The sequence below is a fragment of the Lynx canadensis genome, chromosome B2, assembly GCF_007474595.2.
Source record: "Lynx canadensis isolate LIC74 chromosome B2, mLynCan4.pri.v2, whole genome shotgun sequence".
In the NCBI taxonomy this organism is placed as follows: Eukaryota; Metazoa; Chordata; class Mammalia; order Carnivora; family Felidae; genus Lynx; species Lynx canadensis.
In genome coordinates this window covers 76,085,457-76,373,814 of record NC_044307.1, presented here as the reverse complement: position 1 = coordinate 76,373,814, position 288,358 = coordinate 76,085,457, and the positions used below count along the sequence as shown (strand labels likewise).

The 288,358-nt window shown below is 38.6% G+C and overlaps 3 protein-coding genes across 4 annotated transcripts; 1 reads left to right on the top strand and 2 right to left on the bottom strand.

Annotated features, from left to right (window-relative positions):
* Positions 1-48,863: 48,863 nt before the first annotated feature.
* Positions 48,864-88,969, bottom strand: LOC115514956 (putative teratocarcinoma-derived growth factor 3). Its single transcript, XM_030317093.1, is given in 6 exon segments — positions 48,864-48,935; positions 53,609-53,853; positions 88,416-88,468; positions 88,470-88,615; positions 88,617-88,672; positions 88,675-88,969. Coding segments are annotated over 6 exon segments (867 nt in total).
* Positions 88,970-115,335: 26,366 nt separating this feature from the next.
* On the top strand, positions 115,336-234,737 carry CEP162 (centrosomal protein 162). Of its 2 annotated transcripts, XM_030315925.1 has the most exons (28): positions 115,336-115,560; positions 116,603-116,718; positions 128,389-128,503; positions 131,714-131,860; positions 132,191-132,374; positions 134,756-134,820; positions 141,754-141,869; positions 144,304-144,334; positions 155,363-155,476; positions 159,733-159,924; positions 160,518-160,599; positions 165,266-165,548; positions 166,430-166,691; positions 174,250-174,383; positions 174,641-174,868; positions 175,416-175,556; positions 177,317-177,429; positions 179,058-179,163; positions 186,394-186,520; positions 187,728-187,891; positions 188,870-188,974; positions 196,219-196,431; positions 199,970-200,420; positions 200,505-200,622; positions 204,273-204,414; positions 206,682-206,780; positions 215,805-215,939; positions 233,141-234,737. In XM_030315925.1, the coding sequence occupies exons 2-28, from the start codon at positions 116,662-116,664 to the stop codon at positions 233,348-233,350; spliced, it is 4,134 nt and encodes a 1,377-aa protein (XP_030171785.1). In that variant the 5' UTR covers positions 115,336-115,560; positions 116,603-116,661; the 3' UTR covers positions 233,351-234,737. The 2 variants fall into 2 exon arrangements, with proteins under 2 accessions (XP_030171785.1, XP_030171784.1); XM_030315924.1 differs by having other exon boundaries at positions 115,337-115,560; positions 199,970-200,622.
* An 18,595-nt stretch (positions 234,738-253,332) lies between these two features.
* MRAP2 (melanocortin 2 receptor accessory protein 2) lies at positions 253,333-284,476 on the bottom strand. Its single transcript, XM_032593314.1, has 3 exons — positions 284,348-284,476; positions 271,831-271,930; positions 253,333-254,879 (listed from the first exon to the last, which is right to left on the bottom strand). Exons 1-3 carry the CDS (start codon positions 284,472-284,474, stop codon positions 254,486-254,488), a joined length of 621 nt encoding a protein of 206 aa, XP_032449205.1. The 5' UTR covers positions 284,475-284,476; the 3' UTR covers positions 253,333-254,485.
* Between the last annotated feature and the right edge of the window lie 3,882 nt (positions 284,477-288,358).

The following is a 288,358-nucleotide window of genomic DNA, read 5'->3' as shown; positions in this document are numbered from 1 at the left end:
CGAGATCACCTTGATGCTGGTGCACCCATACCCTAGGCTGCTTTGAGTATTGACTGCAAAGGGTTCATAGCTGCCTCCTTCTTCAGAGAATTTCCCTTGGCCAGATAGGACTGGGAGATTACCATACAACTCATTAAAAACTGCCAGTGGCCAATGACTGACTGTTGCGGGAGCACAAAAGACCAGACTGGCCTTCGTGCCTCACGTTGAAAATAACTCTGTAGTGCACTCCTTTTCCCAGGGCTTCCTCATGGAACCAAGTGGAAGCTAGTTTTCAGGCTAAACAATTTCCTTGCTTACCTTTCTTTCCTGATGTACCCTGTTTCCCCAACTCCTCTTCTGAGAGTATTCCATCAATAAATCACTAGAAAAGAACTTTTATCTCAGGCTGTATGTGTAGGGAACCCAACCTAAGACACACCTATGAGTCTAGTCGATGTCAGATAGCCTTGGAACCATCTCTAAGTTGAGAGTGGAGGCCTCCTCAGAAATGTTACTGAACCAGTTATGTCAAAGAAAGGATGACTAAACCTCTGTCCCTCTGTGGGAAGGGATTTGTTTCTATTAATTTCTCAACCTTCTCATAATCATAGTAAAAAGATCCAGAAGGCTGAGATTAGGATATGAATCCAAAGAATGGAGCCAGAAAAACCCACTTGATCTATCTTTCAATCTTATAGGGAAAAGAGGGGCTTATAATTATGTGGTCCACCTTAGTTCAATATAATAGAGAGACTTGGAGTTTCAATTCTGGCTGATAGGAAGTAATGTGAATTGACCCAGAAGAGCTCTGAGTACTAACTCCCTGTAATAACTGAATGGAAAGAAGGGCTGGTCAAAGAGTCTGTTATTCAGAGTTCTAGCCAGATCTCCCTCTTGCCATCGAGAGATCATCTAATACCAAATACTGCCCAGCATCCGGCAGTATATGGTATAGCATGACTTTACACACAGGATGGGTGGACTAAGTCAGAATAGTTTCTTCTGTTTCACATCGAAGCTAGTGATAGGAAATTGAGAGAGGAAAATCTCATGATGAGGATCCATAAAGAAGCCTAGACCAGGAACAGAGAGAGTTAATCTGTATCCATCTGTTTTTATTTTTCTCCAACCCACTCTGTCAGCCACTACAAAATATTCCCATGTGTTCCTGGGTACTGTTGAACAAGACATCTGGAAACAAGCTTCCCTGTTTTTAAACCATGATAACAATAGAGGAATTAGAAAAATTATGTTAAATGCTTCATTATTCTGATGGGAAAAATCTCTAGCCAGGAAAACTCTGTTAAGACCCATATTGGAAAGTGTTGTTAGCCTACATGTCTTGTCCCAACTTACAGTCTGATTGGCAAGCTTATGAAAGAGGTGGGAGACCCAGTGCAAAGGGGCAGGACTGGTCAGGTGGCTGTTGGAATCAAAACAGCCAAGCAGTGTTCTGAGTTAGAAAAAAGAATCAAGTCAGGGGTTAAGGACCTCCAGGCTGCTTCCAATAAATAGAAAACACCAAAGGAATAAAAATACCAAAAAGAGAACATTTAAACAAATAAAAAGGCTCTATTAGAGCACACATGCATGTACTTAGTTCTGTTAGTTCAGAGATACAATTATTCCCTAATCTCAGTTTAAACATGGGAGTCAGAATCATGCGGTCACAGAATGGAAACCTGGGTAGGACTTTTGTGCTCATCAAGGATAACTTGTTCATTTTACACTGGACTCAGAACGGGTCAGGAAGAGCAGCTGGGATGAGACCCCATGGCTCTGCCACGCAAGTTAGTACACGTGCCCCGCACTGTGGTGTATGATCACTGCCCCCAAAATGTGACCATTCCCCAGAATTAGCTGCAGACACCAATGCTATCTTTAAAAATGTAATTAAGATACATTAACATAATTGTGTTTACAATATGCTTTCTCAGTAAAAAATAATGTATTTAGCCCAGAAAGTTTAGCTCTGCATATAACTATCGTTTCTTCCTTGCAAGTGGAACTATCATCTCTCTCCATTGCAACCAAAATTCACTGAAACAAAAAAAAAATGCAATGATATTTATTATCAAAAACTGTTTTTTATTACATCAGAACAAATACCACTATATTGTTAACACCTTGGCGTAAATTATCTTCAGATCAAAGCCAGGACATTATGAGACTGCTATGGCCTGTGTAGCCAGGGCACAATTAAAGGGAACCATAAACAAAGTTACCAGCCTGACAATTCTGCCTTCCTTCTGGCCAACCTCAGAAGGGTAACCTAACACTGAAATCCCTAATCTTCACAAGCTTCAAGCTGGGAAGCAGAAATCAGCTGGCCCACCTCACTAACATTTTGTAAGAATTCAGAGTTAGAATAACTGCTCCAAATAAAAGCCCACTGTGGAGCCAACACAGTGTAATTATGTGCCGGTGGCGGTTAGGGTGGGGGGTGATTGCCAAGTATAGAGATGAGGGTGAAATTAAAATTAAACCAAATCCCAAAACTCTGTTAGAGCATCATCAGCCTTAATTCTGTCCCAACCAAGTAGAAGAGTAGGGCCGCCCTGCTGACATCAAATAAAAATGGATTAATTTGCACTTACTCAGGGTTGCCAGGTAACCATCCCCTTTTTCCCCATTCATTAAAAGCCCTCCAGATGTGTAAATTCCACCTTACATCTATATTCTTTCTGCGGCACATTATAAGTCCCCTTTGTGGATTTTAATGGGGATGAAAGACGAGGCTGCACCTGGGCACAGCTAATGTTCAAAGTACAGGCTTTGGGATTTTCTAGACGGCCAGACACTCATAAGAAGAAAAACGGCAGATTCCATTTTCTTCTGCTTCAGAGTCTTGTTTTTGACAACTCCCAGTGAAAAGGGTGCATTTCCCTCCAGCTTAAATCTGCTTGCCAACCTTTGTGAGCAGCATTGCCAAGGTCAAACAAAGGCCAGGAAGAACCTTTGGGAAACCAACAGTGATATCCCTACTTCTGCACCCTCACTCTCCACCTCTCAGCAAGCCACCTTAAGAAGGTGTTACATTTAAAGCCTTGTTGGGACTATTCCTTACCCATGCCAGGCAGTGTGTGCACAGCAAGGAACTCCCACCCTGCTGGCCCTGGAATGCACCTTTCATTCATTCCATAAACATTTACAGGGTGCTTATGATATGCCAGGCTGTGCTAGGTGCCAGGGATTAAGAGAAGAATCAGAAAGTCCATGCCCACCCGGAGCTCAGCCTGCTGCACATATAATAGAGTTCATTTACCATTCTGGGTTTTATTTGTTCATTAATTTTAGTTTGGAGCCTTGGAATAAGAACTTGCCTTCTTTTTGTCAGTATATGCCTATATTTAGAAATTCGTGTCCCTTTTCTGAGGCTTCATTGGATCCAGATAACTCTCTTTATGACTAAAAATCTTGTTAATGCTGAGCACTATCTACATTAGTAGACAAAGCAGGAGTTTATCTCTGAATGGTGGTCAGGCTGGGGGCAGCGATGAACAGTGGTGAGGCAGCAGGGCAGCTGGGCCCCCTGTAATGCCCAGGTGCTAGTCCTTCCTCTCAGGAATCTACTGGATGTCGGAAGCCACTTCATTGGATTAATACATGGAAGATGGTAATAAAATGCAATCACAAAAGGTTACATTTGAAGAGGGCCTAGATTTGATCTAGCACACGTTTTGCTGCAGTCAGTGTGACCTCGTAAAACTCTCTTGGGTCTCCATGCATGTTCAGTTTTTTCATCTCTTTTTCTATAGAGATGAAAAAACTGAACATGCATGGAGACCCAAGAGAGTTTTACGAGGTCACACTGACTGCAGCAAAACCTTGGGATACTGGGTACTGTTTGTGATCTAATAACATGTTCGGGGCTCTAGCCCAAAGGAGAGATAACTGGAGGACTCCAGAAGCCTGTCAGGCTGGCAGAAGAGATTTGTTTGTTAAGGAGGGTATTTAGAAGTTTCTCAGATTGCACCAAGTAAATGTTACTCATTCCAGAAAACCCTGCCTCAGCGGGTGCCCTCGCTGGAACAACTTCTGTGGCTGTATTAGTCAGGATTCACCAGGGAAATAGAACCAAGAGGATTGACTGATTGATTATTATTAGCTCACACAATTATGGAGGCTAAGGCAGCCCATGATCTGCAAACTAGAGACCCAGGAATGCTGCTGGTGCCATTTGAAGCCTGAATATTGGAAAGCTAATGGTGTCCATTTCAGTCTGGTTCTGAAGGCCTGGGAACCGGAGCACCGAAGCACTGAGGGCAGAGGGAGATGGATGTCACAGCTTAAGCAGTCCTCCCAGAGCCAGTGATTCCTTCCTTCTTCTACCGTCTGTTCTAGTTAGGCCTCAATGGCCTGGATGAGGCTCACCCATACTGGGGAGGAAAATCTGCTTTACTCATTCTACCCATTCAAATGCTAATCCCTTCCAGAAATACCCTGACAGATATACCCAGAAATGATATTTAAGTACATATCTGGGCATCCGGTAATCCAGTCAAGTTGACATGTAAAATTAGCTATCACACAGGCATAACTCACACCCTCTTGCTACAGAAAAAAATGGAACAAATGGATGGATGGTGGTCTGTGCTCTGCTTTTGATGTGCTGTTTTCTTTTGAGTTTTCTGGAAGACTCTTAAAAAGAAGGCATTCCTTTATTCTAAGAGAGTTTAAAGAAATATACTTCTATAATGTATGGAAGTGCAGATTAGTGGAAATTTATTGGTGTCTTTAACTGCTGCCATGTTTAAATTGATTTCCCTTTCTTCCAAGCCATATTTTTTAAATGCTTCCAGGGGAAAGAAGTATAGGTGAGGATAGGATGAGGCCATGAAAAAGTGAAGACTATAGAATCCTGAAAGAAATCCAGCTTAGGTTTAAAAAAAAATCAGGCAGCTGTAATAACAGAAATATTGGAGTGCCTGGATGGCTCAGTCGGTTGAGTGGCCGACTCTTGGTTTTAGTTCAGGTCATAATCTCACAGCTTCATGGGTTCGAGCCCCACATCAGGCTCTGCACTGGCAGCAAGGAGTCTGCTTGTGATTCTCTCTCTCTTCTCTTTCTGACCCTCCCCCATTCATGCTGTTTCTGTCTCTTTCAAAATAAATAAACTCAAAAAAATATATAGGGGCACTGGGTGGCTCTGTCATTTAAGTGTCCAACTTTGGTTCAGGTCATGATCTCATAGTTTGTGAGTTCAAGACCCATGTTAGGCTCTGTGCTGACAGCTCAGAACCTGGAGCCTGCTTTGGATTCTGCGTCTCCCTCTCTCTCTGCCCCTCCCCCACTCTCTCTTTCTCTCTCTCTCAAAAATAAATCAATATTAAAAAAAATTTTTAAATGTATAAAGTCTTCTCTTTTATTACATTTTTAAATCAACCCACAAATCTAATTTGTTCAAGTCAGATGGGGGATAAAAGATGCAATCACCACCCCTATCTTCAAAGAAGGAAGGTGGCAGTGAGGAAGAATAACACAGCAAGTTTACACTTCAGAGCAATATTCCGTAAGTGCCAAATGAGTGCTAGTGATAATCAGTTACATCTCAAACATGCCCTGTCTTTATCTCCATTGCCACCTTCCTATCACCAGCTGCTGTCATCTCTTGCCTTGACTGGTATAGACGCTTCCTACCTGGACTTCCTTCATCTTCCCTTGCCTCCTGCGATCTATTGTCCTCACAGGAGTCAAAGAGATCTTTTACAAAATCCAAAAATGACTCTGTCACACACAGTTGCTTGAAGTGCATTGAAGGCCTCCCGTTGCTTTCAAGATAAAATTTGGCCCTGAATAATCTGGCCCTACTCTTTCTTTCAACCTTATCGCTCACATCTCTCTCCCTCTCTCACCCTGCTCCCAAGCTCCAATGCACTTTGCTCTATTCCTGGAATGTTCTAAATTCTTGCAAGTTTCAGGAGCTTGAATGGACCCCACTGCTCCTCCTACCCTCCCGTGCCATCCTATCTATCAACCTGGACATAAATTCAGTATAACTGCCTGGAGCAGGTCTTCCATGATCTTCCATTCTCAAGTGTCCCCCGTCATCCTTTCTTATCATACCTTCTACTTTTCTGTCATAATTTACGTTAGTTGACTACATGCTCCAAAAAAGCAAGAATGATCTGTTTTCGTTACTGCTTTATAACAAACAAACATATTAGTAACTATTTGCTCTAGAAATATTTTTGAAAGAATGATTGAACTGGGAGATTAGCGGAGACACCAGAGCACGAGCATTTGAGGTAGTGAGGGAAGACTTAAAGAAACTGAGCTTAGAGTCAAGCCTTAATGATTAAGTAGGGCAGTAATGGCTGAAGACAGAAGGGAGGAATTCTAAGATTCATGTTTATAGTGTGGCTTTGGTCATGGTTATAAGGCTTAACAAAATCCAGTGCCATTTTTCAGGCGGGTTCCATTTGGATCTGATGTTTGGCAGAAACGGTTGCTGAGTAGCAAATCAAGTTTTGAAAAAACTCAATCCAGTTGCTTTCCTAACAATAATTCAAATAGACTCCATGACATTACTGTCATCACTTTACATGTCTACATTAACATTTAAACAGAAAAGCGATATAGATTTAAAGTGGTTTTAGCACAGACTCCTAAATAGTTGATTTGGTGTTGAGATCACACTCACAGTGGCTGTGGTAAGTGGGAGGGAGAGAATACATAAAAGGGAAGTGAAGATGGTGTTGGCTTTTGTGGGCAGAGACTGTGCAGTGGGTGAGGTCAAAACCTGTGGAAAAACTTAAACATAATTTGAACTTATCTGCTAGGATTTGTCTGCTAATGCAACCGGAATTTTAAAAATACTTAGCTGATTTAGGTGAGTCGTTAAAAACTATTATATATGAGGCTACCTCATAAGTAGTTGAGAAAAAAGTGCCTCTATCACAAAGAAAGGGATAAAAGCTGAGTCTTCTCAAAAGGTAATTCTAGTTTCAAGGCCTAGGGGTGGGAACAGAAGAAACGAATTTGGGGACAAGGTAATTCTTATCAATCTTTCTATTTTCTGCAGTAGAGCAGGATCCCCTGCTCTTTTTCTTGAATCCTTGGAATGTGCCAAGTTCCCTTTGATTTCAGCCGACTCACAACTTCCTCCCTCTTTCTGAGAACTCTTTGCTGGCATCATCACCTGACTGATTGCTGTGCATTCCTCAGGTTTTCTCTTACACCAGTTTACAGAGTCCTCACCACTCCTTTTATACCTTCCACAACTGTCCTTCTTTGTAGCACTGTCAGGATCCAAAAAGCTTTTGAATGTGAACCCCAAGACCAAACTAAGGGCTAACCTCAATGATGTCTGAGGTTCTTTTATTTGCAATTCTGGGAAGATTTGATAGAAGCTTGGTGGTATTGTGCTTATCTGATTTGGCTTCTTAACTGAGGCAAAGAAACACAGAAACTAGTTTTTTAGCTCTATAAGAATAATGATTGGCTCCATTTAAACCAAAGGAAATGCAGGAATTCTGTTCTGTCCCACTGGGTTCTAAATGATACAGATACGTACTTGGCATTTTCTACTTTTCCAGTTTCCTCTTACAGGCTTTAAGTCCTTGCCTATAGATAGCATATTCCTGGGCCCCACTTGGAGAGAACGGATTGGAAATGACTAGAGAGATGGTATATAAATAATTTAGATATGGAAATCTAGCTAGCTAGCTATTTTACCATACACACATATTTTTATTATAGACGTGTAAGATAAATATCTATTTAAGCACAACTCCTGACCTAAATATGGCGTGTATAATTCTCAGGCCACAGACTCAGAAAAAATATTTTTCTTTGTTTTACCATAATTCAGTTTACTTTCTATTCTCAACTCACAGATGGAAGAAACTCAATTGCAGCTGATTCCATTTTACTTAAGTTCTGTGTTTCTCAGTTGATCAGAATCCCTAGGTCTTCATAGAAGTTCCAGGTGCCTAGAGAGAGCCAGGTGTCAGGAAAGTGGTGCAAAGAACCTCACATCTGATTGTCATCCCTTCAAGTGGGCACCTGCAGAGTCTTCTAGATGCTGATGAGTGTCCTCCGTCACCTTGCAGATCACTGTTGCATTTACCTCACACTGTTTGGGAGGCCCTGACCGGCCCAACACCTTCCTCTGCCTGTCTGCACCCCTCTCAAACACTCCACTCCTCTACTTCCTTCCTTACACCACCACCACCTGGCAGGGTGTTCTTTGAGGTTGTCTCTCAGGCTATTCTGCCTCCAGATGCAGCCTTTTCTCTCCATTTTCCCCATGCCAGCTGAGTTAGATGTAGGTTGGCTACTTCTATCACATGGCGTGGTCTAAGAGCTGAAGAACGGTGGGAATAGTCATGGAAATGTCCTCACATATTCTTAAAGGACAGGAAAGACATTTCCAGCATATGACATGGTTTGAGAGAAGGTTCTGAGGTTGACATGAGATAAACCAATAAAAGAGATACTGAACAAGGAAAGAGACTAAGGTGGGCCATTGAAGAAATGAAAGGAGATAGGTTCTGCTGAAGGATTTTCAAAGAGATGCTAATGATCTTGAACATGATCCCTGACTGAAGATGCTGCCAGTGATCTTAAATAGAAAATATAGTACATGTTATTGTATCTAGAAATGTTGAAACATACACGGACTTGAATATCACTCAATTACCCATTAGTCTCAAACACAAAAAAGTATCCTACAACTCTGGATGCTTGCCTCATTTGCTACACATAATGTGGACTTGTCCTCAGTCCCTTGGTTTAGAGATGTGACATCATTCTAGCTCCCCAGTTTTTAGGTCTGTATTTGTTGGGGAATAATAGAAGGTAAGCACCACTTCTTCAGTGAAATATTTTTGCTCATTTTCTAAAATGCTATTTTTTTTCTGGCTATTTAATAAAGAAACTTCATTACAGAATATTTGGAAAAATACAGAAAATAAAATACAGAAGAAAATAAAATACCTATAAATCCGTCACTCAGAGATAACCACCATTACCATTTTGATGTATGTACTTACAGTCTTTTTCTCTACATAAAGATGTAAATTTTTTATTACAAAAACTTAATGATACTTCACATACTATTTTCTACCCCATTCTTTCCCTTGAATTTATTGTGACCATTTTCCAAATCATTAACTGCATTCCTAAAATAATTCTTACTGGTTGCTCAGGCTTCAATTATGTGTATACACCATAATCCATTAATTCTATTCCCTGTGGTTCAACATTTAAGTTGTTTTCAATCTTTCAGTATTACCAAGAGCACAGCTTCACTTAAAAAATAGTAAAACAATTGCTATTGCCATTACCACTGCATTTTCTCTCTTCAGAACAGTACGCAAATTGAAATCACACATACAGTTCAGGGACTGAAAAGACCAGAAAGAGAAGATTACTTTGGTAGCAGTGTTTATAATTTTTAGAGGCTGTTTAAATTGAGGGTAGAAAGTTCCAGTGGGAGAGATAACTAGCATTTGGCAAAGACTTTACACGAAGGAAGTATCACAAACAGAAACGGTGTGAAGGACTGTAAGGAGGATTGAGGAACAACACCATGTAAGAAGCAAAGCAGAGAGGGTGCCTGGGTGGCCCAGTTGGTTAAGTTGGCTCTGGTCATGATCTTGTGGTTGGTGGGTTCAAGCCCCATGTCTGGCTCTGTGCTGACAGCTCGGAGCCTGGAACCTGCATCGGATTCTATGTCTCCCTCTCTCTCTCTGTTCCTCTCCCACTCGTACTCTATCTCTCTCAAAAATAAAGATTTTTTAAAAATTAATAAGCAAAACAAAGAGCTTACAACGATATTTTAAGAGGCAATTTTTTTGACTTTAATGACAAACATGTCAAGTGCTGACGTCCATTGGGAGGGTCACAAGACAGTGTGATGCAGACAGCTTCCAGACAAGCACTCTGGCCTCCATGCTCACGGCTGTGCACTGGGTCTTAGCATCAAGCCAGTTTAGTTAACGTGCTGACTTGTGGTATTTATGGACATGAAACTGTACCTACAGATAAGATAAGTAGGACAAAAAGAGTGTGAGTCTACAAAATTTTATCCACATCTGAAGTGTCTCTGAGAAGTCCAGTCCCTTGTGACTCACTCATTCGTCCTACTCCATAAGTAACATTTTTTTGGAATAATTTATAGCTCAGAGAAGATACTCTCTCCATCTGGAAACGGGAACATGCAAGGAGGCAAAGTAAAACAAAACAAACAAACAAACAAAACAATTGAGCCCAGGAAGTTCAAGACATGCAGAATTGCTTAGAGAGACTACGGATACCTTCAAAGAAAAGGAACTGGATTCAATTTCCTAGCACTCTTCCCCCTGTCTACATATAGCCTAAGTAACAGCCATTAAGAGAGTTCTGCCTCTGACTTTCAGTTTGTGTCATGATGTTGGGGAACGGCAGTGCCAAGAATTTTTCACTCTTTAGATCTTTGTGGAGAGATGCTTGCAGTTGGGCGAATGAAAATGTTTGTGACATTAAAAGGCAGCAACCTGTCCTGGCCTCAGTTTGTATCACAAGTGACGTGTGTGAATTGCCTTCTACTCAGGCAAGTAAAAGAGAAAGTTGAAAAAGAAGTTCAAGGATTAAGTTTCCATGTGGGTCTCCATTCACAACAGATGGCCTCCACACGGACAAGCTTTACGCATTCGGTGATCTCCAGATGGGCAAATAAAATGCCATTTTTGATCTTATTGTAAATTCGGGAGGGGGGTTGTTACAATCTTTCAATCAAACAAAAAGGAGAATGGATTTTCTCCAGGCAGGGACCCTAAGCTAAAAGAGTAAACATTAAGGCCATATAAGGATTCTGGACGTAAATTTATTTGTCTTCACAGAAGCTGAAGTTTTAATTTGTTGCAAGCCTTGGAGATAAAAATATATGAATAACTGTAGAATACTTTTGATAGGTTATACATATGGCACACTCAAAGAAAATTAGTGTACAACTTTTGGGCAATCTTATGCAATTCAATATGTATTGTGAAAAGAAACTGATTTTAATAGTTTCATTGAATATTTGATTTTATAACTATCTTCCCATTTAAAATAGGGAATTATCTTTCTTAAAATTATCTTTCTCTTCCTTATTCTACTAAGCAATCAACTTTCCCCATTATTCCTGAAAGGGCTCCTTTCCTCTTCATTTTCACAACGACAGCCTCAGCCATATCATCAGGCGCCTCTTTGATTTATACAATACAGCACACAATTGGCATCTTGCCTTTGATTTGGTGTTTCATTCTGCTTCCCCACCTGAGCCAGTCTCTTCAATATTCTCCTCAATTATGTGACTCCCCCATCACTGACACACGCACACACACACACACACACACACACCTAAAAGCATCTGATTTGAGTAGCCACCTCATGATTGAAGTCCAAGATCCTTATTACAGCAAAGAAGGTTAAGTATCAATTTAAGCTAAATAAAGTTCTGTTTAAACTTCAATTCTTACTAAAAACCCATTGCTCTGCTTTAAAAATAGGACAATGATAGGGGCACCTGGGTGGCTCAGTCGGTTAAGCGTCTGACTTTGGTTCAGGTCATGATCTCACGGTTCGTGGGTTTGAGCCCCACATCGGGCTCTGTGCTGACAGCTCAGAGCCTGGAGCCTGCTTCGGATTCTGTGTCTCCCTCTCTCTGCCCCTCCCCCACCCATGCACGCTCTCTCTCTCTCTCTCTCTCTCTCTGAAAAATAAACTTTAAAAAAAATTTTAAAAATAGGACAATGATAACGCACACATGTTCTTGATTCTATTAATATATTTAAATATCATAGACTTTGCATTTTACCCTAGGACACCAAACAGCCAAGACACTCATATACATGGAAACATTTGATTAGTGTCTACACCTTTAATTAAGCCAAACAACCTAGCTCAGTGCCAAACCTATGGTCAATTTTCAGTGAATAATTGATTTTAAAAATTTCAATTATCTATTCAAGTCTTAATTTTGAAAAAATGTAGTAGCTTCTGAGATTTATAGTATAGCATATTGAGGTGAGGCCCAAATACACCCACCCAGAGAAAAGCTAGGTGAGAAGCAGCACCACCTATTGGTGATAACCATAGTCTCTGGAGTCCAGTAGATCTGGGTTCCAATTCTGACTTAAATATTGGTTTGTACTCTAGGATGGTTTGTACTCTAGGATGTTACCTGCCTCTACAAGCCTGGGTTTTCACATATATGAAATAAAGAAAATAGTAGTACATACCACATATCAAGTTGTGTAAGGATAAATAAGATTGTACACGTAAAGCTCTTTGTGCATTTTAGCAATACCCTGCCCTGCCCTTACATACACACAAATTCACACACAGCTATGATTATGTTCAGTATCAATGAACCTTTCTTTATAAGCTACTAGAAGAGAGGGGCTTTGTTTCTGTCGTGTGGAACAATGTTGAGCAGTACATCTGTTGGATGCTTCATTATGCCTTTCGTTTATTGTGGTGATAAAAATTCTGTTGCTGTATTCCCTAATTAACCCTCTATTTCAGCTACATCAAAAGTCTTATCTTTCCAATAAATCCGATGTTCTTTTAAAACCCCCTGACTTCACCCCTGATCTCTCACCTATCCCCAAAGTTCTGGGAACTAGCAAGTGACACAATGGTTTTCTAGTTAGCACCCATGTGTGTAAAGGTCACCTGTATTTGACATCTGTTACCTTGTCCATAATCAGGACTGAGGTGACTGCTTTTGGTTGTCTGCACCTATGTCTCCTTACTTTATCACCTGGTGGTCTCCTTTCCAGAATTCACACCTTCAGCCAAAAAGACCAAGAGTTCCTGGGAGACAAGAAGCATCCTTCATTCGAGGGTGTGGGAAGGAGCACAGACATATGGTCTATGACCACAGGTAGGAAAATAACTTGGAATTTTCACAGGTGGGCACCTATCACTGCAGCCATGTTGCAGGTCGTGTCCTTGGAACATAATTGGATCTGTCAGCCCTGACAAACACAGGATTTCTGCTCAAATCCACTGAGAACCCACTGTTCTAACTGCTTGTGGGATTTGTATTACTATCTGCTTTGCTTCTCCCACATGATTCTTGTTCATTTGAGTCTTTTCACGTGCTCTTGCTCTATGATATGCTGGCCAGTCTATAGAGCATTCCACTTGATCATCTGCTGGAAAAGTGGCTTTCTGTTGACTTTTAAAACCTGTATTAGTTGAACAGTCAACTAATATAGTAAGTTTCAAGGTAAGATTCTTTTGAATATTTGAAAAGAAAAATCCCATGGGAACACATGACAGAATGGAATAGTGGAAAAAGCACAAACTTGGAGTCTCATAAGCCCTGTGAGATCTGCATCTGTTTCCTCACTGCATACTTACAGTGCAGAGCTGTGATGTGCATGGAGTGAGATAAACAAGTATATAAAGTACCTGGTGCAGTATGTGAGACATTAGTTAGAACCCAATTCATTTTCCGTACCCTCCTTCCTACGTGTTCTACATCTCTTCTCTGAGTTAGAGTCTAGCAAGTAAGAAGGCAGTTGCATGTGCCGGGCATCTCCCTGGAACCTACATTCTTGGCCCAGAGATGTTTACATGCAGTATGCAGGGGTGAGGAGGCTGTCAGCATTGAGAGTAAAATAATAATGAGTTTATTCTCCTGAAAATAAGGTCTAGCTAAGCTGATATTTTATGCCATGACTGTCTTATAGAGAAAGATGGTCTCTTCTTTGTACTTCTGAGCATTTTTGAAAGGTGCATTGAAAAAGACTGAGGAATTCCAAGAAATTTCAAGCACACCATTAGAGTATCAGAAGAGAATAACCGATGGGTACCCTTTATCCCAAGAGTCGTAGACATGGATTTTTCCGGAGGAGGCTGTGTCTCAGTGCAGGCTGCCATGACAAATACTATAGACAAAGTACTATTCACGTCAGAAATCTATTTCTCACAGTTCTGGAGGCTGGAAGTCCAAAATCAAGTGCCAGATTGCCAACTTCTTCTTGTACCTTCACATGGCAGAAAGGAAGCAAGCTAGTTCTCAGTCTTCTTATAAGGACACTAATCCCACTCATAAGGTGCCCACTCTCATGACCTAATCACCTTCCCAAGACCCCACCTCCCAATACCATCACATTGGGATTAGGGTTTCAACATATGAATTTGGGGGAGGTACAAACATTCAGTCTACTCAGGCTGGGTTTCCTTCTGTTTTCTCATTTGCTTTCATCTTTCTCCTTCCATGCTGCTTCCACATGGCCCTCGCTTCATGAAAGCACACGACTGGTTTGTCTTTTGATTTTATGTCATGGAGCCTCCCTCACACCTTAGTCTTCATCTAAAAGTGGCTTCTTATTATGTATTTAATATCCTTTCCCTCTGTTACTGTCTCAGTGCCCCCAGTTATGGATGTCCATGGTGACTAACAGTTCTTCAAATTCTTGCTTTGAGCAAAACTTCCTCCTGATTCTGTAGAAGTTTCAGATGGATAAGCAATGAACCTCTCATACATTATATGAACATTTTGCCCCGTGGCCTAGAATTTCTGTATTTAAATAGGAGTGGTTTTTTTTAATGAAAGAGGATTGGATTAAAAGCTCAAAATATTGTTCTCTAATTGTGTCCTGTACTACTTCCTGAGATCCACAGATAAGACTTAAGTAGGTTTCCCTGTGAGTTAAATTTCTTGTGTTTAATATACCAGAATATATGGGGTAGACCGTTAGCTTTTGGAAGAAAAAAATTGTGGTTCTTGGCATTGTGCTTTTTTTCTTTTTCTGCAAATACGACTGTGGAACCATCTCTGGATTCCCTAGTCTTAGAGACATACACCAGGTTATTTATAATTTTGTGATTTCTCCATATAGCACACACATTATTCTGGAATCTTAGCTCTGAATAAATGCCTCTGTGAATTCAAATACCAATCTGTTAATCAGTTTTCATGATCAAGAGAAAACAAATAGATTATTTTGACATTTTTAGCAATATATTTAAAGTGAAAGATGATCTTGTGGACTCTGTGGTCTGGTCTAGGCTGATGCAATTATGCCAGGAGTCCCCTGTAAAAGTAATTAGGGAAGTTGAAAAAGTGAGCAGTCCCCAGATGTGATCTTACCAGTGGCCTTAATATATGACATCAATGAGTTAAATGAGGAAACTACCAGAGGCCAAACATCTAGGTTTTAGGTTTCAGATGAAGTTTTTGCTTGTGCTCACCTCAGGAAATGAATATTGCATTCATAAATTGTTGTTCTTATCCAGGAGATGAACCATAGCAGTTTCATTTAGCCCTAGAGTATTAAATTTCTTTAACACTTTGCCACATTAGAATATGTTTTCCATCCGAATGTGATGATGCAATATTTGAAGGGAAAAATCGTTAGCCAAGTGACATTCCATAACAAGCCATAAAAGTTTATGATGCACGTAGTAGGATAATTGGCACAACAGGAATTGAATACTTCCTTATGGATAATATTTGATAAGCTATGGCATGTATAACAATCATAACATTCCAATTGACCAATGATGGCTACTTTAGAATGCATTTATTTTATTGTTTCCATAATGGATTTTACAGTGCCAGAATTGGTTCTACTCTACTGGAAAGATGGAAAAAGGACCATATTATTTTTCCTCCTGCATTTATTTTCCATTGTAATCTTTTGCTTGTGCATTTTATTTTCCTCCCACCAGACTTTTTCACCACAAGCTATTGACAAAGGCAAAACTAGTGGACAGCAATGTTTTAGTTTTCTCCTCAAGGTGGCATTCTTTTGCATAAAGTCCTTTTATAATATTAATTAACTCACTCCTGGACAGTGTCCTTTCTCCCAGGCTCTCGCTTTTCTAAACCTCACACCTGTTTTCCTTGGGTGTTGTGCTCTATAAGCTTATACATTTCCCAATATTTCCCAGTGTAGCTTCTTATGAAATAACACATTTCCCCCAAACCCCTGCAAAAGTTCTACCCAACTGTTTTCAATAGTGGCAGTCAAGCCTGAACTTGTCAGTCAAAGCACAGCTTATCAGTCTGAGCTTTTTCTTTTTAAGCTTTTACTCGGTGACTTTTGAGACCTGTCAACACCCAGTTGATTTTAGCCCTAACAATAAAGTCACACTCTATCTCCCACATAGAAGCTTTAAGATTAAATTCTGATGTCATATACGTCATATTTACATAGTTAAAACTCATAACAAGCAACCCACAGGCAATAGGATGTAATAACCATGCAACAGAGCCATTTCCTGTCCCCCTTTTTTCTCTCACACTGTGTTTCGTGCGGTTTATTGGATGTGAATGTTTATGAAAATGAAAATCGTCTGGGAGAAACCTGCTGGCCAGGTCTGAGGTTTAGAAGAATTCAACTGGAGGGGAATATAGAGCTGTAAATGCTTGGCCACCTCTTACATTATAAAGTAGAAGCACTTTCAACATTCCCTTCCTTTCCAGAAAAGAGAGAGATGGGAGGCCACCATTACATGCTCTAACAGCAGATTTTTAAGATCTTTAATTCTTCTGCTCTTAAAGGAAAACAACTAACTTAGGGTCAAAAAAACACAAAACACCAAAAGTTTTATAGTTTTCACTTTTAAACACAAAGCACCTACTTCAAATGCACTGCAAGGTGAAATTTAACCACGGATGCGATTTAAGAGTCAAATCTACCGTGGCACTTTAAACAGCCAATTTGAGAGGAGTTAAGCATTTTCTTGGCAACCACTTTAGAGCTAGAAATATGTGTGTCATGTTAAAGCAAGAAAATGAAAGCCACTGCCTCTGATTTAATATGAAACCTCTGTCGCATCAAAAGATTAGGGCTTAGGTAAAAATATTGACAAGAAAATAAGGCTTAATGGAAGCACATTAAATACCACAATGTGGACACTTTCTTGTAGTTTCATTATTTAAAGTGAGGCAGAATGAAATCATTCTCTTAAGAGTGTTACTTTGGAAAACCTTCCGTATACATAAAGCCTAAGATACCATTTTTAAATAAGGTCTCATTCCTTCTGGGATAATCACACATATTATTCATGTTAAAAGATACACACGGCAATTTAACAACTAGATGCTAACATGCTAGCAAACATTTGCATTTCCTTTCTATAGTATGTAAAAGGTGCAGTCCTATTCCTCATGTGAAATAATATTAAGAAAAACTCAATGGAATTAATAATTTCTCACGGTTATGATTTTGAGAAGTAAAACAAAAAGAAAAAAAAGACAGTAATAACATTCTTCACAAAGGCTCATCTTCCATTGTTTCCATACAAAAATCAGGCTATCTCAACATTTTTTTTTCTTATTCAACTATATAGGATGCTGATTTTTGTACTCAATTTTGTTTCAACAAATAGAGTTCCTAGAAGTACATAGACCCCAGAAATATAAATGCTTTTTTTTTGGCCAGCAAAAGATATATTTACACACCTCTCTCTCTCTCCCTATCTCTGTCTTTGTCTCATACGCATGCTCATGCCTACATATACTCCACGTGTTCATGGAATAACAGAGAATTCAGGAAAGCACTCCTCCAGCTAGACCTATATGCTTTCTCCTCACTGGCCTGAGGTTCTGCTAACTGAATCCATTCCTCCTTGTCAGGCACTCTGTCTTGAACAATTGTCAGTTCAAATGAAAATGCTCCTAAAATAAGAGTTTGTGGAGTCCATGAACTACCCCACGTCAAGCTAATGAGCTAATATTGTTTATTAGCATCATATTGACAAATAGTTTAAATTTACTTGGAGGAATAATTATTATCGTTTTGAGGGCACCCACAAGTTTTGAGGGCACTGTCTAGGCACTGTGAGGAGTATCAGGACCACTCAGTCTCCTACCCAGTGGGACGTGAGAGAGACAGGTCAAGGACAAGAAGACAGAGAAAATAAGGTTATAATAGAAGAGATAGAGGAAGAGATGACAACAGGTGGAAAAGGAAATTAAAACAGAAAACCAGAAAATGTCAAAGGCAAATTTCCTCTCTCACAGTTTTGCATGGCATAACCAAAGAGCCAAAATATAGCAACAATTTGTCAAATCTGCTTTCCTTCACCTGCCGTTTTGCAGACCAGAGAGCCTTGCAAGAATAAGAAAAATCAGTCATGCCCATGACTATGTTTTTAATTGCAGAAATATCTGACATATTTACCCAAACATTTGTCTCTATGAATAAAGGGATGCTATTAAGGATTGCATAGAATTGCAAGGCTTTTGCATAAGGTTTTATGAAATTTTAGTTATTAATATAATTGCTGTTGAAACATGAAACTGAGACACATCTCTGCACGACAAAAACATAACTACTTCATCTCTGCCTGATTCTTTCACTTGTGTGCTAAAATAAACTAGAGTTAGCTGAAGTTTAGAACAGTTTTTCAGAACTGTAAATCCTGTTGAGTGTAAGCCACTTAGAGAAGGGTGATTGGTCGAAGATTATTGGTCTCTTTCAGATGGTATCAAATTAAGGGCTGGATTCAGCTCCTGGAGTCTGTGATAGCAATTACAGATGGAGCGAACTTCAAACGCTTTGGAGCTTGTGTCTAATTCAGAGTAACACATGACATCTTGGACAGATCCCGACATGCTTATGAAAGTATAAATGGAGTTGGAAATCTCACGAAATAAGTTAAAGATATCATCCTTTATGAGGTATGACTATAAAGTAATAGAACTGCTTTTGAAACCAGCATTGCAGAACTTACACGTGCAAGTTGAATGTTGTCCCTTTAAAAACAGTCATGTGAGAGGTTCTACATTCACCCAAATGTTGCTGCCAGAAACGGCCATGGTCTTTCCTTGCCAATGGAAATGCCTCTGCTTTGGAGTGTAAATTGGAAATTTAAAATGGATGAAGATGTGCAGCCCAAGGTCTGATGAATAAAGTTAGTAGTTCAACTGAGGGATGGAATTCAATGGAGCAACAAGTAAATGAACCTTGTTAAGAAATTTTGCATTGTAACGTGTAATAAAAATAGCTAACACTTGCATTCTTACCACGTGCCAGATGCTGTCCCGGGCATTTGACACACGTGATTTCATGCAATGTCCACACTAACTCTGTGATGCAAGCTGTATCAACACCATTCTAAAAGGAGGGAAATTGAGGCACAGAGGAAAACAAAGCACCAGACCAGGCAGCTAGTGAGTGGCAGAACCAAAGATTCAAGCCTGGGGAGTCAGTCTCCAAAGCCCTTGCCTTTAAGTACTGTGCAATATTACCTCCAAGAGTCGCCCTAAAGGAAGACCTAATCAAGTTCCGATTTAGTGGAACAGGCTGTTGGATGTAACATTTGCTCATTATCAACTCTGAACATTCATAATGTATTAATGTGTGAGTATTCAAAGGCTTGGATTTGAAGTTTACGGGCTAGTTTGCAGGAGCCTATCCTGTAACGAGCGATTGAGCCTGTTTCAGTCAGCTTTGTGGCAACTGTGGAGGAAAGTTTATGCCACTACTATTCCCTCTGAATCTGGGGTTTTGAAAATTCTCTAAATATAGTGTTTGTGAGTGTCAGACTCTCTTATAGGTTCACAAACTTTCAGGGACAGCATTTATTCGGATGCTGTGCATTGAGAGTATTTGGAAATATTCAAAACAGCGAGGGATCCAGCCGAGGACAAGTGGGCTTGTGAGTGCCTCAGGACTCATGCCGGCCAAGGAGAGCCAACAGCAAGATATGCTGGCGAGAGTGCAGCCTTCATAATCAATCAGACCTGATAACGTTGAGTAACTTTGTTGACTTCTCTGAGCCTCAGTTTCCTCACCTGCAAAGCAGGGGTCCCAATGCTCACAGGCTGTGTAAGGATTAAGTAAAATATAATTTAATCTAATTTTGCATGGTACAATCTGTAACAACACACCTTTTATAAATAGGAGTTTTCTTCCTTTTTCAGAAATATCCTTGGATTCTCCAGCTGAAAATAAATTACCTTCCAAATCATTGACTCAGCTTTCTCAGTGTTAGGAGTGTAATTGTGATACGGTAATTTAGACGCACAGAGGAAGGTTATTTTTACTGGTCTTGTTCATGATTCACCCCTGCTATTTTATTTGCCTAAAGTTTAGTGCCTGCAGCAGGCACCAATTGGGTTCCAACTGATAGAGACAGCACATGGGAGGAGGTGTGGGGTCTGACAAAGGGCTTGCAGCTGTTGAGAGAGCAAATGGATTAGGCAGCCAAGACCAGAAGCATCTGGTAAAACCGACATTTTTTTTCCACAAAATTGACGTTTCTGTCATAAACAATAATTCCTAGCTTTCTTTTCACTACATTTGGAAACTTTTTTTTTTTTTTAGTGTGGGGATGAGAAGATAGGGGTAGTTCTCTGTCTGATTACCATTTTCTTCAGAGGAAAAGAGGAAGACAACTGAAATACAAAATAAAGGCCAAGGAAAGTATGTATATTTGTGCGAATGCTTGTGTGTGTTGGGGGGGGGGGGTGCGGTGCGTTTGTCTGCAGCACAGAATAGGCATAAGGGGAGGCGTGGGCCCAGAGAGGCTGGGAAAGTTCACTGAAGTAAATCTTGGGAAAAACAACGGAAATGTTAAGGTATGCATCAAGATTACCAATCAGACAGCATTGATCATCAAACTGATGTCCCAGGATATCTCTGAATTTGCACTGTCACATGTTGTCCAGTTCTCCTTTCCTCATACAGACCAAGTACCACCTGAGCCTTGAGGAGTGACTCCAGGTGGAGAGACAGGGAAGGAAGCAGTATCTAGAACAACGCTGAGTCATTCCCCCAAATATCCCTCAGGAGGCTGAGGTGCTCACAGCGACAATGTGGTAATTTTGTCCACTTTAAAGAATACTCAGGTCCAAAACCCAGTACAATCTGAAAGCAAAGCCAGACTCAGGCCGGCCCAGGACTTCCCTGGCCTTGTGATGCACCCCTCCCCAGGAACAGCCCAAGGTGGACCTACCATTCCTCACAATAACTCATTCAATAAACACTTCAGACTGAATACCTACCCTCTGGCAGGCCCTGTTAGTATGGAGATCAGGAAGTAATCACAAAACCAAGGCACGAAAGCCTCTGACCTCCCAGAACTTATATTCTTATGGTAAGAGAAAAACAATAAACAAGCTAAATAAATAATAGATATAGTGTAGTAGATGGTGATAAGTGCGGGAAAGGGGAATAGAGTGTGAAAGGAGCAGTGTCAGCCTCAAGTAAAAGTGAGGGAAGAAGCCTGATGTAGCTGCAGGTAGCAGTCGCCAGGTAGAGGCAGGCAGGGTGCAGAAGCTGGGGCCAGAGTATGCGAGAAGGGCTTGAGGGACAGCAGAGAAGCCAATGTCAAGTGAGCAAGGAGGAGAATATTAGATGAGGTCAGAATAATGGAAGCAGGACACGGGCTATTGTTAAAAACAAGACAACATGGGGGCACCTGGGTGGCTCAATCGGTTAAGTGTCTGACTTTGGCTCAGGTCATGATCTCACCGTTCGTGAGTTCAAGCCCCGCATCAGGCTCTGTGCTGACAGCTCAGAACCTGGAACCTGCTTCAGATTCTTGTCTCATTCTCTCTCTGCCCCTACCCCACTTGTGCTGTCTCTCAAAAATAGATAAATGTAAAAAAAAAAAAATTAACAAAAAAACCAAAAACAAAAACAAGACAACATGTCCCAAATGGAGTCACTTATGCTAAGCCTCACATCACCAAACCAAGACCTGACTTAATTACAGTTTTTGGCTCTTTCAGAATTGGAGTCTTAAACCAACCAATGAGAAATTCCCTAGTCAGCAGTTGATCTAATAGACTCCTGCCATTCCCTATAGGAAAGTAACTTTGTAATAACTAGTCTGTTTTGTTGCTGGTGGTGTTATTGTCATTGTTGCCTAGTGTGGCTTCCTTGTTCTTGATTCCTTGCACCTATAAAAGCCTTTCATTTTGCACAGCTTCTCAGAGCTCCTTTCTATCTACTAGATTGGAATGCTGCCTGATTTGTGAGTCACGGAATAAAGCCAAGAGGATCTTTAAAATTACTCAGTTGAATCTTTTTTAACACTGGGGAGGGCTTTTTGGCTTCTACTTTGAGTAAGATGGGACAGAGCACCTACTGTGTGCTAGGCATTAAATGGGGTTCTGTCTTATGAGTATTCTCTGGAGTGCTACCAAACAGATAAAACTAGCTCCTTTATCAGACAAGGCAAGTGGAGCTGAGAATTCACGATTAGCCCAAGATAACACTGCTGCAAGATGGAGGAACAAAGGGTGCACACCAGAGCCCATGCAGAACAGAGCCTGAATCCCCACAACCTGCAGGGCAGGTAAAAATCAGAAACCCTGGACAGGGTGTGACCTGCCAAACTGCAGGGTTGCCTAAAAGCAATCCTGTTGTGAAAAAGTTGTCATAAAGTGTTGCCATAAAGTATTTACATCTGTCTTAGTGCCATCCTCTCTGGAGGACTCTAAATGACTCATGGTTTCCAAGACTGGTTTGTACAGGAATCACTGAGGGGATTATTTGAAAACACTGGTTTCAGAACCCAACTGGAGACGACTGAACCAGGAGATTGTGGTCCGTAAAACTTTCTGATGATGGACCTATATTTTACTGAAGCACTTCATAGATAAAAGTATTAGGAAGAAGGCATTTTGGAAATGAAACCACAAGTACAAATCTCGTGGTATACAGTCTTCGATCCCAATTAATTAAAGGACAAAACTCAAAGCCTTTACTGCCTTGTTAGTTGTTCACTTAATTGATTTGTTGCTTTATCTACTGAGTTGTTTTTACATTTTGGAATCATAGCTATTAAGTGTTCAGTAAATGTGCTTAGCTGACAAGTTTTGCAATAACCTTTTTTTATGGTCTACTTACTACTTTAATTTTTTTTAAATGTTTATTTACTTTTGAAAGAGGGAGAGAGAGACAGAGAGAGAGAGAGACAGGGAGAGTGCGAGTAGGGAAGGGGCAGAGAGAGAGGGAGATACAGTATCTGAAACAGGCTCCAGGCTTTGAGGTGTCAGCACAGAGCCCAACGCGGGGCTTGAACCCAGGAACCATGAGATCATGACCTGAGCCAAAGTCAGATGATGCTTAACTGACTGATCCACCCAGGTGCCCCTACTTACTACATTTAATAAATGCACCATTTTAACCTGTTGAAAACAAAAACCCAAAAGCCACGCAAAACAAGTGGTTTAAACCACTAGTAAGTTTCACTACCTTCCTCTGTGCCTGTAATCTCACCACACCTATAACAAAGACGTAAATTCTGCTTTCTTAAGAACTAATAAAATAATCTCCTAAGGACCACCATAATCAAGTTATTTTAAAAATCCAAATTGACGTACGTCGTTCTGTTTCTTTACCAAAAAATGTTTCACTTTTTATAGTGACCATGAGATAGCTTTGCCTTTTACATTGCCGAAATGTGAATTGCTTCATGTGGTATTATTTGCTAATGCTGCCACACAAGCCATAGGTAATCTGCAATACTGTTCAGATAGGGGGGAGGTGGAGAGCTTTGATGGTTCACACCATGGAAGAACCAAAGGAAGGACGTGTGCCCTGGAGCTGTCCTAACTTTCGCGTCTCTCTCACCACCCATTCTGCCACCAGTGGCCCGATCTCTAAAATCAACTGAGTCCCACCAGTTTACTGTGGCAGGTTGAAAACCAGTTCTTTTGCTTTTCGTTTTGTTGTTTTACAGATTTGTTCCTGTATGATCCCATTCCAGTGCTTGAAAAAGCAGAGCAAACATTACATAATCCCTGCTGATTGAAGGATAATGAATATTCAGTTTTCAAAATCACTTCCAGATAACATCGGCCACTTAAAATTAGTTTACGTACTTTAATGTGTTTTAATCGGAAATGGATGAAATCAAAGTGGCACTTCTCTACTAAATGAAGGTGTTTGGTTTATAGGAATTATTTCAGTAAGATAGTCCTAAATGTTACCATCTGAGAATAAACAGCAGCCTATCAACACTTCTTACGTCTGTACACGACAGACCAGTCGCATTCAGAATGCAGGCCTCCTTCCAGTGCTGCCAGGCAGGCCCTGTACCCGCTTCTGGTTGATGGACTGGGAAGACTTGGCAGAATGTGATCATCCAGGAAAGGCCTCCTTTGTTCTCTTCCCCTGCTGAAGCAGTCATAGGACAGGTGAGATGACAGAGCCCTGACATCAAAACAAATGGGCTCCTGGGTGACCACGTGGAGGACAATTGCACAATTGGTCTGACAAGGCAATCAGACTTCCAGTAGACTTTGCACAAAAGAAAAATAACGCTTCTTTTGCATTAAGTTGCTGTGATTTAGGTGCTATTTGTCACTGCACCATAACCTATCCTAGTCTGATGAATACAGTATGGACTGAAGAAACATGTTTAACAATGCGAGAATGCTAACAACGTAGTAACCTCATTTAAAAAAATTTTTTTTAACATTTATCTTTGAGAGACAGTGAGAGACAGAGCGCAAGCAGGGAAGGGGAAGAGAGAGAGGGAGACACAGAATCTGAAGCAGGGTCCAGGCTCTGAGCTGTCAGTACAGAGTCCAACGTGGGGTTCAAACTCATGGACCGTGAGATCGTGACCTGAGCCAAAGTTGGACGCTTAACCAACTGAGCCACCCAGCACCCTTCACAGTAACCTCATTTTAGAGGATTCTCCAGCATTCTGTCCATTTGGACCTTACTTCCAGCATTCTGTCCATTCGGACCTTACTTACTCCTTTTTGGTTTGTTTGGGTTTTTTTCTTTTTTTGATAAGTTTTTCTTTTCTGTATCCATGTATTATAACTGAACATTTATAATATGCTTTTTTTCATTGTCATCTCCAAACAGAGTTCAATATACATGCAAGAGAATTACAAAAATGCAAAATCCTTCTGGTCCCTTACTCGGTCATCCCCTACGTCATTACTACCTCTTCTGTATGGTCATAGGTCAGTCTCTTTCCACAGCATACACAGTGGCTAAGAGTACAGGCTGTAGGGTCAAGCAGATCCAGATTAAAGCCACCTCATTAGGTGTTTCCATGCTTCGCTTTCCTCAGTGCTGAAGTCCGATGATTGGAGAAATGATCTCATGAGTTCTTGTTCTGGGTTTTGTTTTGCTTTAAGATACACAAGACAAATAGGTATAAAGCATTTAGCACAGTGCCAGAACAGATGTTTCATCACATGATTTAAAGAGGAGGGAAACAAATGTTTGCTGAACGGATCTTGCTGTTGTACGTGAATTATCTCACTTAAAACTCAAAACAGCCCTGCCATTAGGTATCATCCCCACTTTATAAGTAAGAAAACGATGGGGCGCCTGGGTGGCTCAGTCGATTAAGCATCCGACTTCAGCCCAGGTCATGATCTCACAGTTCGCGAGTTCAAGCCCTGCGTCCGGCTCTGTGCTGACAGCTCAGAGCCTGGAGCCTGCTTCAGATTCTGTGTCTCCCTCTCTCTCTGTCCCTCCCCAGCTCATGCTCACACTCTGTCAAAAATAAACTTAAAAAAGAAAACGAAGATTCCGAAGGGGTTAAAGAACTCGCCCAATCTCACAAAAGCTGTCAGTGCTAGAGCTGTGAGTGGAGCCACATCTGTCAGGAGCCCAGCCGACTGCTCCTTTCACTGCACCAGCCTTGTCCTTACTCACCATTAGGGATAAAGATTTTCTGGGCACATGTTTTTATTTATTTATTTATTTTTATTTTGAGAGAAAGAGAGGGAGAGGGAGCATGTGAACATGGGAGGGGCAAAGGGAGGGAGAGAGAGAGACAGAGAGACAGAGACAGAGAGAGGGAGAGAGAATCTTAAGCAGGCTGCAAGCTCAGCATGGAGCCTGACACAGGGCTTGATCCCACGACCCTGGGATCATGACCTGAGCCAAACTCAAGAGTCAGATGCTCAGCTGACTGAACCACCCAGGAACCCCAGGCACATGTTTCTAGAAAACATTAAAAGGCAACAGCTCAAAATTGTAAAAATCCAACCACAATGACTAGATAGTAGTTTAAAACATAATTTATATTATATATTAAAAATATTTTTAAATCATGTTAAAAATAAATCAAGCTTATATAATCAAGTTCACTGATGTTTCTTCTTCAACTCCTTAGCTCTTCAGTCTAGTCTCCTATCAACAAAGATTGTACCTTTTTGTTCATAAAAATGGTTGGTTAGGTTAGAGCCATTTGAAGAAATTATTTCAATCAGCGCAACTAACATTTTTGTCCTTAGGTATTTCCCTTATTAAATACAGTGTTTACAAAAATTTTCTAGTCAAAGTCTTTCACAGGAAACATGAGGCAGTTACAAAGTAGTAACCACTTTACTTGTATCCCTTCCTTCTGTAGGCGTTTTATTTTTCTATGTTTCTTTTGGGGCCTTTCCCATCATCTAAAGAACCCATTTAATCACGAATTAATAAGTTTCAAAGACTTCACCCACGTAGATACCAGAAACCAAAGTACAAGAAAAATCAACCAACTAAAGGAAGGATGTTACTTTGAATTTCGAATGTGTTTGGATTTAAAGTACATCGACCTCTGCCCGTGCCCTCATTTTTAGAATGCACCTCATCCTGGCGAATTATTCCTGAAATAGCAACACAAACGGCACCTCCATGTATGTATTAAAACCTCAAATAAAGAGCTGCTAATTGTGATTTGAGGTGATTTTTTTAATGGCCAGTCCTGGCAATTTTTTATGACTCCCAAATGAATTTTAGTCTGAAAGGGTTTGGAAATCAAGGTGATAAACAATATGTCTAATTGCTGGGGTAATGTTCTACACACCCTGAAAATTTGGGTTTCGTGTAATTAAAATTTTATTTTTAAATAAACAAATAATTGATGCCGGGGCAATTGCCAATGCCAGTGGCATCCCTGCTGGAAGAAAGGCACAGTCCCCCGCAGCTGGGGCGGTGCCTGCAGGCGTCTCCACTTCTTGAGGAGACCTGCTTCAGTCCTTGACCCAGAGAAACATACAAGTACCTTAGGCAACAAAGCTTTACTTTGTTTCTTTCCATAAGTGGTACATATATTTTAGCTTTCAAAATAATCTCCTTTCTGGAACCAAAACAATCTTCCTTTTAAATTTATGACCTGCTTTAAAGGGTTTGATTGTCAAACTAAAGGTTAGTTAATGTCTTGGCTTCAATAAAACTTGATTAAAGCTGAAAGATATAATAGTTACAAAATCACAAGAAATAGAAAAAAATGCCTTTGGATTTTTAACCTAAAACTCAGCAAAGTATCTGGAAGGTAGACTTTTCTAGAAAAAAACAAATGGTAGTTATTCTTTATGCAGTACATTTAAATTGGTTTGTAATGCCCTGCCCCAGCAGAAATTTTATTTTTAAGTTAAAAAGAAAAAGCAAAAGGATATAGTACGTGTGCATTGTTGATAACAGAAAACGCAAGAGATCATGTTTTGTAAAAAATATCTGTTATGTAAACCATTTTGATCTTACCTTTAAAAATGTATTATAAATGCCTATATTTTACAAGTAAGTGCTATATTATCTTGGAAGTTAAAACTCAAAATTTAATTGGGAGGTAAATGAAGAGCTGGAACTTTTTTTTTTTTTTTTTTTTTTTTTGGTTTAATGAACCTACTTAAAGTTTAGAAAAATGCATCAAATTAAAAACAATCCTCAATTTAGGCTGCAACACAAAACACCCACAGACCTCAGGAAATCACCAGGCTCATTCACCTTGACCTTTGGCCTCTCACACATTCTAACATTTAGTTTTCTTCCTTCTGTCCATCTGCTTGAACCATTAGTAAAGTTCTTTTGCAACAGCTCGCACAAGTAAGCCAGCTGTCATCGGAGCATATTTAAACTCTGCCTCTTAGTTTCCACTGAATCATGTGTTTGCCCACAGGTCTCATTAAATACAAGGAAGGGCAGTAGTGCAGTCTCAAAACGCTCTGGGGGAACAGACCGTGTACATAAAAGGGTGGTCCAAAGGCCCTTAAACTAATTTGCTTGCTTAGCTTTTTTTTTTTTTTTTTTTTCTTTTCAATCTTCAGAGGAGTTTTCTGTGGAGAAACAAGATAAATGAGAAATGTATGCAAGGTGATCTATAGAATAAAAAAAAGGATGATAGGTACATTACCAGAAAAAGAGAGAATGAGAGAGAGAGAGAGACAGAGAGAGCGAGCCTTTTTTAAAAATAAGCTTTAAAAAATACAACTCTTGCACAAACTCCCTTTGATTTGACTTAGGAAATAAATGAATCGTTCATGGTAAGTTCCTGATTTTACCAGAGAGTACAGTGGAGAAGGGGATTTAAGAAAATGGCCAGATGCCACATCAGAGTTGTCAAACTTACTGCTCAAAGGTTAATTGAACTGTCTTTAGTGAAACCCAAAAAAGAAAATGAAAACGTGTCCACTTCCGTACTGTGGAAAGGGTTAAAATGCTGGACTTCCAAGTGAACAGGATATGAAATTTCAAGGCCCATTCTAAGGAGGAAGGCCAGGAAGCAATTAACACCAGGTAAAGCAGGCAAATTAGAGTGGATATCAGGGCATTTGGGGTTCCATTTTTCATAGGGGCAGTATAGATATTTTGGCTGGTCTCCTAGATACTTTTCATTTTCACTGCCATCAGTCTGCTGAGGCTGAGGTCAGACTGTAAAATCAATCACAATGAATATTAACCAGGGCACACTCTGCTAAAGCCAGCCCATCAACAGAATGATCAGAAACACAAATCAAAAGTAGCAAGGCTGAGATTTCACTTGTGCGTCACAGGAATGGCCAACATATTTGCATCTCTACTAATAGAGTCTATTTCAGAAGTAAAATTAACAGTGGCATTTCCCAAGTCTCTCCAAACTATATGGAGCTCTGATGGATCAAGTCACATCTCTTGGACTCTGTTTTCGATCTCGCCCTCCCCGTCCTTGTCAGGCAGACTCATATGCATACCATACCTTACCACCCGGTCCCCAGGTACTACAAAATAATGTGTCATTAGTGATTTTACAAGGATTATTATTTCATACAGAAACCCTCTCTGTGCTAGACACATATTTGAACTCAAATTCAGTTTGTGATTCTGTTTCTGTACACTATTTTTCTTGATTACTTTGGGAACAAATCCTCAATGGGAATTTTCAAGACTGTTCAAGATTGGTGGGCACGTGGGACCTACTTATGCTCCTTTCCTCACGTTTAAGTTTCTGCCCTTAAAACTGCATCTTCTCTGGGAGTGTAAGATAACAATAGAGAAGGGGCATATCCTTCCCTCTTTCTGGCCTTCCCCTACTTCTGAGAGACTGAATACCAACAGTCCCCAGATCACATGTAACAATGGAAATATGATCCACAACCTGCAGCAACCTTTTCAGGAAAACAACCCCTTTATCTGTAATAAGCAGCCAGGAAGCCAACCTGCCAGAAGTCAGACTTGTAAGAAGTCCGAGTGTTACCTCTAGTAATAATCCAGGAAGCCAAACAATAACCCCTCTAACAATGGGTCCCAAATGACCAGTACTTGATTAATAACTGACAGCTCCCCTACTTTTTGTTTCCACTTCCGCCTCAGGACCAACCAGGGAAAGCCAAGTACACACTCTTAACCAATCAACTTAACACAACTCTTAACTAGAATGTCCCGCTTCTAGTTAGCACACCGACAGCTTCCCCACACCAACAGCCTCTAATCAGGGCACACGCGAAGCCTTCCCTTTTCTCTACCATAAAGCTTTCCCACGCCTCTGCCAGCCTTTGAGTCTCCGCCACATGAAAATGATAGTGCTGACTCTCTAGTTAAGCAAGCTCTGAATAAATAGCTTTTGCTTGTTCTCATTTGATTGGTCATTGTTTATTTCCACACTTCCAAGAAAGAGAAGCAATTCATGAGTATCCAATTCATGTCTTGGCTAAAGTACATTTTTCCAGTCTTTTTGGCAGTAACTGAATTCACACAAAAAATAATGAGATCTGTACTAATTTCTCTTTTTTTCCTGCATGTATCCTGCTTCTGCCAAAACTCCAGAAGAGAGGAGGTTATCGGCACTTGCGATCTCAGTTCATTGTCTTGCCACATGGAGTCCAGTGGTTATAAGTTCAGGCACTAGCATTTTGGGGACCAGAATATCCAATGAGGAGATCAAAGCTCTTTCCTCTGACATAGACAATTGCAGCACAATCGGCCTACCTGGCTTTAGAATGTGGCTGAGGCAGCTGGTGGCTCCTGTGGGCTAAGATGATTCATATTGTGGCCATAACTGTGTTGCAGGATGGCGCTAGATTACCCGAATTTGAATGCCAGAAGGGGCAGGAGGATACTTAAATTCTCAAGAATTTCAGGGCACCAGTGTTTGAGATTTGGAACATTTAAATGGCTACCATCGAGCATTTCATATGCTTAGGCATTTAGTGGCTCTTGGATTCATTATGTAGTCTACAGGTTCCTGGGTACTCAATACCCCAGCCCCACGGTGTGTTCTCAAACTACCATAAAATTATTCACTACATAAATGCTAACACAGATTGTGGGTTTAGCCGGGTAAGAAGATGGACTTCATCAATGAATCATTTAAGAGAATGGGATCATTATGGTAAAATATGTGCATTATATTTTAGGTATATTAAGGTAGAGAAAAAAAATCTCTGTAATTATTACAAACTTAAGGACTAAGAAGAAAAATTTAAATGTATATGCCATAAAACTCTATCTCTAGGAACCAGGGAATCAAGAAAAAAGAGGATCATTTTTTAAATCAGGATTTTTAGTCTTTCTTTCAGAAACTGGATGGCATGGATTAGAAAGAAAGAAAGAAAAGATAGAAAGACAAGGAAGGAAGGAAGGAAAGAAGGAAGGAAGGAGAGAAAGAAAGAAAGAAAGAAAGAAAGAAAGAAAGAAAGAAAGAAAGAAAGAGGAAGAAGGAAGGGATGGAGGAAGGAAGGGAGGGAGGGGGGAAGGAAGGGTAATAGAGAGGAAGGGAGATGGATAGAAGAGAAAGAGGGAAAGAGAGAAATAAAGACACACTGACTTACTCTGAGAAAGAATTTTACTCAAGAAAAAAAAATTTCAATGCCTAGAGGTCAAGTTAAATGGATATGAAAAATAGAAAGGAAATACACTCTCTATGTAAATGATTTTGGGGGACTAATCAGACAGTATTGGATTTAGATCAGGAAAGGTAATTGGAGACTTTCAGGCAAGAGTCTAACTGACAAAAATCTGGGGACCCTATGGAACATGCTTTAAAGAGTAGGATCTTGGATCAAAGGTATTCCAGAACACACAGCAGTGGAAGCAACCAACCGGGACACAGAAAGAAGAAGCCTTGGGACCCTGCAGAGAACGGAGAATGAAGAGAAAAGATCAGACCATGTATTTGGAGAAGCCAGCCCTTTGAATAATGCTCAGGGACGTGCTGATACACCATGGCCACAGAATTAGAGCCTGTGGTCACTAAACAGAAAGTCTACTCTTGTCAACACTGGATTTCCCGGGAACACAATAGGAGAAGGAAAATTAAGTAGTATAAAACACGTATGTAATTACTAAGGGAAGAAGAGAACTCCAGACTTAATATGGAGACTGCCACCATTTTGTAGGAAGACAAGGTTGCCTTCTTTTTGATGTAAAATGCAATTTAAACAGGGGGTTTGTGTTCCTGCGTATGGAATGCATAGAGCTGCATTTAACTTAATGATAGGGATTTCTCCCAAGTTCAAATGAATTTGCATTTTTAGGTCACAGGTTCAGGAAACTAGGACAAACTGATCGATTCCAGTAAGGCTGAAAAATACGTGTACACTTTTTTCTTTTACTTTGTTTGGAAAAGGCTTTTGCTACAAGAATTACCTTGGTCACGTTGGTTGTGGGTTTCCTCCTGTAATATGTTCTATTGGTCCTTTGTAACTTTGGAAAACCAAAACAGGAGAATGACAGAGTAGGGTTAATTCACCGATGGAGACACTGAAGGAGTGGCATCTATTACTCAGCTGCCATCATTCTAGTCCATGCTGTAGGTGCCACAGGTACCAGGAGTCTGAATGGGACAATCTCCATTCATGCACACATCCAGCAAATACTTACTGAACACATGCCTACAGTGTGCTGGCAACTGTTCTAAATTCTGGAGATATAATGGCGAGCAAAAACACAGACATTCACAAAAGAATCACTCAATGAATGTATTCTGTCCAGTGGAAATAAATGTTCTAGAGGGAGGAAGCATCTGTGGTGTGAGAGGTTTAAACAAAAGAATCTACGTCAGGGAAAGCTCTCCTACAGAAATGCCATGAACTGCGATCTGCAGAAGAGTAGAATTTAACTAGGGTGAATGACAGAAGAGCTTTCCAGACAGAGAGAAACTGCCGCAAAGAGGGCCTGATTCCAAGCATATGAAATAAGCCAGAGTAGGTGGAATACAAAGACTGAGAGGTGCAGTGAGAGAAAGAGACAAAGGCTCAGTGAGACCATGTAGTGTCTCACTGATAAATCCTCTTTATCTTAAGAGGATTATAAAACTATTGACAGGTTGTAAGCAATGAGGATCCAATTTGTTTCTGAAGTTTACTTCAAAACCCAACAGGCTGGGCAATACAAGAAGAGAGAATGTAGGAGGATTACGTTTAGTAAGAATTGAAATAGTACAGATAAGAAATGAAAGCAGCTTGGGCTAAGGTGTTAAATGCAAATCAGTTGATGAATTTTTAAAACTTTAAAGAAGTAATAGTTGACAAGCCTTGAGTGTAGACTAGAGGTGAGAGTGTGGAAGGTACCCAAGATTACTCCTTAGTTGCTCACTTATGTACGTGAAGGACCAGATACTGGTGCCGTCACTGAGACCAGAACACTGGGAGGAGAGGGAACTTGGAGGCAGTCATAATCTCAACCTTGAATTTGAGGAATCTTTGTGACATCTAAGCAGATATGCCAAGGAGTCATGATGTGTGAGTCAGGAGTTCAGATGAGAGGTCTCTGCTTGAGAAATAGATTTGTAACTTACAGTCGTATTATTTACGAGGCAAAAGTCAAGCCATGGGCATTGAAGGAGATTGTCTAAGGAGAAAGTAGATAGTGGGAAAAGAGACTGTAGAGCTGAGACTGATGAACTTCTGAAATTTAGTGTCCACATGAGGAGGGATGAGCCTCAAGGTGACTGAGGAGGCAGGTCCAGAGAGAGAAGAGGAAAACCAAAGGAATATTCCACCACCCTGATACTTGCTCCTCCCCAGAAGAGGTAGGGTGTCTAACTGTTATACCTCTTAAAGCTTCATCTTCATGGCGTGAGGGTGTTTCAAGTAAAGAAAACTCTTCAAGTGGAAAGTTGACTATTTTCAAATGTTTCTGCTAGATTGTATGAGATGAAGATTGAGAACTACCCTTTGGGTTTAGTGGTAAGGAGGCCAGTGGTGACCAGGGGGAGAGGTTTCAATGAAAGAATGAGGAGGAAGCCAGACAGGAGTCTTTTGAGAGGTGGGAGGTGACCAAATTAGATCTATAATTGTGCAGTCAATTGATTGGAGTTCCAGTGTTCTAAGGGGCCTGGCAGTGTTCAGCTGCTGAAAAAGATATCGGTTAATGGAGAATTTGATAACTTAGGAATGCACGCTAAAATGATAGGAATAACCAGTCTGAATGCCAATATCACGTTTAATCTCCCAACAAATAGAAGGCATGGAATAAGAGAAAATACTCCATCAGTCCAAAGGAAAGCAAAAAAAAGTTACAAAAGAAACACAGAAAAAGTGGAAGAAAAGAAAGTACAAAATAATAGTACTAATCCAAGTTTATCTGTAGCGGTAAGTGCAAAAATACTAATTGTTCCAAATGATGGATTTAAAAAAAAAAAAAAAGATTCAGAGGGCTCCTGGGTGGCTCAGTCGGTTAAGCATCCGACTTTGGCTCAGGTCATGATCTCATGGTTCACGAGTTTGAGCCCCATGTCAGGCTCTGTGGTGACAGCTCAGAGCCTGGAGCCTGCTCTGGATTCTGTCTCTCTCTCTCTCTCTCTCTGCTCCTCTCCTGCTCATGCTCCGTCTCTCAAAAATAAATAAATAAACATAAAAAAATGTTTTTTAAAGATTCAATATGTAACAGCAACAAAAATATAAATTTCCTAGGAATAAATTTGGCAAAACATGTATAAGAGCTTTATAGAGAGATTCATAAAATTTTATTGAAATACATTAAATAAGGCTTTATATATGGAGAGATATGTGCTGTTCATGCACACTTAATTTATGTATGTATCTATATAAATATTTTTATGTATATACATATATGATGGAAGAAATACGTATATTACACAACAGGTAAACGCAACAATTTTTAATTCCATACAACACTATAGGTAAATCTCAGGACAGAGATTGAATGAAAGATACGATTAATAGATACATGATATGTTGTTTATGCAAACAAAAATACATTGAAATATAGAAAGGTGATTACCCTCTGAGAGGGGATGAATAGAGATAGATGGGGAGTGCATGGAGACCCCAAAGGAAATAGGAATATTTTATGCTTTAATCTGGGTGGGAGGCACACAAGGTTTCAATGTATCACCCCCCTTCATACCCCACATATATTTTATTAATATTCTTTTAATATCCTCTTTGCTTTTCACTTGTTTTATTCAACAATAAAACAGTCTCTAAAACACACACACACACAAACACACACATTCCCATCCTGCTAAAAACCAGTCACCCCATTGCATATATACCTCATCTGACTCTTTTTTTTTTTTTAATTTTTTTTCAACGTTTTTTATTTATCTTTGGGACAGAGAGAGACAGAGCATGAACGGGGGAGGGGCAGAGAGAGAGGGAGACACAGAATCGGAAACAGGCTCCAGGCTCCGAGCCATCAGCCCAGAGCCTGACGCGGGGCTTGAACTCCCGGACCGCGAGATCGTGACCTGGCTGAAGTCTGACGCTTAACCGACTGCGCCACCCAGGCGCCCCATACCTCATCTGACTCTTAAGGTATAGTATGACCAGAGTTTATCACCAAAGTCTGGATTAGCGTGAGGATTTGGGAAAATTGATTAAAGGTACTACAGACCATCGGCTTTCGTAATCTACTGTTTCTATTACATTTGCTGTTTCTTACAATAATTTTTTGTCAAAATTATTTTTTCTAATTACTCTGGAAATGGTGTTGTTAATTAGCAGTCTCATACAGAGGCCTAGTTCAGTAATGTGCATTGTATTCTTTGTGCTCCCATTACCATAATTTAAAATACATTTTAATATCTGGTAGAGTGGGGGTATCCTTATCAGCCTTACATATGTGTATATATATAAATGTTTGTTTATTTTTGAGAGAGTGAGAGAGAGAGAGGGAGAGACAATGAGTGGGGAGGGGCAGAGAGAGGGAGACACAGAATTTGAAGCAGGCTCCAGGCTTTGAGCTGTCAGCACAGAGCCTGACACGGGGCTCGAACTCACTAGCTGTGAGATCTGACCTTAACTGACATCAGACACTTTACTGACTGAGGCACCTAGGTGCCCCAAAGGCATCTTTATCAGTCTTAACTTTTCTTGCCTATTAATACTTCCAGATGATCTTCAAAATCATAACAAGTGTAATCAATATTATTTTCATTAAGATTGCATTAAACTTATAAAATAATTTAGAATTTATAAATAACATATTTATAATGTTTCCAGCATAATCTAGAAATATCTCTCCATGTATTAAGATTTCCTGTTACTCTGTAAAGTTTGCTAACTTTAGATAGTTCTCATAATCCCTTTGGAAGTTACTTCAGTATATTTTCTCTTCTTTTTTTTTTTTTTTGCTATTTACAATGTCATATTTTTAATACCTACTAATTGTTTTTGCAATATAAAAATTCTATTTGCTTTTATTTTGTGTTTGATAATTTTATTTAATATTCTTATTATTTCTCAAGGTTTTTCATTCATTTTTTGGTTTGTTTGCCCGGTATATAATCATATGGTCTGAAATGATGATGTAATCACCTTTCCTGTTGTAATATTTTATTTATTTTTTTATATCTGATTTCATTGGTTAAACATTTAGGAAAAAATTAAATAATAATGATCATGAACATGCTGAGAGGAATGTCTGCTATTTCATGATTAAACATGGTGGTGTTACCTGATGGATTAAGGTAGATGTGCTATAACAAGGAAATAACCTAGTTTTCTAACTTTTAAAAAATATTTAAACAGGAATAACTATTAAGTGGTATCAAATGCTTTCTCAAAAAATCTATTGAAATTATTTCATGGATGTTCTTATCAGACCTATTGATGAATGTATTGATTTTTTTAATACAAACTGTCTGTTCATTCCTGGGGAAACACAATGGCTTGGGGTGACTGATTCTTTAATTTATAAATTCTAACATTTGTCACTCTTTTTAGGTAACTGAAAGATAAACTCATATAATTTACTTATTGAAGGTATATTTGCTAGATTTTGTTATCAAAATTTTGTTAGTATCATAAAATTAAAAAGATAACTATCTTTTAATTTCATTATAACAGTTAAACATTATGAATATTATTTTCTTCAATAGTTTAAAATAATAATGAACTATCAGGTAAAAAAACGTATTGTGCCTGCTACTTTTTTGAGGTAGCTCTCTATTAGAATTATTTTTCATAGCTGATGGTCTATTCAAATATTCTACTTCTATACTCATTGAGTGTTCTAAAACCAGAATACTTGTTTTTATCAAGCTTTTCAAATTCCTAAATATATCAAAGAAGTGGGTGTGGTCTTCTCTTATTTTGTAAATATCTGTTTGTTTCCTATTCCTTGATTATATTTGTCACATATATTTTTCCATGTTATTTCTGGCTTGTTTGGCTCTATTAAAAAAAATTAATCCTGAGCTTTTGTAACAGTTAGCCAATGTAGAAATCAGTTCCCCTAAGTTTTCCTACCCTGATATATTTTTTAGTGTCTGGATAGTTAACAGTTCAGAATGGTAAATTAGAAGGCATGCTTTAAGTGCTCAACTGGTATAACTTGTTATCCTCAGTTTACAAGCAGCTATTAACAGTTTGGACTAGCTATAATCTCTAGGACAATTAACCCACTGGTGTTTATAAACAACACATTCATTAACTTTATAAAAACCTAGACATCAGCTAAACTGTCAGAGCTCAGGTATCAACAATTTGAATTGATGAAGAGAAAAGCAATAGCTGGAAACACTGATAGTAAAACAGGCACTGAGAATTTAGGTATAATTAAAAAAGGTTTTTTAATGTTTATATATTTTTGAGAGAGAGAGAGACAGAGTGCGAGCAGGGGAGGGGCAGAGAGAGAGGGAGACACAGAATCTGAAGCAGGCTCCAGACTCTGAGCCATCAGCACAGAGCCTGAAGCTGGGCTCAAACTCATGAACCACATGATCATGACCTGAGCCAACTCGGATGCTTAACCCACTGAGCCGCCCAGGTGCCCCTAGGTATAATTTTAAAACAAGATTCTTCACCAAGTAAACCAAGTATACAACATGTCACGTTTAAAATTATTGTCCTGTCACAAATTTTTCTGAAAGAGGCCACAAGTGGCACAGAGCTAGCTAGCAGCCACAAACAGCTAACACTTTACAAGTTGTTACCATGTGCCAGGCATTTTGCTAAGCATTAATTAACAGCAACAGAATCACTATGAGAAAGATGCTATTATTATAGGTGGAGAAGCTGAGGCTTAGATTAATTAATTTACCCAAGGTCAGAAAACTCTAACTGACAGAATTAGGATTTGAACCCAAATTTCTTTTTCTTTTCTAATGTTTATTTTGAGAGAGAGAGTGCACAAGATCCAGAGAGGGGCAGAGGGACAGAATACCAAGCCGACTCCGCACTGCCATCACAGAGTCCTACACAGGACTCAATCTCACGAACCGTGAGACCATGACCTGAGCCGAAATCAAGAGTTGGACACTTAACCGACTGAACCGCCCAGGCACTCCCCAAATTTATCTTTCAGTATATTCATATAGTGCCTACTATGTGCCAAGACTTGTGTTAGGTGTGGAGGATAAGGAGGGCAACAGGACAGACAATGCTCCTTTTATTTTTTCATTAAAGTAACATAGTTAATTCAGATTTCACCAGGGTTTCCACTAATGTCCTTTTACTGATCCAGGATCCAATCCAGGATGCCACAGTACATGTAGTATCTCACCTCCTCCGATCTGTTAACAGGTTTTTTGGTCGTTTCTAGTGTTTCGTAATGTTCAGATGGTTGAAAAATAGTGCTCAGATATTGTGAAGGATGTCTCTGAATTTACATTTGTCTGATGTTTTCTCCTGATTGGACTGAAGTTATAAGTTTTGGGGAAGAATACCACTGAGAGGATGTGCCCTACCTATATATCAGGTGACACACGATGTCACCATGATTTGTCATATTCACCTTAATTGCTTGACTAAGGTAGTGTCTGACAGGTTTCTCCACTATATAGTTAGGATTGTGCCTTTCCAGTCTACACTTAAAAGTGGGTTGCTAAATCCTGTGCACACTCAGGGGCAGAGGAAATAAGTTTCATCTTGAATTTGTGGTCATATTTAAAAACCACTACCTTAGTAAATTTGGAGAGAGACCCTCGGAGGCTACACAAATATACTGTTTCTACTTAGAGTTTTGGCCACTAATTTTAGCTCTCACTGCGAGACAAAGCTCCTATTTTTATGAAGCTTTTGTTCTAGCAAAGAGAAACAGATATTAAGGAACAAGTAAATACTATGAATATTTATACACGCACATGTAATTATTTCAGAAAATGAGAGCACTATGAATCTCTCCCTCAGACATAGTCATTTCAAATGTAGGGAATGAAGGAGAATGCAAATTCACTGATAATGGTAACCCTTCTGAAGAGTTCAAATGAACAGATCTCCTGAGAACAGTTTTATTGCTTAAAAAAAGAAACTGAACATATATTAAGGTAACAATATTAGGTTAAATCATCTCCTAGAAAATGTTAACATCACTATAAAAGAAAAAAGAAAAAGATACTGGGATGGCTTCCTGAAATTCTTTAAACCCAAGGCCTGAAGTGGCTTAGCAAAACTTTAGAGTCTTTTCTGCACATTTGGGGCCACTTTCTTCTCCCCCTCCCCCTCCCCCTCCCCATCCCTATCTCTGTGCCTCCATTCATGACTTCATAGTAGTTCATACAAGAGGGGATGACCATGAAGATGGTTTTGGGCAGGCTTTCCTGGCAAGGTGAGGAGGGGCAAAATAATTTAGCCATTGATGTCAAAGGAAGACAGGAGTTAGGAATGACTCCGGTAAAAATTGAAGGAATTTAAGATTTTCATCTCAGTCTCGTAATTTGGGGGTAAACTTCCTCAATCCACAATGAAGTCCTATTTCTTGCCAGTTATTAAAGTTTTTTGCCCTGTCAATCAACGTCACTTTGGTTGAATGTAAGCCATGTGGATTTCATCAGGACCTCTGTTTTAAACAGGATCTCAAGGAAACTTCTGTTTGGGTTTTGAACATAGACCCTGTATGCTCTCACAAAGAGTAAGCCTAAGATAGAGGCTTGTTTTATAAGAAGGAAAATTTGTGTTATGATCTCTAGATCTTCCAAATTGTTAAAATAAAATGGTGTGACCGCAGTGATAAAGCTTATGCTTAATTAAAAGTGATTTCTGATTGCGATGTTCCTTTCACACCACAGAGACAGAGGCCACAATGGGCACAGTCCAGAAGAAGAAGAGTGTGTTATGTTTCCCCTTGAAGTAGATTTGTTTCTAGTGAGAAGTTAATGAATTTTACTCTATTTAGTTTTGAGATTCTTTCCTTGATGGATGAAGTGCCAGGATGCCTTCCCTCCACCCTTCAGCAGCGTGAAACCCCAGTGAACATCTCCTAAGAGAGGGCACTAATTCAGCCTTCAGCGAGTCTTCACATAATTCTGAGGTGAAAAACACTAATTTTTAAAAATTTTTTTAATGTTCATTCATTTTTTGAGATAGACAGAGATAGACACAGGTTAGGGGCAGACAGACAGGGAGACACAGAATCCAAAGCAGATTCCAGGCTCTGAGCTGTCAGCAGAGAGCCCCGCATGGGACTCATGAGATCATGACCTGAGCCGAACTCGGACACTTAATGGACTGAGCCCCACAGGTGCCCCAAACACTTCCTAATTGAAAGGAATTATTTGCATGTCTAGATAAATTGAGACTAACCAGCAGTTTGTTAGCATAAATATACACATTTATTTGTTTGTCCTCTATTTCCAGAACTGATTTAAGGCAGCTTAAAATAAAAAGAACAGAAAACATTGTGACATTGGCCTTGGTATTCCTCTGGTGCACTTTTTTTTCTTTAATTTTCTGAAACTTTTTTTGAAGTAAACTTCACACCCAGTGCAGGGCTTGAACGCACAACCCTGAGATCAAGAGTCTCATGGTGTACCATCTGAGCCAGTCAAATGCCCCTCAGGTGTACTTTTATTCCATCCATGGTACTTGACTTCATAGAATGAACAGTTTCCTTTTTTCTAGGTGATGTTATTTTTTTCTCTCAAATTCAATTTATGTACTTAATTTATTGAATGTGTATTACCCTAACATCTTCCAGAAATAAAATGAACAATAAGATGTCATGCAAGGAAAATCTATCTCCTACCCACCCCTGTCCTGTAATCACCTAGTTCCCTCCTGCCATTCTCAAGCCATCCTAACCAGAAACGCTCGTAAGAATTTTCTTAGGTATCCTTTGTGAGTTTTTTAATGCATATTCAATATGCATGTATATGTACACATGTGTATGTGTACACACATATACATACATACATAAAATATTTTTTACACTATGCACCTGGTTTCATGCCTTGCGTTTTTTTCACATAAGGATCTTGGAGGTCTTCCTTCAGAACGTAAGAGTGACGTCATTCTTTTTTAAGTTGGGTAGTGTCCCACTATATACATATACTCTAACATGCGTATACCCTGATATGGGTATAGTCTCTTTTAAATGAACATTGGGTCACCATGTCAATGTCCATAACTTTATATTTTTCATGTATTTTATATAATTGATGCATGTATAATTTTGGTAACTTTTGCTGAGTTGTTTTCCATAAATGGTTGTCGGTCTACACTCCAGCCAATAGGAGTGAGCCTGCCTGTTTCCTCACAGCCTCACCAAAAACTGTGTGTCAATCTTCTATTGGATTGTTAGTCTAGGGCTTTTTCTTGATAATTTCTAGGAACTCTTGGTATGATCTTCCATTGTTAAAATCCATTGTTAAAAAAGTGAAATGGTTGAACTGCAATGATGAACTTTATATAAGGAGATCAGCTTTTTATTCTGTGATTATAATTGTGTGGGTTTTCCTATTTTGTTATATTTTACTTTGCAGAAGGGATTATTTTTACTTGTTTTTTTTTCTTTCCACCATGCAGAAATCTTTTTTTTTTAATTTTTGAATATGGTCTGATTACTTATCAATCTTTCTTTTATGGCTTATAGATCCTAACATAGTTACAAAGATCACAAGATCACAAATGAATGTTGCTATTTTTTTCTATTACATTTATGGTTCCAGTTCTACCCTTAAATTTCCTATATCCATTTTGTAGTGTATACTGATGTACATGACATGAGGTACAGTTTCAACTTTATTTTTTTCCAGATGGTTACTCAGATTCTCCAACATCATTTAATGAAAAATTCATTGTTTATCATTAATTTGTGATGCAACTTCAGCTTTTTCCTCTATCCCATTGTTCTGTCTACCTGTTCCTGTGCCAGCACCAGAATTTAATTATTAACGTTTTCATGATACATTACCTGGGAGGTATAATCCCTCCTTATTGCTGTTTTAAAATTTTCCTGGCCCTTCTTTTTTTGTATTGCTTTCATTCAAACATTAGAAGTTTCAAGTTTAAAAAAAGATCTATTGGCATAGGGGTGCCTGGGTGACTCGTCAATAAAATATTCGACTTTGGCTCAGGTCATGATTTCATGGCTCGTGAGTTTGAGCCCCACGTCGGGTTCTGTGCTGACAGCTCAGAGCCTGGACCCCACTTCGGATTCTCTTCTCTCTGCCCCTCCTCTGCTCATTCTCTGTCTCTCTCTTCTTCAAAATAAACATTAAGAAAAATCCATTGGTACAGTTTGGAGAACATAATCATCATGTAAGTTAATTCAGTGTGTGTCAACCTCTTTGTGGTAACTGAGGTTTCCTATCTAAGAACATGGTATGACTTTGCATTTATTTATATCTTCTTTGTACCCTCCAGAAGTATTTTAAAGTTTTCTTTATGTGTTTTGCATATTTATTGTCATATTTATACCTCTGGATGTTTCTTTGCATTGTTTCTATAGAAAATGGGATCTTCTATAGTAGCTTCTAAATTTGCTGATGACTTATTGTTTGTCAGGTATAGTAATAAGCACTGGAGTATAGCACCAAACAAAACCAACAAGATCCCTGCCCTTGTGAAGCCTTACAGTAAATAAATAATCACACCAGTAGTCATATGATTATCATCGTAGTGATAAAGCCCACAAGAGGGAACTACTGTGGCTGAGTTTAAATAGGAGTATGATCTAGACTAGAAATTCAGATAAGATTTCCCCGAAGACACGTTACTTTAATGGTCAAAGAGAGGCGGTCCAACCTGTGTAATTAGGAAATCTTGAATAACTTCTTGTGATCCATTTGTGCTCCATTTGTGTATACCTTTTATATTTGAGACTTAGTCCTTGAAATACTGAGATATTCAGAAAAGAAAAATCCTTGTATTGTCAGCGTTCGTCAGTTTGCCAGGTTCCAGAAACGGTTGTGTCAAGGCAAAGCACCTCAACTCCTACTAGAGTTGCCAGATAAAATACATACTTACACAGAAATAAGTTGTACCTGGCAATCATTCTCATGTGCTATTACAGATATTTATAAAGAAGATTTCAGGGGCACCTGGGTGGCTCAGTCGGTTAAGTAGCCGACTTCAGCTTACGTCATGATCACCTGGTCGGTGGGTTTGAGTCCTGCATTGGGCTCTGTACTGACAGCTGGAAGCCAGGATACTGTGTCTCCCTCTCCCTATGCCCCTCCCCGGCTCACACTCTGTCTCTGTCTCTCTCTCTCTCTCAAAAATAAATAAACATTTAAAAAAAATTATGAGGATTTCACTAGGAGCATCTGGGTGGCTCAGTCAGTTGAGTGTTCGACTCCTGATTTTGGCTCAGGTCATGATCCCTGGATCCTGGGATAGAGATCCATGTTGCACTCGGTGCTAAGCCTGGAGCCTGCTTGAGGTTCTCTCTCTCCCTCTCTCTGCCCCTCTCCCCCACTCACTCTCTTTCTCTCTCTCTCTAAAAAAAATTAAAAAAGGAAAAAACAGAGTATTTACTTAAAAAAAGAAAATTCACTAGTAACTGACAACTTTAAAAGAAGATCCCTAAGTTTGTTTTTTGTTGTTGTTGTTGTTGTTGGTTGGTCAGTGAAATTACCAAGACTGGGGAGAAATATACCATAAGGAAAGTGAGAAGAAATTTCAGAATAAACAAATAAAAACATGCCTAAGTGATAAATCTGCTTGAAATGTTCTATATTGAAACCTCACTATTGAGTTCAGGCTCGTGAACAAGACTGGGCTGCCCTTGTGGGAGACAACACTGAGGGAAAGACATGAAAATGAGGTATTTCAGGCTGTATGAATTAAGGGCACAGTTTCTCCTTGATGCCACTACAGGTATCCTAGGAAACGAAGCCAAAGGTCAGGAGCTTGAAGGAAGTCAATGTTCTGTTTGCAAAAGAGAGGACATGGAAGAGGTGAGACAAAGATTCTGACAAGTGTAGAAGATGAAGAGGGGAGCAGAAGGGAACTAGGTACCAGCTGTATGAGGAAGGGGGTCAGTAATCAGGCCAGTCAACACGAGAGTCTATGGGGTAGGAGGTTACCTATTTTCTGCTAAGTCCAGAGTGAGCCCTTTAGATCTCTCCTAGGAAAAACAAATTCAGAACACTTGGGTGAAGACTAGCCCTGGTTATGGAAAAGTCTACATTAGAGAACATTTTATTTTTTTTGAAACGTTTGTTTATTTTGAGAGAGAGAAAGTGTGTATGAGCAGAGGAGGAGCAGGGAGAGGAGACACAGAATCTGAAGTAGGACCGGGCTCTGAGCTGTCAGCACAGAGCCCGAAGCCAGACTGAAACTCACAAACCTCGAGATCATGACCTGAGTCCAAGTCAGTCACTTAACTGACTGAGCCATCCAGTTGTCCCAGAGAACATTTTAAATAAAACACAGTTTTTATATTCTCAAGTTTATTCAACAGCATGTGTTTTTCTAAGTGTGTAAAACAATCTGTTCTCTTATACAACATAATCTTATTTACCCTCCTAATTTACCCTACATTCTTCATAGATAGGACAAAAATTAACTGTAGTCCCTGGCTTGTTTAAATGAGCAAAAGTATTTTATTGATGAAGTGCAGTTCATGAGGTTTTCCATGCTGTCTAGCTGCCTCAAACTCCCTCTTTTCATTCTTACAGACAGCTATAGTCTGTTTTGCTAATTCTAAGCCTACCATTGTCTTCCATAAACTCAGGTTTTGTAGTAGGGGCATCCTGGGTTATATCTGAGTCCTTTAAAGAATGGAGATAAATGATGCTCAGTTAAACAAGAAATCATAGCAGGCTGTAAGACCAGTATTTATGAGACTCTCTTGCTGGTTGTCTCCTCCCAGCTTCTTGGAATTGAAATTCCCTATGGCTGGAAATGACTTCCCAGATGTTATTCTTCCAGAATCCCTAAAGCCAGGTGCTTCTTTGATTCAGGGAGCTCTGGAAATAAATATTTTTGAAGCACCTTCCAGCAAGGGGATTCCTGTTTCTCTCCTTCCACCCAGGAGAGCTAGAGTAGGCAGCTGGGCTGAGGCTGACCAGAAACACTGGGGCCAAGGGCTGGCAAAGAAGAGTGCTTTTTTTTTTTAATGTTTATTTATTTATTTTTGAGAGAAAGAGAAAGCGCACAAGCAGGGAAGAGCTGAGAGAGAGGGAGAGAGCAAATCCGAAGTTGGCTCCAGGCTCTGAGCTGTCAGCATAGAGCCCAACATGGGGCCAGAACCCACAAACCGTGAGATCCTGACCTGAGCCAAAGTCAGACATTTAACCGACTGAGCCACCCAGAGGCCCCAAGAAGAGTCCTTTTGTATACCAGCTCTGATTGGTCATAGTGGTCTGGAGCACGCCACTGGAAGAAGATTGTGAAGCACACTCAAAATCTGTGGGGAGGTGTGCCACAGTGGATAAGTAACATCTGCCACGGACATTGAGGAGAAGTGGCAGAATATGGGCTAGTAACGTGCCATTACAAGTCAAAATTGCCCCACAGATTACCTTCTGAAAAATTCTTCATGAGCATCTGGGACTCTCCTGGATAGAATTCACACAGAAACAGGAAATAATGAGCTACATCCTATGGGGAAGATATCTTCCCACTTGAGAAGATTTTGACGGCCCTGATTTTGAGGGAAAACACTTTGTGAACTGTAACACACCTAGAGAGGAATGTTTGATTAAAGAGGGGAAAAAGGGGCACCTGGGTGGCTCAGTAGTTAAGTATCTGACTTCGGCTCAGGTCATGATCTCTCAGCTCTAAGTTCGAGCCTCGCATTGGGCTCTGTGCTGATGGCTCAGAGTCTGGAGCCTGCTTCAGATTCTGTGTCTCCCTCTCTCTCTCTGCCCCTCCCCCACTCATGCTTGCACAGGCTCTCTCTCTCTCTGTCTCAAAAGTAAATACATAAATAGTAAAAAAAATTTTTAATAAAATTTTTTAAAAATGAGAGAGGGAAAAAAGGGGCACTGGATGGCTCAGTGGGTGGAGTGTGTGACTCTTGACCTGTGGGTTGTAAATTCCAGCCCCAGGTTGGGTATAGAAATCAGTTAAAAATAAATCTTTAAAAAAAAAGGTAGAGAGGAAAATCTTGTTTATAACTTTTGGTGCAAAGAGGAAGAAAATAAAATAAAGGCAAGTGTGATGTTTCTTATTTGCTAAAATCAGGGAAGCTTGCAGCACACCAAAACATTTAATCCTACAGCAGTTTATGCTAATTTATGTGGAAAAGTCCCCAGAGAAAAAAACAAGGAATTGCTTCGTGTCATTCCGTGCCTCCCTCCCCCCTTTGCCGCCATTTGAGGAACGGCACAAACGTTTACTGATTGGTTTGTTCATTTCTGCAGTGTTTCCATTTTCTCCTGGTGCTGCTCCTGCTTAACACAATCCATATTACTTAATAAAAGAATGAATAAAAATACTGAGATTTTTTTGAAAACTGGAAAACCTCGACAAAGACTTGTACTTCATCAATGAGGGCTGCAAAGCTTTTAAATTAGGAAGTAGACTTCCAGGTTGTGAATGCGCAGTACTTAAGTACTGCCCCACTCCTCTGACACCAAGCTGCCGCACAGGCCCAGTTGGTGTGGATGGCGTGCCAGCAACAGCCCCGGACTACTGGCCACTTGGCCCAAATGTTCCTCCACATGGCATCAGTAGCAAGCAGCAGTTCTCTTGGCCGGTTGGGGTGTCTGACACATCACTGGATGTTTTTTCCACACACAGCGCCAAACAGTGTGCTCAGCTACTCAGAATACATGTGTGTTTCAACACACGGTATTACGAAAGAAAAACAAAGTATTATCAAGTGTCTTTTTTCATTTTAAGTTCTCATTTGTTCTTCTGCATTCTTTTAGCATTTCAACATGTTTTGGAGGGTGCAGCAGGACAGGGAAAGAAGTGAGAGGAAGGAGGTAGAGATTTCCCCTGCAGGCTGGAATCCATTTTTGCTGAGTCATCTGCCTGATGCCCAAAGTGGGTCAAACCCATCACAGTGTGGGACATGAGCGCCAGGGCTGAGCGTGAAGACCCAGAAGGTGGTAATACAAGACTCACTGCAAAGTGGAGGGCTCTCCTTTGACATTCAGAGAGCGTGTTTAGAGAGATGAGAGGAAACCTTACAAGGTAAAAAGGAAGGATAAATGGGAGGTATGGTCACAAATCCTGAAACGTGTGTTTTACTGGGATGTTCCAGGTGTGTTGAGTGATTCCAAGTGTTTGGGTTTTGCTAATTATATCTAACTTTTTGCCTGTATCTGGCAAGTTGAAAGCACAGCTTTCAAGTTTACAGGGGAAAAAAATGCTTCAATACTTGATATCCTTGTGAACTCTACATTTCTGTAGGCTCCTAAACTAAACGTCTAATAGTGTCAAATGCTGCTTCTCTATCAAAAAGCATGGGGGAGCTACGCTAACACCTATCACCCTCTTCACAGCCAAACCCCTATGTGTGTGCTGTCGTATTTGATTCACCAACTACTGCCCAGACCTTCAAGCCAGATACATAATCCTGAACTTGATTGACCTCACAGAACATGAAACTTGTTGGCAGGTTCCAAGATTTGCCAGATTTTACTCAACCCCTTGTTTCAGATTTCACTTGCAAATTTAGAGAGTATATTGCATATCCCCATTCCAGAGTAAGAAGGTACGTATCATAGCATCTGCCCATAAGGGTTGCTAAATACATCTGTTATAGTATTAATTACCATAAGGCCGATTATTTTGTGAAAATGCTGGTCTAGCTTGACAAGTAACCAATACGTCAGTTTCTTAATTTGAGACTGCAGGGTTTTTATTTCTTTATTTTTTTGGTTTTGTCTTTTATTTTAAGCAGTCTGTCACTCTCAAAAGACCTGGCCCAAAACCAAATATCAGCCTACATGGCAGGCTGACCCATTCAATGCTATTCAGCCTCAGCAATCTAAATACACACCACATCGTAGCCGTTGGCTGATCCCACTGAACCAGAGTCAGGGTTTGAAAATGGCAGTGATAAGGACCACACCAGCCCCACCCCCAGTGGCTCTCTTTCCTAACTAACTATAACAGAATGAGGTACCTCCTGGGATAAAACACAAAAGAAATAGAACAGTGTCAGTGACTGCATCCATGCAGACATGTCAGCTGAATTTGGAAGACCAAATGAGAGCCAAATAAAACCAGAGATGGGATAGTCGGGATACCTAAGAGTTGTCTCCTTACAGTGGAAGGAAACTGGCACACGAACTACCCTGCTGTGGAGCCCAGAGAAGACAGGCAGAGGGTTCCCAGGTGTAGAACCTGGCTTAGGTTCTCCAAAGACACGTGAATGTAGCCACTGAACGGGTGGTTTCCACTCTATTTAGTCACAGCTTGGGGCTCAAGGAGACTTGCTTTGAAACTTCTAAATGAAAACACAGATTGGAGTATGTTCTCTCTTCATGTTCAGCAACCTCACGGAGCAATCAGACCACTTCGCACAGACAATGGCTCCCCTGCCAACAGATTTCAGGCTTAACTCACAGTGAGACTAGCAGAGCCTCCCTGAGCCACTGCCAATATCGCAACAAAGAGGGACAACCCAGACCAGCTCTAGAGGCACTTAAGGATCCCTCCTGGGGCTCCTAAAAATACTCTGGGGAAAACTCTTTAAGAGGGCATTACATTATTCTCATTTAATAAGATCTTTGAGATTTCAAGTGATGGAAAAACAACTCAAATTGGTTTAAACAAAAGATTTATTAGCTTACATTACGAGTAATCAAAGGGGATGGTGCTGGCTTCAAATATTGCTGGATGCAGCCTCTCTGTCTCTGCCTCTTTATCTCTGTCTCTATCTCTCTGGCTCTGTCTCTGTATCTCTCTGGCTCTGTCTCCCTATCTCTGTCTCTTTACCTGTATCTCTCTGTCTCTCTCTTTCTCCCCTCTCAGTTTTGCTTTCCATCAATAAGTCCTTCCATATCAGCAAAACATCCACCAGGCTTACATCATCTTTGTAGCCAGTGTTCCTAAAAAGGAGTGCAACCTGCCAGTATTCACATCAGTTTTCAGAAGGGCTTGAAAATGCCTGGATTGTGTAACTTGCTCATCCCAGAATCAATTATTAAGGCCAAGGTTTTGAAGTCCTGCAATGCTCCAGCCTGATTCAGATGTCTACTCCAGGGTTAGAAGTAGTCAATGCCTGTTGATTGACAATGCCTGAAATGGGAAAGACATCCTAAAAAGGAAGAAGCAAAAAAAGGAGGCCCAAAAAGTTACAAAAAAACCTAATACTGTATAAGCAGACTGGGGCTTAGAGCGAAAATATTATGAGATTAACTACTAACATAGAATCAATAACACAAATACCGTTTCCCCCCTAAAGTGTGTGGGTTTACCAAAGCACACTTGGGGGTGAATGCACATATCTATTTTCTTTTTCTGATTATGAGAAATGAAACAGTAAGCGGACCTCTTTGCTGATCTTTAACATGAAAAGCAGCTTCTGCCTCAGGGCCTTTGCATCAGCTGCTCCCTCTTATGGGATCACTCTTCCCCCAAATATCCATATGGTTAACTCCCCCATCTCTTCAAGTCTTTGCTCATCCTGACCATTCTGTATAAAATTATAAGCTACTATCTTCACCCCCACCTACTCCCATGCTTTTGCTCTACTCTTCCTTTTTTTCTATGGCACTTATTATTTTGTAAATCATTATTTATTTATTTATTTTTAAATGTTTATTTATGTATTTTGAAAGAGAAAACAAGCAAGCAGGGGAGGTGCAGAGAGAGGAAGAGAGAGAGAACCTAGGCATCTTTGCACTGTCAGCATGGAGCCTGATGCGGGGCTTAAACCCAAGAACAGTGAGATCATGACCTGAACTGAAACCAAGAGTGGGACACTTAACCACTTAACCAGGTGCCCCTATAAAACATAATTTAAATAACATATTTATTATTTTTCTCTTATAGTCTTTGATCCTTATTCAAATGCATGCTCCAAAGAGCAGGGATCTCTGTTGTATCCCAAGCACTCGGAATGGTACCTGGCACAAAGTAGATGCCCAGTAAATATCCATTAAATGAATACACTTCCCCAAAGTATCAAAGGCATAAGAAGACTGTTAAGATTTGGGGAATTTTAGCACAATACAAATAACAATGTCTAATTAAATATTATATATATGTTCTAAGAACTCATTAAACAATTCTTGGCTGCAAGGAATTTCTCTCCTATACCCCAGTTTATTGCCCTCATCATAGACTTCTTTTTTCTAAGCCTTTTTTTCTCTCTCCTTCTTCTCCGCTTTAGGACAACCCCTGGAGAACTACACATTTTCCTCTTTATTAGGTAGAACAATTCAGTTATTTCTTTTCTCACTTATTCAAATATGATACACCCAAGAAACCTCATCAAGAAACATGATGGTGTTAATAAAAGTATTCCCTATCTCTGAAATGGCACTGCCCCTCCCCAAACTGTGGACTGAGTAGTAAGGTTTTTGCTCTAAAGCTCTTTTCTGCTACTTAAGTCAGTATGTCATAAAATGCCAATGTCAAGACACTAACCTCAATATAGAAGACTTAATGGTGATTTTTGCTTTCTTCTTTTTGCTTATTTTCTACTTTTTCTGAAATAAATATGTAGTACTTGTGTAGTAAGGAAACCATTAAAAATTATTCTGCTATTATGAGTATGTACATCTAGTAAGTAAGCAAGCAGCTTTCAAGACATCTGAGTTACAGATAAGGTAAGTAGAGCATATGTGTGCTGAGCATAGGTAGGAAAGGGTGAAAGGAGCAAATAGCCACCCAAGATTAATGAGGCAACTACCACTTCTGGTTAAAAGGAAGGAACAGAGACTTGTCTCTTTAAACAATTAAAAAACTGAACAAAACACATGAATTAATGGTTTTCAGACACTGGACAACAGGCAGCACAGGGCAGTGATCCCTGGGGAAAAGAAAACAAATGTGGTGAGCCTTACACGGATGGGAATAACAGGAGACTGGAAGGGAATCTATAGAGAGAGTTTTGAGGCCACAGAGTAGGGAGGGAAGATTCAGAGAGAGCCCATTGGCTTCCCTGAGTTGAAGATAAAGACTTAAGAATTCAGGGAGACCATGGCAGCTGGAATTTGGAGGGTAGAGAACTAGAGAGGAATTAGCTTCATGAGGAGGAGTGACTTCTGTGGAAAGGAGAGAACTTCACGGGAGACAGCCAGAGAATTTCACAAAGTCCCCCTGGGTATTCAGCTGAATTCTGGTCAGCACATGTGAGAAAACTGCCTCATTCTGGGGAATGAACTGTAGAGAAGAAGCAGGCAGAATACTAGAGCTCATATAAGATTGAGAAGAGTTTGTATTATCGTCAACCATTAAAAAAAAAATACTCCACAATAGACAAGAAATCAGATACAGTGCTCAGAAAGGTACCGATTGCCTCAGTGGGTCAAAATTAGCTCTAGACAAAAATGGTTTTCTTTTCCCACCTAATAAAGCATAAAAACATGCCTTGAAAGATCAAACTATGTCCAAGTACTTAACTGTATGCTGGAACAAAGCTCAACAATATTTAAATAAGTAGAAAAATATCTAGAACCCAACAAGTAACATTACAATATCTGACATGCAATTTAACAATTACCCAACAGGCAAAGAAAAAAAAGAAATATAATTCATAACCCAAAGAACAATTGGTCTATAGAAATAGACTTAGAAATTATATGGAAGACAGAATTAGTAGGCAAAGAAATTTAAATAGTTATTATAAACATATTCCATATGTTACAGAAGACAGAGAAAAACATGAGCATGATAGAGAGACATGGAAGACCAAAAAAAAAAAAAAAAAAAAAAAAAAACAAAATTGATCTTCCAGAGTTGAAAATGACTGGATAAAATTAACAGCAGATTAGATAGTGTAGAAGAAAAGGTTAGTAAATTTGAAGACAGAGCAATAGAATCTATTCAGAATGAAACACACCAAGAAGAGTGACAAAAATGAATAGAGGATCTGGAAATGGTGGGAGAGCAACTTCAAGCAGCTTAATATACCTGTAATTGCAGGCCCCAAAGAAAAGGAGAGACAGGAAGAGATGGAAATATTTGCAATAATAATGCCTGAAATATTTCCAAATTTGGCAAGATCTGCAAATCACAGATCCAAAAAGCTTAATGAACCCCAAGCATAAGAATAGTGAATAGGAGCACCTGGGTGCCTCAGTCGGTTAAGCATCCAACTGTGGCTCAAGTCATTATCTCATGGTTTGTGAGTTTGAGCCCCATGCCAGGCTCTGTGCAGACAACTTGGAGCCTGGAGCCTGCTTTGGATTCTGTGTCTTCCTCTCTCTGCCCCTCTCCTGCTCATGCTCTGTCTCTCTCTGTCTCAAAAATAAATAAACACTAAATTTTTTTTAAATAAGTGAATAAAACTATACTAAGGCAAATAATAATCTCATTGTTTAACTAGTAATAAAGAGAATATCTTAAAAGTATCAGAGGAAGAGATAGATATATTATTACAGAGGAAAAAGGATGATAGCCAAATTCTCGAAGCAATGCAAGCCATAAAACTGTGAGTCAATCTTTCAAGTACTGAAAATAAAAAGTCAACCTAGAATTCTAAGTATATCAAGTATCTTTAAAAAATAAAGGCAAAATAAAGATTTTTTTCAGATATGCAAGAGCTTATAGAATTCATCAGAAGAATTTAAACACACACACACACACACACACACACACACACAAATATGGAAGAGGAAACTGAAATCAAGTAGAAACCTGGGTCTACACAGAAGAAGGAAGAACATTGGTGGTAGTAAACATGGTAGGAAAAAAAACCTTATGAGATAGCAAATATTTATGACAGTTTAGACTCCTTTCATCAGCCATTGATGACCTCATTTGGCCATGGATTCAAAGGTAAAGGTTGTGTCTGGTCATCAGTTATCAATGAGCTTCTGAACTCAATGAACTCTGAACTTTCTGGCCGTGTGTGCTTTCTCCTGCATCTTTGCAATAGAGCAAGTGTACATTGGTTCTGGGCATCTTCTGTCTTTGGAGCCCCCTGTTCACTCTCAGCTCTGATCCTTGTAACCACTCAGTCAGCAGGGAAGGTTGATGTGGCAAAAAGGATTCAAATAATGATATCCTTCCACCCCCCTGGATTCTATCCTAAGTGTGTTAATCTACCCCATCTTTACCCCTTGATTCTGGCTAGAGGTTTTAAATTGACTCAATGTATCATGTGATTCATGCATCTTAACTTGGCTGGTGAGTCTTTGTGTGTCTGGTCAATGAGGCTACTGTAACACCACAGTATTTTCCACTGCAATATACTAAGAGGTTTATTTGAGGGGGAACATTTCCCCCTGTATTAATTCATATTGCCTGTGACCCACTGAGCATTATTTTTTTTGTCAAAGTAGTCAGCTTCTTTCCAAAGATATTCTATGTGCTTTGTCAGATGAACTCCTTACTAGGAAATTTTTTTTTCTGTAATGAACTGCATGTTCATGGGCTATACGTAGATCATTGGTCTTAAGAACAGAATTCTGGGTTCAAATCTTACCCTGTTCTCTTGCTTCAATTACAAGGGTTCTCCAAAACTCATTATCTGGAAATCTATTAGAAATCTAGATTTCTCAGATATGGAGATGTATGGAGTGGGAATCAAAATTCCCTTTCTTGTCAAGTTGTTGTAATGATTAAACGGCTTAACACTTTTCTAGTGCCTGGTATGAAGCTTAACACATAATAAGTAACCAACAAATACGTTCACTCTATTTTTCTTCTTTCCTTTCCCCCTGCCTTTGCAACATTTCTGCTGAGCAGCTATCCTCACCCTTTCATTTCAGCTCCAGAAATGGGGCATAGCAATCCCTGCCTGCATGCCATCTGTATCACCTTCTGTCTCCAGTTAGCTTCCTCCTCCACTCTGACACACTTCCATTTGGGGGCTCCACCCTCTACAGCCTCTTCCCAGGCTGGAAGCTGTTTTTGTGGTCCACACACTTGTTTATGAAGAGCGCTGAGAAAATGCCAGGGCCCACACTTTCTGTTCTTCAGGGCTTCAATATCATTGTCTTCTCCCTCTACTACTGAACCAGTTACATCTTTCCTAAGGCAGGAATCAAAGGTCTGCCACAGGCCTAGGCCAGAGGAACAACTGTAGAAAAATACATAATAGTTCAAGACCCTGCAGTCAGCTATTTTAGCATTCCTGGGAGATTATTTTCTCAGAGACTCTCTAAAACTTTGTGTGCCTTGGCCACTCCCACTCAATTTCCATGCTGAGAAAATTACTACCTTGTTTCTACTGAGAAGAAAACTTTATCAGAGATAGTGTTGTAATCCTATCCAAAGAGAAGAAATGGCTTTCAGAAGGTAAGGGCCGTCTTGTGATTCGGTGAACCCAAACTCAATTTCAAGAAGGCTCCCCCATTTCCTAGTTGGGTTTGTCACTGCTAGTATGTCCTTTCTCTCCCCTGGATCTAGACCCAGTCTTGCTCTACCAGACAGATAACTGCCTCCTGTTTTTGAACTTGTTACTCTAGTTCAATGAGGGAAAGAGCTCACTTGAATTGATATTTATGTTGAAGTCCTTTACCTCTATCATTGTACTCACATACTGTTTGTGTTTTATTCATCCTTTCTAAGGCAAGCAGACTTATAGTGTGTGACTGTAAAAATGAGAGATAAATACACTGGAGAAGAAGAAGAAAGGAGAAGAGGAGGAGAAGACAAAATAGAAAATACATATGGAGGGAAACAATTTCCTTGGCCAATAAGAAAAGCATATTATCAAATTCCTTGGGCATTTTTTTAAATTCCCGGGTTCCTTCTGGAAATTTAACCCCCCTAAGGCAGTAATTACACACACAACTAGAAAGCCATTTCCTTACTGTTCATTTTCATACATTCACTGGACTAGTCACCAGAGCTTCTCAACTCAAAGCGAAAGGTACCAGATCCTCCAGAGTTGGCCAATCCATGTTTGTGTATTAGAGCCCCTTGTCCAATTCAATTCAGTTAGAGCCCCTTGGACACAAACACACACATGCATGTGCACACACACACACACACACACATATATTTTTCTACATGGAAAATGACACGTTCTCCAAATTACCCGGTTTCAGATTAAAAATTTGAATACAACTTGAAGCATAAAAAATGACATAGCCTCAACTCTCTAAATGCGCTCCTGACTATATTAATTTATACTGAGGCCAGGAAAATCAAAGAATAAATTATAAAAGAAGTCTGTAAAACCTGAGCTTCATACTTGTAACTTGTTGGGAATAAAGTGGTCTTACTTTTTTTAACCTGAGTCTTCCTTCCAGGTTAACTGTGCAATACCTTTGACAATCAGTTCTCAGATTAGGGAACATATAAACTGAATGACTGAATTTTTCACTCTTTTAATCTTTTTCTTTCTTTTCAAAGTGTTTCTTTTCAAAAAACGCATTTGTAAGCCACATTTCTAGATGGACTAAGTTGCCTCTAGAGTAGGAGTTAGATGAGCAAGGAATCCATTCAGATGTAAAGAGGTCTTCAGGAGATCTTCAATTTAGTATACTGGTGATACAGTGAGGTGGACAATGGGCCTAAATAGAAAGGAAGTTACAGGAACTACATCCTCCCCACAGTTCTTATACACCTATCCTGCTCTCTCTGTCCTTCCTTTCCTGAGCAGAGAAGAGGCAGGATCATTGTATGGAAACAAAGATGAGGCAAGCAGGGGACCTCCCACAAGTGTCTCTACCTACTCTGATGGAGACATAGGATCTTGGGATTTGAAAGCCAGAATGCATAAACTGGTTGTAGAATCAGTTCATTGTTTTGGCAACTAAATCACTTGAACTCTCACCACCCATTTCAGGGAACCAACTCCAGACCATCCTGGCAATAGTGACATGGTTATCAACCTCATCCCATTAGAATTGGTATCTGTATTTATTTTTTCAGTAGGCAGTTTTAGTAGGAAGTTTTAAAACTGTTAAAAATTGGTACTCATGATTTTTTTAAGGTGAGGACACAACATCATTGGAAAGACGGGATTAAAGGGTGAAACTTGTTCTGTGAGAGCCTCGTTTGAGAGCCATGCTAGAAGCCAACTGCATCTAGCTGCCTTTCCTTTCTTTTTCCTGGGGAAAGTGCAGGGAAAGAATAAAGGTTGATAAAGGGAGGTCAATAAAGGGATGCCTGAGAATCACAAGAATTCATTGTTCTAGTTTGTATTATAAGAAGAAAAATGCTAAGAGAGAGAGAACATCTTATACTTGTAAAGCTAAAATAGGACGGAGATTCTTTCTTAATCTCTGAATAAACTCCATTTCCCCACTTTGTACACCTAGAGAAGCTTTCTCTCAGCTTTCAGCAAGTGGAGGACAAGTGGAGAGAGAGGACTATAGACTGGCAACTACGATGAAGGACAATGAAGGGTTTTAAGAGAAAACCGTTGTAAGACAAATGAAAAACTACAATAAAACTGCAAAAAGTACTTATTTGAATAAGATAATTCAAATATCAAAACATGCATGGCTCAGGGATTTCCTTTTTTTTTCTTTAAAGAAAGTTCATTTTAAAAAATGTCCTTGATATTTGAATAGAATCCTCAAAGCAAAAACAGGCTCCATGGCAGAATCTGGAGAATCGCGTGAAACAAGAGCCTTCTGGCTATTGGGAGGTATTTGATGGAAAGATTAAAAATGTAAGTCTTTATAAGGTACTGATTTTTTCAGAGTGGCTAAAATTAACAACTCGGGAAACAATAGGTCTTGGCAAGGATGCGGAGAAAAGGGAACCCTCTTGCACCATTGGTGGGAATGCAAACTGGTGCAGCCACTCTGGAAAACAGTGTGGAGGTTCCTCAAAAAATTAAAAATAGAGCTACCCTATGACCCAGCAATTTCAGTACTAGGTATTTATCCAAAGGATATAGGAGTGCTGATTCAAAGGAGCACATGGCCCCCAATGTGTATAGCAACACTGTCAACAATAGCCAAATTGTGGAAAGAGCCCAAATATACATCAACTGATGAATAGATAAAGAAGATGTGGTACATATACAATGGAATACTACTCGGTTATGAAAAATAATGAAATCTTATCATTTGCAACAACGTGGACAGAACTGGAGGATATTATGTTGAGTAAATCAGTCAGAAAAGGACATATATATGTTTTCACTCATACGTAGAATTTGATCATAGGCAAAGGGAAGGAAAAATAAGATAAAAACAGAGAGGGAAGCAACCCATAAAGGCTCTTAAATACAGAGAAACTGAGGTTTGATAGGGGTGGGGGTGGGGAGAATGGGCAACAGGCATTAAGGAGGGCGCTTGTTAGGATACGCACTGAGTATTATATGTAAGAGATGAGTCACTGGATTCTACTCCTGATGTCAAGAATACACTGTATGTTAGCTAACTTGTGAATTAATTTTTTGAAAAAGTACTGATTTTTTTATTTAGTGTGTTTCTATCTTACTTTTTGACACAAATTAAAGTATTATGCTTTTTCTTTTCTTTGAGATAACTGACAATTTTTAACACTTTTAGCTTGCATTTAAGCATATTTTATTTTAAAGTTTTCTTTATACGAGCATTAGAAGTTTTTAAGAGTTTAAACCTTTTAAAGGTGTTCGTTCTTACAAACAATATTGATGAGAAAAGTAATGCTCCTAAAATACAGTTAATCTCGGACTTCCTTTGAGGGCTTGGGAGAAAAACATAATTTTGTAAAACACTTAACAAATTTTATTATTTCTAGCCACATTTTGGGCCTTATACAGCTGGTAGTGTCTATTCCATTTCATTTCAAAAGAGTTTTGATTTGGAATCCAAGACCCATTTCCAGAGAAAAGGTATCATTTTGAGTGACTTTTCTGTACCACACCACACATCTCTTCCCATGACTTTCATCTTATACTTTCCTGGGTGACTTCTCTCTATGGAGAACCACGTCCTGGTAATTCTGATTACTCAGAGTCTCAAATGGCCTTCTTCTAAGAAAATATAACCTTCTTCAAATTGAAAAGAAAACCAAATTCAAGCTTCCAAATTCTATTATGATAATTTATTTTAAAAATAAAACATTTTATTCTTTTTCTTTTAATGAGAAAAAAAAATTTTTAAAGCGCTTAACTAGAAGCAAGACAATTAATTATAGCCATTTAAAAACAATAAACTGGTTATCTATAACCAACAGATATGTCAGCTACGCTTGTGTGGGGGGGGTAGATTTTCATTTTTTAACCTAATTCTGATTTCCAAATTGTTTTTAACATGTTTGTATTATTTTTATAATAAAAACACCCATAAATATTTCAAATAAACATTAACTGAATGAGTTAACTGTTAAGTTTCCTCAAGTGTTTGCTATAATTTTTTATTCATAATTTGGATGCAGTAAAGCATGCCAATTTGTATTCACAGGTGTGAAATTCCCTAAATGTCTTTCAGGTATCCTATTCTTCAACTTAGCTAAGACTTTTAAGAGTTAAAAATGGTATTTTACATAAACAGGAACATTAGCTTCTTAACATCGTTGATGAAAAGGAGATCTGTGCTCAGAAGAAAATACCCAGTGGCACCAGAAAAGCAAGCAGGTGTGGATACCAGAATTGACTGTAGTTTCCATAGGAAACTTGTCCTCCCAAGGACGCAGGCTGGATGGGTTGTTATAAGTCATCCTAGTTGCCACCTGACCTTCTATCATTGTTGAAAATATCCGAAGCAGGTCAAGCATTTTTTCCATTCCCCCCAGTGGTCTCCCCTATGGGGAGGAATACAACCCGTTATTCATGAAGTTACATGATCCATGGCTACTGTCTTCTCTAGAGACCGGGAGAGAGCCTGCCATTAGTAGATACTCTATAAATACATGTTGAATGAATATGATATTGACGAAATGTAGTATTTCATTTACCGGTTGTGTGTGTGTATGTGTGTGTGTGTGTGTGCATGTGTGTGTTCTGTCATGTTTATGTGTTTTGTTTTGTTATCTATTTGTGCTCATTACAAAAATTAACTTTCTTAGGGGCAAGAACATGATCTTTTTGGCATCTAGTACAGTATTGGTACCCAATTAATTTTAAGGAAGGTCCAAAGTTTTAAGTTCCAGGATAACACTGTGGAAATAAGCAGGTTAGTATAATGGTTAGATGTTTAGTATAATGGTTAGGGACCCAGACTGTCTGGTTTCAAATCCCAACTCCATCCTTAGGAGCTGTGTGACCTTTGGGCAGGTAACTTAAATTCTCTTTTAAAGTAGAGATGGTAACAGCACCTACCTCATGTGGTAGTTGCAAGAATTAAATGAGTGAAAACACCAAAAATGCTTAGAAGAAATCAAGCAATAGTAAGTATAACATTCAGCCTACATTTGAAGTCTTCTAATACTAACCTTTAGGTTTTTTTAGTTAGTTTACTCTTAGAAAAACACGACTTCCTGTTTCTAAGGAGGGAAAAAGCCTTTTAAAAGTTATAAAAAGACTCAAAGTCTCCTCGGACATCAAATAGCTCTTACAAAACAACATTTTGATGAGTTAAGTGTAAAGGAATCAAAAACATACGGATTAAATTTCCTTTATAATACACATGGGCTTAAAATGAAGAGAAAAGTGCTTAGCAAAACACACTTTGGGTTTGCCAAACCCAAAACATTGAAAAACACTTCAAGACATTCTGCAGGCCCACGACAGAACCAGGTCTTTCCCATCCACAATTAAAATCCTCACTCATCTGGATTCTGAGATTCAAACTGGGCTACAGCTTGTCATCTTTTGATCCCTCTCCTCAAAGGGTAACCTTCCCCGGATTTATGAGGAAGTATACTGCACCTTGGAGCAGTACATAAGCAGTTTATAAATTAGAAGGCAACAAATAGATTGTCATCTGCATATGATTTTCAGCTTAATATTTTATTGAAGATCTACACTATGCACGTGAATGCAGTAATATGTGTTGCAGATACTGAAACTAAGATGTAAACAAACATAATAGGTTGCCATTATATTGTTCTGTTTGCAACATAACCGTGAGAAAGAGGCAACTTGGACATTTGAAAGTATTATTCAAGATTGAATAATATTCTAAAAATTGTTTTCTGTATAAAAATATGCTTTTCTAAAATGATTTTGAATTTGAGAGTCTTGATACTATTCTGTCTACATGTTACAAGGATTGGAAAACATCTAATTGCCTGACCTGGACACTCTTTCTCCCATGTATTAAGCCTATGAAGTGTTCTATAGCTGTAATTTATAAAAACAAAGAAGCTTCAGGTTTTAGATTTCTTATGAAATAATTAATTTTCTACACTGAACTGTTTACAAGCTTTCATAGAGAAGCAAAGAAAAGCAACCTGCAAAACTAACAGATACTCCAGAAAAGCAGACAGGAATCAAAAACCAATGTTAACGTTAATGACCGGTTCACATCTAAAGAAGCAGTTTTTTGATAACACAGGCAGATAAAATGAACTATTATTTTTTTCCTGCTAAGCCCTGCTATGTTTGATTACTTCCTATAGCAACCTGGCTCCAATATCATAAAACTTAATGCATCAGTTAGTAAGTTTCTCTGTAAATGAAATACTAGGGTAAAACAGAAAAGAATATAATGTTTCTGAATATATCTTAAATTGAGACTGACAGTGGCAAAACTAACTTAAAACATTTTTCTCTATTTTGGAGTGTATTACTTTTAAATTGTTTCTATTTTTTTTTCTTAAAACGATATTAGCCTTCAATGTATTTTTCCCTGTTTAAGAGCAATGGGATGACCCCTTCCTTTCAGGAATGTCCGATTCCCTTTGAGTAGAAAGTTCGCCACTAAAGAACAACCTTAAGAACAAAATGTTGATCTGATATGCACTTGTGTCATCTCATTTTTAGAACAGATTAAAAATTTGATGAATATAGACAGTAGTTTACATTTCGTTAATTTTGTAGAAATGTCACAGAAGAACTCAGTGCAGGACCTTTTATAATCGCCACCAGTCCCCAACCACAGGTGGAGTTTGCCTAGGAACCTTCCTTTTGATGAATTCTTAGTCAGATTTTCTGCAGACAGGTTATCTTGGCTTACAAAGAGACTGATAGGTTCTTGATCAGTCATGGAAAGTGTTTCAGTTATAGAATAAAAATTACCACTTTGAAAGTAATTTTTTTTAACTTTTTTTCTTTTTCTTTTCTGCACTTTCTTTTCATTTTGACTTCTCATGATAAAAGGGATAACCTATCTCTGATTTTTGCCACAGTAAAGTTTGTCACAATTTTCAAACATTTCAGTGTTCAGATAAGAAGACCAGTCATTAGTGAAAACCCTGCATTATAGATTATTTTCAAGAAAATGCACTTGAATGAATTTAAATTTTTCAAGTGATTCAAAATAACCTTCTAAAGTTACCTATACTTTAGCAATTGGTTTGACTGTGTTTATGATTGTTCATACATAAGTGAGATTTTCTGGAATAATTAATAACAAATAATGTATAATAAATAATAATGCAACTGTTCTTTAATACTATAAACATTTCCCAGAAATCTTTTTTTAAGTTTGTTTATTTATTTTGAGAGAGACAGAGACAGTGCAAGTAGGGGGATGGCAGAGAGAGAGGGACAGAAAGAATCCCAAGCAGGCTCTGCGCTGCCAGCACAGAGCCTGAAGCGGGGCTCAAACTCATGAAACCGTGAGATCATGACCTGAGCCAAAACCAAGAGTCGGTCCCTCAACCATCTGAGCCACCAGGCTCCCCTCCCAGAAATCTTGATTAGGACACCTAAGAAAGAGTTAATTAAGGAAGAAATACAGCCCAGCCAGTACGTAAACCATCAAAAGCATCAAATAAATGAAAATCAAATGAATGAAGCTTTAATACAATTAACATACATTATATAAAGGAAATGACTACAAGTGCTCACTACTTGACCTGTTTCATATTTCATGAAGTGAGTTGACTTAAAATCAATAGCTGTAAGAATATCTGTAGTCTCTGATTACTTATTGTCACTTAGGTAGGCAAGTATAATGGCTATTTGATCATGTAGAGATATTTGAAAAGCATAATAGCACTCATCAAAATAAAATCTATAGGTTTACTATGTCTGTGGACAAAGACTCTAATTAACCTCCCTTTTCTTGTAGAAGCTGGTGAAAAGGACTCTAAGTTCATCAAGCATGTACTAAAGATCCCATTGCTGCTGGCCACTGAGGAATCTAAGACAAATAAGATGTCACAGTTTAATTATAGGTTATTTACTTATTTATTTTTAAATTAAGACTTAAAGCCTGAAAAATTAGAGTCAGAGACCTAAGAGATCAATCTAATCCAACACTCCAGTTTTAAGTTCCAAAACAGTCAAAAGATTTGCCCCAATTCAGGGTCATTTGGTATGTTTAAAAACTTAGAAAAGAATGATACATAATTTATGCTCTTTTGACATGTATGTAAAATCTAGTGAATTAGTATATGTAGCCAATATTTATTGTTTTATTGCCTCATAGTTGTCTGTGCCATTCTTTGGTTCAAAATAGGTTTGTTTGCGCTTTCCTCTGGGCAAAATCTCTAAACATCGCATTTGGAACAGTGTTAATTAAATCAAGGCTATGTGCTAAATCTTGTTTGAATCAGTTAATTCGGTTATGTGCCAAGGTCTTAAGTCTGACCAAGCATCTCATAAATATGCTTGAGGTAATTTGGGCAAGCTATTACAGCTAAATCAAACAAAATCCATTAGCTTTGCCAGAAAAACTACTGAGCCTAAATATCCTATTGAAAATGAATCTGTAGGCAGAACAGGCCTTGCTGATAGCTAGGTGAAATTACTCACTGACCTTTCAAGAATCATTCAATTTTCTCTCTCTTTCTCTAATTATCTCCATATCAGCTTGCCTTGCAGGAGCAGCTGAAGTGCCATCCATTCTCTGCTCATGTTCAGCTGAGTGTAACTATTTTGAAAAAGACATTGGTCATAGTGACTAGGAGACCCCATTGGTTGGCCTCTCCCTTCTGCGGAATCCCAGTTTTACTCAGATATTCATTATTCAGGGTACAGTGTAAGCAATCTTGGGTTTCTAGGGACTATCTGAGTTGGAGAGGCCCAGGAAAAGGACTGGATTTCTTGCTAGTCTGGGTAGATGGGGGCTAAACAGTTATTCTAATTTCATCTAAAAATAAATATGATCTTATTTTATAAACCACATTGGTGAAGCAAAACATGTCAAGTATATTACTGTAATCATTTTTTGAAATTTGGAATACTGGGCATTTTTTCCCGAGAACAAAAAGTTATTTGGGCACAAAATATCTTCTTTTTAAGTCAGGTGTAGTTGCATAGGTGGAATAAATCTGGATGCATTATATACCTATTATAAAAAGATTTGGTTAGTGATAAAGAACAAATTAAACTGGGCACTGCCGAATAAATAGCAACCATCTGTAAGAATATTAAAGACTTCTAGAATTTTAATGACTATCTTAAAAAACTAACCATACCTAGGTGCTCTCAGATAAAATCAAATTAAAGTAAGTCTAATTTACTCATGGTTATTGTTCTGTCAGTTCTATAGTTGTATGCACACAATATTCTTTATCACATACAGAAACATATAAATATTTGGTCAGCTTTCAAGAGATTTAAATTTTAAATCACTTCAATTAGCTTTTAGCAACCATATCCTACAACATGAAGATTAATAGTGACCTTAGATAAGAGTAGTTTCATGGAATGGGAGTATAAGCCTGGTTGGAATGTGTTCAAAATAAATGAAAGATGAAGAAGGCATGATCCTGAACTGATGAGTGTGAAAGCTTGGTAAAGTATCTTCAACCACAACCTTGGTACTCCTGCCCCTTTCTAATGTTTGGAGAAAAGAATATATTTGAATAGAATAGATGTATATGGATTGGATGTATGTATACATACATATACACACATGCACTTCCCCCCACACATCTTAAATGATCATGCATTGCTGTATCTCCTGTGATTCACCAAGGGAGATAGTAACTTAAGTTTCTAAGTGATTCCCTCATAGACAGGTTCTAAAGACTTCAGTTAATGAACATATTTAAATGCTTCAAAATACAATTATATTAGTAAGATTGACTACATAAAGAATTAGATAAAATGAGTTTTATTGACTGAAATCTACCCCTAAGTACTTTAATATTTCCTCTAAAATTTGCCATGCATTCATTAATTTAGAAGACTGTGTTTTCAGATATTTTACTAAACTTACGCCCAACCTTTGTAAACACCTTTTGAAACACTTTTTTTTTTAAGTTTACCTATTTTTGAGAGAGGGAGGGGGAGAGAGACAGAACATGAGTGGGGGAGGGACAGAGAGAGAGGGAGACACTTTCAATATCCTCATGATCCTATCTTTTAATCCAGCCACTGCTACACCCGCTGGTTCCACACAGGTTTTCACCAGATCCACAGTATGTTGGAATCAATGCATCGCATTGTCAACAGCAGATCTCTCTTCCTGTCCAAGGTTTCTCTGAACCTGGCTTATGGTGCCCAGGAGAATCCACTGTGTATTGACACATGCACAGCTCTGAAGTGGGGGGACCTGTCCTGAGAGACCACCCCTGCCCGGTAGGAAATGGGGAAGATATATAAACAATACTTTGTTCTTCTATCACCCAGGTAGACAGTTCTGAGATGCGTTTCATAAAGCTCTGTGAAAGGGCTCAGCCTCAGTTAGTTGCCTTCAATGTAGCTATCTCCATAACACACTCTTATGTTGGTTTTCCCTCTTCCACTTTCCTATCCTTATCTTGCACCCTTACTCCCTGGGATCACTTTCAAATAAACTACGTGCATAGCCAGACTCTGTCTGAGGTTCCTTCTTCAGATCACCATTTTTATTAATTGGACTATATTTAAATTTTTTTTTCAGTTTTTATTTAATCTCAATTGAAGCTGTAGTAATAATCAAATTGTAAGGGAATACATGAGGATGTAGGGAAACTGGTGTCAGTGTGGCCACAGAGGTTTTGGATCTTCTCAAATAACCAGATAAAACAGAGAATGCAAATAGATAGCAAAACCAAAAATCTCATGAACAACATTTCCCCAAAAACCCAGGCAAGGTATCTCCACACACCCCAAAAGACATGCAGGGGAAGACAAACCACGAGTAGGCACAGAATATGAGTGCTACCACCATCTTTGTGGGAGAAACCAAAGGGAGGAAACAAAGCATTTGAAAAACCAGAGAAAAGGAGCAGCAGGTATTCACTGGAAAATAAAAATGTTTTCCATATACCAAAAAATAAAGCAGGCCAAGATGAGAAGACCAAAGTGGAAGGGATTTTGCCTACCCTATTAGTATTGAATGCAATCTACTCCAATCTTATGAACTCTTAAGAGTGACCAGGCAGATCCTTCTCAGCACTGGGCTTCACAGTGAACAGAAAGTGCTAGGCATGGAACAAAATTGAGCAGAAGAGGAACAATAGACACAAAGGAAAGAAGATTTAGATACAGTGTGAAAGAGCAAAAGGGCCAAGAAACCTCAGAGAGCAAGCCACTGTATTTTTTAATACTACATGAAAACAATAAAAGAGGGTGCCCTTTATTGGGTTTTGTTTGTTTATTTATTTATTTTGAGAGAGAGAGAGAGAGATCATGGGAGTGTGAGTGGGGGAGGGGCAGAGAGAGACTCCCCAGCAGGCTCTGCCCAAGGCGATTTGGGGCTTGATCTCACAAACCATGAGATTATGACCTGAGCATCAAGACCCAGGCGTTTAACCGAGGCCTTCTGAGGGTGCCCTTTAAATCTAGAAAATTTTATCTGAGGGGTGCATAGGTGCTCAGTCGGTTAAGCATCTGACTTCGGCTCAGGTCATGATGTTTCAGCTCGTGAGTTCGAGCCCCGTGTAGGGCTCTCTGCTGACAGCTCAGAGTCTGGAGCCTGATTCAGATTCTGTGTCTCCTTTCCTTTCTGCCTTCCCCTGCTCACGCTCTGTCTGTCTGTCTGTCTCTCTCTCTCAAAAAATAAACACATTGAAAGAAAGAAAGAAAGAAAGAAAGAAAGAAAGAAAGAGAAAGAAAGAAGAAAATCTATCTGAACCAAGCCTCCTCCAGAGGTTTTGGAAAACTGAATTCACATTTAAAAAAAAAAAAAAAAGCAACAGGAAACTATGAAGGTCAAATCCCTTAGAAACCATGAAGGTTACTATAAGAAAAAAGAGAAAAAGAGGTAGAATCACAGTCCCATAAATAATAACAGTATTCTATAAACATGCTCGAAAACAGGTCACTATATAATGTAGCATTTCCAAATACGCAAAAAGGCATTAAGGAAATGATGACACAAGATGTGCAAAACCAACATAAATCAGATTAAGAAAAATTCAGAAATGAGGTGACAGATTTAAAGAAAAAAATTGAGGGGCGCCTGGGTGGCGCAGTCGGTTAAGCGTCCGACTTCAGCCAGGTCACGATCTCGCGGTCCGGGAGTTCGAGCCCCGCGTCAGGCTCTGGGCTGATGGCTCAGAGCCTGGAGCCTGTTTCCGATTCTGTGTCTCCCTCTCTCTCTGCCCCTCCCCCGTTCATGCTCTGTCTCTCTCTGTCCCAAAAATAAATAAACGTTAAAGAAAAAAATTGAAAATAAAAGAAACATATCATTTTAGAAATGAAGACAAGAGCCAAAGGATCACAAATATAAATAAACACAACAAAAAAGTGCCTAAAGAGATATAAGTGAAGAGGATGAAACTTTTGAAAATCAGAAGTAAATGGAAAGGGAAAGGGGAAGAATGGGTAGAGAGTTTCAGTTTGGGACCATGCAAGCATTCGAGAGATGGTGGTGATGGTTGCACAACACTGTGAATGTAGTTAATGCTACTGAATTGCACACCTTAGACTGGTTAGATAGTATATTGAATGCAATGTGTATTTTACCCCAATTTTAAAAAGCAGATTAAGAATGAGGTTAAAAAGGGAAAGGGAAAAAAGATATGAATAAATATTGTCAGTAGTCAAAAAGTTTCTGCTAAAGAGAAAAACAAAACAAGAAAATGAATAAACACGAACAGTATAATTCAGGAAAACTTAACTAAAATTAAAACAAAATGAAATTACATATTGGAACACAGGTACTTGAGAATATTGACTCAGAAAAACCAATATCTGCACATAATTTAGTGAAACTAATGGACTTTAGAAAACAGGAAAAAATACTTTTTTGCATCTATGTAAAAATAGCAGAGGATTTATAAGGAAAAAATAGATTATCGTTAGAATTTTTGACAGCAGCACATTATACCAGGAAAAAAAAAATGAAGTAACACATTGAAGACACTTGAGGGGAGAGAATGAGAGTGTATAAAGGCCATAGACAAACTGTTGTCAACATGTAGGAACTCAAGGAATATTATTCCCATGGATCTTTCTTTGGAATTTATGAGAGAATGAGCTTCAGACATCTAAAACGACGAGGACATTGACATATGTCAGAGGGGGGTATGAGCATTTAATACACCGTTACCTATAGAACTAAGATTTAATGAGAAAGGTATCCTAGAATATAAAGAACATATGACTTGATAATATAGATACAACATAATTACCTTTAAAAAAAAAAAGGTAGGGGAAGAATAGAGACTGCATATGGCAATAAATCTAAATGGCTTTACATTATCATAATAGGGACCTTAATATAAATTTTGTTATTCTGAAACTATCCCCTGTGTAACATGGGATAAAGGAACTGAGTACTATCGAATTCTATCATCTCCTCAATCTTTGATAACCAAGATTTTCAGTGTAGACAGAAGAAAATACAGATATAATACAGGAAAGGTAAAGTACAAACCCTGTAGCCCTATATTTGAATTGGAAATATTAGAATGAATTCTCTGAAAGAGCCTAGAAATGATGATAAGCCAGTGAGTGATCCTAGAGCTAAGATTGTGGTTTTTATGTATCATTTCCTATTAAAAGACGTTGGGGCTTCTTGGAGAAATGGCCAATTCCAGGTCAGAAGCATATATAAGATGACCTAAAATATCTTGACATACCAAAGAGCAAAAGAAGACCATTCTATAATATCAGAAGACTTTAGAGCCAACTTGAAAGAAGCTCCCACCGGCCAAATACAGGACAATGAATATCAAGAAGGGTAAAAATGATAATCAGTTAAAACCCATCAAACATATTTATATTTTGTAACAATATTTACAAAAACTAATTGGTCATCTCCTGAGAATAACAGATAACTTCTTCATTATCTAAAAATTGAGTAAATAAAAGAAAACAATCAAACATTTATACTGCCACTCCTTTATGAACTGTATGTACCATTGGGTAGCCAAATAGTAGATGAAGAAAGCATTTTCTTACAAAATTATGCCAACCAGTAAATGAAAAAGAAGTAATAGAATTAAATATTACCTTTTTGTTTTTTTATTTTTTTTTTTTATTTTTTTTTTATTTTGTTTTTCAACGTTTATTTATTTTGGGGACAGAAAGAGACAGAGCATGAATGGGGGAGGGGCAGAGAGAGAGGGAGACACAGAATCGGAAACAGGCTCCAGGCTCTGAGCCATCAGCCCAGAGCCTGACGCGGGGCTCGAACTCCCGGACCGCGAGATCGTGACCTGGCTGAAGTCGGCCGCTTAACCGACTGCGCCACCCAGGCGCCCCAAATATTACCTTTTTGTAACCCCAATAAAATAATATATCTACGCTTTGAACATCCACTGCTATAAAGATTAAAAAAGCGCAAATAGCAGACGTTATGTGTCTCCTGATGAAAACCATCATATTGCCAAAGGAATTGAACCTGAGTCTCAATAAGTATTTGGATCCAGCTGCCAGTCTGCAAGAGTACAAAAGGACAGAGAAACACGTTGAACAGCACCATGAATATGCATTCAGCAAAATTCAGATTGTTGACTCTGGAAAGGTGAGATGCTCTGGGTTCTTCACAGATATATTGTAAGAAATGGCTGAGAATCCTGTAGACTACTGTAGATTAAAAGAGGTGTAGAAGATGTATCAGTTATTTTAAATGGGAAAGACTGTGCCATAGTGTTCAAAGTTGCTCACTTGAGTGTTAAAACCAAAGGAAAACGCAAGGGGGTCTTTACCACACATATCAGGATCCTCATTACTTGTAGAGGGAGGGGGGTGTTATGATTGGGATAGCTCCATGAAAGTTGTTCTGGAGAGGCTGCTGTTATTAGTCAGGGTTCTCTAGAGAAACAGAACAGGTAGGACATATAGATTATGGATATAGGCATAGGTGGTATAGATACACATGTACATATACATATGCATATGCATACACAGGCTCATGTGATGATGGAGGCTGAGAAGCTTCGCCCATCTGCCTCCTGCAAGCTAGAGTACCCAGGAAAGCTGGTGGTATAATTCAGTCCAGTCAGAAGGATTGAAAACCAGAGGAGCAAATGGTGTAAATCCCAGTCTATGAGTTGGTGAAGATGAGATGTCTCAGCTCCTGTCTCAGCAGGAGAAAAGGGGGAATACTTCCTTCCTCCAGTTTTTGTTTTATTCAGGCCTTCAGTGGATTGGGTGATGCTCACCTACATAGAAGAGGGCGATCTACTTTACTGAGTCCATAGATTCAAATGTAACTATGTCTGGAAGCATCCTCACAGACACACCTCTTAGCAATGTTTAATCTGGGCATCCTGTGGCTGGTCAAGTTAACACGTAAAATTAATCATCACAGCTAGTAATATTCTATTTCTTAACATGAGTGGAGATTTCAAGCTGTTTGTCTTATAATAATTTTCCAAGCTATACATTTTGTGTGTGTTTTTCTGTACCTGTTTTATTTTACAATAAAAGGAATAAAATAAATAAAATACAAGCATATCAATTATAGTTTATATATCTGCATGAAAGGTACATTTTGTAGGTAGGAATATTTTTTATATTGATCATGTGTAATGTTTCAACCTACTACACAGAGCCCAGGTTCTTAATATAATAGAAAAAAATATAACTAATATTATAATCTCTTCAAAAATATAGGCAGTGTCTTAAACATCTTTTATGTTAGCCCATGGACCTAGCATAATGGAAAGACTAGCTACCATTATTTTTTATTTTTAGAATAGCTACCATTTACTGAGAGTTCACCATGTGGTAAGCACTATACTAATTGCTTTACATGAATTATTTCATTTAATCCTCCTGCCACCTTAAATGCAGTGATTGTAATATCTTAAAGAATATTCCAGATAAGGTGGTTGAGGCTTATAGAGGTTAAGTCCCATATGTGAGGTACCCCAACTCTACATGAAACAGTTAGAATGAACCCTAGCAGTCTGACTATAGAGCAAGTTGTACCTCCAGAGCAGATGCTCCAAAAATACTTGCAGCATTGAAATTTTTTTATTGAAGTATAATTAACATACAGTGTGATATTAGTTTCAGGTGCAAAATATAATTATTCAACAATTCTACACATTACTCGGTGCCCATCACAATAAGTATACTCTCGATCCCCTTTATCTATTTCACCCCTCTCACCACCCCCTCCTCGCTGGCAAATAACAGTTCTATTTTTTGAGTTCCACATATTAGTGAAATCATCGGATATTGGTCTTTCTCTGGTTAACTTATTCCACTTAGCATTGTACCCTTGAGATCTATCCATGTTATTGCTAATGACAAGATCCCATTTTTTATGGTTGAGTAATATTCCATTATATATATATATATATATAATTTTTTTATCTGAAACTAGATTACTTTTTAACACCATACACAAAAGTAAACTCAAAATGGATTAACGACTGAATGAAACGTGAGATCTGAAACCATAAAACTCCTAGAAGAAAACATAGGCAGTAATTTCTTTGACATGGGCTATAGAAACATTTTTCTAGATATGTCTCCTGAGGCAAGAGAACCAAAAGCAATATTAAACTATTGGGGCTACACCAAAATAAAAGCTTTTACACAGCAAAGGAAACCAATAAAACAAAAGAGCAATCTACTGAACAGGAGAAGATATTTGCAAGTGATAAATCCAGTAAAGGGTTAATATCCAAAATATATAAAGAAATTATGCAAGGCAACTTCCAAGGGAAAAAAAATCTGATTCAATGAAATTTTTCTAAAAAGTGAAATTCACTTTGCCTTCCTAATTTCCGTTCATTGCATCATTATAGATATCTAAAAAGTCAATTATAGTTGTGTTTGAGTTGAATATATTATACCAAATAACATAGATAATAAATGATAATGTAAATAGTACATTACATAAAATTAATGAGATACCATATATCAAGAACATATGACAATTTTCACAAAGTATATATAATCCCATGTAAAGTGAGCGTTTGGGCCGGTAGTTTAAAAACAAAAGGAAGAAAAGGGACCTATCTTCAGATTTATAATCCTTAGGAAAATCACTTAATCTCCCAGAGCTTGCTTCCTCATTAGCTTCCTTTAATTTCCCAGTGATTTTCTTAATCAACACTAAATGAACAAAGTGAGATGGACCCAAAGGGTACTTAGGAGAATCAATGATCACGTTGATCATAGTCTCCACTTTTTAAAGTACTTAACATGTTAAAAATAAAATACTGTGGGTTTTGGCTACATTGCATATGCTACATTAGCGTCAGTATGAACCTTTGGTCCAAGTGATTTTCATAGTTTTAACTGTCTATTCAAGCAAATATAGGCAATCAACATAATACAGAAAAAATGATGGATTGTTTTTATCAAATTATTAAACATAAAGCTTTTATGTGGGAGCACCTTAAAAAGTCATTCTACTCAAAACAGCATTTATAACACCCAGTTTAACTTTAGGTTTTCTAAGAACAATTCATATAGACTAGATAATTGGATAATGAACTTATCCAGAAGAATGATGACTCTAGAAATACCCTCATTTGCGGTTGTCTGAAGATAAGAAAAGTTAGTAGTATTATTGAAAAAGGTAACCCAAGGACCCATGAATGTAAATACCTGAACTAACCTCCTCAACTAATAGATAGCTGATGCATTATTGAGAGGAAGAGAGAGAAGGTAGTGGAAAAAAAATCCATTCAAGCAAGAGTCACAACCGGAATTATGAGTTAACATTGTGATATCTGAATTTCGGTAGGATATATGATTTTAATAAAATTGTACATGAAACTCTACATTTCCGAACCTTGCTATTATAAGAACACTTTTGGGGCGCCTGGGTGGCGCAGTCGGTTAAGCGTCTGACTTCAGCCAGGTCACGATCTCGCGGTCCGTGAGTTCGAGCCCCGCCTCAGGCTCTGGGCTGATGGCTCAGAGCCTGGAGCCTGTTTCCGATTCTGTGTCTCCCTCTCTCTCTGCCCCTCCCCCGTTCATGCTCTGTCTCTCTCTGTCCCAAAAATAAATAAAAAACGTTGAAAAAAATTTTTTAAAAATAAGAACACTTCTACATTATGCAATTAAACCATGGAATCTACACTATCAAAGGGTCTCTTCACTTTACAATGAGGTTTATGGTTATGTTACATGTTTGCTATTGCAAATATTATTACTAACCTCATTAAAAACAAATTGCTTTCTGGGGCACCTGGGTGGCTCAGTGCGTTGAGCGTCTGACTTCAGCTCTGGTCATCATCTCATGGTTCGTGAACCTGAGCCCCATGTCGGGCTCTCTGCTGTCAACATGGAGCCCACTTTGGACCTTCTGTCCCCCTCTCTCCCTGCCCTTGCCCCACTTGCATTCTCTCTGTCTCTCTCTCTCTCTGTCAAAATAAACAAACTTTAAAAATATATTTAAAAAAAGAACAAAATTGCTTTTTGTTGCCATCATTTGTATTGGATCATACCCAGCAATGTTCTGTGTGAATTTTTTTACTGTTGTTATTACCAGATTCTGTATCAGTTTAAAAATTCACTTACCGTCTAATTTTTTTTTAATATTCATTTATTTTTGGGAGAGTGCAAGTGGGGGAGGGGCAGAGAGACGGGGACAGAGGATCTGAAGCAGGATCTGTGCTGACAAGATGACAGCAGAGAGCCCACGTGGGGCTTGAACTCATGAACCGCGAGATCATGACCTGGACTGACATTGGACACTCAACCAACTGAGCCACCCAGGTGCCCCACCCTCTAATATTAATTTACTACTCCATGACACCTTTTTTTTTCTTTTTTTCTACTTGCCCTCCTTTCCTTCTATCATCCACTGAAGGAATAATTATTGACTGTCTACAGTATACCAAACACTATGCTAGACAACATAGTGTGATCCTGCCTTCATGTTGCTTGACAAGGGGACATAAACAAACACACAGGTAAATATCACCAAATGTGATACTTGCAAAACAGAAATAAACTCTGAATGGTTTGGGAACACAAGGAAGAAGCATTGGGCTCATTGGTAGGGGAAGTGGAGAGTGACACGCTTGTTTCAACATCACCACCATCAGCAGTGAGGGGAACTGTTCCAAAGCTGGTAGATAGAATCAAAATTTTCCCATAGGATTGTCTGCAACCAGACCCATTTCCTTCCATAGCTCCAGCTCATTGCTCTCCTGAGCTGGTCTCCCCTATTTAAAGCACCACTTAAAAAATGTTGCCCTTAAAGGACTAAGATCAGGAAACTGACAGCTCACAAAGCAGTCTGCTGGCACCAGGGCTCCAAAGAACAGCCTCTAAAAGCAGAGGCTCCACTCGTTAGCCCAAACACAAGTTGTTATAATCCCTTTCTGCCTTCTGTGCTTATATAATACAGGCCTTCTTCGATTACAAGACACTTTGAAGATCTCACCTTCTCCCATTACTTGTCTTCTACATAAAATGCCCACAGATGTGAGTCTGTTAGAATGTGTGAGAACTGCACTTGATAATTTATAAACCAATACTTCCTAAGGTTTGAAATTCGTTAGGATTCAGTGGCATTGAAACAGGGCATGTTGCTGCAGGAGCACCCCCTACTGACCACAAGGAGAGATGTTGTAAAACTGGAGGTAGAAGCTGACAGGTCTGGAAATAATACTTAACTCTTCCCATCTAGTCACAACTAGTTATTGAGTAGTATTCTGTGATACAAAAGGACTGAGATTATACACTCAAGTGGCCAAAGCAATCATCTTATTTTTTAAAAATTTTAAAAACTATTACATTTAATAAGTTGACCTCTCCTAGAAAAAGTCACAAAAGGGACATGTGGTTTGGCCAATTTCAAGCATTGTGGAGGTGTTTTATTTTCTTGTTTCTCCTCTAAATGTAGTCTACACCTAAGTAGACCATGTTCTTACACGGGAAGATTCAGTAACATGAAATTTCCAATTGGTCCAGATACATCTATAAATTCAACATAATCTTAACCAGAACCTAAATGGGATTCCTTAACAGATATGATAAGTTGATTTTAAAGCTCATCTCTAAAAGAATAGACAAGAGGTTTTTTATTTGATATACAAAATATGAAAACACAATAGAAAGCTACGATAATTAAAACATTATGGTATTGGCAAAGTCAATGCACCAGAAACAAATCCAGGTATTTAGGGGGGAATTAGAATGAGGTAAAAGTATCTTGTAAATTAACTACAAGAGGATTCAATGAATGATGTTGAGACAATTGGATATAATACCTATCTTAAGAGATGCCCAAGAATATGTTACAGCTGGGTTAACAAACAAAGCAAAAGAAATAAAAACAATAGAAGAAAATGTAGGACGACATTTTTATAAAACTAAGAGAACATAGGCTTTCCTAAACCAAACATAAAGTGATCCATAGTTTCTAGCTCTAAGAAATATGTATTATTTTGCACCTTACATAATATTTAACACGTACAGAGTATATTTCCTCTGTTCTGATCTCTTTAGCCTCACTCTTAACACCTGTTTTGTTATTGTTATTGGTCAGGAGCTTTTTTTTGAGATGAGAAGATGAGGCAAATGGAAACGAATTAGGCTGGCTAATAAATGTGGGGCCGTGGACATAGTTTCAGGAATTCAGAGACATTACTTATCCTTTCAAACCCTTGGATTTCCTCAAACTAGTTCAAAACTCACATGTGAGCTGGAGTATCTAGGTATCTGGCACATGCTTTGAATATTCTATTTTTCCCTGAATACTTATATCTCAGCCCAGAAAAACAACCACCAAAAAAGCAAGGAGCAGAGACAACATCCTCTCCATTTCTAGGGAAAGAACAGGTGAGAGGTAAAGAGCTTCAGCTGCCAGAAAACTCACTTTTAAAGCTAATGTGAAGAGGCACGTTAATGATCATACTAATCTGTGGAAGAAGGCCACTTAAAACGCCACTGTCTGAACCGGGTTAGGAATGTGTTGAAGAAGCCACTACCCGCAATTTAGCATTCCAGTAATTGCTCTGTAAAAAGACCCTTGAGCCACTGTGTGAAGGAAATGGTCTAGACAGCCCAGCACCAGGAATGTGCCATTGTGTGTGTAGCAGATTGAGTTTACACTCTATTCCTGATTCACAAAGGGGGCGAGTGTGCCAGTGGGCCGCGGGCCAGGATGTGGGTGGTTAAATAAGTGTTCTCGGAGGAAGCAATGTTCTTTTGGGATCTGCATCAGCACACCAGCTGATCAACAAATGCAACAGTTTTGAATGAAGTTAGACAAAAAGATAAATTGGACATGCTCTTTTCCAATGTGTAAAGAGTGGGTATCCACCAAGTTTCAAAATTTTTACAGACGGTTAAATTTCCAGGTGATTCTGAGTAAGTACCAATGTTTCTCTGCAAAATTCTATGCGGAAGTCTTGTCTCTGCCAATTATACATGGGAGTTCTGTGACTATACCTACACTACTATATTTTCGAAACTACCTACGTGATTTGATTGCACTTGCATAACTACATTCACTTTCTACTCACATTCAGACGAGCAGATAAAATGGGGACAGGAAAAAATCTAGCTGTTTCTAGTGGATTGCCAATACGTTAGAGAAAAAGAGCTTGCTGCCAGAAACAATTTTTTGTCTTCATTCATTGAGAAGAATCTTAAATCGTTTTTAATGTTTATTTATTTTTTAAAGACAGAGACAGAGCATGAGTGGGGGAGGGGCAGAGAGAGAGACACACACACACAGAATCCAAAGCAGGCTCGAGCTGCCAGCACAGAGCCCGATGCAGGGCTTGAACCCACGAACCATGAGATCATGAAATGAGCTGAAGTTGGACATTTAACAGACTGAGCTACCCAGGCACCCCTCATTACAAAAGAATCTCAAACCCTACCTCTTTCATGAAGAATGTCGTTGCTTAATGAAAAAGAGTAACTACTCCCAGACCTCAACTTGTTCGAAATGATTTCCCAGGATTATCTATTTACTATTTTGCCTATTATTATTATAATATAATAATATAATATATAATATAATATAATATACTAATTTGCCTATTATTAACATAAATGCTTTTATATTCCAGGTGTTTAATCTCATAATATTGCAATATTCTCATATTGCATCCTGGGTTTTAAAGAAAAAAATAATGGGAAAAAAAGATTTACTTAAAAGTTTCCCCACCATTTACTTTTTCCCAGCTTTGGCAGAAACAATACTACCATCATGAAATTCAATTATGCAAACTTCTTTTCCCTATCAGAACAAACACAGGATTTTTAAAAAGATCTTTATTCCAGTGAGATGCAGGGTCAGACATCTAACGTATAGAACTGCAAGAAATTATTTTATGTGACTATGCTTGTGGTAACATGTTACAGTCAACAGTAAACGGATCCAAGGTCCTACAGAAACCCCTCAGTCACAGAGCTAAACACACAGGCCAGGCTCAGGAGACAGAGAAGCTGATGGAAGACCTGGGGAGGCAGAGCAGTTACAGACCCAGCTACTGCTTCATGTCAAGGTGAGTCAGCAGATCAGCAATCACGTGTGTGTGCGCTACAAAATAGCTTCCTTTCCACTTCCAAATCTCTCAAGCATCTCCCCTGTGGCCTATGTCATACAAAGAAGAAGATCTCGGGAAATTTAGTTCAGCCTGGCCAAAATGACATTTTAATTAAAAGCCATTTTATAGGTTTTCCGTGCCATCGACTTCACCGCTGATTTTTTTCTCCTTCCTTCCCCTTGAGAAAACGAGTATCAAACTGACTGATTTTAAGATTTTAATCTGAAAATGTTTAAATGTACCAGGATGTTTTCTTTAGAAATAACAAAGGAGCAAAATAAAATATTCCCCATGACCCTAGGGTACCAGGCATAAATATTATGTTTCATATCCACATTTATTTGTTTCATGACTTGCAGGAGGCAAATTAGGTTCCTAATTGAGATCTGCACAGTTTCATTATGAACATTTTATGAAAAGGCACGCAAATTGTCACTATCATAAAAAAAATTTATTCAAAGATGCAATGCATCTGTATTTTGATGTGGGAAAATGAGTAAAGTTATAAAAGGCAGAAGGTGTATTTATGTTCTAGGCCCCCCTCCACTCTGGATTGGGTGGGCTTGTAAAAAATCATCTTATTTATTTGATATTTAATTACCTCATCTGTAAAACAGGAATGAGCTCTTTAGCAACCTTCAATTCCAGGAAACTTGTAACTTTGAATTATCTATGATTTTCTAAAGTCCAGAAATGTAATAGGAACAATGGTTCCTATGAGGTGGTTGTCCTGAACAGATTTCCTGTTTGATATAATCAGACTCTACTCAGGCAGAAAACACCAGAAGAGTAACTGGATAGTTAGCAGCCATCAAGACCTGTTTTTTGTTTTTTGTTTTTTGTTTTTTAAGAACTTAACTGAGAAGAACAGTAAAATGCCTGGACATGCTAGGATTATCATCTATTTGGGGAAATCCTAAGCCTTTGAAACACACGGCAAGGAAAAACTGACCTTACCTGAAAAATACCTTACCCTGAAAAATAATGTAGCTGTGTTAAAAGAACCACAGGCATGGAGTAAGTGAATGCTTTGAATCTCTATTGTTTTACAATGAGACTTAGTGACCTCAATCAGGCTTGTGCTTTTCTGATCCACAACTCTGAAAAAGCAAATTTTAACTGTAAAATGTATTAAGATTTTAACTTATTTGCCATATGTGTTATCTGAAAGAGGGGGAAAAAAAACCCTGCTGTGAAAACCTTTAAAAAAAGTTTGACCACATTAAAAGAGTAAGGCACAAAAGGACAAAAGGATAATGATTTTTTTCCCCCTAAACGCCTGGCCTGAACATAAGTCCTCCAAAAGTCCCCCTTACCAGATGGCTAACCCAGCAAGGGAAGACAGCCAACTTGATTTCAAATGTGAGAGTGATTTTTTATTTAAATGAAAGATAGAAACTGTCTCAATTTTATTATATCTAAGAGGGGAGCTCAAGTGTTCAGCATGTGGGTCTGGTTTGAGTAAAAGTTTGTCTTTTTTTGAATAGAAATCATATGTAATCCCAGGCAGTGGCCTGAACCATTTGCTAATACTAATTGTTGTTGGTTGAAAGTGGAGTAGGAGATTGTTAAAGTCTTCCCTGGCAGAAACCTGATCTGTGGAAATGTACTTCACAGGAACTGTGATGAGGTTTGCAGCTGGCAGGGGAGTATGACAGTGCGGCCACATGCGTCTCCATCTTTCCTTTGGCAACCAAATCGAGACTCACATGAAACAACTCTGGGAGTTAGCTGATGGCCCGAAATGCAGATCTGGCATTCTTTTCCTCCCTACCCCCTTCTCAGCCGGTGATTTGACAACAAAAACTGAAGCGGGTGTATGTCCCATTTCTAAGAACATATATTTTCAAAAAATTATTATTTAATGATGTGGCTATTTTGAACTATGATTAATATAAGTACATTTAAGATATAACATTGGCAAGTTAGAAAACCACCAAGTAAGGCCAGATGTGTAAACTGACTTGATGTTTAAATTTAAAACACCGGCATCAGACTGAAAGGTCTGTTATTCTATGAGTCAAATCACAGAGAATTCATACACAAATTATGCTTACCTGTTATTCCCGGAACCTAGAAAGAATTGCTTTTTAAAGTTATCATTAACTAATCTATACATCATCAAGATAAGTGGATTTTGTTAAAAATATTGAATTATAGAATGAACTTTAGATTTTATGGTAGTCTTGACAACACTTGAGAATCCAGTTATGTTCTAGAAACTGTACTACAAATTGTGTTATGCTTTAAATTATTGTGAGATATGTAAAATTGTTGCTAAATTACTGTTATATTCTTTCCTGATTTAGCTTTGTTCACTAATACCTAGATATCCCACCCCCATCAATACTGTAGGAACTCTGTAGAACTCTGCCATTTCAGTTTTATTGGACATTACCACGACTACTTCCAGATCATGGAGAAAGGAATGAGCAAAGTTCATTAAGGGGAACTAGCACATAATATCAAGTAGATATTCAAAATGCACTTCAGAGAAGAAACACGTTCCCACTACCCATACACCTACTAGCATTCACTTAATGAGTATAAAAACCTGTGTATGTTCCTTTCACATTTGTTAGAGTTAATAATACTCTATTAATAATAATTAATAATAATACTCTAGCTTTTCAACCATTTACTATCACCATTTCACAGACAAGAAAACACAGTCCCAGGGATCCTGAGCAGACCTGGGGCTCAATACCCACCCCTTTCCAGACACCTACTCATCTAATAACAAGAACAAGTGCAATTACAGATCCTACCTGGGGAAAGGTATAGAGTAGCCCACCCCATGAAATAAACACAAAATGAAAACATAAAAATAAAAAGAACCCATGGCTTATCATTTATCAGGTATCTTATTATCTTTGGAATATTATAGAATAAAACCCTATCAGAATGCTGCCATTGGCCTATACAATAAAATTTTGTCCTGCTGCCTGGCAAAAGCTCTTCAATTCTAACCATTTAAGAGAAAACTATGTCTTTTACAAGTTAGTGTTCTTTTTTACAGCGTATTTTAAACAAATTATATTATGTAAATTTTATCTAGAAGTGTATTATTCTTTTTAAGCAATTTTATAAAAAGGCTTCTTGAGTTGGTTTTGGGTTTTTGTTTTGTTTTGTTTTGTTTTGTTTATTTGTTTTTAAATCCTTAGGAGAGCCTGGAGTAGATAAGCAAAAGTAATGGTGTGCTATCCACAAGAATGGTGTCCTAGCTTCTAATCCCCTCCTAAGATAAAATTTTCCTCTGAGTCCTTCTAAATGTATGTTCCAGTTTCTTCAGCTACAAAGCATGACTATTATCAGATATTTGCTATGATCTTCTCTTCCTTTCACTGATGCACATTTGAACCAATTTTACCCCCAGTCTATGGCCCTTCACCACCGCCCCCTACCCCCCCATCCTCCAGCCCTGCTAAGCTTAGCCTCTCTCCCAGAGCAATGACACAGTTGAAGCCAGAACCCATGTCTTAGCCCCCAAGACCAAGCACGGTGTCTGGCATGTGATTTAAATGATTAAATCTGAGCTGATTAACTAGAACTTGCTGTTTTCATATAGCAGGTAATCCTATCTAATAGATCAGTGCTTCCCAAATTGTGCTGTGAATTGGAGTCACCTAGGGAGCTTTAAAACATGCTGGTGCCTGGGTCCTACTTCCTGAGATTAATTGGTCTAGGGTATGACCTGAGCATCAGAATGTTTTAAAGTTCCCCAGGTGATTGTACCAAGAAGCCAAGAGTGAGAGTCACTCCAATAGCCAAATGCTTCCCAAGTTGAGAAATGCCCCAAGTGATCCCATGTTTGCAGGGTAACTGCAATGTCTTAGGTTATAACATAGAGCTATTTTCCCTCCCTCAATGGCCTCATTCCCTGTTCTTTGGGAATAAGCAAAGTTACTGCTCTTTAGTCATTGGCTTTCAAACCAGTATTTAGATCAATGCAACAAAAGAAATGCTTCCGAACTTTTTTTTTTAATTTTTTTTTTCAACGTTTATTCATTTTTGGGACAGAGAGAGACAGAGCATGAACGGGGGAGGGGCAGAGAGAGAAGGAGACACAGAATCGGAAACAGGCTCCAGGCTCTGAGCCATCAGCCCAGAGCCTGACGCGGGGCTCGAACTCACAGACCGCGAGATCGTGACCCGGCCGAAGTCGGACGCTTAACCGACTGCGCCACCCAGGCGCCCCGCTTCCGAACTTTTAATGAGATGCATTTAGATGGAATTTTAAGTTGGTTTTTGAGCAACTTTTCTTCTAGAAAAGAATATCATTTTACAAACCCAGGCAAAAAGGGACAAAGGAACATACATAATTTGCAACTCTCACTGCCTGTGATACACTGAATTCCATGCCAAGAAAAGTGACTATTTGTGTCTTCACACAGAGCCAATACATTAAAACACCTGACTTTAAATTATATTACTGAGTGTGGCATTATTTTAAACAGTTTCTTGGTAGAGGCATTTTAAATGATCATTATCTTTATGTTTTAATTTACTTTGAAAACTGTTTAATATTGATCTGTTTAATCTCTTTTATTTCTGCCAAAGAAGGAAAACTAGAGCACATGTCAAGGTTTACCCCAAAGTGCTGAGGCCATTATCTTACTGGAAATCCTCTAGTGCTCATTCAGCTTGACTCATTTGTTTATCTTGAGTTGCAGTCCTGTGGTTCTTGTTTGTTTACTTATAATTAGTCACTTGCAAACAATTTGTACCAACAAGTAGCTACTTAGCACCCTTACGCCCATCTGCTGCAAAGACTGCTAGCTGACCACTAAAGCTACTTCCTCTTCTTCCCGGACAAGTAACAAGCTACACTTTCCACTCCTTGGCAGTCCCATATGGTCACATGACGTGAGCCAATGCTCTATGAGCAGAAGTGATGGGAGCCCCCTTCCAGGCCTGACCCAATCTCCAATGCACATCTTCCGGTAGCACTTTTGTTTCCCTCTTCAACCAGTGCTAAACTTCTACAGTGTTAAGTGACTGAAGATTCAGGGGTATATCAGTGACAGGGATACTACCCAGCTCAGAGCTGGGTCCCCTTCCTTTTTTTTTTTTTTTTTCCTTTTCAAGTCTATTTATTTTGAGAGAGAAAGAGAGTGCAAGTGGGGGAGGGACAAAGAGAGAAAGGGAGTGAGAATCCCAAGCAAGCTAACTCCACACTGTCAGCGCAGAGCCCAATGCAGGGCTCAAACCCACAAATCTTGAGATTATAACCTGAGCCTATGTCCGATGCTTAATCGACTGAGTCACCCAGGTGTCCCGAGCTGGTTCCCCTTCTAAAAGAGCTCCACACAATATTGATGCAGAAATGGCTGTCACAGCTGCCACTAGTGTCTGGGACAATTACCACCCTTGAGTCCTCACTGCCCCCCTTTCGGGAACTGGTTACTCATCAGGGCAACACCCCCACAAGAGCCTCTTAGCTCCTAACCCTTGCTCTATAGACCCAGAAGGAGCCCCTTTTTACCCATTTTGCTTCAGAGTTTGGTGGTGGTGGGCATGTGGGGAGGGGGATCCAGAGAACATTTTTGAGTGTCTGCTGTGTGCTCCTTCATTCATTATCACATTTTAGTCATCACAAAGCCCCATGAGGTAGGCATCACTATCCCCACTCTACATAAGGGGAAACTGAACACTCACACAAGGTTACCAGCTGGTGAGTGGAAGGTTCCAGCTACAGACTGGTTCTTCTGACTAGAAAGCCAGGGATGGCGATGCTCATCATGGGCCCTCTTGTGCTGACATATACCCTCTCTACCTTCCTGTCTCAGGGTCTCCCTTGGAGCGGGCGCCTCTGGGAAGGACAGTGTGGGAGCCTGTCTGTGGAAGCCAAGTCATTTCATGGAGACCAGAGTGGGTGGAGGATGTGTTCCTGGCCTCCTCATTTAAAACTTGGAACACATTTTTCCATGGAAAAAATATTAGGCAGAGAGAATCCATTTTTGTAACGTATGCAAAAGCACTTTGCAAACCATCAAGGAGTATGTAATATGCCTAAAAGGAGTTACTACTCTGCAGTGCATTTGCACTGTAATTCCGACACTTTGTGGATTAAATAGCCTGTTGTGAAGCAGAAGTTAACCGCTAACTGTTATGCTGACTGTCTCAAAGGAAAAATACATTCCAATGGCCAAACAACTGACTTACAACAGACATTTGGAACCCAACCCATTCATAAACTGAGAACTGCCTGGATTAACATGAAGAGGACACATCATCACCATCTTCATCAAGTATTATTTATTAAGGGCAGTGCATGGGGTGAAGGCTTCAGCGTAAAGGAAAAAAAGAAGGGAAGTGTTAATCTAATTTTTAATGGCTGCAATTCCACGTCCTGGTTGTGAATGAACTCAAGCTGTTCCAAAACATCCCACTCATCTTTCTTTTTACTTCCTTCCCCTCAATTTAGCACTTATCTTTTACTCTCCTTTCTTTTTATTTTCCCCTTGCCATTCCATTTTTTTTTTTTTGTCTCTCTTCCACATCTATTCAACATTTGTTCTTGCACTAAACAAACTCTTTGCAAGGGCTAACTATATTCTCAGACTCTGTCGTAGAGTCTAGAAATACCAAGATGAGCAAAATGCAGTTCTCAGCACACTCCCGACCTGACAGTCAGAGAGGGGAACCTGAAAACAAACCAGATTCTGTCCTGAAAAATACAGAGAGACACAGAGTGAGTAGAAAGGGTGTTTTCTAGGCAGAAGTTAAAGGAGCAATGCCATTTCCTTTTTCGCTCATCTCACACCTGCATGCCCTTTTCCTCCCTTTTTTGGTCCACACCCGTGTCCACCTTCATCACTTCTCTTCATTACTTCTCTTTGCTACTACTCTGCAATTGTCCTAACCAGTCTCCTTGCCTCTGTCCCTCCCCACTGTAATCCAACGAATATATTGCTGCCAGATGAATGTTCCTTTGGAATGGCTCCAATTATACAGTGCCCCCTAATTATCTCATTGATACTTCTTGCTCTCAGAATTTTATGATAATTCCTAGCATTGCATTTGGAGGCCTTCCTTGGCCTCATCCCTACACAGAGCTCCCTCATTAGTTAGTCAAGTGGAAATGCATACTATTCCCCAAATCACTTCCTTCCTTAACACTATTCCGTCTTCCTTCCTCTACAGTGCTTCTCATACCATGTAGACTGAAATTCTATGCATCCTATAATACTCCTCTCCAAGGCCATCGGCAGAGCTTTCCTTATACCCCCAGCTGTGGATCTTTTATTGCTTATTTGGAGGAAGGGACCAGTGTTTGCTGAGCATCTTTCATATATCAGGTCCAGTGCTGGGCACTTTTCATGTATTAACCTGTTTACTGTTCATAACATCTCTGTGAAGCCTGTTGGTTTCCCACTTTCAGATAAGGAAACCTAGGTTCTGAGACGTAAAGTGTGCTCTAGGTAAGGAAATGGCAGAGCCAGAATTTGAAGCCATACACCCGTGGACCGTGAAGGCCATGTTTATCTCTTTCCATCAAGCCTCATTGCTTCCTTCATTATTTCTCTTGCAGCAACAGACTTGAAAAGTGGTACGTGCATTCCTCAATACCTCCATAATATTGTGGATACTTTTCTCTCGAAAACATCTTGGCCTATTAGACTGCCTCCCACCATGACTGGAATTGTAGAAACTTTCAAGTAATGTGACATTCATGTGAAAGTGCCGCACTGGCATGACATTGCAGGATTCAGTCAACAAGACATATGCAACTTAACTCATCAGCAAGCAACCAGTAGAATCACATGTCCACAGATATATTAATACAAAGAATCAGATATGGAGTTCTCACTGGTGCAATTCTCTAAAGAGATTCTGAATAGAACAAAACCTAGAGATACTGGCCTTTGGTGTTTGCATCTGGCAAAGTTTGAGGATAGGATAATGAGTGTCAGCAAATACTGAAAATGCTTTGTTTATTTGCTTAGATATTCAAAGTGAGCCATTTGCCAAATTTGTGGACCCAAGGACAAGACTGAGACACAAACAAATGTTTCTTCTCAGCCAGTAATAGCTTCTAATACCATCTGGAAACCTACACCAGTTAAGAAAGAAACAAATATGCCTTTTTTTGCTTTCCTTCTAAGACCTCAAAGCTTGTAAATTTGGGGTCTGTTGGGGAGGGAAAAGACGAGAGTTCCAAAAATGGAGGCCCTCCAGAAACTCAAGCCCCCTGGCAACCAAGACTTCAGATGGCAGAAGCAATCAGAGAGCATGTTTACGCTGATCTCAGTGGCTCAGGAACAAAATAGAGGTTGCTGCTATCTCTGTTCACACTGAAGGAGCTTCCCTGTGACCCAGTTTAGAGTTTAGTCCAACTCCGTAAATTACTAAGATATTTTTATTGATACCATGAAAGTGCACCCTCATTTCTCTATTGTCACAAAAGCATGTTGTTGAAACACTTAAAATATCTTGGCACACTTTAAAAGTGCTTTTTACAAAAGAGACATGAAATTAATGGTGCATTTCAGTCAACACGTCCTTTGCAGTGCTTTCTTTCCCCTTCCTCAAAGCCACGGAATAAAACAAAGTGGGTCCAAACAAGACCTCTGAACATTTCTGTGATGGGAATAACATCTGGGTAGTCAGGAATGGGAATCGATGTTGCAATCTCCTCTCCTACCCTAATGTACACGTGAACAGCATTAAGCTGGTTTTATCATTAGATTTCACTTTTCAGTGAAGTTTTAATTACCAACCCTTATAATGTCATTTCTGGGAGGGGGTCTTGCAGTTTACCTCCTATTTTCTTGCTTCCCAAATCTTTCTCTTGCTGTGTTCCAGCCTACTCTGTTTCCTGCCCCCATTCAGAAAGCTTCAGATCCAATGTGATTGCTCACCATTCCATCACCATCATTTTTTTTTTTTGAACAGTGTATTATCCTAACCACACAACAGTTTCCAGCCATCAGACACATAATCTTAGCTGCACATTAGCCTGGAAATGGGCTTTTCCCCCCTTTGGTTATCTTATCCATAACATGTGCAACTATTACCTCATTCACCCTTGTGCTGGTTCCAGAGATTAACCCCAAAACTGTCATGATAAATGCACAATTTAAAAAATAGTCAGTTTCCTCAAACTTCTTGTCAGTCTTGTTTTATATTTCATCCCCTGTTATGACATGGCTACTAGAACTTGCCATCTTTTATACTGTCTGGTTTCCAAACATTAGAGCCAAGTATGATGTCATATGGTCTAGTAGCATAACACTTATCTAAAGGAAAAAGCACATCCAGAGTTTTTCCCAATGTTTTTATTTGTTATAATAACACACAGAGCCCAAGTTAGAAAACATATTTTTAAAGGAAACCAATGAGACAAGCTTTAACCTTTAACCATGAAAAAGATTCCTTAAAATTTCAAAGGAGAGACAAATTCTATCCCTTAGACACATTAGGCTTTGACTGGCAGAGGCTTTTTCATCCGCATTCAATATTAGCAAGATCACTCCGCTAGTTAGGCTGCAATTTTGTCATAAGCACTGTGCAGGCATTATGGAAAATGTTAAGAAGTGTTCATGTCCAAACCAATTTAATATTTATTCTTTTTTAAAAAGGAAAATAAAACAACAACCAAGGTTCTCCCATTTTCTAATTAGCACCAGTGGCGTCATATTTAAATGCCATAAAGGGAAGATGGTGTCAGGGAAACAGAAGGCGTGGACCTAGGAACATGAGATGGGGAAAGTCTCTTATGTTTCCTCACTTATTAGAGATAATCTGTTCTATCTCTAAGTGCTTGAGGAAGAGCAAACAAATAATGCATGCAAACACACTTTAAAACTATAAAGTACTATACAAACATATGGTGTCATCTCGGTCAATTTTCAGTCCCCACTCTTAATTTTTAAAACTATTGGAGTTGGCGCCCTGCATGCCATTTTCACTATGTACACCCTTCTCTCCGAGCATTGACCACACAGCAGTATGATCATATCTACGTGATTGTTCCCCCTACACGCTTGCAAGCTCCCTCAATTCATCTTTACAGCTCTGCTGCCAAGGGCAACCTTGGGTCATGTCTGTTGATTGATTTACTTGCTAAGTGAGTACCTATATAAGGCCCCCAATTTTTATTAATTCATTTCTCATTTTCTCTGTTTTCATTAAAGCCTGAAGCTCTTGTCTTTGCCTCATTTTTTTACTGTCTACACAGAATGTTCATTTTTGTTCCACCTCCCCAAACTGCCTCTAGTGTTACTTTTCTGTGGAGGAAGCATGGGGGGAGAAGTAAACCTAAGAACCTGGGGATGAAGAACAAACATCTTCTAGTAGCAAAATTCCAAAATAGGAATCCAAAGTTGCAGACTACAGATACCTAACTTAGAGAGAAGGGAGTGGCTCTGGGGTGCGGACTTCACCGTAGCTGATTACGGGTGTTGATATGGCTGAAGAAAGGATATGTCAGTCAGAAGAAGACAGTTATCACCAATGGATACATGGAAAAGAGAACCAGAAAGATGGATATTGACAGAATGACTACACCATTGTTGGAGAGAGAGGAAAGATACCCTCCAGTGGAGGGGGCCGCATCACACTTGGGTGAGGCGGTGAGAAGCACAAGAGTGTGAGATCCAAAATCACCTCAGGCTAAATCCCAACTCTATCATCTACCAGCTGTGTGATCTTTAAAAATTTTTTTTTCAAAATGTTTTCCAGTTTTACTGGGCATATTTACATGCACAATGTATTTAAACAATGGGTTTTACAATACATAGTTATATCACTTGGTTTACAACCAAATATACTGTGAGTGTTCTCTCTTTTACAACAGTTAAAATACTTGCAAGGTACGGAGAAAACCTAATTTATTAAGCTCCCTTGTTGGGGAAATTTAGATAGAATTTTTTTTTCCAAAGACACTTCAATCTCTTTGCCATGCATTGAGAAGAAAGGGGTGTCCTTGTCTTCTATAGCTTTCTATAGATAGAAACTTGCCTTCCAACTTAGCTTTTTAATTTGCTTCTCAGACCCATCTAATCATCAACCAGGTAATCCATTTTGGTTTGCCCAATTTCTTCCTCATTTGCTTCCTCTTTTCTAGTATCCCTGGTACACATGCGCACTTCCAATACTTCAGTGTCCTGTCCCTCACCTCTAATATCTGCCCCCTGCCCTCTCATCTGCTCACTTTACAGAGGCTTCCTTTCCTTTCCTTTTAAAGATGAGTTCTTGATTGATTTTGATCAACTCTCTACCCAAAGCTTTAGCCTCAATTCCATGTTAGGAGCAGCCTTTAATGATCTGAAGATAGAGTTCACTTGTTTAAAGGAAAATAAGAAGAAAAAACCCTTGGTAGAGATACATGTATTAAGAAACATAGAACTTGGTCACAATGTAGATATGGCTGGCTTTTTTTAAAAAAAGTTTTTTGGAGAGGGCAGGGCAGAGGAAAGTAGTTTGTACTTTAAGAAATATTGGGGAAATGTTAGGGACCATGATGAAAATCTGTCCACTATTTCGAGGCAACTAACAAATGATTATCTCCCAGTTAGGGAATTGGAGTGACAGCCTTTACAGGTTATGAAATTGTATGACAAATATTGCATATGCAAGTGTCCTTTAACAGTAACTTTGAATTAAAAAAATTTTTTTATGTTTATTTTTGAGAGAGAGACAGAGCACAGGCAGGGCTGGGCAGAGATAGAGGGAGACACAGAATCTGAAGCAGGCTCCAGGCTCTGAGCTGTCACCACAGAGCCTGACTCAGGGCTCAAACTTATAAAATGCAAGATCACAACCTGAGCTGAAGTCGGACGCTTAACCGACTGAGCCACCCAGGCGCCCCAACAGTAACTTTGTATAGCAAGGCAGATGCCAGCTAGCAAAAAAGTGGTGCCCAAAGATGCTTATTAATTCTGGAGTCCTGGAAACCAGAAAGTGCTCATCCACCACATGGGCCTCACACCCCGGTAGAAATGTCTGAGGAAAGCAGTGAAGTTGGCCGCACCAGCATTTACACATGGAATGTCTCTTGGAGAGCCAGGTGTCATGGGGGCACAGACTCACAGTTGTCTTTGTGTGAATCATGCTCACAGTTCCAGCCATAGAAGGAGGGGGGCAGGCAAAGAAAGACCCCAGCATGTAGGTTCCCCCATTCAGACAGCAGGTTCTATTTAGCTCTTTACTGTCCTGGATTCCTATGGACAGCACAAATTGGAAAGACCAATGATGAATTGAAGGCTCCTCCTGGGACCAATTGCAATCATCTCTTAAGGCTGGGATCTCCCTGGAGGGACATGCAAGTTCACGGTGGCTCAATGCAGCAACTAATTCCAGTTCAAATGCTTTGGAAATGGCCATGATGAAAATCACACTGCAAGAGAAATGCTCTATCTTTCTGTGGTCCATGGCTCGCTTTCCCCAGAAGGTCTTAGAGGAAGCAAGAGCCAGGATGTCCAGAGACAGGGGCTCATCACCAAGTTTTGTCCTAAGGAATGCTTTGAACTCAGCCAGGGACTCAGCCTTGCCTGGGACTCTCCTTCTCAACAACTACCACCTGTGTGATCTTATGTAAGTCACCTAACTGCTCTGATCTTTGTATTTTCATATGTAAAATATGAAAAACAGAGTGTTTATGTGGGCACAGAGTGTAAGTGTGTTGGTTGTTTGCCCTTGGTGGGAAATGCACCTCACTGCCCCTACTCAGCCTCACGAGAGGATCATACCACATATCGCCAGCTCAGGAAAAGATCCAAATTCAAAATTCGAAGTAGGTTTTCTACTATATATCATCAGTAGCTATTTATTTATTTATTTATTTATTTATTTATTTATTTATTTATTTAAAGTGTATTTATTTTTAGAGAGATAGAAAGAGCAGGAGCAGGGGAGGGGCAGAGAGAATCCCATGCAGGCTCCGTACTGTCAGTGCAGAGCCCCACGCAGGGCTCCAACTTATGAAACTCTGAGATCATGACCTAAGCCAAAATCAAGAGTTGGATGCTCAACTGACTGAGTCACCCAGGCACCCTTCAGTAGCTATTTATAAATGATGTCTGAATCATTCAACATATGTTGTATAGAAACATCAATGAATATGTTTCATTTCCAGCTAAGAAATAGCTGAAGGGTTCTATGCCAGTGATAGACTTACTTTATGTATTATTTGCAGAATTTTTATGTTATGTTTTTCACATGAAAAAGAAGTAGACATCCCCATATTGACACACAAAACCTTCTGCATACAAAAAGAATAATAGCATTATCTGTGAGGAAACATTTATTTATTTATTTATTTATTTATTTATATTTGAGAGACAGAGAGAGAGCAGGGGAAAGGGGCAGAGGGAGAAAGAAAGGGAATACCAAGCAGGCTTCACACTCAGCGTGGCACCCAATGCAGGGCTGGATCCCACAACCAGGTTCAGAATCTGACACAAAATCAAGAGTCGGACAGTCAACCTACTGTGCTACCTGGGCAAGCCAGAGGAAACATTTTTTAAAAAGAAATTATTTATATGTGTTTCTTATTGTTATGTTGTTGCTTTCGTCACCTTGGAATCTGACTGACAGAAAGAAAGGAATGTTAGCAGGATTTTCATGTATCTGTCTCCCACTTTGTGGGCTCTACGCCTTGTGCAGACTCTGGTGAATTCTACGGCCCTTTCTCCCACAATTAACAGACACAAAATTTTGCTTTCAGTTTCATCAGCTTATGGACCTACACACCCAGGGTCAAGAACTCTGGGTCAATCTATAAGATTTCTGGTCATGGTGGGCTCATGATCTCAACTGCAAGGGAGCCAGAGTCACATGACTTAGCTTATTTGCATTTGCCAGATTTAACTTGTAGATAACTACATTAATCTCCACCTTGTAAAAGAGGGAAAACTAGGCACTCAATTCATGAGCTGATTCCTCCTAAGAAGACAGTTGGGAGCACAAACCTTATGGTGCTCACAAAATTGGAAAATTATGTAAACTAGCAAGAGCCATATCAACAGTGTGCACATTTGTATTCACAAAAGAATATAAAGAATACCGCTAATGTATGTTTTATTATATTTGGTCATTTTAATCCTCCAAATTGAGAGAAAGCCCCGTAATATAAAAATAATACTCCTACACGGGCAATTATTGAAATTGTATGTCTATATGACTTGAACATGAAGAGCCTGGGATATGCAGGTTTTTCTCTCCAACCCACTGCCATAGGAACAGTGTGATGCTTTCCACGCTGGTCCCTGCTTGTAGTCTCTTATCTTACAAATAGCTGAGTCTAAAGAGATAGAGTCAGAACTAGAAAAAAGAATATTTCTGAGAGTATGGATTTTTTTACTTCCTGCCAAGCATTCTATTCTCATACACCCTTGTGACCCTATGGAAATGGGAACCATAAAAATATTTTCTGGCTTGGAGGTTAATCTATAGTTCACTTTCTCCAATGTACTCCACCAAAGACCAGATGGGATACTAAAATGAACTAGGTTCTGACTACAAAGCACCCTTGTAGCCTGAGGCAGGGGAAGGCATTACAAATATGTATGTTATGTGGAAGTCCCAGCGGGATTTCCACAAAGAGCCTGTCTGAAGGCGCATGTCCACTCTGGGAAGCAAACCACTCTGAAATTCCCAATTCATTCTGAGCACTGACCCTGCAGCATGGGTACGGAGGCCAATTGGAACCATGTGTATGGGCTACCGCTCTGGACAGACTGCAGTGCCCTTGCCACACTGACTTCAGATTGTGGCCCCAGAGCCTTCCCAGTCACACAATCATAGGCAAGCTCTCTAAAGGTGTTGATTTAGGCTTCCAGAAAAAGCGTAGCTCTTGTGACGGAGAAGCACAAGCTTTGGCATCATTCAGTCCTGGGCTGAATTCTGGCTCTACCAGCTATAGAGTGCTATATTCTGGGGGAAGCAACTCAGTTGCTGAACTTCCTCTGTCCTCATGTGTATGCAAAAAGAATAATTATGCCCATCTTGCAGGATATTATAGATATTGAGTAAGAGAATAGAGTAGTATAGGCAAGCAAGCTAGAAACTGCTTAAGAGCTCTAAATTCTGTCTGCTTCAGTTTCTTCCTCTGCAAAGTGAAATAACAAAATACTTACCTAATCAGATTCCTAGTAAGGATTCAGGGAGTTAATATACTTAAAGGGCTTTAGCTAGAGTTTGGGCATTTATTAAATGCCCAATAAATGCTCACATTATTGGATAATGTACATAGAATACTTAGAAGTATGCTATGGTTAGGTGGGAGATCAAAAATGGCAATATTATTATCTTTTTATTTTTCTCCCTAAACATAGTATGAAGGGAAACTAATGTTTATTTCTCTTGTCCTACAGACAAATTCAGTATGTTAAGTGTCCTCAAAACCACCTCTTTTAAAATGCCTAAAACTTTGTATACCATATCCAGATTGTCTCTACCAAACTCAGTCTGTGTCAACTCCCCAAATTTTCTGAGAACATTAAGCATAGGCTAAATTAAATGTATTTGGTGAAAGCTAAAGAAAAATGCACAAGGAGAGAAGGTTGGCCCTGGATTAAAGATGTGTGACAGAAGAATTTGGTAACCTCTACCAAAAATACTATGGTACTTCTTGTAAATCTCAGGAAAAAAAATGTTTTCCAAAAAAAAAAAAAAAATCCTTTTTCAAGTGGCCAAACGAAAGATTTGTATAGTACTTACTCAAAACAGCAATTTTCATTCTGCAGCCAGGATACTTTAAAGAGGAGAAAGACCAATTGTATGTACTGCCATGAAAATGATTCCAGGTGCAACGAGCCCTCAAGATTTATATAACTCAGCTCTTAATTTATTTCCTTTAATCCACACAATATTTCCCAGCTTCTCAATTGTCAGCCACATGTTTCTCAATAAAGACCATGGTGGCACCAAACTTCCAAGTTAGATGCTATGATTGTGTTTCCTGAGTGCCCAATATAAAATGTAGTTAGTGTTTTTAATAACCATTTCTCTTGCAGTATTTCCAGCAAAAGTCTGTGTGTAATGCCAAACCTTGGTCTTCTGTATGGAACCGGTCAGTCTGCGTGTAGTTTACTAGAAAGCCGGGTTTTCAAACTCTGGTGTTAATTTCAGTCACCATGTTTTAGACCGCAGTAAGGAGCAGGGCTAGAATTGATAAACAGCTATCTAATGGGTATGATGCATGAGGAGAAAGTAGCTAATTAGAATAGAAATCCACTGTAATCTCAAAATAGAGGCTTGCTTTGAAAAAAAAATGCAATATAGGCATATTATCCAATAAGCAATGAGCTCCTATTGTCTATCTAAGAAGGAAAAGCAATATAAATCTGTGTAGATAACACAAAAGGTCTATAATATAATAAGTCTCAGTGAACAGAAATTCAAACTCATTTATCAAAAATTAATTTTTGAGAGAAATAAACTTTTACCTATCAGAAGTTCTATTTTTACATTTGCCCTGTTTGTCCTTCTTTACATGCAAGAACAATTTCTTGCAGCCAATTAAGTAGAGATGATTATGCAAACAGATAGAAAAATTACTGTTACATTTGTTTTACATTAGATTCATACAAAATAAACTACGTGAAATTGAAAGTTCAGCCCTTTCCTCTAAGGGGTCTAAATAAGAATTCATTAGATTGGGAAGGTAATTTGTGAAAGTTTTATGTGAACAACAATGACATAAATTCTTTCTTTTAATATTCAACATGAATTTGTAACATCCTTCCCTCCACTAACAAAACCTATTGTACACCATCAGTTACCATTGAAAATTCCAGAAGAAGCCTTTGTTACCTTCTTTGTGTTATTTTAGAGCCTCTGGAAAGATAAGCAGTAGTCATTTCTCATCCTGTGACTTGTGATAATTGATGGAACGTTCAAATGAGCGACTTTTCATACGCAATGTATACAGTGTTCATGTCAACATCAGGCAGAACAAACATGGCTTATGAACAGAGGTTAAATGACAGATAAATCATTTAATGAGTAACACACATAAAACTCTTGACTCTTCATGTCTATTAGTGCTTTGGTGCTGTCTTTATCTTCACTACAGCCAGCATCCTTCTTTTTCTTTTTAATATGATTCCCAGCGTTTTGATGTCATATGTTTTGTCTTATTCAACCATTTGGAGTACAGGTGTGCCACTGTGTTTTTGATGGAGTGTTGCTATTCCAGAAAGCCCCATCCACAACACAACCCCACACATGTAATCCAAACCCGAAGATGAGTCAGCCATTGAGACTTTGCTCCAGTTATTAAGAGAACTCCTCACATAGTTGGACAGAATGTAGAATTAGTAACACACACAATAGTTAGGAAATAATCCTGAGCTTCAAAAGACCTCAATATTCCTCTATGAATTTTCAAGGAAAAAAAATTGTTTTTCAGTTCTGTGTCCATGCTACTAGAATTACAGTCAATGTTTTTAGACTGTAGAAGTCTTTCCTTAGCGAGAAAAACCCCATATGCATGCATTCCTTAAACCACCTCAAAAATTCCTTATACCACCACAATACTGATTAAATGATTTTCCGAATCAGAATGAGGAGCTTGAGCTCCACTTGCAGTACAAATATTTCCTAAAGTGCTGGCCATCAGTCTATTGATCCTGACCAAATTCTGATTTCTTTGAAAACGTTTCAGCTTCTTATCACATTAAGGAAATGAACATTTTCGAAAAGCTTGCAACAACAAAGAGAACAGCCTGGTCTTTAGGCTTAATCTGGGTATTATTTTCAAGACACATTTTGGAGAGAGTCTTTGAGTGTTCTGCCGGAGGCTGGTCTCTGCCAGTGTTTATTTCTTGTACTGATGCAGTTCAGAGGTGATTAGTGAAAAAGATGCTGAAAGAAAGGGAATAAACGAGAGGACAGGTGTCATATTCTTTGTGTTCTCTTTCAGAGCTTGCACAGACGATTCCATGGTGGCAAATTTGGCACTATGTGGGTGGCTGCGTGACTTCAAATGCTCAGCTGCTCTGGCTCCCAGGGCACTGACAGACTGTCTCCTCCACTTTGGAACCCCCAGATGATGAGTCTCTGACCCTTTAAACAAAAAGCCTGAGCACCATATGGTGATTTTTTTAAAATGCTATCTAAAGATACAAGGACTTTATGAACAGCGTTTGGACATCACTCCACTGCATGGTGTCGGTTCATTCTACTGTTTCTGTTGTTAGAAACCACCTTCCAGTCTTTATCCTATAATAGAAGTATCGCCAGAGACTAGCAGAAGTTTAAAGTTGGAACTTATAAACCATCTAGCCTAAACTGCTGGAGGATTAAAGAAAGAACATGTGGAAAACACTTTGCAAACTGAAAAATTCCCCCTAAATGTATTTTGTTTTGAAGATGGGAAAACAAAGGACTAGAAAGTTATGACTTACCTATTATTCCTAAGGCTGAGAGGTAACTGCATATTCAATTTTAACATTGTCATGCAAACTTTTAATACGAAGTTCATATAAAGTTTAAAATTAGGCCATGGGTCCCATGACTTCTTTTTTGAATGTATATTTTAAATGAGGAATTCAGGATTTTTTAGTGCAAATCTTATAAGCAATACACGAAACTTCAAACAAAGTAGTTGTCAACTGCAGCCAGAACTCTTCTGTACAGGTGAGCATACAATTTGGCCTAAGGAAAGTGCAAATCAGGAACCAATGTTATATGTTTCACAGGACAGACAGACACGCTTGGTCAAAGTGTTTTCTTTGGGTAAAAATAAGAGTATGATATAAAAAGTTGTATCATATTTTAATACCAGAAGTCTCCCAATGCCTTAGTGTAGCAGTACCTGCAATCCAAAAGGCAGAAAGGTATAGGCGGCCATCTAGAGGGGTCATCAGATCTCCGAGTCTGATGCCAAGGACGCCTAAACTAACAGAGCCACAGTGGGACTGAGAAGCAAGTTCGTACATGGCATCACATAGCGGGGGCACAAGAAAGAGACAGAACTGAGCTCAGACCAGTTGATCTCAGGCCTGGTTCTGGATGCCATGGTGACAGGAAAACCAGGAGGATCTTTACCTCTATGCTTAGGGGCCATCAGTGGGGCTCTCAGGTTTGAAAGAATGGAGTTGAAGTAACGGTTTGTTTACTTCAGGATCCCCCATAGCATCCATTCTGAGGTCATACACAAAAGACCTGCGTGTCCACAGAGAACAGCTTCACAGAGACCTGGCTAAGAGGCAGAATCTGGTGGAATGATGGTCCCTGCTGGGATCTTGGCTGAGCCTACTGTCCTGTTTCCTCATCCTCTCATATAACTCGAATGCCTCCCAGCTCTCTGCACAGACTGTAGGATTCCCTGGCCCAAACATGCTCCAGTTCCTCCACTAAAACCCCCTCCCACATTTGCCACGCTTCCTTGCAGCTGCCCACACGGTGGCAAAGAAGACTCAGGGTATTGCTGAAGAGAGAGGTTGAGAAATTCAAAGAGGAAAAGGAAGGAAATATAGCAGGGTTAACTTTACTCATGGCTAAGATTCAAATTAAATGCCTTGTTATAATCTGACCTTTCTTTAGCTTCTTCAGTTTTAACAGGGACGTCAGCAATAGGAGGAAATGGGCAAGAACTGGAGTGATTTTCAAGTTATCAAATGAATGTGACATGCAAGACAATCCCTCCATCTTAAACAGTGAGATTGAAGTACAGGGCACGTTCGTGATTTCCCAAGCCTGAAAGATGCCAGATGTCCACTATCTTGTATTTCAGTACTCAGCCCCTTTTATTTGTTTTCTTTCATGAAGTGGTGACGCTGGGGACGGGGACGCCTAACGTTGCTTATTCAGTAGCCCTGTCAAAGCTACTGATGACAACTGTCAGCACATCGATCCCCCATCCCACCCCTCTCTGGTCAGACTCTGCCTCCTGTTCTCCAGGCTAAAATCTGGCAGACCCAGGAATCCAGTGGTAGAACTGCGATAGACTTTATTTCTCAACTCCCCCCAAGGGAAGAACCTCTACCCACACTTACTCCCGGCATCCGCTTCCATTTTAGTAACTGAGCGAAAGGACCGTATTAAATTACTCCAATATCAAATTAGAAAACTTGAAACAAATATCCACTTTTATAACTAAAATATTGCCCAATTTACCTTCTAAGCTCATAAGAGGGATGAAAAATGGTTAACATAGAGCACAAACACTACCAGAGAGCGAATATCTCTCTCAGTGTGGTGCTTAGGATAAACATACATTCACATACTGTTTATTATACTTCAAAAATTAAAAAAAAAGTTTAGTGTGGGGAAAATTTTTCTAGCTGTATTTAGAGAGTGACCTGAGATGTGGGAAAGTTGTCTAGTGCTTATGTTATTTTTTTCACCCACTTTTGAATTCTTTGAGGCTACATTTCCCCTGAGTTGAGCAGAGATTGCCACCCACCTTGGCTCTTCCTGCCTCTGCCCTGACAGAACCTCTTTGTTGTTTTATCTAATCAGATTCAGAGGCCCTGCTATGGTTGGCTCGCTTGGATTTTTCAAGGAGGTTATATTTCTCATTTCCCAGGCTTCAGAAGAACTAAAAATAACTGGGTGAAAATCTGAAAGGCAAAACTGCTCTGTCTGCCAGCATTGTAAGGAGATAGGATCAGCCAGCCTTCACCAAAAGAGAGCATCTCTGTCCTGTGATGATTAAAGCAAACTTCTGTCTCATACCAGTTTGGTAGCTAGAGCCTCCGCTTGGTTTGATGTCTCTATTTAATAAATGTGTTTTTCCTTATTTGCCACCTAAAAATATCCATCTGAACACCTATGCTTCCGTGACCATCTTAAAAGTAAAATTGCTTGGCCTTCACGTTGGTGCATGTAATATTTAAAAACAGAACACAACAAAACAAAACAACTAGTTGAGTAGATTTAAAGTGGCACCAGTAGAAGATGTTTTATCCGAATGGCGCCTCCCACCATTGGTATACTTGCAGCTACTTTCTGAAATTTAGTCTCATGCTAGTTTTTTTTGCCATTCAATGTAGACTTTCCTCCAGCAGCCTGAATAGTATAGGGCCCTAAGATTCATTATGAAGGATTTACTAATCAAGACAACTAGTCCTCTCTTTTCAAGAGGCTTTGCTGGCAGCAATATCCATCTCCATGTTTTCAAAAGCCGGATTATGCCCATGAAACATGGGTGAGGGAACATCTGTCATACATGAAAGATAAAACATATCTGGCGTTGCCTTTTCATGTTTTATTTTTTAGAGCCATAAAAAATTAAGAGACTAAGTCAGGGAAAAAGTTCAAAAAAAAGAGTTTGTACCATTAACTCTGCTAGGGCGTCAGAGGAGATATAGGATTTCAGTTCTGAACTTACAAATATGTGAAACTAGAGATTATGAAAATAAATATTTAGCCATATTCCTAGTTGTCTTTTTGTAGAGGTTAACAGTTTCATACTGAATTAAAAGCAAACAAACAGTGGTGAATTAAGAACTTTGTTCAAACTCCTCTCTTTGTCATGTTCGCAGTGATAACTCCTCCTTATAAAGCTAAGCAATAAAAAAAGATAAAGACTTTCTAAGATAACACTAAAAAATGACATTATTATTGGAAAGCATTTCCATGCGACACTGAAATTTTAATAAGTAATTCATCTTAGATATAACACATGAATATATATCACACATAAATGTAAATAACTGAGTTCAATCATCAGGTTTACCAGACAAATTGTTTCATATATCTGAGCCAAGTCCCAGTTAAGAAGTTCGAATAATAAAATTGATTTAAGTGTCAGACCATCAGCCTATGGGAACAGGAAGGCTATCATTCCCAATGTCTTTTGTGTTTTTCCTACTGAATACAAAAATGGTGGGCAGAGATTCCGGGTTCTCTATGTGGTTTTTGCAAAAATTTTTTAAAACTCTGACCACTGTTAAGCCCTGCCAGGGGCAAGGATCATCTCTACCTTATTCACAGCTCTTCTGCAGAGCCTATCAGTCACCGGTGCTCACAAAATATTTGTTGAATGAATGAACAAAAGAATGAATGTATGATCTACCTGGATGGAAATGGTCTCATTTCCAGTGATAGATTTTACATGAGAAATATAGGAAACATGCAAAACTTTTTGGAAGCGTAGATGATAACATTTTACTGTCCCTCTCTAAAACATTTTTCCAATCTAAAGCTTTGCAAACAAGGAAATAGAAAATTTAAGCCATTATCTGAAAAACTGAAGCCTTCTGTTACTAAATAGTTATTCCATGCAAGGCTTTGTTTAAGAGAAAGAAAGGATGAATGGATTAGCAAGGAGCAGGAAATCTCTTTGAGGAACTTTCTGTGTCTGATATAAAATGAGACGAAGAGAAGAACATATGGTGCAAAAAGGTCACAAACAAACTGACAAAATACTATTTTACAAAATGAAAATGGTCAACATCTGCATGATTTTGCCTGTCCAATAGCCCTTGTGCTTATTTTCATTCCAAAATCTTGTTTTGCTGAAAATGCCTTTTTAAAGCATAAAAGTTCATTCCAAACCATGTTGTTCCAACAACCATGCCTGTTCCAAAAATTTGTTCAGAGTCAAAAGCCACAAATGCTTTGGTACAATATGTCTATAGGTCCACCCTTGCTCACAGATTGTTATTTGGGAATATCTTGAAAATATTTATGCAGTTCAAGTCAATTTGAAGTGGGATCTTGTACACACCAAGTTTAAAAAAAAAAACCACTTGGGGGCGCCTGGGTGGCGCAGTCGGTTAAGCGTCCGACTTCAGCCAGGTCACGATCTCGCGGTCCGTGAGTTCGAGCCCCGCGTCGGGCTCTGGGCTGATGGCTCAGAGCCTGGAGCCTGCTTCCGATTCTGTGTGTCCCTCTCTCTCTGCCCCTCCCCCATTCATGCTCTGTCTCTCTCTGTCCCAAAAATAAATAAACGTTGAAAAAAAAAATTTAAAAAAAAAACCACTTGATCTCCATAATAAAGAGAAGATATAGTTCCTCATCCATATTAAATGATTTCACATACTTGACATCTCTCTCACCTGTAAGTGCATAGCTCTCCTATAATACACATATGCACACACGCAGGAAAGGTCAGTTTTGAATGAAAAGGACAAAACAGAACACAGTGGAAGCCCACTTTGAAAGGCATATACTAAGTACACCCATTTTAATTTTCGAGGTAAATAGATCAGACCCATTTTCATAGTTATTTGCTAAGCACCTACCAGTGCCAAGTACATTACCAACACCATCTTGTGTCTTAACAACCCAGAGAGATAGGTATGGTGACAAAACCATCGTTCTTTCCCAAACTGTCCAATGATTTTTTAAGCTGTGTTCCATGTGTAGCAGATCATTTTTGACTGGATATCGATGCATGTAGATACCCTCCACCTTTTCCCCGAACACGTATGCATGCATATGCATATACACGCACAAGCACACCTTTACAAATATATCTGTTTGACTTCATTTATTCGCCTTTTTTTTTTAAATCAGGGTGAGGTTCGGTAAAAGAAGGTATAGATGGAAGGGATGGTATGGTGTCTGTTCCCCTCTGGACTAGTAGACAGGATTTATTCAAAAGGCAATGAGTATAGGCAGATGGAAATGTTCAAATGTGCTTTGGACCGTGGAAAAAGGCATATCAGAGTGTGGGAGAAAGGGCCCTTATATTCACCTGTGTGGGCACCCAACATTGTTCTGGCCTCCAGGTTAGGGGGCTTTGAGAGTACCTGAGACTACTTTGGTGTGGACATCAGGTCTTCATGGAGGCAGTGGCAGTGTGTAGCTCCTCCACACGGTATTGCAAGCAGCTACCAGGGCAGCAGAAGAGAAACAAGGCAAATCCACCTTAAGCACAGGTGAGGACTGGCGGACACTTTGGAGGGAGGCTGTGAGTCTTCTGTTATAGCTCCACACATGCGTACATACAGATGTATGTTACACCTGGAGCCTTTGGATTCTGAGGAGGTGTCCCAACGCTGTCTTGGGACTTCTGGCCTCTGTGTCTGTTTTGACCCGAGCCTCTTTATCTTCAAATGTTTTATAGATCGGGGTTCCATGGCGTATGTCCATTCTGCTGCTTTTAAAATGTAAACTACAAAATTAAACCATAATGTACCTCGTTTCTAACTAAAACTGAGGTTGAACATCTTTCATAAGTTATGCAACAAAAAAGCTTGTCATGGATGAAAGAAGTTGTAAAGTAGTTTTGAGAGTAGTTGCCTTTGATAGTCTGAAGATATTTTCATTAGCCAGATATTTAGCTATCTGTAACTCTCAAAGGTCCTTTAACTACTCTGAGCACCCAAAAAGGTCATTCATACCTTTCCATCCCTCACTTTTCTGCTCCAATTAAGTTCTGTATGTGCACCTGCCTACTGGGTAACTCCAATTATACCTTAAATTCAGTAATTCGACATAACCAAAACCTCTTCGGTTTACTTAGTCAATGGCCCCATCACCCTTCTATCCATCCATTCTCCCAAGCTAAAAGCCTTAAAGCCTCATCAACTTCTCCCTCTATCCCAAAGTATAAGTCACCCAAACACATACATTTAGCTTCTGGAAAATCTTGCAAATCCTCTTTCCCTCTCTTTTTATCATTGCACATTTCTTTTAAAGCCTTCATTATCTCTTGCCTGACCATCACAATAGTTTTCTATCGGAACTCCTATCTCTATTCTTTTCTTTACCAATCACAACATCAACAACAGAATTGTTTTTTAAATGCAAACATGATCATATCATTCCTTTATTTTAAGCCTTTAATATGAAAAATATATTTAGCACAGCAGGAGATCCTTCACACTCTACCCTAACTTTCTCAACTCAAACATGAACACCATTGACCTAAATAGGGTCATTAGTTGCAAGAATTATGGCTGATAAAAAAATTATGACAGGATATATTGAGTAGCTCATAGAAACCTTGGGAAGATTAAAGAACCAGACTAGAAAAGGCAGGAAGAAAGAGAGACAAAGCAGAAAAACCACAGCCAAAAGCAGACTACAAAACCGAGGCAGCGGAGACTGTTACTACAGCCACCACAGGACAATGGTCCTGTGCTTTGTACCACTCTCTCTGGACACTGTCTCTGGACAGTGTGTGCGGCACTAGCCCCACAACCACGGCCCCTGGAAATGTCAACCCCAATGATGCTATTAACACCAGAAGGATTGTCCACTCAATGTGTTTTTCTGCTTCCCTTCCTTGCTCCATCTGAGTGGCAGAGCCTAAGTTAGATAGCCATTCCTTGCCAAGAAAGGGGGAGGTGGTAAGGACTGCAAAAACAAGAGTCCGAGTTTTGAGCTTCATAGGGAGAGCCCGGCCATAAAAAGTGAAATTAGATGTTGGACAACAAAAATCAACAGAGGTACAATCTCTGCTTCAGCTACTCAGGATATGCAACATTTTCCAAAAGAGACAGTGCTGTTCTCAATATTTGAAAGATGGTTCCCTGTTTCTAATAAAGCAGCACGTATCTCCTTTATTAGAAAGGAGTTGGTGCTTCTGTAATTTGAGGTCACTATGCTTTATTGTAGCACTTCCTACAAGGTATTGTAATTATTTTACCACTTCACAAGTCAATGTCCCATGCCAACAGGGAGTTCCTCTTGGCAGGGACTATGTCTCCTATCTCTGTGCCTAGGCATTATGCTCAGGACAAATTATGTCCTCGGTAAAATTTGTTGAATAATTTTTGTGGCTTCCCTAGGAAGAATGTTTGGGGTCTACAGGTGACCCCTAAAAGACCCTGGCCTCCACTGTCAGTAGCAGAGGCACCATCTTCCTCTTGCCCAGTGACAGGAACTTAAAGTTTCTAGAACTTTCTTTACAAGACAATTGCAAGTTGGGAGGCACCCCTGACATGAACAATGGCCATCAGTCTCATAATCAACACCTCTCAACTCTGCTCTCGGTCCTAACGTTTATTATGGTGTAGACTTTGGTATACTGCTAAGGTGTTACATTTGTACTCAAGCTTATTGCAATTGTTTTATTGCCGTTTTAGTTATAAGCTGGATAATATAGCAATCGTGTGAAAAGTCTTCTATTATTTCATAGATGAAAGTTAAAGTAATTTCAAAAGTATTGAAATCCTGTTGGGTAGTACTCATTCACACTAAAATATATGTTGTCTTCTCTGTGCTATGAAGATAGTAAAAAGCCCATTGTCTCTACCTAGATTTCAGATTGCAAATGAGACAAAATTCTTCAAGCTCTTTAATGTCACGCAATATGTCAGCATAACAACATAAACTGATAATTTTCAGCATATCTTTATACGCTTATATTTATTTTTTAAATATATTTTTAAATGTATTTATTTTTTAATGTTTATTTATTTTGAGAGAGGGAGAGAGAGTGAGAAAGAGTGGGGGAGGGGCAGAGAGATACAGGGAATCCCAAGCAGGCTCAGAGCTGTCAGCCCATTGCAGGGCTCAAACCCACAAACCGTGAGATCATGACCTGAGCCAAAATCAAGAGTTGGACACTTAACTGACTGAGCCACCCAGGCACCCTTATAGTTATTAAATTTCTAAAGACAATAAATGTCATGCTAAGCATTCAATTTTTTGATCCATAACATAATGGAAGATAGCGTTCTTCATACTATTAGTATTAACTGCGAGGTAAAGTATTTGTGAACAATGTTCATTTGTTTGACAGATGAGATTTTTTACTTGGTATCCACTTAGAGGTTGGCATAAAAGCAACATGATTCTTCAATAAGCACCACTGTTAGTTATCAGCTGGATACCTGTTGGAGGTGCAGAGAACTATGGTCTCCCAGGTATTTAAGAGATAGTGGTCAAAAGACATGTTAATTATTCCTCCAACATGCACCACACTTGCTCAAAGGAAATCAAACTGAAATAGCTAATTGGAAAGAGAAATGATAGAATAGTTAAAATAAAAAAATTTGTGTGAGGAATAAATATACATAAATTCCGGGAGAAATGTAATTATTCTCTTGTAAGAGTCATGATATATTGTTTGTAATATATCTAAACATATTTTTTTTTATTGTACAACTTAAAGCTTTCATCAGTGTGCCTGGGAAGGTTGGGAAGTCAAGCCGTCCTTTATTTTAATAAAATCTTTCAACTTGGCTTTTTAAAAGAACCTTTCTATTCCATTCAGTCTTGCTTGTATTCTGTCGTATGTTCTGCCAGTTAAGGTGTGAGCAGTATTTTTATTAAGGTGTATCTTTGTCCTTTCCTTACTTCTGTCTCTAAATTGCCTTCTCATCTTCACCTTGGGCCCCTGCATTTTGTCCAGTACTCTAAGAAATCAAAGAATATGTGAGTTTCCAGCCTTATGAAGAAAATATCTAGATTCACTGTGACCTACATAAAGGCACAACGATAGAAAGAAGAAGTTTTGTTACAAGTCTCAATCAGCATATCTATCATTTCTGTTTTAATATTCATTTATTTTATTATTAAGGCATTATTACTTTGGACCCCTTCCACATGAAATCTTAATTATACATGTACAACTTCCTTTATCTTCATGTAAGCTATAAATGACCTTAAACGTTTGATTATTCAGCATTCCGTGGATTCTTTAAAATAGAAAACTCTCACATTACGAACTGCCCGTGGAATGGGGATAAACATGGGAAGTGGAGGCCTGTCAACAACCGTTTTTCAGAAAATTAAAGTATTTCCTTTTCTGATTATAAAGGTACTTTTAAATAAATATTAAACAGAGAACTTTAGTTTTATCTCTGATAATTTATTTCTATTCCAAAAAATCCCAATCAAAAAGTTTAAAAATATAAATAAAAGTAGTGAATACTTGCATGTTTCATTTATTACTTTGTATTTTCCCTTTTTCAAACTTCAAAAAAAATTGCACTCCCCATGCCTATAATTAGAAAAATATAATAAGATATAAAGAAAATTAGTCAAATATGTGCCTTAGCCCAGATAACCTTCATGTATAGCCTATGCATTTTTTCTACGAGATACACACACACACACACACACACACACACACACACATTTAACAAAATTCAAATTACAAATTCTAAGTTTAATATTTAAAATTCTATCATATACTAAGGTTTCCATCTTTAAAAACCAGAGAAGTTTTCAAAAATTAGAAAGAAATAGAAAAGAAAATAGCCTTTTATTCGTGAAGAGTTGTCAGAACTGCAAATGTAAAACAAACTCAGATTAGCAGTATATTCTGGATGTGTTGTCCAGACCTTAAAAGACTATTGATCTGAGCCAAAAGTACATGATTCTCTTCTAATGTTCAGATGTTACTTTCTCGGTAGCCTGTCCCTAACTAGTTTCCATTCCTGTTCCTGCCTACACTGCCAGCACCCCTTCTCCACCAGTGTGATTCACAGGGCTGTGGGTCTGCTGCAGAGGGCCGGGAGGTCTTAGGCTTTCCAACTTAATCTCCATGATGGTAGACATCTCTGGTCATTGGTCTGCCATGTTCCTAGATGTTTTGCTTCAGAGTATATTTGTGATGGCGACGCTTCTAAGCTCTATAAAGGGTCTGCCTCTCATAGCTGAGACTCTCATGAGAGGCCTTCCCCTGAATCAGCCTATGGCTTTTTCTTAGATTTACATATAAAACTTATGTTTAAAAACCCAGGGTTAATGTTAATAATGTTAATATGTTAATATGTGACTACATCTTTATTTCTTACAGTGTGTGTTACACATTTTAAAATAAAAAATTCAATTTCAATTAAAATTAAATCAAATTTATCTTCTTTCAAAGAGTATCAAGAACTCAGAAACAACCTTGACATATGGAGGTCATAATGTCATGGATTCTATTCTACTTTTTAAGAAAAACGAAACATTAACACCTTTCTTCCTGGGGAGGAGTGACAGAATGGGGAGTATAGATCCTGCATCTTTACCTAGGTATTACAAGTAGCTTTCAGAGTAGGTGAACAGCCTAAATGTGTTTATTGTTGTAAGAGGAAGGAAATGAAACTGCTGGAGAAAGTTACTTTAAGTTACATTAACTTATGAGGAAAATGTGGCACAAATAGTAGAGCTTCCTGTGGCTTCTCAAAGACATTAGGGCAGGTAACGTATCCAGAAGGTCAGCACCAGTGGTCATAGCTGTTCTAACTCTGAGGGACTCTATTCTTGAGCAGTAAGCAATTAATCAAGATTTTTTATTTGTTCTGAGCGCTTCATAATTAAGACACAAAATGAAAGAATTTCCCAATTGATGCATTATTAGTTCAGATTAAAAGAAGCAACTTATTCATCCATTCACTAGACCCTGGGAGGGTAGAGCACATACAGATTGGTGCTGAGCAGCTACTGAGCTGATAGAGGGGATTCTACAATTCCCACATCTCATTGTACTAACCCTAGACATGCGGTTACCATTGCTCTCATTGGGATTATAGAGAGTAATAACAGATCACCACATTTATATTGGCATTGTAATTACTCCTGCCTAGAAGTACTATATTTGCCTACGCACAGGCCAAGGACAATCTCTCTACCTAATACTCAAGGATGGGCTAGAAGGTGGGGGGAGGGGGGAGGGCACGGGTAGACCATTAGCCCCATCCATGTGACAGCCATAGAAAAGCTTTAAGCGATAATTTAAACCAGCAGATAATAAAATGGGACCAAGAAATAAAGCCAATAGTTTCGATGACTAGCTATGGAATCTATCTGTGCAAAATATTTGTATAATACAAAAATTAATAATGCAACACCCAACCTCAAGGAGTTTATGATATTCTAAGAGAAAGGAAAAAGAGGAAGAGTAGAAATTCAATAAATCAATTAAAATATAAAGACATAAGAAAAATATTTTCTATTTAAGATACAAGCAAAAAAAGAACTCGATTCCAACTTGAAGTATCAGAATGTCACTGAAAGCTTGGCTGTAGGCATGAAATAAATCTTAATTGGATGTCCTTTTGCTCCTTATGCAATTTTTCCAAAGTCAAGTAGATCATTTAATAAGGCATTAGTGTTATAGAGCTATTTCTACTCTCATTGTCCTTGATTATTAAATGTGGAATAATGCAGGTGGTGGATTATTCCGAATTTTTCTTCCTTTGGCTTTTACCATGAGAACCAGTTCATTGCTCATTAAAACCTGCTGCAGAGGCCAAACAAGGGAAGGGATGGAGATGAAATTCATTTTGGAACTTGTTAGAAGCATTGGTGAAAGATTTGGTGGAATTGTAGAAACAGTTTCTTCATATTTTCTTTCTCTTTCAAAGAAACCTTGTTTTCCATCCATGAGATTTATATGGTGACTAGAAAATGGCACGTGCATTTTGACTTTCTGAATAAGGGAGTTCTTCAAAAAAGAACTTCAAGAAAAAATCTCTCCCATTTCATATCAACTATTAATTTATATTTTTCCTTTTAACATTGATTACATAACCAAAAACAAACAAAAATAGAATACGATATTTCTCAACTAACAGAACACACCAGTATTTACACAAGTAGCAGAATGTATTTTCATGTTAAAATTGATGGACCTTAAATTTACTAATGAATCAAGCAAGTGTGAACAACAAAAAGTCTAAAAGTAATATTTGGAAAACCCAAAGAATGACTTTAGCATAGTTATTATTATCAAGAAAGGAGCATGGACTAAAATAATAAAATCTGTGAAGATTGCTGAAGCTCCAGCTTCTAATCAACCTCTCCCAACCACCACACATCATGGTCATTGTATGTAGAGAGTGATTTCACGTAGGAGTAGGCTGCACATGTAACAGTATGGAGGCTTCCAGAACTTGAAAGCCACTGGAAGATTAAAGAGTAAATCCAATAAGATACAACTGACTCTAAAAGGAGAACAGGGCACCTGGATGTCTCAGTCAGTTAAGCATCTGACTCTTGATTTTGGCTCAGGTCATGATCTCCGGGTTCGGGAGATCAAGCCCCACGTCAAGCCCTGTGTCAGTCTCCACGCTCAGCATGGGATTCTCTCTCTCCCTCCCTCCCTGCCCCTCCCGTGCCCTCTCTCTCCTTCTCTCTTTCTCTCTAAATAAATAAATAAATAAATAAATAAATAAATAAATAAACAAACATTAAAAAAAAAAAGAGGAGAGAAGTGAGGGGAGGGACAACTGTACGGACATTAGTAAAGACTAAGGAGGTTTAGCTATTGACAAAAATAGCCCATGAAAAAGGATTCCTGTATTAGTCACAGAAATGTGTTCTTACTATTTAGAAAGACTTTTTGATAGATGTCATGTGCCTGACATTCCAGGAGATGAACAAAAGATATCTTTTTATACGCTATATTGGAAAAAACAGAACAATAATAATGGCTATGATAATAGGTATCAAATCATTGTTTACCATATATACACTATGACACCTCACAAATAATACAATAGCTAACATGTATTGAGCGTTATGATACATTAGTCACCATTCAAATGTTTACATGTTGTAACTCATTTATTCCTCAAAACACTATGATGTAGATCATATTGTTGTACCTGGAATTTTGAAGGACGGTGTCACATTCAAATCTCAGTTTCTTGCACAAGTCAAATACAGTATCTCTCAACCAGGTCCCCACACTGAAGGGGTTCCTTTTGCTCACTGGCATCTCCTTTGGCTGCCCAGACTCAGCTGTTGAGAGGCAGCACAGGTGACTGCAGGTGCTGGTGACATTGGACTCCCAACTTCAGTGGAAAGAATTTTGATTGTCCAATGTCAACTCATGTGCCACAGTATTTTTTATCCCCATTTTTTAAAATTGCGGTAAAATATACATAACATAAAATTTAACACCTTAAATATTTTAAGTGTATAGTTTAGTAGTGTTAAGTTCATTCACGCTGTTCATTCACCTCCAGAACTCTTTAAATCTTGCAACACCGAAACTCTATCCCCATTAAATAACCCCAAGACCCATCATTTTACTTTCTTTCCCTATGAAAATGCCTACTCTAGATACTTCCTAAGGGGAAATCACACAATATTTGTCTTTTTATGACTCACTTATTTCATGTGCCACAGAATTTTTTGAAACATTTAACACTTTGCTAATGCAAAAATATTAATAATTATCGTAGAAGGAGGTTTTATTATTATTATTACCAAAAAAGGGCAATGGCAACAGATGACTTGTGTGTTTTCATGACCCAAAAGCAAATTTTGAATTTCTAATTACTTACCCAGAGCAAGAAAAGTTTAGAACCAACACATACTACTAATGATTAAAAAAAGACATATCAACAGTAGATATTTAAAATAAATTTATTGTCAGTAAGATATTTGAGATATTCTGCATTGCCAGTTTCTCAGATACAAAGTTTCTAACACTTCACTAAGCCATGTTATGAAGTATATCCCATGTTCACTAAAAAATATATTCCTAGACCTTTCTAAATTTTAATGTTATTTATTTTCTCTTTTTAATAAATTGAACACTTTTGTCAATTATAGCCCCCCCCAATCCAGTTGAAATTAAATATTACATATTTCCAAGACAAATAGTCATCAATACTTTCCACTTAAATTTTTATTCTTAAACTAAAAATTGAAAGGACTGACGTCAAATAATAGCCTGATGTTCTTGTAACCCATCAGATAATTTTATTCTTCAAAATTATTTTTCTTCCTTTATAAACTACATTGGAATTAAAACAAAAACTTAATAAAACTATAGTATGAGATCATAATTAAATTAAAAAAAAAACATGATCCAACTGCAATTTTTTCTTCTCTAAAACCCTTAAAGGAATGCTAATTCAAATTTCAAACTAGTTTATTTTCAACAGTTCTAATTTTCTGTTCAACGTTGTCCTTTCATGACCTCTGATGGTGAAAGCATAAACTGACATTACAAATACCAACAGAAATAATGTCACAAAATCCATTTACCTTATTATTGAAGATCCTTTTCCTTTTCATATTTATTTACCTTGAGAATTTAATGGTATCAATTATTCGACAATATAGAAAGTGTTGGGCAATTTCATGCTACTTCAAAGCATAAAAAAACCCTTCTTACAGTCTGTAAATGTCTGTGTGTGCACTTTATATAGCAGAACGAATATTTCAATGATACAGCAACTTATTACTGTGACTACTAGCTCTCAAATACAAATTGAATAAAGTTTGATAAGTTGAACCAATTAGGTTAATTTACAAAAACATCACTCTTCCTAAATCTCTGTACATATGAATAATGAAGCATAATTGTATATTATGACCTGAATTATTTGGATGAATTTATTTCAACTTATTTAATAAGATTAATGTCTTAGCCTGAGTTCCTCCTAAAAAGGCTTTCCCACAGGTAATGGAGAATTATCTGGGAATATGACTCCAGGGAGCAGGAATAATGAAACAGGGGAGTAAAAACAAGGAAGAAGGAAAAGCTGGATTAGGGATGCATTATCAAAATGACTATGGCTATGGCCAATCTGTGCTGGACTCCATAGACTTTCTTAGAAACTTTAATGAAATCTATGAAATAAAACAAGAAAGATTTTTCTATGGGTTTCCATCCCCCATGGGTGGAGGTGGCCCCTTGAACTTTGACTACCTACTGCATAACCACTTATAGGTTGCACATGTATGGCATTTCAATGGACATTCCACACTTCTATGTTAGTAAAGTTCCAGGGAAGGAAGTGAGAGGCTCATACCTTGGGCAGAGGTGAGGCTTTCTCAAGTTTCACCTGTAGGGAGCTGGTCAAAACCTATGAGAACTGGTTGTAGTAGCAATGACTTCAGTAAAATGTAGGGCTGAGAGGATTTTAAGTGATGCACAAAGTGGCAACTGATGCAGTAAAACCTTTGCACTACTCAGATTCACCCTTTCTCACCATTAACTCCAACCTGTTACCAAGTCTCTTTCAACGTGCTAGCCAGCTACAATTTCTGCAAGTGGCTCTAGGGAATTAGCTACAGTCCCTACTGCCACAGCTGGTTCCAAAGCCTTGTTGATAATCATCATCTCTCTCCTCCACTGCTGATTTTAAATTTCTCTCACCTTTGGCCAGAAGCTTACTGATCTAGAGTTGCTTGCCCAGTAGAGTGACCCAGACCTTCTTATTTTAGGTTTGGTTTACTTTGCCCTTATCAGTACATAGCTGCTGTAGCTGTCCATTCACCATTATCACCTATCACAAAAACATCAGGAGGTGCATCAGTCAAGTCCTTGGATATTTCTCCCTGCCTCCATTATATAACAGTGACACAGGCTATTTATGTTAATCAGGGCAAATTAATCCTGTAAATATATTGACATATTAATTCCTTTTTGCTTGATGACCCAGGAATGAGGAGCCCAACCATTGGAATGAGGAGCCCAAATGACCAGGTAATAGTTAAGTTCTGTGGAACTGTTTTACTTTGTCCTCTGGTGAAAGTGTTCTCCTTTCTGGAAGCCAGAATCTCTAATTCAGAAGGGCCTAAGGTTTCAGGTACAGAAGAAGTAAACTTGAAAGTGGGTCACTAGGAGTAATGGGGAAAGGGACCAATTTTATTTCCATCCCTTGCTTCCTGAAGGGACATAGCACCACATGTTAGCTGTTGATACAGCACATATATCTCATCCTTTCTCCAGCCTGGAACTTTAGCTGAGCCTTCAACAGGTCATTCCACCATTGCATTAGTTCATCTGCTTCTAAGTGATGAGATATATGGTAATCCCAGGGGCTCCTGTGGTCATGCACCCATTGTTTCACCACCTTTGTCAAAAATTAACCCCTTGAACAAAAGCAACGCTGCAGGGAATGCCATACCATTGAGTAAGGCATTCTGTAAGCCCTGAGTTGGGGCACTGATGAAGGCTTTTCTGGCAGAGAATGCAAATTCATGACCATAGTAGGTTTAAATTCCAGTAGGGATGAATTGTTGCCATCTCTAGGGTCGAAGGGATCTAATGAAGTTAATCTGATATTAAATGGCTGGCTGGTCATCCTTGAGGGATGAAATCATATCAAGGACTCAGTTTCAGTCTCTATTGCTGACAAGTTGGGCATTCAGAAAAACGGTAGTAGCTAGATCAGTATTAGTAGTGGGAGCCCATTCTGTCGTGCCCTTAAACAGCCTTCTTTCCAGACACGGTGTAATGTTTATTCATGGACCAGTTGTCCAAACAGTGAAGTCTCTAAAGATTAAGGGGGAGTGTAGCTCATATCCACAGGGCAAACTAACCTATTTGGTTTTTGCCTTCTATGCAGAGAATGCTCTCTGGTGGGCAGTAACATGAGACACAATGATCTGCATGTTATGTGCCCACTCCTCTCATAAATCTATCTGCAAGCTTCTTTATCCAGATTTCCTTGTCTCTGTTTTATTGATCTTGCTTTATCAAGGCCTCTGACCAAATGCCCAAGCCATTTGTCACTATCCAGTAGTCTATGTATACCCATACCTCAGGCCACTTCCACCTCCAAATAAAGTAACTGATGAAGTGTTCTGCTTGGGCTCTTCCTACTGGGAGGATTTCCTTTCACCATATTCTTTTAGGGATACCTATGAGTGTGGCAGTAGTGTGACAACAGTCTATTTATGGCTACCATCAATATGCCACCCTAACCTATATGTGAAGAAGGCCAGAGTATTTTTCTCTGTCATCCATGGACACAGGTATTTCTAGCCATGATCAGATCTGCTGGGCCCAAGCTTCCAACAAGCTTGTACAACTGCTTGCACATACAACAGAGCCTATTGCTCTGGGTAACATTCAAGTCCAATAAATGGATTGGTGCAATATTCTCCAGTACAATACATGCTGTCTCTAAAATCTAAATAAGCCTACCTAGCACTTCTGATATGTACCGATTTATTCTTTACCTTTATCTTTTTGGTACCAGCATGTCCCAAACAATAGATCAGCTAAAACTTCACCAAAAGGGCAGAACCATAAAGTTTTGTGAGGTTTATCTTCTACTCTCTGGTTTGAATGTGCCTAGGTAGGATAACAGAATAATTTCCACTTCCTGCTCACCAACTACAGTCAGTATTATGCCATCAATATAGTAAACCATAATGATATTCTGCAAAATGTCAAGACATATTTCCTACACATTACATTCTGATAGAGCACATAAGAGTTAGTTTAGCCAATGGGGAAAACAGTGAATTGAACTGTTGGTCTCCTCAGGTGCATGCCAACTGCTTTCATGCTTTTTCTGAAGGGAATTTAAAAGACCATTTTTTCCAGATAGGTAGTGGCATACCAAGTGCCATGAATTCTGTTGATCTCTTCCAATTAAGCAACTATATCTGACATGGCCACTGTAATTGGTGCTCATACTTGCTAAAGTTTACCGTAGTTCATTGTTATCCAAGATCCATCTGTTTTTCTGCAGGAGCTAAATAGATTGAAGAGCTTTATGCAGGGTTTACTACCCCTGTGTCCTTTAAATCTTTAAGTGGTGGTGCTAATCCCTGCCATTCTTCCTAGGAAGTAGTATTGTTTTGGATTTGTTCATGTGGATGGGGGTGGGGCATTTTCTGGGCTTCCATTTGGTTCTTCCTACCATAATGGCTTCACAGATCAGGGAACCAACACAAGGGTTCTTCCAGTTATAAAGTATACTTGGAGATTTTATATATCCCAATTACTCATTTGGAGCCTGGGGATACAATCACAGGGAAGGCCACAGACCCATTGTACCCCTGTGAAACATACTTGGTCTAGAACTATAATTTTTATCTGGCCTCCCTATGCCCCTACTCTAACAGGAAGACCATAATGGCATTTCAGGCTCCCTGGCACCAGTGTCAGCTCACACCCCTTACCCAACAGTCCTTGAAACCAATTTGACAATAAATTTCATATTAAAAAAAAAAGAACTAAAAAAAAAAAGAAACCAATTTGACAATAAATTATATATTTAAAAAAGGGAAAAAGAAAAGAAAAGCTTAAGAATCCTTCTTTCAAAATTTGTGTAAAAAGTGGATCATGCTGGGGCACCTGGGTGGCTCAGTCGGTTAAGCGTCTGACTTTGGCTCAGGTCATTACCTCACAGTCCATGAGTTAGAGCACCGCATCGGGCTCTGTGCTGACAACTCAGACCCTGGAGCCTGCTTTGGCTTCTGTGTCTCCCTCTCTCTCTGCCCCTCCCCTGCTCACACTCTGTCTGTCTCTCTCTCACAAATAAATAAACATTAACAAAAAAAATTTTTTTTTAAATGCATCATGCCCTCTATCCATTCCAACCCTCTCCAAATATAGAGACAACTATGAATTAGTTAAGAGATTTCAGTTTTAAACTATACTGGCTAGTTTTAATATCTAGAAATTACTATAAAGTTATGGAATCTAAAATTTGTCTAAGGCAGTAAGAAAAGGGATAGGGATAGAGGTATTCAACACAGCACTGTTTTAAAAAAGTGATCATTAAAAATAACTTCAGGTTTATACTCCAAAAAGTTGAGATGTCTCGGAGAACTGGATATAGTCAAACCTGCTGGGTGATTTTCTTGAGCTATATTGAATGGCTCCAGAGCAGGTGTTTCTTTGGATAGGCATGCTCTAAGTGCTCTGAGGCAAAGCAGTTGAAAGTATTTGCAAAAGGCGTTTGGAAGGATGATAGAATGGAAGCTGGATAAGAAAGGAAGTGAAAACAAGTCTTGAATTCTGGTTAGGCATTATTACTTTGAGCAGGTCTTTTAACCTGTCTGCTTCAATTTTCTCGTCTATAAAATGAGGATAATAACTTCATAGTGACCTTGTGCATGTTTTTAAATGGATTCCTTCAGACTGAATACTGCCTCTTTTCACCAACCCTTGTTACCTTCTACTTACCCCTCTGATGGTCTAGGTTTCATTTTAAATTTCATTTCCTCTAGAAAGCCTTGTCTAACCTCCCAGGGGGTGAGGAGACCTTTAACATCTTCTAACTGCACCCTATGTCTATCATTGCTGTTGTCATACAGAATTGCAATTGTCTGATCACTTGTCTATCAGCTCCATTAGACCAAAGACTCTACTAGGGCAGGGACTATGATCATTTGTTCATTAAGTACATATTAGAAATAAAAATATAAGCTAAACTGAATTGACTTGGAGAGTATAACGATTAAGTGAAATAATGCTCGTGCAGCTCCTATCAACCTACATGTTCAATAAATAGTAGCTTTAAAAAATCTCTATTATTATTCAAATCTTTATCTGAGGGCACAGCTCCTGGCATGTATACATTTGTATCACAATAAACACTTGCTGAATGAAAAGTTTAGACTGGTGATAATGACATCCTTAGCCTATGTCTGCCAGTGGCAATTCTTTCAACTGTTGTTGATCTTACTTTCACGATCCCAAACGGTCCTCTGAAACTCCAACTTGTGCGTGTACGTGTGTGTGTGTTTTAGAGCAAGAACGGGGCGGGGGGGGGGGGTAAAATCCAAGACAGTAATTGTAAGATGCCACTATAGAGGGGGAATAAGGGAGGGGCAGAGGGACACCACAGAGAGGCTCGGGGACCAGTAGCGGGTTGGGGCGTGTATGTGTATTTTCAATTTCTTGCCCACTAGATGGTGGAACAGAGCCCCTAACCTGATAACAGTATGCTTTCTCACAGATCTGAGTTTCTCTTACAATGCCCACTCAGCGGTTTGCACGTGGAAGAATCCAATAAATTGTTATTATGTTTTTCAAAACTTCCGCTTGGAAAACAGAGCCGAAACCACAAGGGCGGGAAGGTTAGGAAGAGTAGAGACTTGCGGAAATACACGACTAGGGGAGCTAAACTACATTTCCCAGGAAGCCACGGGCTGGGCCTACAACACCCAGCATGCCATTGTTCCGGCTCTCGGGACCTGCTCGTGGCGTCCACTTTCCCAAGGAGCGCAGCAAATCTGTGCATTCTCTGTTGGTGCGGCAACGACGGCTCTTACCTCCGGATTATCCTGAGCCGCAGCAATTCCTACTTTCGCTCGTAGAGCAAAAAAGACACTAACCACTATTCCGTGGAGCCCACAAGCCACGTGACCAGCTCGGGTCATGTGACTCCAGAGCCAGGCGACAGAATTGTGTTACCCTGGTAACTGTTGAGCCCCGCAGACCTTCCCGGAAAGCGCGGAATTCAGAGACCGAGGTAGGTGAGGCGTGGACACTTGTTTCCCACTCGGTTGACTCTGACCGAGACTGTCCTCAGACCCCCTCCCCAGGGCTTTAGTTTCCCAGGTCACTCCCCTCCTCCGCCCACACTCTACTTCAAGTGCGTCTTTGTCTTCTCGCCACTCTGGAACCCGCGCTTCCTGGAGCAGGGCCCCACCGAACGGAGCCCGTTTGAGAGGATCCGTCTCCGACCGAGATCTTGGGGCTAAGACCTTAACCGCACACACCCTCAACTGATCAGAAATGCTAATGAGTCAGGGAGGTGTTATTCTGAAAATTGGGCAAAATATTGTCCAGGGTGTTCACACACAGAGCCCCCCTCCACCGCTTCTGGAAAATGAAGCTGCGGTTTGAGCAGCCTCAAGGAGGCCCCGAAACTGGGACAGATTTGAAAGTTGGTTGGGTTCATTAGAGGGACAGGGAGAGCTTTGCTCCACGAGTCACTATTGTATAGTTTTGTTGGCCTTCCCACGCTCCAAAAGAAACGTAATATGTTCTAATTTGGATGCTTCATTAACTTTATCTTAGGTAGATTTGAACCGTAATGAATTGCATTTTGTCTGTATCTGGAAACAGTCTGTCTTGCAAAACTATTACTAGGGACTGATAACTAGCTGAATGACGAGGCAGCACGTACTGTCCTGTGCTTTGCAAAAAAGAAACCGTCTTTTGAATTTGCTCATTTATACTAAATTTTTGAAAGATTCCTTGAGAGGACCTGCTTTGTTTCAGGAATGTTATGTAACACACACACCATAGAGTTAGGAAATATTGTGGTCACCCTTTAACACTTGGATGTTAACAATGAAAATGTAATCTCGGACCCTGAATACAAAGCAAACTGTGAAAGCTGCTTTTCCAAAGCAGTTTTATTCATGAATTTGGAATCTTTTGTCCAGGTTATTGGTCAATAACTGTGCATATATGCTAAATCGTAAGAGAAATGTCTGAGGTTTAAGTTTGGTTGTTCTTATGATGTGTTGTGAATTTCCTCAAAGAATATTTATCTCGTTATTTAGTGTTTCCAGTGTTGTAAATACTTTGGAATGTTTACTTTGGGAAGTGAAAATTATTGATTATGGCTCACTATTCCAAAGAAGAGCTGGATGAAGAGTTTGAAAAGTTCATGAAAGAGGTAAATTTATCATTTTAAAAGCTGTATTGTAAATTTGTGTCACAAGAAATTCATCTTTCAATTCCTTCTCCTCTACTATGCAGTTTGACCGCCTTGAAAATAAAACAGCCAAGTTATTTTACCAGCAAAATGGGTTTATTTTTTAATGGCAGAGGAACTGCATTTCAGACCTTGCAGGCTATGGCAAAACTATAGGCAAGACCTGAGATCAAAGGAGAAGAACTATTACCTTTATAGAGAAAACAAGGAGAAAGGTGGGAGGGGATGCTTTGAATGAAAGTCCATTGGAGGAAAAAAGTAGTCACTGTATTTTCTTGTTGGCTGATCTAATTGCTAGGCCTGGAGAAATTCATTATTCCCCCTGTTGGAAAATGCAAGGTACATTTCTTCCTTTTGGGGTCTGAAATTGATGAGTTGATAGGGCATGAGAGCTCCCCCTTCTGGCCTCCTGACTTTTTAAAATGTAGTTTCCTTTATTTGGTTTCATATTTTTCCCTTTGGATCCAGATCTTTCCTCAAAAGCATCACTGACCAAGAAATACATCATCTGTGCCTCTCCGTGCCAGGAAGGACCTTTTCTGGGTGTCACGTCCCACCAGAGAGAAAGCGTATGGCAGTTAGAACCCATTTAAGACCATATCTGAATAACAAGCTTAGGAAGGAAAACTCTCAGGCATTTCCCATCCAAAGTCTATATCTATATCTGTATCTTGTTGAGGTCATACATGTTGGAGATCATCTTGAAGTGTTGAGCTAGCATCACCTTATTGGGTACATGGTTTCTACAAAAGTTTGACGACCAACACGTGCAAAACTTAAAAATTACTGTACAAAACGTAACTAAAAGAAACATGACAATTCCAAATTGTGTACTGGTTCTGAACCATGACCCTAGGCCTGAAGGTAGCCAGCTAAATAAAAGATCTTTGAGAATCATGTGAAATTTGTTGTAGTTAATGTGCTTATTCCCTAAAAAATGTAATTTTGTGCAGTTGGGTTTCTGCTTTTCCACAGTAGTTTATCCATGTGCAGTAGGTGGTGTCTGTCACACAGACGCATCCTTACTCAGCGGGTAGGTAATGCGAACTCTGTGATTGTCTAAAACTACTTTAGCCAGTGATTTGAATGATCGTTGTTGGGCTGCTTCTGCTTTGGCTATAGAACTGACCAGATCTCCTAATTTAAGGAGAGATTTCTAATTGTGTCTTTTAGTACTTGCTCTACTGAAGGGAGAAAGGCTCTCTCTATGGAGGCAAACCTGGAGTTGTGTATGCCTCTTGGAAGTTCTCATTCAAGGTTGCCACGAAGGTTTAGTGAGGTGGACCAGTGGGAAGCTGCTAGTTATGAAGCAAAAGCAGAACAGTGAATATAGCAAGAGCACATTGTCCTTTTATCCTTCAGCTGTCAAGGCGATGAATTGCTCAAGCATCGGGGCCATTACCAAAACCTCCATGTATAGAAGAATAGCCAGGAGCTGCACATGGGGCTCCCTCAGAAGAATTAGCATTTGTGGACCCATTTGTGGGTATAAAGGCATTAGCATTATTCAACCAAGATTCAATGTTATCACATACTAAAAGTCTTCCTAAATATATAGGTATGACAGCCAGCTTACAAATGGTCCTACTTTGGCTCTTTTACAATGTGTTTTATATATGTATTCAAGGGATTTCATTTCTCCTACCCAGGGTTGGGTTAAATTGAGGCAGGGAACAAGTATGTGTGGATTTAATATTCTAACCTATAAAAGGGACCTGGGCAACAGTTTAGGCATGAGTGGCAATTGGGATTCCAGTGAAATTGCTTTTAGGGTGAACTAAGGTATCCCTGTTCCTATGGACTCGATTGAGGTTTCTGGTGACAAGTCCAACAACCAGTTATTGGAAAATGTGAATAAGAGCAATATCTGTCCATGGAAGAGGAAAAAATAGAGTAAGAGGTAACAGCGAGAAAAGGTATGCAAGCCTGCTTCACTCATGTCGGGAAGGTTGTCTTTATCAGATGTCTGCTTTAATTCTTGGAAACTTTACTTGCAGGTCACCAATTGGTATGCAGGTCCAGCCTGGATTTAGTGCTGTCTTTAGATGTGACATGTGAATCAGGAGTCTATTTCTTGAAAGTTGGTGGCACAAGGGTTGGTTAACAGTACCTGATAGGGCCCCTCCAGTGAGGTTGAAGAGAGAACTTTTTGATGTGTCTTGCAGTAGACAAAATCTCTGGGTTGCGAGTCATGGTGCTTAAGGCTTTGTCTCCCGGGAGTAAGCCATGAGGACAGTTTTACTAAAGCATAATTATTCTCAACAGAAGGAATCAGGCCTTTACGGTATTGGAGTATATCTCCTTTTATCAGCTGTGAATCAGACGAGGCAGGAGCCAGGTGCATCAGGTGCTCTGTGACTGTCTTAAAGGGTCAGAGTTAATGAGTTACAAAGGGGATGGATCGCAGATTTAGAAAGACCCAATCACAGTGCTTTTGGCCAAGTTAGTTGAAGGGTTTCCACAAATTTTGCTAGTTGAGTCTTGATGGTGCTGTTAGTGCATTGCACTAGCCCAGAGGATTGAAGGTTGTGAGCATAGATAGTGCTCTAGAACCGGCCAAACAGCGCAGACCTATTGACAAACTTGACCAGTGAAGTAAATGCCTTGATAACTTTGAAGCTTGAGAAGGCCTCCTTAGGTAGGAATACTCTTTTCTAATAGGATTTTAGCTACAGAAGGGGCCATACCCTCTCTGCAAGGGAAAGCTTCAGTTCAGTTAGAAAACAAACCATGACCAAAACATTTATATTCATGGGAAAGGAGCTGAACTTCGAATGGTCTATTGGGCAGTTTAAAATGCCAGTGGGTGGTGTGGATGGGTTTCCCAGAGTTGTGTTTTGGACAGGTAGAACAAGCAAAGTAGGCACTTTTGTGGGCTTGTTAATATTTCTGTACCAGAATTGATTCATAAAGCCTGTCATCTTATCGGGAGAGCAATAATTAATGCTTGTACAATGGTTAGTAAAGAGATTTTAGAGTGTCTGGCAGGACTGGGTTATTATTTGGCTCAAGATAGAGTTCTCTCTTTTTATCAAACCAACAATTACTAGATTTCCAATATAGTTTTTCCCTCTCTGGGGCTAATTTTTGGATATATCTTGTCAGTTTTTCTAGATTATCATTTGAGGCAACATCTCTTAGGACCATGACAGAGGATTGGTTATTGGTTCCTTTAAGAGCAGCGTGTTTAATGGAAACATCAGCAAGGTAGTTTCCTTTGGCTGCCAGGGAGTCAAGTCTGGAATGCACAGGAGCCTTAATAGTAGCCAGGGCAGTTGGCAAAAATTTGACATCTAGTAAATTTAGGACATAAGAGCCATTTTTAATTTTATTCCCATTAGAAGTAAGGAAAGTTGGCTGTTTCTATAATATCCCAAAGTCATGGGCTGCCTGAAGGACATATGATCAATTTAAATATTTTCAGTTTTACCGTTGGCTAAAGTACAAGTCTGAGTAAGAGCATATAATTCAGCCTGTTGGGTCGAACTAGCCAAAGGTAAAGGTGCTGCCTTGATGATTTCAAAAGGTGTTGCAATTGCATACCCAGGGCAATACCATTTTCATTCTTTAAATAAGACCCATCAGTAAACCATGAAAAATCTGCATTGGTTAGGGTTATCTATTAATTGTCATGGATAGTCAAAAGGTGATCTGTCCACATCAAGTGGTGGTGAGAGGTTTTATCAGAAGGATAAAGAGAGTAGAATAGCAGGGTCAAGGTTATTACCGTGAGGAGGAGTTATTGAGGAGCAGCGAGGAGGATTTCATAGGAGGTGAGAGAGCTGGCCAAAAGGTGTTGAGTGTGGTAAGGATTCAGAGGGGCTTTTGCATGGGGCACAAGGGTGGTTAAAGGGGTTCCCATGATTATTTCTTCAGTGGCCTTATCCAAAAGGGCAGGCTCTGAGGCAAGGGGGTTATCCCCGTGCCACAGTGTCCGGTTGTTGGCTATAATATCCCATGGGTTGATGACAGCTTCTGTATTTTGGGGTGAGTACTTTAAGGGCATTCCCTTCTCATATGCAAAAAGGAAAAGAGGAGCTGATAATTAGGATGTCCAAGGGCAGAAGGCTTTATTAAGATTTTCTTTAAGGCCCCAAAGGCTATGTAATTCTGATCTTACCAAATAATAGATTCATATTTGTTGTTTTTAAGTAAGATATACAGGGGTTGGACCATAGGAGAAGTTTGGAGCCCAGTTTTTGACAGTAGTCACCTAGCTGGAGAAAACCACATAATTGGCTCTTAGTTTTAAGTTTTAGGATACCACAAAGCCTATCTCGATCTAAATGAACCCCTATTCCAAAATCAGGTGTCTTAAATATCAAACCTGAGTTTGAGCAAACTGCAGTTTTTCCTTGGAAACTTTATGTCCCTTTAAGGCTAAAAGTTTTAACAGCTACATTCTGTCCTCCTGTGAAGAGGCTTGGGAAAGGGAGCAGAGAGGCAACTCCTCTACATTTTGTAACAAGGTAGGTTCTCCAGAAAATTTTATATCATTTAGTCAGCTTTTAAGGTTTGCAAGAAGTAAGACTTTCTATAAAACCCCAGGGCATTACTATCTAAATGTATAGTCTTCCTTCCCAAGTTAAGGCAGAAAGATAATAACTTATCAACTGGAATACTAAAGAATGCACTCAGAGATCAATTACAGTGAAAAGTTTGCTTTCAGTAGGACTAGATGCTAGTAGCATATTGGGTTAGGAACAGCAAGGTGCTAAGGGGTAATATTTATTGCTGGAGGTCCTGGACAAACCTCCACCCTCAGCCACTGGGTTTTCTTACAGGTAAAATAGGGGTGTTACAAGGACTAGTGCAGGTGATAATGAGTCCCGGGGCCTTATAATCTTCTATTTTGGGCTTGATGCCTTGAAGGGCTTCTTTCTTTATAGGGTATTGATTAATTTGGGGGAGATCTTTTGTGGGGTCTATTTGAGTCTTAGTACGAGGTGCTTTGAGGATTTTACCCATAAGAAGGGTGGTAACTGATCCAATTGGGACAATGGTTAATGCCCTTAGAATTAGTTCCAGTGCTGTCAGAAGTGAAGCGAGTAAAAGATGTTGAAAGGTCACTTGATTCACCAACTTGGCAATCTTGGTTGCTGCTATCGAATTCTAGAATTGCTTACCCCTTTTTGGAAAAAGGAATTCCAGCAAGATACTTTTCTAAGAAATCTCAGCCCAGTAAGTGAATTGGATGAGAGAATTAAGGAAAAAAGGGTGGGTACCTCTTAAAGGACCTAAACCAGAGGGAATAGATTTATTAGAGGTAGGAACCTCACCGTTTAAACGGTTTTGTTCCTCTGAGGCACGGGCTGCTTTATAGTGGTGGGTTGAGCACCGGGAGTGTAGCTCCAGTGGCAGTGAGTACAGATAGAAATTCATTCCCAGTGTGGAGTGTTGTTTCTTTGAGCCAGTTGAGACAGAGAATTGGGACAAGACCCTTTTGTTCTCAGAGCCCAGTGTTTGGGAATTAGGAGAACATTGGAAAGAGTGGTTAGAGGGCTGACAGCATCTGGAGCACTTGAGTTTGTAGCAGCCTTTTTTCCAGTGTCCTGGTTTTTTAAAATAATGGCAGGCATCAGGAGGGTTTTGGTTTTGTTTAGGGGCCTACATTTGTTGGAGATGAAAATTAAGGATTTTAGTGGTCTTTTAGTCGAATCATCTAGAATGCGGGTGAACTGCTAAATTAACCAAATCTAGGGCAGATGTAGTTTCCCGTTCCATTCTGGTCATTTTAACTGGAAGGGAAAGATCCGATTTAGCCGGTTAATGAACATAGAATTAAAGGCTACCTGAGGGGACTCAACATCTACAGGAAGACCGAAGTTTTCATTAAAAATAACCTGAAGTCATTTGTAATAATAACAGGTTTATCGAATTTTTGTGCACAAGCCTGAATGATGTTCCAATTAACAAGTTTAGGAAAACCTTTGCAATTTTTCTGTGAAGACCTCTAGTGAGTGTCCTGCCAGAAGTCAGAGATCTGTTTTTCTAAATCTCTTTCAGGATTTTTCTATCAGGCCAGTTTCATCCAATGTTAGGCCTGGCCCTCACCAACAAGCGTGTGAACTAATTGATATAAATCTGAGAAACTAAGTTGATAAGTTTGAATATGTATGTTAAATTACTCAGCAAATCTCCGAGGATCCTCAGTAACTTTGGCAAAGTCTTCGACTCTAGCTTGTAGTTCAGCTTTAGTCCAGAGAACATAAGAAACTAGGAGTTTAGCAGTTGGATCCTCAGGGGGCTTAACTTTAAAGGAGGAGGTTCTGCTAGGTTCAGAGGAAGAGAGCAGGGAGAGATAAGGAGGAAAAGGGAAATCCAGAGAGAAGAGTAGAATGAGGAAGGGAAAGGGTATGGAGGGGCTGGGATGCTGCTGCAGGGAAGTAGGAAGATGGCCCCAGAGGAGTGGCCAGAGCACAGGATGACTGCTGTGTGTGTCTGGAGATGAAGAATCCAGGGAAGGGAAAGAGCACTCAAAAGCCCTTTTGAATTCTCTCAATTGTTTCGTAGCCTCAGTTAATTTAGAAATGGTATTTTGCAAAGGGGTAATTTTAGAGTCAATATGTATGGAAGTCTTTGGGTACTAATTAAAACAGGCATTCCATGCAGTTTGTTTAATTTTAGAGCCATGGTCTTCTAATTTGGTTTTGAGAAAATTAAGTTGGAGGAGATCAAAAGTTCCCCCATGACAGTCATTGAAGTTCTAAATTTAGTTAGGTTGGTCTATTTTGTTAGCATTGTGCATGCAGGAGGATCATAGTTTTTAAATATAAAGCCAGCCAGGATCCCAGGAGGAGGAGGGCTGTCCTGAGAGAGTTTAGAGGATTATGATCCCATTAGTCAATACCAGAAGTTCAGAAAAACATGAGTACTCACCAGATAGGACAAAGCCTTCATAAAAAAGAAAGAATAAAGCTTTTAAATAGATCCTAAATAAAGTCAGAGAACTCAAAATGCAAAGTGAGCAGAGCTTGGAACCAGGAGACACATACTCTCAGACTCCAGGGTCGGGGAGAAAAGAATGAGCTCATTTGGCTCAGTGGGTACAGGCACCTGTTTGCTCACCAGCCTCGTAGTTGTTGAGTGTCTTCTCTGGATCCCACTTCTGATCACCAAGTAATGTTGACCTCAAGGTTAAAACAGCCCGTTATTTTATCATTTATTTGGGAATGGCAAAGGAACTGCAATTGGGGACATGCAAATGATGGCAAACCCATAAGCAAGACCTGAGGTCAAAGGAGAGGGACGTTATTTTCTAGAGAAAAGGAGGAAGTTGGGAGGGGCTGCTTTGAACGAAAGTCCACTGGCGGAAAACAGGAGTTCAGGATGGTGATGGCTTCTCATTGGCAGGGCTGTTGCTGGGCATGAAGAAAAACCTTCCTTCCTCCCACTGGGTAGTAGAGTAGGCTTTGTTCTGTTAGGAAATGCAAGATACACTTCTTTGTTGGAGTCTGCAATTGATGACAAATTGATGGAGTGTGAGAGCTCCCCCTGCTGACTTCCCCATTGTGTTCTAAATGAGGTGTCCTGCATTCAGCTTCACAAGTCTGTCACCACACTCTGTCAACTCTTCCTCCAGAATATATCTGTCATCTTCCTCGTTCTCTCTCCTTTCATCTGCCATCATCCCAATCCATGGTGACATCTTCTCACCTGAGGTACTACAACAGTTCCTATGTACTGTCCCAGCATTCCTTCACCACATTGCAGCCAGTGCCGTCTTTTACGTAAATCAGACTGTTCCTCCTCTTTGTAAAACACTTTATTGGCTTCCCATCACAAATGGAATAAAATCCAAACTCCTTCCCATGGTTTACAGAGCCCTGGATGATTTTGCTCATGTCCTCCTCACTCGCTTTATACCCCTCTTCTCCCTTATTCACTTATGCTACAGTGAATACAGTGAATTCAGTGAATACAGTGAATACAGAGCTTGTGCTTTGTCTCGCCCTGTCTCAAAAATAAATAAACGTTAAATTGTTTTTTATATAGAATTAAAAAAGAATTAATGTTTATTTATTGTTGAGAGAGAGAGAGCAAGAGACAGAGTGAGCAGAGAGGGGCAGAGAGAGACAGGGAGACACAGATTCTGAAGCAGGCTCCAGGCTCTGAGCTGTCAGCACAGAGCCTGATGTTGGGATTGAACTCATGAGCCATGACATCATCACAAGAGCTGAAGTTGGATGCTCAACCAACTGAGCCACCCAGGTGCCCCCAGGAGAGTCACATTTTAAATGATTATACTAACATTCTTGTTCATAAAGGGAGTTTGATATACGATGTAGTAGAAAACCTCAGTTTAATTAACAGGAAAAATAATGCCTACCTTGTAGGATTGTTGTAAGGTTTAAAAACCGCATTTAAGAATTATCCGAATGTAATAGATACTCAGGGTAAGAATCTCACTTCTCATTTGGAAACTGATTTTTTATTTTCAAATATGGGCACATTTTGAAAATTAAGCTTATAGAAAGTGTTTTCACTGTAAAAGATAAAAGCAGTGTAGACCAGTTTTTTTTCCTTTTGCCCTTTATTTGCCATCCCTTCAACACTCTCCCTCCATATCTTTCTCTCATATTCAATCTCAACCCATAAAAGCTTTTATCTCATGTTAGAGATTTGGGTCATTTTTTAATGTCTCACTTTTTAATAATAAAAACCATGATTTTAGAGTCATGGTAAGTAACTTCTTTAGTCATTTTGCTAAATTGTTCAGTAGATTGTTCAACAATATGGCTTACATATCTTTATAAGGAGATTGGTAGGACCAGCTTTTTTTTTTTCTTTTTACAGATTTATTGAGTTGTCATATACCATACAATTCACCCATTTAAAGTGTACAATTCAGTGGTTTTTAGCCTATTCGCAGCTATGCAGCCATCACCACAGTCACTTTTAGAACATTTTTATCCTCAAAAGAAACCCTGTACCTGTTAGCAGTTACCCCTTCTCCAGCCTTGCGCACCACTATCTACTTTCTGTCTCTGAATATATGCTTATGTTAGACATTTAACAGAAATGGAATCATACAGTATGTGGTCTTTTGTGACTGGCTTTTTCCACTCAACATAATGTTTTAAAGGTTCATTCATGTTGTACATCTTTCAGTACTTCATTCGTTTTTATAGCTCAATGGCATTTCCATTTTTTGGGTTTATCCACATATCAGTTGATGAACATTTGAGTTCTTTCCACTTTTTGGCATTTATAAATAATATTGCTATGAACAATCATGTACAAGTTTTTGTGTGGGTGTGTGTTTTCATTACTGTTGTGTGTATATCTAATAGTGGAAATGGTGGGTCATATGGTAACTCTGTGTTGAACCTTTTGAGGAATGGCCAGACTGTTTTCTAAACTAGCTGTGCCACTTTATGTTCCCACCAGCCATGTTTTAGTATATTAGGTTTCCAACTTCATATGCTCACCAGCACAGTTACTCTCTGGGGACCTGCTTTTGTGTATTGTTTTGTTTTTAATGGTAGTAACCTGAAAAGCATTGTGGAAGATTATCAAAAGTAAGAATACCTAGTATATATTAGACAGTAGGGTGAGCACTCTCCATTTCATTTTCTGAGCTTTGTCACAAGCCTGCAAGGTCAGTGATTTTTCAACACATGAATAAACTGAAAAGAGAGGATAATTTTTTTCTAAGCAACAGCTAGTATATTTTGAAGTTAAAATTTGAACTCAGATCTGTCTGGCTCCCAAAACCTCTACTCCTTCCATACTGTTAGGTGGCTATGGGGCTTAAGAGGAATAGACCAAGTCTGTGGCAGATTGTCAGAATTTGGTAAACAGCGAGATATGGGGAAGAGAGAGAATGGAACGTTTCTAGGTGATGACCAAGTTTAGAGACCGAGTAGAAAGTGATAAAACTAAAATTCAGATAGACTCCTTTTCCTTCCCTTTCCCGCTTCCTGCCTGATTGTCAGGTTGTCAGGGAAGACCGTGAGTTCTTTTGGAACACTTTAAAGTTGACACTATTATAAGTCATTGAGATAGAATTGTTTGGTTGGCAGGTGGAAATTTGTGTGTTGTCATCTTGGAAGTAACCTGGCACTTACTAGAGTAAAAGGGCACTCTGGTGCCATTTGGGGGATTACATAGTGTAATGGAAAGTGGACAGGTGTTATCAGACCTCCGTTTAAATCCCAGGTGTGTAACACTTACTAACAGTAACAACTGGAGCAAGTTGCTTAATCTCTCTGAGCTTGTTTCCCCTTCTGTAAATCTTGATTGGATTGCTTAAAGATTGAGATAACCTGGGGATAGGTCCTGATATAGAGCAGGTATGGAATAAACGTTGGTTTCTTCTCCAGGAAAGTTGTGTAGGATGAAGATAAAGGACCAAGAACAGAGTCCTGGGGAAGTCTTGTAAAGAAATGGGCAAAAGAGCCAAGACCTATTAAAATAGACAGGTGGGAGAGGTCACAGAGCTGAAGTATAACTTGGAGGAAGTGATGCTGTGAAATCAAAGGTAGAGACATTCGAGAAGAGTTGGTCACCGGTATCAAGTTCCATGATGTGATCAGGAAAGATGACTAGCAGTGGTCCTTTATTTGTGACATTTAGGAGGCCTTTGGAACTTGGAGGAGAGTGTTTTGGATGGGAACCAGATTCTAAAGGGTTGAGCAGTGAACTCACGATGCTAGTATGTAAAAGAAAAGTGGTAAAGAGGAGGTAGGAATAAGGATCTTAATCTTGTTTGTTTTGTTTTGCTTTGCCTTTTGAAGAAAAGTGGAGTAGACTTGAATGTTCATTCTTTCATTCCACAGTTGTGCGAGGTGCTGTGCTAGGCCCTGGCGAGGCAGAGATGGGCAGGTTTATAACCTGAGGGAAGGAGGGAGTGGAGAGAGAGGAGGGGATGCAGAGACAGAGATAACATGAGATGACCAAGGAAGTAAGGACCTAGAAAGGCAGGAAGTGACCCCTCTGCAGGTTCTCCCAGGAGTGGAGGAAAGAATTTCTTTTCTGAAAGAGGAAAGCAGTGTCCTAACAGGTGAGTGTGATGGTGGAGTGAGGGAAAGGAGGGTGGTTTTTGAGTGAAGGTCTTTATTTTCTCTGTGAAGAGAGAGGGCAGGTTACTGACCACGTGGTGGAGGTGGTGGGTCGATTAGGGTTAGAGTAGGGGATTTAGGATCGTAGTAAAATTTGGACTTGAAGAGTAGAAAAGGACAATAAAAGTTGATTAAAGTTTATTAATCATTGTGACAAAATGTTGATTTCTCTGGTAAACACCTGAAACTCAGTTCTTCTGGTCTTAGAATTCTGTGTTCTTCTAGAGTGATGCCAGGTAATTTTGCTCAATCATTATTTATTCTTAGACCCTAGAGAATGTCTAGAAGGGGATTGTATCCTTCCCTTTTTCTTTCTGATCAAGTTTCTTGATAAGTTTTATTTCTTTGTTGTTATCATTGATTTTTTCTGGTTAGTATACTTGTTTAACTCTGGATATGAAATTGATGTTCAGAGTTGTATATTTGGTATTTAAGTTATTTTAGCCACATATCTGAAAATAAGAATGTATACATTATTGCTGAGAAAATTGTTTATGTACAATGAAGAGAAACATTTTTAGTGATGAATCTGGGATTCTTTAAAATCAGTGGCTTATATCCGATTTAGCTTTCAGATGATTCTTTCGAGAATTCAAACAAAACACCTAGACAACCTGAAAGAGAAGTGAAGAAGAAAAATGCATTGCCATGGTGGATAACTGAAGATGATTTTGAAGATGGTGGTAAATATTGCTGGGTTTTTTATTTCAAATTATTTGACCACAAGGGGTCAGTCAAGACTTTTAATTCTGGGATTTTGTTGTTGTACTATAGGTATTTAAAGAAAATAATACTAGTATTGTGACTTTTTAAAGTTTGAATTACATATTACTTCATTTTATTATGTATTACACAGTTGAGAATCTATGATGATTCTGCATTATCAGGTTATATTGTTATATTGGGATAATTTATATTCACTCAAATTAAGATGATAAATAACACAGGCATATTTGTGTATTGTCATGTTTCACGGCAGATTGATTTGAGGTGATTTAATAAAATGTTCTGACAGTGTATTAATGTCTTTGCACTGGGTAGATTTTAAGAAATCTATAGATTTTGGTGTCACAGTCTGTTAATAACAATAGCAAAAAAGTAATTTATTGCCTTGGTAAAGAACTCATTGTTGATCCTATCTGACATACATGTATAGCTTTCCCAGAACTAGTCCTAGTCACATCTTTACAAATGGAAAACTACTCTCTGGCACCTGTGCTTTGGTATACATGCTATATAGGAAACTGCCATTATCCATAAGGAACCCCAGACCATGTCTATTAACCTATGTTCAAACTATTTGTGGATCTTTAAGCACCATTTTGTAAACTTACAGGATTTCTGTATCCCTGGAGGAAAATTTGCCCTGTAGCTTTTGTTTTTTCCCCATGCAATTAAGCCCAGATTCCTTAATGTGACAGCTAAGGCTCGGTATCATCTGACTAGGACCCTCCTTTCTAGCTTTCTGTGCTCCAGCTATACTTACTCCCTATCTCCTGGAAACATCATTGACTGTGCCTCTGTGCATTAGCTCATGCTTGCTCACCACAAGGCTGCCTTTGCTCTCATCCTTCTTGTCCAGTAAAGCTTGACATTACCTCCTTCCAATCCTTTCCTAACTCTTCTAGATCGCTTTTCAACATAATTATTTTCTCCTTCATTTTGATTTCAAAACATAGCAACAGCACTTACACATTGTGTTGATAGTTATAACCCATAGGGCTACTCCTGAGGTTGTGAGCTTTGTGAAGGCAGGAAACGCTTCTTTTTGTTTGTATCCCCTGACCCTCAACAGTAAGTAATAAATGTGTTTAATAAATGAATGTTAGAGTGAATTTGATAGTCATTTCTCTGTTCTTAAAATTGTAAATAAGGAATTGCCTTACTGAAAAATACAGTGCATTTTTTCAGAAGTCCCCCAACCATGTAACAATGCTAAAGTTTGCATGCAAAGAATTCTTTTTTAGAATTTTCCCCCCATTGGTGCTTGGAAAGGATATTTACTATATGATGAAGTACTATTGGAATTGTTTACGAAGATTTGAGACTTAATTAGCATTAAAGTCTCTTTTCTAGAAAGTAATGAATTAGAGATAGAATGTGCATACTCATCCTAAAGGAAAAGAATAGGCCCTGGACCAACACTGGAATGTAACCTGGCAAAGTTATTAATTTTTAAAAAAGAATTTATCAATCAGAAGTGGATTTGATTAGTAAAAGATGCAAATAAGGATACTTAAGCAAACTTTGACAATATCCGTTTGAACACAGAGGAGAGGGTTTCTCTACCCAAGGACATACCCTGGTCCCTGGTTCAATCACAAACATTTATTGAGTTCATGGTATATTATACATACCAGACACTAGTATACAGACAGGGTATGAGTCCTGCCATCAAGAGTGTAGAAGCATCACAGCGGGGAGGTAAACAGCCTCAGGAGGAGAGGAATGCATTGCCAAATTTGGATAGGCATCAGTAAACATCAACATTGAGCTACTTCAACCTTAGAATTTTTCTTTCAACTGCCATAAGGGTAAATGTTCTGCCTAGAGGATGAAACAGTCTAATCCTTCTACAGGTTATACTCTTCACTGTGATCGAATTGATCTTGGTTTTGGTTATTAGTTTCTTGTAAGCTCAGTTAGTCTGGTCATATCCCTGAGTCCAGCTTCAGAGCCAGGGTGAGACTCCGCAGACACCACAACAGCACCCCAACCTGTGGCATGCGCTTTTTCATTGGAAGTGTCTGTAGATATGTCTTTTGATACTCTGCAACCGTAGAAGTTATTATTTGATGTATAAAACCATTATTTACACAGAGCCATGAGAAATAGATGCTGAATCCTTTCCAAGAGGACACTAATTAAGATACTGAAGGCAGAATTTGTGACTTCTTATTAAGACTTCCTTCTAAGCAAAAGTGGTATTCTAATCTTTTTTTTTTCAACGTTTATTTATTTTTGGGACAGAGAGAGACAGAGCATGAACAGGGGAGGGGCAGAGAGAGAGAGGGAGACACAGAATCCGAAACAGGCTCCAGGCTCTGAGCCATCAGCCCAGAGCCTGACGCGGGGCTCGAACTCACGCACCGCGAGATCGTGACCTGGCTGAAGTCGGACGCTTAACCGACTGCGCCACCCAGGCGCCCCAGTGGTATTCTAATCTTAATATTTATACCACACAATGTAATTATTTGACTTTTCCATATTTCAGGTTTTTTTTACAACAAATGTATGCTATTATGATAGATGTTGATATTGCATAACTTTTTCAGTGTTTTCTAATGTTTTTGGAATAAAGAGCGAAACCCTACTTTGGGCTATGAGTACCAGCCTGGTCTGTCTGACCCATCGATCCTGCTCTGGGCTTATTTCCACCTGGACTCACCCTCACAATCTAGATCCAACCTTACTGGCCTTTTTGTGTCTTCCAGTGTGGCCTGCCCCTCCTGTTGCTGACCCTTTCTTTGTACCTTTCGTTCTTCCTACTCAGAATGGTCTCCCCTTTCTCGTTCACCTAGTTGTTTCTTACTCTTCCTTCACATAAGGCAGAAGATATCCTTACAGTGGCATGGTATACTGTATTAAATAGTTGTGCTTTCAAGTAATTTTTAAAGTTTCGTTTCATTATGTATAAACTTTTGAAATTATTTCATAAGATACACTGCAAATAAATAGTACTGTAATTTTTCTTTGAATTTTATGTTTGATGGATTTTTATTAAATGGTGTTGGATTTTTATCAAATGGACCAGATTTATTTTGTAGCTACTATCCACAATATTAGTATGACAGAAAAAAAAGTTAGTGTAACAATATCACTGGGTAATACATTGTGGTCAGAACAGTTTTGTGAACATAAATATCCAACTGTATCTTAAATCCCACCCCTAGGACAGCTTGGAACAAATGTAAGCTATGTGAAAGCTAAGAAGACTTCTCAGCCTATTATGGAAATAGAAGAGGAGTGTCCTGAAAGGATTCAGTTTCTTCAGAGCAGTGGAACCTCTATCTTAAGTATTGACAGCTTAGAAACAAATGGTAAGAAATATGAGGGATACAAATTGACAGGTTAATTACTATGCTTATAATTAAAATTTTTTTAAAAATTGAATTGTATCTTCGAGCCTCCTTTACTGAAGTGTGTAGACATACTTAATACCTTCCTAGAAGGTTTAGAATTATATCTCGAGAGAAACCTTACAATGTTACATATTGATTATGAATATAAATCTGTATTTGGTGGGTAAGAGATAAAGTATTTTTTAAATTTTTAAAGTTTTATTAAGAACATCAATAAATGCACCATTAAAATTAATATTGTCAAAATTCTGCGTGTTAATAAAAATATATTCATTCTTTTCCATTTAGAGATCATAGTTTCTGAACTCAATCATAGTGTTCTTGGATTGGGATTGGACACATTAGAGGAACAAGAGGAAAAGGAGCAATTTTTTGCCAGGCTTGAGGAAGGCTTAACATCTTCCATTGATTATTCAAGATTAAATAAGGAATTGGATTCTAATGACTCCACACAATTTAAAGCTTTACATAGGTAATATATATACAATATCAACTATCATTAAATGATTTTTATGTTTTTCCATATTTTTGGAAGGCTGGTATATGCATGGACTTAAATTGATAAACATTATAACAGGTACATGTTGAATCTTATTTTATCTCTTTTTTCTCTGTTCATTTTTTTTGGTCATGGTTTCTCATATATGAATGGAATATGTTAATTTGTGTTTGAGAGCCCACTCTGCATCCAGCTATGTGAAATGTCATGCCTGAGATGCTACTGAGACTAATGGCATACTGCAAAAAGACCTTACTAGGAAAGTAGTTTATTTATTATTATTTTTTTTAAGTTTATTTATTTTGAGAGAGAAAGAGAGCGCATGCACATAAGCAGGAGAGGGGCAGAGAGAGGGAGAGAGCGGATCCCAAGCAGGTCGAGATCAAGAGTTGGATGCTTAACAGACTGAGTCACCCAGGTGCCCCACAAAAGTAATTTATTAAGCAATTTTCCACAGATAAGGTAAATAAGAAAGTTCGGGTAGCTGTTATAAACTCAGAGAAAATAGGGACAGAAAAGAAAGGAGGAACCAGGGAGTAAAAGATAGGTTTTGTTTCTGTCCTACCTTTGTGTGTGGTTGGCCCTGATGATTATCAGGAAACTTCATTTATCCTGGAAATCCTGCTAGCTGACTGAGCTGGTCATCTGTAAATAGAGCCAACCTTTGACCTTTTAAAATTATAAATGGAAGTCATATCACATCTTCAAGGTTTTAAGAACACCAACTATAATTAAGACTGAGGAGAATCATAACCTTTGGTTATTGGAGTACCTGGTCTTATGATGCTTAGTTTCTCACAGACCAGGGGTAAAGCAATATAGTGACTGTCACGAACTGTATAGAGTTTGAGATTTTTACCCTACTTATAAACTAACAAATTAGCTGATCAATTTTATGGATGCTGAGTATAGACACAGTTTCCTGGGTCAGAAGCAAAGGACTTTATTTCTCACAACAAAAGTCCAGTCTACATCTCACATTTATTTGCCTCAGTTCCCCCATGCTCCACATGGCCTGCAGAGGCAACATGGAGAGTCCATAATGGCTCTCTGCACAGATGGTGGGTTGCTTTACAGGAAAAGATCACTGAGATTGGGGAATCTATTGCTTTTATAGTAAGAGGAAACAAGCCTGCTCCTTTTCTGGGAGGAGATACTGCCTCATCTCTCAAGGTTGCTTGATGCACACACAATCCTGGGAAATGACCTAGGAATGAGGGGTTTGTGCCTTCCTTTCTTGGTGTACCCCACAAGAACATGCAAGGACACTCAGGGCCCGTGCTGATTGCCTCTCCCAACAGTGACAACACAGATTAAGCATACACAGGATCATTGGCCACAGGTTTTTGCACCTTTGCAATATTTCTTAGCTTGTTTTATTTCTTAACATTATTCCTAACTACTGATATTTCTGTTCTAGAATAGGCCAGTTAGTGTGCTAAATAGCATTGAGTACACAATAGTGTTTGCTGCTGTTATTATTGTTACTACAGTTTTATAGCTTCTTTGATTTGTTGATCTCACTAAAGAGAGGGTTCATGGACTGGAAAAAGCAGAAGGGAGTCCTTGCTTTGAAAGCAGACAGTATATGAACTAAAAGTATACTCAGTTTATTTAAAACTTGCTCAAGTTCCTTTGTCACCTTGCTGAGATTTTATAGGTTTAGGCCTCGTATCCAGCCTCCATTTCATGATTAAATTGCTTGTTAACATGTAAATGCTGAACCTGGCATTCTTTTCCGGCCTCTATGTAGACTTAACTGGTTCTCATAACTTATAGTCAGTTTCTTTTTTTTTTTCTTTTGTTAAATGTTCACTTATTTTTGAGAGAGAGAGAGACAGACAGAGTGTGAGTGGGAAAGGGACAGAGAGAGAGGGAGACACAGAATCCGAAGTTGGCTCCAGACTCTGAGCTGTCAGCACAGAGCCCAACATGGGGCTCAAACCCACAAACCACGAGATCATGACCTGAGCCGAAGTCGGATGCTTAACCAACTGAGCCACCCAGGCACCCCCGTGGTCAGTTTCTAATCTTTAGTTTATAAAGGATATCTGAGCCCTGAGACATGTAAAGGCACACATTTATGTGTAAAATTGTGTGTATTCGTGTATAAAGTTAAAAAATACGGCATTTTTTCTCTTTGTGTTAATCGATAGTGACAGTCTTAGGCTTTGAGGATTCTTTCTTTTCAAAACATTTTCTTTATAGCTCCTAAATTTTTAGTTTTTGATAGAATGGGAGTACTTGAGAAGAAAATATATGTTAGGGATTTTTAAAAAATATACATGAAAGATTGCATGGGAACCTATTATTAACATGTAATACTAAATTAGGTAATTTTTTTTTTTTTTTAGTAGTCAAGCTAATGTAGAACTAACTGAAGATAAACATGAGAATGAATCGAAACATGAACTAGCAGGTAATTTTATTGGTTTTAAAATTTACAATATTTGTAAAGGTAGTATAACTTTTAATAAAGACATTGATAGGAAAATAATTAAAAGGAAAATGTTATCTTGGAAAGAGCTTTGAATGGGTAGAGTGAACTGCCTATGTTACAATCTGAGCTACTAAGAAATTGTTGAGGGGCGCCTGGGTGGCTCAGTTGGTTAAGTGGCCGACTTCGGCCCAGGTCATGATCTCACGGTCCGTGAGTTTGAGCCCCACGTCGGGCTCTGTGCTGACGGCTCAGAGCCTGGAACCTGTTTCAGATTCTGTGTCTCCCTCTCTCTGACCCTCCCCCGTTCATGCTTTGTCTCTCTCTGTCTCAAAAATAAATAAATGTTAAAAAAAAAATTAAAAAAAAAAAAAAGAAATTGTTGAAAGTGCACTATTGCCTCATTTGCTGGGAGTGGGTGGTGGACCAATTAGGAAGATAGAAAAAGGACCATGGGAATCTGTGGAGCCAGAACCAGTATCTCTAAAGCGTGGCTCTTCAGGTATTTCTTTTTGTCCTTTGACTTTTAATGTGTCTTTGTCTTTGTTTTTATATTTAAAATGATTTTCTCATGGATTGTATATAGCTGGATTTTACTTTTCTATCTAATAATCTGACAGTTTCTGACTTCTGACTGACATGTTTCTACCCTTTATAAAAGTAAATTCATTGGTATGGTTGTTTACTGTTCTGCCATTTGTTTGTTTTGTTGCTTTTGTCCTGTAGCCTATTGGATTGAGTACTGATAGCATTCCATTTTATCCCTTGTTTGGGCTTGTTAGTTACACTTCTTCGCTGTATTTTTTTTTTTTTTTTAGTTTTTTTTTTTAATTTTTTAAAGTATTATTCATTTATTTTGAGAGAGACAGCGTGAGCAGGGGAGGGGTAGAGAGAGAGGGAGACAGAATCTCAAGCAGGTTCCACACTGTCAACTCAGAGCCTGACACAGGGCTCAAACCCACGAAACCATGAGATCATGACCTGAGTTGAAACTGAGAGTCGGACATTCAACCGACTGAGCCACCTAGGTGCCCCATTTTCTTCTTAGTTTTTCTATGATTCACAGTGTGCATCTTTATCTTACTAAAGAAAGTACATTCAAATAACATTATACCACTTTATGTGAGTCTTAAAAACAGTAAACTCCCTCCCAACCTTTTTGGTATTTTTGTCATATATTTTTCTTCTATATGCTAAAACTCCATGATGCATTATTATTATTATTATTATTATTATTTGTAACTGTCTATTTAAAAAATTTTTATTTGTAACTGTCTATTTAAAAAATTTTTCAGGAAGATAAATTTATATACATGTAAAAACATTTATCCACTTAGTTATCATTCCTAGTTTTTTGTATTTTGCATAGATTTGAGGATTTTAAATTTCTTATTTGAAATGGATTTTTAAAAATTAATTTTTAAATTGAAGTATAATTGATATATAAGATTATTTTCAGGCATACAACATAATTATTTGATACATTGTGAAATGATCACCATAGCAAGTCTAGTTAATATCTATCACCAGCACAAAACATTTTTTTTCTTGAGATAAGAACTTTTAAGATTGATTATCTTAGTAACTTTCAAATACAGTTGAACCTTGCACAACATAGGGGTTAGGGATGCTGACCCCCTGCACAGTCAGAAATCTGTGTGTAACTTTTGGCTCCCTAGAAACTTTACTGTTTGCCTCCTGTTGATTGGAAGCCTTAATGAGAACCACAACAGTTGATTAACATATATTTTGTATGCTATGTGTATTATATACTGTATTTTTAAAGTTAGCTGGAGGAAAGAAAATGTTATTAAGAAAGTTGTAAGGAAGAGAAAATACATTTACAGTACTGTACTGGAAAAATATCCTCATGTAAGTGGAGCCAGTTGTAGTTCAAACTCATGTTCAAGAGTCAGCTGTGGTAACTACCTAGTATTTTGAGTTTCTATGTAGTAATTTTTTTCAGCATGAAGAACCTGGGTCTACTAGGAAAAACTTCTAGAGTTTTGTTTTCTTTGATCACTTTAGCAATTTAATTTTGTCTTATGGTATTAGTCCTCATGAGAAATCAATGATAATTCCTATTATGATTAATGTATATTGGGTCTTTTTTTTTTTTTTTTTCAAGATTTTCTCTTTAGCCTGGTTTTGAGGCAGTTTGATAATGTATCTTGGTGTGCTGTTCTTGTATTTATCCTCTTTCGAGGTGGTTGAGCATCATTGATCTATGGATTTGTACTTTTTTTTTTAATTTTTTTTTTTAGTGTTTATTTTTGACGGAGAGAGAGACACAGCATGAGCAGGGGAGGGGCAGAGAGAGAGGGAGACACAATCCAAAGCAGACTCCGGGCTCTGAGCTGTCAGCACAGAGCCCGACGTGGGGCTTGAACTCACAGACCTCGAGATCGTGACCTGAGCTGAAGTCGGACGCTCAGCTGACTGAGCCACCCAGGGGTCCTTATGGATTTATACTTTCCGTCATAATTTAAAAAAATGTTTTGTCCATGGGGTGCCTGGATGGCTCCATTGGTTATGCATCTGGCTCTTGATTTCAGCTCAGGTCATGATCCAGGGTTATGGGATCAAGCCTCATGTCCAGCTCTGCACTAAGCATAGAGCTTGCTTGAGAATCTCTCTCTCTCTCTGTCTCTCTCTCTGTCTGTCTCTCTGTGTCTGTCTCTCTCCCTCTCCCTCTCCCTCTCCCTCCCTCCCTCCTTCCTCCCCCACTTTGTCTCTCTCTCTCTCTAAAATAAAAAAATAAAACATTTTTTAAATTGTTTTGCCCATTAATTCTTCAAATATTATTTCTGTCATCCCCTGCCCTCTGACTTTAATTATAATTATGTGAAATGACTAAATTTTGCCCCACAGGTAACTAAGACTTTCATTTTTTAAAGTTTTTTTCCTCTCTGTTCTTCAGTTTTTATTACTGTGTCTTCAGGTTCACTAATTTTTTTTTTCTTCTTTCTTTTGATCTTTTGTTAATTCATTGAATCTTTTTTTTTTTTTTCCTTCAGTCTAGAAGTTCAATCTAAAAGTTTTAGGTCTTTTTAAAAAAATTTCTTCAGTATCTTTTCTCATGTTCATTTTTTCAAGTTCTTAGCATTAAGCATATTCTGCTGATCCCAATGTTTGTGCATTTGTAGGTCTCTTTCTATTGACTGCTGCTTCTCCTAGTTACAGTCACATTTTCCTCCTTGTAAGTCTTAGTGATTTTTTTTATTGGGTATTGGATATTGCAGACTTTTACATTGTTGAGTGTCTGCATTTTGTTTTCTTCTTTTTTTTTTTTTTTTAATTTTTTTTTCCCAACGTTTATTTATTTTTGGGACAGAGAGAGACAGAGCATGAACGGGGGAGGGGCAGAGAGAGAGGGAGACACAGAATTGGAAACAGGCTCCAGGCTCTGAGCCATCAGCCCAGAGCCTGACGCGGGGCTCGAACTCACGGACCGCGAGATCGTGACCTGGCTGAAGTCGGACGCTTAACCGACTGCGCCACCCAGGCGCCCCTGTTTTCTTCTTATAAAGAGTGTCAAGCTTTGTTCTGGCAGATAACTGGTTTTGCTAGCTTGATCCTTTCAAGGCTTTTCTTATGCTTTATTAGAGGAAGTCTAGAGTAGACTTCCACAGTACAGTTTGACACCAGGAGTAAGGCACAGCCTTTTTGAGGTTCCTACTGAATGACCCTATTAAACAATGAGGATTTTTTCCACTTCAGCTGGGTAGAGTTCCAGAGTCTCACTACCCCTTGTGAGCTCTATGAATTTTCTAGCCTGTAGCTTTTCAGTTATTCAAACTATACAAATATGACTTAATATTTAGGAAAGACTCAAGGAGACCTCATGCAGATCTTTAGAGCTCTGTTTCTACATAGGTATTTCCTCTGTTACTGCCCTACAACTTCCGATTGCCTAGCTTTTCTGCTCTTATCTCTGTCACCTTAGCACAGTGAGACTGTCCTGATCTTCCCCTCCCTGCTTAACATTCATGAATGTATGTACCTTCAAGTTCCATAGGGCTCACCTCACTTGTTTTTCTTTTCTTAGGAATCATATTTTTGTGCTGCCAGTTGTCCAATGTCTGTAAATAGTTGTTTCATATATTTAGTCCAATTTACTCATTGTTTACAAAGTTCTTGAAATCCAGGATAGTAGAGGAGAAAGTCCTGTAGGTTGCATCGTATTCAAATTAAAATTTTCAGGGAAATTTTCCCACAAAGAATGAAAATGTCTACAAAATCTATCATTCAGATCTTATACATTGACTGTTATTTACTTTATCTGAATTTTAAAACACTTCTTCTATTTATGCAAATAATATTTTCAAAGTTGCAAAGTTAGGGAATATAATAATAGAAATAGTACCTTGAATGTATAACATCTTTGTCTCAAAAAGGTTAGAACACTACAACTGAATATTCTCATTGTTTTCCAAACAATATGGAAGAGCCAGCATATTATTATCTCTGGGATTTCTCATATGAAAACCACCTTCTCAATGTGGTTTTACTCTTTCATTTTTATATAAACTTAATTTGCCTTAATGTTTCTGAAATCTCTGATACGCTGTTTTATTTCCACTTATTTCTCATCTGTTGTCATCTCTGTATCTACCAATGATTTTTCCTTAGTTTACTCATGACAAATTCCTGGAGAAGGGATTGGTTATTTATATGTTATAGTATTTGCCTGTAGATGATTCAGTTACAAAATGCAACTAACAAAATGTAATTTTGAAAAATGCACATTAGCACTTTTTCCAATCCAAAATAATATTTGGCCTTATTAACTTTTGATTCAGATTAAATGCAACACTAGCTATAATAATGCTAACAAAGATAATTATTACTAAATGTAATAGCTAACACTTTTAAATAGGGCATATGATATACCAGCCACTCTTCTAAACACTTTAACTCTTAATCTTGTCAGCAACCATTTGAGATAAGTGCTGTTAGCATCCTCACTTTACAGATAGGGAAAATGAGGCAAAGAGGATTTGTGACCTGCCAATGATTCTATACTATAAGTAGTAGAACCAGGAATTAAATCCAAGCCTTCTGGCTCCTGGTCATGCTCCTTTTTTTTTTTTTTTTTTTTTTTTTTTTTTTTTTTAAGACTTTATTTTTAAGTAACCTCTATACACAATGTGGGGCTTGAATTTACAACCCGGAGATTAAGAGTTGCATGTTTTACCAACTTGAGCCAGCCAGGTGCCCCTCCTGGTTATGCTCTTAAGTGCTATGGTATACTATCTAAACTGTTTCACATACTGCCTCTTTGTAGTCAAACAAACACTATTTTCCTTCTGTTGATTTCAAGTAGTTCTCAAATCCCACATAGTTGTTTAGGTTCATTGTCATACCCTCCCATATTTTCTTTCCCATGTAGAATATTAGAATTTTAATCATGTTATACTGGTTCTAGAATCTAGAAGTATGTCTAATACAAAGTAATTTCTTGATAGCTGTTTTGTGAATTATGTCTACTAATATTTAGAAAATAAGTGTTTTGCAAATTTAATTATGTCTGCTAATATTTAGAAAATCTCAGTGTTCTTTCTTATATGGGAGAGAAACAAAGGTCAGCTTCTCAGCCTCAGAATATAGATAATTGATGTAGTTAACCAACTAAGCTAGTTTATTTACCTAATGTACTGTACCCACTTTGTATTTTTATGAACTAATAAAACAGAGATGTTTACCTTCAGAAACATCTATGTTTAACTTGTAAGCCCTCTCAAATTCATTTCCAGATTTTCATTATTAATTAAACTCAAGTTTTCCTCTCCATTCTAAAAGGCAGCCATTCCAGAAGCAGACTCTCTAGTACCACATACAGTCTTTCATTCATCAGGCCATCTTGTTTCTGAATGTTATCTAATTTTTGAAATACAGTTAAGGTCATGTTTATTTCTGGAATGATGGTTTCCACTCTGAAAAGGTCACAGATCTCAGTCATTCCTTTAAGGGCAATAAACAAGTTAAAAATTGGGGAAGTGGGGCACCTGGGTGGCTCAGTCGGTTAAGCATCTGATTTCAGCTCAGGTCATGATCTCACAGTTTGTGGGTTTGAGCCCCGTATCAGGCTCTGTGCTGACAGCTCAGAGCCTGGAGCCTACTTCAGATTCTGTGTCTCCCTGTCTCTGCTCCTCCCCCACTCACATTCTTTCTTTCTTTCTCTCTCTCTCTCTCAAAAATAAACGTTAAAAAAATTGTTTTTAATTGGTGAAGAAATCCTGGCCAGATAGTCCCTTCCACACCTTCTCCAGAAGTAGTCTAATGGCATCATGTTACGATGGACACACCTTTCCCTTCTGGTGTAACATAACTGAGATATGATTTGGGACATTACCTGAGAAGTGCCCAGGATTGGGAAATGTTAGGTCATGTAGAGCCAGTATTTACCCAAGGGAAGGGCTAGAGATAGACCTTTCATAGGTACTGTTTCAGGCTTACATTGGAAATAACCTACACAGACAAAAAAAAAAAAAAAAAATCAAAAAAATAAGCAAATTTAACAATTGTGTTTAACAACATCAAGATTTCAAAAAAGCACTGCCTTTTATAAGTAGGGTATTTGAGACTTTGTCTTTAGTGTTAAACTTTGTTTTAAAGATATAAAAATTTTTGGACAGTTCTAGAAATTTTTAGTCTGTTAATAATTTAAAAGATTAAAATTTAAAACTCTTATAACTATTTGAAAGTACAAGATGACAAAATAAACTTAAGTCTACGGATTGAATTCTGATTAAATCTTTGCAAAAAAAAATGTTCTCTAGAGATATCTGTATGTAAATATTTCAGCAAATTATTCTTATGCAGTCTCCTTTCTTTGGAACTCAGCAGTCTTTTATTGGAATATGACTTTTTTAACAGTGTGATTCTTGTATCTTTTTAAATTATTTTCTTCAGAAAATTACAGTGATGATTTTGAAGATGAGGAGGATATTGATGTACCTTTGACCACTAAAGAAGAGACTAATTCCAAAGAAAATCCCAAATCTGAAAAAATACATGTACCCAAACAGGTGATACATCAATTATATATTTGACAGTTTTGAAATTTCTTTCATCATCTTAGCTGACTGTCACTATATGGAGAGCTCAAAATACAAAGTTCTTTATTGTCTTTCTCATTGTTATAAAGCTATAGGTCTCTTAACACTCAGACATTTTCTTAATTCAGGATGTCAATCGTAATAAATTTGGCAATTGATTTTCTTTCTTTTTTTAAAACTTTTTAACATTTATTATTTATTTTTGAGAGACAAAGAGAGACAAAACATGAGCAGGGGAGGGACAGAGAAAGAGAAGGAGACACAGAATTTGAAGCAGGCTGTAGGCTCTGAGCTGTCAGCACAGAGCCCGATGCAGGGCTTGAACCCACAAACTGCGAGATCATGACCTGAGCCGAAGTCAGATGCTCAACTGACTGAGCCACCCAGGTGCCCCTGGCAATTGATTTTCTAAAGGATCTCTTTTGGCAAGTAATTTCCTTAAGCTTTAAAAATTAAAATTTTAATTGAAATCTCAAATCTAATTTTTAAACAGGTATATTAAGCTACACTTTCTTTGGTAGATCTTGTCCTTGTGAAATACAAAAAACATCCCTCAGTATTTATGCTAGCAGTGACATTACTGTCTGAAACTTATTAGACTAAGATCATGAATTAATTCATTACCTCATTCATATTCAGTGTTGCTATACTTCAGATCTCTTCTTAGTTCTTAGCAAGATTGCCTAAGGGTATTACTACATAATGTCTGCCATATAGAACTCTCTGAAGCTACCTATATTAACAAGTAGGATAATTACTATTATGTTAGTCTTTTTTTTTTTAAACGTTCATTTATTTTTGAGACAGAGACAGAGCATGAATGGGGAGGGTCAAAGAGAGAGAGGGAGACACAATCTGAAACAGGCTCCAGGCAGGCTCTGAGCTGTCAGCACAGAGCCCGACACGGGGCTCGAACTCACGAACCGCGAGTTCATGACCTGAGCCGAAGTTGGACACCCAACCGACTGAGCCACCCAGGCTCCCACTATGTTAGTCTTGATCTATATAGTCAGGTCTCTTTGGGGACTGCATGTTAGGATTACATGTTTTTTGTTTTTTTTTTTGTTTTTTTTTTTTTTTCAACGTTTATTTATTTTTGGGACAGAGAGAGACAGAGCATGAACGGGGGAGGGGCAGAGAGAGAGGGAGACACAGAATCGGAAACAGGCTCCAGGCTCTGAGCCATCAGCCCAGAGCCCGACGCGGGGCTCGAACTCGTGGACCGTGAGATCGGACGCTTAACCGACTGCGCCACCCAGGCGCCCCAGGATTACATGTTTTAAACATGTGTGAAACCATAGACTGTCTAAACAGAAGCAAGAAATACTTTCCAGGTATCAATAGATACTCTCATTTTAAATGTACCTGGTGCTTTGTCACTAGTTGTCTCTATATCACTCAGTTTAGTGGGGAAAATAAGAAGACCTCTAGAAATACATGAAGATTAATGTGATCTGCTGGCTTTCCTTAGAAGCTTACTAGCATTTATATTTAGAATATGGCAATTTAAATATTTTATGAAAAATAAGTCAGTAGAAGACACAGTGGTTTGATATATTAAAATATAGTGGTGCCTGGATGGCTCATTCAGTTCAGCATCCGACTCTTGGTTTTGGCTCAGGTCGTGATCCCAGGGTTGTGGGATTGAACCCCACATCAGGCTCCACGCTGAGGGTGGCCAGGCTTGAGATTCCCTCTCTCTGTCTACCCCCTCCCCTGCTCAGGCATGCACTCTCTCTCTCTCTTAAAAAAAAAAAAAAAAAAGAAAAAGAAAAGCAAATATAGGCCTGCATAAAAATGTGTCACTGTAGAAGGAATTAAAGCTCTGTTATTATGGAATAATCAATCCTACATGTTGCCTATCCAAGTGGAGAACGTAGGTGACACTAATTATAAAACTTACTCTAACGGAACTTATAATTTTGATAAATTTCAATTATCTTGCCATTTGGTGGCCTGCCTCTTTGAAAATTTTGTCTCTCAAAATGTAACTGAAACAGACTACAAATTATAGTTGATCATTAATTTTGAAAAGAAGAGAAAAATTATTGATGATGTTATAATAACAAGAATCTTATATAAAGTATCTATGTTATCTTGGAGTTCAAAAAATAGAATTTCTAAGCAAGGTGAATGAGCAGATGGCATCCAGATTCTTTAAACAAGGCTTATAAAGGCCTAAATTAATTGGTAATTGCTACAGTCCTGAAGTTCTTTCATAGCTATGTTCTCTAGTCTTGTAAAATTATTAGTGAATGGGAGTAATAAAAGAAATCTGGAAGGTACATTTCTTTCTCATGATGGAGTAAAACACTGGTTTTCAAATTTTGCTACTATTTGCATTGTGGTCATTTTATATAATTTTGGTTTCAAATAATATGATTATTTTCTTCTTTTAATTTAGGAAGAAGAGAAAACTGGCATGCTGGCTAATGGTAAATATTACATATTCACATATTTTAGATAGCAAAAATTGGTCTATTCAGAATAGTATCAAAATAATTCTGCACAAATTGCTATCTCTCTTTTGTTTTTAAATATCTTTAATGAATTAAAGTCCACAGATTTTCTCAATGATAGGTCCCTTATGCTTGTCTTGAATCCTTCCTGTTATATGTAAGAATATATTATTTTTCTAAACACTAGGAGCAGATGGCATTATGGGTAAATTCTACCAAATATTCAAAGATGAATTCATATCAATTCTTCTTAGAGTCTTCCAAAAAAAATGGAAGAGGGAATTCTTCCAAACTCATTCTATGAGGCTAGCATTACCCTGATAACTAAAACCAGACAAAGACACCTCAAAAAAAGAAAACCACAAGAAAGCAATCCCATTTACAATACCATGAAAAAGAATAAAATATTTAGGAATAAACTAACCAAGAAGGTGAAAGAGGTGTACACTTAAAACTATAAAACATTGATGAAAGAAATTAAAGAACACACAAATAAATAAAAAGATACTCTGTGTTCATTGATTAGAAGAATTAATGTTAAAATGTATTACCTAAAGTGATCTACAGATCCAATGCAATCCATATCAAATTCAAATGGCATTTTTCACAGAAATAGGAAAAATAATCCTAAAATTTACATGGAACCAAAAAAAACCCCAAATAGCCAAAGCGATCTTGAGAAAAAAGAATAAAGCTGGAGGTATCACACTTCCTGATTTCAAATATATTACAAAGCTACAATAATCAAAATAGTATGGTGTTAGCATAAAAAAACCACATAGATCAATGGAATAGTAATCAAAATAGTATGGTATTGACATTTTAGAAAGACTCATAGATCAACGGAAAGTCCAGAAATAAATACATACATATATGGTCAATTAGTTATTGATAGTGGCACAAAGAATACACAGTGAGAAAAGGAATAGTTCTTCAGTAAATAGTGTTTGGAAAGCTGGATAGCCACATGCAAAAGATAAAACTTGACCCTGTCTTACCCCATACACAAAATTGAACTCAATGGATTGAACACTTGGGACGTAAGACCTAAAACTGTAAAACCCATAGAAGAAAACATGGGGTAAGCTCTTTGATACTGGTCTTGGCAACGGTTTTTTAGATTTCATACCAAAAGCAGAAATAAATGAGGTTGATTGCATCAAACTAAAAAGCTTCTGCACAGCAAGGGAAACCATGAACAATATGAAAAAGCATTCTGTGGAATGGGAGAAAGTATTTGCAAACTACATATCCAATACAGGGTTAATATTCAAAACATACAAGGAACTCATACAAATTAATAGCCAAAAAATGGCCAACAGGCACATAAAAAGATGCTTAACTTCACTAATTATCAGGGAAATGCCATTAAAAACCACAGTGAGGAACACCTGGGTGGCTCAGTTGGTTAAATGTCTGACTTCAGCTCAAGTCATGATCTCATGGTTCGTAAGTTCAAGCCCTGTGTTGGGCTCTGTGCTGACAACTCAGAGTCTGGGGTCTGCTTTTGATTCTGTGTCTGCTTCTCTCTCTGACCTCCCCTGCTCGCTCTGTGTCTCTCTCTCTCAAAAATAAATGAACATTAAAAAAATTAAAAGAAAAAAACACGGATATTACATCATACTTGTCAGGATGACAGTTTTCAAAATGATTAGAGATAACAAATGCTGACTAGGATGTGGAGAAAAGGGAACTCTTATTTGCTGTTGGTGAGAATGTAAACTGGTATAACCACTACAGGAAACAGTATGAAGACTCCTCAGAAAATTAAAAATAGAACTATTACGTGATCCAAAGTCCCACTTCTGGATATATATCCAAAGAAAACAAAATTATTATCTCAAAGAGATATCTATAGTCCCATGTTCTTTGCAGCATTATTTATAATAGCCAAGTATGGAAACAAGCTAAATGTCTGTCAGTGGATGAATGAAAATGTGACACATATATACTAATGAAATGTTGACTCCTAAAGGAAATTCTGTTATTTGCAACAATAATGTATCACTTGGCTATATTAAATAGCAAGACAAAGGTGAATATTGCATGGTATCACTTATAGATAGAATTTAAAAATAAAAGTTGAACCCAGAAACAGTAGAATGAGGTTGCTAGGAGCTGAGGGGTGGGGCAAATGAGGAGAGATTAATAAAGTATAAACTTTCAGTTATAAGATTAAAAAAAAAAAAAGTCTGAGAATCTATATAACATAAGTACAATTGTGATTGTTATATAATTAAAATTTGCTAAGAGAGTAGAACTTAGCTGTTCTCACCAAAAAGGTGATGCATGCCTTAATTAACCCAGTTGTAAGAATCCCTTCACAATTTACATAAATCATCACATTTTCCACATTAAATATATTACAGCTTTGTTTTTCAATTATACCTCAATAAAGCCAAAGAGGGGAATAAAAAGATGGTTAATTAACAATAGAAAGTATAATTTACAGAGTCTCAACCAGTGGTTATGTTGGTATATGTTTAACAGCTATATTCTGGAAGAAAAGAAAAAAGCCTGTTTTGGACAGCCTGCTTGTGTTTATGGTGTAAACACTTACATCATAGATGATTTTAAGACATCAATATGAATATGCAAATCAGTCAATATGTTAAAACACATTAAAAAAATGAAAGAAAATACATTGCTCCACCCATGTCGTTGCAAATGATAAGAGAGTATTATGCTAAGCGAGATAAGTCCGAGAAGGACAGATACCGTATGATTTCACTCCTATGTGGAATTTAAGAAACAAATGAACAAAGGAGGGGGGGGGTGGGGAAGAGAGAGGGAGGCAAACCAAGAAACAGACCCTTAACTATAGAGAACCAACTGATGGTTACCAGTTTGTTGGGGGGATGGGTTAAATAGCTGATAGGGATTAAGGAATGCATTTGTTTGATGAGTTGTATGGAAGCATTGAACTTCAGCATTCACTGTATTGTACAACTGAAACTAATATTACGTTGTATGTTAACTAACTGGAATTTAAATAAAAACTAAAACAAAAAAAAAAAAAACCCTGAGCATCTTACACACAAAAAAATCCATTTGACAGAGTTCAACATCCATTCATGGTTAAAACTCTTAAAATAGAAATTACACAATAAAGGCCATGTGTGAAAACTCTGCAGCTAACATTTTAATCAAAGGTGAAAAACTGAAAACTCTCTTTAAGGTTCAGTATAAGGCGAAGATTCCTCCTCTTCACACTTCTGTTCAGCATTGTAGTAGAAGTTCTAGTCACAGCAAACAAGAAAAAGAAATAAAAGGCATCCAAATCAGAAAGGAAGAAGTAAAATTGTATTTATTTGCAGATGGCATGATCACATACATAGGAAACCCTAAAGACAACTGGCAGAATTAATCAATGAATTGAATAAAGTTTCCAGATTAAAAAACAACAACATACAAAACTTAATGTTGTTTTTATAAACAAACAGAATTAAAAACTTAGGAATAAATTTAATCAAAGAAGTGAAAGATTTTTACAGTGAAAATTAGAAAACATGAAGAAGACATAGATAAATGGAAAGACATCCTGTGCTCATGGATTGGGAGAATTAATACTATTAAAATGTCCTGACTACCTAAAGTGATATACAAGTCTACAAGGTAATCCCTATCAAAATCCCAATAGCGTTCCCTATAGAAATAGAAAACAATTTTAAAATTCATAGGGAACCACGAAAGACTCCAAATAGTCAAAGCAAGCTTGAGAAAGAGCAATGCTTAGAGGCATCATCCTCCCTGATTTCAAAATATATTACAAAACCATGGTAATCAGAACAGTATGGTATTGGCAGAAAAGCAGACCTATAAAACCATTGCAACGGAATAGAGCCTAGAAATAAATACACACATCTGTAGTCAACTGATCTATGACTGATCTACAAGAAGAGGGCCAAGAATATACAATGAAGAAAGGATAGTCTCTCTTTAATACAGGCATACCTCATTTTATTGCTCTTTGCTTTATTGTGCTTCACAGATACTATGCAGCGTGGCAACACTGCATCAAGCAAGCCAATATATCAGTGCCATATTTCCAACAGCATTTGCTCACTTTGTGTTTCTGTGTCAAATTTTTGTAATTTTTGGAGTTTTTCAAACTTTTTAATTATTATATTTGTTGTAGCAATCTGTAGCTTGTGATCTTTGATGTTACTTTTGTAATTGTTTTGGGGCACCATGAACCATGCCCATGTAATATGGCAAACTTAACCGATAGATGTTGTATTCTGATTGCTCCACTGATTGGCTCTTACCCCATCTCTCTACCTCTCTTCAGCATTCCCTATTACCTGAGACCAACAATATTGAAATTAGGCCAGTTAAGAATCCTGTAGTGGTTCTAAATGTTTTAAGTAAAAGGAAGAATCAGATGTCTCTCACTTTATTTATTTATTTATTTATTTATTTATTTATTTATTTTTAATTTTTTTTTTTCAACGTTTATTTATTTTTGGGACAGAGAGAGACAGAGCATGAACGGGGGAGGGGCAGAGAGAGAGGGAGACACAGAATCGGAAACAGGCTCCAGGCTCTGAGCCATCAGCCCAGAGCCTGATGCGGGGCTCAAACTCCCGGACCGCGAGATCATGACCTGGCTGAAGTCGGACGCTTAACCGACTGCGCCACCAGGGGCCCCTCACTTTATTTTTTAAAAATTGTTTTAAGTTTTATTTTGAAAGACACCAAGACAGCACAAGTGGGGGAGGGGCGGAGAGAGAAGAGACAGAATCCCAAGCAGGCTCCGTGCTGCCAGCACAAAGCCTGATGTGGGGCTCGAACTCACAAAACCATGAGGCCATGACCTGAGCCAAAACCAAGAGTCAGATGCTTAACTGCATGAGCCACCCAGGCACCCCACATGTCTCTCACTTTAAATCTGAGGCTAGAAATGATTAAGCTCAACGAGGAAGGCATGTCGAAAATCGAGATAGGCCATGATACACTTGATCATCCAAGAGTTCTGATAGAGATATATGATGAGATTCATGTTATTCCCATGCCCGTGTTTCATAACACAACATCCATTCTACAGCCCATGTATCAAAGAGTAATTTTGGTGTTTAAGTCTTACTTAAAAATTACATTTCATAAAACTATAGTTGGGCTAGTTAGTGATTCCTCTGATGGATCTGGGCAAAGTAAATTGAAACCTTCTGGAAAGGATTCACCATTCCAGATGTTATTAAGAACATTAAGGATTCATGACTTAGAGGAAGAGTGTTCCCAATATATAACAGGAGTTTGGAAGAAGTTGATTCCAACCCTTGTGGATGACTTGGAGTGGTTCACAATTTCAGTGGAGAAAGTTAAGTGCAAATGTGGCGGAAGCAGCAAGAAAATAAGAATTAGAAGTGGAGCCTGAATGTGTGACTGAATTGTTGAAACCTTAAGGTCAAACTTGAAGGGATGAGGAAAAGAAAGTAGATTCTTGAGATAGAATCTCATCCTGCTGAAGATGCTGTGAAGTTTGTTGAAATGACACAGCACAGGATCTAGAATATTACATAAGCCTCATTGATAAAGGGGCAGCAGGGTTTGAGAAGATCACCTCCAATTTTGAAAGAAGTTCTGTGGGTAAAGAAGTTCTCTATGCTACAGAGAAATCATTCGTGAAAGGAAGAGACAATTAATGTGTCAAACTTCACTGTCATCTTGGTTTAAGGAAGTACCACAGCCACCCCCACCTTTAGCAACCACTCCTGATCGATCAGCAGCCATCAGGACTGAAAGACCCTCCACCAGCAAAAAGATTACAACTTGCTAAGCTCAGATGATGGTAGTTTTTAGCAACAAACTAAAAATTTTTAGTTTAATTTTTAAAAATGGTATGTACACTATTTTCGATGTAATGCTATTGCACACTTAATAGAGTATAGTATGGTGTAAATACACCTTTTACATGCACTGAGAAACCAAAAAAATTAATTTGACTGGCTTTATTGCAATATTCGCTTTATTGCAGTGGTCTGGAATTGAACCTGCAGTATCTCTGAGTTATGCCTGTATATGATATTAAAAAACTAGATGTAGATAGTTACGTGCAGAAGAATAAAATTAGGCTCTTATCTCACCCCACATACAAAAGTCAACTCAAGATGGGTCAAAGGCTTAAATATAAAACCTGAAACTGTAAAATAACTAGAAGACATGAGAAAAAAGCTTCTTGGCATTGCGCTAGGGAATATTTTTTTAGATATGACCCCCAAAACACAACCAACAAAAGGGAAAATAGACAAATGAGATTGCATCAGGTTAAAATGCTGTCTAGCAGGGGCGCCTGGGTGGCGCAGTCGGTTAAGCGTCCGACTTCAGCCAGGTCACGATCTTGAGGTCCGTGAGTTCGAGCCCCGCGTCAGGCTCTGGGCTGATGGCTCAGAGCCTGGAGCCTGTTTCCGATTCTGTGTCTCCCTCTCTCTCTGCCCCTCCCCTGTTCATGCTCTGTCTCTCTCTGTCCCAAAAATAAATAAACGTTGAAAAAAAAAAAATTAAAAAAAAAAAAATGCTGTCTAGCAAAGGAAATAATCAGGTGAAAAGGCAACCTATGGAATGGAAGAAGGTATTTATAAACCATATTTCTGATAAGGAGTTGATACCCAAAATATGTAAGGAGCTCATGCAACTCAATATCAAAAAACCAGAGAACCCAATTAAAAGTGAGCAAAGGACCTGAATATAAGTCTTCAAAAGAAGACATACTAATGGCCAACAAACACATGAAAAGATGCTTAACTTAACTAATCATCAGGGAAGTGCAAATCAAATTAGATATCCCCTCCTACCTGTCAGATTGGCTGTTTATCAAAAAGACAGAAAATAACATGTTCGCGAGGATTTGGAGAGAATGGAATTTTTGTATGCTATTGATGGAATATAAATGGGTGCAGCTACTATGGGAAATAGTACGGTGGTTCCAGAAAAAAATTTAACATGGAACTACCTTATGACTTAGTAATCCCACTTCAGGGTATATATTTTAAAGAGATATCTGTACTCCCATGTTCACTGCACCGTCACTTACAATAGCCAAGGTATGGATACAACCTAAATGCCATTGACAGATGACCAATAATATGATAGTACACTGTGGAGGACATACTGCTAAGTGAAATAAGCTCGATGCAGAAAGACAAATACTGCACTGTTCTGTGAAAGGGAGGTATATGCAAATCAAGCTTCAAAGGCCAAAAGAGTCCTAAGACCAAAGGAAAAGGCTGACAAGTCCAGCTTGACAAGAAATCGTTTGTTAGGGAAACTTAGAGGGAGAAGCCTGTTTGTGCACCACAAGATGAGTAGATCTCCACAACTCTCCTCCTCCTTAGGACCTGCTTTTATAGCCCTCGAGGCTGGGAGTACATGCTGAGGGATGACTCAAGGGGAAAATGTATAAGAATATGTATGGATCAGCTTTGGTTTTCTTGTTCAACATTACTTTGGCTATTCAGGGTCTTTTGTGGTTCCATACAAATTTTAGGATTGTTTGTTCTAGCTCTGTGAAGAATGCTGGTGTTTTTTTGATAGGGATTGCATTAAATATGTAGATTGCTTTGGGTGCTATTGAATTTTAACAATATTCTTCCAATCCATGAGCATGGAATGTTTTTCATTTCTTTATGTCTTCAATTTCTTTCACAACCTTTGTATAGATTTCAGTGTATAGATCTTTTCACCTCTTTGTTTAGGTTTATTCCTAGATATTTTATGGATTTTTGTGCAATTGTAAATGGGATTGATTCCTTGATTTCTCTTTATGCAGCTTCATTATTGTTGTATAGAAATGCAACTGATTTCTGTACATTTATTTTATATCCTGTGACTTTGCTGAATTCATGGATCAGCACTAGCAATTTTTTGGTGGAGTCTGTTGGGTTTTCCACAATTCCAGACTTCAGGCTGTATTACAAAGTGTAATCAAAACAGTATGGTACTGGCACAAAAACAGACCCATAGATCAGTGGAACTGAATAGAGAACCCAGAAATGGACCCACAAATCTATGGCCAACTAATCCTTGATGAAGTAGGAAAGAATATCCAATGGAAAAAAGACAGTCTCTTCAGCAAATGGTGTTGGGAAAACTGGACAGAGACATGCAAAAGAATGAACCTGGACCACTTTCTTATACCATACACAAAAATAAACTCAAAATGGATGAAAGACATAAACATAAGACAGGAAGCCGTCAAAATCCTAGAGGAGAAAACAGGGAGCAACCTCTTTGACCTCAGCTGCATCAACTTCTTACTTGACATGTCTCCAGTGGCAAGGGAAACAAAAGCAAAAATGAACTATTGGGACCTCATCAAGATAAAAAGCTGCACTGCAAAGGAAACAACCAACAAAACTAAAAGGCATGGAAGAATATATTTACAAATGACATATTAGATAAAGGGTTAGTTTGCAAAATCTATAAAGAACTTTTCAAACTCAACACCCAAAAAACAATCCAGTGAAGAAATGGGCAAAAGACACGAATAGACACTTTTCCAAAGAAGACATCCAAGGGCTAACAGACACATGAAAAAAAATGCCCAACGTCACTCATCATGAGGGAAATACAAATCAAAACCACAATGAGCTGCCACTTCACACCTGTAAGAATAGCTAAAATTAACAACTCAGGCAACAACAGATGTTGGCAAGGATATGGAGAAAGGGGGGAACTCTTTTGCACTGCTGGTGCAATTGCAAACTGGTACAGCCACTCTAAAAAACAGTATGGAGGTTCCTCAAAAAATTAAAAACAGAACTACCTTACAACCCAGCAATTGCCCTATTAGGTATTTATCTAAAGGATACAAAAATGCTGATTTGAAAGGGCACACTCCCCCCAATATTTATAGCAGCACTACTGACAATAGCCAAAGTATGGAAAGAACCCAAATGTCCATCAACTGATGAATGGATAAAGAAGATATTGTGTGTGTGTGTGTGTGTGTGTGTGTGTGTGTGTGTGTATACACATACACACAATGGAATATTACTTGGTGATGAAGAAGAATGAAATCTTGCCATTTGCCACAATGTGGGTGGAATAAAGTATATTATGCTAAGTGAAGTCAGTCAGAGAAAGACAAATATATGATTTCCTCATATGTGGAACTTAAGAAACAAAACAATGAACATAGGAAAAGGGAAGCAAACATAAGATAAAAACCTAGAAGGAAACAAAACCATAAGAGACTCTAAAATACAGAAACTAATGGTTGCTGGTGGGGTGTTGGGTGGGGGAGTGGGCTAAATGGGCAATAGGCATTAAGGAGGGCACTTTTTGGGATGGCACTGGGTGTTATATGTAAGTGATGAATCACTAAATTCTTTCCTGAAATCATTAAAAAAATTAATAAAAATAAAAACTACAAAAGCTCACTCAAAAGAAATAAATAAGACATCCGTAGGAATGGATGAGTATGAAATTCCCAAATCCTCTCCTCTGAAACAGTAATAAGGATATTGGCTAAAACTCAACATTTGGGGGGTCCCTGGGTGGCTCAGTCAGTTAAGCTTTTGACTCTTGATTTTGACTCCAGTGATGATCTCACCATTCGTGAGATCAAGCCCTGTGTCAGGCTCCAAGCTGACAGCAAAGAGCCTACTTGGGGTTCTGTCTTCTCTCTCTCTGCCTGCTCCCCCTGCTCATGAGTGCTCACGCTCTCTAAACAAACAAACAAACACAAACAAACAAACACTAAAAAAAAATTGGTGTGGGTCGTAGTCCTATCTCCAGGGCAGATCAAGGACACTATGCCCCAAGAGTGTCCTTAAGGATGTGGTTAAGGAAAAGGAGAGAATGTTGATGTTGGAAGGCAGCTGTGCTCAAGAAGGTTTCAGCTCACAGAACAGTTATCATGGCAGGTGTGTCATGTTAGTCTTGTTCACACGTGCATGATCTCATTTATATGTGGAATCTAGGGGCGCCTGGGTGGCTCAGTCAGTTAAGTGGCCAACCGGCTAGGGTCATGATCTCACAGTTCGTGGGTTCAAGCCCCAGGTCAGGCTCTGTGCTGACAGCTCAGAGCCTGGAGCCTGCTTCAGATTCTTTGTCTCCCTCTGTCTCTGCCCCTGCCCTGCTCATGCTCGCTCTCTCTCTCTCTCTCTCTCTCTCAAAAATAAACATTAAAAAAAAACTTTATGTGTGGAATCTAAAAATGTTACACTTGTAGAAATGAGAGTAGAATGATGGTTACCAGGAGCTAGGGGAAAGGGATATGGGAAGATGTTAGTTAAGGAGTACAAAGTTTCAGTTATACAAGAGAAGTAAGTTTTGGAGATCTAATGTACAACAGCATGATTATACTTAATACTTGAAATTTGATAAGAGGGGAAATCTGAATTGTTGTCACCATACGCACACACAAAAGGTAACTATATAAGGTAATGGATATATTAATTAACTTGATTGTGGTCATTATTTCACAGTGTATACATATGTCAAAACATCAAATTTACACATTAAATATATACAATTTTTTGAGTTTATTTATTTATTTTGAGAGGGAGCGAGCCTGCACAAGTGAGAGAGGGAAAGAGAGAGAATCCCTGTCAGCACGGAGCCCATCACGGGGCTTGAACTCAGGAGCCATGAGATCATGCCCTGAGCCATAGTCGGACGCTTAGCCAACTGAAGCCACTCAGGTGCCCCAAATATATACAATTTTTAACTGTCAACTATATCTCAATAAAGTTTAGCTGTCAACTATATCTCAATTTTTAACTGTCAACTATATCTCGACTATATCTCAAAAAGGAGTGGGGAGAATACCTTTTTGTTATTTTTCACGGGCCCTTTGCATCCCACACATAAATGTACATTAGATTTGTATATAAGTATAGTTATGTGTGTTAATGTGATCATACTTATTACAGATATATGATTATATACTCCTTACATGTAAATATCTTTGTTTTTATACAGCTTGCATATGATTAAAATACTAAATTGAAGGAACTGTACAATTCCTCTAATTTTTTTTTTTTTTTTATATTGTTCTAGTGGTACTGCTTGATTCCTTAGACTCTGTTGCAGAGGTCAACCTTGATGAACAGGACAGAGCAACTAAGCCAAAGTCCCTGCCAGAAATGACTGATAATGAAATGACAGGAACAGGTAAAAGTGAAAAACTGTTCTCTAAATACGTAGGAGTTTATGACTAAATGACTTTATTTCTAGATAAGGAAATATAATATATAATAATATATGTAATAGCTATATCAACAATAAAAATTTAAATCCCACATTTTTTACCATATTTAACAACCTAAGTAATCTGAATTTGATAATGGTGACACTTAATGCTACTAGGCCAAGTAAAGTCTGTTTTTAATAAAAACTTATTAATAAATGGATGAAAGCTGTTGATACAAAGTGTAATACTATAGGTAATATTAAATAATTTTCTCTGCCCCTCTAGAGTATTCTGTTAAATTTGGAACATGTAGGAGAAATGAGATTTTGGTCTTACTTTGCTTTTCCATTGTTTCCTCTGTGCAGGAAAAAGTTAAATCACATTCCAAAATTCTAATGTACATTGAACCATGCCTTTTCAAACTTGTAAAGCGGTGGAATCCTTACCTGCAAATGAAATCTCATGTACTATTCTCTGTGTAGATAAAAATGGTGTTTTATCAGTATAAATTTAAATGTTTACATTTATAATATTTATTTAAAAAGTTAGTGAGAACAGTAATGGTATTTTGAGTTTTTTAAAATCATAAGTTTCAGATATTTGTTATATTCTTTTTTTTAAGTTTATTTATTTTGAGAGAGAGAGAAAGAGAGCGTGAGTGGGAGAGGGTGAGAGAGAGAATCGCAGACACTGCACTGTCTGCACAGAGCCCATCACAGGGCTCAAACTCACGAGTGGTGACATCATGACCTGAGCCGAAATCAAGAGTCAGACGCTCAACTGGCTGAGCCACCTACGCACCCCAGATATTTGCTATATTCTTTTTTTGTTGTAGTTCTTGTATTATCATCAGACTTCTGATATGTTTGTATATTTTATGTTTGTTGTATAATGTAAAAAAAATCTTGGTTTACTGCATAAATGTTGCAAATGAGAACTTTTTAATCATCTTGCTTTGAAAGTCTCAGTTGACCAGTATGCTCAATGAAACCAATCCAGATACTTGGAACAAAAGAGCAATAGAAATGATAAATCACTAGTGAACTCTAAACATCTGCTTGCATTTGATTTTTATTTTATTTTATTTTTTATTTCTTCTTTTTTATTGGAGTATAATATACCCATCGAAAAGTTCATGTATCATAATAGTGCCACCTGATGAATTTTCATAGCATGAATACACCCATGTAACCAGTAACCAGATCAAAAAACAGAGGACAGAGTCCACTCAAGGTCTTATTTGTAGTTACTGCTGTTCCAAAAGTCACCACTATCTTGTTTCATCCACTTCCATTTAAAAATATAAGTATGAAAGTAAAAAAATTACAACAAAATCATGTTATTCATTTGCTTGTTATTACCCAGTTGAATATTCACCATAATGAAAGCATGTGCTGAGCACATGTTCTTCAGTCTTACTGTTTAAGTAGATGTCACATATGTGTTATGATAGTCAACCTTACATGCAGTTTTCAGTAAGTTGATATGAATTCTATAACTCTTACATTTTTAAAAAAATATTTATTTTTGAGAGAGAAAGAGGGAGTGAGGGAGGGGCAGAAGGAGGGAGAGGGCAGAGGATCTGAAGCAGGCTCTGTGCTGACAGCAAGAGATCCCTATGCGGGGCTCAAACTCATGAACCTTGAGATCACGACCTCAGGCAAAGTCGGACACTTAACCATCTAAGCCACCCAGGTGCCCCGGGATTAATTCTTTTAAAAAGAGCAATATAGAATTAAAGCTTTTCTAATCAGTGATACGTTATAGGAAATTCATATATATACAGAATGGTCAGAGGAACTGCATTCTAAGATGTACATGAAAACAAAGCAGGAGGCCAAAGTTATTACTCTGATGGTTTTCAAAATATTCCGTAAATGGCACATTGGAATGTGCAGATTAATTTCTATTTTTATGTGTTAAAGAACAATTTAAAATGAAATTTCAATCAAACATCTGTAGAATCCATGATTTTCTCTGAGAAACTATGATTTTGTAAAACATGGTATGAAAACCACTGCTGTAGGTTATAAACAATTTTTTTTTAAGGTATTGCTGAATGTAAAAACTCTAGTAAGATGATTCAAGCAGTTTTATAAAGGTGTAGTTTTTTGGTGTTATTTCTTAAATGTTCTTGACTCAGAAATAATTTATTACTGGAGGATATATGATCTTATTGTCATATAGCCTTAGATTTGTATTTCCAGCCTTGCCAGTTATCAGCTGTGTGACACTGGACAATTAATGCTTCTAAGCCTGTTTCCTCTTCTTTAAAATGAGACCTTGTGTTGGTCAACTGAGGGAATGTGTAGTGCCTAGTATATTGTTAAGATTCAACAAGCAGTAGCAACTATATGGTTCTCATCACTGTTATTTATATCAACCCTTATTAATGGTAGAAATCATAATAAAAAACCTGAAGGCATACAGTATAAATACTTATTAGTTGTGGGGTATTGAGTTTACCTACTATTTCAAAAATACACTTGAAAATCTTCAAATCAGCATCTGAACTTGGGTTAAGAACTGAAAAATGAGAAGGTTGTTTTGTTTTTTACCACTTTCTTCTAGAATTAAGCAACCTCAGTTTAGTTGATACATTCTCAAAGATCATCTTTTTAAAAAGGTATTACTTTTGAAATTCTTTGTGCTTTATTGTTTTAGAAAGGTTGGTAACTGTGAAAATGGGGGCCAGATCCAGCTTTTTGCTTATTTTCATTTGTCTCATGGGCAGGTACCCTTTTGTGCAATGACTGCATGACAGGAGCAGTCCCAGGATGACAGTATTACTTCACGACTAGATCCTTGTCTCTGCACCAGAGGATTTGACATTTGTCAACTTCCTAAAGTAGAAAAATTAGGGAGCTTTTAACTTGTAATAATATATAAAATAACTACATAAAGTCCTTTCTTTGTAAGGTAAAAAGCAGAGAAGTCAGCCCTTTGCTGATGAAGCTACATCTATTTTATTTTTAAGCACTATATGATTAATCATGAGTATCAGCAGAGGAGGAGACTACTCACCCTTTTTCTTTTCTTTTTCCCCACTCTTCTATGACTCTTTTATCCTTTTCTCTAATTTTGAAAATTACAGCATTGGTAGTAAAAGGTACAAAATGAGTAAGAAAAATACTTACAAAATTTTAGATCATTATTGTCATATTGTCTTAAAATTCTTTTTTCCAGAATTTATTTATCAATTGGTAGGAGGAGGAGAAGGTTAATAGGGAAGGAAGAGTGAACGAAGGCATCAGGTTTTCTATTTTGGATGACTGGGTGAATAGTAATACCATTCCCAAAATACTGATAGTAGAACAAGTTTTGTTGGGGAATACAATTAATTCAGTTGGGAATATGCTAGATTTGATTTACTTATAGAACAGTGTATATATCTGTTAGAAGGTGTAATATTCAAAAAAGAGGTAAGGACAAAAGACATAGATTTGGGTGTCACAAGCATATGGGTAATAGTTGAGCTAAGGGTCTTGATGAAATTAGCCAGCTCAAAAAAAAAAGATAAGTGAGAGGTTTAAAAAAGAGGGCTAAAGATGGGACCCTGAGATGAACCATTTACCAGAAAGCACAAAGAGGTAGCCATCAGAGTGCTGGGAAGCACAGGAAGAAGAGGCTATACAAAAGAAGCAGTTTCCAGGAAAGCACGGTGTCAGACGTCTCACAGGGTTGGAGAAATTGAAGATGGCTAGATGTGACTATTAGAAAATTACTTTTGATTATAACAGCTTTAGCAGGATATTGGAACACATACTGGATTGCAGAGTTAGAGGAGTGAATTTCAGTTAAAGAAATGCAGACTGTAGGATACTTGGTGGCACTGGGAAGCAGAGAGAGAGTACAAAAGTGAGAGAGAATGGTAATGGTAAGGGAAAGACAGAATTCTTGAACGATTTTGTCAGGAAATTTAGGGATAGTTGTATCCAATGTAATGGGGTTGATTAAGGGTAGTAGGAAGAGAAGGCAGTAACCAGTGGAATCAGAGTTCACAGTTATCATGTCAGGACACATCTTACCTTGCTAAAGAGTTTTTGAGCATTACGTTTTCATACTGGTAGGCTATAGCTACGTATTACCAATGTTTGTATTTAACTCTTGTGTTTATAATGTTGCTGTTGTCCTACAACCTTGTTCACCATTCCTAACACACTAACGGATGCTATTAGTGGCTTATGTTTCTCACGTATGTGTGTGATTATACTGGAGATTACATTTATTTCAACAGGTGTTTCTTATGGACAAAGCAATAGTGACATTGAAGCTCTACATCAGGCTTATTGTCAGGTAGCCCAGTCTTTGGGAGATACAGATGAACAAAGGATTGAGAGTAATGCATTGGAAAATATCAAGAGCTCAGTGAAAGATTATCCTCAAGAAAATGAAGAGTCCTCTAAAAACATCTCTACTACAGAATCTGGTAAAAGTTAATTTGAGACCCTCTCTGAAGAGTTTCTCTTGTGGTATAATTTAAATAGTTTGCTATAGTGATTGTTTCTCAATCTCTGAATTTAATTTAAAAGGTTTGCTGAAATGAAATTTGGGAATCAGTAGTTTAACTATAAAGTTAGAGCTGAACACAAGATAAAATTTCACTTCCTCTTTCAGTATGCCTTGACCAAATCAGAAAATCACCTAAGTGTTTGCACATTTTTTATGCTTTTCCTTATGCATATACTAAAGTAATTTTTTAAATAGAGAATAGTATTTGGGGATCAACTAAATAATATATTTAACAAATGTGTGTGCATGTATGGACATACCCATACGCATATATTTGATATTCATGTAGATGGATACATCAAATATATAGATATATATATTTCAAATATAAAAATCAAAGGAGATTTTCTTGGTACAAGTAAGTTTATAGTGGGAAACTGGGTTTACTGTATATATCATTTTGTTAGTTCTGTTGGTCAGAAAAAAATGTAATCTTAGTGGGATTAGACATTAAATTAAGCAATTCACATAATTTCGGGGGTTGCTATTTTAACTTTTTTTCCCTCTTAGATCTGCCCACGGTAGAGGAGTTGATGAAACCTATCAGAATAGATTCTTTTGGTGTCAGTGGTTTTGATTTACAACCTGTCAGGTATGAGATTTTTTGGAATGGATTATACAGATTGTTTATTTGCTTATTGTTTTACTACTGGAAACTTTTAGAATCATTTGTTCTGCATACTCATTCCAAGTGAATGATTTAACGAGTAGCTTATATGAGTCTACCTTTGAGTCACTGCTCTCCTTATTAGTAGTTCTTACTCAGTTTATCAAAATTCTTCTAGTGCTAAAATTAAAAAATACTTTAAAAATAGATGCCACTAAAAAAACGTTTGCTGCCATCAAGTATGCTAAAGGCTTTTTTACTGAAAACTAAAATCCTTTCAGCTTTAAATAGCTCAGGGCAGTTGATTTGAATTCTATTCTGTATGAGTCATAGATTTGCTTATTTATAAACCAGTTAGCTTTGTACTTAGTCATAGACCAGCCATCGTTTTTCAGGGTAAGATTTTTGGTCACAGGAGCAGTGGGCTTCATGAAAATGCACCAGCACCAGTACATCTTAATGGAAGCTTGTGGGACCTTCCTGTCATTCTCCAGCACAGAGTAGCACGTTACAGTAACCTTGCATTTGTGTCACATCTATTAGAGTGTCACATCCATCATTTCATGTGATCCTCATAACAAATAGGTCAGGCATCTTTATTCGCATCATTCAGGTGTTGGAACTGAGGTAAATCAGTTTAGTAGTGGAGCTCTCACAAGAACCAGGTCATGAAGATGGTGGTGGTGGCAGTGGTGGTGATGATAATAATGATAACAGCTGACGTTTTTATCACACGCTTACTGTGTGTGCAAAGTTCTTTACATCTTTGCATTTTAGATTTCTTTTAATCTTACAGCAACTCTATGAGTTATATTTTATTATTATCCCCATTGCATAGATAAGGAAACTGAGGCTTAAAGAAGTTAAATAAATTGCCCAAGATCGTATGGTTATGTAGGGGTGCCTGGGTGGCTTTGTTGGTTAAGTGTCCGACTCTTGATTTCAGCTCAGGTCATGATCTTCTGGTTTGCGAGAAGTTGGGCTCTGCACTGAGAGCATGAAGCCTGTTTGGGATTCTCTCTCTCCCTCTGTCTCTGCCCTTCACTCAATCACATGCGTTTGCTCTCTCTCTCTCTCTCTCTCTCTCTCTCTCTCTCTCTCTTTCTCTGCCTCTCTCTCTCAAAATAAATAAACTTGAAAGAAAAACAAAGATCATGTGGTTATAACCAGGAAACACAAGAAATATTTGTGTGTTTTAACAACTTACATTGTCAGATCTCTGATCTCCATGAAATATTTCTGTGAAAAGCCTGTCATCCATTCCTGTATTTATTTGTTCATTTGTGTTTTCAGCAGACACAGTTTGAGCCCTTCCTTGTACTACATCCTCACCATGTAAATCCACTTGTAGTGATTTCTCATCCTGTTTCTGCGTTTGTGCTAGTTGAGAGAAAGTGACACAATGAAGCTTACACTAAAACCCATCTACTTGAATGCTTAGTATTCTCCCACTGATCTGCAGCACTAGATAGTATTTTTTAAAGGGCAGACTATTCTCCCTTACTGCTGTTTGGGACTGTGTTGGTGTTAATGAAGAGATTTTTTTACACATCTTGTGTGTTTGCTGGCATAGGTGGAATCATTTTACTACTGTAAATTCTAAATATAATTTTTTTCGTTTTTGTTTAAAAGCTAAAAACAAGTATACTTACATTAAAGCCATAACAATAATTACCAAAATGTCAGTGGTATAAACTAGTACACATATCTGAAACCTCTTTAGTAAACTGTAAATAATCTCAGCTGATATAGCAAATAAGTCCTTAAAATTTTAGTAGCTAAACATCATAAAAAATGTATTTCTTGCTTGTGTCATAATCCCATGTGTGTCAGTGGGGTTGGAGTAGGACTCTACTCCACATAGTCATTTAGGGACCCAGGCTACTTAAAACACATGGTTTTAAGGTTGTCATGGCCTCATTCAACCAGTTGATAAAGAAAAAAGATAATTTAGCACAATTCTTTTTAGCTGCCTCAACAGAGAAATATTACATCACTTCATATTCTACTGGTAAGAACTAGCACATCTAGCAAATTGGGTCCAAGAGGGCTGGGAAATATGATCTGCTTGTGTGCTCAGAAAGAGAAGTAAATGAGTTTAATAGGCATCTAATTAGTCTCTACCAGAATCTGCCCTTTTAATAGCCAAATATCCATTTTACTCACCTTCATACAAAGACCCACTATCCCCTCCCCAAAGCAAATAGCCCAAAGTCTCATACAGGACCCTGTCCATCTAAAAGGCCAGGATTTTCAGGTGGAGCATAGTCTTCTCCATCAGGTTTGAATGCAGCTCTTCAGTGTCTACTAATCTGTGAATTAAAAGCACAAGTTCTGTACTTGATCCAATATATGATGGCGAAACTGCAACAAATACTCCCATTCAGAAGGGAAATATATGAGGAAAATACAGCAATCAGTAATGCAACCTTGAAGTCCACTGGAAACGCCTTGTAAGGATATTTACACCCTTGGCCACAACTGAAGTCGGTTTTGCAGGGAGGCTGTGCCCATCTTGGAGGATGCATTCCTTTTTTAGTCCACCTCCTACTACCAGGTGGTTTTAGGTCTCCCAAACAAATCTCTGGCTTTTTTTTTTTTTTTAATGTATGGTTGTAGTTTCTTTATTATTATAGTTTGTTCAAAAAGTTTAGTGGGTGGTGAGGGGTGGGGCGCCTGGGTGGCTCAGTCGGTTAAGTGTCTGACTTTAGCTCAGGTCATGATCTCACAGTTTGAGTTAGAGCCCCAAATCGGGCTCTGTGCTGACAGCTTAGAACCTGGAGCCTACTTCAGATTCTGCCTCCCTCTCTGTACCCCTTCCCTGCTCTCTCTCTCTCTCTCTCTCAAAAATAAACATTAAAAAAAAGTCTTAAAAAATAAATTTAGTAGAGCTTCTGATTTATTTTGTTCCAGTCAGTCCCTTGTGCCAGTAACTACACTTAATTTTCTAGACAGAGGCTTTAAATCTGCTTTAAGTCTTTGCTTTTTTTGCCCCCCTTTTTTTCCTGTCAATTCAGTCGCAGCTGTTTGGATATTATTGGGAACAATAACGTTAAGTGAAGATGACCCCTTTAATATGATCTTTGTCAAAGGACTGAGTAACTTTTCAACTGAGAAGTCTCATGAAATCCTGCATTTTTCAATGCCAAATCTTACTCTTTTGAGTCTATGCTCTTTACAAAGTGAATCTATGAGGCCCTTAATTTCTCGACTCCCTCTGTTCCCTTTTATTTTTTCTTACAAACTGGCCCTTTTTAAATCTGAGCTCATGTCTTTCTTATAATATCTAGTCAAACGTAGCCAACAGTAGCTAGCGCTTAGAAATTCTCCTGCTATTTTTCTTAGTATCCCAGACTCAGTAGCTATGTGATCTGCCTTATAAACTATTGTAGGTAACAGTTTGGCAAATGTTTTGTCAATGTAAAACATGGGTTGCCACTTCTCCAGCTTTTAGCATAAGTTTCCTTGCCACCCCAAACCCAGCCACTAAGCCAATGACACATATCTTAGGTTCTTGTCACCATAGCGCTCACGTTCTAAAGGCAAGAACTAGTAAGCGGCCCCAGCTAGATGCAGGATGGCAAGGAAACATAATTTAGTTAGTATGCAGGAAGAACAGGAAACAGTTTTGATAACTTCTAGCCAGATTCTGCTACCATGAAGAAGGAAAGAACTATTATATTTTCTAATGATTCCAACTACTTTAGAAAATTCTCACAATTACTGAGAAACCAGTCTATCTCATATGAAAATAGTAGCCTCTTAAACTTTATTTTATAAATGACATTATCTTATAAATTATAAAATTAAATGACCTAATAGACCATGATTATGTAGTTTGAAAATAACAATATCCCTATTTTTGGAGCCCCTATAATATACTGATATTTAACCACATTTAGAAAATGTCCTTAAGGGATATTTTTTCTCTATTTTAAAAATTGAATGGTCTGAAATGTTGCATTGTATTTAATTATTTTAAACCACAGAAATGATTTTTCTCTAAATACTAGTGATTTTCATGTTTTACTTAAAAATTTTTCCTCTACTGTGATGAAATTTATGCTTTTTAATATTTATATTCTATTTCTCACTGACATAAATTATGATTACTTCTTTAGTTTCTTGTAAAAATGTGTAAAATCTTTTTCCTGCCTCAAATGCATGTTGACTTTATAAGGTATTATGGATAATTGATATATTACACAAAGGTCATTTAGAGATTCATTTTTTATTTTTTCTTACACTAAAACCATCTCAGTCTTGTTTTGTTTGGCTTTCCTTTGAAGTAGGTCTCAGAGTTATCCATGTAATTCTTTATATTATACTGCATTAAAATTACATTATCTGAAATTTAAAACAGTTATATGACACTATGTGAGCATACTCTGTCAGCCAGAATTACAAATAATGTATTTAACATTCAGGACATAATTTGAATAGTTATAAATATCAAATGTATTTAATATTATGTATAAATAACATTATACATATTAAAATATAAATCTTATATTTTGTGTGTGTGTATATGTGATATATATAGTGTGTGTATATGTATGTGTGTGTGTGTGTGTGTGTGTGTGTGTGTGTGTCTGTATAAAACTGGTATTTGAGGAGTCACCTAAGGTTCATGCTCTGTTTTGTTTTATAGCTATAAGAAACTGGCTGATAGTAAGGAAACTGAATTTGTTAGCCCTATACCCCTTAAGAGGAACCCAAATATTATATCTCAAGAATCACAAAATGTAAACCAACTTTTTGACAAAAATGAAGAGAATGTGGTTTTACAAAAGACAACAAATAAAGATAGAGAAAATAGCTGTCTAGGAGTAAATGCTACGGAAGAACATATAGATAAAATGTACCTTGATATTTTGAGGAAAAAAATATCTGTTGGTCCTCCATTATTGCCTCCGGATGACAAAGTAAATAAAGTAAGTGTTTATAATCTAAGTTGATTAGACATATTGAGAAATGAAGTTATGTAAATACTATTGATAAGTAGGTACTTCTTAAGCTGGTGGGACTGATTACATACTAGTCTCCACATAGATCCTGGATATTTGTGAGCAGTATTTATTACAACATCCTATAATCCCCAAATTGTAAAATACCACTATCTAGCATTCACTTTCTTTTGGAAGCCATTATTTACATTCTTCCTTTGTTTTTAGTAAGCATAGTCTAGAATTTGAGTAGCATAAGAAAATAAAGTTTATTCATCATTCTAATGCTTTTTATTTAATCTATCCAGTAGTGTGTATTTTGGAAAAGTAGATAAGTTGTCATTTACAAAAATGCTATCAGCAGCTGTTGAGAAAGTTGTATTTTACTGCTCCATTTTCTTCTGTTCTTGATCTATTCTGATTTATAGTTTCTTTGATCTTGGTATTTTAGTTTTATGGTTTTGAGTTATATGTTTACCATAAACCATCTGAAGTTTTTTGTGGAATAAGGCAGGGTATTAATAAATTTTTATCTTGAGAATTCTAGGGAAAAAAGATAAAATTTTATGTTATTTCAAAATATATTCCTCTCTGCTTTCCTCCTTCTTAATTCTAGTAATTACACGTCTTGCTTTCTGGCAAGCTTATTTTGTTTTATTCTTTTGCTTTGTTTTACTCCTGACTTTGAAGATGTGCTTCAAAATATTAAAATTCTGATGAGTGAGACTTTGAGAATTCTAATATGTAGTGGTTTGTCTTCTACAAACTATTATCTAGTAATCACTATGGTTTGCCATCTGTTAAATCTCCATTCACAGCTGTAGTTGAAGTTAATTTATATATCCTAAAGAGTTTCTACTTGCGTGCAGACTTTTAGATCTCAACTCAGTTCTGGCGAAGAAGGGGCTGTAACTGGTAAACATGAACCACACAAGAAGGCCAGAAGTGCACCTCCTGTACTTAAAAGAAAACCCCAGAGTGGATTATATGCATCAGTTAGGAGCTCAGGCTATGGCAAACCCAGTTCACCATTCAAGTCTTTTTCTACTCTTGAAAAGAAAACTTCAAAGGACATTATGAAAAGTAAAACTGTGAGATCCATTCCTACTTCAAATCAAGCTAGGAAAAAAGGTAATCATATGCTCTTTTCATATTATAGTTCTGTGCATATAGTGTATTATTTTATGGTCCTTGTTCTCTATGTTTCCTATTTATTTCTCTCCTTCTGTGAGCTTTTCTTCTTATAAAAAAAAATTAATATTCAGATAGTATATTCCATTCTGAAAGATTCATTAGATTTTGGCTTTCCAGAATGACACTTGTGAAGTATGGGAAATGAATAGACGATAGGAGAGTCAAACTTAACCTCATCTGGTTGACTTTGGAATATCCATTGTTTACCAGAGAAGACCTACAAATTCAGAATGCAAATGGCAAGCTACAAATGAAGGTTGATGTAGAGATTATTTGGATATTAGTTTCATATAGGCTGAGATAGGCAGGATGTTTTATATATCACATAATGCGTATTTTTATATATTGCAGTGCCTCTGTTAGTTATTTCCTAATGCAGTTCATTTACATTGACAGTAGGAAAGGGTAATTTTCAATTTAGAAGTCTATGCAGCTATTAAAAGAAACAGAAATGTTCATATCAAACCAACATTTCTGCTGCCTTTAAACTCCACTGAGGGGGGCACCTGGGTAGCTCAGTCGATTGAGCGTCTGACTTTGGCCCAGGTCATGATCTCACAGCTAGTGAGTTCGAGCCCCACATCAGGCTCTGTGCTGACAGCTCAGAGCCTGGAGCCTGCTTTGGATTCTGTGTCTCCCTCTCTCTCTGCCCCAACCCACTCGCATTCTGTCTCTCTCAAAAATAAATAAACATTAAAAAAATAAAGAAAGAAAAAAAACTCCAGTGAGGAAGGGGGAGCAATGGAGCCAGAAGCATTTCATCCTTTCCTTTATGATTAAATGTAATAGGTGACCAGTTTCATCATTGTTATATGGTGATAGTTGTCATGAGGAGAATTGTCCTCACTGGAAAATTCATTTCTAGCTTAAAATGTCTTTCCTTGCTTTTCCCTAAGACTATTAATTCCAGGACCACTTTGACTGTGTTTTAAATTCTTGAGGCATTAAATAGACTCTCTCCTGCCTTTGTATTTGTATGCCTTTGTATGTATTCGCTGCAGCAGCCTGTGCATCTCAGATGGAAAAGAAGGCCTGGGCTGATTTATGTGAGAGTAAAGGAGAAAACAGCAGCAGGAAGTAGTTATTCTGGACAGACAGGAATATGATTCTGTAGGATTAATGCAAGCATCCTTTCCTCCTGTTCTTAACCTGTGGACCTCCAGTTCCTTTCCCTACAAGGTCTTTTGTATTCTCTTATTTTCCTGTGGAACACCAACTTGTGACGTTGTCATCTACTTGTCACTAATTAACCATTCATTGGAACTAGTGCTTAATATTAAAAAAATAAACACTTGGGACATTTTTCAAATTTTAGTATGATCAAGAGAAGAATGAAAATTTTTCATTGATGTTTAGGAGTATTCATGCTAATTTTGTTTTTAGTATTATTTATTCTATTTATTTTAGATAAATTAATCCCCAACATTTTTGAAGTTTATTTTATCCAGATTCATTCATTTAACAAATGTTTTTGGAGCACCTGCTTTGGCCCAGGCACTATTAGGCCCTTGGGCTACCTCAGTGAGGGGCTACCTCACTTCCCCTCCCCCATCTTTGTGGAACTTTCATCTGATAAGGAGAGACATTTAACAGTAAGCATAATAAATAAGTAAATGATGTTACATGCTAAGGAAAAGTAAAAAGTAGAGGAAGTGTCAGTGGTGGAGTGCAGCAGGTCACAGCTTTAAATAGGATAGAGTAGGCCTCATTGAGAAGGAGCCACTGAACAAAGACTTGTAGGAGATAAGAGTATTGGCCATGTGGATACCTGGGGAATCATATTCCAGAAAGGTGAAATAACCATGCAGAAGTCTTAAAGTAGAAAAGAATATCTGGCATGTTTAAGGAACAGCATAGAAGCTTGTATCATGAGGGCAGAGTGAGTAAAGAGGGTAGTAGGAGATGAGATCAGAGAATCAAAAGTGCTGGAATGTATCAGTTTTTCTAGGGCATTTTAAAGACTTAGATTTTACGCTGAGTAAACAGGTGAGCCGCTGAAAAGCTTTGACATGGGAGTAACCTCATCTGACCTCTTTAGACAGATTTCTCTGGTAGTTGTGTTAAAGATCATATACATATAAATACATTCACATAGCATATGGGGCATGGGAAGAAGGACAGAAACCAGTGAGATGGTGATTTTAGGAATCTAGGCTAGAAGTGATGGGGCTCAAACCAGAGTGGTGGCAGTGGAGGTAATGAGAAGTGGTTGAATAAGGATATATTTAGAAGGTAGAACCAAAGGGCCACCTTTGAATAAGGATATATTTAGAAGGTAGAACCAAAGGGCCACCTGGGTGGCTTAGTTGGTTAAGCGTCCAACTTCAGCTCAGGTCATGATCTCATGGCTCATGGGTTCGAGCCCCACATCGAGCTCTGTGCTGACAGCTCGGAGCCTGGAGTCTGCTTCAGATTCTGTGTCTCCCTCTCTCTCTGCTCCTCCTCCGCTCATGTTCTGTCTCTCAAAAATAAATAAACATTAAAAAAAAGTAAAAAAAAAAAAAAAAAAAAAGAAGATAGAACCAAAAATCTAAAAAGATTGGTTTGGGGTTGTGAAAGAGGATTTCTGAATGATGCCAAAATTTTTGGCTTGAGTAGCTGGAAAAATAGAGTCACTGTCCAGCTGGGATGGAGAAGGCTTTGGTAGAGTAGATTTGGGGGTGGAAGGAAGATCAAGAGTATAGTTGATGAGATGATAATTTTGAAATGATCATTCTATATGCAAGTGGAGACAACAAGGAGCCAATTAGATTGAAAAGTCTAGACTATAAGAGGGAGGTGTGGACAGCAGATATGACTTGGGAGTTATTATTAAAACTAATATAGGTAGTTTTTAAAACGTGAGACTGACAAAGATTATCAAGAGAGAAGAGAGTGAGCATAGCTAGAGAAAAAAGCAAACCAAGGCCTAAGGAGTAACCTACAAAGAGAATACAGTGAGATTGGAGGAAACCTGAATATGTGGGATCCTGAAAGCTAACTGAAGAAAGGAGAATTTATTTCTCTATCAGTTGCTGCTGAAAGATAAAGGAAAGTAGAAACTGGGCACCGACCCTTGGGTTTAGCAAGGAGGAGGTCATCAGTAAACTGGACAGTTTCCATGGATATGTGGCTGTAAAATGCAAGTTGAATGAGAATAGGAGGGATTAGGAGAAATGGAATTGGATACTTAAGTTATAGACCACCCCGGAGCACAGCGTGTAGCTGGCATGGGAGGTGGAGTCAAGAAAAGCTTTTTGTTTTGCTTTTTTTTTAAGTGGCTGAAATAATAGCATGTCTAATAGTATGTTTATGCTTTTTGGAAAGATTGAGTAATTTATGGTAGAGGGGAAGAATTGCTACAATAATGTCCTTGAGTAGAGGAGCTATAAGCAAATCTACTGTTCAGTGGAAGGGTTGGCTCTAGATAGAGGCATGGACAGTTTATCTGTGGAAACAGATGGGAAGAGAGAAATGTAGGTACAGATACTGGTAGGTAGGTAGAAATGGTGAAAGAATATGGATGATTTCTTCTGATTGCTTCCATTTTCTCTAAGAAATAAAACATAATATCATTAGCTGGCATTGAGGATGGGGTAGGAGTGTTGGAGGAGAGAAGAGAAGATGGGAAATAGCCATCCTGAAGGACTAGAGTGCCAGCAGCAGAGTTCTCTTGTAGTTAGTGATTATGCATTTAAGTTGAATCAGGCAGCATGTTTGTGTGTGTGAGTGTGCGTGTCCACATTTTGCTGCGTGACTACAGGTGTTGGATAGTTGTATAGTTGGATTTATCAAGAAGAGTGGTTTCTGCCAAATGAGTGCAGTGTATGGAGAGAGGAGTAAGAAGGGAGCTTAATGGTGTATGTGGAATTCAGGTTGAGTAAGGAAGGAAGAAAGGAAATCGAGGGGTGTAGTACAGTATGCAACAGGTAGGATCAACTGACTGTGAGTCCTTGAGTAGAGCTGTCATGGAATCTAGTAATTGGTCAAGGGATTGTTGGAATCCAGGTACCAGAGGGCATGAAGTGGAAGATAGGAGTGATAGAGAGTAAATGCCTAAGACTGAGATCAGGAGTGATTATGTTACTGGTAATAGAAAAGGTCTAGACTGTACCAATGGAAGCAAATAGCTGAGGTGGAGAAGTGGAGTATAATGACCCAAAAGCCAGGGTTTGAAAGGATCACCTATGAGTGTATTGAAATTACTAAGAATGGGGGTGCCTGGGTGGCTCAGTTGGTTGAGCGTCCGACTTCGGCTCAGGTCATGATCTCACGGTTTGTGAGTTTGAGCCCCGTGTCGGGCTCTGTGCTGACAGCTCGGAGCTTGAAGCCTGCTGAGGATTCTGTGTCTCCCTCTCTCTCTGCGCATCCCTTACTAGGACTCTGTCTGTCTCTAAAATATAGAAATAAAAAAAAATAAAAAGTTTAAAAAAAATTAAAAAAAATTACTAAGAATGAAGACAGAAGTAATGTCACAGTTGATGGAAAAGAAATGAGGGGCATGCTTTAGAGGTTGATAGATGAAGACAACAATATTTTTATGAGTATTTTTTCCTGTTTTAAAATTTTATAGTCTTTGTAACTATCAAAATAGAAGTAAAACACTAAAATTTATATTAGAGTACAATGATAAACCATGACTGTCCATTTTTAAACTTTTTTTCATTAGACCATTAAGTGTAATATCTTTTTTATCTCTTTTTCTTGTAAAATTCCCTCAGAGAAATTTTACTTTTATTCAGAAGAATTTTAATTCTTTTGGATGGTTGTTACTTGTCACAGGTTGGGCTTTCCAACAAGCAGACTCCGAGATAGATATTAGTGTACAGAAAGTGCATTTTCTAACTGAGCTTAGAATCAATATTGGTTAAGATGAAAAATAAGCCAGCTGCTGGGGCTTACTCAGAATTTCTCTTTTTCACGTAAAATGAAGTCAGGGATAGGCCGTTCAGAGCTAGTGCCACTGTGCAAGGAACAGATCCCTTTTCTTTCCTGCTGCAGAATCCTTTATGTGTGACTTTTGTCTTCATTGTCATAAGATGGCTATTCAGCCTCCATGCCCTGTCAGGAGGAAAGGTGAAAGGTAAAAGGTTCATGCCAGTTAAATCAGCTTCTTAATCAGGAAAATAGTGTCTTTTCTGAAAGCCCCAGGTAAGGAACTTTTGGTTTCATCTTATTAGCCTGAATTTTGATCTTGTGGTCACCCCCAGTTACTTGGAGTCCAGGGAGATGAGTATTTTCAACTGGCTACATTGCTGCTTGGGCAAAATTAATAAGGAAGTTTCTAATTAATAGGGAGGAAGAGGAGATTGGCAATTATAATGCAGTGCCTGCTATGTGGTTGTTATCCTTTTTATTTTAAATTAATTTTCTTTGGCTGTTAATCTATGTTTTTATTTTTAGACTAATAAGTTTCTTGTTACAAAAGGAATAGTTGCTCATTTTTTAAATTCAAAACTACATAAAAGTAAAGCAATTGCTTAGCAAGAAACAACTAGTATCACACTGGGTTAGCATCATTTCATGCTTCTCATGTGTATGTCCTCATACAGATAGAAGGAAGCGTAGATGGGTGGATGGAAGGAGAGAGGCAGACATAGCTAAATGGACAAAACATTTTATAAGAACAGGATCACTCTTTATAAGTTCTTTTTAAATAAAATATTAAATTTAGTTTTTCTTAAATCTGTAAGAAGAAAATTAAACTTCATCCTAGGAAATAGATCTCAAAAGATCCCTTTAAGAAAATAAATTTTGAAAACTACTCAAATGTTGCCAAAATCATGCTGTTTTTAACTACATTTTCAATTTTATGCATTATCAGTTTCCCCTTCTATGAAATACAAGATAGTAAAACTCTTACATCTCCCACTCACATGCCTTTTACTCATTTTTGTTGATTTCATTTTTACTTGTCCAAAATGTATTTAGTCTCTCCTGCAACCCCCTCAGCTTTGGAATTTAGATCTTGGTTCTGGTTATTAAAGAGATGGAATGCTTTTCATAGGCCCCTTAGCCATAGCTTCTTCATTCTGGAATTATGATGATTGGTTTCTTATTTGACTAAATTTTCTTAATCCATTGTTTTTTTCAAGAAAGGTTCATAAAGTCCAAATTCTGCAGCGTTTTCACATTTGAATTTTATATCCAGGCAGATTTTCTCTCATATGTGAAGAAAAAATATACTGTCTGTGTACCATTACTGAAAATAATTACTTAGAGAAATCATAATTAAGAACTCAGGAAGAGAGAATTCTGGTATAAAAGCACTGGCTGACTACAACTTGACTAAGAACCACCTGCCACTCTTAGCTGCCACTTCCTAGGGAGAATGACAGTCCTAGCAGATCACTCCCCATTCATTGGCCACGTTAACGGACCTCCAGTGACCTGGAAAGATGAATGCCAGCTTTCACAATGACTCAGTTTCTTTGGGAACACTTCAGGAAATTTCTCCAAAAAAACCTTTTACATCAGAGAGTCCAATTAAATATGACTAGTGCTCTGTAAGGAAAACCTCTGCATGCCTGGAAAAAAGATGAGAAAGAAATCTTTGGGTGAGGTGCTATTGGTGACTTGTTTCTTCTTTTGACTCTTCTATATTTTCCAAATCTTCAATAACCATGTATTTCGCTTTTAATGAAAATGTAAACTTTACACTTAAAAAGTTAGCACCTTGAAGAAATTATATTTAAAAATATAAATTTCAAATTCTTCATTTACCTCTAAGGCAGATAAATAAATGTTTACTGACTCTTGAGCTCAGAACCTGTAGTATTTGAATATGGGCCTCAAGATCTCTTCCAGGTATTTGTCATAAATGTTTTTTTTTATTATTATTAATTGAATAACTTATTGGCCTTAGAATTATTCATACTGTTTGGGGATTTATGAAGTACCTTAAAATAGCTGAAAATTTGACTAGAATATACATTTATCACATTTTTTTCTAATGTAATATATATTATCAGGGTTTTATAGCAGTATAATAATTTTATTTTTTAATCAAATTTAGACTAGCTGTTATAAAGTTGCCATGCAATTTATATTATTCCATTGATCCTATATCTTGATACACACTATTTATGAAAAGTGTGCTTTGAGAGCACACTTAATCTGAACTAAAATGCTTTATAACGTTATCAGCTGCTCTTTGATTCGTCATTTAGATATTATTATTGCTGTGAATATTTAAAAGGATAGTTTATTTAAAATTAGTAAGGCCTGAAATTATCCCTGTCCACATTCTTCTCACATTTTTTAGCTCCATTTATCATTTGACGTGAATCTTGGGTCAGTTAGCCTTCTCTGTCAAATTGAGTGAAATGTTGATTATGGGCATCCGTGAGCACGTAGTGAAACAGCTGTGTTCTAGTGTTATACCTCAGCCTATTTTGAGATCCTCATTTATGTTAGTGTTCCCATTGTATTAGTATTTGTTTTTACATAATTGCTGAATAAACATTCAACTTTGTTTGCATTTGTGGTGCTTTTGTCTATTGTTTACAATATTCAGAAATCTTATCTGAAACAAAAGTCATCAAGCCTGCAGCTCTGGGTAAACCAGCTCCCAAAATTGAAAATTGCCTGGCCACCCCTAAGAAGGCTGAAGATTCTACAGAAACCGATTACTGTGTTCAGTTTCAGAATGTAGGTATTGAATTTCAAAATCACATTCATAATTTTTTTCTGTTCTGTAATATTAAAACTCAAGTATAAGTAATATGTGAAATTTCTTTTGCATCAAGTGTGATGTTCTAATCTTACTGAACATTTATTGATTTCCTTATATAGTAGAACATTGTTAACCATGTCATTTTTATTCATTGTGGGTTTTTTTCCCAACCACCTATGTTCAAATCTACTATGTAAATATACTATAATGAAGTGATGCTTCTCCTTAAAAGGATTCTTCAGGATACTGTGGTGGGAACAAGGAGACAGAGTTACTTATGTTTAAAAGAGTTCAGGAAGCAGAGGAAAAATGGAGGGGTGCACAAGCCCTAATTGAGCAAATTAAAGTTACATTCTCAGAAAAAGAGAGAGAGCTGGAAAATAAGATGGAAGAACTAAGGAGACAACAGGAAAAGGAACTCTTCAGACTAAATCAAGATAATTATATTCTTCAAGCCAAGGTACTAGACACATTGTCCTATTTCTCCTTTCATTTATTAAAAAAAAAAAAAAAAAAAAAAAAAACTTTTACTCCCTGCAAAATGCATTGTCATCCTTTGTTCCTGTGGCTGTTTGACTTGCTGTATTTGCTGTGTAAAATATGAACAGGGTTCCGAAGACTGCCTCCTCACAGCAGAGCCTAAATCAAACCCAATGGGGAAAAAAAAATCAAAATTTAAATTGGCCCATTTTGATAATTTTCTTCTGTTAGCAGTCCTTTCTGAGAACAAATCCCTTAGTTCACTCTGATCTTCAAAGAAGATGGTTTCAGAAAGAACTGCTATGGAAGGGCCTAGATTCAGAGAATGACACTGTAGCATTCCTGAGTTACTTTCATCACCAGAACCATCAGCATAAAACATCACTAATGATTTAACTGTAGTTAGTGTTATTCCATTGTGGTTATGGGACAGTTTTATATAATATGCACCTTGAGTTTTCTGTTATTCTTCCTTATTTCTCATTTCATCATTTCCTTACTTAAATAAAATGTCTGTTTTCTCAAAGTTGAGTAGCTTTGAAGAAACAAACAAAAAGCAAAGATGGTTACATTTTGGAGAAACAGCTGATCCTGTCACTGAAGAAAAATTGAAGCAAATTCAAAAAGAAATACAAGAACAAGAGACACTTCTTCAAGGATATCAACAAGTATGGTGATTCTTCAGCACTTTGTGAATTTGTTCTTGAGATCCTTTAATTGTAAAAATAAGGCATATTAAAAAATGTGCTCATGTAACAGGTAATAGGAATTCTGGCAAATATGAGGAAGTAATAATTTGACTAGTCTGAACATTTTTAATGGGTATAATTAAAGTGTTTAAGAGCATGGGTTCTGGATTCAAAGAATCCTGTGTTAGTCTTTGCCCCACCACCTGCTGTGCTGCCTTGGGCAAATCACTTCACCTCTCTAAGCCGGTTTCTTCATCCTTGAAATGAGATGGTAATAATGGTAGCTGCCTCATAGGATGGTTGTGAAATTAAAATAAGAAAGTGTAAACCAACCTGTTAGTACCTGGCGCATACTAGCCAGTTAGTGAATGTCACCTGTTACTATTTTTAATAGCCATATTCCTTAGAAACTGCCCTGTTTTTCTTTAGTTTTGTGTAATGCTTTTCACTGGGTGGTATTGACTAGTTTTGGTATTCTATTCAAAAATACAAATCTGAAATTAATTGCCAATGTGCCAAGAATGAAAAAATTTGAATTAAATGAGAGAAAATCTGTGTGTCCTACAGAGGGCAGATACTTGCCATATGTGATTGAATCTTGGTGATGTTGACTAAGCCAGTCAGCCAGGACAGGTTTAGTGATCTGCAGCATAAAACTTCATCTTAGTTTCCTCCTTTTCCCCTTACTTTCCTCCCCTTCTCTTTCTCTTTCATTACCTTTTTCTCTTGACCTTTAAGCATCAAGCCTGTCAATAACAAGCATTGTCATCAGAGGACATCCAGAGAAAGCATTGTCACAACTTTTCCTATAAATGAATACTGGTTTCAGAGGACACACTGCCCTAGAGTTAGAACCTTCTAAATCCTTCGCCTGCCATTCTGATCTTGCTGTGTAGAGCACACATTTTTAAGGAGGATTTCACAGACCCAGAAGGATGCCAACTACCTTCTCCCACAAAGATAACACAAAACTTGTGTATCTATGTACATTAAATTGCAGGTATTCAGGCACAGACCATCTACCAGGCACTAGGCCAGACATGGTGAGAGAGTCCGTGGTTTTTAGTAGATCCTCAAAGGTCATTGGTTTTCATAGGATTCTTAATTTTAAAAAGGGTTAATAAGCCACAGCACCTAAGCACAGATGGGTACTTTCTCCTTCTGATCTCACTGTTTGAGTCACTCTTTAGTCCAAGGCTGGTGGAGAACTGGGCCTAGTCTCTGCTCAGCCTTGTCCTTACACTTTTGGAAACACCTGGTGTCTAACTTTCTGCTCACAGAAAGTTCCAAAAACAAACATGGAAGCCTGTCATAACTAACTATATCCAATTACTTCACTGCAGGGAGCCAGGTTAGAAACAGAAAAAAGAGAATGCAAACAGTCCCAGTGGGCCTTTCTGACCCTGTTTCTCACAGTTGGGATGTAGTTATTCCTACAGCCACTCCCCCACTTCTGTGAAATACAGTGCCTTACACTGACTTTAGGATCTCTTGCTTTGAGAGTTTTTGCACCTTTTTTTTTCTTTTTTTCAAGTAAGCATTTTGGAAAGAATTGTTTTCAGATTAACAGGTTTTCTTCTGAGATAAAGAGTTTAATAAAAGATTTTGCTTACTCAAAAACTGAAAAAATTTAAAAGACTTTAAGAATGCTTAAAGGATTTATCTGTTGTGAGCATATATATTTGCTGTATAAGTACTGATGACTTTTAACTAAAATGTAATTTTCTGTTTATGAAAAGGAAAATGAACGATTATATAGTCAAGTGAAAGATCTGCAAGAACAAAATAAGAAAAATGAGGAGCGAATGTTCAAGGAAAACCAGAGTTTATTCAGCGAGTTAGCCTCCTTAAAGTGAGTCTTTTCTGAATTCTTAAAATCAAATATACTTAGGCTATTTCTAAGCATCTTATTGTTATATTAATAATACATTTTATTTTTACTTAGAACTGAAAAAAATTTTACATTGATTTATAGTTCATAACTTTTATAGGTTTAATATTCAATGTATTTTTCCAAAGTACAAAGTTTAGTATTTTCAGCATACTCATATTTGAGTTTTATATCAATTTTAGGAAATTGAGTATATAGTATTCATCTTGATCAGTCATTAAGCCTGAGGTGCTTAACCATCTCCTAAAGAACCATGTAATAAATAATACAAAAAATATGATACAATGTCACTTAATGCTTTAGGTTAGGTCCTATAGAAGTAGAGCCTGATGTAGGGATCCTTATGGAGGTGATTTCCTGGAGGATAACTGTCAGGAGAAGGGGAACAAGAGAAGCAAGATGGGAGGATGAGGGGAGGGAAGGTAAGTAAGAATGTGGTCTTAGCCAGAGACTGGCTTCATTCTCTTCTCCCCAGAAAGCTCAGGAGAACAGATTGTACCACAAGAGTTGGCCCCACTTGAGGCAAGAGGAGCAGGCTTTCATACCCCCAAATTAGTCGTCACTGGAGGAGGTATGCTCCGGGAAGAGGGTAGGGGATATCCTCCAGGCCAGCGGGCAGAGGCTGCTATTGAGAAGGAGAACTAGTGAGTTATTAACCAACATTCAACATGGCAGGCTGATGGAGCACCAGCACCTACTAAGAATCATATTTCAGACTATAAGATCTTTTGGATATTACTACATTCAGCTTTAACATATTAAGTGAAAAAGCTGAACTCACAAACATGGGCAAATTAGGGTACTGTCTTCTTTTAGGAAATGACTAATGGTTTTGTGTCACTTCATATAAACACCTAATTACTCAGAAAGGACTGCTATTAGAAAAAACTTCTTAGGCCAAGAATGTATGACCCGAACCCAGGTGTGATAAAATGCACAGTTCTGATATATGAAAGCATTATATCTGATTCCTTTCCAAATGCTTCAGTAAAAGTATTTTAAAACACCACTTCTTCTACTGCCTGGCTTTTAAAAGAGATCTATTCCCCGATCCCAAATTGAAATTTTAAATGAATTTTCACAATGAAATACATGGTGTCTTCACTGCATTAGGATTACATGATCTTATATAGATTCCTAAATTCCTTGTATAATATTTCTGGAAAAACAAAAATTTATTCTAACTTTAGATAATAGACTATTTGGTTTTGTCAGTCTCCATGTGTATGATTTGTGCTTCTTAGAAAGGAGTCTAGAATGATGTGACAAGGAGGGCACATTACCAGAGGAAAAATGCAGCACATCTTTCTGGGACATAGGGTTTTTTCCTCTGAGAATTAGGAGAAAATATTTTTTATTTTATAAATAAAGCAAGGTGTTGGGGTTTCAATTCTTTTAAATTAAACAGACATCTCAAAGTATATTAGCATTTTAATACTTTAAACTTTAGAGTAAATAAACTTTTTCTCTTCAGTAGCTCAGATAGTTCCAATGTCCATCAGGTTTTTTTAAATTTTAAGAATTGTATATTTTTCATTGAAAGGAGTACTTTGTTAAAAAACATTTTTTTTATTTTCAAACTAAATCAGAGAACAGATGCACAAAAGTCGTTTCCTATCTGAAATAGTTGAAGATTCAGAACCCACCAAAACCCAGAATTTTACAGATCTGTTAGCAGAGCTACGGATGGCACAGGTAAATTTCATAAGGATTTTACCTACTAGATTATTATAAAAATTTCCATATGTTAAAAAAAGTCTGTTTTTTAAATTTATGAATAGATAAAAATTTATAAATTTCATGCCATTTAAAAATTAAGGCATACCTAAAATTAGCATTTATTATACATGTGACCTTCATATAGAAAAAATGACACAATACTGGTTTTAGATAGCATCCTCTTTATAACCCAGCTTCTCATCTAGCATTCATCACATGGAGCCGTATTGGAGGCATAACCTTACTTAGGGCATGTACACTTTATTTCTTTTTTTTTTTTTTTTAATTTTTTTTTTTCAACGTTTATTTATTTTTGGGACAGAGAGAGACAGAGCATGAACGGGGGAGGGGCAGAGAGAGAGGGAGTCACAGAATCGGAAACAGGCTCCAGGCTCCGAGCCATCAGCCCAGAGCCCGACGCGGGGCTCGAACTCACAGAACGCGAGTTCGTGACCTGGCTGAAGTCGGACGCTTAACCGACTGTGCCACCCAGGCGCCCCGTACACTTTATTTCAAACAAACAAATTCCTTATTGGAAATGTACAGCTAAAATAGGAAAATAATTTAAAGATGATTATTCACCTTAAAATGTTAGTTGGCTTTTTACCCTTCTTCAATGGACTGTGCATTTATGGAAGGCTGAGACTATCTACAAATGTTTGCATCTCACGTACCTAATGCAGATGCAAAATGAAACAGCTGCTTTGTAACGTTTTTTCTTATTTTTATTTAATTGTATTAAAAAGGATATAGCTTACAATTTTCTTTTTTTAGGTTTTATTTTATTTTTTATATATAATTTATTGTCAAGTTAGCTAATATACAGTGTATACGGTGTACTCACGGCTTCGGGATTAGATTTCTGTAATTCATCACTTACATATAACACCCAGCGTTCATCCCAACAAGTGCTCTCTTCAATGCCCATCACCCATTTTCCCTGCATCTTACCCCCCGCCCCCAAACTCCCTTCTACCCTCAGTTTGTTGTCTATATTTAAGAGTCTCTTATGGTTTGCCTCCCTCTCTGTTTGTAACTATATATTTTTTTTTCTTTCCATTACCCCATGGTCTTCTGTTAAGTTTCTCAACTTACACTTATGAGTAAAAACCTATGATATCTGTCTTTCTCTGATTGACTTATTTCATGTAGCATAATACCCTCCAGTTCCATCCACGTTGTAGCAAATGGCAAGATTTCATTCTTTTTTATTGCCAAAGTAGTATTTCATTGTGTGTGTGTGTGTGTGTATGTATGTATGTATGTATGTATATATATATATATATATATATACCACAGCTTCTATATCCATTCATTTGGGCTCTTTCCATAATTTGGCTATTGTTGATAGTACTGCTATAAACATTGGGGTACAGTGTGCCCCTATGAATCAGCACTCCTCTATCCTTTGGATAAATTTCTAGTAGTGCTATTTCTGGATCGTAGGGTAATTCTATTTTTAATTTTTTGAGGAACCTCCACACTGTTTTCCAGAGTGGCTGCACCAGTTTGCATTCCCACCAGCAGTGCAAAATAGTTCCCCTTTCTCTGCATCCTCGTCAACGTCTGTTGTTTCCTGAGTTGTTAATTTTAGTCACTCTGACTGGTGTGAGGTGGTATCTCAGTGTAGTTTTGATTTGTATTTCCCTGATGATGAGCAGTGTTGAGCATCTTTTCATGTGTCTGTTAGCCATATGGTGGCTTACAATTTTCTAAAGCAGTATTTATTAATGGGAGACGTTTGGGAATTTTGGTCAGGTTAATTCTGTTTTAAGCAGAACAATTCCATGTGTTGCATGATTTTTATCATCCCTGTCCCCAGAAAATACATACTCATAGCACCCACCAGTGATTATAAGAATCAAAAGCACTGCCACATTTCCAAACTTGTACCCTGTGGAAGGGCAGTTAATTCTCCCCACTCCCTCCCATTGAGAACTGTATTATGAAACTAAATCTGTATGAATGATTATGTGAATTAGAAAAATTCCAATTATGTACCACTTTTTAACAAGAAACTATATAAAGTTTTGATATACAGAAATCTACACATACCCTAGGTTAATAACTGATGTTTAACAGGTTTTTGAAGTATATAAAATGCAGCTGCAAATATGAATCCATTAGGGTACTTTCTTCAGGCACATGTATGCATGTATAGCATGATTAGATAGGTAGATAGTTAGGCAGATAGGTTAGAAGAAGGAATGAATGGTTGGACTCCCCCTAACTCCCTTGTCAGTAGGCCTCAAAAATTAGCAAGGTAAAAGAGAAATTATTATTGCTGTGTTTTATGAAGGCTTGGAAAAATGTGGTAAGGTTTCAAGCCTAACATTAGCTTTATTTAAACTGTTACTAGCAACTTTTTTTTTTTTAATATTTTTTTTTTCAACGTTTTTTATTTTTTTTATTTTTGGGACAGAGAGAGACAGAGCATGAACGGGGGAGGGGCAGAGAGAGAGGGAGACACAGAATCGGAAACAGGCTCCAGGCTCCGAGCCATCAGCCCAGAGCCTGACGCGGGGCTCGAACTCACGGACCGCGAGATCGTGACCTGGCTGAAGTCGGACGCTTAACCGACTGCGCCACCCAGGCGCCCCTTAAAAGTGCTGTTTTGAAAATATTTTTCTGAAGATAGGAAACTAAAACTGCCACTAAAAACATCAGAAAATGCTGGATAAAATATAATAAACATCTTATAAATGCATAATGTAACAGCTCTCAAGAAAGTAAGAATTCTCTAGGGGCCAGAAATGAGAAGGGATACAAACTGGTCAGTAAGCTGCTAGACCAGTAGTTCAGTAGCCATGGGCTTGAGCTTTAACAGCAAAGTGGAGACAGGACACTCAGATTTCAAAGAGCCATGTCCTTCAGTATAACAGTGGACTAGGAAAAAAATCCACGCACCTTCACAAGGGGCTAAGATGTCAAGAAGCTTTTCTTGTAAGAAGTTTCTGTCTTAACTTGATTGGTCAATATAATGTCATCCGTCTGCCTTCATTTGTGTTATAGTATTTGAATTGACACTACCTGCAAGGGTTAGTAATGCTCAGACTGAAAAAAAACAAAACCAAACCATATAATGTGGTCCTGAGTCAGTGAGAACCTCCAGTGTGTCTGGAAGAAACAAATGCAGAAATCTCTTAGAAGTGTACAACCTTAACCCAGCTTACACGGTATTTCTACAGATAAAAACCTGCTGATGATATGCTCACAATGCAAAATTACGAAAACACGGAGAAACTATCCACAATCGCACAATGATTTAATAAACAGTTTTTGAACCTCAATAGAATTATTGGATAAACATATAAATAGACTAAAAATGGAGACTATCAGATATATGAAATGCTAAAATATATTTAAATATATTATGGCTGAGAATTTCCCAGAAATAATAAAAAAAAGATGAATTCTCAAATTTAGGAAACCCAGTGATTCCTGCTCAGGATAAAGTAAAAATCACCATCTAGGCCCCTGATGGTGAAACTACCAAAGGCAGGAAAAACCTAAAAAGAAATTAACAACAACAAAAAAAGAGTGTTAGTTTAAGATAATAGTAAAAACTTTGAGGATTTTTTTATTTCTGAAAATATTGTAAGATTGAATGTAAATATACCTTTTATTTTCATTTGCTATGGTATTCTGGGTTTAGATGGTTTTAGAGCAAAATTTCATACTGGGATAAATCTATAATATTCACATTGAGTATACTTGTGTAAAGTCTAATTCGTACCTTAAAAATTAATAGCAATTATTGAGTTGGTTCTCTATAAAGCATAGATAGAAGCATAGTAAAAGCAGAGGTTCTGAGCTCTTTCTTTTTAGTATCCCAAGGTAGGAAGAAGAATGAAGCTGACCACAACTTACTCACTGAGTCGTCCTTTATGAAGCACCTGCCACATGCCAGGCACTCATTCTGGCATTGTAAATACAATAGGTAAACAAGACAGGCACAAACCTTGCTCACTAGGACATGTATTCCAGCAGGGAAGACAGACAGTAAAGTAACAAATGAAGCAATATACATAGAAATTTGTGCTTTGAAGAATATTAAAATAGAGAATAAGGGTGCGTGGGGCAGAGAGTAAGGCACCAGTCAATAGTGCTCTAGGAGACACTCTGAAAAAGTTTTGTCAGAGTTGAGAGCTAAAGAGAAGCAGCAGCCACTGGACAAAGATGGAGCCTCCCAACCAGGAGAAAAGCATAAACCTTGCATCAGGAAGGGGCTTGTTATTTTCCAGAGTCAGAGACCTCTGAGACAGAAGTGGGTGAGTAAGGACAAGGCCAGAGAGGCAGGCAAAGACCCTCTCTGAATGTCTGCATTGTAATTTACAAGAGAATTAAAGTACTTGCCAGCCACAAATCCTGTGCCCACAGGGTTGACCTGGGACATTACTGGCCTTCTTCAGGGTGAGAAGTGTCAGTCCCTGGAAGGACGCAAGCATGAAGTATCATTTGTTTAAGTGTCAAATGTTTAACTGAACTCAAGATGTTTAAAGTTCCTTTGAATGCTAAAACTCTGTAAGTCCATTTAGTACACTCCACTGGAGAGCATTTCTAAATGATTGAACTATTAAACAGAAGGTAGTTGCAGAAAGATGCCTGAGCATTCAAATACTTGAAACTCAGTGCTCTCCTGAAAAGACATCTACAGAGGATCACAAAGAAGATTGAACAATGAAATTATGCCATTAAATCTGTGATGCAGTTAGAAACCAGGATTATACAGTGCTTTAATGAATGGATTTATTTTCTTCACAAGACTGCATTTGGGATTATAAAATAGGGAGATACAGAATTTGTTTTATTTTGAAACTTAATTACACCAAGTGTACTTCTGTGACTCCAAGAACTTTTTTTTTTTTTAGCAGTTATGAGTTCAGTCCAATAAACATTTATGGAGTACCAGCTGTGTGGTTAGTGCCGTAAAGTATACAGGTATTAGTAGTAAGTCAGTCTTAGTCTCCATAGAGTTCTCAGCCTAATAACAAGAAGAGGTATGTACACAAATCAATATCATATGACACAGTAATAAATACTATACTAGAGGTACAACACAAGTTTATGGGAGCACAGAGGAAGGGATTATCAGGAATAGCCTCATTTGAACTGTGCTTTGAAGGATTAAGTATGATTGTGTCGAGATGAATGGGGGCTATTGAGAGTAGTGTTGAATGTAAGGCATATTTAGCATTCAGTCAACCTTTTTTATGTGCCAAGCATTTTTTATGTGCTTTTTCATGCAAAAATGAGTAAAATCTCTGCTTTCAAGTAAACGTATGTCAGGTGGTAGTGATGAGTTCTGTGACAAGAAAATAAAGCAACATACTCGGGGGTTAGGATGAAAGTTTTTGTTTTAGAAAAAGTAATCAGGAAAGATCCTCCTGGGGTTTCATTTGGGCAGAAATCCTGATGAAGTAAAAGAGTGAGCCACCTGGCTATCTGGGAGCAGAGCACTAAAGGCAGAGGAAACAGTAAGTGCAAACACCTTGGAGTGAGAGTGTGCTGGTTATGTTCAAATAACAGCTAGAAGTCTCTGATGCTGGACTGGAGTGGGAAGAGGAAGATTTATAGTAGATATGCTCAGAGGCATGGGCAGGGCTGGGTTACATGACACTGAACATCATGGTAAGGACTTTGGATTTATCCTGAGAGGAATGGGAGCCACCAGAGAATTTCAGACAGAGGAGAAAACTCACCATCTCTTTAAAACAATTCCTCTCTTGAATAGAGAGTTCATGAAAGTATCCACACATATGTGGTCAATCCAAGACAGAGGAGGCAAGAATGTAAAATAGAGAAAGGATAATCTGTTCAATAAATAGTATTGGGAAAACTGGACAGATACATACCAAAGAATGAAAGTGACTACTGTCTTATACCATATATAAAAATAAATTCAAAATGGAGTAAAGACTTGAATATAGGACCTGAGACCATAAAAGTCCCGAAAGAAACCATAGACAATAAGCTCTTGGACACTGATCTTAGCTTTTTTTTTCAAACCAGTCGCCTCAGGCAAAGCCAACAAAATCTAAAACAAATGGGACTATATCAAACTAAAAAGCTTTTGCACAGTGAAGGAAGCCATAAACAAAATGAAAAGGCAGTCTACAGAATGGAAGAAGATACTCGTAAGTGATATATCTGATAAGATATTAATATCCAAAATGTATGAAGGATTTATACAAATTAATATCAAAAACACAACATGATTAATAACAGCCAGAGGACTTGAGTAGACATTTTTTCAAAGATATAGAAATGACCAGCAGACACATGAAAGTATGCTGAACATCTCTAATCATCAGGGAAATGCAAGTCAAAACCACAATGAGATATCACCTCACACCTGTCAGGTTCACTATTGTCAAAAAGACAAAAAATAACAAGTGTTGGTGGGGTAGTGGAGAAAAGGGAACCCTCATATACTGTTGGTGGGAATGTAAATTGGTGCAGCCAATATAGAAAACAGAATGAAGGATTCTCAAAAAATCAAAAATAGAACTGTATGATACAGTAATTCCACTTCTGGATATTAATCCAAAGAAGACAGAAATATCAATCTGAAGAGATAATCACCCCTATGTTCCTTCCAGCATAAAATACCCAAGATATGGAAGCAATGTAAGCATCCAGTGATAGATAAATACACTGGACATTACTCAGCCATAAAAAAGGATGGGATCTTGTCATTTGTGACAGCATGGGCAGATCTAGAGGGTGTTGTGCTAAGTGAAATAAGAAGAAAACAAATACCATATGATTTCATTTATATGTGACATAAACGAGACTCATAGGTACAGGGAACAAACTGTTGGTTACCAGAAGCAGTGGTGGGGAGATTGGAGGGCAGGTGAAATAGGTAAAGGGGATTAAGAGGTATAAACTACTAGTTATAAAATAAGACACATGGATATAATATACAGCATAGGGGATATAGCCAATAATATTGTAATAATTTTGTGTGATGACACATCATAACTTAGGACAGATCCTCGACTTATTGTGGGGATTATTTCATAATGTATAAAAATAACAAATCACCATGATGCATACCTGAAACTAATAGGATATTTATTGTATATATGTATTTATAAAAAATATGTATGAGTATTTATGATAGGTGGGGTGAAACAGAGCCTATGCCACAACTTTTTGCGTCCAGAAATAATTTGCTTTTGTAATTCTATGAATATCAAGAAAGAAAAAAACTGTTTATTGGAAGACATCAAAAGACTGAAGCAAGACAAACAAGCTCTTGAAGTAGACTTGGAAAAAATGAAGAAAGAGAGAGACCAAGCCAAAGATCAGATTGCTTATGCCACAGGTAAAACGCTGAGCTTAAACAGTTTACCTTTATACTCGTAACTGTTTTTAATCTTGAATTTAAGTAATAGCAGCTGCTATTACTACTCAAGGAATCAAAATCCTACTTCTTGAAGTATATTGTAGTTTTAGAAACTTTAAAAAAAAGTTATTAATGGTGGGTTAGTTGGTTTTGGCAGGACTAATTGCAGGATCAGAGAATATCAAGGATTGTTTTGAATTTGTGGCATATTATGTCTATTCATTTTCATGTCTGTGACCTTCCTGAGGGTATGGTCTGCCTTTTTATCCCTGGGTCTGAAACAAAGGCTCTTAAGTATTTGCCAAATGAACAAATAACACTACACCTATGTTTATAGAAAACACAAGGATAAATGTGACATTCCCCATCAGGGAAAACAAGGGAAAAATAAGAATGCAGAAAAGTTTAATATATAAAAAAAAATACAAATAACATGAGACATGTACTAAATAGGGATTTCAGGGAAGAGTAGCATTTGAGCCGGGTCCTGACAGATTGAAAGACTCAGAAGTGAAGGAATGAAGGGAGGTTGCTGGAGTGTGCTTGCTTCATGAGCATATATCGAGTGCACCTGTGGATTGGAGTTTAGGATGACAGAACACAGGACTAGAAAAGTAGATCGGAAGAGTCCTTGTAAGATCTCTCCACTGTGATACCATGATCTTCACTGTGAGATATACACCACCTGTTTGTAAGAAAATTATATTTAGTCTACTCATCTGTAAAATAGAGTAATAATAATAATACCCATCATATGTTTGTTGTGTTAAATGAAATCCTGTATGGTAAGCAGTCTCTAATGTTTCCCGTTGCAATTTATTAATATAGTTATAGGAATTCTTCATGTTTATTATCTCTTGGATCCAACATTTATTGTCCCATGGAAATGACTTTGCTTTTATAATGAAAGTCAGTGGGAAAACAATTGATTTATCAAAAAAAATTATACACAGCCAACTTTGCTATGAATTTGAGGAGTTGGACTATGAACACAATGTTCATCTCTCTTTATTAACAGATTAAACTGGATACTGCCTTGCAAAGACTAATTTTTTTTTTGCCTATTATTTTTTCATAATGTTTTCATTAGATTGGCATTGGTTTCTATGTAATTTAATTTATTTCCATATTTTGGGAAATTATAATCAAGTTCAGGAGTTCATCTTATAGGAGTTTCATCCTATAGGTGAAAAATTATATGAAATAAAAATTTTAGAAGAAACACATAAACAAGAAATCAGTCGCCTGCAAAAAAGATTACAATGGTATGCTGAAAATCAGGAACTTCTGGATAAAGATGCATTTCGGCTTAAAGAAGCAAATGAAGAAATTGAGAAGCTCAAACTTGCGGTAATAAGATCATTTGAGAATGTATTTCTGTAGATGTACCCCATTCAACAATTAGTTCTTCTTAGCCTTGTAAGTGTGATTAAATCAGTACTATAAACTCTGCCAATTAAAATAGATGGTTTGGGTTTGCTCACAGATGTGTAGTCTGTTTTAGAATAGACTGAGAATAAATCCAAGCTCCTTATCACAACCTGTCAGGTCCCTGTATGGTCTGAACCCTGCCTGCCTGTCTCTCCAGCCTCATCTGTATCACACTCCACAAGTCACTGTCCTGCAGCCACATCAAAACTCTCTCTGATTCTTGAACATGCCAAGCTTGTTCCACCGGTTGCCTTCACTCGATTACTCTTGGCCTATGTTCTTCCATGTCTCACTCCTCATTCAAGTCTCAGCTCCAAATTCTCCTTAGAAAGACCTTTCCTGATCTTGTAATCTAATTGAGCTACCAATCCTGCCCTCTTCTGACCCTTTCACTCTATTTTCTTCTTTTTTTTAAGTGTTTGTTTATTTTGAGAGAGAGAGAGCATGCACATGCAGGCATGTGCACAAATGGGAAGAGCAGAGAGGGAGGGAGAGAGAGAATCCCAAGCAGGCTTCACACTACCAGCACAGAGCCCATCACAGGGCTCAGTCTCATGAACCTGAGATTATGACCTGAGCAGAAATCAAGAGTTGGATGCTTAACCGACTGAGCCACCCAGGCGCCCCTGTTTTATTTTCTTCATAGCATGTGTCACTCTCTGACGTTATTTTATTTACTCGTTGTTTTACTTTATTAGCTTATCATGTGTCTCCTCCATCAGAGTGCAAGCCCTGTTAAAGCGGGGACCTGGCTTATCTTGTTTGCCCTCCGTGTCTCCAGCGCAGCACCCTATCTGGGAATTAATAAATGAATGAATGACCTACCATTATGCTTCTCTCCTGGTGTTTCTCTGGTATGTTTTAAATATGCTTAACAGGTTCTTTACTTATTGACAGGTTGAGAAACTGAAAGCTGAATCTGGAAATCCATGTATTCAGCAGAAGATACGTTTAAAAGAGAAAGCAGCTGATGCCAAAAAAATTCAAGACCTAGAGCGACAAGTATGTGTTCAGGGTAAATTTTAATTAGGGCATTTTTTATACAGAGAGTTTTTGTTTTCTGCTATTTCAGTAGTTCCTACAAAACATAGTCAACCTGAAAATTCTTACTTTTATTCATTTATTTTAATATAGAACTGCCCTCTAAATATTCTTTATATATAATATTTAAAGTGACAGCCATAAAAGTAGTAAACAACATCATTTTGTACAACCTGTGGCTTTATACATGAAGAATTTTTAGGCTGCTGTGCCTCATTTGATGGTAGACCTATGGATGAAAGGTTATTTTCATTCCAGCTCTATTAGACATCTAGAAAGAAGGAAGCAGCATTTTAAAACTCTGGGTATAGAATTAGGATTCCTTCTCCTCATAAAAGTTTGGTGAGAGAGGAGTACAGGAAAGGAGACTTTTAAATTGGGAACGTGTTAGAAGTGCTTGAGAAGTGTTGCAAACACCCTGGAAATAAATGGAACATTTAGCCTTCCAAAAAGCTCCGTCATTTTGAGTTCTTGCTCACCGTCAAGCTTACAAGTATTCATTTTATGGTCAGTGTAGCTGGGAGACCTTTTCAAAAATTATGTAGTAATGCTTATTAGGATAAAGATTTTTTTCATTAAAGTAGTCATATGTGGGGTGGAATATTAACTTTTTCCTTTTGTTTTTAAAACTCTGTAATTTAGCATTTGTATTCATAACTCAATTATTAAAACAAAAGAAGGATTTCCAGCCCTGTGCATAAGGGAGCATAATTCTATAGTCAAGTCATGACACTTAAATATACAGTTATTATTCCATCACAAACCCAAAACTGTGAGGTCATCACTGGGCTCAATATTACCCCAGTTTTCTGAGAGAAGGAAAACTAAAAAATTAGCTTTTTGTTACTTTTACAGGACCTGTTCTTATAGTAAAAGGTATGGTCGGTAACTTGGCTTAGTAGCCAGGAGAAGAATAGGACAGAGGTATTTTAAAGAGTTAGAAGTATTCTGAAATAACTATAGTAGAAGATTGCTTGCCTATTTTTCAGTGCTTTTGATTTAGATTAGCTAATGTAGACAAAGCCATCCAGAATTGTGAGAGAGAAAAGACCAAAGCAACTACTTCCCTATTTGATGACTTTAAGAGAAATAATTCAGAAAGTTATTTTATTCACTTGTTGATTTACTTTATTAGTTTTTCTCCTCCATTGGAGTACAAGTGCTGTTAAAGCAGGGATCTGGCTTATCTTGTTTGCCTTCTGTATCTCCAGTGCAGCGCCATATCTGGGAATTAAAAAATGAATGCAGAACTAAATGTATCAGGGTAAAAACAAATGAAGCATGCTTAAAAGCAAAATTAAGACTTGAAATGGTAAATCATATTGACTAGAAATATAGCACTGAATACAATTTATCTTCCTCTTTTATTAATGCTTTCATTAAGGGGTGCCTGGGTGGCTCAGTTGGCTAAGTACAAACTTCGGCTCAGGTCATGATCTCATAGTTTGTGAGTTTGAGCCCCATGTCAGGCTCTGTGCTGACAGCTCAGACCCTGGAGCCTGCTTCAGATCCTGTATCTCCCTCTCTTTCTGCCCATCCCCCACTCACACTCTCTCAAAAATAAAAAAATAGGGGCGCCTGGGTGGCTCAGTCGGTTGAGTGACCGACTTCAGCTCAGGTCATGATCTCGCAGTCTGTGAGTTCGAGCACCACATCAGGCTCTGTACTGACAGCTCAGAGCCTGGAACCTGCTTTGGATTCTGTGTCCCCCTCTCTCTCTGCCCCTCCCCTGCTCATGCTCTGTCTCTCTCTCTCTGTCAAAAATAAATAAACATTAAAAAAATTAAAAAATAAAAATAAAAATAAAAAAATAAAATAAAATAAATGCTTTTGTTAAAAAATGTATTGGCTTACCATTTTAGACTATATCTTTCTAAAATATTGTTTATTAATAATATTTTGTATAGTTTACTGTGTGTACATTTCAGATCTTACTCTGTTCCCATGAACATTTCCATCCTAATGATTTTAAACCTTACTATATATTTATTGTTTTAATGTTTATTTATTTTTGAGAGAGAGAAGAAGAGAGAGAGAGCATGGGGAGGGGCAGACAGGGAGGAAGAGAGAATCCCAAGCAGGCTCTATGCCGTCAGCACAGAGCCTGACAAGGGGCTCAAACTCACAAACTGAGATCATGACCTGAGCCAAAGTCAGAGGCTTAACCGACTGAGCCACCCAGGCGCCCCTAAACCTTAATATATATTTTAAAGTAAAGGTATACCACAGTGTATTCAGAATCATTTTGGAGCCATATTCTGAGATAGGTTAATTAAAGAATAAAATATCTCATTTTCTAAATAGTTCATAATTAAAAATGGGGCCAATTAATTAGATGCCTGTTATAATGAAAATTTCAGATTATGTGCATTTTTTAATTCATACTTTTATTTAATGGAATGTTCCATAGTTTAATTTCCAATGAGAATTTTTGAAAAAGCAGTTACTTTTGTGTATGACAGCCACACTGGTATCAGTGACCAGCATTTACTCATATCAATGACCGAAGAAAAATATTAAAAAGCAAAATTAAAGAAAATATAAAGTAAAATCTAATTTTCCCCAAAAATGTAATAAGCACTTCAAGATATCAAAATTAGGTTGAAATATTTCTTAAAATTTTAAGTGAATGCATTAGTTATAAATATGTTAAAACATTCTTTTTTTTTTTTTTTCTTTTATTTTTACATTCAAGTTAGCATGTAGTGCAATAATGATTTCAGGAGTAGAATCCAGTGATTCATCACCTACATATAACACCAAGTGCTCATCCCAACTGTCTTCCTTAATTCCTGTTGCCCATTTAGCCCATCCACCCACCCATAACCTCTCCAACAACCCTCAGTTTTTTCTCTATATTTAAAAGTCTCTTAAAAACATTCATTTTTTAAAAATCTAGCTCTTCTCTTTTCAATATACATTTTGTATATGTGTATGTATGTACCTTTGTATGCTTAGATCTATTTCAAATAACTAGATTTTTAATACCAGAGAAAGCAAAACTTTGAAAATGTCACAATTGAAATTATCAATATTTGTATCTGGATATATTTCAATTTATGGTACACATATGAAAGTGCAAGCAGTCTTCATGACTGGAAATATTTACTATAAATGTTATAAATGATGAACAATATTCAATGCCTAACATGAACAATATTCAAGTTATATATAGGATTTTAAGTACCAGCAATGCATCTTGCCTTAGGGAGGGTAGTTTTTGAGACCAGATCGTAATAAAAGCCAACATTATCAAGCCCTCACTGTATACCGGATGTTCTGCTAAGCACTTTACCAAGATAAATGTCATTTGATCCTCACTTAAGTGTGCCAATGCCATGAAATTGGTATTGTCATTCCCATTTTACCAGTGAGGCAAAAGAAATGTAGTTTGAGGAGTAGACACAGGTCATAAAGCTGGTGGCACAATCTGAACTCCAAACAAGCTCTAACCAGTGCACTAGACTGCCTCTCAGGTGCTATTTTATTTTATTGTATGCTCAGAGGCAGAAAACTATTCAATAAAGAATTTAGTATTTTAATATATGTTTTTCAAACACATCTAAACTGTAATTTAACAAAAACAGGTATAAACATATGTACATATATAATATCAAGCTCTAATTTCTGTAGACCCTGGTACAGTTCTTTCTCACAAGAAGACCATAAAATATGTTATTGCTTAATAGACTAAATGAAAAGTAGTGTTTTGTGAAGACTTCATTAAATATCATCTAACCCTCCTTGCTTTCTAATTGAAAGAAGTAACTGTAATTTTAAAAATAGATTAAACTTGGGGCGCCTTGGTGCCTCAGTCGGTTAGACGTCTGACTTTGGCTCAGGTCATGATCTCACAGTTTGTGAGTTTGAGCCCCGTGTCAGGCTCTGTGCTGACAGCTCAGAGCCTGGAGCCTGCTTCAGATTCTGTGTCTCTGTCTCTCTCTGCCCTCCCCTGCTCGTGTTCTGTCTCTCTATCTCTCTGTCTCTCTCTCAAGAAATAAACAATACCAACACAACAGAAAGAAAAGCAATAATAGAATATTATGAGCAATTATATGCCAATAAAATAGGTAATCTGGAAGAAATGGACAAATTCCTAGAAACATATACACTACCAAAACTGAAACAGGAAGAAATTGAAAGTTTGAACAGACCCATAACCAGGAAGGAAATTGAATTAGTAATCAAAAATCTGCCAAAAAACAAGAGTCCAGGGCCAGATGGCTTTCCGGGCGAATTCTACCAAACATTTAAGGAAGAGTTAACACCTATTGTCTTGAAACTGTTCCAAAAAATAGAAATGGAAGGAAAACTTCCAAACTCTTTCTATGAAGCCAGCATTACTTTGATTCCAAAACCAGACAGAGACCACGCTAGAAAGGAGAACTATAGACCAGTTTCCCTGATGAACATGGATGCAAAAATCCTCAACAAGATATTAGCCAACCGGATCCAAAAATACATTTAAAAAATTATTCACCGTGACCAAGTGGGATTTATACCTGGGATGCAAGGCTGGTTCAATATCTGCAAAACAATTAATGTGATTCATCACATCAATAAAAGAAAGGACAAGAACCATATGATCCTCTCAATTGATGCAGAGAAAGCATTTGACAAAATACAGCATCCTTTCTTGATAAAAACCCCCAAGAAAGTAGGGATAAAAGGAGCATACTTCGAGATCATAAAAGCCATATATGAATGACCCAATGCTAATATCATCCTCAATGGGGAAAAATTGAGAGCTTTCCCCCTAAGGTCAGGAACAAGACAGGGATGTCAGCTGTCACCACTGTTATTCAACATAGTATTGGAAGTCTCAGCCTCTGCAATCAGACAACACAAATAAAAGGCATCCAAATCGGCCAGGAGGAGGTCAAACTTTCACTCTTTGCAGATGACATGATACTCTATATGGAAAACCCAAAAGTTTCCATCAAAAGACTGCTGGAATTGATTCATGAATTCAGCAAAGTTGCAGGATATAAAATCCATGCACAGAAATTGCTTGCATTCCTATACACCAACAATGAAGTGACAGAAAGAGAAATCAAGGAATCGATCCCATTTACAGTTGCACAAAAAACTGTAAAATACCTAGGAATAAATCTAACCAAAGAGGTGAAAAATCTACACACTGAAAACTATAGAAAACTTATGAAAGAAATTGAAGAAGACACAAAAATTGGAAAAAGATTCCAGGCTCCTGGATAGGAAGAACAAATATTGTTAAAATGTCAATACTACCGAAAGCAATCTACATATTCAATGCAATCCCTATCAAAGTAACACCAGCATTCTTCACAGAGCTAGAACAAATAATTCTAAAATTTGTATGGAACCAGAAAAGACCCTCTATAGCCAAAGCGATCTTGAAAAAGAAAACCAAAGCAGGATGCATCATAATCCCAGACTTCAAGCTATACTACAAAGCTGTAATCATCAAGACAGTATGGTACTGGCACAAGAACAGACACTCAGATCAATGGAACAGAATAAAGAACCCAGAAATAGACACACAAACGTATGGCCAACTAATCTTTGACAAAGCAGGAAAGAATATCCAATGGAATAAAGACAGTCTCCTCAGCAAGTGGTGCTGGGAAAACTGGACAGCGACATGCAGAAGAATGAACCTGGACCACTTTCTTACACCATACACAAAAATAAACTCAACATGGATGAAAGACCTCAATGTAAGACAGGAAGCCATCAAAATCCTCAAGGAGAAAGCAGACAAAAACCTCTTTGATCTTGGCCACAGCAACTCCTTACTCAACATATCTCCAGAGGCAAGGGAAACAAAAGCAAAAATGAACTACTGGGACCTCATCAAAATAAAAAGCTTCTGCACAGCGAAGAAAACAATCAGCAAAACTAAAAGGCAACCAACAGAATGAGAGAAGATATTTGCAAATGACATAGCAGATAAAGGGGTAGTATCCAAAATCAATAAAGAACTTACCAAACTCAACACCCAAAAAACAAATAATCCAGTGAAGAAATGGGCAAAGACATGAATTGACACTTCTCCAAAGAAGACTTCCAGATGGCCAACCGACACATGAAAAAATGCTCAACATCACTCATCATCAGGGAAGTACAAATCAAAACCACAATGAGATACCACCTCACGCCTGTCAGAATGGCTAACATTAACAACTCAGGCAACAACAGATGTTGGCGAGGATGCGGAGAAAGGAGAACCCTTTTACTCTGCTGGTGGGAATGCAAGCTGGTGCATCCACTCTGGAAAACAGTATGGATGTTCCTCAAAAAACTAAAAATAGAACTACCCTACAACCCAGCAATTACACTACTAGGCATTTATCCACAGGATACAGGTGTGCTGTTTCGAAGGGACACATGCACCCCCATGTTTATAGCAGCACTATCAACAATAACCAAAGTATGGAAAGAGCTCAAATGTCTACCGATGGATGAATGGATAAAGAAGATGTGGTATATATACATACAATGAAGTATTACTTGGCAATCAAAAAGAATGAAATCTTGCCATTTGCAACGATGTGGATGGACCTGGAGGGTATTATGCTAAGTGAAATTAGGGAAAGACAAAAATCGTATGATTTCACTCATATGAGGACTTTAAGAGACAAAGCAGATGAACATAAGGGAAGGGAAACAAAAATAATATCAAAATAGGGAAGGGGACAAAACAAAAGAGACTCATAAATATGGAGAACAAACTGAGGGTTACTGGAGGGGTTGTGGGAGGGGGGATGGGCTAAATGGGTAAGGGGCACTAAGGAATCTACTCCTGAAATCATTGTTGCACATGTCATTTTTCAATCAATAGATAGTATAAATACAATCATCAAAGGGAGTCTGTGGGAAAAAGGGAAGGGAAAAAGCTTTCTCTTCAGAAAGATTGGTTATTACTAGTAGAGTAGAAAGTCCCAAGATCTGTTTCAGATAAATGTAAGAGGATTTCTGTAAATTAACCAGTAACCAGTACTAAATTAGACATTAAACTATAGGGTTTTAAAATCAGATAATCTAGGGATGTAAAATTTGAAATTAATCTGTGTTTCTGTGCATATGATTCAGTCTTGTGGTGTGATATAAACATCTCTTTGAAATCTAGACATGACTGATAGAGCATAATCTCAATTTATACGTGAAACTGCTTAATTTTAATATATTTGTGATCTTACATATATGCAAAAATATTTTAATAGGTTAAGGAAATGGAAGGAATTCTAAAGAGAAGATATCCCAATTCTTTACCTGCTTTAATACTGGCTGCATCAGCAGCTGGTGATACAGTGGATAGAAATACAGTGGACTTTATGGAGAAAAGGATAAAAAAACTAGAGGCTGATTTGGAGGGCAAAGATGAAGAAGCAAAGAAAAGCCTTCGTACCATGGAACAACAGTTCCAGAAGATGAAGGTGGGTGCCATCTAGCCATGGACATGGGGCTCAGATCTCAAGGTTTCAGTATTGTGGGAGCTGGGCACTTAGGTCTCATTTTAACAAATAATTTTAAACATCCTTCCCTGTAAAACCTTTACCATGCATGTCAGTAGATGCAAAAGAAACCTAGACCCATCCTATCTTTCTTGCTCTCCTTTATCTACTTTTCTTTTTATTTCAAGCGTAGAAAATCAAGCACAGTGTTCCTCTCAGTGATGCTAGAATTAGTGGTAATTAAGTTATGAAAAGGCAAAGTAAAACATGTCTGGTGTATATTCAGTATAAAATTGTTTTTTAGTTACCATGGGTGAAAATACTTTTTTGAGGGATGCCTGGGTGGTTCAGTCGGTTAAGCAGCCCTCTCTTGATTTTGGCTCAAGTCATGATCTCAAGGTTCATGAGATCAAGCCCCATGTTGGGATCTTGCACTGTGGTGTGGAGCCTGCTTGGGATTCTCTCTCTCTGTCTCTCTCTCTCTCTCTCTCTATCTCTCTCTCTCCCCCACCCCGCCCCTGCCTCTCCTATCCCTGTTTGTGCATGTGCTCTCTCTCTCAAATACACATTAAAAAAAAAAAAAAAAAGAAAATACTTTCTTGAAATTTCCCTAGACAAGGGGGAGGAAATGAGACAGGAGTATCTTTGGAGTAGAGCAGGGAGCAGGGCAATGTTGGTTGAAAATGTCTTAACTTTCTGAGTTTTTTAATCCTTTGTGAGGAATGAATTAGAAAATACAAGTAGTAGGATGACCAAGTATGAAAGAAGATGTGATATTTAATTTACTTTTAAAAATTTGTTTAGCACACAGTTTCTGCAGTAATTCTTGCTAGATGCTTTCACGAACATTTTAGTTCATCCTGCATCATCCTTCCAATCACCAGTGAGAAACAGATATTGCTACTCTGCTTCACAGATGAGGGAACGGATGTTCACAATTTAATTTCTTGCCTGAGGTGCTATTGCTGGTGAGTGACAGAGGCCTCAAATCCACAGGCCACAGATTTCTATCTTGAGAGAAGCAACAGATGATAGAATATTAGATTCCAGAAACAGTAAAAGGTTGAAAACCTGGATGTACATTGGCCTGCTAGTTAAGGTCATGTCAAGGAAGTTGGCTTTACTTTATTTCATACTCTTTCAAATCTCTCAGCCCCCTACCTGGTTTTCTTTGTTCTCCTGTCCTAAATTCCAAGGCGTACTTCTCTTTTAACTACCCTCTTTTCAACCATACTTACCTCCCTTACCTTCTGCTCCAGCTCACCCATCTCTTCCTCTGCTCCTCTCACACAGATCTCTGTGAGGAGGTGGCATAGTTGAGAGAGGAGAGCTGTCACGGGTGTCTAGGTGTCTGATCCTGGGAATTTGCTCGGTGCTACTTGGCAATCCTCTTGCTGTGACTGATCAGTTTCTTCCATTCCCCTAAACACTCACCACTGACCTCCTTCCATCAGGTTCATGTGACCCCCACACCACCTTTAGCAGACTGCCTCCTATCCATAGGAGACTGTGGCATGATGGAAAACACACAGGCTTTCTAGGGTCAGACCAACCTCCAGTCCCCAGACCGGACTTTGTGCTAGTTACTTTACCCTCTGAGCCTCTGTCTCCTCATATGTAAGAGGAGTTGTTATCTACAACTGACTTATTGCCAAGTATGCCACTTTTTCTCCTGAATTTCTTTCAATTCCTCTGTTCCTTTTCATCACCGTGTTACTCGGCTGCCATCATTAAGAAACAATGACCTGAATAACTATTGTAATCTCCTGACTAGTTTACACATACCCACATCACTCCATCCTCTAATCAGCTCTTAATGCTAAAGCCAAAATTATATTTTCATATCTGTGTCTTATACACATACACACACACACCCCTACCTTTATTTATATCCCTCAATAACTTCCTGTTCCTCTTAGGTTAAATAAATGGCCTATAAATCCATGTATAGCCACACCCCTCTTGCTGTCCAGTGTGTTCTCACACTGTGCTTTCTCATCCAGTCATATGTGTTTCTCCTACTTGCCATGTTTCCTGCAGCCACAGAAGTTTGTACACTTACCTCTGACTGGTATGCTCTGCCCACCTCTTTCAGTTGAGATGTTTCTGCCCTTTAGCTCTTAATCCAAGCATTGCTACCCCAGTGAAACCTTCGTGGACTCCCTGGTAGACAAATTATCTTATAGGCACTTTCCATGCACTTCTCCATTGTGTCTACCATGTTCACAGCTGTTTCGATTGGATCATGAGTGATCTCTCTCCCCATCTAGCTTCTGGACTTCGTGATGGCTGGAACTGTTCTGCTTTTACTCACCATTGTGTTCCATCATTCAAGACACAGAGTAGATGTTAAAATATTTTAATTAGTTAATCCTTAATTCATAGGATATTGGGAGGATTGAGTGGCAAAATATATATAAAGCCCTACTGCCTTATGTGGAGTATAGCAAACATTCAATAAATGATTATAGTAATTACAGCTACTATTAACATTCCAGTGACCACATAGAGGCTAGAATTCCAACCCTGTACCTGATTTTTATATATCTAAATCTCTTCACCCTGATTTTTCTCTTTTTGTGCTTCCTTAGCCCGTCCCATTCCTGTCTCTGCTCACTCTTTATCACTTCTTCCTTTCATTCTGGTTCCCAGTACACACCAAGCATTAGATTGCCTTTGCAGGTGTTCTTCCTACTTTCGTAATGTCCCTGCTTCCACTTATCCCCAAATTTACACTCCTCTCTCAAGCCCAAACCTAAATGTGCTCCCTCTATTCACTCTTCCCCCTTCTCTCAGGCACACAGGGGGAGTCTCGTCCTCTTTGCACCATATTCATAGGCCCATTATCACAGTTATCATAGGACACTGAAATTTTCCATCGCTCTCCTGACCAGGCTATAAACTGTTTGAATGCATGAGCTGGACTTCTTTATCTCTAGAATCTGGTACAGTGCCTGGCACACAGTGGTAGCTCAATATTCATTGAATGAATGAACACTGTTGTGCCCCCTCTGCAGAGTAACCTGCTTAGGTTATTTTGTTTATAATAATAAAGCTGCAGTGTGACAAATCCAAGCTGACTTACTCCCTATGAGATTCCTAAATTGATACTAGCAAGTTGAAAACGGGCTATCTCTTAAAGATTTCAGCACCCCCGATATCTTTCCCTGTTTATCCTCAGAGTATAGTTTGTCAGTTTGCATAGAGAAAGGTACACAATAATAGGTTTGATTGTGATACTTAAAATAAGTTTTGGGGTGTACAGAAACGTGTTATATAATGTTTATAAAGCAACACGTTAATTATGAAATTATACAACATATTGAGAACATATAACGTTATGCTCTTTAAAGATTAGGACTTCAGCCCATTGGACTGACTCAGGAAACAGAGCTAGAAGCATCAGAACATGTAATGAAGCCTGAATGAAGGAATAGGTAGGACCTAGTAGAATGCTGGGCTTTGGGAACAAGTGACATGCTTAGCAGTGGTTTGACGTTACATGGATTCCTTTCTGCAGATCCAGTATGAACAGAGACTAGAGGAGCAGGAGCAGCTACTTGCCTGCAAATTGAAGGAAGCACCCCAGAACCAGCCTGACAGCTCCTCCAGGGTTGAAGCACTAGAGAAGGAGCTCGACGACATCAAGGAAGCCCATCAAATCACTGTAAGAAACCTTGAAGCTGAAATAGACATTCTTAAACATCAGAATGCTGAATTGGAACTCAAGAAAAGCGATAAAGATGGTAACGATTTCCAGTCTATAGAACTCCAGGTAGAACAGGCTCATGCTAAAGCTAAACTGGTGCGACTCAACGAGGAGCTGGCTGCGAAGGGGAGAGAAATACAAGACCTTTCAAAAACTGTGGAGAGGCTCCAGAAGGAGAGAAGGATGATGCTGTCTAATCAGAACTCTAAGGGTAGAGAGGAAGTGACTGCAAGAAGGGGGAAGAAAGATGGTTTGCATTCAGGTAAAGGAAGTGCTAACGCATTCCCTGGAACCCTGGATGGCAAGCGTTACCAACCACACACTTTTACTGATTCCCATGTTTCAGAGGTTTTACAAGAAAACTGCAGATTGAAAAATGAACTGGAGAGATTAATTGTGGAGAGGAATGAGCTGAAGATGAAATCTGAAGCAGCAGTGACCCAATTTGAAAATTCCATGAAAAGGTAAAATGTGAATTTGTAAATATATGGGGATATAAAAAGATAAAAATGCCAAAATTATGAGATAGATTTCCTCTAGATTATCAATTTTACCCTCAACTGAATTCATCACCAAATTTTATGAAGTTGTATTGCATTGCTAAGCATAGATCTCTTTCAGAGTAGGATCCTCTACCTGTTGAAGGCCAGATCCTGATAAGCCTGAATCTCTGTGTCAGCCCAAACCATGTGCTTGGGCTGACTGATCTTGTCTTTCTGCAGTTTTCCAGATGGTGTTAATAAGCTGACCCACTGGGCCTTCTTATAAATGAATGTCATCATTTATGACTGCCATGGGCAGACTGCAGAAAACTGCTATTGTTAAAACTAGCTGACATTCTAAGAGGAAAGGTCCTCTTTTCCAAAATTAACTCTTAAAGTTAATCCAGTGATCACATCCGTTCATGCCTTAAAGAACTTTTGTGCTCATTCCTTCTCAGAGTCACCAGGTACTGTCTACTGTCTTTCCTCTGAGCCTTCTAACATGCTCAGATCTTTTTGTCCATCATCAAACCAAGTCTCTACTCATCTTTCTGTCAGGAACACTTTTCCATAAGTAGCGTCTTATTTGCAACTCACTTCTTCTTAACCGGGACTCTTATCCTCAGCACTCTTTTATTTTTTTTATTTTATTTTTTATTTTTTATTTTTTATTTTTTTTAAATTTTTCAACGTTTATTTATTTTTGGGACAGAGAGAGACAGGGCATGAACGGGGGAGGGGCAGAGAGAGAGGGAGACACAGAATCGGAAACAGGCTCCAGGCTCTGAGCCATCAGCCCAGAGCCCGACACGGGGCTCGAACTCACGGACCGCGAGATCGTGACCTGGCTGAAGTCGGACGCTTAACCGACTGCGCCACCCAGGCGCCCCAATTTTTTTTATTTATTTTTTTTTAATATATGAAATTTATTGTCAAATTGGTTTCCATACAACACGCAGTGCTCATCCCAAAAGGTGCCCTCCTCAATACCCATCACCCACCCTCCCCTCCCTCCCACCCCCCATCAACCGTCAGTTTGTTCTCAGTTTTTAACAGTCTCCTATGTTTTGGCTCTCTTTTAAATGTGATCTCTCAGTAGTGCTCTTTCCTGGTCCAGTGGTGTTTTCTCCATTTTCATTCTCCTTGACATTGTTCTTTCTTGAAATGGTTTCCTCCCATAACCTCCATGACTCACACTAGGGAGTGTGACTAGTACGCCTCTCCTGTACCTTTAACCGACTCCTGACTCTTCATTCTCCTTCCACAAAAACCAGACTTCTACCAGGGTTTATTTTCAACTTTCTGTTTATTCTCTGTTCTTTATCCATTGCTAAATTCATGTATTCTTATGGCTTCTATGAACCACGAACCCAATTTACTTTTCAAGGCTGTTTTCTTCCCTGAGCTCAGATGCTAAATCTACTGGGGTTTTTTGGATTATTCCTCTTGGACTCAGTAATATCTCAAATTTTATTCCTTTTTTTACCTATAAACTAGCTCCCCTCACAGCTTCCCCATCTCCATCTAGCACCATATTTTTTCAGTTGTCAAGTCCAGCTTTTACTTCCTTTATTTCTTGGGCTCACAGTTTATGGGGGTGCTTCCTTATAAATAGGTCTCCTTTCACTTTCTACCTTACTGTAGTGCAGCCTTACTTGCTTTACTATAGCATCCCACCCTAATCTCCCTGATTTTAGTTTCTGTCTCCCCTAATCATTTTGCTTAAAAACCATTAATATTCTTAAATATCCCTGTATTTGAGTTACTCTGCCCTCCACTGAATCCCAGCTTCCTGAAGTATCACGACTAACTTACTCCATGTGGCTTCTCAAGTGCCATCACCATTACAAGACTTCTATGTGGGCCTTAGTTGCTGAAGGTCTTTACTACATTTTGCTCGTTCATGTTTCAAGTGCTACCTCTTCCACAAAATATCTCCTAGAGCTTCTCAGGAAATTTCCTGCTCTCACTTCCAACTCCTCCATAACTTATATACCATGTGCCAGTAGTGAATATCAAGAAAGCACTAATCAGACAGTGCCTTGGTAACTCCTTGAGAACTGATACAAGATTATACTTCTTTGCAACGTGGTAAAGGAGCAGAGTGAGCATAGCAAGCACCAGACAAATGCTTATTGAATGATGGGCAGCTGTGTCTGAATGCTTCCAGATTGAAACCTTGTGTTTTTAGTTCTCAATGTGATTATAAAAATAAAGCTATTTGGAAAGAATTGCATTCTTTCCTAGAAAAAATTAAAATTTATCCTATAAATTTTCCTATATATAATTTATAATTTTTTAGTATTGCTTAATCTGTTTTTCAGGCAGCTCTGGGCCTGATAAGTAAAGAATAACCTTTCCTAATCCCAGATTTAGGCCAGTGGGGTATTTTGTTTATTTGGTTTTTTGTTTTTTACTTCAGTTGTGTCATAGTGCTTTAGATTTTTATGCTTTTCCATACGTTTACATGAATAAATGCTCATATAGTCAAATAAGCAACTGATAAATTTGTTTATAGCAACAGTGAGTCACTAAATATTTGCTTTGAATAAAATCCTATCATTTTTTGGGATGCGTGGGTAGCTCAGTCAGTTGAGCATTTGACTTCAGCTCAGGTCATGATCTCACAGTTTGTGGGTTTGAGCCCCACATTGGGCTCTGTGCTGAACACTTGCTCAGAGCCTGGAGACTGCTTCAGATTCTCTCTCTCTCTCTCTCTCTCTCAAAAATAAATAAACATTGGGGTGCCTGGGTAGCTCAGTCAGTTAAGTGTCCAATTTCAGCTCAGGTAGTGATCTCACGGTTCGTGAGTTCGAGCCCTGCGTCCGGCTCTGGGCTGACAGCTCAGAGCCTGGAGCCTGTTTCAGATTCTGTGCCTCCCTCTGTCTGCCCCTCCGCTGCTTGCACTCTCTCTCTCACATTGTCTCAAAAATAAATAAACATTAAAAATAAATAAACAAACAAACATTTAAAAATAATAATAGGGGCACCTGGGTGGCTCAGTCGGTTGAGCTTCTGACTTTGGCTCAGGTCATGATCTCGCAGTCAGTGAATTCAAGTCCCGCATCAGTCTCTATGCTGACAGCTCAGAGCCTGGAGCCTGCTTCAGATTCTGTCTCCTCCTCTCTCTGCCCCTCCCCCACTTGTGCTCTCTCTCTGTCTCTCAAAAATAAACGTAAAAAAAAAATTTTTTTTTAGATAAAAAAGTAAATAAACAAAAGAAGATAAAATATTAGGCCCTTGCTTTAAATCCAGACAGAACATTTAGAACCTTCCGTTCTCTCAGAAAGTACAGCCCCAAGCTAGGGAGCCATTGGAAGGCCCAGATTTTGAGGTCTAACACTGTGCTGGGCTTGAACCCCAGCTCTGCAACTTCCTAATCTGAACTCCAGAGACATCACTCTTTCCAAAACTCAACTCTGCCCTTATAAAATTCAGTAAATAATAGTGAGCTCATGGTGTGGTTGTAAGAACTCACAAGCAATAATGTATAAAGCACCTGACAAAGTGCAGTAAGTAATGGTGTTCTTTCCCTATGCCTCTTTAATTTCCAAGCTTCCTACACTATTTTTATGCTAACTCTGAATTGAAGAGCTGTTTTTATGTGTGATTTTGTTTGATTTGCTCTACAGGGTCAAGGAAGATACTGCAGCACATATTGCATCTCTCAAAGCATCTCATCAGAGGGAAGTAGAGAAACTCCTTTGCCAAAATGCAGTAGAAAATTCTTCTTCCAAAGTAGCTGAACTAAATCGTAAAATAGCAACTCAAGAGGTAGACAACTTTAACAAACTTTCCTTGGCTTTAAAATTATTTTTTTCAGGACTGTTAACAGAACATTTAACTTCACTTTTTAGTAGAAATGAGAAAATATTGACTTGATTTTTTTTAGTAGGAGAGGATACCGTTACCATTTAACTATTCTACTTTAAAACTATTCTCTAAATAAGTGGTTTCACAGTTTTGTCCCTGTATTTCTCAACCAGTTCTTCTCCTGAGTCATTTGTAACAAACTGTAGAAGTATGGTCAATCACATTTTGTGGTTGAGAACTGAGTACTTGAACTTGAATGTTGAATCATTTCCCTCTACCCAAGTCCCAGCTGACAAGTAATTATCCTAGTCATTCTCTTGCCCATTTATCTTTCATTCATAAACAGATAATGATTCGGGGTCTATAGACAATGAAGCCCTAGGGATAAAATAATGAACAGAGATATGCACACAGCTTGTAGCCATTATGAAACAGTCTTCTTAGAATTACGACAGAATATGCTGAAAGCTTATCCACATTTCTTTAAAAAAGTGTATCTTCCTTTTTGGTTAGTGTGTATATCTTCAAGGAATATCTATGATTATCTACTGTGATGGTAGCAAGTTGAAAAAAAACAGCATTAAAATAGAATTTGTATCTGCAACTTACTTTCAAATGGTGTATCCCAGGAAAAGAAAGAAAAATAAGGCAAATATGGCAAAAATGTTAGCAGTTGGTAAATCAAAGAATATAGGTCCACTGTGTTCTTTTCTCTAGGTTTTAATTTTTAAAAACAAGCTGAGGGAGAAAGACTTCAAGAAACAATTATCTTACCATTATTTCTCCCTTTAATAATCATTTAATAGTATCTTGATTAAAAACAAATTGCTCAACTAAGAAGTATGGACTGGGTATTAGATATTATGAGATTATTGTAAATTTTTTAGGCATAAAAATGTTGTTGGGTGGCTTAGCCAGTTAAGCATCCAACTCTTGATTTGGGCTCAGGTCATGATCTCATGGTGTTGAGCCCCAAATTGAGTTCTGCACTGAGTGTGGGTTTCATTCTCTCCCTTTCTCTCTGCCTCTCCTACTCATGGATGTGCGTGCGTGCACACACACACACACACACACACACACACACACACTTTCTCTTTCAAAATAAATAAACATTAAAGAAAATGCTGTTGTGGTTTTGTGAGATGTCCTTGTAAGAAGATGCATGTTGAAGTATTTGGGGTATTTTAGTGTGAAATGAGGTCTGTAATTTAAATTCAAACAAAGAACTTTGACTATTTTAATATTTCAATGAGAAAGTGCTTTTTATTTATTTTTTTAACATTTATTTATTTTTGAGGGGGAGAGAGAGAGAGAGAGCGCGCGCGCATGAGTGGGGGAGGGGCAGAAAGAGGGAGAGACACAGAATCCCAAGCAGGCTCCAGGCTTTGAGCTGTTAGCACAGAACCCATGAACAGCGACATCATGACCTGAGCCCAAGTCGGACGCTTAACCGACTGAGCCACCCAATCTTTGTACAGCAGTTGCAGATAACTTCCCTGGCTTTTTTCCCCATGGGAGTAGGGTGTCAGTGGGCAGTATAAACATTATATCAAGTTATTATATATTATGTAGTTGGGAGAGGTGGGAAAAGTAGTGTCATTATGCCATAGTGCCTGCCCTAAGTGTTACTTTCCCAGAGTTCTAAATGTAATATTGTAAATTAATAAGTTAAATGGAAGTCAGCATAGTCTGATGGTAAAAACAGTAAAAGTATTAGAGGTAATAGATGCATATTTTCCTAAGTTTTAAGATCCTTGATGAAAGTATCTATTTCAGGTTGCCAAAAAAATACAAGCATGACATTTATTTCATGCTTATTAATAGGCTTGTGCTATTATTCTACTTAATCACAAAGTAATAAAAACAGTATTGGCTATCTTCAAAATGCTTAGACTTTACAGAGGTTTATTTTAAAAGGTATTTTTCAGGCCTTCAGAAGGAAAGTATTAGAGATAAAGAAGCCAAGTAGTTACACAGACATTATTTGTCATACATGTGATACTTTCCATTAAATATTGAAAGAAAATAATGAATGTATTCAATCAGCTTAATTTATTCAATGAACTTGATTCCTGTGACATTTTATTTTTGTTAGAATTTGGTAATTTAAAAATATTAGGATTTTTTTTTTTGCTACAAAAACACGTCATTAGTTGGTTTTCTGATATTTTTCAAATAATGTTTGAGAAGACCTCTATTAACTCAGTACTTCTAACATAATTTCATAGGTACTTCTAAAACATTTCCAAAATCAAGTTAACGAACTGCAGGGTAAACAGGAGTCTCTGGTAGTTTCTCAAGTTCGAGAAGAAATCTTACAGAAAGAGGTAAGAAGTAACAAAAATATTGTACTAAAAAGCTGTTTCTTAGCCATTTCAATCATATTCTTATTTTTGTATTAATTTTTGTTAACTTAAATGTATAAATGGAAATAACCTGAAAGTATCACATCAAAAAAATAATAACTTGTTTTATGGTAAGTCTCCTTTGCCCAGATGAAACTCTTCAATGGGTAAATAAGTTTCTTATATATTTGTATTTGATTTTGAGATTTTTCTAGGCAGTGGGGAAATAGGGAGAGGGGCATTTGGTTCTTTTGATTGTTTTACGAGGAAAAATTGGATGGTTAAGGTCATTTTTGTATTAACTACTTGATACTGTTAAGAAATAACTGGGGCACCTGGGTGGCGCAGTCGGTTAAGCGTCCGACTTCAGCCAGGTCACGATCTCGCGGTCCGGGAGTTCGAGCCCCGCGTCAGGCTCTGGGCTGATGGCTCAGAGCCTGGAGCCTGTTTCCGATTCTGTGTCTCCCTCTCTCTCTGCTCCTCCCCCGTTCATGCTCTGTCTCTCTCTGTCCCAAAAATAAATAAACGTTGAAAAAAAAAAATTAAAAAAAAAAAAAGAAATAACTAAAGTAGTCATTACAGTGATGCTGGATCCCCAGTAACAATATTATAGGAGATAGATCTTTCTGGAAACTCACCGTTTTTATTACTCTAAGATCCCTTTGATTCTAGAAAGTGTAAAACATGAGACAACTGTGCATTCCATTCTTTGAAGTGTATCCACCACATTTTATTATTCAAGAATTTATTAAACCATACAGGAAAAACATAATTGCATTATGAAAACATTAATATAAAAATACTCCACAGTTACATAACTGTCAATTTAAAAAATCTTGTTTCAGTAATTGAAAGGCTGTGGTTCAACATGTGCATTCTTTTCAGTGTTTAAGATGTACATAAACTTTGTTGTATAAGCAATAAGTTTACAGAACTTCACAGACCTAAGGTAAAATTTTGGGGAAAAGCAATAAAAGGAAGTATGTTCTAATGTTTGCAAGATAAAGATTAAGGTCACTTTTAGTTAAGTTACAGTGTGTTCTTAGTTTAAGAATAGCTAAAATAGTTTGGAAATAAAAAAGCTGCAATACATGATTTTCAAGCCTATTTACTAGAAAACTAAAACACTCCATCTTTTGAATGAAATGACAATCTGCCTTTCAATAAGCAGTATATCTATAATAGTTATGTTAACAGGGCTTATTTATTCCCACTACTGATAACCTCCTGAGGATCCTCAAAGGGATTTTCTCTTAGGCTGATGGGAACAGCTCATTTTCCCAGCCCTACATTAGCTCCCAGATTGTTCAGGCTGCCATTTCCACTGGCTTCGAAACCCTCTGGGCAGCAAAGTAGGCAGTCATTGAATTCATCTATTGTGTTTCCCTTCTCTCATGAATCACCATCCTGCAGTGCTGTTAAGCTGATGTTTGAAAACAGTTTCATATGTCCTCGGTTGTTCTGGTTGTTTAAGAAAGGAGGGTAAACCCCTGTCTCTTTTTGACCACAGAGAAACTACAATATACATCTTTTAACACTAGCAAATTCTGTTTTATTTGGTTACTGCTTGTTTGTAATGCATCTCTGCCTTTCTACCTCTACTCTATCTACCTTTCCATTTATTTGTATCTACTTCCATTATCAATGTCTTGTAGATTTAAGTGTAGAAATCTTTCACCTTCTTGTTTAAATTCACTTTTAAGTATTACCCTGTTTTTTGATGCTTTTTGAATGGTAGCATTTTCTTTTTTAGGTAGTTCATTATTGATGTACAGAAACAGTACTGATCTTTGTTAATTTTGTATCCTGCAACTTTACTGAATTCACTGATTAGATCTAACAGTTTTTGGGTGGAGTCTTTAGAATTTTCTATATATAAAATCATGTCACCTGCAAATAGAGACTATTTTAATTCTTTCCTATCCTGATGCCCTTTATTTTTCTTGCCTGATTGCTCTGACTAGGGCCTTTTGTACTATAATGAATAGGAGTAGTGACAGTGAGCACCCTTGTATTGTTTGTGAACTTAGAAAAAAAGCTTTCAAGCTTTAGCCATTGAATATGATATTAGCTGTGGATTTATCATATACTGTATTATTGTATTGAGGTACATTCCTTCTATACCTAATTTAATAGCTTTTATCATGAACAGATGTTAAATTTTATCAAATTTTTTTTCTGTATCTATTGAGATGGTAATATTATTTGTTTCTTCATCCTATTATTACCTTGTAATGTATTACCTTGATTTTTGTATGTTGAACCATCTTGCGTCCCAGAGATAAATTTCACTTGATCAAGGTGAATATTTTTAATGCACTGTTGAATTCAAATTGCTAGTATTGTATTTAGAAGTTTTTCATTTATGTTCATCAGAAATAGTGGTCTGTAGTTGTCTGATAGTGTCTTTGGCTGGTTTGTAAAATGAATTTGGAAGTGTTCCCTCTCTTCTGTGTTTTGGAAAAGTTTGAAGAGGATTAGCATTAATTCTTTAAATGTTTGGTAAAATTCACTTATGAAGCCATCTGGTCCTGGACTGTTCTTTTTTGGGAGATTTTTTTATTATGGATTCAGTCCCCTTAGTAGTAATTGACTGTTCAGATTTGGGTTTTTTTTTCCTGATTCAGTCTTGTTATGTTGTATGTGTCTAAGAATTTTTCCATTTCTTCTAGGTTGTCCAGTTTGTTGGCATATAGTTCATAGTAGCCTTTTGTGATCTTTTGTATTTCTGTGGTATCTGTTGTAATGTCTCCTTCATCATTTATAATTTCATTGATTTGAGACCTCATTTTTCCTTGGTTAATCTAGCCAAAGATTTGTCAGTGGACAAATGTCAATGTCAATGTCTGTCCTTTCAAAGAATGAATTCTTAGTTTTGTTCATCTTTTCTATTATTTTCCTGTTCTTGGTTTTGTTCATTTCTGCTCTGATCCTTCTCTCTTCTACCTGTGGGCTCAGCTTATCATTCTTTTTCTGGTTCCTTAAGTGTAAACTTAAATTGTTTATTTGAGGCCTTCTTGTTTTTTAATGTGTGAATTGCTGTGAATTTCCATCTTTCAGTTGCTTTTGCTACATCCCATTAATTTTGGTTTTTTGTGTGTTTCCATTTTTGCTTGTCTCAAGACACATTATTTCCCCTTTAATTTCTTCTTTGACCCATTGGTTGTTGAGGAGAATCATGTTTAATTTCCATGTATTCGTGAGTTTTCCAGTTTTCCTTATCACTACTGATTTTCACGCCATTGTGGTTAGAGAATATAGTTGGTATGATTTCAGTCTTCTTGCATTTGTAAGATTTATTTTGTGGCCTATCATACAGTCTATCCTTGAAAATATTCCATGTGCACTTGAGAAGAATGTTTATTCTGCTGTTGCCAGATTCAGTGTTGTGTATGTGTCTATTATATCCATTTGGTCTATAGTGTTGTTCAAATATGCTATTATTCACTGCCCGGATGATTAATGTGTTGTTGAGAGTTGGGTATGAAGTCCCCAACTGTTATTGTATTGCTGTTTATTTCTTTTTCTGGCTCTGTTACTTGGCTCTCTGAAGTTGAGTGCAAACACAATTACTATGTCATCTTCTTGGATTGATATTGACCTCTTTATCATTATGTAATGACCTTTTTTTGTCTCTTTACCCTTTTAAAATCTATTTTGTTTGATATAAGTATAGCTACCCCTGCTTTCTTTTGAATACAATTTGCTTGGAACCTTTTTTCCATCTTTTTACTGTCAGTCTATGTGTGCCTTTAAGACTAAGGTGAGTCTCTTTCAGGTAATATATCATTAGATCTTACTCATCCATTCAGCCATTCTGTCTGTTGATTGGATAATTTAATCCATTTACATTTAAAGCAGTTATTGGTAGGTAATGACTTATCACCATTTTGTTGATTATTTTCTGGCTGTTTTGTAGGTCCATTTTTGTTTCATATCCTGGTATCTTTTTTGTGTTTTGATGTCTTCTGGTATCAGTATGCTTTAACTTCTCTTATTTTGTGTAAATACTATAGGTTTTTGCCTGATGGTTACCATGAGGCTTATATAAAATATCTTCAAATTATAATACCTTATTTTAAATTGATAACTTCAATAAAATTCCTAAACTTTACACTTTTCTCCTTTCCCTCACATTTTAGGTTATTTATGTTACAGTTTACCTGTATTTTATATCCTGTAATTTATAGCAGATTATTATAGTTATGGTTATTTTTATCCCTTTTGTCTTTTAACTTTTAAACTACAGTTGTATGTGGATTACACACCACTGTTATCATGTTATACAATCTAACTTTGATTATATATTTACCATTACTGGTGAGTTTTACACTAACTTCTTATGTTTTTACAATGTTAATTTTCTTTTATTTATACTTAAAGAGCTCCTGTTAGCACTTTTTGTAAGGCAGGTCTAGTGGTGAAGAACTCGCTCAGCTTTTATTTGTTCAAAAAAGTCAGTTTTAGCCATTATTGCTTTAAATATACTCTGTCCTTGGGGCGCCTGGGTGGCGCAGTCGGTTAAGCGTCCGACTTCAGCCAGGTCACGATCTCGCAGTCCGTGAGTTCGAGCCCCGCGTCAGGCTCTGGGCTGATGGCTCGGAGCCTGGAGCCTGTTTCCGATTCTGTGTCTCCCTCTCTCTCTGCCCCTCCCCCGTTCATGCTCTGTCTCTCTCTGTCCCAAAAATAAAAAAAATAAAAAAATAAAAAAAAAGTTGGAAAAAAAAAAAATACTCTGTCCTTTTCTCTTTCTCTTGTTGTGGAATTACCATAATGCAGATACTACTTGTTTTGATTGTGTCCCATACGTCTCATAGGCTTTTTCATTCTTTTTGCTCTTTTGACTGTATAATTTTAAATGACTTGTCTTTTAGATCACTGGCTTTCTTCTATATGGTCAAGTCCCTGTTGAATTCTTCTATACAGTCATTGTATTCTTCAGCTCTGGTATTTCTGTTTTGGGGTATTTTTTTCATGGTTTTTATTTCTTTGTTGAACTTCTTGTTTTGTTCATGCATTGTTTTCCTAATTTTGTTTAGTTGTCTGTATGTTCTTGTAGTTGTGTAAACTTTTTAAAGAGGATTATTCTGAATTCTTTGATCATAGAGTTCACAGATCTCTATTTCTTTAGGGTTAGTTTATTGGAGCTTTCTTTTCTTTGGTGGTGTCAGATTTTCAGATCCTTGTTTCCTTTGGGTGGTGTCTGTATTTGAGTAAGTAGTCTCCTCTTCCAGACTTTACAGATTCACTTTGGCATAAACAGTGTTCAACAGTCAGTGCACTTTGGGTTTCTGGATGTGTCTGGTGGTGATGTCCTTGGGCAGGGGTGGCTTGCTGTCAGGGTTTGTTTTTTGGCCAAGGCTACTGCCCAGGTAGCTACTGCCCAAGACCTCACTCTCTGAGGTCAAGAGTGGGGAGGTGTCACTAGTTGAATATAGTTGGATAGAAATTTTGGCTTGGTTCCCTGCCTAATAAGTCTTTAGGAAGGACTTCATGGTTGCCCCGATTCTCTCGTAAGGTTTTTATTAGACTCTTGGGGACTGGATATATACTCAGCAATAGATGGGGCTATGAATTAGCTTCTCTGCCCTGGTGGAGTGACAGGATAGGCCCCAGTGCCTGTGTAGTTCATTGTCTGGGCACACAAATCAGGCAAGATTGTGTACTGAATTCTCTGGCTGACAGGGCCACATGCTCTGTTGATGGACAGAAAGCATAGCCTGTGGCTCTCCCCAAGTGGCACTGTATGCAGGGCTCTCAGGGGATTCTCTGCAGCTTCCCATATGCTCTGGTTAGGTTCTTTGGTTGAGCAGCCAGAAAGCTGTATTCAGCAATGGGCAAAGCTTCAAATGAGTTTCCTGGCCCAGGAGCAATGTAAGAAACTGCTCTAATGCCAGTAAAGCTTTTTGACTGTAGTCTTCACTCAAGCCAACCAGTGCCCCAGGTTCCCTGGCCAGATAGGCCATTGGCTTTGCAGACTATCAACTCTGACTGCTGGACTCTATTCTAGTATTGCTGGGCTACCCAGCTTTTCAGGTGTTCTACTCAGGCTTTCTGGTCAAGCAGCACTGTGATCTTCACTCAGCAGTGTGCCAAAGTGTGGCTTAGCTTCCCTGCCTGAGTGGATGCAGTCCCAGCTTGAGGGCTGGCAAATCTTTCTGTTTGAGGACCTGAGTCAGGCAGACCTGCACCCCACCAAATTCCATAGTCAGACTATACCACCGACCTGGATCTATAGGTGAGCAAAGCTGCTGGTTGGGATTACTACTTGGGCACTGCAAGTATGAATTCAGTCTGCCAAGATCTAACTGCCAGTTGTTACAAGCCCTTCCCCACATCTCCATCACAATCAGATTCCTAGTGATTAGTCCCCATGGGATAAAGACATGCGGGGGCTCTCAAGAAGTGACCCACAACACTGGGGGAGTTGGATGTCCAACCCAGGCTGTCTTTTCCCATGGAGAAATGGTAGTCTCAGGGGAGACCTCTCCATATTGTGCTGCCTGGGCCTGAGGGAGGGGCAATGCAGCCAGCATGTAGCCACTCTGCTAACCCTTATGATGTAGTCTGTCTTGGTCTCTGTGATGCAGGGGGATGCTTCAGCCTCACCCTCATATTATATCATTCTCTCAGTTGCATCTAGTCCATGAATAATTGTTAGTTCTTATGAGGGGAAACAGCATCAGGAACTACCTATGTCACCACCTTGATGATGTTACTCTTCCTTTATTAACACTTTTTTTATATTACTTTATAATAGTCAAAATCATAATGATAGTTATCATTTATTATTTAGTATGTACTAAGCACTGTGGTAAGTGCTCTGTGTAGTTTTCACCATAACCCAAAAGGGTAGGTACTATTATTCCCATTTTATAGATGAAGATTGATGCTAAGAAAAATGAAATAATTTGCTTCAGGTTACCAAGCAATGTGTAAAAAGTATCAACATCAGAACCCAAGACCTCTTACTCCAGGTCCCAGGCTCTTAATTACTATATTACTAATGCTGTATTTCTGGACATCAGAAAAAAATTGGTATTTGCCAATTTTTTTCCATAGTATTCAAGAAGCAGGAATAATTTTTGATCATTCATCTCATGTATCCAGTTACTCCCATAGGGTAAATTCACTAAAATACAAGGATTTTAAAATACATACATTCACTTTAATTATACTTTTAAAGATGCTTTTAAGTAGGCACTGATGAAGGGAAATTTTTCCTACTTTTTGTCTAAATAAAAATTTCTAAATCTATGTAATTTATAGACTAATGTTTAATCATTGGTGAATTCATTAATTCATGAATAATTATTAAACACTGTGCTCTGGCATGCTTTATGTGCTAGGAATACTGAGAACAAGATAGACAAATCTTTGGTCTTACAGAGCTTACATTTTATTTGGGGAATCAGAAAATAAATGTAAAACTTGATAAAATTAACTGAGACAATATCTGTAAAGTACTTAGCATAGCACCTCGCACATGATAATGTCATGACTCTACTACTTACCCTTTAAGACTTTATTCAAAGACAGCTGCCTCAGGTTAAGAGTCCTGCAACCTAGCTCTGCTTCCAGTTAGGTATTCCCCACTCATCACCTCATTGCTACTTGGTCATCTCTCCATAACAACATACTATATTAGAATTCTCATTCACTTGACTGCTGCTTTCACTAGAACAGAACATCCCAGCTGGTGTACCAGGAATGGATTCCCTATGGATCATAAGATAGCAATTACTGGAAATGTCTCATTATAAACCCAAAGTCACTTTTCAGTCATTAAGTTTACATAAGCTGAAGTGATATTTGACCATTACGTGTATGACAATGCCTCTTACAAATTTCTTAGTTCAGCAATCACTGGTTTTGTGTTATAATTTTTAGTAATAATTGTTTTGACATAGAAGATTTTATGCCCAGCACTCATCACTGCAGCATGTTCTCTAGGGTCTCTCTCCTTAACCTTTCTGCAAATCATCCCAATTAAAGTCTGCAAATTTCTGTGGTCACTGATGATATCCCATGGATATCCCACATATAAATATTTAGACTTATGTAGGTTTATAGTTTCACATTTGAAACTAGAAAGAGTGGCAGTTTGGGAAGGGGTTGGGTTTTTTTGTAGTGTTATTAGCTACTGGGTGTTTCCATGGAAAATTTGGTTGAATTTGTTAATTTTAGCCATTTTTACTTGTTAATTATTTTGCCTTTTGATACTAACAGGAAATAATTATGAGTATATGGTATAAAGAAAATGCAGTTGTTTCACCAAGCCCAATATAAAGATATCTCAGATCCCCTCTATTTTACTGACTGGCACCATGAAAATATCACCATTTTCTCTGCAGACCATGGTATGAAAAAGGAGGTACCACACAAGACTATAACCTCCATGACTAGGTCATCTCTATACCCTCAAGACCTAAGACAACAGCTAGAACAGAAAGAGTTCAGTATATTCTCTTTTTTTATAAACATAAATGTATTTGTGGAATGAATTATTATAAAGTGATAAGAGCCAGAAGAGGATTACAGATAGAATTATAGAAAGTTGACAAAAGGAGGATTCATATTTACTGAACTCTGTGTGTGTTGGAAGCTATACTGGGTAGGGTGCTTTAAATGTTTGATTAATCCTAGAAGTAATCAGCCTAGTTAAATACTTTGTAGCAAAGCTGAATATACCACAGACAGTACCCACCTTCATTTTTAATGCTGTAATCAGCCTGGCATACATGGGAGGAAGTGATCCAGTCATCTGGAATCATCTGGATTGTGAGGTCACTTCAGAGCTAAGAGGAGCCTTTTCTTCCTGTAGATAGAATAATTAATAGCTTGCATTCCCTAACAACTCAAGATATCTTTCTTACTAGCAAGAAGCCTCTTCCCTAGAGAAATTTTATACAAAGAAAATATGGTGAACATTCTTAAGACTACCTGGTAAAAATAAATGATTTTTCTTGTTACCAGTTTTTCATTTACTTCGTACCTCAATTTTAGATTACAAAACTCCTAGAAGAATTAAGAGAAGCCAGAGAAAACCATACACCAGAAATGAAACATTTCATGGGCTTAGAAAAGAAAATTAAGCAGATGGAAATGAGACATGAGCAAAGAGAGCAGGAACTTCAACAGGTAAAGTAGTAAATCAAATTTACATATTTGTATAGCTCTTCATTTTTAAGTACCTCCAGTTTGCTATAGTTTTGCCATCCCTAGCAGCACTTCCTGAAGTGTTTCATTGTACATTGATCTTATTAAGAATAAATACAGTGTTTAAGAGCACATAAGACTTTAAATTTCAAATACCTGAAGATTGGTTTGCCAACTTATATCATGTTCTTAAAATGTTAGGCATTTTACCCTGGGAATTGGTCTTTGGAAGCCATATCCCATATTCCAGCCATTTCATGTTTGTAAGAAATAGCTATATTAAAATGTAATTGTTTAAAATATTATATGTCTAGCACTAGTGATATCACAATTAGTACACTTAATGACAGATAAATAGAAATTAAAAATGGCAGAAGTAAGGGCATGATGTTTTTAGGCATTAGCCTTTCTGCTAGTATTTACCTTTGCTTGAAGAGTCTATTGGTCGGCTTGAGCTGTTACAACAAAATACCATAAACTGGGTTACTTAAAAAACAAATTAATTTTCTCACAGTTCTGGAGGCCAGATGTCTAAGATTAAATTTCCAGCTGATTCATTCTGGTTGAATATGCTCTTCCTGGCTTGCAGAGGGCCTTTCCTCAGTGTGTGCTTTGGGGTGAGGGAAGGAGACTAGAGAGAGAAAGAGAGCTATCTGGTATCTTTTCTGATAAGGACATTAATCTACTCTGAACAGGACCCCACCCTTATGATTTCATTTAACCTTAATTAGTTCCTTACTCCAAAAATAGCCATACTGTGGGTTAGGGCTTCCACATATGAAAAGGGAGTAGGGGGACACAGAAAAAATTCAGTCTAAAACAGTATAAATATATATATTCTTTGAAAAAAAACAAAAAGATATGCAATTGTTTATGGTTGACCTAAGTTCCAGAGAAACCCTAGCTCTATTTAATCATATCAAAGTTTTAGGTCTTCATCATTATAGGAACTACAAAATGTAAAATAGAGGACAAAAAGATTAGTGTAATTCATTTCTCATTTTTACGTAAGGTGACTGAATGGATTAAAAAAAAAAAAGACCTCTGGCTGCCTATAAGAATGCTGCCTCACTTCAGACCTAAAGATACATTATAGATTGAATGTAGAGATAGAAAAAGATATTCCATGCAAATGGAAATTTTTTGAAAAGGTAGCAACACATATCAGTCGTGAGACAAAGAAGGACATTATGTAATGATTAAGGGATCAATCCAACAAGAGGATATAACAGTTGTAAATATTTATGTAACTAACATAGCAGCACCTAAACGTATAAATCAAATATTAACATCCATAAAAGGGGAAATAGTAATACCATATTAGTAGGGGACTTAAACACCCCCACTTACATTAATGGATAGATCATCTGGACAGAAAATCAATTAAAAAAAAAAAAAAAAAAAAACAGTAGCTTTGAATAACACGTTAGACCAGACATACTTAACAGATATTGGATGTAATGGGCTGTGAATAGCAGCAGCATATACATTCTTTTCAAGTGTGCATGGACTGATCTTTAGGATAGATCACATTAGACCAAAGAATAAGTTTTAGACTATTAAGAAGATTGAAATCAAGCAAGCATCTTCTCCAACCACAATGGTATGAAACTACAAATCAATTACAAAAATAAAAGAAACAGAACACAAATACATGGAGGCTAATCAAGATGCCACTAAATAACCAATAGGTCAATAAAGAAATCATAGCAGAAATTTAAAAATACCTTGAGACAAATGAAAATGGAAACAATATTCCAAAATCTTTTGGACATAGCAAAACCAGTTCTATGAGGGAATTTTTTTTTTTATAGCTACACAGGCCTACCTCAAGAAACAAGAAAAATCTCAAATAATCTAACATTACACATAAAGGAACTAAAAATAACAAAGCTCAAAGGTAGAAGGAAAGAAGGAAATAATAAAGTTCATGACAAAAGTAAATGAAATAGAGACAAAAAAAATAAGGAAGATTAGTGAACTAAGAGCTGGTTCTTTAAAAGATAAAACTGATAAGCCTTTAGCCAGACTCCTCAAGGAAATGAAAAGACTTCAATAAATAACAATAAAGAAATGAAAAAGGGAGAGTTAAAATCAGCACCACAGAAATACAAAGGATTGTAAAAGACTACTATGAAAGGTTATATGCCAAAAAATTGGACAACCTAGAAGAAATTGATTTTTATAAATATAAAATCTCCCAAGACTGAATCAGGAAGAAATAGAAAATCTGAATAAACTAATTACTAGTAACAAAATTGAATTGGTGGGACACCTGGATGGGCCAATTGGTTTTAGGTCTGACTCTTGGTTTCTGCTCAGGTCATGATCCCAGGATCGTGGGAGCAATCCCCATATGGGGGCTCCCTGCTGAGCATGGAGCCTGCTTAAGATTGTGTGTCTCTCTCTCCCCAAATTGTGTTCTCTCTAAAAATGAAATTTAAAAAAAAATTGAATTGATAATCCAAAAATTCCCAACAAAGAAAAGTCTGGGACCAGATGGCTTTAAATGTTTGGAAGAATTCACCTGTAAAGAAGAATTAATACCAATCCTTCTCAAACTATCCCTGCCCCCCCCAAAAAAAAATGAAGAGGAAGGAATGTTTTCAGATTCATTCTATAAGCCCAATATTACCCTACCAACAACAAAGACACTACAAAAAAAGAAGAAAATTACAGAAAGAAGAAAATTCCCTGATGAACATAGATGCAAAAAATCCTTAACAAAGTATTAGCAATCTAAATTCAAAAATACATTAAAAGGATAATTCACCACAATATGGTGGGATTTATAGGATACAAGGACGATTGAGTTCTACAAATCAACATGACATACCATATTAGCAAAATGAAAGTTAAAAATCATATGATTTCAATAGATGCAAAAAAGCATTTGCCGAAGTTCAGCATACATTCATGATAAAAAATTCTCAATATGCTGAGTATAGATGAAACCTCAGAAAGGCCATATATGACAAACCCACAGTTGACATGATACTCCACAGTGAAAAATTGAAAAGTTGGCTTTTTCACTAACATCAGGAACAAGGATGTCCACTCTTTGTTATACTTCAAGCTAGTACCAGACGTCATAGCCACAACAACCAGATAAGAAATAAAAAGCATGCAAATTGAAAAGGATGAAGTACAACTGTCACTATTTACAGATAACATTGATAATGTATATAGAAAACCCTAAAGATTCCACCAAAAATCTATTAGAATAAATGAATTCAGTAAAGTTGCAGGATGCAGAATTAGTGTACAGAAATGAAACAGATGTCTGTACATTAACAACTAGCAAGAAGAAATTAAGAAGACCATCACTTTATAACTACATCAAAAAGAAGAAAATACATAAAAATGAATTTAACCTAAGAGTTGCAAGACCTGTACTCTTAAAACTGTAATACATAGATGAAAGAACTTGAAGATAACACAATAAATGGAAAGATACACATGGATTGGAGGCATATTATTGAAATGTTCATAATGCCTAAAGCAATCTGCAGATTTGGTGCAGTCCTTATCAAACACCAGTAGTAGTATTTTTCATGGAACTAGAACATATATTCCTAAAGTTGATATGGAATCACAAAAGACCCCAAATACGCAAAGCAGTCTTGAGAAAGAACAAAGCTGGAGGTATCACACTCCCAGTTTTTCAAATGTATTACAAAACTATAGTAATGAAAACAGTATAGTCCTGACATGAAAACAGACACACAGATCAATAGAACGGAATAGAAAACTCAGAAATAAATCCATGCTTATATGGTCAATTAATCTATGACAAAGGAGGCAAGAATATACAATGAAGATAAGATCATCTCTTTAATAATGATAATAATGGTGCTGGTAAAACTGGACAGCTGCATGCAAAAAAAAGTAAGATGACCACTGTCTTACACTATATACAAAACAAAAGGAAACAAACAAACAACACCTCAAAATGGATTAAAGACCTAAATGTAAGACCTGAAACCATAGATCTACTTTAAAAAACAGTAAACTCTTGGACATTAGTCTTGGCAATGTTTTGGGTTTTTGTTTTTTGTTTTTTGTTTTTGAATAGGCCTCCTTAGAGAACAAAAGCAAAAATAAACAATTGGACTACATCAAATTGTAGTAGGCATGGGGTGCTTGAGTGGCTCAGTTGGCTAAGCATCCAACTTCCATTCAGGTCACGATCTCATGGCTCCTGAGTTCGAGCCCTGCATCAGTCTCTCTGCTGTCAGCACAGAGCCCACTTTGGATCCTCTGTCTCCCTCTCTCTTTGCCCCTCCCCCACTAGTCAGAAATAGACATTTAAAAATAATTTTTAAAAAATTAAAAGCTTTTTCACAGCAAGGAAACCAACAAAATGAAAACATACTGAAGGAGGTGTGTGAAGAAGTCAAACTGTTAGGAGGTATTTGCAAATGATATATCCAGTAAGGGGTTAATATCCACAACAAATGAAGAACTCCTAACTCAACACCAAAAAAAAAAAAAAATCTAATTTAAAAATGGGCAGTGGAGGGGAAGGGCCAAGATGGCGGAACAGCATGGAAGCTTTTTTTGTGTGTCCCTCATTCCTGAAATGGAGCCAGATCAACACTAAACCATCTTGTACACCTAGAAAACTGATTTGAGGATTAACACAACAATCTGCATAACCTGAACCACAGAACTTGGCAGGTACATGGCATGGAGAGGTGAACTGGGGGAGAGAAGCTGCGCAGGGCAGGGGGCTGTTTTTGCTTGTGGAGAGAGGAAGGGGGGAAGGGGAATGGGAAAAGCAACCCCACACTCCCCTGCCTCCCCTCTGCTGAAAGCAGCTGGAGAGAAAGTGGAAGAGTGGAAATAGCCACAAGGGACTGAACAAAAAAGGGAAAAAGGAGAAAGGAGACAGTTTAAATTCCATTAAGACTCTATAAACAGGGGGAGCACAAGAGAGTCTGAAACTCCACAGCTCGATACCGCGCAGTGCCCTGGTGGGAAGAGCGAATCCTGAGGAACAGTGAGCAAGGTCCAAGGGGTTCAAGGTCCACACAGGAAGTGGTGGTTCCCCTACTGGGAGGATATTTGGTAGAGACTGTGCAGCCTCCACACAGACAAAGGTCCCAGGGGACCCTGGAAAACAACCACATTTGCTGGTGTTGGAACAAGGACATTAAAGGTGAAGCCTGGTACCAGATGTGTGTTGTGATTTTCCATAATCCCTGAAACACTGCTGCTACATGATCGTGTAAACTTTTTTGGCAGTAGGCTGGCACCCAGCCACAGTCTCTAGGCAGCAGCACGATCTCACAAATGTTTTCTAGGGGCAGACCGGCACCCAGTCATTGCTCAGGGAGACCCTCCCACAGAGAGGCTGAATGGGTCCAGCCACAGTCCCTCAGAAGTGAGGGGTTGGGAAAAAGCCACATCTGAGATAAAACTCAGGAGGGAGGTGCTACCTGGCAGCCTCACGGCTTGGCCAAAGACAGTGTAGAAGAGGGAAATGGACAGAAGCCAGAGACAAAGGAGGGGTGCTTGATTGCTGCATGGGGAGAACACAGAGTTCTGATACTAGAGAGTAGGTAGCTGGGGGATGCCATTTTCACCCCTCCCACACAAGGGCACACACACCTACATGCATCACAACAATCAACCCCGGTAAGCCAAGCAGTGCCATCTAGTGGAGAATGGAGCTGTTACATTAAGCCCTGCCCAACCAGGCCAACCATGCTCTTGAGGAACACCACAAGTCTCTCTGCCAGCTTATAGACTATAAAGGGCTTCGTAGTTTGACTTCTGGGGAAAACCAGATGTAATTTCAATCCTATTTCATTTTGTTCACTGGTCCATCTATTCAATTTTTTTTTCTTTTTCTTTTCTTTTTCTGTATTCAAGAATGAGAAAAAAATTTTTATTTTCCACTTTTCTTAAAAAGATTTTTCTTCAATTTTTTTTCCATTTTTTTACTTTTTTGTAAATTTATTTTTTTGAAAATTTTTTAAATTCTATTTTATTTTCATCATTTCATTCTATTTTGTATTCTTTTTCAAATTTTCAAATGTTTTCCTTTTTTTTTATTTTTTCTTATCTTTCCCTCTTTTCTCTAATCTATCAAGCTTTTTTCAACAACCAGACCAAAACACACCTAGTATCTAGCATCCTTTATTTGATTTCTATGGTGTTGTTTTTAATTTTTATTTTTTTTATTTCATTAATTCCTTTTGTTCCTTCAAAATGACAAAATGAAGGAATTAACCCCAAAAGAAAGAACAGGAAGAAATGACAGCCAGGGACTTAACACAGATACAAGTAAGATTCTGAACCAGAACTTAGAATCATGATAATAAGAATACTAGCTGGGGTTGAAAATAGAATCCTTTTCTGTGGAGACAAAAGAAGTAAAAGCTAGTGAGGATGAAATCAGAACTGCTATAACTGAGCTGCAATCTCGAATGGATGGCATGGCAGCAAGGATGGATGAGGTAGAGCAGCAATATAGAGGACAAAACTTATGGAGAATAATGAAGCAGAAAAAAAGAGCCTAAGGCAAAATAGCACAATATAAGCATTAGAGAACTCAATGACTCATTAAAATGGGATAACATCAATCATAGGGGTCCCAGAAGATGAAGAGAGAGGAAAAGGGGTAGAAAGTTTATGTGAGCAAATCATAGTAGAAAACTTTCCTAACCTGGGGAAAGACACAGACATCAAAATCCAGGAAGCACAAAGAACTCCCATTAGCTTCAACAAAAAATGACCATCAACAAGGCATATCATGGTCAAATTCACAAAATACTCAGGCAAGGAAAGAATCATGAAAGCAGCAAGGGAAAGTAAGTCTTTAACCTACAAAGGAAGACAGATCAGATTTGCAGCATACCTATCCATAGAAACTTGGCTGGCCAGAAAGGATGGCAAGAGATATTCAATGTGCTGAATCAGAAAAATATGCAGCCAAGAATTCTTTATCCAGCAAGGCTGTCATTCAAAATAGGAGAGATAAAAACTTTCCCAGACAAACAAAAATTAAAGGAATTTGTGACCACTAAACCAGCCCTGCAAGAAATTTTAAGGAGGACTCTGAGGGGAGAAAAGATAAAAAAACAAAACAAAAAGACCAAAAGCAACAAAGGTTGGAAAGGACCAGACATCACCACCAGAAACTCCAACTCTACAGGCAACATAATGGCAATAAATTCATATCTTTCTGTACTCACTCTAAACATTAATGGTCTAAATGCTCCTAATAAAAAGACATGGGGTAATAGAATGTATATAAAAAAATATATCCATCTATATGCTGTTTATAAGAGACCCATTTTAGACCTAAAGATACCTTCAGATTGAAAGTAAGGGGATGGAGAACCATCTATCATGCTAATGGTCGCCAAAAGAAAGCCAGGATAGCCATACTTATATCAGACAACCTATATTTTAAAATAAAGACTGTAACAAGAGGCGAAGAAGGGCATTATATCATAATTGAGTCTATCCACCAAAAACATCTAACAGTTGTAAACATTTAAGCCCCCAGCGTGGAAGTACCCAAATATAGAAATCAGTTATTCACAGACATAAAGAAACTCATAGATAATAGTACCATAATAGTAGGGCACTTCAACACCCCACTTACTGCAATGGACAGATCATCTAATCAAGAAATCAACAAGGAAACAATGGCTTTGAATGACACACTGGACCAGATGGACTTAACAGATATATTCAGAACATTTCATCCTAAAGCAGAGTACACATTCTTCCTGAGTGCACATGGGACATTCTCCACAATAGATCACATACTGGGACACAGATCAGCCCTCAACAAGTATAAAAAGATCGAGGTCATACCTAATGCATATTTTCTGACCACAACGCTATGAAACTTGAAATCAGCCACAAGAAAAAATTTGGAAAGATAACAAATACCTGGAGACTAAAGACCATCCTACTAAAGAATGAATGAATGGGCTAACCAAAAATTAAAGAGGAAATTAAAAGGTACCTGGAAGCCAATAAAAATAACACCACAGCCCAAAACCTCTGGGATGCAGCAAAGGCCGTCGTAAAAGGGAAGTATATAGCAATCCAGGCCTTCCTAAGGAAGAAAGGTCTCAGATACACAACCTAACCTTACATCGTAAAAAGCTGGAAAAAGAACAGCAAATAAAACCCAAAACCAGCAGAAGACAGGAAATAATAAAGATTAGAGCAGAAATCAATGCTATCGAAACCAAAAACACAGAACAGATGAAACCAGAAGCAGGTTCTTTGAAAGAATTATCAAAATTGATAAATTCCTAGCCAGTTTGATCAAAAAGAAAAAGGAAAGGATCCAAATACATAAAATCAAGAATGAAAGAGAATAGATCACAACCAACACAGCAGAAATATAAACAATAGAATAATCTGAGCAATTATACGCCAATAAAATGGGCAATCTGGAAGAAATGGACAAATTCCTAGAAACATAGAAACTACCAAAACTGAAACAGGAAGAAGTAGAAAGTTTGAACAGACCCAGAACAAGCAAAGAAATAGAATTAGTTATCAAAAATCTCCCAAAGAGTCCAGGGCCGGATGGCTTTCCAAAGGAATTCTACCAAACATTTATTTTTTTTTTTTCAACGTTTATTTATTTTTGGGACAGAGAGAGACAGAGCATGAACGGGGGAGGGGCAGAGAGAGAGGGAGACACAGAATCGGAAACAGGCTCCAGGCTCCGAGCCATCAGCCCAGAGCCTGACACGGGGCTCGAACTCACGGACCGCGAGATCGTGACCTGGCTGAAGTCGGACGCTTAACCGACTGCGCCACCCAGGCGCCCCACTACCAAACATTTAAAGAAGAGTTGACACCTATTCTTTTGAAGCTGTTCCAAAAAATAGAAATGGAAGGAAAACATCCAAACTCATTCTGTGAAGCCAGCATTACCTTGATTCCAAAACCTGACAAAGACCTCACTAAAAAGGAGAATTACAGACCAGTTTCCCTGATGAACACAGATGCAAAAATCCTCAACAAGATACTAGCCAACTGGATCCAACAATACATTAAAAGAATTATTCAATATGATCAAGTGACATTTATACCTGGGATGCAGGGCTGGTTCAATATCCGTAAAACAATCAATGTGACACATCACATTAATAAAAGAAAGGACAAGAACCACATGATCCTCTCAATAGATGCAGAGAAAGCATTTGACAAAATACAACATCCTTTCTTGATGAAAACCCTCAAGAAAGAAGGGATAGAAGGATCATATCTTGGGGCACCTGGATGGCTCAGTCAGTTGGGCCTCCAACTTTGGCTCAGGTCATGATCTCACTGTCTGTGGGTTCAAACTCCATGTTGGGCTCTGTGCTGTCAGGTTAGAGCCTGGAGCCTGGTTCAGATTCTGTGTCTCCCTCTCTGCCCCTCACCTGCTCACGCTCTTTCTCTCAAAAATAAATAAAGATAAAAAAAAAAAATAAAAAGGATCATACCTTAGCATCATAAAAGCCATATATGAAAGACCCACCACTAATATCATCCTGAATGGGGAAAAACTGAGAGCTTTCTCCCTAAGGTCAGGAACACGACAGGGATGTCCACTCTCACCACTGTTATTCAACATAGTATTGGAAGTCTTAGCCCCAGCAGTCAGACAACACAAAGAAATAAAAGGCATCAAAATTGGCCAGGAGGAAGTCAAACTTTCACTCTTTGTAGATGACATGATACTCTATATGGAAAACCCAAAAGCTTTCACCAACAAACTGCTAGAACTGATCCATGAATTCAGCAAAGTTGCAGGATATAAAATCAATGCACAGAAATCAGTCACATTCCCATACACCAATAATGAAACAACAGAAAGAGAAATCAAGGAATCCCATTTGCAGTTGTACCAAAAACCATAAAATGCCTAGGAATAAATCTAACTAAAGAGATGAAAAATCTACACACTGAAAACTACAGAAAGCTTATGAAAGAAATTGAGGAAGACACACAAAAAAAATGGGAAAAATATTCCATGCCCATTGATTGGAAGAACAAATATTGTTAAAATGTCAATACCACCCAAAGCAATCTACATATTCAGTGCAATCCCAATCTGAATAACAACAGCATTCTTCACAGAGCTAGAACAATCCTAAAGTTTGTATGGAACCAAAGCAATCTTGAAAAAGAAAACCAAAGCTGGAGGCATCACATTCCTGGACTTCAGTATGTATTACAAAGCTGTAATTATCAAGACAGTATGCTACTGGCACAAAAACAGACACTCAGATCAATGGAACAGAGAACCCAGAAATGGATCCACAAATATATGGGCAACTAATCTTTGGCAAAGCAGGAAAGAATATCCAGTGGAATAAAGACAGTCTTTTCAGTAAATGGTGCTGGGAAAACTGTACAGTGACATGCAGAAAAATGAACCTGGACCACTTTCTTATACCATACACAAAAATAAACTCAAAATGGATGAAAGACTTCAATGTAAGACAGTAAGCCATCCAAATCCTGGAGGAGAAAACAGGGAGCAACCTCTTTGACCTCAGCTGCATCAACTTCTTATTTGACATGTCTCCAGAGGCAAGGGAAACAAAAGCAAATATGAACCATTGGGACCTCATCAAGATAAAAAGCTTCTGCACAGTAAAGGAAACAATCAGCAAAAGTAAAAGGCAACTGACAGAATAGGAGAAGATATTTGCAAATGACCTACCAGATAAAGAGGTAGTGTCCAAAATCTATAGAGAACTTATCAAACTCAACACCCAAAAAACAATCCAGTAAAGAAATGGGCAAAAGGCATGAATTGACACTTCTCCAGAGAAGACTTCCAGATGGCCAACCGACACATGAAAAAATGCTCAACTCACTCATCATCAGGGAAATACAAATCAAAATCACAATGAGATATCACCTCACACCTGTCAGAATGGCTAACATTAACAACTCAGGCAACAACAGATGTTGGCGAGGATGCGGAGAAAGAGGATCTCTTTTGCACTGCTGGTAGGAATGCAAACTGATGCAGCCATTCTGGAAAACAGTATGGAGGTTCCTCAAAAAATTAAAAATAGAACTACCCTAGACCCAGCAATTGCACTACTAGGTATTTGTCCAAGGGATACAGGTGTGCTGTTTCAGAGGGGCACAGGCACCCCAGTGTTTATTTATAGCAGCACTGTTGACAATAGCCAAAGTATGGAAAGAGCCCAAATGTCCATCAACAGATGAATGGATAAAGAAGATGTGGTATATGTATATACACAATGGAGTATTACTCAGCAATCAAAAAGAATGAATTCTTGACATTTGCAACTACATGGATGGAACTGGAGGGTGTTAAGCTAAGCGAAATTAGTCAATAAAGACAAATATCATATGAATGGAGTATTACTCAGCAATCAAAAAGAATGAATTCTTGACATTTGCAACTACATGGATGGAACTGGAGGGTATTAAGCTAAGCGAAATTAGTCAATAAAGACAAATATCATATGACTTCATTCATATGAGGACTTTAAGATACAAAACAGATGAGTATAAGTACAAAAGGAAGCAAAAATAATAAAAATCAGGAAGAGGGACAAAACATAAGAGACTCTTAAATATAGAGAACAAACAGTGTTGCTGGAGGGTTGTCGAAGGGGGGATGATCTAAATTGGTAAGGGGATTAAGGAATCTACTCCTGAAATCATTGTTGCACTATATATATGCTAACTAACTTGGATGTAAATTAAAAAAATAATTAATTTTAAAAAATAAAATAAATAAAAATGGGCAGTGGACCTGAATATTCTTATAAAGACATACAGATGACCAACAAACACATGAAAAGATGTTCAGTATCACTAATCATCAGGGAAATATTTTCAGAATGGAAACACAATATAGCAAAACTTAGGGGAGGCAGGAAAAATAACTGATACAAGTTCATAGCAATAAATGCATATATGGAGAACCAAAAAAGATTTCATATAGACAACTTTAAACCTCACAGAACTAGAGAGAGAAGAATAAATGAAGCCCAAAGTTGACAGAAGGAAGTAACAAAGATCAGAACAGAAATAAATGAAATAAAGACTAAAAATAAACTAAGAGTTGGTTCTTTTAAAGATAAAATTAACAGACCTTTAGGTAGACTAAACAAGAAAAGAGAGAGAAAACTAAAATAAATGATCTCAAAATGAAAGAGGAGACATTACAACTGATACCACAGAAATACAAAGGATCATAAGAGACTGGCATGAATAATTGTACAGCAACAAATTGGACAACCAAAAGAAATGGATAAATTCCTAGGAACAAAACTTAACAAGAAGGCATCATGAAGAAATAGAAAACTTGAAAAGACTGATTATTATTAAGGAGATTGAATTGACAATCAAAAACCTCTCAACAAACAACATCCAGGACCAGAGGGCTTCCTGGTGAATTCTAAAAACATTTAAATAATTGGTACCAATTCTTTTGAAACATTTGCAAACAAAAAGGAGGGAACTCTTCCAAACTTATTTTGCAGGGCCAGCATCACTCCAGTGCCAAAACCTTGCAAGGATGCCACAAGGCAACACCGGCCAATATCCCTCATGAACATAGATGTGAAAATCATCAACAAAATATTACAAGTCAATATCAGCAATACATCCTAAGAGGGTCATACACCATTAAGTTGGATTTATTCCAGAAATGCAGAAATGGTTCCTCATCCACAAATCAGTGTGATACACCTCATTAACAAAATGAAGAGTAAAAAGCTTAAGATGATCTCAGTAGATGTAGAAAAAGCATTTGACAAAGTTCAATATCTTTTCCTGATGGAAACTCAACAAATGGTATAGAGGGAAGGTACTTCGACATAATGAAAGCCATATATTAAAAACCCATAGCTATCCTCATAATCCATGGTGAAAAGCTGAAAGCTTTTCCTTTAAGATCATGAACAAGATAAGGATGCCCACTCACACCACATTTATTCAAAATAGTATTGGAAATCTTAACAAGAGCAATTAGTCAAGAAATAAAATGCCTCTGGGGCACCTGGGTGGCTCAGTTGGGTGAATGTCTGTCTGACTTCGGCTCAGGTCATGATCTTGCGGTCTGAGTTCGAGCCCACGTCGGACTCTGTGCTGACAGCTCAGAACCTAGAGCCTGCTTCAGATTCTGTGTCTCCCTCTCTCTCTCTGCCCCCCCCCCCCGCTCATGCTCTCTCTGTCAAAAATAAATATTAAAAAGAAATTTAAAAAAAAGAAATAAAATGCCACCAAATTAGAAAGGAAGAAGTACAACTACCACTCTTTGCAGATGACATGACATAATATATAAGAAACCCTAAAGACTTTACCAAAAACTATTAGAACTAAAAAATTCAGTAAAGTTGCAGAATACAAAATAATATACAGAAATCTGTTGCATTCCTATACACTAATAACAAACCATCAAAAAATTTTTTAAGTTAATTTTAAAAAATTTAAATGCCATGATTATAGATATAGAGAGTAGATAGGTGGTTTCCAGGGGTAGGGCATGGGAGGTAGGAAAAATGGGTGCCAGGAGAAAAAGGTAAAAACTTCCAGCTAAAATAAGTTATACAGATGTAATATACAGTGTGGTGACTATAGTTAATATAATAAACTGTATATTTTAAAGCTATTAAAGAGCAAATCTCAAAAGTTCTCCTTACTAGAAAAACAAATTTTGTAACTATGTATGACAGTGGATATTAACTAGTATTATGTGGTTATCTTTCTGCAGTATTTGCAAATATCAATCATATGTCACACATGTGAACCTAATGTTACATGTTTATTATACCAATAAACATAAAAAGCTAAGTTCATCACCTCTAGACCCACCTTAAAATAAATGCTAAATGGAATTTGTCAGGTGGAAATAAAATGAAGCTAATTAACATATTTAAAATGTATGATTATTAGGTATAAAACTCACTGGAAATGGTAAATAGTCCAAAGTCAGATTCACTAAGATTGTTGTGGCAATTCATAATTCATTTACAACTCTAGTTTAAAAGTTAAAAAACAGGTGCGCCTGGGTGGCTCAGTCGGTTAAGCATCCGACTTTGGCTCAGGTCATGATCTCACTGCTCATGAGTTCGAGCCCTGCATTGGGCTCTGTGCTGACAGCTCAGAGCCTGGAGCCTGCTTCAGATACTGTGTCTCCCCCTGTCTCTGCCCCTCCCATGCTCATTCTCTTTCTCTCTCTGTCTCTCGATAATAAATAAGTGTTTTTTAAAAAAGCTAAAAAACATTAAAAATAACCATAACTATACTAATTTGTTATTGTATACAAAATATAAAAAATGTTCATTTTAACATCAATAACCTGAAGTTGAGGGGAGGGGTGGAGTAAAAGTGTAAAGTTATCTACTTAAATTAGGTTGTTATATCATATTTTATGTAAGCTTCATGGTAACCACAAAAGAAAAACCTGTACCAATTACAGAAAAGATTATGATAAAGGAGTCAAAGAATACTACTACAAAAAGTTATCACATCACAAAAGACAACTGCAAGAGATAAGCAAGGAACATAGGATCTACAAAACAGTCAAAAAATAAAATGGCAATTGTAAATCTTTATCAGTAATTCCTTTAAATGTAAATTGATTAAATTCTCTATTCAAACCACATAATTGCCAAGTGGATGAAATACAGATCCAACAATATGCCCCTACATGAGACTTTAGCTTTAAGACAAACATCATAGGCTGAGGGAAGGGATAGAAAAATGTGTTTCAATCAAATGGTAACCAGTAGAAATCAGGAGTAGCTATAATTATGTCAGACAAAATAGATTTTATGCTAAAAATCTACAAAAGAGACAAAGGTAATTTCATAATGATAAAAGGGTCAATCCATCAATTAAATATATCAGTTGTAAATATTTATGCATCCAACATCACAGCACCTATGTATAGAGAAATAAACAGCAATACAATGATAGAATGGATCTTATCAATGGATAGATCTATCCAAAAAATCAGTAAGGAAACAGTGGGATTTAAACAGTGGGATGTAAACAGTGCTATAGACAAAATGGACCTAACAGACATACACAGTACATTCCTTCCAACAGCAGCAAAATAAACATTCTTCTCAAGCACACAAGGAAAATTTTCTAGTATAGATAATATGGTAGGCCACAAAAGCCTTAGCAATTTTAAGATTGAAATCATAGCAAGTATGCTTTCTGAACACAATGATAGGAAACTAGAAGTCAACAGGAGGAAGAAAACTGGAAAATTCACAAACACATAAAAATTCAACATCACCTCCTAATTAACAATGGATCAAAGAAGAAATTAAAAGTAAAATAAAAAGTATCTTGAGGCAAATGAAAATGAAAACACAACATACCAAAACATATGGGTAGCAGCAAAAGCAGTTCTAAGAGAGAAGGTAATAGTGATAAATGCATACATCAAGAAAAAGGTCTCAAACAACTTAACTTACCAGCTCAAAGAACTAGAAAAAGAACAAAATAATCCCAAAGTTAGCAGAAGGTTAGAAATACAGAGCAAAAATAAATGAAATGGAGTATAGGAAGACAATACAAAATATTAACAGAACTCTAGGAGTTGGTTCTTTGAAGAGATGAAATTGACAAACCTTCAGCTAGGCCAACCAAGAAATAAGAGAGGACTTAAAATTATAAATAGAAGAGGAAACATTACAACTGATACCATAGAAATGCAGAGGATCATAGGAGATTACTATATACAACTATATGCCAACAAACAGTACAACTTAGAAGAAATCAGTAAATTGCTAGAAACATACAACCTACCAAGTCTGAATCATTAAGAAACAAAATCTGAACAGACCAGTTACTAATAAGACGACAGAATCCAGAATCGGCAATCAAAAATCTCCCAACAAAGAGAAACCGAGGGCCAGGTGACTTAACAATTGTATTCTACCACACTTTTTTTTTTTTTTTTTAATTTAAATTCAAGTCAGTGAACACAGTGTAGTATTGGTTTCAGGAGTAGAACCCAGTGATTCATCACTTCCATATAACACCCAGCACTCATCTCAACAAGTCCCCTCATTAATGCCCATCACCCATTTAGCCCATTCCCCCACCTTCCTCTCCTCCAGCAACCCTCAGTTTATTCTGTGTATCTCTATTTTTATCTTATTTTTCCTTCCTTTCCCCCATGTTCATCTGTTGCTTCTTTTTCTTTAATTTTTTTTTTTTTTAACATTTATTTACTATTGAGAGACAGAGAGAGCATGAGCAGAGGAATGGGAGAGAGAAAGGGAGACACAGAATGTGAAACAGGTTCCAGGCTCCTAGCTGGACAGCACAGAGCCCAACGTGGGGCTCGAACTCACAAACTGCGAGACCATGACCTGAGCCGAAGTCAGACACTTAACTGACTGAGCCACCCAGGCGCCCCTTGTTGTTTCTTAAATTCCATATGAGTGAAATCATATGATATTTGTGTTTCCATGACTGACTTATTTTGCTTAGCATAATACACTCTAGTTCCATCCACATTGTTGTAAATGGCAAGAGCAGGGACACTGAGGCCAAACTGCTTGGGTATAAACCCTGACTCTGCCTCCAATCGGTTGTGTGTGAATCTTGAGCAAATTATTTTTTGCTTATCTGTGCCTCTATTTCCCTACCTGGTAAATGGGGGTAAATATATAGAATTCACCTGCTACTATGTTTTGCAGGGTTAAATGAGTTAACATATGTAAAATGTTATATGTAAAACCAAGCCTGGCACATGATAGATGCTACATGCATGACTTTTATCATTTTTACTGCTGTAATGTATATTAATGACGTGTGTTGTATATTAGAACTGTTTTGATTATGTCTCAAGTGCTAATCTTGAGGAACTACATTGGTGGGGGTGTGTTTGGATTCATACCAAGGTATTAGAAATTTCTGATGCTTTGAATGCCACATTTTTTTTAAAGCTTTGAGTTAAAAAAACAAAAAAACAAAACTCAAGCTCCCTAACTCCTCCCTATCAGAATGAGAATTCCTGGTTCTTACCCTCTTCTTCCACAAGCTTATTGATGGACACAGGCTCCCTCTCCTTCTCCCTCCCCTCTACTACAGTCAGCATTGTCGCACTTGAGCTTTCTTGGAATGTTAAATCTTCACCCCCACGATGAACTGTAACAGTAATAATAGATTTTTATTTTTGTTTATTTTGTTTGCAGATAATACAGCAAACACACCAAGTAGTAGAAACTGAGCAAAGCAAGGAAATTGAGAAATGGAAAAGACTTGCACAGTTGAAGAATCGTGAGTTGGACAAGTTCCGCACAGAATTAGACTCAATATTAGATGTTCTTCGAGAACTGCACCGGCAGGGGGTGGTTGTGCCGGTTGCTTTTGCAGAGGAAGTGAATGCATCGGAGTATTACTAGCAACTGGGATTTTCTGTGACCTCATGGAAAGGCCTGATGATGGATGATGAATGGGATTGTGCCACTGTCAGAAAAAGGCTTTTGAAAACTAATGTTTCAGTATGTTGCCAGAAAGCAAATAGTACAAGAGCAACATTTCAAAATAAACTGCCCTAAACCAGTAAAAAAAAAAAAAAAAAGGAGAGAAAGAAAGAGAGAAAGAAAAAAACCATTATGCTGTATTTTACTGAAAATCATTAACCAGTCACATTTTAAGTAACTTCTGGACAAGTCCCTTTATGTCAGAGGATTAGAACTAGGGAGATGAGTTGTAAAAGGTCTAACTTAAATTCTAGATATGAAAAGAAAAAAACTGCTCATACTCCGCCATTTTTGACTAAGTGTGTATTAATCCTTGGTACCAGAAAAACAGCTCCTCTTTCTCATGGAAACATGGAGAAGAATGTGAGCACAGTGGTTTGAACAGTCACATCCATAGCCACCTGAGTGGCAGAGCTTCCACAGTATTTGACAAGAATTATAACTTTGTACAGGCAGACAAACTCACTTGTGTTGTCCCAGATTTCCACTTCTACCTCCGGGTGCCTCGTTTTCGCACCTGATATAAAAGGTGCAAAACGTATTTCACATTTTAAGAGGGGAATTTGATTTATTGTTTTAATCTTTTACGCTCCATGTCTTAAATGCTAGTCCTTTTTTGTAAGTCTAAGATTATAAACAGAATATAACATCTTTACTTTCTCTATTTAAAAAGTAATATATGTTCATTAGAAAAAAGTAAAAACATGCACATAAGTAGTTGGATTGTTATTTTTTACAATGCCCTTTTCCAAAAGCAGATAATATATGGAATACTGGTGTGTTAAAGCTGTAGCCACCTAATTTTCAAGTGTTTGGGCCCTGTGCTGTCCTATAGAAGTATAATATGAGCCACATGTAATTTTCAGTGTTCTTCTAGCAACATTTAAAAAGATAAAAAGAAATGAAATTAATTTGGGTAATTTATATAATCAATCTAAATATCAGTATAAAAATTGAGTTTTTACCTTTTTCCCCATACTTCGTCTCCAAAATCTGGTATATTTTACATTTCAGCACAACTCAGTTTGGACTAGCCACATCCCAAGTGCTCAATTACCATATGCCAGTAAGTGCAATTCTGAAATAATAATTAAAGGGTGAAATACTATGTAAAAGACGGGTAAAACAGATCTTGGTGAAATTATGAGTAGTAAATATGAAATGTGGAAATTAAATATAAGGAATGCAAGTAAAGTCTTAATGTTCAACATTTCATATGTCCTTAAGTTGGTAGAAAAAGCATTTTTTAAAGGTAGCTATTTTTTATGTGAAAGAATATTAAGTTATAAACTATTTTGGTTATTAATTGAGTGTATTTTTTTATTGTAAACCTATTAATTTATAGCTACATTCATCCCTCCCTCTGTCCTTTTGACTCTCCATCAGCCATTCGTTCCAAGCACAAACATGGTTAATTCTGAAACACAAGGAAGGGCCAACATCAAATAGATTATTACAGAGAAAAGTACATCCTGTGTTGATGAGGATTCTTTATTCTTTTGGAATAAGCTGTGCATATGGCAGGTGTTCAATTCTGTTTATAGATAGATCCCTAAGTACTATCAGAACTATTAGTTATACCTAAAATCCTCAGGAACCATGCTCCATTCCTTAGTCATTGCCCTAAGGGTCTAGGATGAGAACACAGAAGATAGAGAACACTTAGGCTATCCTGAATAGGAAGACTTTTATGAAGAATTAATCTCCAGAAATTATCAGTCCCCTGCTACCAATTACATCCCTCTCACAAGGTCACAAGTTACCTGCATCCACAGGGCAGGAGCCTCACCAGGATATATGGCTTGCTGCTGACACCACTGCTTTTGTGCAGAGGGATTTCTGATTCGATTACTTTGAGCCCATAGCATTCTAGAACTAGTATCAACGCATCACCCTTGGGAAATCTAGGCTTTAGTATTAGGGTCCCATTCCCTGTTACAAAAATCCTAAATTTGTGACTAAATGCCAAGAAGGTGAAAACAAGTATTTCTCTTTCCCACCCATACTGCTAAAAGCTCTGATTAAGTCGGATCCACAGGCACATTATGTATGGAGGTAATCCTATTCAGAGTAAGACGCTTTATAGTTACATAGCACTTCACGCTATCCTGCTTTGAAGAGCTCTTTAGCAATAGGTAGTAAGAGGAGTGGATTTGAAAGTTTTCCAAACCTCCCAAGTTACTGTAATTCTATTTTGGTATTTGAACCCATGAATTAGAGCCTTCCCTTGCAGTTTCTGTAGAAAAGTCAAAAATGGAAAGCACATATATTCTCTTTTAGCACCTGTCCAGCCCTAATTAGCCTATTTACTACTCCCCTCTAGTCTAAACCATAGCAGATCCGTTTGTCTCCAGGTTTGCTGAAAGCTTCAGTCACAACCACCTAAACATACAAATAGGAGTTGTGGGAGAGGAAGATGGCGGCATAGGACACTGGGCTCACCGCGTCCTGCTGACCACTTAGATTCCACCCACATCTGCCTAAATAACCCAGAAAACTGCCAGAAGACTAGAATGGACTCTCTGGAGCCAAGTTTAGATGAGAGGCCCATGGAAGAGGGTAGGAAGGGCAGAGAGGCAGTGCATGCTACCCGGACTGGCGGGAGGGAGCTGGGGTGGTGGAGGGGCAGCCAGCCCACCCGGCAAGGCAGAGCCCCCGAGTCTGGCTTGCAAAAGCGGAGGGGCCGGACGGAGTGTGTTCTGACAGCCAGCAGGACTTAACATCTGGAATGTTATAACTCAACAGCTCTGCTCAGAGAGTGGGAGAGTTGTTGAGCCTTGGAGGACAGAGCTCAGCTTGGTAGGGAACAAAGGCGCTGGGAAGCGCCATCTCCCTCACCCATCCCCCAACCAAAATTTCAAAGGGAATCAGTTCCCCTCAGGGAATTTGCTTGCACCACGCAAACACCCAACGTTGTGCTTGTGTGGATCCATCCCTCCGACGGGTCGGCCTCCCTCCCAGTGCCGCAGGGCCCCTCCTGAAGCAGACCACCGAAGGTAAAGCGAGCTGAGCCTGCCCCTCCTGCCCCTGTGCACCTTACGGATCCACCCCGGCTAATATGCCAGATCCCATGGAAGCAGTACCCCAAGACTGGCAGTGTGCAAGTAGCCCAGACAGGGGCCACACCACTCCACAGTGAGGCCTGCCCCTGGGAGAGGTGAAGATAAGGTACACACCAGTCTGACTGTGGCCCCAGTGCTGGGCTGGGGGCAGACATCAGGTCTGACTGCAGCCCCGCCCACCAATGCAAGTTACTCCAGACAGCACAGAGGAAGAGCCCTGCAGTTCCGCGCCACCCCAGGGACTATCCAAAATGAGGAAACGGAAGAATTCCCCTCAAAACAAACTCCAGGAAGTAGCGACAGCTAACGAACTGATCAAAAACGACTTAAGCAATGTAACAGAAAATGAATTTAAAATAATAGTCATAAAATTAATCGCTGGGCTTGAAAAAAGTACAGAGGACAGCAGAGAATCTATTACAGAGATCAAGGGACTAAGAAACAGGAGGAGCTAAAAAATGCTATAAATGAGGTGCAAAATAAAATGGAGGCGACCACAGCTTGGATTGAAGAGGCAGAGGAGAAAATACGTGAATTAGAAGATAAAATTATGGAAAAAGTGGAAGCTGAGAAAAAGAGAGATAAAAAAATCCAGGAGTATGAGGGGAGAATTAGAGAACTGACACAATTAAATGTAATAACATACACATAATTGGGATTCCAGAGGAGGGAGAGGGAAAGGTGCTGAAGGTGTACTTGAAGAAATCATAGCTGAGAACTTCCCTGATCTGGGGAAGGAAAAACACATTGAAATCCAAGAGGCACAGAGAAGTCCCTTCAGACATAACTTGAATAGATCTTCTGCACGACATATCATAGTCAAACTGGCAAAATACAACGATAAAGAGAAAATTCTGAAAGCAGCTAGGGATAAACATGCTCTAACATATAAAGGGAGACAGATAAGACTAGTGACGGATTTATCTACTGAAACTTGGCAAGCCAGAAAGGAATGGCAGGAAATCTTCAATGTGATGAACAGAAGAAGTATGCAGCCAAGAATCCTTTATCCAGCAAGTCTGTCATTTAGAATAGGAGATAAATGTCTTCCCAAACAAAAAAACTGAAGGAATCTGTCACCACTAAACCAGCCCTACAAGAGATCCTAAGGGGGATCCTGTGAGACAAGGTACCAGAGACATCACTACAAGCATGAAACCTACAGACATCACAATGACTCTAAACCCATATCTTTCTATAATAACACTGAATGTAAATGTACTAAATGCTCCAACCAAAAGACATAGGGTATCAGAATGGATAAAAAAACAAGACCCATCTATTTGCTGTCTACAAGAGACTCATTTTAGACCTGAGGACACCTTCAGATTGAAAGTGAGGGGATGGAGAACCATCTATCGTGCTACTGGAAATCAAAAGAAAGCTGGAGTAGCCATACTTATATCAGACAAACTAGACTTTAAATTAAAGGCTGTAACAAGAGATGAAGAAAGGCATTATATAATAATTAGAGGGTCTATCCATCAGAAAGAGCTAACAATTATAAATGTCTATGCGCCGAATACTGGAGCCCCCAAATATATAAAACAATTAATCACAAACATAAGCAACCTTATTGATAAGAATGTGGTAATTGCAGGGGACTTTAACACCTCTTACAGAACAACTTACAGAAATGGATAGATCATCTAGAAACATGGTCAGTAAAGAAACGAGGGCCCTGAATGATACATTGGATCAGATGGACTTGACAGATATATTTAGAACTCTGCATCCCAAAGCAACAGAATATACTTTCTTCTCGAGTACACATGGAACATTCTCCAAGATAGATCACATACTGGGTCACAAAACAGCCCTTCATAAGTATACAAGAATTGAGATCACACCATGCATACTTTCAGACCACAATGCTATGAAGCTTGAAATCAACCATAGGAAAAAGTCTGGAAAACCTCCAAAAGCATGGAGATTAAAGAACACCCTACTAAAGAATGAATGGGTCAACCAGGCAATTAGAGAAGAAATTAAGAAAAAATGGAAACAAACGAAAATGAAAATGCAACAATCCAAATGCTTTGGGATGCAGTGAAGGCAGTCCTGAGAGGAAAATACATTGCAATCCAGGCCTATCTCAAGAAACAAGAAAAATCCCAAATACAAAATCTAACAGCACACCTAAAGGAAATAGAAGCAGAAGCAGAGACACCCCAAACCCAGCAGAAGAATAGAAATAATAAAGATCAGAGCAGAAATAAACAATATAGAATCTAGAAAAACTGTAGAGCAGATCAATGAAACCAAGAGTTGGTTTTTTGAAAAAATAAACAAAACTGATAAATCTCTAGCCAGGCTTCTCAAAAAGAAAAGGGAGATGACCCAAATAGATAAAATCATGAATGAAAATGGAATTATTACAACCAATCCCTCAGAAATACAAGCAATTATCAGGGAATACTATGAAAAATTATATGCCAACAAACTGGACAACCTGAAAGAAATGGACAAATTCCTAAACACCCACACACTCCCAAAGCTCAAACAGGAAGAAATAGAAAGCTTGAATAGACCTATAACCAGTGAAGAAATTGAATCAGATATCAAAAATCTCCCATCAAATAAGAGTTCAGGACCAGATGGCTTCCCAGGGGAATTCTACCAGACATTTAAAGTAGATATAATACCTATCCTTCTCAAGCTATTCCAAAAAATAGAAAGGGAAGGAAAACTTCCAGACTCATTCTATGAAGCCTACATTACTTTGATTCTAAACCAGACAGAGACCCAGTAAAAAAAGAGAACCAATATCCCTGATGAATATGGATGCAAAAATTCTCAATAAGATACTAGCAAATTGAATTCAACAGCGTATAAAAAGAATTATTAGCCATGATCAAGTGGGATTCATTCCTGGGCTGCAGGGATGGTTCAACATTCACAAATCAATCAATGTGATACATCACATTAATAAAAGAAAAGAACCATATGATCCTGTCAATCGATGCAGAAAAAGCATTTGACAAAATTCAGCATTCTTTCTTAATAAAAACCCTTGAGAAAGTCAGGATAGAAGGAACATACTTAAACATCATAAAAGCCATTTATGAAAAGCCCACTGCAAATATCATCCTCAATGGGGAAAAACTGACAGCTTTCCCCCTGAGATCAGGAACACGACAGGGATGTCCACTCTCACCGCTGTTGTTTAACATAGTGGTGGAAGTTCCAGCATCAGTAATCAGACAACAAAAGGAAATCAAAGGCATCAAAATTGTCAAAGATGAAGTCAAGCTTTCACTTTTTGCAGATGACATGATATACATGGAAAATCCAATAGACTCCACCAAAAGTCTGCTGGAACTGATACATGAATGCAGCAAAGTCGCAGGATACAAAATCAATGTCCAGAAGTCAGTTGCATTCTTATACACTAATAATGAAGCAACAGAAAGACAAATAAAGAAACTGATCCCATTCACAATTGCACCAAGAAGCATAAAATACCTAGGAATAAACCTAACCAAAGATGTAAAAGATCTGTATGCTGAAAACTATAGAAAGCTTATGAAGGAAATTGAAGAAGATATAAAGAAATGGAAAAACATTCCATGCTCATGGATTGGAAGAATAAATATTGTTAAAATGTCACTACTACCCAAAGCTATATACACATTCAATGCAATCCCAATCAAAATTGCACCAACGTTCTTCTCAAAGCTAGAACAAGCAATCCTAAAATTTGTATGGAGCCATAAAACTCCCCGAATAGCCAAAGTAATATTGAAGAAGAAGACCAAAGAGGGAGGCATCACAATACCAGACTTTAGCCTCTACTCCAAAGCTGTCATCATCAAGACAGCATGGTATTGGCACAAAAACAGACACATAGACCAATGGAATAGAATAGAAACCCCAGAACTAGACCCACAAATGTATGGCCAACTAATCTTTGACAAAGCAGGAAAGAATATCCAATGGAAAAAAGACAGTCTCTTTAACAAATGGTGCTGGGATAACTGGACAGCAACATGCAGAAGAATGAAACTAGACCACTTTCTTACACCATTCACAAAAATAAACTCAAAATGGATAAAGGACCTGAATGTGAGACAGGAAACCATCAAAACCCTAGAGGAGAAAGCAGGAAAAAACCTCTCTGACCTCAGCCACAGCAATTTCTTACCTGACACATCCCCAAGGGCAAGGGAATTAAAAGCAAAAATGAACTATTGGGACCTCATCAAGATAAAAAGCTTCTGCACAGCAAAGGAAACAATCCACAAAACTAAAAGTCAGCCGATGGAATGGGAAAAGATATTTGCAAATGACACATCGGACAAAGGGCAAGTATCCAAAATCTATAAAGAGTTCACCAAACTCCACACCTGAAAAACAAATAATCCAGTGAAGAAATGGGCAGAAAACATGAATAGACACTTTTGTAAAGAAGACATCCAGATGGCCAACAGGCACATGTAAAGATGCTCAATGTCACTCCTCATCAGGGAAATACAAATCAAAACCACACTCAGATATCCCCTCACTCCAGTCAGAGTGGCTAAAATGAACAAATCAGGAGATTTAGATGCTGGAAAGGATGTGGAGAAACGGGAACCCTCTTGCACTGTTGGTGGGAATGCAAACTGGTGCACCGCTCTGGAAAACAGTGTGGAGGTTCCTCAAAAAGTTAAAAATAGACCTACCCTATGACCCAGCAATAGCACTGCTAGGAATTTACCCAAGGGATACAGGAGTGCTGATACATAGGGACACTTGTACCCCAGTGTTTATAGCAGCACTCTCAACAATAGCTAAATTATGGAAAGAGCCTAAATGTCCATCAACTGACGAATGAATAAAGAAATTGTGGTTTATATACACAATGGAATACTACGTGGCAATGAGAAAGAATGAAATATGGCCCTTTGTAGCAACGTGGATGGAACTGGACAGTGTTATGTTAAGTGAAATAAGTCATACAGAGAAAGATAGATACCATATGTTTTCACTCTTATGTGGATCCTGAGAAACTTAACAGAAGTCTATGGGGGAGGGGAAGAAAAAAAAGAGGTTAGAGAGGGAGAGAGCCAAAACATAAGAGACTCTTAAAAACTGAGAACAAACTGAGGGTTGATGGGGGGGTGGGTGATAGGTATTGAGGACGGCACCTTTTGGGATGAGCACTGGGTGTTGTATGGAAACCAATTTGACAATGAATTTCATATTAAAAATAATAATAATAAACATACAGATAGGAGGGAACATTCCTTCCCACCCACACTCACTTTGTAGGATTGTTGTTAAGAAATAAGTTTGAAGGGCAGTATCTACTCTATAGATAGGGGAAATATATAGGAAGAAAGGAAACATGGAGTTTCATCAGAACAAAATGAATTAGTAAATTCAGGAACAAGCGAAATGGACAACTTTGTGGAGAAGCAGACAAAACAAAACAAAACAAAAAAGTAATTGTACCAGTTAAGCATCTCTAGAGCACAAAAGTGAAGAGGCAAGAACGGCAGGACTCTGATCCAGCAAGCTATTCTCATTAAGCCTTCCCTTGCACTTGAACTCTTAATGGTCACTTGCCAATGGTCCCCTGCCAATAGTCCCCACCTCAGGGTACTGATATTACAATGAGAAAATCCTGATGCAGGGGACAGATGGTAGTAGACTGCACATGATCTGTGTTTAAGACCTTTCTTGGAGAAAGGTCTGGAAGGGATTTTGGAGAAGAATTTGTAAGGTAGGCAAAAGTAAAGTCATAAGGGAAAGGATATTCATAAAAGGGTTAAACTGAGCCTGCTTATTAGAAAAGACTGAGTGGAATGAAGCCCAGGGACAGGGTTTCCTCACTAGCTCTGGGCAGTAAGTGTAAACAATCACAGATTTGCATGCCCATGTCTTACCTGTTAAGCTCATTATCATGGCCACATGTAAGGATCCCTAATAAGAACCAGCAGGTGCTCATCCCCTGGCTTGGGATCAGAGCCTTCACAGCAACTCAGTCCCTCATACATTGTAGGGGCTTAGTAAACGAATTGCTTTTTGTCCCCTGGCCTTCATCTACAAGTACAACCCTCGCCTCCCTCCAGTCCCCAGGGACTATATCTGCACTCTACAACAGGATAACGTTGGGTCTGCAGCTCTACCTTTCCTCTCTGAGTGCTGGCCCCTATTCCCAGTTCCTGCCAGAATTACCCACTGTTCTCAAAAAGTCAACTTGTTTGAAACCAGCTCCTCATATTTCTTCCTGAAAGCAGCTGCCCACTCCCCTGGGTTTCAACGTTCTCCAGACAGCTCTAAACCTTGAGGCATTCTCAACTGTCAGCCAATTCGGGATGCTAGAACAAATTACCATAGATTAGGTGGCTTCAACAACAAACATTCATTTCTCATAGTTCTGGAGGCTGGGAAATCCAAGATCAAGGTGTGCGATGACAGTTTGCTTCCTGGATTGAAGAGGTCTGTCTGCTTGTTGTATCCTCACAGGGTGGAAAATAGAGAAGCAAGTTCTCCAGGTCTTTTTATAAGAGCACTACTCTCATTCATGATGGCTCTGCCCTTACAACTTCATCTAATCCTAATTACCTCACAAAGGGCCCACCATCACACTGGGGATTGGGTTTCAACGTATAAATTTTGAGGGGACATATTTAGTCCACATCAACTAACTCTCCTCGACATGTGGTCATCAAACCTGTAGCCAATTTCTTCAAAATAATGCCTGTATCTCCCTGTCCCTTTCCACCCCCACATCCACCAGCACTGAAACCCTGTCACCATTTTACTCCTTTTAGTGTAGAGATGAAATTGCCCCTATGCTTTCCACACCCCAAATAGCCTGCAAAACAACATTGCCAGGCAGTTCTTTCTAAAGCTCTGCTTGATGCATACAGGCTTCCCACTTGACCCAGTTGCTTTTTAGGTGTAAATGTTAGAATCCTTACCCTAATCCTTCAAGGCACTACTCGGTGTGACCCAGCCTTCCTCTCCACACTCCATTCCAGACCTCTAATCTATTACACAAATACTCCCTATACCAGTTTTCTATTACTGCTTTAACAAATTACCACAAACCTGACGGCTTAAAACAGTACAGATTTATCATCTTACCATTCTGTAGACCAGAGTTCCAACACAGTTCTCATTGGGATAAAATCAAAGTATCAGCAGAGCTGCATTCTTTCCAGAGACCCTGGGAGAAAATGTCTCTCTGTTTCGTCCTGCCTTTCCTTCTTTTCCACCTACATATGTTGGCATTGCCCCTCCCTCCATCCTCATAGCAACCTTGCATCTGAGCATTCTTCCATACCTCTGACTGAAGGCCCAGCTGGGAGAGGTTCTCCTCTTTTAAGGACCCAAATGATTAGATTGGTTCTACCTGGACAATCCAGATGCTCTTCCCATCTCCCCACTGCAGGATCCTTAACACCTGCAAAGTCCCTTTTGCCATGTGAGTACCTTTTCACAGGTGGCTACCTTGGGGAAGGTCAGCAGAGAGCATTATTCTGCCTACCACACTCCTCTCATTCAAACCAATCTTCTAATCTTCTAACCACGCCGTCTATACTAACACCTTTGTTTATGTCCTCCTCCTTTCCATTTGACTATCTCCCCCCTACCACGTCCTTTGTTCACCACACCAGATTTTCACGATCATATTCTTCTCTAAATGGAACATATATTCTACATCTACTGCCTGGTTATAGCTCTCCTTGTATACATACACATACACTCATCCCTGTTCATCTCTTTATTTTCCTAGGATCTTCTAGAGGAATCAGTTCCACGATGATAATGGCAGCAATGGCACAGGCCTCTTAAGGACTCTAATAAAAAAGGAATCACTGCAGAGCTGCCACAGAACTAGGCTTAGAAGTAAATAACTGCTATAGTGTTTATGGAACCTAATAGTCAATCATTTTTTAAAAATTTTATGTCACTATATATATAAGGTTTTAAGGCAAATTTTCTGTAACCACTAACAGATTTTTAGAAAAAAACAAGGAGATTTCTATCTTCTAACAAATTGCCTTTGAAACATGATGCTTTAAGCAACATTAGTGCTCTCTTGCAAATGAACAGGATTTATATAATCTCACCAGATGTAATGAATATGGAAAGACTAAGGGACAAAACCAAAAAGCCATTCATAAGTGTGAATTTGAACCTCAAATTCCTCACAGGAGAAACCATTATTCAAGGTGAGTATCACATTGACATGATGCCTGAATATGATAAGATAGCTGATTTCCCTACTCATATAATTATGCTGCTAATGTGTTAGAAACTAAAACAATTTCCTTGTTGTATTTGTTCCTAATAAGTATGGAACAGTTTAGACTCTATAAAATCAGACTAAATATATCCCCATACTGCCAGATCACTGAGCTAAATCTCTCCCATAAGAAGGACATGACTATACTCCTAGAAAAAATCTTCCTGAGAATAACAGGCTTTTGGAAGGTAGGGGAATTACTACAAGTTCCCCCCAGTTGAGGACTAGAATAGAGCTGAAGGGGACCAGTGGAAATTTAGTAGGTCTGAGTCAAGGTATCCCTGCCCTAGTAGACAAAGATATCATTGCCATCTTTAAAGATATGACATTCTCCCAAAAGTTTAATGAAGAGGGACTCTGTGAACAATAGATTGACACAGCTGCATAATTATCAACACAAGTCAATTAGAATATGTTTTGATATTTGGACAATGATTATCCTATTATTCTTTGAAAGTGCAGTAATAGCAACAAGTAATCAGGCCTGACAGAACATGGAGATAACAAACAATAAACCATTCTTAATCTGTTGGACTCCTTGACAATATGCAGGAGATGAGCTAGATATCTTTGCAGATCTCTCTTAATGCAGGGCTCACACCTGCAAAGGCTAAAGCTCTTTTTTCAGCAGAGGGAACAAATCAAGATTCCTGATCCGGTGAAGTTTACTAGATGGCAAGAAGATCAGAAAAGTACACAGAGCCAAGTATGAATAAATGCAGTTAAGTGTCATATGGAGTGTGAATGGAGCACAGGAGAAAAAGAAGAAATCCCTTTCACCTGGGACCTGGAAAGCTTCTTTTGGAAAATGTGGCTTTGGGGATGGATCTTAAGAAATGGGTGGAATTTTGGCAGAACAGGATGTAAGGAAATTCCAAAAACTGATTCCAAAATTCAGACAGAAACACAAAGGACCCCAGATAGTCAAAACAATTTCAAACAAGAAGAACAAAGTCGGGGACTTACACTATCTGATTATAACACTAACTATGAAGCTACAGCAGTCAAGAAGTATGATTTGGCATAATATAGGCAAATAGGACAATGCAACAGAATAGAATATCCAGAAATAAGCCAACACATGTACACGCATGCTGGAAAACTGATTTTCAGTAAAGGTGCAAAGGCAACTCAGTACAAAAGGTTCTTTTCAACAAGTAGTGCTGAAACAATCAGATTCCTAATGCAAAAAATAAACTTTGATCATACATCACAATATATGTAAAGATGAACTCAAAATGGATCATAGACTTTAATATAAAACCTAAAACTATAAAACTTAAAGAAAAAAAGATTAAACATTTATGACCTTGAGTTTGGTGAAGATTTCTTTGACATGACACCAAAAATATGACCTATTTTAAAAAGAATTGATAAATTCAACTTCACCATAATAAGCAACTTCTGCTCTTCGAAGACTCTATTAAGCAGACAAAAAGACAAGCTATAGGCTGACAGAAACTATTTGCAGATCATATATCTGATCAAAGATTTATACCCAAAATAAAGAACTCTCAAAAGTCAGTAATAAAACAAACACCCCAAATAAGACAATGAGCCAAAGACATGAAAAGACACTTTACCAAAGATATCCAGATGCAAAATAAGCTTATGAAGAGATGCCAAATAGCATTGATTATTAGTGAAATGCAATTGAAAACCATAATGAGATAGGACTAAACACATATATTAGAATGGCTAAATTTTTAAGAGATTGATCTTACAAAGTGTTGGTAAGAAAGCAAAACAAACCAGAATTTATACACTGTGAGGAATTTAAAACTATATAACCATTTTAGAAAATGTCCAGCGGTTTCTTAAAAAGAAACATCTATTGGGGCGCCTGGGTGGCGCAGTCGGTTAAGTGTCCGACTTCAGCCAGGTCACGATCTCTCGGTCCGTGAGTTTGAGCCCCGCGTCGGGCTCTGGGCTGATGGCTCAGAGCCTGGAGCCTGTTTCCGATTCTGTGTCTCCCTCTCTCTCTGCCCCTCCCCCATTCATGCTCTGTCTCTCTCTGTCCCAAAAATAAATAAACGTTGAAAAAAAAATTAAAAAAAAAAAAAGAAACATCTATCTGCCATATGACCCAGATGTTCCTCTTCTAGGTGCTTAAGAAAATAAAAGCACATGCCAATATAAAGATTTGTAAGCAAATATTCATAGAAGTTTTATCTATAATAGCCAAAATTGTAAATAACCCAAACATCTATCAACAAGTAAATGGATAAAAAAAAATACAACATGGGTGATCTCAAAATAATTACGTAAGAAGCCAGACAAAACAAGAGTAGATAGCACATGATTGCATTCATATAAATATCTTGAAAATACAAACCAATGTATAGTGACAGACAGCAGATCAATTGTTTCCCGGGGAAGAGGTGGGGAGGGAGGGATTACAAGTGGGTATGAGAAAACTTCTGTGGGTGATAAACATATTTATTATCTTGGTTGTGGTGATGGTTTCTTGGGTGTCAAAGTGTATTAAAAAGTACACTTTAAATACATAAAAATCATTCTGTCAAGTATACCTCAAAGTTGTTTTTGAAAAAGCAATTGAGTACTGACCTACCTCAATGGCTGACTGGAGCAAGATGATCACCCCAAACTCTACCTGCCTAACAGGAAGTAGGGAAGCTTCTCTCATGGAAGACATCATTTGTAGCATCAATCGATTTCATTCACAATGTCTGCCAAATAAGTAAACAATTTCCAGACATGCAAAGTGTCCAGGCTATATGATTTAATAATACGAGAATAGGAAACATTAGCAAGTGCAAACACAAGTGGTCCAGGTATCAGGGTTAGCAAATGAAGACTTTTAAAATAATCACTTTCAATGTGTTCGATAAACTAGAGGAAATGGTGGACAAAACAGATAAAAGGATAAAGATTTGCACCTACGAAATATACTGAAATGTATTTTTTAAAAGAATCAAACTGAGGGGCGCCTGGGTGGCTCAGTTAAGCGACCAACTTCGGCTTAGGTCATGATCTCACGATTCTCCAAGCCTGGAGCCTGCTTTGGATTCTGTGTCTCCCTCTCTCTCTCTCTCTCTGCCCCTCCCCTGCTTGCTGTCTCTCTCCCAAAAATTAACATTAAAAAAAAAAATCAAACTGATATTCCAGAACGGAAGCTTTTAGTTCTTGAAATACGGGAAACTGAGATTAATTTGGATCCCTTTACAAAGGAAAATGTTCAGTAATACTGAGTAAAACAAAACAACAAAAATAGTATAGAGCTAACCATGAAGAAAAGAATTCTCTGATGACAAAAATAAACAGGAAACTTTTAAAGCCAGAATGGTAAGCTTGTGAGCTGATGCCACAGCACCCTGGGGACAGGGTTTTAATCTGCATCCTCAAGTGGGTTAAAATACCCACTCAGAAAAAAGGGGTTCATACCAGGCATAGAAACTGTCTTGCTTTCCTGAGACCCTTCAGTGAAAGGGAGGCAAGGAACTCCATACACTGACATAGATAAGGGATGAGGACATTGGTTATACCAGGGTTCCTAAGAAAAACAAGACCTCCCTTAAAAAACATCTAAACTCCAAGCTCACACTTCATGTGGAGGTGGGATCCAAATTTATACTATATATGAGGCAGGAAGCCCCAAGCAAAAGTTTAAAAATAACATAATTCCAGATTTATCACTCAGGGAAATTTTTATTTTTTATTTTTTTTTAAATAATTAAAAAAGTTTAATGTTTATTTATTTTTGAGAGAGAGCAGGGAGGGTTAGAGAGAGAGAGAGAGAGACGCATATAGAATCCAAAGCAAGCTTCAGTCTCTGAGCTGTCAGCACAGAGCCCAACACGGGGCTTGAACCCATGAACAGAGAGAGATCATGACCTGAGCTGAAGTCAGAAACTTAACCAACTAAGCCACGCAGGCACCCCACTTAGAGAAATTTTTATAAAACCAGGATGCGTGAGACAATCATAGAAAAAAATACTGCTCACTGTAAAGAAGCTCATGCAACTACACACACACACACACACACACACACACCAGTTGGAAACAATTGACTATAAAAAGTAGCAAACCCAAAACCCCCCAAGATGATTAGTATTCCAGAGCCTAAAATTATGAAACAATCGGGGTGCCTGGGTGGCTCAGTCAGTTAAGCGACCCGCTTCGACTCAGGTCATGATCTCAAAGTTGGTGGGTTTGCAGGCTCTGTGCTGCTCAGAGCCTGGAGCCTGGAGCCTGCTTCAGATTCTGTGTCTCTTGCTCTCTTTCTACCACCCCCCTCCCCGTTCGTGCTCTGTCTCTCTCTCTCTCTCTCTCTCTCAAATAAACATTAACAAGTTTCTTAAACTATGAAACAATAAAAGAGAGCATAAAATGACTATGGCTAAATCCTCCTTTAAAAATATAAATCATAGAAAATTTAATGGAAAATATTAGGACCTCATGAGAAAAGAACAGGTGGATTGTTTTAAAAGAGCCCAACAGAACTTATGGAAACAAAATATATACAACAATTGGTACATCAAATTCAACAAGTTAAACAACAGACTTGAACTTTCAGTATCCAGTATGTTTATTAAAATTCAAGAATAATCTCTCAAACAGTTGTTTAAAAAATAAATAGATAAATAGTTTAAAAAGAAAATAAAAACTACACTAGAATTAAATTTTAAAAAGAGAGAGAGAATAAAAACAAATGAGCCAAAATGGAGCATGTAGAATAGGTCAATCACTATTTTAAGTGCTTTATATGTTTTATCACTTACTGCTCACTAACTTTTAGGTGGATGTTATCCCTTCTTGTTTATGAGGAAACAGTATCTAGGCACCCTGGCGAAGATGGCACAGTTAGCCAGTAATGAAACCCATCTCAAACAGACTATTTCCAGACCACATACTCTTGAGCACGGCTGCATGGTGTAAAGAAAAGAGAAAAGCAGAGCAAAGTAAATAGAAATCACAAAATAAGAGGCTAGAAAGCAAGCATCATCAGTAATCAGGGAACAAACCTGCAAGTTAAAAGATTTACAGATTGTTTCCCTGAAACAAAGCACAATTAAAATTTAAAACAGATTGAAAGTTACAAAGAACACATAAAGAGGTCAAACATTGGAGACAGAAAAAAAAAATCAAGTAAATACTAACCAACAGCGAGGGACCCATTGAAGCCTTCACCAGGTTCTCCATTTCTTGGAACCCAGTTTGATGTGCCGCCAGGCAACTCTACACCTGAGCAACAGACCGAGTCTCCCAGAGCCTTAGTTCTCCCGCCTGTAAAATAAATATAAATACATATAAGAAACAGTCCATCCCTCCCTCCAGCCAGTTTTTATCGGCTGCCTCCTGTGTTTCAGGCACCTGTCTGGCCCTGGCAGAGCTTACATTCTAGTAAGAGGGACACGAAGGAAACCGCAGACATCGTAATCATGCAAATTGTACAGTATGGTAGGTGATAAGTGCAGTAGAGAAAGAAAAACAGAGTATGATCAGGGAGATAGGGTTCTGGCCAGGAATAAGGGGAAGGCAGTGCCCAGTTTGAAAGAATGGCCAGCGTAAACCTCACTAAGAACATTGAGGAGGGGGCTGTTGCTACTCGGGATCCAACAAAGCACTACAACGAGGTGATGTCAACACCAGAGATTTGCTGTCTCTCAATTCTGAGGCTGAAAGTCTGAGATCAATGTATCAGTCAGCAGGACTGCTTCCTTCTTAAGGCTGTTGAGGGGAAGTCTGCTCCAGGCATCTCTCCTTGGCTTATCTTCTCCCGACTTTTCTTCACGTGGACTTCATCCTATGCGTGTCTCTGTGTCCAAATATTCCCTTTTTATAAGGACACAAGTCATATTGGATGAGGGCCCACCCTCGTGACCTCTGCTCCAACCCTGTTTCCAGATAAGGTCACATTCTCGGGCTTTAGGGGATAGGACTTTAACGTGTGATTTTGGCAGGTTGGGAGAGGGCACGATTTGACCCATAACAGGGGGCATTTGAGGAAAAAGCTAAAAGAGGTGAGAGAGTGGGCCAAGTGGACATCTAGAGGAAAAACGTACCAGACAGAGAGACTGGCCAGGGCAACAGCCCTTAGACAAATGTCTGATGTTTTCAAGGAATAGCAGGAAGGTCAGTGGGCTGGAGCAGGGTGAGCAGGGTGAGCCGGGGGGAGAACAGATGAGATCAGCTGGGGGATGGAGGGAGGAAAGCCTTGAGGTCAGTATAAGGACTCTAGCTTCTTTGCTGAGCGACACTGGAAGCCATTGCAGAGTTTTGAATGTTTATTTATTTTGAGAGAGAGAGAGAGAGAGCAAGCACAAGCAGGGAAGGCGCAGAGAGAGAGGAAGAGAGAGAGAATCCCAAGCAGGCTCCATGCTCAGCATGGAGCCCAACACAGGGCTCAGTCCCATGACCCCGGGATCATGACCTGAGCCGAAATCAAGAGTCAGACACTTAACCGACTGAGCCACCCACGTGCCCCCATTGCAGCGTTTTGAGCAGAGAGGTAATCAGACTTAACTTATATTTAAAAGGATCATTTAAGCCTCTGTATTGAGAGTTCTCATAGTGGGGTTACAAAAATTAAGTTAGCACAGAGGCTGCTTGGTACCCAATAAATGTCATCTGTTACTGTTTATAAGGGTTCTGGCGATGTCCCACCCAGATTCCTTTACTAGCCCGTTTGTCATTCCCAGCTTTGGGGGCAGTGTTGGTCCACTAGTTCTCCATTCTCTGGAGAATTGTCATTGATCAAAGCAAAAGCCACCTTCCCCTGACCAGCTTGGAGTTACAAAAGGTCATGCCCCAGCCTCAAGAGGGAATGATTCTGTGGTGCAATTTGTGCCTCTTGTCTAATGGAATGAATACATGTGACACAGTGAGAAGTCTCACAATGTTCTTGAGAATGTGACACATGGAGAAACACTGCCAAATTGGGCTTTAAGGGACAGAGAGAGGACAAGATGAAAGTAGGCTGTGAGACCCCCCCCAAAGTTCTACATGCAGGAAACAGGTTGATAAACTACTCCATTACAAATACATTTAAGAAAAAGAAAGGATGATTGAAAGGGCAGAGCTGCAGGCCCAGAGGGCAAAGCCATGAGCCACAGAGGATTATTTCCAGGACAACTGAATGGAGTTAGCCCAAATGAATTTCAAAATTGCTTAGGACTGGTGAGTCCTTTTTTCCTTCCAGTTTCTCCCTTTTGGAACAGATGTCTATAACTGGTCTGATGTGCTTGTCCCACCATTGTATTTTGGGAACAAATTACTTGTTCTCTAGTTTCACAAGCCACAGATGCAGAATTTTTCCCAAGATGGATCGTACCCAGGGTCTCACCCATACCTGAGTTAGATAATTATGATGATGAAATTGGGACTTTTGAGCTAATAAGATTTAGACTATAAATTGGATTTTGAGTTGATGCTTTATAATTGAGACTTTGGAGGATGTTGGGATGAGGTGAATATATTTTACATGTGAGGTGCTCATGAATCTTTGGGGCCAAAGGGAAGACTGTAGGCTAACACCCTCCCAAAACATGTCCAAGTCATAATCCTTGAATTTGTGAGTATGTTACCTTACATGACAAAAGGAATTTTGCATATGCAATTAAGAATCTCAAATTGGGAGATTATCACGGGTAATCTAATGCAATTGGATTATAAGGGTCCTAATGGGTCCTTATAGGAGAGAGGCAGGATGGTCAGAGACAGAGGTATAAAGTAGGAGCAGAGGATGGAGTGATACAAAGTCCTAAGCCAAAGAGTGTGAGTAGCCTCTGAAAGCCGGAAAAGGCAAGGAAGTGGATTTTTCTCTAGAGCTTTCAGATGGAATACGGCTCTGATGACACCTTGATTTTAGCCCACTGACACTGATTTTGGACTTCTGTGCTCTAGAACTATAACAGAATAAACGTGTGTTGCTTTAAGCTAAATTTGTGGTACTTTGCTACAGTAGCAACAGGAAATGAATTTAGGATCCAACATGACCATGAAGAACATGTTGCCTGCTGTGTTGTAAGAAGTTCTTTGTCTCTGAGCCAGGAGTCTCATGTCTTCTGCCAGCATCCACAAAACTGGACCTGGCTTACGTTGATAGCTTGCAGGAGGTGTAAAATCTTATACCCTTCACAGTTTTTGACATTTAGTTAATAAGAATGATGGTATGGTCATAGGTATTTTTCCAACTTCTAGTAACACTCTTCTAATGAATCTATTTCTAAATAAGATACCACTTAAATAGCTTTGAATCTTAAGAAATAGCCTATGGTTTATATTTGGTTGTTTAAGTGATGAATAGTAATATTCATATTAGTAAAAGTTAATAAAATCAGCATTCTTTAATGAAAATAGCAAGTATCTATTTGCAAAAATGTGCTAATTACAAGAAATGTTCCATGCTTTGTTCTACTGTTTAATGTTAGAGTCTTAAAGAATAATATTTTCCTCAAAAGATATTATAGAAAAGGGATTTCTTCTGGTGGGATAACTCCCAAATGAAATCTGGTGCATGACTCAGACCAACTGGGCTCCTAGAGATGACAGAAATTAGGAAGCATTATAAACATGGAATAATTCTTAAAGGAAATGAAAAATTTGGATGTGTGAGAACAAAGAACCAGAGAAAATTCCTGTGCAAATGCATTTATTTTTTAGCTTTAGCAAGACAGGTGGTAAACAAATTCATGATGAAAATGCCACCCAGAGATTAGCAGTTGGCCATGCAAGCAACTGTGTGCACAAAACCAAGTTGTTTCCAATACCAGTGTGCAGACTGGATTCTTTCATGAAATTAACTCTGTGTTGCACCAGGCCACCCTGCATATCTGTTGGTGGGGATTTACAACCCATTCACCATCTCAGCTCAAAGTCCATACACGAGTCACATGACTATCACCTACACACCTGGCAAATAAATAGCATGGCAAGTACTCTTCTTGTGACAGACGCACGCCAACACAGAGATACAAAAGGCACCTCCTCTCACTGAGCTGACAACCTTCTCTACATTTCTGGGAACAAGAGTGCCATGCAATGTACCATGAATTGGTACCATGAATTGGTTCATTCTGGGAGAAGAGGGGCAGGGCTGGCCCTAGCTTTTAGCATGGGTGGCTGGAGGTTCTCAGAAGAGCTGTTTCAGTACAATCAAAGAAATGTTGGCCATGGTGACTGAGAGATGTGTCTTCTGACCTCCTCATAGATGCTTGGACCTCTGACAAAAGCTGGGCTCAGTTAAGGGCTGAGTGGAAGGTACCAACATAGGGCATCCTACAAGAGATAGGAGGCAGTGCCCTGGTTTATACTGCGTTATGTACATTCCAGCTTCTTCTGGATGCAAAGTCACAAATTCACAAAATATTAGAGCTGGGATGAGTCATCTACTTCAAACTCATGTTACAACGAACAATGTGGCAGCCCAGAGAGGTAAAGCAACTTGCTAAAAATAGAGCGTGGTGGTGGCAGGGCCAGACTGGAATGCAGCATGCTAACCCCCATTCAAGAACACTGACACTCTGTGCAGCCAAACTTTTCAACAACAAGGAAGATGAGACCATGCAAATACTTTATTCTCAAAAAAGCCTGAACTGTGTTTAAAGGCACAGAAGCTCAGCTTCTTCAGCTCTTTTCTGAGGGGGCTCTCTTCTCTGTGTCTTTCTTTCTATCTCTGTCTCCCATGTCTCCCCCCAACACACACAAACAACTTTGGTCAGTGGAGATTTCTTGCTTTACAAAGACGGATCCAACATCTCCAGGAAGACACTTTACAGAGTACGTTTCTCAATCCAGGTCTTTGTGTGAGGTCTGGGAAACTGGCTTATTTTCTAGAACAATAGGTGGTTCTGAAATCAGAAGATCATCCTCCCCAAAGGAGGAGTTCTGGTCTGTGTTCACGAAGTTGGGGATGTCAAACTTCATGAGCCTGTTCAACTCCTCCTCTGGCCGCCCGTTGCTTCTAATGGCTTCCTGCAGTTGAACACAGCTGTCAAGGGCTGTGGTCTGGTGACAAGCTTTAGCCCTATCCAAGTGTTCCACTTCATTGATGTAGCAGTGAAAGAGAGACCTGGATTCCTCATTGCCCTGTCGAGAAAACACCTTATCTGGCTCCAGCGGTCTTCCGAAGTCTGACACAAAGCTATTCATTCTGAATCTCTTCTCTGAAGACTCTGCATTGCTGTAGAGAGAAGGAAAATAAAAGAGTGCTTATATACCAGCTTGGTCACCTACAGAAATCGTGGGTTTGGGCATGTTGGGCAGACCAGCATGTTTCCACTGAGCCTCAAGCACATGCCTCTGTACAGGACAGACAAATACCACAACGGAGAGATATCACTTCTGAACATGTAAATAAACCCAAGACAACTGGACCATCCCGAAAAGACACCTTGCTGAGGAATCCCCCAATATTCTGGATCAAACAGCCATGCTTCTCTGGGACTCTTGGATCACCTTCATCAGAATTAGTTGAAGTGCTTCTGAAAATGCAGAATCCTGCAGGGCAGGCACCTGGGTGGCTCAGTCGGTTGAGCGTCCAACTTTGACTCAGGTCATGATCTCACAGTTCGTGAGTTGGAGCCCTGCATTGGGCTCTGTGCTGACAGCTCGGAGCCTGGAGCCTGCTTCAGATTCTGTGTCTCCCTCTCTCTCTGCCCCTCTCCCACTCATGCTCTGTCTCTCTCTGCCTCTCAAAAATAAAGAAATGTAATTTAAAAAAAATGCAGAATCCTGGGTCAAGACCTTCAGAATCTCCAGAGGTAGGGGCTGTGTTTTCATAGAATCCCCAGGGATCACCACTGATGGTCAAGTTTAGGACTCCTGACCTACATCAGATCAGCCTGAACAGCAGTGCTATCTTACAGGGTAAGTTTCATATTTGTCAAAGTGCTTTCATGTCCATGTATTTCACTTGATTCTCAAAAATGACCAGTGCAGGGGCGCCTGGGTGGCGCAGTCGGTTAAGCGTCCGACTTCAGCCAGGTCACGATCTCGCGGTCCGTGAGTTCGAGCCCCGCGTCAGGCTCTGGGCTGATGGCTCGGAGCCTGGAGCCTGTTTCCGATTCTGTGTCTCCCTCTCTCTCTGCCCCTCCCCCGTTCATGCTCTGTCTCTCTCTGTCCCAAAAATAAATAAACGTTGAAAAAAAAACAAAAAACAAAAAAACAAAAAACCAAAAATGACCAGTTCAGTCACTTAGGGCAGAAATCATGATACCCATTTCACAAATACATGAGCTAAGGTAAAGAGCCATCAGATTGCCCCCCTGAGTCACAAAACCAGTTAGTAGTGGCAGTGAGAATAAAACCCACTTTCCTAATTCCTTGTTTTACTTAATGTGGAACCAATTAGCAACTCAATGGTAATAAGTCAGTGAATGAATGAATAAAATAAGTGTCGATTAACCCCATTAGAGCTTTGAATAATCTGACACCCATCTATTTTAATCACCATCCTTTCCAGGTTTCTACAAAGGTTGCTCACACACAGGTAGTGATTCTTTAAGGGTGAGAATCATGACTGAGCATATTTTCAACTCCAGAATAGAAGCTGACAAAAATTAGATTCTAGAGTCTGTTTAACAAGCATGTGATCTCCATGATTTTAGTTCTAAATCTCTTCCTTCCCACCCTATAACTCAGGATAAAGTTCTTATGACCAAGCTCTCATGGGGCAGAGGGCATGGATGCAATTTTTTTTTAAGTTTATTTTTATTTATTTTGAGAGAGAGAACATGAGCAAGTGGGAGAGGGGCAGCGAGAGAGGAAGAGAGAGAGAATCCCAAGCAGACTCCACACTGTCAGCACAGAGCCCAATGCAGGGCTCAAACTCACAAACTGTGAGATCATGACCTGAGCTGAAATCAAGAGTCAGATGTTTAACCAACTGAGCCACCCAGGGGTCGGTCCCTGGATGCAATTTACAGTCTGGAAAATCTGACTGTATGGACTCCATATATTACTTCCATATAGACCTCTGGATTTTGGAGGTCAGTTATCCTATAAGCTTTGCAATCCAGCAGCTGAGGGACTTTATACCAGCTCTCCAACCTGATTACCTGGGTGACATCAGACAAGGCATTCTTCTCAGAAGCCTGAGTTTTCCTTTTTTTTTTTTTTTAATTTTTTTTAACATTTATTTATTTTTGAGACAGAGCATGAATGGGGGAGGGTCAGAGAGAGGGGGAGACACAGAATCTGAAACAGTCTCCAGGTTCTCAGCTGTCAGCACAAAGCCTGACGCGGGGCGAACTCACAGACCGGGAGATCATGACCTGAGCCAAAGTCAGACGCTTAACTGAGTGAGCCACCCAGGCACCCCGATCCTTTTTAATTAAAAAAAAAAAAAAAATCAGGTGAACAAATATCATAGCCTACTGAGCAAATGTGATGTGAAGCTCAATGATTTATACAAGAGTACAATGTTCACCAAGTCACGTATTCAGAATTCAGAGAAAAATCACTTTAGAGGGACTGACAACTTCTGCTTTAATGCACATTTAAGAGGTCTTCTTATCTTTCAGTAAGTGGTTTTCTTCCCCTAATCGTCACTTCACCCAGGTTTAAAAGATGTTTGAGAGTAGGAATGAGTGTGCCGGCAACCTGTGACCAAATAAGATAAAATGTCACCTAGGAAAGAAGGGCTTAACACATTTGGAAACGGCATGACTAAGATGCTGGGGCTTATGTCACTTTCCAAATCCAGGGCTAAGAAGCAGCTGAGGCTTCTCTGCCTGCCTGGAGCATCTACCTAGTATGAAAGCAGACCCAGAAACCCAGCTGTGGGCAGCAGCTCTTCTATAACCCAGGCTACATTTTCTCAGGATTAAGAAGTGGCTCCATTAATCATCCTTGCTGAGAAATTAGTCAGTCAGAGAACTCATATGACTTCACTCATATGAGGACTTTAAGAGACAAAACAGATGAACACAGGGAAGGGAAGCAAAAAGAAATAAAAACAGGGAGGGGGACAAAACAGAGAGACTCTTAAATATGCAGAACAAACAGAGGGTTGCTGGAGGGACTGTGGGAGGGGGGTGAGCTAAATGGGTAAGGGGCATTAAGGAATCTACTCCTGAAATCATTGTTGCCCTATATACTAACTTGGATGTAAATTAAAAAAATAAATTAATAATTAAAAAAAAATCATCCTTGCTGAGCCAAGAGGAGACCAAAAGAGTTTTGTCTTCCTGCATGGCAGAGCCAGGAGGTGGACAGTCAGGCCCTGGAGGTGCCTTCTCTGCCCCACCCGGCTCTTCTGACCTTTCTCCTGATGATCTCTTGGTGTGATAACAGTGCAATTTGTCTGATTCTCCCTCCCTGAGAATAAGGCAAAAGTTCACCTTTGTACTCTTAGAATTTGGTAAATGTTAAATACTCAATAGATCATCCCTTTATTCTTCTTTTCTTTCTTTGACTGGTAAACTAAAGAACCTATATGTGAAAAAATGTAATCACAGACACAGATTGCTTCAATTCCATTTATTCCATTATAGGGTAAAATTTACATATTGGAGCTCATAGATCATAAAAGCAAAATCCCACATAAACATCCATATAACTCTGATAGTGACCAAGATAGACAATGTTTCCTTTCTCCTAGAAAGTTTCTTTCCATTCAGTTTCTACCTACTTTAGCACTGCCTTGATCTCTCTACGGATAAGCTTTGCTTATTCTTGAATTTCTAGTCAATTTCCACCTCCAGTAGGTAAAGTGTGTGGATTTTTATCACCACAGATTAGTTTAGCCTGTTTTTAAAATTCATACAAATTCATATAATATATAACCTTCTGTGCCAGATTCTTTTGCTTAGCATAATGTTTTTTGAGAATCATCCATGTTGTTACATATAACAACAGTTTGTCCTTCTTGCTTAGTGATATTTCATCATATAAGTTTGTTACAATTTGTTTATTCATTCTCCTGTTAAAAGATATCTGGCTTGGGGCACCTGGGTGGCTCAGTCGGGTAAGTTTCTGACTTCTGGTTTCGGCTCAGGTCATGATCTCATGGTTCATGGGTTTGAGCCCCGCATTGGGCTCTGTGCTGATGACACGGGACCTGCTTCGGATACTTTCTCTCCCTCTCTCCCCGCCCCTCCCCCCACTCACCCTGTCTCTCTAAAAATGAAAAAAAAAAAAAAGACATCTGGCTTGTTGACAGCTTGGCACTGTTGTGAGTAGAGCTATGAACACTTTTTTTTTTAATTTTTTTTTTTAATGTTTACTTATTTTTGAGAGAGACAGAGACAGAGCGCAAGTGGGTTAGGGGCAGAGAGAGAGGGAGACACAGAACCCAAAGCAGGCTCCAGGCTCCGAGCGGTCAGCACAGAGCCCAACATGGGGCTTGAACTCACAGCTATGAGATTATGACCTGAGCTGAAGTCGGAAGGTCAGGATGGAGCCACCCAGGCACCCTGCTATGAACACTCTTAATTAGTCTCTTTGTAGATACTTGTTTTTATTGCTCTTGAGTAAATACCTAAGAGTAGAATTCCTGGGTCAGAGAGTAGACACGTGCTTAACATGATAAGAAACTGCACTTTTCCAACGTAGTTGTGCCATTTTACAACCTCACCACAAAGTATCAGAGTTCCAGTTACTCCCCATCCTTGTCGACATTTGGTGTTGTTGGTCTTTTCAATGTTAGTCATGCTAGTGGGAGGGAAATGGCATCTCATTGTGATTTTAATGGGCATGTCTCTGATGTCTAGTCATGTTGAATACCTTTGCATGTGCTTATTGGTTATTGGTTTATCTTCTTTTGTGAAGTTTCTGTATGAGTCTTTTGCACATTTTAAAAATTGGGTTATTTTTGTTATTGATTTGTGACAGTTTTATAATATATTTTGAATACAAGCCGTTTGTCAAATGCATTGTAAACATTTTCTCTTGATCTGTGATTTACATTTTCATTTTCTTAGGATGTCTTTTGAGGGGTGCCTGGGTGGCTCAGTCAGTTAAGCATCCAACTCTTGATTTCAGTTCAGGTCATGATCTCACATTTCATGAGATCAAGCCCCATATCAGGCTCTGTGCTGACACCACAGATCCTGATTGGGATTCTCTCTCTCCCTCTCTCTCTGCCCATCCCATGGGTGTTTTCTCTCTCTCTCTCTCTCTCTTCCAAAATAAGTATTTTTGAAGGTGTCTTTTGATGAGTGGAAGCTTTAAATTTCAGTTAAGTTCAAGTTATCAACTTTTAAAATTTTACATTATGTTTTTTATATCATCTCTAAGAAATAATTGCCTACCCTAAATTCATGAAAATATTCTCCCATGCTTTCTTCTAGAACTATGCTGTCCAATATAATAGCCATTAGCCACAGGTGGCTATTTAAATTTAAATTATGTAGAATTTAAAAAAAAAATCAGAATCTCTGTTCTATTACTCCCATTTCAAGTGCTTAAGAGCTACTTATGGCCAGGGGTTACCTGCATGGACATCACAGAGAACAGTTGCATCATCACAAAACTGCTCTTGGACAGAGTTGTTCTAGGAGCTTTTACTGTGGGTATATGAACCATGTTGAAATAGGGGTCAAGATTCCTTTCTTTGTTTATCCTTTTTTTTTAAATTTTTTTTTTAATGTTTATTTATTTTTGAGACACAGAGACAGAGCGTGAGTGGGAGAAGGGCAGAGAGACAGGGAGACACAGAATCCGAAACAGGCTCCCGGCTCTGGGCTGTCAGCACAGAGCCCGATGCGGGGCTCAAACCCACAAACCATGAGATCATGACCTGAGCCGAAGTCGGACGCTTAACCGACTAAGCCACCCAGGCGCCCCTTTGTTTATCCTTTTGACCCAGCACTGTTAAGAGACCTTCCTTTCAATCGACCTTAGACATAGTCATAGACAATAAGAAAAAAATCCATTCACAATAGCATCAAAAAAGTAGAATACAGGCATACTTCATTTTATTGCCCTTTGCTTTATTTGCAAGTTCACAGACACTGCATTGTTTTTTTTTTTTTTTTAACAAATTGAAGGTTTATGGAACACCGTATCTGGTGAGTCCATCAGTGTCATTTTTCCAACAGCATTTGCCCACTTTGTGTCTCTGTGTCACATTTCAGTAATTCTCACAATAGTTCAAATGTTTGCATTATTATTATATTTGTTATGGTGATCTGCAACCATTAATCTTTAATGTCTATCTCTTAATTGTTTTGGGGGCACCACGAACTGTGCCCTCACAGGACGGCAAACAATAAATGCTTTGTGTTCTGACTGCTTCACTGACCAGCCACTCCCCATCTCATCTCTCTTCCTCTCCTTGGGTCTCCCTATTTCCTGAGACATAGCAATATTGAAATTATGCCAGTTAATAACCCTACAATGGCCCTAAGTGTTCAAGTGAAAGGAAGAGTTACAAATCTCTCACTTTCAGTCAAAAGCTAGAAATGATTAAGCTTAGTCAGGAAGTGAGTGCCATTACTGGAACTGGAACCCACCTGTCTACCACCTCTTGGCCCTTCATGAATTATGTCTTGTGTCACCTCCTGCTAGAAGTCTTCCCTGAGTCCTCCAGTCTGAGTTAGAATGTTCTCCTGGAAGACTGGGTGCTTCTCTCCATCTGTCTTCTCACTCTGTATTATACTCTTTTCTTATCTGGCACCCTCATTAACATTATCATCTCTTGAGGGCAAGTATCATGTGTTTCTTGCCTATTTCCTAATACTTAGCACAGTACTGGGCATATAATAGCTGCTCAATAAATTTCTCTTAAATGACTTAATGATGAAGAGATCTTGAAACTAAGTCAACCCTTGGCTTGGCAGGCAGCCTCTTCTATAGTTTCTACAAGGTCAGAAATTAATTCAAGGGCAGCATACCCAAATAAGGTCAAAAAGTAAGAGCAAGAGAGCCTTAATAAGGGATGGTCTATCGGCGGGCACCTGGGTGGCTCAGTCAGTTAAGCGTCTGACTTCAGCTCAGGTCATGATCCCACGGTTTGTGGGTTCAAGTCCGTGACGGGCTCTGTGCTGACTGCTGAGAGCCTGGAGCCTGCTTCAGATTCTGTGTCTCCCTCCCTTCTCTCTCTCTCTCTTTCTCTCTCTGTCTCTCTGTCTCTCTCTACCCTTTCCCCACTTGCTCTCTGTCTCTGTCTCTGTCTCTCTCTCTCAAAAAAAAATAAATAAACATTTAGAAGAAAATTTAAAAAAAATAATAAGGGATGGTCCATTAATAGATCCTGAGTGTGGACTCTAGAGTGAGAGATACAGGAGGTCCAGCAAACTAGTCTCCCCCAGGTCTGCCCTGCACCTACTTTCGGTACAAGGAAACACCCTACCTCTGCCCCCTACAATGCTCTCCACATCCTCAAGCTCTGTTCCATACTCTTCCATGGTGTCTCTCACATAGGTCCTTGGAACTCATATACCGTAGAGTTACTAAAAGGGCATCTTGTACTTTCTACAACTGGCCAGCCTTGGAGGCTGCAGGGCTCAAGTTCCATGGGGAAGATTTCCTGCCACTCATTCATAAGAATGGCTTCAAGGAAAGCCAGTGAAAATACTGCCCCTCAGTGGCTACCCATTTTTTAAAACAGCATAGCCCTAATGAGTAACAACCAAAAATACTTTTATTTATTTAATGCAGTGAATATCAAAGGATTCTCACTAATTAGGCATGGGAAGTTTGCAGCCAGATGTGGTCTTTTTAAAAATTTATTTATTTGAGAGAGAGAAGTAAGTGAGTGCGGGAGAGGGGCAGAAGGAGAGTGAGAGACTCTCAAGCAGGCTCCATGTTCAGCATGGAGCCTGAGGTGGGGCTCAATCTCATGATCCTGGGATCATGATCTGAGCTGAAATCAAGAGTTGGATGCTCAACCGACTGAGCCACCCAGGTGCCCTTGGATGTTGTCTTAATTTAGTTTTTAGGAAAGAAACACATGCCGTATTGTTAAGGATGCCTTTCTAGCCTGTAGATGGCCTGGGTACCGCTCTGTGGGTTGTTATGCTCCCATGAAAAAGAGAAGACAGCAAGTTTCAACTTTCTCATTCTCTCAAATTCAGCTGCATAGAGAAAAACAATGCTCAATGGCACCTTTTAGATCAGTTAAAAGAGTTTAAAATCAACTTGTTCTTCTACAGCTTTGGTTACACTTGGGAAAATTAAAAACTACAAGGGCCAAACATCTTAAATTCTACCTTGATTAAAATTACAGTTAAAGCCAGAAGCCAGAAGCTTCAAAAACTGAAACACTGAAAGAATGAGAAGCTTTGAGATGTTGACTGGTCTGGCAATTAATACCACGTTATAAGTTATCATGAGGAAAGGAGAGAATACTGAAGAATATTGTGCTATAGGTTGAATGTCTGTGTCCCTCCAAAATTGCTGTGTTGAAATCTACTCCCTCTTGAGATGGTATTAGGAGGTGGGGCCTTTGGAAAAGGATACTTAACCTTAATGAATGGGAATATGCCCTTATAAAAGAGGCCCCAGGAAGATCCGTTGTGCCCTCCTTCATATGAGGACACAGTGAAAAGTTTGCCATCTATGATTTACCAAATCTATGATTTACCAAATCTATGATTTACCAAATTTACTAAGTTTACCAAATCTGCTAGCACCTGGATCTTCAACTTCTCAGCCTTCAAAAACTGTAGGAAATAGATTTCTATTATTTACAAGCTTTCTATCCTATGATACTCTGCTATAGCAGCCTGAACAAACGAAGACAGTTTGCCACAAAATTTAGAATCATCAATAATTTTAGCATTTTAAATTGTTTTTGTTACATTCTAGATCTTGTCATTATGAAATTGATGATCTAGCTACTGTGCTCAAGAGAAGGCCTCCTGTGTCATCCTAACTTTTTAAAAATTACAAGAGTTTGAGAGGAAATTGAACCTTGTAATCATTTATTTCATTTATTTGTTTTAAGAATTTGTATTCCAGTATGCCAGAGTGGCTCAGTCAGGTAAGTGTCTGACTCCCGGTTTCAGCTCAAGTCATGATCTCACAGTTTGTGAGTTTGAGTCCTACGTAGTCAACACAGAGCCTGCTTGGGATTCTCTCTCCTTCTCTCTCTGCCCTTCCCCCGTTCGTGTGCGCTCTCTCTCTCTCTCTCTCTCTCTCTCACACACACACACACACACACACACAATAAACTTAAAAAAACCTTATATTCCTCATTTTCATCTTGTTTTAAGAAATGCAATTGGCTGGGGGGGGGGGGGGGCGGGGGGGGGGAGCGCCTGGGTGGCTCCGTTGGTTAACTATCTGATTTCAGCTGAGGTCATGATCTCACAGCTCTTGAGTTCGAGCCCCATGTCGGGTTCTGTGCTGACAGCTTGGAGCCTGGAACCTGCTTCAGATTCTGTTTCCCTCTCTCTCTGCCCCCCTCTCTCTCTGCCCCTAACTCACTCACATTCTGTCTCTGTCTCTCTCAAAAATAAATAAAACATTAAAAAAAATTTTTTTTAAAGAAATGCAATTGGGGGGTCGCCTGGATGGCTCAGTTGGTTAAGTGTCTGACTTCAGCTCAGGTCATAATCTGGGGGTTAGTGAGTTCAAGCCCCACACTGGGCTCTGTGCTGACAGCTTGGAGCCTGGAGCCTGCTTCAGATTCTGTGTCTCCCTCTCTCTCTGTCCCTCCCCCACTTGTGCTCTGTTTCAAAAATAAACATTTAAAAAAATTAAGAGAAATACAATTGGGACTTTATCTATTTGTTGCAACATTACTGAAATCCCCCAGTCAGAATAAAAAGACTGATCAGACTGTTCTTATTCCTGTTTTTTTTTTCTTCTTCTTACCATGGGTTGTGTCAAGTATTTTCTGTACCTGTGGAATATTCTGTACCCGAACAGACAGCCTCTAACTTGCAGTCCTCTGGCACCTGCACTGATTGTCATTACTCCCATGACACTCCCCTGCTCACAAACCTTCACTGAATCCCCAGACTCTCTGCCTGATAGCTCAGACCCCCCACCCCTACATCAGCTGGGCATTCTGGTGTGCTCTCCCACCAGTCCCCTTGCTAATCCTATGGTCCAGCCACATGGCACCAAACGCACTCAGGACTGTCCCTCTCTTAGGCTTGTACTGTTCCTTCTTCCTGATGGGCCCTTCCATGCTTCTCTATCTGTCAAAGTCAAATACCTTCTTCACTGTCCAATGCAAATGTTACTGCCTCTAGGGAGACTGTCTGATCTTGCAATGAGAAGGAATCTATCCCTTCTCTGTTCTCCTGCTGTATTTCACTGACCTTTTCTTACAAGATGCATCCCTTCCTGCCTCGTGTCAGAGCTATTTGTGTATGGCCCGTTTCTTCCTATGCACTGTGGTGCTGGATTATGTTCATCCTTGCATCTCCCAAAGGGCCTTGCAGTCATCAGACCCTCAGTGAGTGCACTGAACAGCTGTATCTGCTGGTGGTCCAAAGCCCTGGTTCCCATGAAAAGCTTAGCCACCCCCAGTGTATAGCATTGTTGATAGTGGTAGACCTCTCGAACCCTTCTTCTGTGACCCAAGAGACAAATCAGGTCAGGAGGACAGACCCCTCCCACCTCCATTGGAGAAGGAAAACATCTGTAATTCTCTGGGTTATTCCTCCAGAGATTTTTCAGATTTATCACGATGTTTTGCAAACGAAGTGCCTGCTGGTGTGCTGAGTCTTAGTACGTCCACGATTGTCTTCAGGTTCGCCCTACTCATGAAAAGTGGTGGGCAGTTCAGCCTGTAGGCACCTGTACTTCTAGAAGTCATTTCCAGTGGTCCTTTAGAGATGTGTTAGGCTAAACAAAGACCCACTAAGAGTTAAACCTCTGTGACTACAACTACTGAGAAAATAATAATAACCACTAATATTTATGGAGCCACAGCCTGTGCTAAAAGCTTCATGTCATGTAACAAGGCCTAGAGGTGGCAACCCAACCCTTCTGTCTGTTTGTGGCAGTGCCTTTGGTGGCTTTAGTTGCTAGTTCTCACTTACCAGGAAGGTGTCAGTCTCTCTGGGGTAAGAAGAGTTTACTACATTAGAACAACCCTCAGTGCAGTCCTGGGCAAGCCATGGCTTCACTGATGGGAAATTAAAAGTGACTCCTGGAAAAGGGGGGTATAAATTGAATCTGATACATAAAATGGTCATATTTTCTACCTGTTGATAGTGGTAGACCTCTCAAAATGTCAGCACTTCTTCAGGAACCACTCACTATGTCTGCATTTTGCCAGCTAGTTCCTGTGGCCTTGGTCATTATCAGAAACCTTAAGCACTGACATTTCTTGCTATTAGCTTTTAGATGCACTATACCTATCCTTTAGTGAGTGCCATATTCAGGTAAATTGCAACTCAAAGTAAAATGTAATTTCCATTTTTATAAGGTCATGAGCAATTCTGCACTCAGGCCTAAAAGTACATCCCCACTCGGACAAGATGCACTTAGCCAAGGCTACAAAAGGAGGGTATTTGAGACATATGATATCTGGAGTTTGATAGTTTTGGGGGGAAGTTCAAAACATTCAACATAAAAATGTGATCCAAGGCTTTCCTGTTGCTCTCTCTCTGGCAGATTTATGATAATGGGGCTATAATGCTTTCACAAGACAGCCAGAGTAAATGGCTCCTTAGCTGAGAAAGCAGGGGGAAATGGTTCTTTTATCTTCATTGTCCATAAAGGATCCAGGTAAGAGGGTTTTTTCCCTACACACACAATAGCGAATATTCCAGGAGGAAAATAATCCCCATTAAAGCTGTTTCTTGGGCCTAAAAGCTTTTAGGAAAGGTGATGTCAGCTTTATAATAGTCTTTCTCCCTCTGCAGTATACTTTACTTGCGTTCGCCAGTATCTGGTTCTCTTCTTCTGGGCACACAGATTACCCTTCTCGGCCTGGGCAGTCAGGGGGTGTGGCTAGTTCTGGCCAATGAACTGGGAGAGGAAGGGATGTGTGCCACTTCCTGGCTGAAGAACAGAAGGGCAGGTGTGAGATCTCCACAGGTGCTCTCCCCGTTACAGTAACCCAGAAGGCTGAGTGTTGGAGACAGTGCAGACATAAGAGGAGAAGCTTCTGTCCACCCACGGCAAACATGTAGCTTGAGTAAGAAATAAACTTGTGTTGTGTCATACTAAGATTTGAGGAGTTGTTCGTTACTGTCTCATAAACTCATCTGGTTGTTACACGATCCCTCTCTTCGCAAAAGCCATTGAAGGGTCAGTGACTCCAGAATTGAAGTTCTTAGGCTAATATGATCCCAGTTTGAAGTCTTCAGGGGGAAGAAACTTGCCCATTTTATTGTGATGTCATTGGCTCAGTGTAGTGAATGGATCTCCACTCCTACCATCGAACATTGTTAAGTGAAGGTCCAGCCAGGGATGGTAATTACATATACTCTCTCGGCTAAATTGTGATCGATTCCTGATGGATGCCTAAAATAGTGTTTTGAAAACAATTCTGAGGCTAAGTCTTGGCTATGCAGGTAGATAGCACCGCCGATTCGTGATGTCTGTTGTGGGCATGGCACAAGGAGTAGAGCCGCGGGTTGTGGTATCTGCCATCTTTGTGTGTCTCTACTTTCAGAGAGGCACATATGCTTTGCATGTGCCAGCAATAATGAGATCCTTCCCTGAAACACCTCCACGGAGAAAAAGATAGAATTAAGCAGTAGACTCAGCACTAGTGCATTATGAGCTCGCAGACTTGATCAGGTACCTTTGTTGCTGTTGTTCTTGTTCTTGTTGTTTTGTATTTAGATTCAAGTTGGTTAACATACAGTGTAGTATTGGTTTCAGGAGTAGAATTTAGTGATTCAACACTCACATATAACATCCTGTGCCTTCCTTAATGTCCATCATCCATTTAGCCCATGCCCCTACCCACATCCCCTCCAGCAGCCCTCAGTTTGTTCTCTGTATTTAAGAGTCTCTCATGGTTTGCCTCCCTCTCTGTTTTTATCTTATTTTATTTTTCCTTTCCTTCCCCTATGTTCATCTGTTTTGTTTCTTAAATCCCACATATGAGTGAAATCACATGATATTTGTCTTTCTCTGACTGACTTATTTCACTTAGCATAATACACTCTAGTTCCATCCATGTCGTTGCAAATGGCAAGATGTCATTCTTTTTGATCGCCACGTAGTATTCCAATACATATATACACCACATTTTCTTTATTCATTCATCAGTTGATGGACATGTGGGCTCTTTCCCTAATTTGGCTATTGTTGATAGGCTGCTATAAACATTGGAGTGAATGTGCCCTTTCAAATCAGCATTTTTGTATCCTTTGGATAAGATCAGGTATCTTACCCAGAGTGACAGAGTCATATTCCAAAAGGATGTTGCCTGATACCTACTTGAGGAAATAACTGTTCTCTGTGACCAATTATCAAGAGAGCCTGCTATATAAAGCAGTCAGAATTCAGACATGTCAGTCCTTCCAACCCAACACCAAGATTCTCTACTTAGTCTCCTTTCTAAAATCGTCTCACTGTTTGAGAGACATACTCAAAGTGAGGCTGGAGTGGAATATTGGCAAGTGCAAATAAAACGTGAATGCTTAGGGCCTGGATGTCCCATGGGAGGATGGGTTTCTTTTTATTCTGCCTCCTACTGTTCACTTAGACTCCCAGCTCTCAGCAGGACCTCTACCAGCACCCCAGGGATGGAGTAAGAGTCACTGAGTACCACTGTGAATCCAGAAGTTCCATAGGCATTAGCTCATTTAATCTTTACAATAATGCTAGGAGACAGATACTATTTTATTTGTACAAATGAGGAACCTCAAGCAAAAAGAGGTTAAGAATTCAGTGCAAAGTCTCAGTAGGTAAATCTGGAACTGTTTGACTCTAAAGCCCATGCATAGCCCAGTATGTGCTAGAAGAAAGCAAATCTGATTGCTAGTATCTTTGGTTCAATAGAAGGATGAGATTAAAAATTACAGATATGAGATCATTTAATGTAGTGGTTAGTAACAGGAGCTTCAGAGTCAAAGAGGCTTTAGTTTGAGGCCAGGGCCAAGAGTTGTTTTCACCTGTGAGACCTCAGACAAATGATCCATTTCTCTCATCTGTACAGTTGGAACACTTACAGGATTTACTTCATCTTCCTGTGAGGACTTAGTGAAATTATACATATAAAGTGATTAGTAGACCCCAGCATATGGTAAACATTAAAAAAAAAAAAGCTGTTATTATTTTCAATGATTTATCATTCTTTCCTCCATGCCTAATTATCACACAGGCAAGCTTAAATTGGTTGTTTTATATTAAAGTTGACTGGGTGGAAAAAATAATGTCTCCTTTAGAGAAGATTTCTGCCAAATAAACGTCAACATTACTAAGGTCTAAAAGCCTTTTTAACTGATCAATTTAGGGATTTTTGCCCCATGTCTGCTTCTTTCAGTTTTCTATTATGATATACTGCAACCAAATGCCAGATCTTATACTACCTCAGACTCAAAAAAGCATTTCAAATGTGGCCCTGAGGGCGGATCCATTATTTTATTAAAGCAAAAGTAGGTTAGACTTTCTCCTTAACCTCATTAAAAGCATAGAGTTACAATGACCCTTGTTCTTTGATTGAGATTATTCAGAACCACCATCAAAAGAAAAACCATGTAGCAATAGGACTGAACTGCCAACTGAAAGATTGGAAATGCAAGTCTCAGCTACCCAGGGTCACCACGACATATTAAGGAAATGTATCAGCCAGGACTCCAAAGAAAGAAAAACAACAGGCGCGTGCACGTGTGTGTGTGTGTGTGTGTGTGTGTGTGTGTGTGGCTAACTACTGAGAGAGAGAGATGTATTCTGTCTGTCTGCCGATCCAACTACTGAGAGAGAAACCGATTTATTTTAAGGAATTGGTTCATGTGACTGTGGTTCATGTGACTGTGACTTTAGCAAGTCTAAAATGTGAAGGGTAGGCTGACAGGCTGGAGCCCCAGGGAAGTTACAGTTTGAGTCAGAAGGCAGCCTTCTGCCAGGATTTCTTTCTGCTTGAGGGAGGTCATTCTCTTCCAAGGAAGGCCTTCCAATGATTGGATGAAGCCACTAATTTTATGGAGGATGATCTGCTTTGCTCAGAGTTTATGGACTTAAATGTTAACTCATTTAAAAAAATGGGATAAAATGTTATCTCATTAAACACACACACACACAAACACACACCATTTAGAATAACATTTGACCAAATATCTAGGTATCACGGCCTTGACACATAAAATTAATCATTACATGAAGTCACGTTTTATTCAGGGTTAGGGTGTTCTCAACCATAAAGATCACCTGCATCCTATATTAAACAAACACATCCCAATAGTCCTTCAAAAATCTATCTGACCCTCTGAACAAAAGGAAGATAATAGCGTTGTTATTCCCTGACCACTCTATGAGATGTTCCCTAATCTGAATTAATCCTCAGCTTTTCTTACTACTGTTGCAACCTGCACTATATCTTCAAATTCCTTGGACCAATATAATAGAAGCAAAGGCATGTACAGATTTGTTTAAGGACATGGAAGAAAGCAAAGATCCAGGTCTTTTTATTTAATTTTTTTAAGTAGGCTTCATGCCCAACACAGAGCCCAACATGGAGCCTGAACTCACGACCCTGAGATCAAGATCCAAGCTGAGATCAAGAATCAGACTCTTAACCAACTGAGCCACCCTAGCACCCCAAAGGTCCATGTCTTTTTAATGGCTGTTAAAGAGATTTTCAACCATATGTCTCCATATGCTTCAATAAAATGGTATTTTCCTTTCATTTAAAAACTGTTTAATTTTTTTCTACACCTTAATGTCTGAAAATAGCTAAGTGAAGGGCAGAACTGTTCTCTTTAGCCAGGCATTTGTTACAGTGCAAGTGCAGGCTGAAGAGTGAACAGATGCTGGAGAGTGTGTAATGAAATGTAACAATGAGAATCCTGTTACCAGGCTATGAGGATGAAGTGAGCTACCAAATATGAAATGTTCAGATTTGTGCTAAATTTCTTCGATTTATTCTCCCAGGTGGCTCTCCATCATTCCCCATGCTGCTCTGTGCTCTGTGCCCTAGAAAGCTGACCTCTGATGGAGACTGGCTGCTGGTTGTGCTACTGTGATCATCCAACGGAGATCTGGTGCGTGGTGGGAAGGAGAGAGGAAAATAGGGTCTTGGTATTTAATTTGAGGCTCCCTCCCTGAGAGGTCACATGGGCTAGTTGTGTCCCTCAACTCAAAGTCACGGCTCCTTTTGGCCACAGGACTCCTGGGTCCCCTTCAGATCTAGGGTGGAAACTACTCCTCAGTGTTGCTAGCCTGGAGGTCCTGTAATATCCTGTAGGGTTATCCTCCCATCTGGCCACAACCTGTGGATAGTCCCTTCATCAAAAGCACATCTAATTACCTAATTTGAGTGTGCTATTTCTGCTGGCTGGGACTAACTAAAAAGGGATTCAACATGTTATTTTTCCTTTTGTTTGAAGAGTTGGGACAACAAAAATCCTCTAAAACATTTCTGAGTTTTTTGCAATCTATAACTGAGAAAATACCTTCTGATGTTACTCAGTGTTCTTTAACCACCATGTCATAATTTCCTCCATAAATCCAAAGCCCAACTCAAATGTTCTTTATCCTGCCATGAGAATTACGTAATCCTTAGGGTTTCTCTTTTTATCCTAGTTTCAAGGAAGCTCAGTGTTGAACTCAGTGTTTATTGTCAATAATTAATTCATTTAAGTACCCAGTAATAACTATTTCTATGCTCCATGATACGCTTTTAAAACTGGTTTTCATCTGATTTTGCTATTTTCTTTCTTTCTTTCTTTCTTTCTTTCTTTCTTTCTTTCTTTCTTTCTTTTCACTGTTTTTGGTCTCGCAAGACATCTAAATTCTTTTGGGAGTAAGGAGAAAATACATCCTAATTAGTAAATATTTCAAAATAAAAATCAGGCCTGGAAGCAGCTTTAATGCTTTAAGAAAGGACCATGAAACCTAGGTTCACAAGGGTCCACTTGAAAACCACAGAGGCAAGAGGCAAAGTGCCAGGAGGAAGATGGGTCTCACCCAAAGGCAACTGAGTTCAGGCAGCAAATCCATAACTAGCCTCTTTTTTTCCACCACTGGAAGCAACCCCAGCCCCAGATATCACATCCATCTATTTAGTTCCCCATGGGGCTTAGTGACATTTAGGAATGGCCCAAACTTACTCTTGGTGTGGAGCTCCCGTCTTGGTCAGCAAAGTCAGCACAAAAAACATGAAAATCACGAAGACAGCAAGACCAACCCAAAATCCAATCACAATGGAATCTGTAAACAGTTAATACTGGGATTAGTATTTCACAGCAGCTTAAAACTTGACCATTTGAGGAAACTGAGCTTTCTGGTACATGAAATAAGAGAGGAAGTCAACAATCTGATAAGATAATCTTGACCCATTAGTCAACTGGGGACAAATAAGATACAGAGAATGAGGGAGAGGGAAGAGTCCACATGCCCCTGGGTTTCTGTCTCAGATAACACTAAGAGACTTTGGCCTTACTGACTCTTGGTTTCCAGATCTTAGTGAAGGAATCCAGGCCAGAAGGTGAACCATCTAGGTCCTTATGATTCCACTAAAGTGTCCTGAGTTAGAAAATATTGCTTTTAGCAGAGACTGCAATATGAAATTTCAAATGAATTCTGATTCAAACCAACCCATTTTGTATTTTCACTTACATTCATGTTGGAATAATTCAAGTCCTTATTACTTCTTGAGGAGAACATACGAATTGCCTCCCAATTGCTCTCCCTATCTTCTACCTTTCCTTCTGCCTCATCTCTGTAAGAATCTACTTTACGACAGCTCTGATAATATTTCCCTTTTATAAAAAACTCTTCGGCAAAAATGGATCTGACCTTTTCCAAATTAAAAGAGATTCCATGTATATAGCACTTTATATGGTATCTGACATCTGAGAAAAAGGTACCCCATATTTGTCAGCTATTATTGTTAAAATTATCATCAATTTTTTCATTTACCCCTACTTTAAACCCCATGTTTCCATTTAGACTAGGGAACATTGTATCCCTGTATTTACCTTAACTCTTAGCCATAGCTTCTGAAGACACACACCTTTTCAGGAGCTCTTACCATCACCTGGCTGGAACAACTTTCCCCAACATAGAGCTAATGAAAGTGTATCCATCCTTTGAGGCCCATTCCTTACATCATCCCCTTCACAAAGTCTGGACTAACTTCCCTAACTGATGTGTTTTCTCCCTCCTTTGAACCCTGTGACATTTGTGCTTCTATACAGTGGGCCCTTGCTTGATCCTATCTTGGGTAATAGTCACAAGTATCTTTAGAACAAGGATGAGACTGGATTGTCTACACAAACTGACATACACATAATAGAGTCTCAAATCTGGGGGAAGCACCAGAGTTAAGTTATTTTTCATTTTCTGATCTATTCTAAGAAGTTTACCTACGTGAGATTATGGTAAGGATGCTTAGAAATATTTTTTTAAATAAATGATTGAGGGGGGTGCTTGAGTGGCTCAGTGGGTTAAGCGTCTGACTTTGGCGCAGGTCATGATCTCACAGTCTGTGAGTTTGAGCCCCATGTTGGGCTCTGTGCTGACAATCAGAGCCTGGAGCCTGCTTTGGATTCTGTGTCACCTTCTCTCTCTGCCCCTCCACTGTTCGCACCCTGTCTGTCTGTCTCTCTCTCTCAAAAATAAACAAAAAAATTTTTAAATAAATGGTTGGCACTTATACATTAAATGTGTTTAAATGTAAACCATCATTCTAATTAAATTATGTGGGGGCGCCTGGGTGGCTCAGTCGGTTAAGCGTCCGACTTCGGCTCAGGTCATGATCTCGCAGTTCGTGAGTTTGAGCCCCGCATCAGGCTCTGTGCTGACAGCTTAGAGCCTGGAGCCTGCTTCAGATTCTGTGTGTCCCTTTATCTCTGGCCCTTCCCCTCTCGAGCTCTGTCTCTCTCTCTCTCTCTCTCAAAAATAAATAAACATTAAAAAAACTAATTAAATTATGTGTGTATAACCCTTTTTCTAAAGTGAAGAAATCAGATTAGCAATTTACTCCGAATAATTCATATTTCATTCCATGTATAGGATTGCTGAGAGGTTAACTTTTGTTCAACAATGTTTATTCAACACTCTGGATACAAAACTAATATAATCTTTCCTTGAATTAAGAGTGCCAAAGAAATAGAAATTGTAGACTTTGCCTTATAATATAGTGGAAATGAAGTCTAAAAAAGACAAAAGGACAAGTACCAAAAAATACATGTATGCAAGTACAACCAAATGCAACAATAATGTATCAATTGTGGGGGCACAGCCTATGAAGCACCACTGTACAGGTAATGACGGTTCAGCATGCTGTACCTCATCAATTGCCTGAATACCAAAGGCAAATTCTAAAAGGTCACACCAGAGTTATGTTGAAGTTCTCAGTTAAGAGTTTAACCTAGTCATGCTGATTCACATTGGAAGGTGTTCTCATTAGGACAGCTTTCACATTGGAAACAATGGCTGGATCCCCATCAGTAAGTACTTCACTTCTCTAGCCCAGGGTGGGCAGAGGTGGAGGAGGAGTGCCTTCAACCCAGCCTAGTTCCTTCTCTCTGCCCTTCTAGTGGCCCAGTGAGTTGATCAAAAAGCAGCAATAATGTGGGACATGAGAAGGTCATGGCCCTCCCTTGAAGTCCTGAGGGAGCAGACTAGGGAGGAGCAGGGCTGTGGCTGGAAATTGAGAATCCTAGTGATCAAACAGCATTTCCAAACACCTCCTTAATAACATGCCATCTACATTTCCTATCACAATATGCTTTAAATGGTTCTGTTTATTCACATTCCCCTTCAAATGGAATTTTGCTTCCTCTAATTATTCCCATTAATTTTCCTTTACCTTGTTCTCTGTCACATGACTTGACCCTACGGTACTTTCTTACCCTGAACCCCTTTCAGAGGACACCAGGGATCCCCATATCATTCTAGGAATATCCAAACTCTCTTACAGTTTTATTTATATGCCAAGTTTCATGGGCATGGGCATGGCAGGGAAAACAGAGCCTCTGGCCTTCTCCAGAGCACCCTTTCCTAAAAAGGATTCAAAATAAAGGTTGATATAGAGTAAAGCTCCAATGCAGCCAGTTGGTTAAAGAAGCCAAGAGAAACCTTCCAAAGGTGTTTTCAACAGAGCCCAGCAGTCACTTTTGTCCTGTCTAGAACCAGAACAATTTAGAGATCATTACGGTAAAAGGGTAGAGAAAATTGCCAAGGGAAATTCTAAACGGAATGTGTCATAATAAAATAACTTCCCTTCAACCTGACCATTAATGAATGGAATGAAACAGAGCTGAAGGCTGATGATGACATGTTTTTCACTGGTGTGATAATTTTTCTCCATGATTATCTTTTCTACTCCCGGGTAGGACTAGAACAACTACCCCATCCCAATACCCTCCTCTCCACCACCTAAGAATAAACTGTGACCTTTCCAACTCATGGTTGTATGAAAAACAAGGATTCATACTTAATTTGAAAGAGAGGGTTCAGGATATGAGAGCCAGCACTGTCCTCACGCTGCTTCTGGCTTTAATGCATTAGGATCAATTTTCTGTTGGGAATTCCTGGAAAGGAGTCCACAGTGGTGTTCCACAACTTGCTTTGTGCTCCCAATGACAAGTTGTAGCCCAAGCATTCACAAGCTCTAGCTCTGCTTCTCATCGTGATGACCTGGCTTCTTGCTAACTCATCCATGCACGTGGCTGGCATTATCTGCAAGTTGGCATTGAAAAAAAGCATGGAATATGGTCTCCACTGATGGCTCAGAATAAGAGGATGCTCCTTCAGTTGTTGCTCAACACAACAGCTCAAATGGTCCACTTAAATGGGTCCTACGAGCCTACTGACTCATAGGCTTTGTTTCTGTCTTACCTATCCAGGGCCTTCCTAAATGTCCTATTTCTCTCCTTCCCTTGATAGCAAAATTCTTAAGAGATTTGTCTGTACATACGATTTCCAGTTCTTCTCCTCTCATTTTTTTTTCTTGAACCAATTCCATCAGCCTTTCACTCCCACCCACTCCACTAAGACTGCTTTAAAATCATTGCCAATAACTTCTACACTATAAATCCAACAGTCAAATCACAGCCCTCAATTTACTTGACCTAGAAGCATCATTTGACACAAACCACCGTCTCATCCTTGAAGCTCTTTCTTTCTTTTCTTTTCTCTTCTTTTCTTTTGAGAGATAGAGAGCAAGTGGGGAGGGGCAGAGAGAGAGGGAGACAGAATCCCAAGCAGGCTCTGCACCATCAGTACAGAGCCCAATGTGGGGTTTGATCTCACGAACCATGAGATCATGACCCAAGCTGAAACCAAGAGTGAGATGCTTAACCAATTGAGACACCCAGGTGCCCCCCACTTGAAACTTTTTAAAAAAATTTTTTTAATGTTTATTTATTTGTGAGAGAGAGACAGAGTGTGAGTGGGGGAGGAGCAGAGAGAGGGAAACACAGAATCCGAAGCAGGCTCCAGTCTCTGAGCTGTCAGCACAGAGCCCGATGCAGAGCCGGAACTCACAAACCACGAGATCATGACCTGAGCCTGAGCTGAAGTCAGACGCTTACCGACTGAGCCACCCAGGCGTCCCTCTTGAAACTCTTTCTTAATTTGGCTTTCAGGAAACACACCTGCCCTGTTTTCTTCCTACCTTTCTGTATGTTCCATTTAGCCTCCTCTGCTATTTTCCTCCCAACATCTCCAACTTTCAAATGTTAGCATGCCACAGGGCTCATTCCTTATACCTCTTCAGTTTTCTATCTATACTCATTCATCCAGCCTCTTAACTTTGAGTACCATTTATATGCTGTGACTCTCAAATTCATACTTTCATAGCACCTCCCCCACCATCTCCTATTGGATGTCTGACAGGTCTCAATTTAACAAGTCCAAAGCTGAGCTCCTCATGTCCCGACTTCTCCCACATCTTCTCCATCTCAATTAACAGCAATTCATCCTGCCAATTAGATCACAAAACTTCAAACCAGCCTTGGCTCTTCACTTTCTATTTTGCTCTACGGCCAGTCCATTGACAAACCCTATCAGATCTATCTTTAAGAAATATCCACAATTTATGCACCTCTCACCACTCCACTGTCCCCACCATGGCCAAGCTACCATCAACAGCTGGACTATTGAAATAGCTCCCCTGAATGGCATTCTGCTTCCAGTCTCATCCTCTTCCTTCCCCAGCTTCAGAGTGGTCTTATTAAAACCTAAGGCAGATTCTACTCCTCTTCTCCAAATTACACCTCAGAAAAAGCCTAAGTCCTTAGCATGACATCAGAGGCTCTTCTACCTCTTTCCTCTTCTCTATTGCCTGACTTCTCTTGCTGCTCTGCCTCTTAATCACTCCCCTGGCACCATGCTGGTCTCCTTGTTGTTCCTCGCATGTCCCATTTCATTCTTGCTATGGAGAATTTTCTGGAATGCTCTTCCCCAGATACCTTATAATTCAACCTCTCACTCCCTTCAGGTCTTTTCTCAAATTTCTCCTTCTCAATAAGGCCTTCCACAGCTGGTCTATATATAATTTCACCTCCATACCCGACATCTCCTTTCTCTAATGTATTATTTTTTTCTATCACCATCTGGCATGGTTTGTTTATGTCATTTATTTATTACCTGTCTCTCTCACTAGACAGCAAGATCTATAAGATGAAGTATTTTTGTCTTTTCTGTTCACTGTTGTATCTCTAATGCTTAAAACAGTGCTGCATATAACCAGTGCTCAATAAATATTTGCTGAAAGAAAGAGTAAATGAGTGAATGTCCATTCTGCTGGTTCCAAATATATGTCAGACATAGGTCCACTTCTGATACATTTCAAGGTTTAATACCAGATGCAAAACTGAGGGCAAAAGGAGAATTCACAATAACCATCAGAGATTGTCTCTCAGATGAAAGGCCCTTTGAAGGTAGGAATCTTTATTTCAGCAGGTAGAAGAACCTAGTCTAACTAAAGATGGAGCTACTATTGCAGAGTATGATCCATTACAGGTATCGTCACAGTCATTCATATCTTTAATAAATGCTTTCCCTTGAAAGGTCTTGCTTCCCTTTTTCTGAAACTGCACCTAAATGGCTTTGAATTTTGCTCTGCAAAAGAAGGAGACACACTTGAAGGTCAGAATCACGGCATATTAAAATGGAAGAGAGTACACCAAAATACACAGGACGATAGGTGGCTTCATCTTTTCTATTTTCCTGTATGGCTGTGTTTTTTGTTTGCCTCTTATTCTTCTCCAGGTGTCTCAGATATCGTCAGGTTGCTGAAGCTAAAGACCCCCACTTTGATCAGATCTCTCATATCAGAACAGTAAGAACTTACCCAGGCATTTTGGTTTTTTCCTGATGTGAATGTTAAAACTAACAAAAGCACTTCTTATTAATAGTATAGTAGGTAAAGTAAGTATGTGATGTGTCACACTTCTGACTACATTGTGCAAGAATTCTTGCCAGCTACAATCATTTTTAGAATGTAATACCCTCAAAAAAGATTTTCAATTGTCTCTAGAAATGTACCAACCAAAATAATAGCAGCAGGCCTGTCTTCTTGGCCCCATAAACTAAGGAAAAGAGAAAGGAGAACAGAAAAATAAAATTTGTGCCACCAGGCTGCAAAAGCATATATTGTAGGGAAATATATGGCAATTTGCCCCGTCATTTTGATTTCCACTAAAATTCTTAACAAACAAGTAGCCTTACCTAAAGATTGTCCCAGAAAAGTAATAGATTAAAGAATTAAAATAAATGCAGGAGGATGATTTCATACCCTTACAGCAACAGCCTTCCACCAGGTAATCAATGACAGCATATCCTAATGGATTTCATGCACTTTTTGAAATTTCCACAAAGAAATACTGAGTAGACAGCAAAAAAGGAAGGAGTGAAAGCATTTAATTACCACTATTCACTTTAGGGATGAAGGATATATGGTTCAGTTAACGACTTTTCAAGGAACAAATACAGAAAGGCCTTGATTGAGTAAATGAGTCACTCTGAAGCTCTTTGCAGCCCCACTGGTGGAGACAGGAACGTGGGAGCCACGGATCACTGCCCCCTAATTGCCCCACTGGAAGCCCTGCCACAGCCACCAGCCACCAGCCACCAGTGGCTTCCAGGCCCCAGGGACTCACTCATGAAGCCTGGGGTCTTGCACTCCTTCCTGCAGCAGGGGAGTGCGGACATGGGCTAGGTCAGCTGGAGGGGGCAGCTGACCAGGATAGAGATTTAGGAGGCTCCTGAGCTCCCCTCCTTCCATGAACACACTGAATATACAGCTACATATGGAGGCGTTCCCTCTGAAAGACATCTGGAAACTAAGCCACTCCTACACCTGTGGCAAATGAGGAAAATACATACATAAAAATGGGTAGAAAAGGCTGAAACACAATCTTGCCATAACCCCCTCCCCCCCCCCACACACACAGCTATATACAGTTGGAAGGAAACCCCCAACTTCCAGCTTCTCCCTAAGAAGGGAAGAGTTTGGACAGGATATCTAGAGCCCCACTTTTAAGATTCCCACTACAGAAATGCACCCCTAAAATGTCTAGCTCTGACAGCCAACAGGGCTGACATCCATGAGAACCCACAGACTACAGCAAACAAAGAAGCAGTAATTCCTGGGCTTGCAAGCCTTCACCACAGCCATCTCCCCCAGGCTCAGTGCAGAGGAAGCAGACAAAAACACCCATTTCCCATTCTTTCCCTGAAAGGGCTTTATCTGCATACTTTAAAAGATGTTGCCTCAGGGCCAAGCTTCTAATTTAGCACACATCTAGTGGCGCCCACCGCCATCTTCTCCAGAGAGCAGGGAAGCTGGCAAACACCTCCCCTGCCTTCTCCCTCCAGCCTGCTCCAGTAATAAAACCAAGTCACTAGTATCTCCTTGGAAAGAGCTTGTATACAAGTCTGACATCCTAGCTTTTGTGGCTACAGCCCGAGGCACAGGTCCCCAGTCACCTGGCTCTGATACCAATGGTGTCCACATTCAGGAGTCCCACAGGACTATAGTGAACAAAGAAGCAGTTCTTAACAAGCACAGGACTACTTTCGCAGCTATGCACTTGGTCTAGAAGAGAGGAAACAGGCAAAAACTGAAAGAGGACTTTCACTACGTCCATTTTGACCTCCAACTTTCTAATTAATTATTTCTTTCCAGCTTTTCTCTTAATTCAGGCAAAAGATCCTCGGGCAAAGCGTCCCCTGATGAAAACCGAAACTACCCCATTCTGCAATAAGGACTTCCCTGAGCCAGCAAGAGCCTGCCCATGATTGACTCCAAACCAATGATAACCTGACTCTACTGCCCACATTTGTCCCCCATTTTTCTTATATAAACCTGAAGTATTTTCAGCACTTTGGAGACAGTCTTTGAGATGCTAGTCAGCTGTCTTCCTGATGATGGCCTCACTGATATAACTGCTTTCTTGTTTTACTATCAGTCATTTCTCTGCCTTTGGATTTTGTCAGCTGCAAGTGGCCAAACCTGGTCTACTCAGGCCCCCCCAGAGCCAGGTGCTCTTACACCCCTGCGCTCCTGTTACAAAACATCTATCTCCCAATTTCTCCCTGGGAGGGGTTTAATTGCATACTTTCCCAGCTGCTGCCTAAGGATCTGGCTCCTAATCAGGCTACATGTAGGTGCTGATCACGATTTTTCCCTTGAGGACACAGGCAAGTCTTGACATGCCCTCAACTACTAGGAGCCTAAGAACAAAGAAGTTTGCTTTGACAATCATAAACGTTTGAGAGGCAACTAGGAGCTTAGTTGATCTCCCACACAAGACCATTCAAAACTGGGGTAGGTAGCTGTTTTATCTAATGCACAGAAACAAGCCCAGAGAGTCAAGAAAAATGAAGAAAAAGAATACGTTCCAAACTAATGAACAAGATAAATGTCCAAAAACAGATCTTAATGAAATGGAAATAAGAGATTTACCCAATAGAGAGTGCAAAATAATGGTCATGAACATTGGGGGCAGGCTCCATGACATTGGTCGGGGCAATGATTTTTTAGGATTTGATACCAAAAGCAAAGGCAACAAAGGCAAAATTAAATAAGTGGGACTACATCAAACTAAAAAGCTTCTGCACAGCAAAGGAAATCACCAACAAAAGGAAAAGGTAACCTATGGAATGGGAGAAAATATTTGCAAACCAAATATCTGATAAGGGGTTAATATCTAAAATATATAAGGAACCCATACAATTCAATGCCAAAAAGCAACCCAATTAAAAAGTGGGCAAAGGACCTGAATATATATTTTCTGAAGACATCCAAATGGCCAATAGGTACGTGAAAATGTGCTCAACATCACTAATGCATCAGGGAAATGCAAATCAAAACCTCAATGAGATACTAACTTATCCCTGTTTGAATGTCTATTATCAAAAAAGACAAGAGATAACCAGTGTTGGTGAAGGTGTGGAGAAAAGGGAACACTTGCACACTCTTGGTGGAAATGTAAACTGGTACGGCCACTATGATAAATAGTATGGAGTTTCCTCAAAAAATTAAAAACAAAACTACCTATGATCCAGACTTCTCACTTCCGGATATATATCCAAAGGAAATGAAACCATTATCTTAAAGAGATATCTACATTCCCATGTTCACTGCAGCATTATTCACAATAGTCAAAATACAGAAAAAACCTAAGTGTCCATCACTTACATAGGTGCACACACACACACACACACACACACACTAAAATATTAGTTGTCCTTCAGAAGAAGGAAATCTTGGGGCACCTGGGTAGCTCAGTCAGTTAAGCATCCCACTTCACTCTCAGGTCATGATCTTATGGCTCCTGAGTTTGAGCCCTGCTCAGGCTGTGTGCTGACAGCTCAGAGCCTGGAGCCTGCTTTGGATTCTGTGTCTCCTTCTCTCTCTGCCCCTCCCCCACTCACGCTCTGTCTCTCTGTCTCAAAAATAAATAAACATTAAAAAAAAAAAAAAGAAAGAAAGAAAGAAACAGAGTAGAAAAGTGGTTGCCAGGAGCTTGGTGTGGAGGAAACAGGGAGAAGTTGATAAAAGGTTATAAACTTTCAGTTATAAAAGGGATAAGGTCTGAGGATCTAACATATAACAAGATCAGTATAGTTGACAACATGTATTGCATAATGAAAATTTGTAACAGAGTAGAACTTAAATGTTCTCACCAAAAAATAAATATATAAAAAGGGAAATATCTGAGGTGACGAGTGTGTCAATTAACTTGATGGATGGAATCCGTTCACAATGTGTGTGTACACTAAATCATCATTTGGTACCTTTTAAATATATTATAATTTTATTTGTCAAGTATACCTCAATAAAGCTGAAAGAACAAGTAAAAAGCCTTCCTTGCAAGGGAGGATCAGGTGAAAGTGAAGGATCATGAACACCAAGACAGGTCAGAATAGCAGCATCTAGGAAATCCTAACAGAGCAAAAGCATTCCCTTTACCACATTTGCATCTCCATTTCTAGTCTTTCTTACAGTTCCTAATGTGCCCCATGAAACTGAACTGGTTAAGAACCTAAAATTTTTTTTTTTTTTTAAATTTTTTTTTTCAACGTTTATTTATTTTTTGGGGGGACAGAGAGAGACAAAGCATGAACAGGGGAGGGGCAGAGAGAGAGGGAGACACAGAATCGGAAACAGGCTCCAGGCTCTGAGCCATCAGCCCAGAGCCTGATGCGGGGCTCGAACTCACGGACCGCGAGATTGTGACCTGGCTGAAGTCGGACGCTTAACCGACTGCGCCACCCAGGCGCCCCAGAACCTAAAATTTTTATAGTGTTATGGATATTCATTCTGAAACAACCTAACATCTCTGGAATATTTAGGGAGTAAACACAACAGGACCTGGGAGTTGGCAGCAGTTCTTAGCCAACAAAGAAGCTTTGTGTTGGCCAGTCAGCATGCAGTATGACTTGAGTTGGACAGTAACCTTCCACAGAATTGTATTTCCTTGCTCTGTGCTGGCTCATTAATCGCTCCAATCACATGAAGCACAATTCATGCCTATCACAGAGTTAGGAATTGTCACAGGCGATTCTAGTCTGTCATTATGAACACACACACAGAATGTTCTCTACAGCCTCAGAAAACCAGCAGGGATGAAAGGATGCCATTGACCATGTGTCAGAAAAGAAGGTTCTTCAAAAGAGTTCCAGACTACTTTTTGATGGCCCAAATGTTCACACAGCTTGGGAGAGCTGGAAACATCAATACTTTGAAAAGAATCTCAATTTGTAGGTGAAAGCAGGCAAAAACCTCTTTGACCTCGGCCACAGCAACTTCTTACTCAACACATCTCCAGTGGCAAGGGAAACAAAAGCAAAAATGAACTACTGGGACCTCATCAAAATAAAAAGCTTCTGCTCAGCAAAGGAAAAATTCAGCAAAACTAAAAGGCAACCTATGGAATGGGAGAAGATATTTGCAAATGACATATCAGATAAAGGGGTAGGATCCAAAAGCTATAAAGAACTTATCAAACTCAACACCTAAAAAACAAATAATCCAATGAGGAAATGGGAAAAACACATGAATTGACACTTCTCCAAAGAAGACATCCAGATGGCCAGCCAACACACGAAAAAATGCTCAACATCACTCATCATCAGGGAAATACAAATCAAAACCACAATGAGATACTACCTCACACCTGTCAGAATGGCTAAAATGAACAAATCAGGAGACTATAGATGCTGGTGAGGATGTGGAGAAATGGGAACCTTCTTGCACTGTTAGTGGGAATGCAAACTGGTGCAGCCACTCTGGGAAACAGTATGGAGGCTCCTCAAAAAATTAAAAATAGAAGTACCCTATGACCCAGCAATTGCACTACTAGATTTTTATCCAGGGGATACAGGTATGCTGTTTCAAAGGGGCACTTGTACCCCAATGTTTATAGCAGCACTACCACAATAGCCAAAGTATGGAAAGAGGCCAAATGTCCATCGAAGGATGAATGCATAAAGATGTGATACACACACACACACACACACACACACTGGAGTATTATTAGGCAATCAAAAAGAATGAAATCTTGCCATTTGCAACTACATGGATGGAACTAGAGGGTATTATGCTAAGTGAAATTAGTCAGTTAGAGAAAGACAAATATCACATGACTTCACTCATATAAGGACTTTAAGACAAAACAGAGGAACATAAAGGAAGGGAAGCAAAAAGAATATAAACACAGGGAGGGGGACAAAACATAAAAGGCTCTTAAATATAGAGAACAAACAGGGTTGCTGGAGGGGTTTCGGGAGTGGGGGGGATGGTCTAAATGCATAAGGGGCATTAAGGAATCTACTCCTGAAATTATTGTTGCACCATATGCTAACTAACTTGGATGTAAATTAAACAATAAATAAAATAAAATAAAATAAAATATAAAATAAAATAGAATAGAATCTCAGTTTGAGAATGACACTGATTCATGTTCCTCCATTAAGGGAATCTTTCAAGTTCTTTGTCCCTCATGTAATACCATCTCTGAGCAACCAGGCTGTTTGGAAGGGGGTGCTTTCTGGGGTTTGGGGGAACAGAGTTGTGTAAAAAGAATGTTCAGGAAAATTCATCACTGGGAATTTCACAAGTTAAGACAAATACATTATGTTTACAATGGGGAATTATATAAGACTTACATTTATGAGCCTTCAGTCCTTCAAAGGAAACTGGTCCAATCTCATAATATTCATATTCCCAGGTGTAATCAGAATTAGATGCAGATTGCTGGGATGTTCTGTTAGACATTAACCTCTGGGCAGACATCTCTACCCTGCAAAAATGGAGAAAGGCAAGTGTAGAACCTGTTAATTCATCCTCAACTGCACAGTTACTCTCATTGCTCTTGACCTACATTCAAAAGTTCAGAAGGGAAAGGCCTCAGGGAGGTCCCATCCATGAGGTCAGGGAGAGGTCCTTACTGGCTGCCTATACTTCATACCAAATAGCCATTGTTTCCTTTTATCTCTACTAGATTGGAATGTATTTGAAATCAGACACCATGTCTTCTGTTGTTGTCTCCCAGAACTTAATTCAATGCCTGGCACATAACCAACTTTCAATAACTGATAATTTTTTTTAATGTTTATTTATTTTTGAGACAGAGAGAGACAGAGCATGAATGGGGGAGGGTCTGTGAGAGGGAGACACAGAATCTGAAACAGGCTCCAGGCTCTGAGCTGTCAGCACAGAGCCCGACGCGGGGCTCGAACTCACGGACCGCGAGATCATGACCTGAGCCGAAGTCGGCCGCTCAAACGACTGAGCCACCCAGGCGCCCCTTTCAATAACTGATAAAAGAAGGAAGAGAAGGAAGGAGACAGTATACCAAAGTCTCCAAGCTTACAACTTCAGCCCCATCACCTACCTACACCTACATGAGTACATAAAGAACCTACAGAGAATAAATAAAATCAGTACCAGAAGTGAACTAGCACAGTATACGTATACTGAGCACCTGCTATGCAAAAATAAAGACAAGCAACTGATGTCTAATGAAATTGGGGGTGGGGGAGGGGAGAAAAGAGAAGTGGTCAACCAAAAGTCCCATAATGGGAAAAGATCCTCAGTGGAAGCCCAAATCTTGCCTACTGCTTACTCCTGAAATTTGTCTTGTCCTCAGGATGTCCTGAGTGTCTTTGTGATGATTTTAGATTTAAAAACTCTGACTTCACTGAGACAAGAAGTTGCGCTGTGCAGCATGGATGCCAAAGTCGACAAGTCAACAGAGCCAGCATTCAATACTGAGCACCTACTGTGTACAAGACAGTACTCATTATGGGATGGGAGGAGATGCTTGAGATACAGACCCAGATCCCACAGACCTTGCTTTATATTGAAGAAATAATACAAAGTGACAAATAGCAGTAATATAAGGGAAAATTTGAATGAAAGATCAGCCAAAACTAAGATTCACTGAGAAGTTATAACCACAGGGTCTCACCCCCAAGATCTTTCTGATGTTCCCCTTCTCCTACCCACCTTGGGTCAATATCACCCACTGCTGCCTCTAGGACACAACCCCTAGAGAAGCTGAGGCAAAATCACCACCACCCCTCTGCCCCAAGGCATGAGTCTCATCTTTCCCTTTTCCTTTCTTCCTCATTCCCCGGTCCTGGACCCCATAGAAATAGACTCTCACCCCTCAGCATCATATTGTTCAAAGGATGGTGTGCTCTGATCCAGAGATACATGCCAGTATCAGAACTGAGTGCCCAGTCAAACAAATCATTCTTTCAAAGGCAGATGAGAATGTACCATTTCTCATTTGTGAAAGAAAGCTACACAAATTTTAAGAAAAGCTGACCTTTAAGTAAGTATTCAGTAACCTTTCTAGCACCAGCACAAAAATAACATAAAACTATTACCACAGTATTATCTTTGGTCTTTGTATCGTTTGAACAAGAGATTATTTCTCTCAATAAATTTCCTCAGGAAATGAAAATTAGCAACTCAAACATAAGAAACACTATCCTCACTTATGAGTAGTTCTTCCAGAGGAAAAGAATTGTGTGAGAGAGTAGCTCTTCAGTCGTAGGGTTCAGAGATAAATGGTAGATCGGATAAACATCATGTCCATTTCAGAATGTAGAGAGGGGCCCCTGGGTGGCTCAGTCGGTTGAGGGTCCAACTTCAGCTCAGGTCATGATCTCACAGCTTGTGAGTTCCAGCCCCACGTCAGGCTCTGTGCTGACAGCTCAGCGCCTGGAGCCTGCTTCGGATTCTGTGTCTCCCTCTCTCTCTGCCCCTAACCCACTTGCATTCTGTCTCTGTCTCTCTCAAAAATAAACAAACATTTAAAAAAAAATTAAAAAAAAAATAATGTGGAGAATTTCACACCATGCAGGAAATGACACTAGATTTGAAGCTGGGAGACCTGGGTCTTCATATTTGCTCTACCACCATTCCATGTGTTGCCCAGAAATGGTTCTGGCTACAGTCAAGAAGACACCATCATCACCCACCTGGTTCCCTTCTGGAGCTGCCTAACTGGTTTTTCTGCTTCTACTCTTACTGACCCTTTGTGATCTACTCTTCACTTATCAGCCAGTAATCTTTGTAAAAAAACAAATTGCCCCTGTCACTCCTTTGCTTAATACTTTTAATGGCTTCCCATTGCCCTAAGGACAAAGCCCAAAATCCTTGAAAGTTCCTACAAGGTCATGACTTGGGTCTTGGTGTCCTCTTATCTTGCCTCATACCCTACCAAACTGCGCTTGTATTTCCTGCAGTTCCTCAAAGACTTCATGCTCTCTGTCCCTGCACACGTGCTATTCCATCTGGTAAGAATGTGCTTCCTACCAGCCCATCCTAACTCATTCCTCCTTCCTTCCCTGCAAACTCTCATCTACACTGGAGTCAGCAAATCTGGTCCACCAACTGTTTTTGTACAGCCTCCAACTGAAGAATGTTTTTATATTGCTTAATGGTTGAAAATAATTTTCAAATAATATTTTGTGATGTAAGAAAATTCAAATTCAAATATCAGAGTCCCTAAATAAAGTTTTACTGGAACACAGCAGCCATCCTTGTTGGGTTTTATATTTTTTTAATGGTTTCTCTAGCATTACAACAGCAGAGCTGAGTAGTGGCAACAGACATAGCATGGCCCAAAAAGCCTAAAATATTTACTTTCTGCTATTTTATAGAAAAAGTTTTCTAACCCTCCTTTATAGCAATGGGGAAAAAAAAGATCTAAGCTTCAATTTTCCCATCAGGAATATGATGATGATAACAGTACCTACTTCATGCAGTTGCTGTAAAGATTATGATGAGGGAGCATGAGGCAGACGGAGGGGAAAAGCACAAGGTAACATTCCCCCCACCCCCACCCACACACACACCCCAGGTAGAATACGTGTGATATTCCTGGGACACTCCTGGCTACCCAAGAACAAAGGAAAGGGGTAGAAGTGCTTACCATGGTAATATGGGAAACTAAGGCAAATGAAAAATTAAATTCCCTTACTGCCTACAGTCCATTGATAAACCCTTGAGACTGGCAGAGTGACCACCCTCTAGGAGCTCAGGTGCCTCAAGGATGACACTTTGCCAGGGGCAAAAGAGAACCTTAGTTTAACATTATCCCAAACTCCAGGATCCCGTAAGCCAGCTTCCTTTATCTCAACTGCTCCCAAGATATATGCTGGCAAACATAACCCAAGCTTATGCACCACCTCCCCCCCCATGTACATCTGAAGGGTCTCATGACTGAGGTTTAATTAAATGGTAATAAATGGTGTTTCCCTAGCAACTGCTAGCCCCTCAATGTCCTGGAAACCTTGCTTCCAAAAATTCCTTAGAGACTCTATCCCTGACCCTCTCCCAACCTGAGGGTACATAATGTGTTACCCAACAGGACCCCAGTACAGCTCTTCCTGTCCATGGGTCCTGTCCCCATGCTTTAATAAAGTCACATTTTTGCAACACAGACGTCTTCAAGAATTCTTTCTTGGTCATCAGCTCCGGACCCCATGAACCCCCATCCCCCCAAAACTTCATCAGATTACATGTGATGTTGCATGAAGTATGAGTAGCCAGGACCCAGTTAAGATCAATACATAGCAGCCAGCACTATTATTATAAGCTAAGAAGTGCAAGTCTGAGATAGAAAAGCTAGACTTCTTCTTCAAGCATCACCAACTCCCCTG

What these genes read in the sequence shown, in the direction of transcription:
- CEP162 (XM_030315924.1), top strand. Translation starts at nt 116,662, where the DNA reads ATGGCTCACTATTCCAAAGAAGAGCTGGATGAAGAGTTTGAAAAGTTC. An exon ending in AAATACATGTACCCAAACAG is followed by an intron (nt 141,870 to 144,303) that starts GTGATACATCAA and finishes CTTTTAATTTAG; the next exon opens with GAAGAAGAGAAAACTGGCAT. An exon ending in CGGATGACAAAGTAAATAAA is followed by an intron (nt 165,549 to 166,429) that starts GTAAGTGTTTAT and finishes ACTTGCGTGCAG; the next exon opens with ACTTTTAGATCTCAACTCAG.
- MRAP2 (XM_032593314.1), bottom strand. Translation starts at nt 284,474, where the DNA reads ATGTCTGCCCAGAGGTTAATGTCTAACAGAACATCCCAGCAATCTGCA. An exon ending in AGGACTGAAGGCTCATAAAT is followed by an intron (nt 271,931 to 284,347) that starts GTAAGTCTTATA and finishes AACTGTTTACAG; the next exon opens with ATTCCATTGTGATTGGATTT. An exon ending in ACGGGAGCTCCACACCAAGA is followed by an intron (nt 254,880 to 271,830) that starts GTAAGTTTGGGC and finishes TTCTCTCTACAG; the next exon opens with CAATGCAGAGTCTTCAGAGA.